A 239,507-nucleotide genomic window follows, 5' to 3' on the forward strand; every position below is an offset into this window, starting at 1 on the left:
AAAAGCGAGCAGAGACAATCATTACCCCAAATTTCTTTTTTCAAAAAAATGTGATGTAGTTATGACACTGTATATTTACTTATTATTTTTATACCATAATTATTATTATTATCTACAAGTTTGCAGTGGCATACCTACATCTCTGACGTTTATAACGAACCAACCCGTTTAAGAATCGGTTGAAAATTGAGCAAGTTATGGTTATTCAAAAAGTGCATGTTTCACTACCAACCAGTGCTGTAGTGGTAAAATTAGAGGTGGGTAAACTCTGAATTTTGTGATCATACAGACATTGACGCGATGCGAAGCAACGCAACACAAAGCGTCACGACTCTTGTAAGGCTGTCCTGGCTATATTGCATTATGTTATGAGTAAAAGTCATATACAATCAATGACAATGAATACATGTGTATGAACAACATAAGTTAAAGGAACACTCATGTACTACCTATGTCATCATAAAAAGCCCATACAGCAGGTTTTTTTCACGTTGAGAACTGACTTGTTTTCTAATCTACGCGTCACCAGGCGTTTTTCTTGTCCTTTTACCGTGCACGACCAGCGAACACAGAGCGCGCGACTACTACCCCCCCCCGTCGGTCGTTCTGCCCGCAACGACTACTACCCCCCCCCCCCGTCGGACCTTCACAACCGGTCCGCGAAATATTGTCTGACATGAAACCGGTCCGTGAGGTAAGAAAGGTTGGGGACCACTGGGCTGATCCACAACGTGTGTTTACACACCTCCTGGATCCTGATTGGTCGCTGCTGCAGCCGCAAGGCACTGATTGGATGCTCACAGACCGTAATACAGCGCAGATGAAAATGATTCAGACTACGGCGTTTATATGTTCAACAATAGGAAACGTAGTCTTAGCTGTTTTAAAATTACACCAAGTTTATTTCGGATTATTCCAAAGGAAGAATACAAGGCGCAGGGAACTTTGAGGTGCGTAAACGCTATTTATAGGTGCGTAAACGCTATTTCCAAAATTATAGAGGTGCGTAAACGGCGTTTACGTGCGTATACCCTCCACTACAGCCCTGGTTATATTATATAGTTTATCACTATATAATCATTTTTACTTGTATGGTGACTAACCATTTAACTTCATGCCCCCTCAACGGTAAAACATATTAATTAATACATGAATTTAGTATTTAGTAATAGAACATAACAAATAAAAAAGGACAACTAGATGTGTTAATGATTGTCTTGAACATCAACCCCGAGAACAAACCTTCTGATTCGTTGGCTGATTTTAGTCACTAAAGATGGTTGAGATCAAGTTACCATTAACATTGGAGTGAGTAAATTATCCTATTAGAATATTTAGAATTTGTCATTTTGGGAGCAGTTAACACACATTTGTCTGATCCGTGTTTTATCATATTTATTTATCTAAACTGTAGGAATGTCAACGTGGCGGTTCATTGAGTTTCTGATTGACAGCGTGGGAGAGAAGATGTCGTCTGTCGCCCAGCAGCAGAGAGAACGAACAGACATTCGTAACTCTGGAGTTGCACTTGACTGCGTCATTAGAGACGCTCACACGTCCCGATGAACTTGGGGTTTGAATTTGCTTTATTTGTAGAGAATTGAACTTGTTTGTGCTTTGAGTTGACTGACTTCATTTTTTCGAAGTATTCATGTTTTAATCAAAATGTTCCATATCGGAAACATGTTCATTGACTAAATATTCTCTTCTTCTTCCGCCTGATGTATGATTACAGGTGGAAGTAAGTCAACAATTGAAATCAGGCTTAAAATGTCGACTGAAACCTTTGTGTGTCATTAAATACACAAACGCTCATTAACTCAAGATCATTGTTGTTTCACTTCATTCAAGTCAACGAGTAATAATGAACATGTGATTCTCTTTGGTCTAAAGAAAACAAGACGGATTCATTTGGTTTTATTTTTATTAAAATGTATTTTCATTGTTAAAATAATAAACAGACGACATATTTAACAATAATAATAACACAATCATTGGGAAAACATCTGAAGCAGTTCCTGAGAAGAGAGAAAAGAAGAAAAGTTATTAACATGTTAATGTTAGTGTGTCTGTGTGTACATCTAATTGTTAGTGTGTCTGTGTGTACATCTAAATACTAATATGTCTTTGTGTATATCTAAATATTAGTGTGTGTCTTTGTTTAGTACCAAATGTTAGTGTGTCTGTGTGTACATCTAAATATTAATATGTCTTTGTGTATTAGTGTGTGTCTTTGTGTACATCTAAATGTTAGTGTTTGTCTTTGTTTAGTACCAAATGTTAGTGTGTCTGTGTGTACATGTAATTGTTAGTGTGTCTGTGTGTAGATCTAAATGTTAGTGTGTCTGTGTGTACATCTAAATATTAATATGTCTTTGTGTACATCTAAATATTAGTGTGTGTCTTTGTTTAGAACCAAATGATAGTGTGTCTGTGTGTACATCTAATTGTTAGTGTGTCTGTGTGTTCATCTAAATATTAATATGTCTTTGTGTACATCTAAATATTAGTGTGTGTCTTTGTTTAGAACCAAATGTTAGTGTGTCTGTGTGTACATCTAATTGTTAGTGTGTCTGTGTGTACATTTAAATATTAATGTGTCTTTGTGCAAAACCAGATGTTTGTGTATTTTTGTGTACTTCTGAATACTAATGTGTCTATGTGTATATCTAAATATTAATATGTCTTTGTGCACATCTAAATATTAGTGTGTCTTTGTTAAGAACCAAATGTTAGTGTGTCTGTGTGTACATCTAAATATTAATATGTCTTTGTGTACATCTAAATATTAGTGTGTCTTTGTGTACATCTAAATGTTAGTGTGTGTCATTGTTTAGAACCAAATGATAGTGTGTCTGTGTGTACATCTAATTGTTAGTGTGTCTGTGTGTACATCTAAATGTTAGTGTGTCTGTGTGTACGTCTAAATATTAATATGTCTTTGTGTACATCTAACTATTAGTGTGTGTCTTTGTTTAGAACCAAATGATGGTGTGTCTGTGTGTATATCTAATTGTTATTGTGTCTTTGTGTACATCTAAATATTAGTGTGTGTCATTGTTTAGAACCAAATAATAGTGTGTCTGTGTGTACATCTAATTGTTAGTGTGTCTGTGTGTACATCTAAATATGAATGTGTCTTTGTGTACATCTAAATGTTAGTGTGTCTTTGTTTAGAACCAAATGTTAGTGTGTCTGTGTGTACATCTAATTGTACATCTAAATTTGCCAGCATGTCTAAATGTTACTGTGTCTCTGAGTACATCTGTCTGTGTGTGTGTGTGTCATGAGTAGATCTGGATTTGCTCCTGAGGGGTTGACACGGCGTCCGGATGGCGTCCTGATGGCGTCCCGTTGACGTAGCGTCCCGATGACGTGGTGTCCTGATGGCGTCCTGATGGTCTGCAGACAAGGAGAAGAGACGTGAGGAGGATCATCACGATGTGTCTGTGTGTACATCTAATTGTTAGTGTGTCTGTGTGTAGATCTAATTGTTAGTGTGTCCGTGTGTACATCTAATTCTTAGTGTGTCTGTGTGTGGATCTAATTGTTAGTGTGTCTGTGTGTACATCTAATTGTTATTGTCTTTGTGTACATCTAAATATTAGTGTGTGTCTTTGTTTAGAACCAAATGTTAGTGTGTCTGTGTGTACATCTAATTCTTAGTGTGTCTGTGTGTAGATCTAACTGTAAGTGTGTCTGTGTGTACATCTGATTGTTATTGTGTCTTTGTGTACATCTAAATATTAGTGTGTGTCTTTGTTTAGAACCAAATGATAGTGTGTCTGTGTGTACATCTAATTGTTAGTGGGTCTGTGTGTAGATCTAACTGTTAGTGGGTCTGTGTGTACATCTAAATGTTAGTGTGTGTCTTTGTTTAGAACCAAATGTTAGTGTGTCTGTGTGTACATCTGTGTGTGTGTGTGTGTGTGTGTGTCTGTGTGTGTGTGTGGGGAGGGGGGGGGGGGTGTGTTTCATGCGTAGATCTGGATTTGCTCCTGAGGGGTTGACGTGGTGTCCTGATGGCGTCTCGTTGACGTGGCGTCCTGATGGCGTCCCGTTGGTCTGCAGACAAGGAGAAGAGACGTGAGGAGGATCATCAGGATGTGAGACAAGATTCATAGATCCAATTATTTTAATTAGATGCACATTTTAATTATTTCATGTTTGTTTGGATGTGTAAATCTACATTATATACTTGTGGTTGTTAAACTGTATTTCTGTATTTGCTTTTCATGTTTAGCTAGTCTCTGTGCATACCAATATGTTAGTGCGTCTCTGTGTAAGTACTTTTTACATTACATTACATTTCATTTAGCTGACGCTTTTATCCAAAGCGACTTACAATAAGTGCATTCAACCATAGGGTACAAACTCAGAAGTGCAATTTCCTCAAATAATTTTTATATGTTAGTGCGTCTCTGTGTAAGTACTTTTATATGTTAATGCATCTCTGTGTACATCTACATGACAACAGCAGGAATCAGAGGTTTATCTCAAGGTATTAGCTCTAAATCACAGCCTTCTCCACCCGATAGACCAATACATCATTCACAGCAGTAAGGCTGCAGTCTGTCTGGATTCCTCACTTACCTTGAGCTCTGTTAAGTGCAGCAGAACGCGTCTTCGTCCCCTCTACAGACTCCTGAGGCCATGGTTGCTTTCTGCTGACTGAAACTGACTGAAACTGTTTGAAACTGACTGACTGGATGTGCAACAGACTGTGTTCTTATGCTGTGGTGAACGGAGCATAGAACATGGAACATGGAACATGGAGAAATGTTCCATCATGATGTAACGTCTCTATGGTTACAGTGAAGGTATCTACAATATGCAAATGAGCCTTTAGAGTAAATGTGTGTGTGTGGACGGTGTATTTGTATTGATGGAGCTCATCCACTTGACATGGTGCATAAAACACTTAGCTCTACTTGTTTTTTTCTATGACCCCATCTTGATCTTGAAAGCAAACACTTTAAGAATAAATAAAGAACGATTTTTGTCCATTGTTTCATCAAGTCGGAAATTTGTAAACTGTTGAATCCGGATTTTTAAACATCCCTTTCGAGCCCTCTTGTCTCCAGTCTTCATGCTAAGCTAACCAGCGGCTGGCTTTAGCTTCACGTTGAGCGCGCAGACATGAGAGTAGGGATGAGTATCGTTTGGGTTTTTCCGATACCGATCCTAAACAGAGCCTGAACCCAAACACAATTGAAGAAAAGTTTTTTTTCACTTCAAACTATGCACAATATATGAACTTTTGAAAGTTTACAGTATGATTACAGTTTTTCCCCTCTGTAACAGCGGAAGAGTAGTTAATTGGAATTTGGGGAATATTAATCATTTAATTTGAGATTCATGTTCATTGTGCAGGAACTAAAGACATTTATTGAAAAGCATTTACGTTAGATTGACGCTCCTTGTTTGTATCAAAGTATTGACGTGCAACACAGAAGAGCTGCATGAGGCACGAGAGCACATCGCTTTTCTATTGTGTAGAAAAATAAATACGAATAGAAGGTAGATGGCTAGCTAGCTGCTGTAGCTACACAAGCGGTGAGCCATCGTTAGCTGCTGCGAGGACAGAGTTATCAGGCTGTTTAATTGGGGTGACCAAACGTCCTCTTTTCCCCGGACATGTCCTCTTTTTGAGACCTAAAAAATGCGTCCGGCAGAGATTCCAAAAACTATCTATGGGAGCGCACTCTGCGCGTGTCTATGGGAGCGCAGTCTGTGTGTGTCTATGGGAGCGCACTCTGCGCGTGTCTATGGGAGCGTACTCTGTGTGTGTCTATGGGATCTATGGGAGCGCACTCTGCGCGTGTCTATGGGAGCGCACTCTGCGCGTGTCTATGGGAGCGCACTCTGCGCTGACGGAGGCTGGAAGGAGCGGATGTGACGCGCGAGGAGCGGCCGCCTGTGAGTGCTGTGGGACGGGGAGGGGCTCACGGCAGCACCTGCTGCTCGTTGTGACGAGTAGGCGATACCTGCTTTCACGTCAGTCTCCAAAAGTCTCCAATAACACCACAAAATGTCGCTAGCTTTTGTCGCTAGTCACTTTTTCGAAAATAAGTCGCTAGAGGGGTCTGAAAAGTCTCTAAGTATAGCGAGAAAGTCACTAAGTTAGCAACACTGCCCAAGTCCACAGGGACGTTGCATTTAGTGACCATAGTGAAATGTCATATATGGTAATGGAAACTGGGGTCATGTTACACTTTATATTAACATCATATTATATTGTAACTCCATTTCGTATGCAGTAAAAACCCAGAATGAATTACCTTCAAGGTGATTTAGCCATTCCTGCCGTCATCACCGTCTTCATGTGTTTTCGCGGGGAAAGGAGCGCATGCGTCCTGGAGGCACGTTACAAGGCGCATGTGCGGATTCAAAACGCTTACTTGGTATTTCTAAGTTCATGCGCAATGACATGAAACCTTTGAATATTATGTGAAAATATATAGTAAAATTTACTCATCCCATACTATTTATTTATTACATGAATGCCATATATACATTTACTTGAATAATTCCAGTTCTCACTGGTACTTACAATTACAAAATAAAATTTGTGACAATTAACCTAATAAATATTACTATACCACAAAATCATTTTTTTCAGTGTACTTCTACTTGAGTAATGAATGTGAACACTTTTGACACCTCTGCTAATTGAGCAATTGAGAAAGCAATTTGAAGACATCAGGCTGTGATGGTACTTAGCTAAACTTGTTGTAAATGTTTACAAAAGGAGAAATCTTAGACAATGTGTTTTAATATCTTGTATTGTCAAACCCAACTGTGAAATACAAAAAATACTCAGGGGACTGTCAAGTATGGCGAAAATAGCAGCAAATCATCACATATTCAGGAATCAGGAATCAGGAAACATTTATTAGCCAAAATATGTCAAACATACAAGGAATTTGTCTTGGCGGTTAGTGCGCGACAGTAGACAGACAAGACAACAGTGCACAAGTGATAAAATAAAGTGGAATGAAATGCTAATGCAATGGGTTAGTAGAATAAGGCTAAGGCTATGGGTTAGTATAAAACAAGGGAATAAAGTTAAAAAAAGTTAAATATTAAAAAGTTAAAAAGAAAAATATTAAGCATAAAGTGCACTAACGAACAAGTAACAGACAAGAGACAAAGTGACAAGTGACGACAAAGATCGCAGCAGCAAACGTAATTAACAACAAAAACAACAAAAAACGAAGCGCACCGAAGCACCGTGGCGGCCATCAACGGCGTCATCGTGGAAGTCGATGATTGATTGAAACAATTATTAAATACGATTACCAAATGCATTGCCATGTATTCTCTCAACTCATTCAATACGTGTATTGATAAATGTTAAATCTTTTTTGAATTAACTTAAAAACAATTTTAATCCATAAAGATAACTATAACACGTCATGGCTAAATACAATATTTTTCTTATTTATTTTTCAACACTTGTTGATGTCATTTTGATTCTTAGTGAACTCTTATTACCCTTTCCCTTTCATTAAATGATAAAGCATAAACAAACCCCATCCTCGCCGTTTCCGCATAGACAATCTAGACACAATAATAGACAATCTGATATGCTGCACAGGGATAGAAAGCAGGGGCGATGCCTTTAGCTGGACACAGAGCGGCGCAAGAGTCTCAGAAATGCTGGTTTATTTTGGAGGTGAGGCGCTCAGTGACGCGCAGCTTGGATCGCCCCTGATATTATCATGTCGTACCCCATTAAACGTGCAATGCTTGGTAATACAGACATTGGTGCATAACATATAGAAGACACTCGCTAAATCAGTCCAATAAAGTGTCCATTACCCTCATGTGTCTTATAGTCTGTGTCTCCCTTTCCCTGGTGCAGGACTGTACCGACCATTCTGCAACCTGAGCCTGTCGCCTTTAACTCGGTGTCCCTCAGCCTGCCTGGTTCGGTCTTGCTTTTCCCCGTTCCCGTTCTATAAGAATTTCAGTTTCTGTTTATGGACTCAGTTCCTCCAACCAATTTATCGTATCCCTAACTTTGCAGGCACCACCAAACCGTTCAGAGACTTGCTATCAAAGAGTAAGGTCTTGGGGCCACATGCAACAGACGTCATTTGAAAACCTCAAAAAGGAGCTTGCACAGAGCCACCACTCTCACCACAGAGAGTGGTGGCTCAGTACAGACCACAAGCCAAAACAAAGGTGTCCGCAGACGCATCGTCCTTTGGCCTGGGTGCTGTCCTTATGCAGAGACAGGATAACATGGAGTGGCGTCTAATCACATACATCTCTCGAAGCCTTTCTTAAACAGAGCAACGTTATGCCCAGATTGAAAAGGAGGCGTTAGCCGTCACCTGGGCATGTGAAAGGTTGAGTACATACCTCCATAGGCCTATCATTCACAATAGAGACAGACCATAAACAACTACTGGCTCTGTTGATGACAAAAGTATTGGATGATTGACCTCCCAGAGTGCAGCGATTCTGCCACAGACTGCTGAGGTTGACATACAAGATAACTTACGTGCCAGGGAAGGGGCTCTGATGCACTCTCCTGGGCTCCTGTGAGACGCCCACTGACCAAAGAAGAGGCACAGCTAGAAGGGGAAGTGCAGATATTTATCAATATGATACGTGAAAACTTACCGGCATCCCGATGTAAACTTCGACAGCAGAGCACCAACTGCAGGATTCCATCTGTAGCCAGCTGATGTCATAGTGCAAGAGAGGGTGGCCACGGCAAGAAGAGCTGCCCCAGCAACTGAAGCCCTATCGGGTCCACCACAGTGAGTTACACATGAATGGTGACCTTCTGATGAAAGGGCAGCGGATTGTCATACCAGAGACATTACAGAAGGAAATGCTGGCCAGACTACATGAGGGACATATGGGGACAACCAAATGCAGACTCAGGGCTCAACAGTCAGTGTGGTAACTGGGACTGGGTGCGCAAATCACAAGAGTGGTGGCCCAGTGTGAGGTATGTGCTAAAAATCAACCACTTCACCCAGAACCAATGATTCCCTCAGAGCTGCCACAGCGGCCCTGGCAGAAAGTAGGAGCTGATATGTTTTACTGGGAAAATGACTCTTACTTATTGTTAGTAGACTTCTACTCTCGATACATTGAAGCATGAAAATGGGCCACAGTTTTCTTCAGGCTCTTTCTCTTAATTTTCCAAGGACTACGACTTCAGACATGTGACCAGCAGCCCATACTTTGCACAGAGCAATGGAGAGGCAGAGCGAGCTGTGGAAACCGTCAAGGGCCTATTGAGAAAAAATGCTGACCCATACAGGGCTCGGTTGGCTTATAGAGTCAGACCGCTGCATCAGAGACCATCGCCAGCAGAACTCCTGATGGGCAGGAAACTGCGCTCACCATTGCCAGTCTCACCTGTTCAACTCAAACCTCAATGGCCAAACAGGAAAGCCATTGCAGACAAGGACAAACAGCTGTAGCACACACAGGCAGCAGGACTGCGGCACAAGCCAGTCTTCTTCCCTGGAAAACCGAGGGTGGTGAAGGTCTACTGTTCCCAGAGTCCAATTCATATGAACACATTTGTTCATATGAACAAAAAAGCACGACAATATTCATATGTCACTTTTTCAAACATTTAGAGAGAAATTCATGTAAATTCATGCAATAACTTTTCCAAGGACAATGTTTGGCAGTAACACAAGTTGTTAAATAATCTAAATGTTAAATGCAAATATAAATGTAAATGTAAAATATAAATGTAAATGTTAAATGTAAATGTTATATCTAAATGTGAAATCTAAATGTAAATGTTAAATCTACAGGGGGGGGGGGGGGCACGGGCGGGTGGTCAAATCCTCGGTGATGGTCCGGTCAAGGGGGGGTTCTGCGCCCGTGAACCCCCCCTCAAAGAACAGCATTGTGGGAGAAAATGAATGTTAAAAACATACTGAATGTAAAGCCTTAATAAGTAAAATTTTGTAATTGTGTGATAATGGCTCTATAGGCAGATATCATTTTACATGACATGTATTTTTAAACATCAAACTTACACGTTACTTTGACATTAAACAGAAACACGCCACAGGCCTCTGTTCTCTTAAGTAAATAAATCAATAATTATAAAAAAAACCTTTTGGAACAGCACCGTGATCCTCCCGACAGCCACCAGAAGATGGCAATGTCTAGCTGCTGTTGGCATTAAAGTACTGTGAGCTCTTTGACTGTGTGTGCGACAAGAGAGCAGCAATTAACTCACCTTTGCAAAAAATATTGTATGCAGAAATTTGGCTTGATCAGGCTTAAAAATGGATTTGGATCAGGAAATATAGAAGACACAATTGCTGGATGAAATGGCAAAGTGTTTGGTAATACCAAACCCGTTTAGCCACCTGCATTCAGGTTTGACATGTAAAAAGATATCAAGCCTGTCAATCTGACAGAGGAAAGTTTTTGGGGAATACCACGACACACCTGCTCATACAAAACACCATCCAAGATCCGGACGAGAGGCATGTGATGTCTCATCTTTCGCGGATCAGTTGAGTTTGAGGAAGAAGAGAAGAAAGAAAACCCCGACGTGAAGCATGTAACTTCACTGCCACTGGTTTCCGTGGCCATGCATGACCGGGTCATGTAATGAATGTTGATAAAGTAGAAAAGCCTGTTTAATCAGGACGGATCACTGTGCAGAGGTGGAGAATGTCAGGGAGAGCAGGCACAGCTGCTTAGCGAGAAATCCAATATTGACTGTCGGGATAAATGTCCTGCATATTCTCTCATCTGTCCCAGGGGCCGTGGTATTATGCCTCTCACGTTAGCACTCCTAATTGGATTAAAAATGGCTTGTTATTGGGAGAAAAATTACTGAGAAAAACTATCATGATTATTGCCTCTCAACAATCTTGGCTCCCAGAACTGAAGTAATTGTCACGGCTTCAGGAAAATGTCAAGAAATCAGGGGAGGCCGTCTGTTTTGGAAAAACAAACAGTTGCTTTGATTGATTGCACGATAAGATCAAGCCAAAAGGGAGACGACACCCGTCACTGCCTCATTCATTGTCTTATTCTGGTACAGTAAAGCAAGAAATGTCAAATCAAACTGTAACATTCATTTGCAACATTTTGCACTTTTCAGATTGTAAGTGAGTGCGCGGGTTTGTAGGCAGACATGTACTGTGTACATGCACACATGGCTTTGAATGCATGCTTGAACAGCAATGAAACAGACAAATCCATCAGCTGTCCACCGGGTTTTGGTGTGCGTACCACCAGGAGCACCCATTAACAGGAAATAAATGCCTGACGCCATAAAACTGACAGTGCCTCATTCATACTGACACTCTGGCTAAATTACAAATAAAAGCACTGATAACATCATCATTAAATATTGATTTTAAGGGTGGTTGAAGAAAAAACACATGCACACATATTCTCCAGATGAGGGGATTTTGATGAGCGTCTAAGCAGATGGAGCAGAAGAAGAAGAAGAAGAAGGAGGCGGCTATAGTGGCTTCTCGTGGGAGAAAGACGGACAGAAAAGAAGCAGGAAGAATAAAAAGGAGAGAGTGAAAATGAGGCGGTGAGGGAGGTAAGGGCTTGGGAGGGGTGGAAAGAGATTTAAGGCTGAGGCTCAGAGCAGATGTTAACGTTGATGATGATGGATGCAGGTTGTTGAGATGCAGAGTTGTTATCATGAGAGGCACTCGCAGCCTCCTCGCAGCACACTTTCCTCCCCAGATGTCACTGCGAGTGTGCGTATGTGTGTGTCGGTGTGTGACACGGCGGTGGAGAGGGAAATGCTGAAATGAGCAAGTCACAAGCCTAAATGTGGCTCTAACACTAAATCTATTGGTTTTCCATGATGAGCTTGGATTGAAAAACTCTTCTTCATGCAAAAAAAAAACTATACAAGTGATCACATCAATGAACAGACGCAACAAGACACAACGAAGGCACTGATTGGTCACACAGAGGAGGCCGATGAGCCGCTATCTTTCTACACTGGTAGCCGCAGACACAGTGAAAAGCAGCTTCCCTCTGAAGGTCTAAATTGGATTCATTTGAAGATGTTTCACCATTTAAATACATTTTATTGCATTAAACCACATCACTAAGCTACCACATGCATCACTGCAATGATCCAAATTGTTTGAAAAAAACACACACAGAAAGCAGCTGGTGTGTGTGTGTGTGTGAATGGGACATGCTGAGTGGTAACCTGCTCTCCACTCTAACCAGATAAAAGGTGCAGGGCAGAAACACGTCGGTAATTGATTGCTAATTAGTTCTTTTGTTGTCGTCCATTGTGTCCTCACAGAGCTTTGCCCTGCTGTCTATTCAGCGGTAGACTCCGTGGCCTCGCGGCGAAGATGTAAGCATAGCCGTGTCCATAATGAGACAGAGTGATGTAACAACAAGCAATAAGAGCTGCTTTACAGCTCTGAATCCCCACTACACAACCACTGGATGCAACTACAGAGGACATCACGGTGTAAGCAGAGGATTTATGGTTCTGTTTTTTCCATTTTCTTCACGGGCATCCTCAGGAAGAGAAACGGCGTGCCTGAGAGAGTCATCCCATGATTAATCATGATGTGGTTTAACTCGTCCAGCTGCATTCTGCTTTACAGTATGTGGCACAGAACACTCTGTGCCGTTTCCATACCCGCTATATGCTGTATCCACATCATCTCTATCTCCCCCTCTCTCATCAGTGCATGAGAAATTACCTAATGAGGAATGGGTCGCACATTTCCACAAACTCATTAACCCGCGAGCGAGTGAGACTAATTGCAGCGTTTGGGTAATGTGATTTCACATCTGTTACTGCGGCCCAGGACACAGTGGTAGTCCGCTCGGGGCTGCTGGATGCGGTGGGCTGAGGCACACGTAGGAGCTGGATCTACTGGAATAACACACACGCCTCGCAAGCGCCACTCCAGCCTGGATGGGTGGAGCAGAAGTCACTTCAGCTGAGGTTAAAAAGGTTGATCGACTGCTGTCTCACAATGTTGCCTCTGCAAGGAAGGTGGGCCACCTGCATTTATTCTGATCATATATAGGTGTAAATATATATATTAATACATATATATATATATATATATATACATACAGTACATACACACATATATATATATATATATATGTATACGAACCAAACAGAAAAAGCAATATCCGTGAGCATAAACATTAGATGAATTGGTGTTTTTTATTCTATACATTCACTGTGATGTCTTTTAATTCAACTTCGAAAAAGGTTATTCCTTCTCAATAAAGGCTTTATGCCTTTCTTTAGGCTTTCTTCCAGTCAGTAGGTTAACAAAATCGTAATTGTTTATTATTAGTCTGTAAATGTAATCACAGTGTGATCGTTGTAGCTGCAGCACACTGGCAAATATTATGAATTGGGATTTGAAATTAAATTCAAACTGTATAAAGTGTTTTTTTTATTTTTTTATGTTTTATGTATTCAAGCTAATTGCATGTAACAGCAATATAGGGTGTGACACACACACACACAAAAGCACCGAGAGTAATAACTCGTTTTTTCAGGGTCTTGACTTGAGTTGGTGTTTTTAATAATTCAGTGAATTACTGCAAACAAATTTATGTAAATAGAAAAGGTGGGAACCAACTGTTTAATATGGGGAAAGTAATATACGTTTGTTAATTATGATTAATCTTTTGTTTAACCCCCCTGCATTGTTACAGAAACTCCAATTATAAGTTTAGCGGCAGTGGGACTGCTTATGGTAATGCCATATCTCATCAATTACCATCCTGTGACCGCAAATTGGCCTCAGCGCTGACAACGAGACGAGGTTAACACGCTGATTAATTTGGGCGGCTGTGATTTCAGGCTCAAGTTGACACTTATAATCTTTGACACAAACAGTGAGGTTTGCTCCCTTTCATAATGGTAAAATTGTATTTACCTTTCTTGGAGTTCAGTTTACAGACATTGCATCTCACATCAGGATCATTTTAAAATGAAGGTCAAGCCAACAAGATAGAGTTTCTCTTATTACACAACTGATGGGCAAGTAATGAGGAACTTTGAATAAATGTGAAATAATGTATGGAAGCTAACCTCTTGGTTACTAATGTCCCCCTTCTGGACACTGAATCGCGTCAACCCGATAATTACACTACACACCTTGAAAACCCCCCAGATATAATGACAATAATCCCAATGGTGCAGATCCCTGGAAAGGTACAAGGATATCCAAGCACAACGCAAGCAAGATATCTTATGTAAACTCCTTCAGATAATTTACACACTGTCGTGCAAAAGTTGAACAGCATCGGTCGAAGCTAAAAGCTAAAATGGAAGACGAGGCAGAAAATCGATAAACCAAACACTAAGCACCTGAATCATCTCACAAAAAACCCTTCTTACCTTGGGGGCTTCAATGAAAATAGGTATTTAATTCTGTGTTTTTTAGCACACATATTGTACGTCTCTCAAAACATTCCTCCGGTTTCCAGACCTGGTTTTTGGTTTCCAGGAGGGAACTTTGGGCTTCTGAGTGGCGAAGGGAGCTGGCTCTCTTAACGGCGTCATGCTACTCGGATCCAATAGGACCAGACGATTCGTAAGAGGGGTTGAACTCGGACCACCACAGCCTGAGATCTCTGAGGTTATTTTGGGTGTTCTGTTGTATTATTTAACATAGAAACTGATGTTCCCCTTTATCTTGGTAGATAAAAACATTGTCCAGATAGAAGTTACAGGTGTTACACTTTTTATCATGGGAATGCCCTTTTAGGAGCAGAGGCCAAAAAAACAACTTGTCACCAACAGGTACCACTTAATGCCGATTATCCGTATATTTAACAGATCACAACACACTTTACAAGCTAGGTGGAAAAATACATCTGAAAAAATGGAAATGTGTGTTGACAACACAGTACGACAGGGTGTCAGTTTACACTCACATATTTCTGAGGAATGTTCAGACTGTCACACTTTTCCTATTATGGGTGCTTCAGTTTAGTTCCCAACACAATCACTGTGAGGCCTACTGAGCCGGCAAATGCAGTTGTGTGGAACTGCCAAAGGTTTTCTGCATTTTGTTTCGCTTGTTTCCTATAACATAGTCCTAGAAACACCCTAATAAACGTGTTTCATTGTTTAATCATCTAATTGATGTTTTCCTTCATGGATTTGTGCTCATCATTTAGGGGTCTGGTTGACAGATACGAGACGGCGCCTCACATTCACAGTTTGAAGGCGTTAATAATCCAGTGAACTAGGTATTGACACACAGTGGGGTTTGTAGTTTGTGCTTTGTAGGTGTAGCTTTATTTACAGATTTACCTGACGTGTACTGTTCAAGTTTCTAAAAATGATCTGTGATTTGAAGTTAGTCTTGTGTGGGTGGGTTTAGTAACGACAGTGTTTCTGTAGGCCCAATTAAACATTAAATCAGATCAAAAGTGTGGCACACAGTCTAAATAGCCATATATATATATATATATATATATATATATATATATATATATATATATATACATATATACATATACATTATACACACACAGAGGTGTGATTCCTCCTGTTCAGTGGGATGACCGTCAAGGTTAAAAGCAGTGACCGTCACATCCCAGCGCTGACATCTTTACCGCTCCTGTCTGCCACACTGGGACCAGTCACCCTTCATAAACCCTTTGATCCAGTGAGCTCAGACACTGAGACAATGAGCAGAAACCACCGATAGAACTTTGCGCAACAACATTCTAACCCCCCCAAAAATGTAAAAAAATCCCATCATAAATTAACTACAACAACCATCGAGAATTGACTGCAAGGGTGAGGGTCACGCATAGACTTCAAGTAGAACATAATGGACATCATCTCTTTAAATGTAATGGAGACATGAATCATTCTTGTTTGACATTCTTGAAAATTACTTTTATTTGTTTGTTCAGTTTTAAATTGGTACAAACCCGTCAATGTGGAGCATTTGATCAAACATTTAGGAAATGTGTCAAGTAATAGCACATACAATAAGTTAAAACATGTCACAAAAAGACCAGCGGGTACATAGCAAGAATGTTTTATGTACACAAAACATCCTAAAACAGCGTAGGCCTATCGAAAGATCACTGTTTGTTTTTTTTTCCTCTTAAGATTTATGCTCCCTTCTCATGCAGACGAGACTGCAGGAACAAAAGTACCTCTTCAATCCGAGTGGCCGTCGTTTTCTCCTTAAATGATCCAAGCGTTTGAATCCACATGCACAGTGCATGCCTGAGACCCAGTTCAATAGGCCCACCTACGGTGTGGTGCGTGTGTGGTAGGCTGTTACCAAAATGTATACCCAATCTTATAAATAACCGTTTGACATAACACAACTTCACCTGAACACAATAACGCGTGTGCGTAAAGACACACTCAATGAAAACGCAAATACAACAATTGTTTTGGCGCTCAGTAATTAGGGCCTTTAGTCTAAAGAGCATTACAATAGTATGTATCATCAATAGTTGATAAAATCCTTTTGAATTAAGATAAATAACCCCAAACCAAGATATTTTTTTTCTTCCATTTGTCCATCAGTGTTGTCCTTTTTCCTGTCATTACGCCTAGATGAAATACAGTCTCCATTTTCTCACATTTCAGGCCTGATTAGCTCTCTCTCTCGTTTTGATCTAATAGCAGGAATAAAAACAGAAAAGGGAGCCGCAGGGTGGGGCTGGGGAGGGGGGGGGGGGGGGGGGGGAGAAGAGGACTGCGGCGGGGGTATTTTCTTTTGAAAAGTCACTAAGTGAAACTCATGGACACTGTGTGCTCCAGCGCTTTGCGCCGCAACGATGCGATGCTTGTCCCTCTCCACATGTCACTGTCCGGGGAACTACACAGCTGCGGCGAGCCCGATACGTTCGTGGGGCCGGAGAGAGAGGCCGACATACCGGGGAAATGCGATTGGTAGAGGTGGGACTGCAGACCGGAGCCGTTGGAGGAAAGGCCGTTGGAGAGCCCCATGGAGTTAGGTGGCGGCCCCGGGCCCAGGCTGCACTGTGACAGGGACTGCATGCCCGGCTGGCGACTCAGGGCCGGCGGGAGCTGCAGCTGGGAGACCCCCGGCATCCCCGTGGCCCAGCGAGAGTCGTTGGCGTGGAAGGAGCAGAGGCTGTTCTCCATGGCGGCCGCGGCGGAGAACTGCTGCAGGCCCGCCGTCGGGAGGAGCGTCCCCGGGGAGCGGAAGACGTTGGTGGTCTTCTTCCTTTTCTTCCATTTTGCGCGTCTGTTCTGGAACCAAACCTGCGAGCAGAGAGAGACGACAGTGAGCCGCCAGGCGGACAGACCGGGACTATGTGCAGTCAAGGCGGATGCTGCAATCAGGAATCAGGAACATTTATTACAATTAATGAATCAGGAATCAGGAACACGTATTACCAAAATATGTCAGACACACAAGGAATTTGACTTAGTGGTTGGTGCGTAACGCATGGTCCTTTACAAAATACCGTTTCCTTTATTCTCACTTGTAACAAATATATTTATAGGACTTCTAGGTTTACACGTGGTTTGATATCGCATCCTTCATACCACCCCGCTATATATGTCACGCAAATTATCTCTGGTCTGAATCTGATCCTGTATATCGGCTGTGTTGAAATAAACAAGACCTAAATGTAATCTGAAATTTCCTAAAGACCTATTATAGGAATACATGCTCTGCAACTAGCCTAAGAGGAAGGACTTTCATAGTAGTTTCACAGGGAGATTCATGTCAGATGTGTTTCGTAAATCGCATTAACACAAAAATGACTGGCAGCAATGGCTGCCAAACAAAAACCGTAAACATTAAACTAAAGTAACTCAAAGTGCGAAAAAACGTAAATTTAAGAAAATGTTCATTCAAGGTTTTGCAGGGTTATTTTAGGTATTCTTCGTATTGTTACCAAAAATCAATGCAAAAAGTTGCACTGCACTGTTGTAACTTTCAAGCATTTACATTACCATTTGCTGATGCTTTTAATCAATGAGACTAGTTTGAGGTTAACCCTGCGGTAGCAGAGGACGCGCTCACTGAAGCACGGTCATGTGCCTGGACTATTGCAATGCATTTTTTCCTAACTTTGCCTTTACTCAAAACTCCTTTTTCAGTGTGACATCACTGGTTAAGCGTGGCCAGAGTCTCACCATGCTTGAAAGCATATAGTGAGCTATTGGATTACAGATAATGATTGTTATTTTACATGAAATTGTATGCAATTTAAGAAAGCAGTAAAATACTGCATAAAAATACAGTATTTGTGATGTACAAAATTGAGAAGAAGATGTAATTTTGTCATTAGCATAATACGTGAATGATCAGTTCGGTTGTTAATTTATAGATAATGTCTGTACTCTTTTACAGTTTTAGTTTTGTATATAATTAAAAAAATGAGAAAACCTACTATAAAAATGTTATTTTCTGAAAAATTAGGATTGTTTTAAAGCTTGTGTGTGTGTGTGTGTGTGTGTGTGTGTGTGTGTGTGTGTGTGTGTGTGTGTGTGTGTGTGTGTGCGCGCGCGCATTTTGGGGGTTTATTATATATATACAATTATTTTAAAGGATTATAGTATATAATGTTGTCGGGATATGCATAATCCTTTTAAAGGAGGGTCTTGTAGATGTCACATAATTTGGCTGCTGTAAACGGACACACACCAGGGATGTGAGTATCATTGTAGCCTCCGGAAGGCGCTTACACGGTTATTTTATTATTGTTGTTCAGCAGCAGAGATCTGAGGTATCTTTCTCTAACATCGTATTTACAGGTACAATCTGTAAATCGCGCTTAATATTGTGTTGACTTTAGAAAAACGTCCCGCGTTATTAAAGCAATCCACGTGAAAATAAAAACCACTCAACCACACTGACGCGCGGGGGCCAGAAATCACAACGATCCACTTACACAGCTTTTTTTTTTTTCAATAAAAAAATAAAAAGAGAAACTCACGCGTGTCCCCGTTCGACTTTATAAAGATTTCACAATCTTCGGTCGTGATTAATGCGCGCGCGGGGCCGTGAGTCGATGCCTCCATATTAAAAGTGAAATCTCGCTCTCATTCCATTCAGCCATCCGTGAAACGTCGCCCAAACCCATTACACTCGGAGGGTGGAAAGAAAATGCAATTTCTCATTCCATTAAAAAAGTACAATATATTCTTGAGTCCTATTAAGACGTCGCTGATGGAGCGTTTTGGAGGCGGGGAGGCTGTGGAGGCGCGCGCGCTGACCAAAAACGCCCACTGACGGCTGCACCTGAGCGGCCTGCACGAATGTTTAGCAACAGCGAGGTATACAATAAAGAGTTGATTATTAAGGTGACTAATGGTTAAATTGGTTGTATGGCAGTCAGTGGGATCATTTGCATGAATCTCACATCACTGCTTAATAACCCGTTCACTGTAATAAATAAGACTGGAATTGGTTGATAATGTGTTTGGTTTATTAGAGCCGTGTACGTTCCCGCCTGCTTTTTAGAGGCACTATATTTGTTTTGCGGGTTTATATATATATATATATATATATTCTAAGTGGTTCGTTATATTTCCAAAATAAATACAAACCAAATGACCAACGTTTCAATGTTAAAAGAAAATATACCAATTTCATCCCCATAAGTCAGGTAAAAGAATAAATGAACGTGCCACACATTCTAACCATAATTATTTTCAAACAAAAGGGGAAGCCATTTTTTGTGAAGAAAATTATTGGAGATGTATACTATATTAGAAAGTATTTTGGCCATGGTAAATCCCGTCTTAATAAACAACAATAATAATTTCCTAAGTCCACATATCACATACTTGTATGCGATATAACAAACCAAAGGAAACGGAATTTAGATGATTTCAATATCTTTGGTGACAGTGAATAAAAGCGTCGTCATTCAACAATCTTCTCACAAGTTTAAGAGCCATCTGGATCTTTTTGACTTCATGGGCACTGAATTTCCGCTCGTTATCCGCAAGTGATAGATGTTTCTTGGACACGGTCACGCTTGGGGCACAAATCATCTCTTATTACCAAATTATCAAATAGAAATGAGCTTGAACTTTCCTCAGAAAATAACGAATAGTATGAGGATGTGCTGACCCTTCAAAGAATACTTTCATTTCATGTATATCCTAAGGAAGGATATGCTAAACCTAAATTAGAAATACTTTCTAAATGGTTATGTAACTGTGATGGTGCATAATAACACATTATATTTGCGTGTTGTAACTTTGAATTATTTGATATTCCAAGGATTTCCACAATAACGTTACACTTGACCAAAACGGCAGGAGACAAATAACTGAATTACACATTTTGGCACATGTGTGTCATCGATCTGCAAACGCACGGAGTCCTTAATCCTCCTCTCAAATCTTTTTTTGCACACTTCTTTCCAGAATGGATTGAAACGGACGCCTTTGTACATTTCTATAGCGCTGGAAGAACAAGATCGAAATCCCGACCCACTGCCACACCCTGCAAGTGTAAAATCCACGTTGGGCAAGTGATTTACCTGAACTCTGGACTCGGTGAGGCCGATCCTCAGCGCCAGCTCCTCCCTCATGAAGATGTCAGGGTAGTGGGTTTTGGCGAAGCTGCGCTCCAGCTCGTTGAGCTGCGCCGGCGTGAAGCGCGTCCTGTGCCGCTTCTGTTTCTGCTGGCTGGCCGACTGACTGGAGCTCTGCTGCGGCTGCTGCTGCTGCTGCTGCTGCTGCTTCTCCTGCTCCTTCCCGTTCACCGTCATGCCGCCGGAGTTGGATCCAACGGTGGTGATGTCATCTCCCGGCAGCAGGGTGGTTCCTTCCACGGAGTCGGAACCGGGGACCATGTCTCCCGGGTGGCCCTGGTCTGGCACCCCACCACCCAGCCTGCACTTGAGAGCCTCCCGGTGTCCCAGTAACTCCGCAGCATCTTTCATCCCTGGAGGATGAGGAGGACAGAGGCTTAGATGGCAGATGTGACACCGCTGTATATCTTTAAATGAGAGTCGCATGATACAAAGGCAACAGACATAAATCCAAAGAAGATAACAAATAAACTCAATGTAGCTTGGGTCGTAATTTTGAAACGTAATTTTTGTATATACATTTTTCACTGTAAAGAATGGCATAGAGCAACGACGCACAATTTATCGGTTAACACAATTATATACACAGTCTATCTATCACATCACAAGGTTGAAGAAGAAGTTGGAATCTTACACTGGAGTTTAGGGCCGGAGTTTAGCGAGGATAACTCACCGAGCCGAGCATCCAGGAGGTCGGCGTGAGAGAGCATCGCGTACCGCTCCAGGGTGAAATGCGCTCCAAAAAAATCCCACAACTTTGGGGCAATTTAAAAAGTATATATCGTCTAAATGAACGAAAATTCGGTTTGTGGTTAAAAAAAGGTGGTCCCTTGCATTATAATGTCCTTTAGAGCAACGGGGAGGCGCTTATTAGTTGAAAGAACCCGTGAGCTTCTTCAAATAAGAGCCAATCAGAGAGGGAGCTTGCAAATGTCAGCGACGTGACTCCCCCTCCTCTTCACTGCTTTCCTTTTTTTATACACACATACGCAAGAAGGAACGCGCATGCACAGCCCCGAACGCGCACGAAAAAAAAAATACAATTCAATTCAATCCTCTGCCATTCCCTTGCTCTGATTTATTAGCTTTTCATGCTGAAATTATTCCAGGTTTGACATCTTAATGTGTTTATTTAATCTCATATAGTTTGTGTAACGACGGGGCTCTTGTTTGTGGACATACATGGAAATACTGGAAGGTGAAATCGTGATTTTGCTCCATCAGACCAGAGTTTTCGGTTGTTGAACCCAACAAATAAAATAAAAAGCATCGTCATTGGTTGAATTTGTCAAATAGCTGCTGTGTTAATTAGCCGGTTCACTCAGAAAGGGAAGATCCATTTCCTGTATACTTTATCATATATCTATAAATCACAACACATCTCGAACAAGTAACTCTTGATACAATCCTACGAAATACAGTTTTATAATTTCAGGCACGTCAGATTGAGGGGATTCTGTTAGTGATCGGTATGGAAGAAGCATGTCGCCATGCAGACGCCTGGTAACGCAAGGCCCGTCTCCAGAACCCCGCTTCCCTCCCGTCCTTGGATCACAAACAAAACGAACATCCCTCCCATTCCCCCATGGCAGGTGATTTGTGGAGACAAATCGAGGAAATAAATAAATAAACGAGCACAGATGGATTTAAGCTCCGATAGTGATCGGCCGCTTTAACTCCCATCGACTTTTCATCAACGCGGGCGCAATTAGAGGTATTTAGGCCTGTTTGGTTCTAACAAAAAAAAGAATCAGACGTGTTGGACCCTAAACGATTGTGCCCCTCTAACAGTGGTCCATGAGTAGGCCTATTATACAATTAACAGGACAGCCATTGATCTGCGCTCGTCTCCTCCAGACAGTGCTGGTGCACGGGGGGCTCTTGGCAGATGTCAGGGGGAGCCTTGTGAATAGACCACCGCATGGGACTAAATAGGTTTCTTTGCAGCCGCACAAAGGAGGCGTCCAGGCGAGTAGTCCTCCATCTCTCCCTGCGCACCAGCTCATCTCTTATGCTCCTCGTGCCGCAACGTGCAGCGGGGACGCAAGGAAGTATATGGCCTATGTGGCACAGCGTGAAAACTTAAGGAAATGGGACTTGTGCATGGTCCACTGAGTGGGGAGAGCTGGGACCATCTCCCGAAGGTTCAGCAGAAGCAATCAGCAGCAGCAGAGGTTCGATTCGTTTGCTTCAGGCGTGTAGACCAGAGAGAGGAGAGGGACTGCGCGTGTGGGGAGTTGTAAGGTCAACCCTGCGTTGGGGAAGGGCTTGGGAGACACGGTCTGTATGCTTTGGAAGTTGTTTGATTTGCAATTTAATGGAAGACAACTGGTATATTCAAATACATGAATACAAAAATAAGACTTTTAAAGGTCCGATTATCTTTAATTAAATTTCTAAAATTCTAGCAGGTGTGAAAATAATGTGATGTTATATTGTACATAATAAATGTGAATGTAATATTACATTTTATTCATTTTATTCCAATTTAGGATTATTTGACGCCATTATTCAATTTATTATCTGGGTCTGATTTTTAACATCATTATCGTCCTCATTAATTAGTTTGTATGTAAAAATTGTTTCCATTTTATGTTGTATTTCTATAAAAAAGAATGAGGTAATAACCATGCTAGTTCATCAACAATAAGACATATTGGATTTGTATTCTTTCTCTAAGCAATTATTTAAAATAATTTATATTGACGTCCTGTTTATGAGGCCAATACAAAACATATTTAGTTTGCAGTAATTGTTGACTGCTCATCTGATTCCTATGATAATAAATATGGATATTGTGGTTTGTTGCAGTGAAAACAGCCCGGATAGCAGACATCCCCTCAGCTGTCCGACCCTCAGACTGTAACTTATTGCTGTAATAAGAGGAACCCACTTGAAATGGGTCTATGTCTCACTCAGGCTCCCTAACTGGACCGCATCAATCTTCCCCCAGTAAAAACACACTCACACACAATCCTCCCGGGTTAATGCGGCGCATCTGAGTGCGGAACGGCTGTTTACACGCGAGGAGACACTTTTAATGGAAGCGCACAAAAAACAAATGCAATTTTGTAAAGCAATTTCAAAGATCAAGAATTCCGTGTCCAGCCTCTGCGCGGCTTTTTTTTTTCAGGCAATCAAACTGCGTTAAATCCATTGCCCATGTGGCAGTTTGCAGAACAGGTTAACAATAATGTCGCTATAGCAGGAGGCAGGCGCGGGGATACGATCCCCTACACCAAAACCAATGGTGTGAATCTGCGCGCTGTTTCTCGTGGCCAGGCCTGTATCGCATCGTGGCCATCTGCATCCACACACTTATAGAAATCTTAAAAGGTAAATCGATTTCCCCCCCTCTGCTGAGACGGGTATAGAGACGGTCGTGCACGCGGTTTGATGTCGGGATGTGCCAATGAATGTGTTGCATCCAAGCACAGAGATGCATTGAGGGGGGGGGGGGGGGGGGGGGGGGGGTCCATTACAGGCTCCCCTCGTCGGCCACCCGGCTCGTCTGTACCACCTCGCGCATCTCATGCCCCAATTAGGCCCTCTGCCCTCCGCCTGCTCCCCGTTACTGCGTGATCTGGCGCACAGGCCGGTAATCACGGCTTCAAATAAAATAATCAGCGAAGAAGAGCGATTTTCTTAATGGGGAGGAAGAGGCGCGTGTCACGGAGGGTGCAGCGCGGGCGTGCGTCCCTGTGCCTTGGTGGTGGTGGGGGAGATTATTAAAATAGCAATGAAAAATCACAATATAGGTGTCATTAATACGGCAGCGTTCAGAAAATCAGCAAATTGAGAAAAACGTGGCATCGCCTTTGCTAGTTTACCTCACATGTTCTATATTTGGGATTATTGGTGTTAAGAGAACACGCCGGGTTACGGGTGAAGACATGCGCTTCATCAACATTGAGATCAGCACTCAATGCCAGTCAAATATAATAATATCAACATGTTGTTTCGGGGGAAAAACCTGTGCTGAGCATTTTAGAGCCAACATCAAGAAATGTTCTTTTTTTAGGTGTAGCAAGAAGTTCCTTTCAAAAGACTCAACTTTTAAACTCACCACCACTTTTCAGACTAAGGGGAAGCTCAAAGTAACCAGGAGAATCTTAGTTGCATCTACAAGTCAATGCAGAGGAGTCACGTAGCTGATTTGCCATTGATACGACTATTCAAGCAAAACTCTTTAGACTTTAACGCTTGGTGAGTCACCTAAATGGTGGCGTCCCTCTTCAGCAAACGCTGCCATGGAAAGTTGCAGCAAGAGAGAAACAGTGAGATTGGTGCTGATGGATGATGTGCACACAATCAAATACTAGTTATGTCAGTCCAACTAAAGGAAATGGAGATGCCAAAGACCACATTTTTATATTGGGATAATTTCCCAATTATGGCGTTGACACCCCTTAAAATGAACAAAATGCTTTCAGTGTGATCCATTTAGAATCAAACGTGTTTTCCTAAAAAAAAAAAACAGGACATCTTGGAAACACAGCAAAGCAAAATCTGTATTCTTCTGGTCTGCAATTCTGATAAAAGCTGAATTCCTCACGATCACGAGCGATGTGTGTGTTTCTTTTTATTATTTCTGCAGCAGTGTTCAGCAGCAGTGTAAAGCAGATTTGACTGTGCTCTTAGTGTTTCATTTATAATTAATTGATTGATCATTTTGTAATTGATTGTAGTCATTGTCTGACCCTGGCCGTTTAGGCCTCTTGCAGCTGCACACAGATCTAATTCCTCCTCCTCCCCGACACCTTGACTTTCCCTCCAGTTCTGCTCCAGCTATTAGAATATGTTCTTTCTTAAGTCTGGTCATTAGTTAGGTCCATTACTGTGGCTCCGTCATTAGGAAGCTGTAATGCATCATTGAAGGTAATGAGTGCCTTAGATTACAGGTGCCAGCAAGCCTCAGACACACTAAGAGAGAGAGAGCCTTTTCCCAACAAAACACACTCGTTCTCATGTTCTAACCACAAAACTGTGAGATCTTGGGCATATGGAGGCCTCGGCAAAGATCTGATGTAATATTTAATGCATTAACAAGGGAGAGATGCTTTGTGAAAGCGTAAGTAAACAAGTAAACTGCCACACCACTGCTGATTTAGTTCTCCACGGGGAGAATAATGTGCGGTTCTTCTTGTGGCAAACTGACACGCGTACGTCCCTGCACACATACCTCCTGTGCACACTCATGCTCCTAAAACACCAGATAAAAGGGGAGGACTTGGGTCAGTAAAGTCTCTGAGTGGCTTGAAATTAGAAACATGTGCTGGTAATTATCAAACTGCAGCAAAGCCACCTCGTGCAATTTAATGCCTCAGCACATTAAAGAATAAATGGGATCGGTCTCTTTGACCTTGCTCATTCCGACTTGACGAACTTGGTCTACCTGATACTTCCACTGGGTGACTCGCTCACTCTGAGACATACAGGCACACACGCACACACACACACACACACACACACACACACACACACACACACACACACACACACACACACACACACACACACACACACACACACAAACGCACAAAGGCCGACACGATGTTGAGGGCGAGAACGGTGCACATCCTAAAAATGCCTGGATTGTGTGACGGTAGGGTCAAGGTAGAAGCGGCGTAATGGCTACTCATTTGGTAAATGAACAGAGAAAGCACACACACACACTTGTTGTACTCCCGGTGTCGCTTTGCATCTCCCTGGTGTTCTCAGCGCGTTACTCACCCAGCCAGTTCAGCTCGTCTCTCACTTCACAAATCCCACACTTTCCCATCCATCCATTCTCTTTATCCTCCTCTCCCCTGTCTCCTCCCTCTCCCTCTCTCTCATCCCTCCCCTCCGCCATTGTGCCGCTCCTCGGCTAACCGCGGCGCACTATACCCCTCCCAAGATTAATTGATCATCAATTTGGCTCTAATTTGGACCAAGTCAGCTGGTAAATGGGGCAGTTTTTCCTGATTGTTAGTGAAATGTGTGCAAGTACATTGATACATTTTGATTATTTATCAATTACAACCAAATGAACTAAATCTATTGAATAAATTCTAGCCTGATTGCCATAATAGAGTTTGAAAATATGGCTATTGATAATGATTCCGGCTAATAGTCTTTTCCGGCCGTGGTTGCCGGCTTGTCGGAATGACAACACAAAACTCATTTTTCACAGAATCAGCTGAGTGAGTGCGAGGCCGATCTTTCATTAATCAGTCACATTACGGAGCTGATACGCTGTAATACGCGACGCTTCCCTCACAAAGACTCAAACACTTTGTCATATTTTACGTCAATTATTTCGTTGTGTTCCATCAAGACATTGTGTAATAGTTAACATATGCAAAGGTAAAGCTCCCTTGTTCCGCCCACCCGGTGCTCCATTGGAGGGTGCCTCCGCTGTGTTTGGGGGAAGACAGGGGCCCGATGATAAAATGGGCCCTCTTCTTAATTTCTTATTTTCCTGAGCTGAGGCACTTATGGGGAGGGAGGACCATTTTCTTTTCTTTTTTTTTTAAATGGACCTGCCACCATTTTTTCCCAAAGTTAATGAAAAGCAGCTTGCTGGAAAATGGGGTAGGGAAAATTGGAATTACATTCCGAGGCATTCACAAACAATAACAGGAATAACTACGCCCCATGTCAGCACAGACATTCACATTTTCACAGCCTCACACTATTAACTCAAAGTGATCTTTGATATATTTTAAATAATTTGCAAGAAAGGTGTGTGACATGATTGCTTGGCCTGAAATCGTTTTAAAACTAAAATGACAAAATGGCACAAGATGTAAACCATGTGGATATGCATGAAATATCATCCCGTACAGTTATTTGCTCTAAAACACGTCTTTTCTCTCCAGCCTCAACACTGGAAATAAAAAAAAATCAAAGAGCTAAGACTTTTTAATCAATGATATGAGCCCCTCTGCACCAATCATGGCTGCTGGAAGCAGCTTAATAATCAGCATTTAGACTGGGCAGGTAAACCGCAGCGCTATAGAGCCAACACAGGGGCCAACTGCAGGTGAATTAACCCGGTCCAGACCTAATATGCTGGTGTCAGCTCTGGTTAGTTTGTGGCTAACTGTGGCCTGTATTGGCAGTGGCACAGCATCCAACGCCGTCCCCCTCATATGCCAGCAGGCAGCTATCTATAATCGATGGCCACTTTTAATTGGACAGGCTGTCTGTTAGTGGACATCAAAGGTTGTGCGAAGGGGCGGGGGAGCAACACTGTATTTACCACGTGTTTATCAGGGGAAACGTTGGAGGTGTTTTCTGTAAAAAGCCAATCAAGGTTTCTGCTGTTGCATGACAGTTAATTATATTGGAAAATGTCACACAATGACCCTAAACAATAAATGCTATGATAGAAATGTAACGCTATGAGTAAAAATATTTATACGTTTATTTATCAATATGTTTTCCTAATCATCCAAACTAGGCACATTATTTGCTTTGTGTAGAGCCAATATGCTCAAATTGCATCCCTGATTATTGCAAAGGAAATTCAATCATATTCACTCCGCAAACAACAAAGATGGTTTATTTATTCTACACACAAATTCTTTCCAGTGCTACAAAAACAAAGAGAACACACCATTAACACAAATGTAATTTATTCCTAATTGAAAAGATGGCCATCCAAAATCCACTCGTTTAATCTTCTCTAAAAATATAGTTGTGTAAGATATGGAATCAATGCAGCTGGACAGAAAAATTGTTACCGATAATCAATAAATGAAACCCAACGCGATTAGCCTCATTTCTATGACATGGTGAGGTCAAAGAAGAGGAGAAGTGTGAATTAATTCCCTCTAAACCGGAACGACCTGCTCATGCTGGGTTGAAAGGCTTTTTATTCCGTATCCACATGATTCATTGTTCCCGAGATGAACTGAGGTATAAGGCCACACTGACCTGACTAATAGGCCTAAGTGACTTTTCCTTTATTTCCCTTCTTGATTTGGACGTCCGAGGTGCAGCCACGGGCGCGCTAAAAGACACGCACACCGATCTGCGGCTGCGTACGTTCAAAATTGTCCCGCATTATCTGAGGCACCATCCGATGAACATTGGCTGTCCTTTCTCATCTCTCCCTCCCGGTTGATGATCGCTCCCTGCCCCCCACCCAATCCCAAGCCTCCGCTCTGCTCTACCTTCCTTTGTATTTTATTACCAAGCTACTATTTCTTCTTTTTTAGCCCTGTGAGGAAGCAAGAAGCAGGAGAGGAGGGCCACTGGTGGACATGCTGCTTTTGGCGCAGCCTCTAATTGATATTGAGCGAGCTGTTGGTGAGGAGCGCACAGGGCCACTGCTGGCTAATCTATGCTTTAATCAGCGCGTGTAATGAGAGTAGCGGCACGCTCGGAGAGAAAGAGAGACTTACAAGTAACGTCTGTCAAGGTCCGGGGGAGAAAAAAGCTCTAATTGTCGTGATTAAAAGAAAAAAAGCCGACTTTGGGCTATTTTAGAAGAAGGTGTGGAGCTGAGAGCTCGGACGCTGTCCGTGGTGCTGAACTCGCAGACGCAGATGGCTGAAGCCCTGAAGGCCTGACGGAGAAAATAATGCGTGCTGTACATCCTAGCAAGACCTGATAACAATCCTGGCGAGGTACGCTAATTAGTGAGCGGGCCGCTATTCCAACAACACAATCCGCACCGAAGGGAGAGGAGAGGATGAGGAGGAGAGGAGAGGATGAGGAGGAGAGGAAGAGGAGGAGAGGAGGAGAGGCGGGCCGCAGACTGAATAGCAAGCGGAACATTAGCAGAGGTGTGTGCGGGAACACTGTCTGGCAATTAACAGGGCATTAGTGACACGTGCACTCACATGCACAAACACATAGGTGCACAGCCTTGTATGTACCTATGTGTGTTTGTGTGTATATACACACATATATATATATATGTGTGTGTGTGTGTGTGTGACTGTATCTACACACACTTAACTGTAAAGCATTGCTTGCATGTGTGATCCGAAAAATAGAATAACTTAACATTCATACAGGTGTTTCTGTTATTCTGGTCACTCCCTGCATGGCTTAAAGATGAGAGGGGTGAAAGAAGGGGAAGAAGAAGAAGAAGAAGAAGAAGAAAAACAGTGCAGGGGCAGCCGAGCGCTATTTTACACTCAGAGCCTCAGCAAAGCTGTCTGACAGTCTGCCTGTGGCTGAGATTAGCCTCATCTATCCGGTGTCAGTGACGGTCGTGTCCAGAAAATTACAGAATAAACGGGTCTGACTGAGATGTGAGTGAGAGGGACGGAGAGAGGGAGAGAGGGAGGGAGAAAGAAAGAGAGATTACTCATACAAACAGACTGAAATAGACCGCGGTGCTGTGGGAATGTGCATGGGGGGGATTTGGGTTTCCATGTGACAGAAACAGAGCACACCTCAGTCTTTCCCAGGCGAGGACCCACTTCCTGTCCCTGGTGCCAACACTTTGTCCTCTCATCAATCACGCCTGCATTTGTTTGTACGGAGTACGAGAATGCGCACACTCAAAACACATTCTTATTTTCCCTTTTTGTTGATGTAGCAAGTGATGTGTAAGCACATGGCCTGCATTTCCAAAGAGATGATTTCATTTTTATTATCACATAACTGATGAGGGATTCCCTAACAAAATGAGATATCCACCAGGCCAACACAAGTGACATCTTCTCTACCAAAATGATTGATAGCACAAACTGGTGAGACATCATGGCACTTTTTAAAGGTTAGGAGGCACCTGCAATCATTGGCTGACAAAATGATTACATGATTGCACAAAGTGGGTCCGGTGAATTTGAGAAAAATGACTGATGCACCTCGGCTGCTGTTGTTATAAATGACAGTGTCACGTAATTTGCATGCCATCCTTTGCAAAATGAAGCGACCGCTGGGAAATTGGACCTAAGTCTTTGTAAAATGTTAAAATAGATCAGGAAAACAAACAACAAATCTGGGGTCATAAGTTAAATATCAGTGTAAAAATAGTAAATAGAGATTTCACAAACGGGCATTTTCTTGATAAAAGCAGTACCCTTTAGCAGTACCTATTCAGGTATTATCCTAATGAATAAACCACACTGTTGGCTAGAAATAAGTGACACATATTTAAAAAATAATGTTTTTACATTTATTTATTCATATAATATTCTGCAGGAATGAATGAAGAATAGAAACAAAGACTGCCGCTTTGCCTCGTGTGCTCCCCAATTGTAAACGCCCGACGGGATGGAGAAATGGAGATATCAGGAGCGATCGCATTTATGAGGCTTTCTGACAAATAGGAGCAGTTACGCTCCGCCGGCGCACTGCCTGTTTACTTAGACCGGCTCCATTTCAGCGCCAGCCGTTTATGGAGCGTGGATGTGCGCGTGTATTAACGTGTGAACGCGTGCGGGCGTGTACGCGTGTGTGTGCGTGTGCGTGTGCGTGTGCGTGTGCGTGTGTGTGTGTGTGTGTGTGTGTGTGTGTGTGTGTGTGTGCACTTCGTTCACAGATGGACTGGAGCCTTGGAGAAGGGTCACCTACGCATCCCGGGGACACGCGGAAGACAGCAAGACAAACCCGATCTCCGTGGACGCGGACAACCCGCCGCTGCGTCCCGCGGCCCTCGAAGCTGCAGAACTTTTGAAGGTGACCGCACCCCCGGTGTGCATCTGCACATGCCAGCGTCCTGCGTGCGTGCGCTCCGGCTCTCTCGGGCTCCTCTAACTGCCTCTTATAGCTCATATCGGAGCGAACCCGGAGTCATTTCCTTTACAAATAAAGTGCCTTTGAATGAGATTACAGAAATATGTAGGAATTTCAGCTTAATTTGTTTGATCATTCCACATTACGGAGCAGTGTAGTGCTCAAATGCGATAACAAGTTTCCAGTTCCTTTCATTATGTAAGAGAAATTAGACCCCGATAGGATTTCACTGGGGCGCGGTGGTCCCTCGGATGAAATGTAATTTGTGGGGAAAATTTGTTGTATCTGTCACAAATATTCCCAATTAGCCGCGTAATTATTTGAGGGTTTCTGCAATTACGGCTTAAACCGGTAAATTTGAAGCCGTAGCTGTCCCTAATTGGTCTAGATTTGATATTTTGCATATTTGCATAATGAGGAAATTGCTAGGAAATTGTGTTCACCCATTTGTGAAAAATTCTATGAATTTTATGAATCTGAAAGCCATCCTCTTGCGGTGGGTGACTTTGCTTCAGCTCCCAGAGGAAGCGGGGGAAGGGGCGCGGTCACGATTCCACGTGCACTCGAGACGTGCTCACTCGGGGAGAACGGAGCAGCTTCACAGTATCTCAGCGGGAAATGTTGCCGGAATTCATCCATTGTAAATAATATAATAGAAAAAACCCACTTAGAGACACATTTAAAATATGTGTGTATGTATTTGTTTTTACATTGTTTCCCTATAGCACATCACTCATGGGACAAATAACAACAATGTTGTAAAAATGTACTTAAGGCATCTGATCACCGATTTATCAAGTGCTATCAAAAAGACAATGGTTATCTTTTTCATCTTCCACCAGTTAACAAACAATATGGCTGTTTGATTTTATTAAGAACTCTTTGATTTTGTCATTAGGTTTCTATTAGATAATTCATCCAGATTGGTCTGTGAGACTTAATTATGCATTATCACAGTGTGCTGATTGATATTGAGAAAGCTAAGTGTTCTATGTAATTGGTAATAAAGGAGGTAATTTTAGAAATTTGTCCAATCAGTAATGATTATGAGGCAGTGAGTAGGTAATGATGTTAACCCTATTGCCTCTTACACAGTCCACCCTTAGCATATCAAATATTAAATATAATAACTTCTACAAAAAGAGGAAATGCCCTGCTCAAGCACATATTTCTAACACTATTAGAAATATGTGAAGTTTCTCCTTTTAATGAGAGTTTGAGAAATGAGAGGCCAAACCTCAGGTAGTAGGACACTTCACCTCAGAGGTGTTCCCCGGATCCACTATGAAGGCTCCACCCGGTAACAGTGGAGGTGCAGCGTGTGTCCTCCCCATGCGAGGGCTTCGGCCCGCTGAGAGCCGTATATCAGAAAGCAGTAAAAGAGAGACGCTAAGAGCACCGATGAATGTCTGAGAGATGCGTTACGCGACCTTGGAACATTACACTCTCCTTCAAAGCCGCAGCAATGAAGAGTATAGTATAGTAAGTGTGCCTGTGTGTGTGTGTGTGTGTGTGTGTGTGTGCGCGTGTGTGTGTGTGCCTGTGTGTGTGTGTGTGTGAGAGAGAGAGAGAGAGAGAGAGAGAGAGAGAGAGAGAGAGTGTCAGTCAATAGGTTGCATCTGTGCAACTTTTTAAATCGTCTTAGTATTTTACAGAAATTGTAACATGTACGTTAAACCCTTTGTGTAATTAGACTTAATGTTTCATCCCCTCTTTATGTACTGTACTGCTTAAAAAATGTCCATCCCACAAGTCAACATTTTGCTTTTTAATGCTCGACAACAATTTTCAGTATAAATTAATGTGCTATTTTTTTTAATTGACAAATACATTTCCTGGTCTAAAAATCGTTCAAAAACCACAATTTCTGCCTGACCAACACAAACCCATATAGCTCCTGCATTAATTTAACAAAGCATATAAAGTAAGTGAAAAGCAGCAAAACTCACATTTAAGGAGCTAAAAAACAGAATTTTTAAATGAATTCCTAAATGACTGAAACGCTTAACGGATGGTTAAACCGACATGCGTGATTCGTTTTCAGACCAATTGACTAATTGATGCAGTTCCATTTAAATTTAATATAAATCACAGTATGACATGGCTTTAGTTTTAGGTTTTAGTCTCTAAATAGGTTTAAGTCATAAAAGTCATATAAAATCCTCACCGAACAGTTGCCATCTCAACATAAGGACATTTGGCTCGCGGAGAGAAAAATTTGGATCGAGTCCGTCAGTGGAGACCCAGAATTACTGCGACCGTGGTCTTATTAAGAGAGAAAAAAGAGCCAAAAAAACAATCAAGTTTATTTATGAGGGACGCCACACAAAATATATTTTCTTCAATATTTGCAGGCAGCTCATGAATTGGGTGAATAATAATTTCACCATTTCATGGGATATTAGACCATAATGACCACTACCCCTCTACACCCCACAGCCCTACAGGCTACCCACACATACAGATACACACACCCGGGCACACTGGGGCTAATTTATAGGTGGAAATGAAAGGCGAGCTTAATGTAATGGCTCCTTACAGCCATGAGATATTATTCGCACCATCACTCCATTGGGTTCAGAAAGAGGAATATTTGGAAACAAGCGGGAATGTGGATTACAGGTGAGAGCAGGTCAAAAGAGGGAGAGGGAGTTGGAGGCTAAACCCAACACGGGGATTGGAAGGCTCGCAGCACACAATCCGTTTTTTTTTTTTTCAGGGAAAAAAACAACAGCAGCCATGAATGTGTTCCCAATGAATCTACAACTACAAGCCTGAACAAATAGAATCACACACACACAAACACAGCGGCAACAACAACAGCAGCAGCTGAAACTGGCGTATTCCATTCTTTGAGTTAATGGGAATAAAATACCTCAGTGGTTGAGTGCAGATGTGTTTGATACAAATAGTCATTTTCCTATTTGCTGCCTCATTGGGCATGATGAATGATGGAAGTCATGGAGGCGGTGTGATAAATGGCAGCACCTTGGCTCTACTGCATGGCCTATTGATTCTCCTTCTTTATTACCCCTCCAACCCAGCTGGCTGCTCTGACCCCCCCTCCCCCCCCCCCTCTCCTCCACACTTACACACACACGCACGCACACACACAGTGCTCGCAGTACAAATACGCACATGCCATGTGCACGGTGAATGCACAAACACACGCACACAAAGCATGCAACACATGCACATTTGGAGATGCACAGAGCGAGGCACGATGACGAGGGAAAGCAAGAAGAAGAGGCAAAGGAAAAGTCATGAGAGGTTGGAGGAAGGGTGCAGACAGCATAGCAGAACTGTGTTTTTCATATCTGGGGTTTAACAAAGCCATGAGCTCTGCTCAGACAGAAATCTACATCCAAATTCTGAACCCAACTACCGTCCCCCCTATCACAAAATATCTGAGAAGAAACCCACAGATGACTCAATTAAAGTGTTGGGTTCAATCTTCCTGAAAATGTTTGGTTCATTTATAAAGCGCGATCTGTCCAGGACTGGATAGTTTGATGAGGGATTGTCCCGTGTGTACGCCATCAGTCACGCAGACAAAGCGGGCAGGATAAATCAGTGATATGACCATCTACTGAGCTCTTCATCACAAGGTAATGAGGGTAATATCCTCCTTCCAGCAGTAACAGCCAAGCAGGTTTGAAATAGGCAAACAGACGAGCCCCGACCAGTTTAAGTGACTCTGCTGTGCGTGTTCACTGCGTCAACAAGGTGCGCCGATATTTGAGAGGCGGTGACGGGCGTCAAAGGGGGACTACTTCCTGTGGGACAGCTGGAAGTGACACGGGTCAGAGGAAACGTGGGACGACAGAGAGCCGAGGAGAGACGAACCCTGTCGAAGACGAATCAAGGTAATGTCTCTATCATCCCCGTCATGCAAAATAAAAAACAGTAGCAACAAAGGGATCAAACTGCGCTGACCTCTCACACTTCACTTTACCTGCTGCATCTCCTTGACCTTGAACCCCAGAGATAATAATTCAGGGTCTTGGGCAGGTGATAAATGGTTTGTGTGTGCATGTGTGCACGTGCATGCTCTGAGTGCATCTATATCCAATTCACAAAAGCGAAAGCAAATGGAGAGGCAGAGAGCTACACAAACAGAAGGAAAACACACACACACATACAAATGATTAAAAGGCACACCTGCTACTTGAATCGGTGTGTTGTGTAACATGGAAGATTGTAACACAAATTGCTGTTTTGCTATTAAACTCTGTTCCATGTGGCTGCAGAATGATTGAATCTTTGTTTTGCTCTGTAGCATTATGTTGCCTCCTACTGATCCATTATTGGGATCTTACCTGAAAGGGTGTTTAAAAATGGGGACTTAACCACATTGAATGTTTTTGTACGATTATCTTGCAAGGCACCGTTTATGAAAGGGTGTATAATAACTCATGATATTACTAATGCTTAAGTAATAATTCAATGTAAGCTTCCTAGATCAGCTTTGATGCTGTTTGTGTTTTGTGTTTGAAAAAAAAAAACCTTTGGCCAATGTTTCTTTTCTGTTTTTAACAACAAACTTCAAATTAATTTAGTTACTGTAATAAATCCCAAAAATATTTCTTTATGAAACACGGTGAATCCACACCTTTTACTGAATAAGAAAAAGTGTAACAAAGCTGTACCAATAATTAATTGAAAGACAATAAATTATCAAAAGTAAAAAGTATTCATTGTATACAATTGTGAGCAGTATGAATATTATATATTAAAATAAATGATTATGATTGTTAATTTGCTAATCTGTTAGCAGCATTGTATTATTTGTACTTAACAAATGCTGTCGGGTAGTTTGATCTACAGGATTGTGTAATATTCCCAAACTCATGTTTGTCTGTATATTGTATCTAAATCTGCAAAGTAACTTTAAAGCAAATATTGTTGTTGAGTAAAAACTATAAATGGTTCTGATTGATAGGGGGGAAAGTTAACATGAAAAAGAAATACTCAAAGAACGAAAAAACAACACTAAATTGGTAATGCATATGAGACATCTATGACGTATTAGTGGGTATTCATTAACTATAAGTAAAGCCATCAGCTACTTATAAACCCAATGTAATTAGTGTCTTGTTATATATGAACTTCCTTTGGAATCAGATACACACCAACAGCAACACTGTAACAGTGTAAAGGCATCCAAAAAAAACACTACAAATTGTAAGGAGATGAGTGCAACAAATTCTCCTGGACACCAGTGAGAAGAGGCTGATGGACAGATCATGAATGACTAATATAAAACATGCATTAATATAAAGTGTGTCTTCATATTAGAAGTTAGAAATGTTTACAGATATTGTATATTAATAGACCCTTGTATCCATTTAAATACATGCAAAATAAGTCACATTTGGAGGCATGTATTATACACATGACATCATGGGTCAACACAACTTGATGTCAACCAAAATCTTTTTTATTTACATGCCAACTCAATCTTAGCTAACGTATGTGTTTGTGTGTGTGCGTGTGTGTGTGTGTGTATGTGTGTGCGTGTGCAGGCTTGATGGCTTCCACCTCACGCTCCCTGCTTTAAAAGTCCATTTGGACTCCTGCCTACAATCACCTTCCCGCTGTCGCTGTGGTAACAGAGCCCGGCCTAATTAGTATGCATTATCAATTAACAAACTTAATAGCCGGCAGATTGATTGGATCCTCAGTTATAGGGGCCGAACTCAGGCGAAACCTGGGATGAAAAATAATCATACGCACAGGCTCGCATGCCCACTCTCCGCCACGCTCACACACAGCTACACACACCGCTCCACATGGAGCAGCAGCTCAACCCGCTCCTCCTCCTCACTTGTGTAATTACTGTATGCATATGGCGGTGAGTGGATTGGGACTGAGGAAGTGTGAGGTTTTAAATAAACCTTCAGATTATAATGAGTCAGGCCGCCATGGCTAGTTTAGCTCCGATTGTGCTCCACTCTTAATGAATGACAAACCTTCTTCACTACACACACACACACACACACACACATACACTTATGCACAAGCGCACACACATACAATAAAGACGCTCCCGGTGTGTGGAGAAACGTACGCTGTGCATATTTCATTCCCATGCACACAGTGTGTAAACAAACACACAGACATGGACCCACAAACTCATACCCACACACACACACACACACAATGAGGATGTAATCAGGCGTTGGGTTTACCCTCCTATCAGTCTAATGGAGGTTAATGAATGATTAGGTCTGATCATTTTAGAGTGGAGCTCCAGTTTAGCTGCACAATGCATCAGACGCTCAACTGAGTGGGCTCACCAACAGTGCTGTGAAGGGGACACAAAAGCAAAGTACAACGTTATCTTTACAAATAAAATATTATAATAGTTTTTAAAAAGTTCACTTCAGACGATCAGTGGTTGCTTTCCGTGGTGCTGAAACGTCTCAGCTGAAATGCTGTAAATTAGCTTTAAAATGGTAGAATAAATTGTATGAGAATATTTGACATTTTCAAACTGTTTTCTTTTTATGCGTACATTGCCTAAAGAAATATAATATGAAACACCAGGCACAAACAAGGAATTAGAGAACGAGAGACGTCCTGAAGCTCATCTGTAAAATTTTTAGCCCAGGAGTTTTTCTGGGTTAAAGTATAATTATATAAATATATAATATATATTTTGGGTTTGATTTAAATTCCGAGAAATAAATGGGACTGAAATTACAGTCTGACAAATCTACCACATAGAACAAACAAAATGGATTAAGCTAAAATGAACTGTTTGTCCTAAATGATCTGGATCGATCATTGATCGACTGGCGGCTTCACATTGTCATTGGGAATATAAATAATCTTGGACAGGTCAATGATCCCATATGTGTAAATCTCTACAATATCAGCTACGGTAAAAAGTTTATTAAATGTCAACTTGTTTTGGAGTATTGATGTTTTGCTAAAGTGACACTCAATCAATCAGCTCTACAATGTGGTCTCCTTCCTCAGTCCTAAAAGCAGGACCTTAGCACATAGACCCCGTACAGAAGCAGTGACCTACCACATCAGAGAAAGGCCAAATCACGGGCATTAAAATGCAAACGTGCACGTATTTCATAGTGTTAAATTTTATGAAGCATTTAAAGCACTATCCCTCTGGTAGTAAATCCAAACGGCCTTATTTCCTATTCATAATATTCATACTCGCCACCTCCAAGCAGTGACATTAAAAATGTTTGCTTCTCTACCAACTTAGAGGTTGAAATTAAACAGAGTTTGGCAGCGGAGCTGCATACACATTTACACACACACACACACACACACACACACACACACACATGCACACTGGGACTTTAGTACAGATGCGCGCCTGGTCTCCTCTGCTGCATCGTGGCCCAGTTTGCAGCCATCTCCCTCTGATGTATAACTCGTTGTCCAGGCCTTAATGTTGATTTATTATCCATCCATAAATTAGAAAAATATGTTTGAGAATTCCGTGGCGCAGCCGGGCTCTGCGGATCGCCTGGGGATTGGCTGACGTGTCAGAGGCGCATATTGGCTCGCCAGGCAGCCTTTTGTTTCCCTGCACCAGCAGGCATTTAATGAGTGCTGATGGCTTAAGGTAAATGTGTTAGGACAGACAGCAACAACAGCCGCAAAAAACAGCCTGCTACATGCGGAGACGCAGCTCCACTGAAGGCAGCAGAAACCCACTCCTCTGTTAAACAACACGGTTTTCATTATGAACCATTAGGCTCCTTCCTTGTGAAGAGTCAAATAAAGTTTCACAAGCGAGTGATGACTGTAAACTTGACGAGCAGCGTCTTTACGCAACCTTGAAGACTAGCTGTGCTAAATTTCATACAAACCTTTCGCCTTTCAGCCGTTCAATAAAATGCCTCTCCGGAGCCGGCTCATCATATTAGCTCCAGTTTCGGCAGCATGCAAGCCTATTTCTCTCTTATCCTGCTATTATCGAATAAGGTTGATTATTACTGGGGAAGATTCTCCTGCCGGTGCTGGCTGACTCGTGTAGCGACACACATACTAATTTCTTAATAAAGCCTCAGACAAACATGTTGCAGCACGAACCAGACTGTGCCGCGGTCCCGGCAGAAATGTGTTTTTTGTGTGCGGCTCATATTAATCACAGAAGTAGTCACAGGTCAAAGGATTAATCCAGTGACATAAAAAGCCAGAGCAGTGCTCGTCATGCAACCCAGGAAGCCTCCAGCACTGACGGACACACTGCACGGTGCATAATCAACCACGCTGAGACAGAAACATCATTGTCATCTTGTCTTGAGCTGACACTGTCACTTCATTGTCATGGCTGTTAGGTCTGCTGTGCTGATGTCCTGCTCCGCTGTTTATGTTACAGATGTTGCGGTAATCAGGGCAGCAGCGTGTGAAGGACTCAGCCTGCAACCCCCGACCGCCATCGCGCCTGCAAAGGTCATTGTGGAAACGATGGGTGATGCTGACGGCCGGGATGGAATGAGACACGGTTCCTCTGAGATGAGGCGTTTCTCTCACATCGCCGGCGCTCAAGTTGCTCCAGTTACATTGGACACACAAAATATACGAACAACTAGAAAAAACGCCTAAAAGCTTGACGCATTGCACTAAACCACCAAGACGAGACGCCGAACATTGTTGCAGCTCTGAAAAGAATTAGTGAAATGACTATTAGAGCTGCCTCAATGATGCTTATCTTGTCTTGGTGGCTTAGTGCAACATCAGCAATTAAACTAATCCATTTGGACAATAATAAGGACAATACGGCACTCATGAATGCTCAATGTTTGTTCAGAAACCATATTTGAATCATCTCGTTTGAATTTTGAACCAATTATAGTGCATGTCACAACATTAGCTGCGCAGTTTGCCCTCTAAACGGCTTTATCCATTAGCTGGGATTTTGAGTGCCCTTTTTCATCCGGAAAACAATGAATGTTTTTTGTAGAAATCCATATCAGTCGAGACACAATTGCTGTTTTTGATGCCAGCCAGCCTGAGCTGAGGGAACAACTGGTGTAGGTTCGGGGGGGGGGGGCCTGCGAGGCACACTGCGAGCATTCATCCTGGGCCATAATGGGGTGCTGAGTTGCTAGTGGCGGCCATTGTTTAATGATCTCCTTGGGCGCTGGGAGTAAACTACTGCGGTAATCAGAAGGGTAAACTCAGCTATATTTCAATTTGGAGAGCCGCTCTTCCGTTCAGAGAGGCCGCTCTGAGACGATAAATAATAGGACTATTTAGCCTCTCCCACAGGCTGCCTCTCTGACACCTACCCAAACACACACACACACACACACACACACACATCAGCCTATAACAATTCATGTCTCTTCCATAAATCAGACCCACTAAAAACTGGTGATTAGTGACATCATTTAGCCCCTAAAACCCAACAGCGACAATTGTTTCCTTCCCGGTTTTAGGGAGAAGATGCACAGACGCACAGATGGTAAATTGGTTGGATGGGAATGAACTGTAGCTGGATGACTGGACTTGGGGATATTGAGTAATTCAGGTTTCAGTGCTGAGGTTGAGATTATCTGGTGCGATTTATTGTGGCCTGTGACTGTTCTGACCTTGTAGCTTATGGAGAGGTGATGGTGTCGTTCAACAAAAGGTGTAAAACGAGTGTGGCTGTTGATAAAGACTGAAGAACATCAGCTGAATCAAACACTTCCCAATCTTATTATGTTTGTAATTTATTTCCACTTAAATAAATTGATGTACTGTTTACACCTAACAACAGTTTTGAATTAGAAAGCGGAGACAATTTTACTTCCTCACTTCCACAGCAAAATAACAAAAATAATTATGCAAATGTTGTGAGGACAAATTCAGTGGCTAATTTGATTTTTTAAACTTTTTCACATGTTTAATTATTTTTGTCTTCCTTTTATTGAGGCACAAATTGACAATATTTAGTTGCATAGCGGACTTGCTCACCCTTTGCAACGTCTACCACAACCACAGGCAATGCGTTGAATGATTTTAGTTCCTCGTCTCAGTGGTAATAATTCCCGGCGCCTGTTTGAGTTTGAGTTCACCTTTAAATCATTACCCTGAGTATCGACAATTTCACTGCGATATTCCACCACTTATTGTCCCATCGAGAGCTCAGGGAGCCCATATGATGATATTTTTTTATTACCGTCTGTACATCAGCAGTGAAAGCAATTTTCAAATTATAGTCGGCCATCGGCGAAACACAGAGAATCTCTCCTGGTGTTTGTTTGTGGTGGAGGACGTCATGTTGAGAAGTGGAAGACTAAAGCTCAGGGCGGAAGCACAAGCAGAAAACAAAATAAAAACAGATTATGGCGCCACACTGTGCTTCATGATCGCAATAAATATTATGTTTGGAATGAAGGAATGAAACAAGAGGTTTTTTTTATTTTATGTAGACAGTGCTGTAGACAGGCTTGCTATGCCAAATAAATTATTAAAAGATTTTGTCATTTCTTTACTTTACACTTTGTCTCTTTAGTCTTTTGTAAAGTGCATTAAATATATCAGCGCAACACATGACCTCGCAACAAACTGTTATTGCATCTTCTTTGGTTAAAGAAAAAAAAAAGCTCCAAAGACAGATGAAAACTATCGTGTATAATTACAGAAAATCCTCTTTGATTTGTGACAATCACTTCATGTAATCTCCATTAAGCAATCTTTAAAGATAAAAATATTCAAAACAGAAAATACTAATTTACCCAAAACACTCAAAAGAGGCTTCAGAAGCCAAGTGGACTATAGAGAAATAAAATTATTTTCAAGCCAATAATATCCTCATCCGTGGTTTTCCTTTAGAAACCAATAAAATGAAGCTGATACGCAAACCAACCCAGCAATTTTCCCATCCACAACCCTGCGATCCTGTTCTCCTGCTCCCAATGGAGGAGGATCAGACGTGTGTCTGATGACGGCTTCCTAAAGAGCTTCAATTAATGGCCTGTCACTTATCATTAGACCTGCTGAAAGGCGGGACACCAGGGAGCACGATGCAAACTAAGGCACGTTTTAGGACGTCAATTCTAAAAGCACCCGTCGACTTTCTATTGTAGCCGGCGGCCTGTTGGGGCCCCTCGTCCCTGCTGGCCCCCGAGCCCCGCTGTCCCTCCTGGGGGATTAGAAGGGATCTGGAGAAATTAGCCGTTTGGATGACAAGCGGAGGCCAAAGGACGAGCGGGTGTTAATGTCCCCTTTTACGGGAACAAAAGCAGAGGGGATTTTTAAATAACACGTCTCCATTGCCGCCTGCGTCCACTCCAGTCACAGTGTGAGTGCGCCGGGTTACTCAGCAGCGGTAATTGATTGAAGTCGTGTGCTGCCAGAAGGAATTGGTGTGTCTGATGGCCTACATTGTTGTGCATCTGTGGCTCAGAAACCCAGCTCATTTTCACAATTTTAATTCCCAAGACTGGTGCTAAATTTAAGAAAAAACACCCTTTAATATTGTGACACTGTGTGCCATTTCACTGTGAATTTGATTTTAAAAATAAAACACCCTTCCGTTAGGGGCTAAACGTGCAAGATGTCAACATTGAACATTCCTAATGGAGACCAACCATCTTTGGTTGGGCAATAGCGAGGATGTTTACTTTTCATTACAGTTTGAGACAGAGGCAGAGAGACCCTCAAAGAGAACATCCACAACAGCATCCTCTTGACTGGGACTCTGCAGCGCTGCTCTTTGTCCATTACGCTTGGCCTCCTCATTGACAGCCAATAAATCATTCATTTAGGAGCAAAGCAGGGAGAGAATCAAACAGCCATTTCGGAGCCTGAGGCCTTTCACTGTAGTGGCTGTTGCAGGCCACAGATCTAATGTAGAGTGGCTCGGGCTGCAGGCGGGTGGAAGGGCTCTTAAGAGACAGCAGCGCATTGTTTGGAGGGACGGGAAATGCTGCTCTCATTAGACCTGCAGCTGAAAACCAACCTGAAAGGCCTGCTTCAATTTACCTGGCCTGTGCTTGGAATAAATCAGTGTGCGTGTGTGTGTGTGTGTGTGTGTTTGTGTGTGGCCTGCACACATACAAACACATGTTTAACCGCTAACACACACATGCACACACACACACTCATAAGCAGGCGCTTGCAAAGAGCTTTATACAAGCCTTTCAGAGCGCACCTCTTCAGTTCAGAGTTGTTTTAGCTCTTGTTTAAGGTAAAACCTTTTACCCCTCTGCCTCGGATGGCTCGGCCCTTTGTTGGGGTGCTTTCTCATTTAAATCAGAGTCACAATTAAGCCTGTCCTGATTCGTTGCTTTTTTTCGTTCTCTGTTCTCTAGATTCGGGTATTTCTGAGTCGCTGCTGTGACAAACAGCTTTTGCATGAACTACTAGACAACAACAAGAGCTGCCTCAGATGAGCAGAAGCTTACAAAAGATATAGTGGAGAGATGCTTGGTTATTTTGAACATGGCCTTTGGCTTGAGGCCGCGATGAATTTCACTTGACCCCCAAAAAACTCCCTGAGGGCAGCCAAAGTGAGCATAGTCTAACAGTTTACACCGGATAGTCACAGCACAGCTGGCAACATCTGTGACAAATTCCAACACGCACCGAGACAAAAATACAAGAACGGGAGTGCATTTCACGGCCACCGGAAAAAAATAAACGGGCTGGTGGAAGATGAAGAAGAAAACTGTAGAAGGACCGGAGGACAGGTGGACGGAGAGGAGACACCTGGAAACAGTGGGGATTGACAACACGGAGCCTCTGCAGAAATGTCAGAATATTTAAATTCTGACGAGGCCTTCTGTCTCTCCTCTGCTAATGACGCGCTCGTCAAAGCCAGACAAAAGAACCTCGAGCCTGTCACAACACACAGAGTCAACACACCGGGGCACATCTGTCTGTGTGTGTGTCTGTGTGTGTGTGTGTGTGTGTGTGTGTCAGGGGGATTTTCACATTGCCGCTCTGTCAGGGTGTAAGGTACCACCGAGAGGTGATAAATCTCCTCTTCCTTGTCAGAGTGCTGGCATTGCAGTCTTAGACGTGCACTCACACACACACACACACACACACACACACACACACACACACACCCAACAGAAGCTCTACTTGGGTCACTTTAGCATTTCTTTCTTCACTCTCTCCTCATTTCTCCTTTTCCTTGTTCCCTCACTATAGCCTCATCCCATTCGTTCTCTTAGCCTGCTGCATCCCCACCAGCATTCAAAATGACGGTGTCACACTGGAGCAGACGGATTACGCAGTCGCACACACACAACTCATAAAAGGAGGTGACATGTAATCAGACTGGCATTGAAAGCCGACTTGAAAAACTGTTGTTTTTTTTTGTCCATGAGCACCACTCTCGCGTTCCAACAGTATCGATCCCCGGTTGTTATTTGTTCTGGAGTGAACGGCACGTACACGTTCGGAGTCTTTGTCAGGAAACAGCAGATGATGAAGCCACATCAGGGAAGGAACGTCCTGCTATAAAATTTTTTTTTAAAAAACAGGCAATGAGCGTCCCTCACAAAAGACATAAGTATGAGCGAAGCCACCAGAGGACCATAAAGTGTCCGTGCACCAGACACTCCGACGCACAGGGGGAGATATATATTTGTTTGGATTGCACTGTGTGACAACATCTCCGATTGTTATTGCAGCCGGAAGCTAAACTTTTGCGCTAAATTGGCTTTAAAAAGACACCGTAAAAATGTCCGTCCATCTTTCATCGGCCCTCGCCGTCGTCTCCTCGTTGTGACGTTAGCTCTAAAGCAGAGGAGAGTGTCAGCGAGCGTTGGCTTTGATTCAGTGCTATCTAACCTTGCTTTATGAAAGCATTAAATTGATGGTTCCAGACCAGCCCAGAGAAAATGCACATAAAACCGAGACTAACTGAGAGATAATAGTCCTCGTAAACTGGTCTAAGAGCTCTATAACTCACAACGTCCTCAACTTGTTCCGTCTTACACAGCACACGCATCCAAAATACTGACGCGCTAATGCAAACAAAACGGAAACCACAAAGAGAGGAATCCAAGACCGCAAGCTCCCGAATCTGTTCATTAGTATTTTAATCTCTTTGGGGTCAAGAATGACCCCTGAGTATGTTTAACAGGAGTTAACATTCTTTTTTTAATAAGATAAATATTAGAAAAGGTGCAGCCTTTGTTTACATTTCCCAGTAATAGAATCATTAGCACACGTAGAAAAAACACAAATAAAATGAAAACGCAGCTACTCACACATTCACACACACGTGCATATGAACCACAAAGTGAATTGTATTTGTAAAACGCTAAGATTTCCCCTGGATTTTCACAACCAAATGTGTGCATATATGTGATATGATCATCACGTTGTGGATCTGATTTGTTCAGATGTGAAGCTGTTTAAAACTCTCAGAGTACCATACTTTCCTACCCGTGCCTATTAGAGTTGATTTATCTTTTCATGAAGGCCCATGTACGCATTAGAAACATGGTGTGTGTGCTTAAAGCACTGTACAATTCATTATACGGTCACATAAAATAACACTTTCTTTATTATAATGGGCTGATGTTCTTTATACGCTTGGATATAGGAACGTATAATTGCTGAAAAGATTTTGAACGTTAAGGTAAAGGTACCACCTTTGAGTCTCACTAATTAACACATTATTTTTAGTGTAATCTCTCAGGGTAAAATGACTGTTGAACATGTTGTTGTGGGTTTACATGCCGATTATTTCTAGATTGGCAGCAGGAACTTTCTCTGGTGTTTGCTGACGGCACTGCAAGCGTTCCCACCAACGATATATTCCACCATACACTTTCCTTTAACTGTCCTCTACTTGTTTTGTGGCAGATTTAGTTTCTAACTATTTAACAAAGTATTCATGCTGAGCTAACTGCTGGCAGCTAAGCGCGGCCTAATCTTTGAGTGTTTGTGTATGTATGCGTATTTGAGTTTAGGAAGTAGAGAAGATGAAAACGCTTTCCCTCCACTTCCGAAGTCCGCTACATGCTCCCATGAAGCGACTCTACTTCCGGTAGCTTGGTCCCACCCCTTCCCTCCTCTGCCTGCAGGATGACAAAAAACCACAAAGACCAAAATGTTGTAGGTCAGCTTTTGCATATGCATATGCAGACGGCGAGTGGCTGGGATCCGTGCGCCTCTTCTTTGCAGGTCGCACCCGGCTGGTAATGGATGGCCGGCGGGTGCCGGCTGACGTGTTATTCTTTTATAAAACATTGCCTGTGCGTACCGGAGCGCGGGGACGAGCGTGTCACGCTCGTGATGAATGACCGCAGGGTAACATCTTCACTCCTGACCCCTAACGCCGGCGTGCATGCTCACACATAGACGCGGACGCGCGTAGAAATCACGCACGTTCCAGTCGGCAAACAGATTTTATTTTTTCATCTGATGCGTTGAATCAACAGAGCAGAGGGCGATACGGAGGCGGCTTGTTGACCTCTCTGTGCGCTTTGCTGTTGAGTGTGCGGCACACAGATGCTTTACCTTTGTGTTTCTTTTAGAGCTTCAGCCTCAAATTTGTTTGATGGCTTTATTATTTTTTTCTTATTTGATCACAGATCAGAAAAAAAAAGGACTTTTCCATACTTCCCCTCATTCATCACACGGCCTGACTAACAGGCAGGCAGTCATCAAAGGTATCCTCAGCTATGTCTCCGAACAAAGCATGAAAGGCCAACTTCAAAAGCAGCTAGCAGAGCTGGAGCTGCCGGACAAAGCCGAGGAGCTGGAGAGGTGAGTAACAAGCAGCGACCTCCCGCTTTCACGTGCACACGGGCGACACTTGAACGCCGCCCGCGAAGGAAAAAACACCCCTAACAAGCGGCGAAGAATGCTTACGCATCAGGAGACTGGACCAAACGGAAAGGAGGTAAAGGGGGGGAAAAAAAAGAGAGACGGAGAAAGAGATGGGAAGAGAAGGAGACATGATGGGGAGGAAAGCGAGACGGAGGGCATGCGGAGGGAGACAATGAGACGAGGAGACAGAGACAGAGTGGGCGGAGGTTTGGCGGAGCGGGTGGGGAAGGGGAACAGGCAGCCAGTCTATTATCAGGGGTCTATAGAGAAGCATTTAGGGACAAATAGGACACCACCCCCCTGTCACCCAGAAGCATTCAGCCGCTGTCAGCCCGGCCCATTCAGCCAAACCCCAGGGGGAAGTGGCCGTGGGGGGACGGAGGGGGGGGGGGCAGAGGGGAGGAAGCAGGATCGGGGTGGTGGTGGTCGGAGCGGGGGTGGGGTGTGGGTGGGGGGGGAGATGGAGTACCCCGGTACCACCCCTTCAAGATGCTTCAAAAGCTGTATCCTAGCAACGGCACTCTGGGTGTGACCTGTAGTCATATGGCTCCATTCAGTTTCCCTCCACGAACACACACACACACACCTCATCAGGAGCCAAAACATGCTCTCGTGTACAACAATTAGCACAGCTCATGCCCCCCCAACCTGGCCATACCAGCGAACCCGTAGGGAGCAAACTTAATTACCATCCACAGACAGAGGGGAGTTCATCTTTACACACTTAAGATGATCCACTTTGCACACACAGGCCTAGTCATCCTATACAAAACCCTCCATTTCAGCACGCTGTCAATCACACGCTAATTAAAACAGTGTATTGATGGCGTTGATTCTCTTCTCAATTTTCATATGGAATTAGCATTTAATGAATTGTGTGCAGATTAATTACAAGGTAACGATATTTAATTGTTAACGTCTAATTGCTGTTGCACTCGTTGTTTTGCAGTCGCTGGAAACTTTGTTTGGTTTTAGTTCAGAAAGAAACTGTTGGCTGGAGACGCGTCATCGAGCTCGAAACGTTTCAGGAAAAGAAAGATGGAAAATAAAGAGGCTTTTAATCGCGAATTCTTTTGTTTATGCTGGGAAATGAATGAGTAATGTTGCATGTGAGATAAGTGATATTCCAGATAAAAGGTTAGTAAGCATGTTTCATTAAAAATGGATTCATTATGTCTGTGTTTTTTGCTTTAACTGTGACAGCAGAGATAAAGCACTCACACACACACGCGCGCGCGCACACACACACACACACGCATACACACAGGTCTTAGTTTGGTAATCCCCCTCTCAGAGGGATGAATGTCTTTATCAGGCTTGTTTGGGCTAATAGATTTATATCTATTATTTATCCAGGGATTATCACTGTTGCCTGAAGGTAGTGATGTAGTATGTTTACCATGACCTTGGGCCACACACACACACACACACACACACACACACACACACACACACACACACACACACACACACTTCCAGCACCCTCAATTCGGCATGGAATTGGTGCGTGATGATAAACAAGCGTGCAATAATTGCACCAAAGTCACTTTGTTCCTTTTTCAACTGCGAGGACCCTTGCACGCCGATTCAGTGCTACTGAATAAGATTGTCCACCAAGTCTTTATGACTCCTCATTAAAACACACTTTTGTCATTTGTTTTAATATAGCACACTCCTCTCCAAATGACATCATTAAACATAATTCCATCTTTACCTCTTCTTCATGTGTGCTGTTTTTTCTGATTTATCCCCACTTTTATTTCATTTTCTCTCCAAGTCCGTAGCGTCTGCAAACTGCTGCGCTGCCCCTGTGTGGACGCTCATGGAGTTGCACGGTTGCCAACACCAGAACTGCAAAACAAATAAATAAAAAAACAGTAAAAAAAAAAAAGTGTAAAGATCACTGAAAACCAAACAGTCCACTCGAACCAAATTGATCTACAAAAGCACCGAAATACAAACGGACAGCATCAAGTTGGCACACAAATGTTGCAAAGCACAAACATTAGGCACATGCACTCAAGAAAACCCATTGCTGTCTGTGTGTGTACACGCATAGGGCAATTTAGTAAATGTCATCAGGTCTGCAGAAAGAGAGGGAAATAGGCCTGCCTCCCATCTTTGTATTGGGAACACGGGTGAGATTGATGAGCAGCGTCTGTTTATGATATCGGTTATTCAAGATGAAAGATGAGGGTTTGTAGAGGGGTTCCTCCCATTCACTGTCATTGATTTGCACACACTAACACACACACACACACACGCAGGCCAGAACATAGCCACAGTGAGTGTCCTTGCTTTGTCAATAGTCAAGGTTATTTCATATGCAAGACAACATTTGACTAATACGGGGAAGTCAAACACAGCAAATAAAAATTATATTTGTCATGATGGCAGAACAAGACCGACTTCTTATGGGCCACGTTCTCACCAGAGACACGAGCAACGAGCTAAGATCCACCGGTGAAGACAGAAAATAAAACCGTGGTTAAAAAAACGATAAAACATTTATTTATTTTTTGAAACGGCAAGGAAATTCGTGCAGAGCAGTCAGGGTAGAAAACGGAGCACTCGGCCAATTCTGTTTCGGTGAATTAAAACCTCAACCTCTTTGGCATCAACATCCACGGAGAGACAAGTGCTGCGGTAAGTGAATGTGTTGCCTGTGTTTGTGTCAAAAGCCTGTTTTTTTTTTTTTTCTTTCTCGGCCAATTAGGGGAACTACGGCACAAAGGCAGCTAATCTTGTCAAGCTCCTGTAAATGGAATGATGGACGTGGACTCCGGAGTGAATGCCCGCCTCGTGGTTACCCAGCGAGGCCTCCTTCATTAAAGCTTCTTCTAGAGAAACGCATACAAACAGACAGTCGCGGCGAGAGAAGGATGCACAAACACTCCCCGTTCAGGTTGAATTAAAAAGCCACAATACTTTTCAACAAAAAAAAAAAAGAAGAGAGCATTCATTACGCCGCACTAATGCAACGGCATAAAGCACGAGAGCCACAGCCTATCAAGTGCAGCAATTTGGCTTTTTTTCACTTGTGCTGTTCTGTTGCTATAGGGTAATTTGTAGCACTCAGCGGCGCAGGGTAAAGTGAATCAAGATTAATTTACATGCAGACGAACACTTAGTGCAGAGGCAGAGCGGTAAGCAAACGGGTCGTCTCTGCGGCTGAGCGGAGAGGACGCCGGCGAGGCACTGGGCGGTGGCGAGGGGGGTATTTGGACAATTAAGGAGCATCAAATGTGATTGCTGGAGGTAGTTAAGAAGGCCACAACATGCCGACTGTGGTTGATCTGAGAATGCGGCCTCGGCTTTTTAGTGGCGCTGCATTGACGGAGGCATCGGGATTGAACTCCAGGTTCAGTCCTCATTAATTGCGCTTTAGTGTCTACGCCTCTAAGCAAATTATTCTAATACATGAGTGTGTTTTCATCAGCACTGCGCCCGAGCAAGATGCCGCACTCGCCGTGGCCTCCGGAAAGGGTCAGAGAAGCTAGCTATGAACCCAAAAAGGCATCCAATTGAAACGCTTGATTTGAGTAACACATCGTCGCGCATCACGGTGACAAAGACTCCCCGAAGACGCACGCGGTCAAAAGTGACAAGGCTAACTTGGACAAACTGCGGCGAACATTCAGATACAAAACGCGGCTACAAGTGAGTCGAGCGGAGGGGAATGAAAATGCTAAATGAGCTGTTTGAGGTGGACGCGCGCCTCGGAGGACGCGATAGAAGCCGAATCCTTGCGCCGCTGAACAGGCTTAACATATCAGAGAAAGAGATCACTGGGATGGGATAAAAGCAGGAGGGCTGGTGCAGTCTCTCCCCTCCACCGCTCAGTGGTAATGGACCCTGGACCAACACTGTGGCAGGGGAATCTGATCAAGCACACTATCCTGGAGACACACACACACACAGTCATTCTGTCAAATCTGAATAAACACAAACACACATGGGTTGGACCGCGGGCTGCAGCTTGGGGATTCGGGGCGAGCGTCTGGCATATTTGGCCATCTCAGATCTCCTGTCAGGGCCTGAATGCAGGATGACAGCGAGAGAGAGGCCGCAGCGTCTGGAGACCTGTCTCCATCTATGCATCTCTCACATAAACAAATTCTCCCATCGCTGTATTCAGACTAGCCTCTCTGCTCTATTACACACAACACACAGCTGCCACAAGCACTCAGACACCCAATCAACAACCACAGAGGGAGAGAGAGAGGGAAGGGGAAAGGAAAAGAGAAGGGGATGAAAGCATGGGGGGGGGGGAGAAGGGGCAGCAGGAGGAGATGGAGGAGAGGGGGAAAGCGAGACAGGAGCAGCGTCGGGGGAGACGCTGAGATGAGAATGTCGACGCGGAAGGCCGGCGCTCCGAAACTGTGCTCAGCGTTCTGTCCGGCCGGGCAGGAACCTCCTAAAAGCAGGACGCCGCCGACCGGAGTGGATGAAAGAGAAATGGGCTCCGGGGATGAGGGATGCAACTGGGCAGGAGTGGGAGGAGGGGGCAGAGAAGGGCTGCAAAGACATTGAACGTATGAAATACTAGGACCACCGGCTCCGTCCGTGAAGCAGGCCGAGCCGGAGAGAGAGCGCAGCGGCTGAGGCCCAGAATGCCAGGAGATTGATCCGGGGGTTTGGGTGTAATCGGACACAGCGGCTCACGGTCACCTCAGAGCAGAAAAGGAGTCCGGTTGGATCACAGATTAAACAAAGGTCTTGCTTGTTTTTTTTTTACTATTCCGTCACAATCCACATTATTACCACATTATTATTATTACCGACTAATTTTGTAGAATGTCATGAAGCTCACGCTGGGAGGAATTTGGGAATTTGGGAAACGCTTTCTGCTAGCACACCAGGTAAACTGTGACCTTGAGACAAATCCTGCACCTGCTTCATTTCTTCAGCAGGGTTTTCATAGTTGGAAGTCTTTGTATTGATTGCAACTAATGGTTTTCATTCTTAATTGATCAATTTCTCTGGAAAAGGCCCTTTGCTATGTTACCTTCTAAAAAGTATTGTTTTATTCAAAATGTAAATATACTAAACCAATGATTTATTAAATAGGAAAACAGTTTTAAACTGTAGAGCTGGTAGATGTTTGGCTCTGAACTCAAAGTTCACCAATGCCTCCAAACCAACTGTCCACAGTCTTAATCTCTAGTAATGGGAACATAAACTTACTCAAAGTACAGAGATATTGGGCAGCTAAAATACATGGTTATCTGAAAATATTCCTTAGTGTGATATTGCGAAAAAGAATTTACAACCATCAACAATGTATTTACTCACCGTTCCCGTCTGTTTCTGTAAATCTGCATTTTTATGTGACTACTTATATCGACTGCATATGTTTGTCCGTCTCGCTTCCTGCTCTAGCTTGCTACTCCGCGGAGGACTGCAGCTCACCGCAGGTCAGCTATGATGATACCCTGTTACTTTTTAGAAAGATTTTAGGCAAAGGCGTGAATAGGCTGTTAATAGTCATGGAGACGCTCTTTTTCATAAGTTCTTCAGAAATAACTGTTAAAATGTCTGTTAATCGACCAGTCAGCGCTTGGCTTTAACAGTGGAGTTACTCCAAAACGAATCATTGTTGTTCCAAGCTTTCAGTTTTACTTTAGAACCATTATCAGGAGCAGGATCAGTGGTGACAATAATTAATATTGAACATCAGGGGCACCTGTTGTTTCCCATCACCTTTACCTGCACTTGACATTTACAAATAAAGCATCTCCTGTATTCTAGTTGCTCCGGGATGGATTTCCTTTTTTTCCATCGGGATTGCCCAAAGCAATAAAGTTTCTGTGTTTATCTGGTTTGCGTTCAGCCTTCAGTTCATTGGCAACTTGGTTAAAGGCGTTAAGTCGTTTGCCTCCTGCGAGACCAAAAAGAACAAGAAGCCGCGGCTGAGAATCCGCGCCGTGGAAACGGGCGGCCCGGTGAACGCGATAGAACGCACCTTGAAACTGTGCCGCTCGAGCAGATTGATCTGCCTGCCACATCACACAACACCCCTCCTCCTTCCTCTGCATCCCTATATTTTCTGCCCCCACCTTTTCTGATCACAGTATCGATCCCCGGACCAGTCGATCGGTTGCTACTCTGTGATCTGGGCCGGGCCAATTACTTCAGTGAGTAATAGTGATTAGTTTGTGTCTAGATCAATCCACGCTGATACAGGCGGAGAGGCTGAGGACGGGGCCAGGGGGAACCACTGACTACTCACATCAGCAGCACATTTGTGAAACAACAACAGCGTCCTAGCAGGATACTGTGCTTAGTATCGTGGAGGTAATTGTTTCATCATGCCGGCCCTCCACAGGGTTTGCGTCTGAGGACCGGCGAGCAAGTTCAAGACGTGGAGAGTTTTGCAAAAACTTTTCTTTTCGACACAAAGACACAAGGCCATAGCAAACGCACAACACACACACACACACACACACACACACACACAGTTGGTGCTTAAATCTCAGCCAGTGGCATTGGTCTGACATTGTACAGGTCATTAAAAGGAAAACTGGTGCTAATGTCAAAGGCAAATCTATTTATGTTGATAGTATTCATTGGCAATCTTTCCATAACATTGATCAACACAGTTTGTCTAATAGGAAAATAATAAACAATTACTGCCGCAGACGAGAAGGGTAATTGATTTTCTTCTGTAAATTACTACCACCATCAGCCCCCGCGTACACAGAAAGGTGATCATCTGCATAAAATCAATGGCATATGATCCTATCTGTATGATAATCATGGACTGTAACCAAGGAGCCTTCATTAGGTCCGGGGAGCGGAGGGAACGAGAGCGAGCGGTAAGACTTCAAACAGATGTGAAGACAGATGTCCTCTTAATGAACCTTGTCCATGGGAGATCTTCAACATGTTCGTATTTCAAAAGTTAGAGCTGATCTCTAAAAAGGTTGCAACCGCAGAGCGCTGTGAATCGGCTCTGATCACCATCGTTTGTTTCATTTGTTGTGTTTCTCCTGAAAGCCGCGGTGACGATGCGGCGCTCTCTGAATGATGTGAGAACTGAACGGACCTCTGAAGTAGTAAATATACGAGGGGCTCGTTGAATCTCCCTGATTAATTTCCGATGGGTGCTCACACCACCCCTGGTGTTCCATGCCAGACGCTGACTTATGAGGATGGGGGAGCCCACCGCCGGACAGCCGTGTGTACGACTGTGTGCAAGCCTCCGGATCAATATGGCCACCTATATTAATACCACCACATACGTCAACGGGTGAATCTCTGCCTGCAGCGGGGACAAAGACGGAGGAATGGAATAGATAGGACTTACTTACACCATCAGTTTACTCGTTCACAACAGGACGATTAAATGCAGCCCATCTCTCTCTCTCTCCTTCTCTTCTATGTGGTCTCACAGTCATTGGTTAAACAATTCAAATAACCGTTGTCTGATTTCCTAACAAGCAACCTGTTTGTGACAACGCTGTCCCACGTAAAAAGAAGTTGGTGTATATTGCTTGTAAAGAATTGGGCAAATAACAAAATATTTTTCTCCATGAGGGTTTCACCATTTCCACCCAAAAATTGGAACAACGGCAGTGGAGAAGGCTTTGAAACATCATTTAGATCGAGAATTACAGAGCTTTTGGAATTAGGGTTTAAATTGGCTACTTGGATGCTTCCATGAGTTTTGTGTGTCTAAAATCTTGGGTGCGTTGACTTTAACACCGGAGAACGTCACTCATAAGCTTTATATATGAGCTTCCTGAAGCTTATATTGATCTGAAAGAGATAAAAATACCTGATGAATATAAACAATTGACAAAAACAACATTTACTTACGAAGATACAGCCTGATTTTGAAACAATTACAGCTGATGAAGGGCCGGGTTTATGTACACTTCTTGGCCCAATGTAGCAAGGAGAGATAATTGAGTATTATTACATTTCGGCGTGCGCTCCCATTTTAACCTGCACATCTTTTCTAGGCTGCGCGGTAATCGTTTTCTAGCCGCGTGGAATTCTGTGGCCCTCGAAAGCAATACGAGCAAATGTATGCATTGTAAATCAGCTTGCATGATGCTACTTGGTAAATCCACTATGTTTATTCCGATAAGAAAGAGAAATATTAAACCACAAACAGACAGTCTCTATTTTTGTTCTCACTACTGGCATTTCAAAACCATTAAGTCTTTTCAAACTGGATCTCGTTGGAATTTCATTGAATACCCTTGTGCTTGCCCCGTAGGCCCTGCAAGACACTCGTTAAGTGTGACAAATTACAAAACAAAAGACTATATTTCCTCTAGAAACACAGAAAAACAACCTATACGCCTGTAACGCCGTTAACCTTTGATAATTAAATATTTAACAACATACACCACATACAACACCAGACAACAAAAGTCGATTGCTTTAAAATTTGACCCAGGACCAAGACTCATTGTGACTTATCGAGCATTTGGTGTAGAAGTGCACATAGATTTACTAAATCAGTAGGTGGTGAATTAGAGCGTTTGGAGCAGATGCAGATTCGCCTGCTCTTGAACTACTGAAACAGTTAAGAGAGAGTCATCGAGGTTTGTGCACCAAAGTGAAAAGTTTGTACGGACTGTAAGACGCCCGAGACGGGAAGTGATGGGGTCGGCGCTGATGCAAAACCCGCAGCAAGACGGAGAGCTTTTAGTGTGATTACTCCCCTGTAGCTCCGGATCTCTGTGAATCAGCGTCCACCTCTTCCTGTCTATTTAGACGCCAAACACAGACAGTGTATAATGAATCTATTTTAAAGACAGACGGCACTCAGAGCCTTTTCATTCTGTGTTCACTGTGGAAACGGTGGTATTCAACATTGTAAGACCCTAAAAACCAAATAGAGGCCTTTGCAACAATAAAGGTTTCGGGCTTTTAAAGCCAAGAGAATGAGCAGCCTGACACAAACTGCGAGAGGAGGCTTTCAGTATATTAGCTTCTCAAATCAAATCACCGTGAAGGTAAGACCGGCATTTAACATGGGAAGGAGGCCAGGACACAGAGGAATAAAGGGAATGCTCTCTCTGAATCTGTCCTCCCTTCAGAGATTTTAATGGCTGTGGTAAAGTGAAGTGCGTTAACACTTGGTAACTGCATTAGCGTGGCACTATTTTTTTTAAAGCGCAGAGAGGGCTCAGCCCATTTACCATTTCCATTACTGCTGTAAATTACAAGGAATGAAATCAAAACCTCTGCCCCCCCCCCTCAGTCTCCAGCCTGTTAATAAATTATATTGATTTATTAATAGTTAATTTGACAGAGTAAGTGCAATTAAAGGAAGGCACAGACCGATATGAATTGGCCCCTGTGCATAGACAACACATCCTCTCACACCGAGGCCACGTTGGCTGGTTTGAATTTAGTGAATGTACAGAATTACAGTTGCTGAAGAAGTAGCTTCGTCCAGATCGACGTTCTTCTTCCGTCAGGAGCGGCTGGAACGCTGGGATCACTCAATACTAATCAACAGGCTGGACACGAGCTGGTCTTTATCACTTTGTCCCCTTTATATGACTCCCAACCTTGGCTGCACGACCAGTTGCCTGATTTCTCATTTTGTTGCACTGCGACTGACAGTGAGCGGCTCTGATTGAGGGGATCCATTAGGGATCAGCCCGAGGAAAGCCGCTTTGATGGATGAGACCAGCAGTCACCTTCAGAGCTTGCTAACAACACCTGTATCCTCTCTGTCACACGCGCACACACACACACACACACACTTTGCTGACATGTAACAATCCACACAGTGTGCTGTGTAGAGAGACAGAGATATAAAAAGAGGAAAATCTATATTGAGTTATCAGCAGTGACGGCTTGGTTCAAGCTGTAGCCAGAAGTAACAATATGAAGAAGTAAGAAGTAAAACTTGTTAGTTAAAGCGTGATTTCGTTTGAAGAGACACCTGGTGAATAAAATCGTTTTGCAGCAAAAGTACGAGGTAGTTTTAGGGAGGCAAAGCGTATTTCATATTTCATCATTGCAAAACATTAGACGATCTGTTGACGATAAACCAGAGATATATTAACTGAAAAAGTGTGCAGAAAGTATATTTTTTCCTGATGTGCGAACCTTGAAGCTGGGCACACAAAACTTTTCAGAGACACTGAGAAGACCAGAAGACACTTTGCCGAAGTCAGCTGACGAGGAGCAGGCTGTCATCTGGTTAAACAATATAATGTTTAGAGTTGTTGGAACATTGTCAGCAGGACTAAACTAACCCAACACACTGTAACATGTGTGTCTTTATTTCCCTTTAATGTTCAGTAGTTTTTCATTATGAGGTAATGTAAAATCTCCAGTCCAGTCTTCACTGTGTCGAGCAGGCTAATTGCTCTCAGCCGTATTATCTCATTATGGGCCATCAGCATCTGACATTTAAATACAGAGCTGCTAAAAGCCTCTCTGCTTTTTTAATATTAACATTATCATCCATCACATCCTCCAGAGAGGCAGGGGTCTGGCACTCCTCTCCTGAATGCAAGCTCCCGTGGCCCAGGGGTCATTCTTCTGTAAAAACCACCAATCGGTGCATTTAATAACAATAATGTTGTTAATGGCCACGGTTCCGAGTGTTGGCGAGAGCGCGGCGAGCGGTGCTATCGCAACGCGCCCCTCAATGGACACAGTGTGAAACACGCAGGGGATGCGGAGCTGAGTGAAGGTAAGCGAGCAGGGGAAACAAGAGGATAAGCGACGGAAGGGTTAGGAGAAAGGGGAGAGGGTGAAAGAGAGGGAGCGACGGGAGGTCAGCAGAGCGGTGTTAAGAGAGGGAAGGTAGAGACTGATGGGCACCAAATGAACAAATTATGACGGGCTCCATTTTGCAGGATGGGGGTCACACCAGCCCCCCCTTACCCGTCCTATGCCCTCCTCTCCCCTCCACTCCTCCTCCCTTCTCTTCTCTCCCTGACAGTTCAATTTCCCCCTCTCGCCTCCCTGCTCCTGCCTGCTAATTGTGAGTGAAGCCTTATCATTGGGCCCCCCATCCACCCCGGGTCCGAGGCATGGCGGCGTCTGAGAGAGGAGACTGGAATGTCAAAATGTTATCCGAGACAGCAAACAGCCAGAGAGACGGAGGTCACACACAATAAGGCCGGACGTTCATCTGGATGCAGGAGAGCAGGCGGAGGAGATGCTGCGAATGCTGCAATGGGGCCTCAGTGTAGAACATATAATTTATAAAGTCTCCTAATCTCTTTTATTTTTTTTACACCTGTATTCTGTATGTACGCATGTGTTTTGTTAAGTTGCATATAGTCGGGATTCTGAAAGACGTCAGGATGAGGCTTTAAAGCACCTCTGATAAAAGTGGTTCTGCTCTAAAACATATTGGATTTCGAGACATTCAGAAACTCACACTTTGACTGCAGGCGCAGATTGTTGGGAGCTGGATTGATTTGTGCGGGTTTATAGAAAACAAAAGAAAGGCCTACACACCCTCTCACACATGCGTACACCTCTACCCAAATACCATCAGAGAGCACTCTGTGCGTGTGCAAAGTGCAGCGGAGGCATGCTATTTCCAGACTACAGGAGGCCAGCTTTAAATGACACCTGAAGATAAAGCTCATCTCACACCAGTGCTCAGCCCTCTGCCTCTACTTTGTCATTTGAAATTGAAGCGATGCCGAAGGGCAGTTTCCTTTTTTGCGTCTCGCCGCCCCCCCTCTCCCCCCCCTCAGCGCTCGTACGACGCAGACGGAAAGACAAACAAGCTGGGAGATGTAAGGCAATCTTCGGTCTGTGGGGGAGCAGCTGGTTGTCGGATAGGTTGTGGTCTAAAGTGCTTTAGTGGTCAGCTGATAGGGCTGATCTAAGGTCAGAATAATCTGAATGCAGTAGGAACTATGAGGGGAGCGACACAAGACAGAACCACTGACCCCAGACGTCCCCCATCAAAGGAAGCTCGATGGAGGGTACGAGCGGGATGGAAGGGGGAGAGATTCAGAGCAAGAGAGAGAAAGTGCTCATCTGTATTCCAACGCTGGTAATGAGGGTTAATTCATTGGTTAAGGATTAACAAGGTGCAAGAGTATGATAGGCAAGCAGTTGCCTTCTGGAATATAGGTTTAAACCAACCCCATTATGGGTGATGTGATTTCAGCTCCAGAGCCCCGCCTAGAGGTAAAGTAATTACGCCACGACTTTAGGGGCTCTTCTGAAGATAAAGGTAAGAACCTGCGGGGGCACGGACACAAACGGGGCGGCGCTGCATGCGTCTTTGTTGTCGCGTCCTTCCTTCAGTCAGTGCCTTCATACATGTAAGTCCCACAACATGTTCAGTTAAGTCTAAACCAGTTTCAAAAGGAAATCGATGCACCTGCCATAGCATACTAAATGCATCAAAAAGGGGGCAGTAGAAAAGACAGCCGCTGTGTCCACTAAACAACCGCGTGACAGGGTAAGAACACCGAGGGAGGCATGACGGTGAGAAGAAGGCATTACCATCACGGCCTGCCATTTATAACCCGGGAGTCACTGCCGTGATGTGTTTTTATCAGCTCTTTGTCTTATCGTACAAAGAGAATGAAAACGTTGATTAATGCAATTGGTGTGGATGATTAGTGTTGATATCAGTGTATCTGACATTGATTGTATGATCATTGGTTTCAGTATGAAAATGTAAAAGTACTTGTTTTATTCAGGATTTGAAACATTTACAATTTAGCGTACAATAATGGACAAACTAAAAATAATGTGTTTTCAGTGTTTCAGATCTGTGAGATCTTTAGTTACATGTAATAATAGATTCCAATGGCAGAAGTCATTTTCATATTAAAAACATGTTTTTCTCTTTACCAATGACAGCAGCAAGCAGCAAGCAGCACTACTACAGAATGTACTAAATGTCTTAGCAACACTAACCTCCCTTTCAGGCTGTGCAGCCATTGACATGTTCAAAATTCTACATTTTAGTAACTGAAAAAAAAACTAGTAAAGGTAAACACAACTGCATAGAAGTATAGCTACATTAAAGTAGGTTGTATAAACCCACATCAGAATGCAATGTTCCATGTGTGGAGCTTTTCCGCGGGTCATGCTCGCCTTGCCCTAACCATGCTCCTATTGACCCTCTGCAACTGGGAAATAAAGGCCCCAAAAGTACAATGCAGCCAGCCAAGCAGATAAAACAATTAATTTAAAATCATATTAAAAACCAGCGGATTTTAGTAGTCTCTAGAAAAACAAACAAAAAACGGCACACTCTCACCAACTTCACACACTGAGAAATAGTGGATCGGCACATTCCGTTAATAAGTCGGTCTGATCTTTGCGTGTGAGAAATAAAATGGACCTGACCTCCAAGGCAAGCCCCAGACTAACTAATGACGGCCTGAGCTAAACTAATATTTCATCATCAGCTGGCCGATGTTGGAATGATCTTGATGCTATTAGCGGACTAATGGCTAAATACTCTGGCGCTGCTAAAGAGGAGCCAGCCACTGACACACTTAGCGTCCGCTGGCGCGTTTAGCGTGGACGTAAATGAGCATGTGAGAAAGAGACATGAGAGGGATGGGCACAGTAGTGACCCCTACATATGTATATGCACACATGTACCGACACATCATCATCATCGTCACCGCACACACACACACACACACACACACACGGACATGGTGACCCCTACACGGTTGATGAGACGGGAGCCGATATTCGAGTCAGACGGAGCCACATTTGTAAAAAGCGATAGCCAATTACGGCAGCCCGGGTTGGGGGATAATAGCCTGCCTGTCAGGCTCCGTGTGCAGCATGTGTGTGTGTGTGTGTGTGTGTGTGTGTGTGTGTGTGTGTGTGTGTGTGTGTGCGTGTGTGTGTGTGCATGCTTCAGCACGTAGTACCCGAGAGTGAAAATCAGGTTCCTATTCTCATCTATTTGCCCCACATCTCCATTGCTTAGATATTAATTTCAGAGCAGTGCTGCAGCACAGGGCCCAGGTCGTTAGTGTGATTCATCTGAGCGCCACACAAAACGGCATCACAAAAGACAGAAAGAATAAGCCACGGCTACCAAAATGGGAGCCATTTTTCAGCAGCATGGAATAATGGGGAGCTTTTTTACCCATAATATTCTGTTCTATCCCTGCTTTTTATTACAGATGAAGCGAGACACTGGGTGGAGCGGGACATAAAAGACGGAAAATAAAGAAGATTTGAAACAGAAACTACATAAACTACATAGTGAACATAGACAGCATTCCATACGAAGATACTTGCAAAGATGTCATAAAGCGGCGACAGCGGGGACACTGGTTTGAAAGCTCAAACATCAGTATTTGTCCTGTATTTCCACAGACACATGATCTCCTCAAGGACTCGCCCCCGTCCGCCACAGTGGCCAACCACCTGAAACAGAGGAATGATAGACTATCAGAGGAAGGGAAACTGTTCAAGGGAATTGTGTGGATTTAGTGGTCCAGTGCTGACACATGGCTTTGAGCGTGGTAGAAAAGCACTTTAACTCTTCAGTGCTTTTATCGCACGTATACAGTCCATAAAACAGGGGGCCTGCGTCGTAGCAGTGCTCACATGCTACAGTAACACACGCACGCACGCAAACACACATTACGCATGCAAAACGTACGCTTCCTCGCGGTAAGGTTGTCGGTTGTCAATCAATGAGAGTTTTGTTTGTTCACACCCCGGGTGACACAGAACTTCAATAGATTTACGTTTTCCACAATATACCTGAATATCGGAAAGGTTTGAGCGGTTATTTGTTGGTGAGATAAAACTGGATTGAACGTCATGGATTTTACTCGACCTATTCGTCAGGTGTAGAGGACGCTAAGAGCAGCAACCCAGATTTGCTTTGGTGTCTGCATTTGTAGTAACACGTTGGCCCAACCAGCTTCCTGTATTTATGAATTGTCCCTACTGCTGGCATCTCATCATCTCCATCCAATCAAACCACAGGGACGGTGAAAATGAAAACCCTAGAGAATTTAAACGCACCACAGCAGCATTTTTATAGCATTATCTGACTGAATTTCAAGTAGTTCTCTGTAAGAAAAAAAAAAGATTAACTGTGAATTAATTATTTTTCAAGGGCTGGCAGGATACAAGTGCATGCATTTCAAATCTGTTGTCGATAGTTTGCCTTGTGCTATTCTTATCTATTTGTATTGTGCAGCTGGAGAAGAATGGCGACGCCATGGTGGATTAATTGAGCTTTGACGGCATTGTTTTTCATCTGCAGGCCTCTCGTTGGATATTTATATACATAATTCATATGTATTTAAAGAAATCCCAGATTGGGGCCTTAATGCTGAAAAACAAACATTGAAGTTAGAGCGTATCCTATGTGATATTCCCCTCTCCCCATTCATCTCAGTAATAGAGATGCAAGCTCTGTAATGCTCGCTGGGAGCCAAGCATGAGATTGAGGATTTCTCACACACCATGCATTATTCATAGTTCAGAGCAACAGAGTGTGTAAGATGAGAATTACACAGCATGAAGAGAACAGGGGAGAGACGGGAGGAAAGAGAGGGAGGCAAAGGTGAGAGACCGTGTGCAGGAGAAAGAGACAAAAAAACAAAAAGGAGGAGAGAAGAGGGCGAGATGGTGGACACTGTCAGACCTCCATTTCCTACGCTCTCGGGTTAACCACAGGGTGGTTTTTCTGCCGTCGGTGCGAACAGTGGGGTGGAGGAAATGAATATGGAACCGGCAGCCCCAGATAGCTCCACCAGATTGGCACACAATTTGCATTTGTTAAATGTGCGTCTCGCAAGTTGGTTTGTATTCCGAGCACAAACCGAGTAGTGAACAGGAAATTTCAGGGTTCTGTTATGATTCGTGTCCAGCCTTCGTTCTTCATAATGAAAAACAATGGGAAGGGAGTCAGGGTTGGAATTGATTTGTTTAACAATGGAAATGAACAAAGTAGGAGGCACGGACCAAAAATAGGAAGGCATGCTTTCTTAAATGAAAGCTTGCGACCAAGAAATTGCAAGATTGTGGCTGATACAATTTGACAAATGACTTCTACAGAATGATATGAAGCATTTTTCATCAAAATAATCGGTAGATGGCTTAAAATATATATAAATATTATATATATATATATTTCATGTCCACAGAGTGCATAGACTGCCCAATAAACTCCCGCTATACCGAAGTTACAGCTCAAAAAGAGAAAGAAAGTAATTTACCAGCCACCATTTTTCCAATATAATTATTAAATCAAAGAAGGATAATAGGAAACAGTGGTAATACAATTTTAGCTATTCCTCTGATGACCCCATTTTCTTGGTCTGAAAGGCTTTTTTAGAAAAGAGTAATGTTGAGTTAGCGAAATAAGACATATATATATATATATATATTTCAACCTAAATTCATACGTGAGCCTACGCGTCTCCTCAGCCGCAGCCTCAATGACAAGAATGTGATGGTTACTGGCTTTTTAACTTCCCAGTGATGAAAAGCCAGTATTAATTTAGGCTACAGATTTCATTTGTTCCGAACAGGAAAAACAATATAAATCACTTTTAGAGTGATTAGAGAGAGGGTTGGATTAATCCAGGCCTGATTAGGGCATTATGCTGCCTTGTTATGGACACACAGGGTGACTGACGGTAATTACTGTCTGTAATAGGAGAGCACACACTCAGTCAAGGCATGAGCCAGCGTGTGTGTGTGTGCGTGTGTGTGGTTATGCACTGCACGTGTGAGTGTACGTTAACTACAACTAGGGCTTGATAATGTTTGCTTCTTCACCGATTACACGTTGACACATTGCGTGGCCCGTGTGCGGCGGGAGCACGAGTGGAGACCGGAAGGAGATCACCAGAGGGGTTGTGCAGAGAGGGAGAGGTATGAGAGTCATGGCTTTGTTTATGATTATTGATGTCCTGAGACAAACATATTCGCCAGCATAATAAAAACAGATGGCAGAGTGGGAAAGGAAAATATTAGCCTGCAGAAAATTAGAGCGGTGCTAAATCAGCAAATCGAAACCTCAGTGTGCGCGAACAAACATAAACACACTCGAGACTAATCCATACGGTAATATAGACTAAATCTGAGTGGAATTCCTCCATCTACAAAGAAAAAACTGCATCCTGATCAAAGTAAAATGCACTCAGATATAGAGTAATTACTAGGGGTGTAACGATTCATTTTAACAACAATTCGATTCGAATCACGATTCATGGTTGCCGATTCGATTCATGGACGATCTGGGTTAATTTAGAACGATTTGATTCGATTCGATTCAGTGACTTGAAATCGATTCAGTAACTTTACTGGACAGTGCAGGCAAAGTTTTTGAGATCCCTGTTGTTTCTTGTAAGGAAATCAGGTTTTAAATTAATTATGGATATTATAAACAAGCAAACAACAATTGATGGCAAATGTATTAACCTTTCATTTGAATCAAGTGCCATTTTCAATGTAAACATTACACAATAATTACACAATGTTTGGATCAATTCACAGAACCCCGGATTTTCTACCACATTGTAGGGTCGCACGTCTTTACAGATAAACTTGGCAATTGTTACTGTGATGTTGAGTTTGGTGCTGGCGAGGCCTGAGGCGTCTGCAGAGCTGGAGTTACCTTCTGCTGCTGCAGCGGTGACGCTGCTAGAGGCGCCTGACTGTCGTCATTGTTTAATCCCACGGCGCCTCAGTAGATGGCCGGGAAGATTCGTCGTGTTTCTGTGTTTTTTTTATTTGGCTTCTACATATTCTACAAACAGCGACCGACTTATTTAGAACTCCGTGTTTGCAAAAGCCAAAATGTTTCCATGCGCTGGATCGATAAGTTGGTTTGTAAATGTCTCGCTCGCAGTCGTCTCCTCCACGCTGTGTTTTGCTGTTGTTCAGAGTTTCGCGCGGCTGCTGCTGCGTACTGATGACGTCACAGTCAGGCAGACTGAACCGAGTAACGTTTAACGTGTCTAAAGTGCTAAAAAACAAACAACCAAACAAACACACATCCATACAGTTGTTGTGCTTAAATTCAATGTGCAGTTTCAAAGCATCGATACAAATCTATTATGTACCATTTCAATCGATTTGTAATCGATATATGTCGTCCGGAATGCCGATTTGCGGAGCACAGAACGATTCAGTTGGATCGCACGAATATAAATCGATTAATCGATTCAGTGAATGAATGGTTGCACCCCTAGTTATTACTGTTATACTTTCCAGGCTGCATTTATACCCAGGGTGTTTTGACAGCACTGGAAAGCGTGTAGAGCAGATTCAGCAGAGCCCCCATATGCCAATATTGTCTTTATTACAGAGAATGTCCTGCAGGTGTAAAGCTAAATATCTTTTATGGTTTGGAAGCAGACATAAGGCGCCCAATGAGATGTGTCCTGGTAAAAGGCTCGGGAAATAAGTATGCGTATTTAGCAGAAGCCTGCACATTTCTCCTCCAACCGCACTCCGTCTCCGTGCTTCCTCTCTCCTCTCTTTCTTTATGGCGGCAATTGTTCCCTTTCATCACACCATTGGTTGAAAGGGAACTTTAACACGCCGTTGGCTCGGCAAGAGCTCCACACGATTGGGTGGGTAGAGAGGCCCCTCTTCCCTCCACCCCACCCACCATCGGTCCCTTTGGGCTGTAAAACAACAGTCTAGAAGCTTATTTTATGAGTGCACGCCTCTGCTCTTTGCATGTTTATGTCAAACATTTGGAACAAATGGCGTCCATTGGCTGGAACAACACCGATAAATCTAGTCAATTCACAGGCGGGGAGCGCGGCGCGGGGCCACCGAGAAAGTGGCCCACTTGATGGCCGACAAAGAGGAGCGCTTGCATTATTCAATTAATACCTGAAAGGTGTATGTTTTATGCAACATTTGCGAAAGCAGCCGCTGGTTTGCCGCGCAAATGGCACCAACAAACAGGCACCCGCACAAACGCGGGGGCTTCTGTTTGCATCCTGGGAAAAGACTGGACTCCCCATTTTGCCAAATCAAATATACAGTGAGAGCGAGCTAAAAGGCACTTTCAATCAGCCGCTCCGGGTCTGTCTGTCAATCCGAGAACAACAACAATCTAGCCTACTTGGAGTGGTCTAGTCAACATCCATTTCCCAATAAATTCAATCAGTGATGCTTTGCGAGGGCATGCGTGTGTGTGTCTGCTCGTCGCATGTTGTGTGTGTCTACGTGCAAAGTGTTTGCAGGAGAAGCAGAGCCAAAGGTAGGACGGAATTGTCTTTAAACAAGTAAAAAATCATTTTAAAAAAGGGACAACTGAGTGTCCAGAGGGTGAATATGCCGGGGGAAAAAAGAGAGACACTTTCAGGTTGAAGGAGAAAGAAAAGTGAACAGACTTTTATTTTAGGCTTCATCCTTTGCAAAAGCGACAACGGGATTCTGTAGTTTGCGGAATAATCTTCGAAAGCCAAGCAGTAGAGTTAACAGGCCTGTGCTAATGACATTGAGGTGGAGGGCTGCACGCTGGAGTGATTGTCAAACTGTTTGAGACCCGAAAGCAGCCCCGGCGAGCTCCTCATGCACCCGCACTCTCATTATTTGGCCACAAATGGAAATGCAAATCGCTCGCTTTGCTGCGGACGCCTGAAATTTATTAAACTAAAAGGTTTAATTTCCATTTTTCTCTGCATCAGCTTTATTTATAAATGTCGTGCCCTATGAAGACCCTGTTATTTCCTCCCTCTCCTGCAGGCTCTTAACAAATCTTCTCATTAATATGGAAATGGAGAATCAATCGCTTTTCCGGCGACAGAGCGCCATTTCCCTCTGCGGTGTGTAATGTGCTCTGACTGGTCAGCAACGCAAACAAATTCACACGCATACACACCCGCCATGTATATAGAGAGCTATACATTACCACAAATCTAGATGTATCATCTCTGTCTATAAAGTTCTGAAAGAAAAAGTATTCCCCTGTGTGGTCGTAGTGGATTTCCCGTCCTCTTCAGAATACATTCAGACTACTGCCAGAATGGCACCAGATGTTGCAGCATTAATAACCCATAATATCAAGTCCTGCTTATCCAACCTTTTCAAAGCCCTGAAATAACACTCATAGACCGTAATGAAATCATTACGCACACGGTTCTTATTCAGGGCAATATGATGATAATTGCATCTGCTGCTTTTAACACTTGGTTGTCTTGTTGGCGGGTAAATTGCTCCTCTCCCCGTCTGTCTGTCTGCCGCTCTCCTTTCCCGTCCCCACAGTCTACAGCGGGGAGTGAACTATCGCACCTATCCACTCTGGTCTGCGACCTAATGAACATTTCTAAATGGCCATGACCAGCTGGTTAAGAGACTAATGTAGCAGCTATTAGACAAAGCAGTTGTTTCCTCCACGAGTCATCTATGGAAAACAGCGAGGGGAAAGGCAGGAGAGAGGGAGGCCGAGGACAGACAGGTCCCTGCTTTCACACACACACACACACCAATATATGGTACATACGTACACACACACACACACACACACACAGCATGTTTATCTTTCACATTCTGCAGCAAACAAACCGTGTGACGTATTCTCAACCCACAGCGCATTAAGGCTTATTAGGGCCCCAAGGTGTGTGTTTGTGTGCGTCTTATTAGGAAAATTCGGTTTCACTCAAGGTCTCAGCACTGCGGTTGCAGACCACTGGCCATTGATTATTCATAGAGTCTGTGATTGGGTCCATTAATGCAAGATTAGGGAAGGAACCGATGCTCATTTTGTGTGTGTGTGTGTGTCTGTGTGTGTCTGTTTGTGGACAGGAGTTGAATTGTAATGAATCCACAGATTGTGTTTATCTAGTCTATCAGCACAAACCATTATATAGGTGCAATGCAAAAGGCCAACATTAGCGGGGTATGAAGGTGTTAAGCTACTTAGTAACAAAAGCACATTAGCATAGATTAAAGGTATTAAGTTAGAATGCTGTAAAAACAAAGTAACACGGTGCCTCTGTTTAAAAATGTGCATTATGATTCCAACAATAAGTAGGAATATTCTAACCTCCATCATTTAACATATACTGTTAGATTTCCACCTAATAGCATTTGTTCTTCAATTTAAACTTAATCTGGGTAAATGGTGCTTAAATGTTTAAATCACATTTACAGGCTGTCAACTGATGTGATGTTCTTCACATGGTCACCCTTTGTTTGAATGAAAATAAATTGACGGCAAATGAGGAAGGATTCTGCAGAGCGGGTTGAGGAGACACATTGGATTGTTGCTCCCCCAAGTGGCCATTTTGGGCATCTAACAAGGCCTCAAAGCCAATGTGGATAAACACGCACGGGCGGAGCTCACACACCAAAGTGCACCCGCCCGCACATACACACACAAAGTGGGACATCTCTGGGTCTCTGATACTTCTTAAAGGGACAATTTGAAATCAAATGAATTCAAATGGTCCGGGATGGCCGTGGAGAAAGAGGTCAGTGTTACAAATCATGAAATAAGCAGCATGTGCCTCTCCTGCTTGTTTTTACGGGTTAGAGACAAACCGACCAGCTGAGATTCCTCTTCCTCCTCCTCATGGTTGTGGGGTTTGAGCTACAGGAGCTGAAATACTTTAGACTGCATATTAACATCTGATATGTACAAATGTAAACTTCTAATGATCTAATAACATTATTTTCTTATTTCAGTCAACCTCACTGACCCTCCCTCACTGGATGAGGTGCACTTTTCAGTCCCAATTCTGTTTTGGGGGTGCTAACATACTCATATGTAGAAGTATTCATTTAAGTCTGCAGTGAAAAAAGATTGTTCCATTTTTTGTGGAAAAAGAAGATTTTAAAATAAAAGCAGCGGTTGGACAAATAAAAGTATAAAACAGTTTCATTCACAGCACTATATCGGGTGAAGGCATCCATGGTTTCAGACGTGTCCAAAGCTTAATTGCTACTACTCAATATAAAAATATCCTGAAAGAAATAATGAAATAATAAGTCCCTCTCCAATAGTGTCTTGGGATTATTATTATTATTAGTATTGGAAATAGTATTTTTTTAAATGCATCATAATGATCAAATAATTATTTTGAAATCTGAACCCTCAATCTTCTGAACTCCTTAAACAATTCAATATTCCCTTTGGAATGAAGGAAAGTGGAAGTATACCGTTGCATTGGAATGAAAATACTAATAAGCTATAAATACTACTAATAGTATAGCCAAAGTATATCACTGATATGCTTCCACTACATAAGCCTTCAAGATCACTAAGATCTTCTGACACCAATCTGTTAGTGATTCCCAGAGTAAATACAAATCATGGGAAAGCATCATTAGTTACTACGCAACAAACAGCTGGAATAAACTTCCTGAAGATTTAAGACTTGCCCCAACTCTGACCACGTGTAAAACAAGACTGAAAACTTTTATGTTCAGCTTCGCCTTCTGCTAAATTTGACCTACATTGCACTTTTAACCTCTGCTTTTAATTAAACAATTTAAATAAGATTTTAATTTAGAATTGTTTTTGCTGTTTTTAATTGTCTTTTAATTCCTGCATTTTATTTCACTTTATTGTATGAAATGTTATAATGTGAAGCACTTTGAGTCTGCCTTGTGTATGAAAAGCGCTATACAAATAAAATTGCCTTGCCTTGCCTAATAATAGGGCTGTATTCAATGATGGAACCACCAGGCAAAGTGAGCGACCTCCATGGTGTCCCGGACCCCCACGGACCCCAGAGGCCCCAGAGGCCCTTCAGGCTCAGTTTCAGTTGTTTGTCAGCAACAACTGCATTTGTTAAAAACAGATGCACCACCGAAGCACTATGGAGTAAACCGGTTCCCGTGATAATAAGGAAATAATATTTTTTAATGACATAGCTTAGTTAAATCGTGGGGTTACGCGGGGTGACCTATTAACCGAGAAGCTACCTGTCCAGAAGGTGTGCTGTCCGCAATGCCGAAGCAGTGACGTAGGGCGGCGACGCGCACCACGCATCCTCTCCGGCCATTTGTTGTGCTACTGGCTAGCTTGCTAATCAAGGGGTCTCCATCAGCAGGAGGCGGAGAAGACGGCGGGCAGGCGGAGAGAGGCAGCCCCTTCCCTGGATACTCTGGAAGCTCTTCCACACAGGAAAACGTTACTAAAAAGGCAGGACAATGTCCGACTTTGACAGCAACCCGTTTGCAGACCCGGACTTCAGCAACCCCTTTCAGGTAGCTAACGTGCGCTTAAGAGCCCAATGAGGCCGGTCTTACTTTAGCTTCCCTGCTAGTCGTCTTAGCTAACGTTAGCAGCTAACACGACAGCTAGGTTAGTGTTAGCTAGAGCGGTTTCTTGGTGTACCGCTAGCTAATGCTATGTAGCCGGACTAGTTATTTATCGTTCACGGCATCGACCGCATTCTGACTACATTAAATGGTTCTTCACGTTGCAAAATACCAACTATAAGAACAGAGACAAATGTTAGCTGGCTAGCTCTGGCCACAGTCACTAAAAATGTACTGGCACCTGCTAGCTTGGTAAATAAGTTAGCTACGTGCTACTGGTTATGTTGTAACAAAGGTGGTCCAACACAAACTTAACGTTACGTTTTTGTTGTATGATTATATTCCAAATAAAAACGTTGCAAACAACACTGCCATAAAACGAACTTGCTTATGTCTCTTCGTAGTGGTGACAAAGCACTGAAGTCTAGCTAAGATAATGATCTTTTTTGTTCATGGTTGTGTGGGTTCAGGCTATAGGCCGTGACTATGGCAACAGTCGGCTGGTTTCTCTTCTTGACAGTGCACCTGAGTTGGTGATTTAAATGTTAAGCCCCTCCCCTGTACTGCCAGGTGTTAGTCAGAGGGTGGAGTTAGCCGGTGGAGTCTTGGATGAAATGAAAACCTCCATCTGTTGGCTCCTAATTGTGACACATTGTGGGCCACCATAGACTGTCCTGTAGTGTGGAATTAGTGGCATCTTCCAGTTGCCCCTCTCCTCATCCCATTCATTGTGTTTCAAATGGGCCACATGTAGTAATATTAGCACTACTACTGTGTTGCGTGTGCATCCCGCGCTCAGTTTCCGCCTTACCAATTAAAAATATTAACTGGTCAGAACAAATACAACAAGAAGACCCATTGAATGTTCAACTGTGGCCTTTCAATACAAGCCACAGGTTACCTAACAACAACTGATGGGTCTTTGTTGTAGTAGCTTTTACCCATTCAAAACACTTTATGGTGATCTCTGTCCTGTAGGATCCCTCGGTGACGCAGGTGACGCGATCCGCCCCTCCTGGTGGTTTGGAGGAGTACAACCCCTTCACAGATGCCAGAACGGTCAGCTTAATTAAGCATCGCTATAACTGACCTCATTTTATCCACTTCCTTCTTTCTCTCTTCTTCCATCTGTAGGTCACAGGATTTTACTGGAAAAAAATACATTTTGGGCCAAATACAGTTTTGATGAGGGGTCTGACTTTGTTTACAGGCGGACCCTGGGAATGCCCCCAAAGCTACTCCTGCCCCGCCACAGCAGAACACACAACCTGCCATCATGAAGCCCACAGAAGAGCCGCCGGCTTACTCGCAGCTACAGGCTCAGGTGCAACACACTGATCATGTTTCTTTTATGAATGGACTTGTATGTAGTTTTATAGCACCTGTACAGATACTCTCTGTCTTGGTTGCTGGTTCACATTTCCTCTTGTCTTCCAAACCCTCATCTGATTTTCTGATGGCCTTATAGCAGCGTAAAGAGGTACTGTCTTCCATCTGGTGTTTCCTGTACCCCCTTTGTGTCACTGACTTCAGTAGTTATAAATCCTTCACTTTCCCCACTTGTTGCTTTCCTCTTGCAGTGCAATATTCCAGCTAGTTCAATGATATCTGAAGAAGACGTGTGTATTAACAACAGTAGCTGATTGCTTTTCCACTCGTAACCCCTTTCTTTTCCCTCCTCAAACTAGCTTGGAAAATACCTTCATTACTCCCCTGGTTGGAAATCATAACTCCAGTGTGATGTTGGATCGTCAAATCTAACAGCATTTCTGTGTCTGTATTAGGACCAAGCGCGCGCTCAGGCTGAGTTGTTGAGGCGGCAGGAGGAGCTGGAGAAGAAAGCGGCAGAGCTCGACCGTCGGGAGAGAGAGTTACAGTCCCACGGGGCCGGTCAGTGGGTCAACCAGCTCCTTCACCCCTTTGCCCCACCTCAGGGTGTTGAGTGGTGATTCCTAATCAATGCTATATTCACAGCGCTCTTAATGCCCAGAAAGTTCATGTGTTAACTTGGCAACATTTGGTTCCCTGAGTCACATGTGATATAATATAGTGTATATCTATGTGCCAAATTATATTTTTGTTGGGAAAAACTTAAATAGTGTTTTGTCTTAGTCCATATTGATTTAGACAACAGGGAGTCTGTGCTCTCTAAAACGAGATACACGGTGCGCCGGGTCAACTGATGAGTTGTGCGTCAGTGTTCAGATAATCTTACAGGGACATGGTGTGAAGTTTTAAATTCTAATTGCAAAACAAAGTGACCTCCACTCATCGCAAGATTAACACAAATCTTCCCTGGTGTTTTGAATACCAAGATCTCGTCTTGTGTCAACAGTGTGAATTCACCCAACTTGACCTTGATGGGAATGCATTGTGACTGCTTCTTTTCAGCTGCATCCAAAATTACAGAATTCTCTGCAAAAATGCCTCATACGTGTCATCGCAAAGCTGAGGGGAAAAAAGTGCAATAATTATTATGTGACAAAACGTTGGAAATGCAACATGAAGATTATAGTACTGTTATATTTTTTTCATTAGCAATGTACTGTAAGTCATTCTGCTGTTGTGTTTGTAAGCATTGCAAGCAACTGCATAGTAGTAGAGTCTATTCATCATCTAAACGCCATTACCTTTGTCCACACAGGGCGTAAGAACAATTGGCCTCCGCTGCCAGAGAGGTTCCCCGCTGGCCCATGTTTCTACCACGACATAGCAGTGGATATTCCTGTAGAGTTCCAAAAGACCGTGAAGATCATGTACAACCTGTGGATGTGTAAGTGGATCGTCGGACTCACCTTAAAATCGAGCTGTGTGGCTTCCTGCACCTGTGAATATTCTAACACATTCCCTTCACACATGGATACATGAGACAAACCCACATATCGCACTCCAAGAGAAGCCGCCCGAATCATCAAATATTATGCAGAGTCACTTTGTAATCAGACACTCTTGTCTGCTTGTTTATCACATTACTTCATGACTACAGGCCAGTAGCACTCACTCCAATCATCATGAAGTGCTTTGAGATAGTGATACTGTCCCACATTCAGAGCGGCATACCGGATCCCCAGCAGTACGCCTACAGGCGCAACAGGTCCACCTCAGACGCCACCACTGCTGCCCTCAACTACTCCCTCTCTCACCTAGAAAACAAGGACTCCTACATTAGGATGCTCTTTGTCGACTACAGCTCCGCTTTCAACACGGTCGTCCCCCACAAACTCATCCATAAACTCTCCACACACGGTCTGCACCCCACCCTCTGTGACTGGCTGTTTGACTTTCTGACGGGCAGGCCTCAGTCTGTCAGGATCGGAAACAGGACTTCACCAACATCGGCACCCCACAGGGTTGTGTCCTCAGCCCCGTCCTCTACACCCTGTTCACCCACGACTGCGTCGCCTCCCACAAGGATGACATCGTCCTGAAGTTTGCTGATGACACCGCAGTGAAAGGACGCATCACTGGGGGGAACGAAGCGGCATACAGGAGGGAGGTGGCCAGTTTGGTGTCATGGTGCGAGGATAACAACCTCACCCTCAACACTGACAAGACCAAGGAGCTGAAAGTGGACATGAGGAAGGAGAGGAGACCTCATCAACCACTTTTCATCCAGGAGCTTGAAGTTAAGAGGGTGAGCAGCTTCTAATACCTCGGGGTCCACTTCAGCGAGGACCTCACTTGGACACTCAACACAACACAGCTGGTCAAGAAGGCTCAACAGCGGCTGTACTTCCTGAGGAGGCTGAGCAAGTTTGGGATGTCTCCCAAGATCCTCAGCAACTTCTACAGCTGCATCATGGAGAGCATATTGACCAGCTGCATCACCGTGTATTACGGCAGCACATCCACCGTGGACCGCAAACGCCTGCAGAGAGTGCTGAGGACAGCAGAAAAGATCATCAAGACCCCACTGCCCTCTCTGCAGAGCATCTTACACCGCAGGGTTCACAGGAGAGCTGCCTCCATTCTCAAAGACCCCACCCACCCCCAACATGGACTGTTCACGCTTCTACCCTCAGGCAGGAGGTTCAGAAGTGCCAAATGCAGGACCACCATGCTTTTCCCCACTGCCATTGGAGTCCTCAACAGCTGAGAGGACTCTATAGCCTAACTCACAACTGGTCTGCACTTTAGCTTGTTAGGATTTCACTTGTACTGTACTGTTAATTTATATTGCACACATTTAATTTTATTTATTTATTTATTTTTACAACCTGCTCAGTTTTGCACATTTCCCCTTACCCCTTTTCTGCCTTATTTTTATTTCATGTACATTTATGTAAATATTGTATTTTTATTTTAAAATTGGTTGGCTTTCCAGAAAAGGCAAGCATAAAAATTTCAACACACGGGGGGGGTGTATTTGACAATCTGAATTTGACAATTTGAAAATCTTTGAAGTTTGAAGTTTAGAAAACCAAGAGAGTTTTATTTGATTGGGTCCTCATACATTATAGATGACTGTGTTATTGTACAAAAATGACACCTGAAGTTGTTTATTTTGTTGTTGTTTCTTCTGTCTACCAGTTCATGCGGGCACGCTCTTTGTGAACATGTTCGGCTGCCTGGCCTGGTTCTGTGTGGAATCATCTCACGGTGTAGATTTTGGCCTGGCACTGCTATGGTTTCTGCTTTTCACACCCTGTTCTTTCGTCTGCTGGTACAGACCGCTTTACGGGGCTTTCAGGTAAGCAGGCGGGTTCTGCAGCAGATAGTCGCAGTAACGTGTCTTTGTGCATGAGCATTGTGTTTGGATGGGGTTTAAGGGGGAAAAAAAGCTGGGCAGTGGTCTTTTGAAATGATTTTTATTCATATCTCCTTTTCTAACCCTACACTGAAAAACGAGAAGAGTAAACAGTATACCTTCTTCTCTGTCTCCACAACAGGAGTGACAGTTCATTCCGCTTCTTTGTCTTCTTCTTCGTCTATATCTGTCAGTTTGGGGTTCACGTTCTACAAACTGTTGGCATCCCCGGCTGGGGAACGTGGTGAGTATTTTTGAGACTGCTTTTGTGCGAGTGCACGCCGACGTTCAGCCCTCATCGGCGTTGTTGTTTTGCCAGCGGTTGGATCGCAGCCTTAACCGGCCTCAACACCAACATCCCCGTGGGCATCATCATGTTACTGATTTCGGCTCTCTTCACTGCGCTCTCCGTGGGCTCGCTCGTTATGTTCAAGAAGGTACGGTAGGACGCTGGAGGGTGAATTTGAAATCCCTCGACTTGATTCCGGCTCACTCTTCTCCTCTCTCCGGCTCTCTCCAGGTGCACGCGCTGTATCGCACCACCGGCGCGAGCTTCGAGAAGGCTCAGCAGGAGTTCGCAACCGGCGTCATGTCCAACAAAACCGTTCAGACTGCGGCTGCCAACGCTGCAGCCAACGCTGCCACCAACGCTGCCCGCGGCGCCTTCAAACCTCAGCCATAGACTGACGCGTACCCCCCCCACACACACACACACACACACACACACACGCGCACACACACGGAACACACTCAAAAGTTGGGGATGCACAACTCTGGCCCCCCCGCAGGCTCTCAGATCAAATTGATTCTATTTGTGGACGCTGTGCCGCGCTGCACACTTTGCTCCGGTTGTGCAAAGAGTCAGGAATAAAACATGTTAGTCAGATAAAGTAACCAGAGTTGTCCACCTTCACTTAAAAAGAAAAAAAAATCCAGGTTCACCCCTTGAAACTCCAGGCGTGCCCTGTAGTGTGTGGGATGTCATCTCGTTGTCCCTGCCCTGCGGTCGCCTCGAGGTGATCCTCGCAGGTAGCACCTACCTTGTTTCTGTCATGGCAGCTTCCTGCCTGCTTCATACGGTATAGAGTTACAAAAAGGGATGATTGGATCATAAGTTTGTGCATAGTTTTGTGTTCTTGGTCACATGCCGAAAGTACAGCGTACGCAAATGCATTCTTCACTTCAAACAGAACAGCGGCTCAGACAGTTTGGAGCTTGATCATTTTAATCTGAGACGTAAATTGCTCCTAGTCCTACATCTGTTCTTCTATTCTGAGACAAACACCGCCCTAGCAGTTCATATAAGAAATATGTTGGTATTTTAGGACCTGCCTGCAGCCCCCACCCCTCCAGTACTCCAGTGGCACCTGTTGGTTGAGCAACTGTGGGCTGAGTCAGCATCTCTGGGGTTTACTACCAATTGACAGTATCATGACAAAAAGCATGCGTAGCCTTTCCTCCGGCTGCAGGTGCCAGCTGGTTTTGAACCCGGGGGGATAATTATTTTCCCTCGTTTGGTTTCAATGAGTGAAGTTATGGCATGACCCCAGTCACAGGATGTTTGACAGAATTGTGGATCTATTTTGTGAGGACGCACCGCCGGTCAGCGCAAACCTAAAAGAGCTCAGCTCAGTCAGCTGATTTCATAGGCTTGGTGCACTAAGAGGAGGGGGGTAAATATTCACATCTTCCTTTATGTATGAATGAGATTAACAGACAATTGTGTGGCTCCATCTGTTTTTTTTTGTAGCCCGTCACTGGTTGAAATCTTAACGCTGCTGTGAAGGTGAGAGGCGTCCTGAGGACGCATACCATTCATTGATGGGGAGACAAGTGAACCAGAGGTCACACTACGCTTTTACTAAAGATTAACCTGTACACATAAAGTGAAAAGACAACATAAACATGGATACTGTGTACATGACGGACAAAGTCCATTGTTACAAACATAGAAAGCGCATTTTGCTCTAGTCAGTATTGGAGAATTGTCAGCAGACGTCTCAATGGTTAAGACGAGCTTTGAGATGACTGACGATCAGCGCTGTTGTTACAAACGTACAGGCTGAATTCTGCCAGAGGTGTTAATACTCCTGCGAGGGTGACGGTCAGTACTTGGTCATGAAGTAAGACTACGTGTTTGCCAGTATTGTTTTTAATATCCATTGCACCTTTGTTTTCTTTGTCAACCTTTTAGCGCTTAAGATGAACATGTTTTATTTATGGTGTAATTTAAAGTTGTATACATTTCAAATTTGTTTGGTATGCTTTGTCATTATGTTTTGTGTGTGGTTTTATAATGACATCATCATGGCATCAGCTAATCAGAAGTGTGACTGCGACTTGGTATGAAAGGCCCAAAAATAGGCAAAAATCTCCCTCAAGTGTTACTGTCCTGAAAAGCTGTGAGAAATCTACCAATGTCCATATAGATTTGGTTTTTTATATCTTGGTTTGTGATGTGCTCCCTTGCCATGTTTTACTTACGATCACCTACATGATTCCCATGTATCTTTAGTTTTTAACAGGTGTTTAATGCCACTGTGGGTAATTACTTAATGTATTAAGGGAGCCGGTCCGCAGTGCAGAGCGAGGGATTAGAAGCTCGCTGGCTCAAAACCGTTTGAGCTGTGATCACAGTACTTCACTGACTCAGAAGAGGAACTCCTTCAAAAAGATACACGTGTATATTTTGTAAAGTTGAACATTTGATCCCCATTATCAATCACCTGTAAAAAAGAAAACGTGTCGCACTCTTGTCTGGCCTTCGTTGCATGTGAAATAGTTTGAGTTTTGTATATTTATGGTATTAACATGAAATAAAATTTGAAAGAAATGTTTCAGAAAGGTTTTTTTTTACCAGTAATTTGTATCAAATTAGTGTCAAAGTACTTCAACCTTTTATTAAGAATATAAATGTATGTTACAACCTTTGGCTGGGAGGCACAAGTTACATGTCATCTCCTCTCCATCAATAGGTGTCAGTCTTTCCTTGGGATGTGTAGTTTCATCAGCAAAGACGCAGAAAAGAAGCACCTCTTCAGAGTAACACACAAATCTCAGACAGATTCACTAATGAAGGCCTGGTTTATTGGGGTACAAAGTACAGACTGTATCACGGATGCTGTAGAATCTTTCGTTAATGTAACAAAATCGGCTGACAGTCAACTTATTAATCCGAGCACAGGTCGGACCAGAAACCTTTCATCCTCTGGCTGCGCCCACTCTCACTCGCAGGAGACACAATATAGTTGAATTATTGCACATTTCATCTAGAATGAATCAAAGCGGCTTTGGTAAAACAGGAAGCCAAGTGGAATTAATTAATAGCAGGAAGCAAAAACACAATAATCTCCAAAAGTACCAAGGAAAAAAACAATGATGAGCTGTTTTGCATTCATCCAGCTAACACTCAACGGAGGCTTCTTGGATTTTTCACCTAATCCCGTCTCACCAGGAAGGTGAGCTCATAAAACACAGTGCAGCCTGCTTTAATCTCCCAGTGGGCACCACGAAGGTTGAGCTTTCCACACACTCGGCCGGCTAACAAGCTGCACGACACCTGCTGATGATCCGCCTGACAGGTGAAAACTCTTAAAGCGAACAATCCGTTACGTTGAGAGTGTAAAGTCAGCCGTGTCGTACAATCAGACCGTGAGGACATTTACAAACCTCAACAGTTAATGAAGCGGCTGCTGGGAGTTTGGCCGCGCGCATCTGGCAGCATTCAGTGGTTTTGTTGTGGTTTTGCAGGTGAAGCGTGCGAGTAAACGGCATAATGGCGTTAGACACCGCCCGTCTGGCAGCGTTCACAACCTGTCCACAGCAACGCCAACGACGCGTCCACTACCTCCCTCGACTCTTATTCTCCTCTTATTTCCTGCACAGTGGTTTGTTTACGGCGAGAATTACAACAAATATAAAAACAGTATCACGGTCAGAAACATTGGTCTACAGGCAAAGTCCATGTGGCCCGATGCTGTGATGGTTCAAAAAGGCATCCATCTTTTTTTAACACGCTGTCATGAAGAAAATCCCTCAGAAGTGTCCATACAAGAAGAAATCACACACAGGAGAAGGTTTCTAAAAAGGCTCAGAGCAGGCAGATCAGACTCTTCCCCTCTTCGATCTCCTCCTGGACCTTATCGCTGGAGGTGGCGATCTCTGCCTGCGCGGACAAAACGGCGCACAGGAAGGATCCCAGCGTTCCTCCGATGGCCGCGTAGAACGCCCAGCCGAGGGAGCACTGGGACGGCCTGAAGGGCAAAGCCTCGGGCCCGCAGTAGCCGAGCACCTTCTCTGAACCCCAACCGGCAGGGTACAGCATGAGGCCCACCATCAGCAGCAGGCCTGGAGGCAGAGAGAGAGAGAAGACGCCCAGATGAGGGGTTGAGTCACGGAGACGTGGGAGCAGAGAGAGCACAAAGCGGATCACAGCGCAGCCGGTGGAACGCGGTGACTCAGCTGCGAGAGGTGACGGGCGTTTGATTTGTGACCGCATTTGACTGCCTCTGCGGTGATGTCACACAACGAGAGCGCAAACGCACCTGTGGCGTCGATGTAGAGGCATGCAGAAGGAGCTGGCGCGGTTCGCTTGGCCTCGCCAGCCTCCAGCTAGGAAAAGGCACAATGGCGAGCAGCCGAGGCATTCCCCCAGAGGCCACGGCATGGTTATGAGACGTACAGTAATGGGCTTGTACGGGCGTGTTAACACTAAACTCCATCATTAGCGCTTGGTAGCTGTTCAGCCTCAGTCGTTTGTCATTGGTTCCCTGAGGTTGCTCGTTTTGTGGGAACATACATACATATGTCCTTCCCTTTTATCAGGGTACTTTGAATGTGTGAACATGGAAAAAGCATCAAATTAATAAAGGAGGAAATAGGGTTTTCATAGGGTTTAAGTTAACGCATGAATAACTAACAAAAAAATGTAGTTTAGCAAACTCAACTATTTTATTTTTTACTCTCAGTTTTTACTTGACATCATACTGCTATTTTGGAGAAATCATTTGCATTGTGGTGAGAGTGTGAAAAACACAATATACCAGTTATTCAGGGAAAACAATCTCCACTTGTGTTTTCACAGCCTACAAGTCTTTATTTGGACGGAGAAAGGCAATCGATGGCTAAACAAGAGGCACATCACCCGCCCATCAGCTGTCCATCCCGGGAGAGGGATCCCTCCTCTGCCGTTCTCACTGAGGTTTATTCCCTTTTTTGGGACAGAGGATGTTGCAGCTTTACAGACTTTGCAATTTAATTGAATATTAAAAGGCGTTTACATGCTGAAAAAAAAGCATTTTTCACAAACCTGTTTTCAAATCAAAATGTTTTCTGAGCCAGGAATAAAATAAATAATCTAATTGTTGTTGGTAATTACTTCAGATACCCCAAAGTATGCAAACCCTCTTAATGATATTGTGTAGATATATGTCTCACCTCCGATGGCCTGGAGCAGTCCGCAGATGTTGAATATGCTCTTCTTCATGATGCTCTGGAAGCACATGCTGAACACGGAGATACAGGCCACTCCTCCAAGCACTAATATCCCGGCCGCCAGAAACAACATGGCGGCCTGCCAGAAGCCGGTGGCCACTTCTCCAAACGTCCCGGCGTAGGGCCCGCAGCTCACCCCCACCCCCCGGGGGTCGATGCGCAGGCAGCGGCTGTACAGGCCGAGAGACGGCCGGTACTCGCCGGAGTCCGCCCGGGGGAATCCCAGCAGCCAATCAGGGCTCATGAAGGCGATGAGCTCGGCGAAGGCCACCACGATGCTGAGCAGCGTCCACAGCATGGAGCGGCACGTCACGATAACGTGGCACATGTTGCGTCAATTCACAATTCTCGAAGCTCTCGTGGAGAAACGGGGTTTGAGTTGCTTCTCTTTACAAACAGGACGGTGCAGCGGATTCCCGGTTCGGAGCTACAGTGCACCGAAGCAGCTTCCCTCGGCCATGGCACCGTCTGCAAAGACACAGACACACACACACACGAGAGGGTCAGCGACACACAGCATCTGTATACATGAGGGGTAAGAAGGAGGCAAACAGCTGGTTTCCCATCCACTGTGAATCACAGACTCCCGCTCCCATCAAACAGAGGCCAGAGGCCAGATCTTCCCACAGAGCGTTACTTCACATTCACCACCAGCCGGCTGCGTGAGCAACACTTCCAGATGTCCGATGGAGCCACAAAGATGATTCACACACACACACACACACACACACACACACAGTGTCGTCACTCCGCTCACAGATCACTGGGCCTTTGTGCGATTGATTTTATCTGCTCAATGTCAGGAGCCTCGTGTGCAGCTGTCAACACAAATCAACTCAGAGCAGCTCCCCATTAAAACCACTGCCTGACCCTGATTGCAAATAAGTTGTAACCCGTAACAGACGTGTGTGTGTGTGTGTGTGTGTGTGTGTGCGTGTGTTTGAGCGAGCGAGCTCGTGCAGGTTTCAATCAAAGCGACTGCGATCGCTGTTGCCGTGTTGTGATTGCGTTGTCGTGGCCACGCTGGCGTCGACAAAGCCAGGTCTCGTGTAAGCCCTCTGATGTCATGAGAGTCGTGATTCAGCGTTTATGATGACACACACACAGGAAAATATGCGAGAGCCGGTCTAAAAACCCAGCAGGATGGACTCGGGTCCCCTGGGGGATCTCTCTGGCCTCTCTGGTGGTCCCCCGCGCTTCCACAGTGGCGGTGAACGGGGTATAATTTGCGGTGCACGTGGCATTAAAACATTGTTAACGAAACATTGGTAATGAAGAGTCAAGTGCTTTGTTTCATTCAAACCGGATCGTATATTTTTTGTCCTGATTTTGTGTCGCTATTTCTGCATGGATCTAGCTAAAACTAGACATGGAGAAGCAGCTTCAGCTTTTCTGCTCCACATATGTGGAACAAAGTCCCAGTAAGCTGCAGCAGCTCCTTTAAATCCTTTAAGATCTTTCTGTTTGCTGCTGCCTTTAATTGACCATTTCTGCATTTTGGTGGTCTTAAAACACACTGTAAATGTTATTCTGTTTAATGTTATGTTCCTTGTTGCAATCAATGTTCTTAACAGTTTTTAAATCTTCTTGCTTTATGTTTGGATGTTTGTTAAAATGTGCTATACAAATAGAATGTCTTCTGGCGACAGGCTATTGAAATAAAATAATGGATTGAGGTTTGTAAGTTGCTGTTCAGATTTCTCCATGCTATTCTTCTCTCAAATGAGCATCAAACAAAATATGATTCCATCACTGTAATAGAACAGTTGTTTTACAATTTGGGCACTTGAGAAAGCTGAAAAGATGAACTCAGAGTGCACCGTTTCTATTGCGGTCATCGGGGATGATGAGGGGAGCACAAAAGCGTTGTTCTGCGATTCTGTAGTTGCACTTCCTCGCCAGCCTGCATTCAGAATATTAAATCACACCCCCGCACGGGCTGTATTCTCTGATACGATCGGATTCGGTTCAACAAAAACAGAAAGTATTCACAATAACAAAGTCACAGGCATGACAGCACGAGGTGAGGCATCCCACGGGCTGCAGATGCAGGCGGCGCCGCTGGGCTTTTGGGAACGCCGCGAATCGCCGACATCAACGTGGTGTATCTGCTTAAAAATGTTTTCTCCAGAAGAGGAAACGGCAAGAATGAACAGGAAGCCCACAGGAAGCATCATTGTTGTACCGAAAGCCTCCGTGGCAACAATCTGCCCGTCTGTGTTCTTTGAATCTAAACCTTCACAAAAGGGCTTCTCCGTGTGACGCCATTGTACTTTTACAGCGGCAAAGCGCCATGCATTCCCAAGCGTGTTTATGTGTTTTTGAGGATGGTTTGGGGTGTGCCCCGTTTTATTACAGTCCTCGAGGTTATTCCGGGCCTCCTCGCAGAACCACGGCTCACAGTTTCCATTCTGCAGGAGTTACAATGAGTTTCAACAGCCCGGGCTACGGTTTTGGGTTTCCCTGTTTACAGCTGATTATACAGCCCATGCAGGCCGGGCACGGCGCTGTCTGCTGAGACTGCGATGTCCCTCAAATTAGCCGCTGTGCCTCTTTAAACTACAGAGGCGGAGCATGAACCCGCCTCGCCGAGGCAGTCGGTAAGCACCTTTCACATAGACGACATCATATCTCAGTAAGGACAGCACTCGTTTTAGATGATGGTCTGCACAGCTGGTGAGCTGCAGGTATCGCCTGGTGCATGCACGCCCATGCTTGCAGCTGCCGAAAGGACACTGCATCCTGAAACACTTTCAGCTTGCTTTTCTGGCAGTTCCGCAGACTTCCCGAGAAGTCTGTGCATCTGTGCGATCAGACACTCAGTTATGTCTTGTTCGTGGCGGAGGCGCCACTGGGTGAGAGAGATCTCGGCCTCCCAGTTGCTTTTGAGAGATATGCATCTTCAAACTTTCAGATCGTTGCGCTCTCCGTAACCAGCCGCCGTAGATATGCATCAACCGTAGCAGAGACGGATCACGGGGGGGTATCCCGGCGCTTTCATGATTCCACACACTTGGCAGAGATCGACCGATGATGCAGCAGATATTCGCCACAAGATGAAGGCAGCAATGCCGTCCAACCCTTCATCCAGCAAGCAAACACAAGACGGGTCTCCTTGTGAGACACGCTTTCTCTCCTGGTATTACAACGGCTTGTTTCTAAAATACCTTTGGCCAAACAGCCCATAGGCTCCATAAAATGTCCGCTAATGAAGCACGGTTCTAGCCGAGCCCATTCAAAGCCCAGACGAAGCAGTGGATACGAGGTGTACGGGGGTCCGTCCGTTGGACGTTAGCTGAGGGAGCGTGCCGAGTAGTAAATCTGGAGTAATTGGTCTGACATATCAGCGGAGGCTCTGGTAGCATGCCATGGTGCTGAGGTAATGAGTGCTGGCCACTGAGAGGGAAAGTAAAGGAGGCCCAAAGGTGGCTGGCTGCAGCATCTAAAAGGACAGTTGACCCAGATTGTTCTATGAAAGAGGTTGGAGACATTGTGACTGAGTGTGAGAGATGATGGAAAATGCTTCATCCACCTTTAGGATAGCAAACGTTCTCAGTCGTGATCGCGACACCTGGCCCATTAAATCGCTATCATGCCGCTGTGTCACAAGTGATCAGTGATGCTCATGAATTCAGAAAATCTGCATCATGTGGTAGTTATTTGAGCTTCCCTTTCATCCGTTTAAATTCCCTGATCGCCTCCGGCAGATGTCGTGAACTCGGACCAGACGGCGTTTAGTTTGACCACATATGATTTTGCAACCTGTGTTGTGTGGACACATCAATCAAAATATGGCATAATTGTTGTCTTTTTCTGTTTTTAAAGGGTATGTTACAGTAAAGTGAAGCCACTTTCTGAAATGACAATAGAGGGGTAGCCTCTAGTTTGCCTTAAAACACTTAGTCATCATATCCACAATACTGATGATTATTCCTCTATAAACGCTTTGTATAAATGTTTGCGAAAGTCCCGATTGTCAAGCCTTCGGTAAGAAATACTTTTATTTGATCTTCTCCATATTGTCTGGCCTGAAACCAAGTAGGTGTCAGATACGGGTTTTAAATATACACTCTTTCCCTCACTGCGTGGAAGTGGCTGGGATGAATGTTTTATGTGTAAGGCAACATCATCATTTCAATAAGTACACATGAATGCATTGGATGTTATGTATTAAAACAACAGTATCCAATACCAGGTCAACTCAGCATAACACATGCACAATCCAGCTGTTTGAGTCAGTATGGGGATGGGGAAATGGGGAAAGGGGGGATTGGTGTATCTGCAGTTTAGGAAAGCATACCTAAGCTGTTAGATCGCCCACTCTGATCCGATGACCCCCCTCCTCCCAAGTGGATCTGGGCGGGGAGGACTCCACATCTCCTGAATTAGAAACCTCAAACCAAGGCAATCTGTTCCCTAAGCTGCTGCTTCTGGTCTGGTCTGGTTTGGTCATGCACCTGGACCAGCTAGGAGGAAGGACTTTAAACCAAAAACCCACTTCAGAGGCTACTTCATCAGGTTCAGGGCTACACACAGCTACTCAAGGCCAGGAGATTTTTTTTTTTAAATAGCAAGCGATAGGAAACTAGTGCGATGCCAGTGGGGCAGGACTAAACGTATCCCTCCGTCATGCAAGAATGCAGTCGAGCTCCAGGCAAAGTGACGGCGAATTAAGCAATAGCAGTAGCTTGAAAACTGAACATGCACTTTCAACGTTTTGATTTCACAATCGATCACCATTTCATCTTCAAGGACAGGCATCCTTCTCAGCCTTCATCAAGTCTCCATTCTGTTGGAGATGATGCAAGAGCAGCGGACAAGTCAGGACACCTTCCGGGATAGAGACACCAATGGCCTCCAGCCAGGAGCAGACCTGTTATCTCGTGAAACCTGAACCAAGACGACAGAACAAAGTACTTTTGTACAAAAAAGAAAACTAATCACTTTTACATGGTGGCTCCCTTTGATTTTCACACCTCAACCTGGACCCACAGGGAGGCCAACATCCACCCGCTTTACCAGGGGGTTCCAAACAGGAGAGGTGCCCACACAGAGGCTCTAAGAGGAGTTCAGCTCATTCGGTTCCCTCGATTCCTCCCAGATGTTGTGAAACAACCCGGGCCCGGTCTCCTCCAGAGCCGCTTTCTCGCTAACCATAACCACGTGAGCTTCGGCTTTGGTAGCCTCTGCGTAAAAGGGGCTAGAGGAGAAAATGCCATTGATGGCTGCTGTCGAGCAGGTTTAGTGCACCGGAGTTAGTTTAGATTTATTTCACTAACCCAGAGGTTTCAGAGAGAATAAGAAGCCCAAGAAATGTAAACAACAAGTCAATAGTGACGCACAAACACCAAAAACAAACACACCTCCGTTAACTGTGAGAAGGTGGCAGCGTGACCCAGAGGAGGGCATCAGCCGATGGCCCGTGTGCATGTGCCCGAGTAAAAAAAGGAAAGAAAGAAGGCCCACTTCATCTGGTGCCACTCAACTCAAACAAAGGCCGCAAAAAAGAAGTGTCGACATACCACGACCGCCCCCCCCCTTTCCTCCCCACTCGCTCCTCAGCTCCCAACAGACATGCCACCATTGGTCCAGAATGCACCTCCCTGGGTTCTCAAAGCACGGCCGCCGTGGCCCCCTTAACCTATTCAATCTGTGCAACGCTCCCGCCCCCCTCGCTCCCCACCACACACTCCGTAGGAGCCCAGCAAGTTTCTGACGCACAAATCCCCTGAGTGACCCTCACATTTCCCTCAGACAAAGACAAGAATGGCTCGGCCTCCGCGCTGCTCCCTCCTGACTCCTTCTGCTTCTACAAAGATGATGGATGCACACAAACCTTCTGCCCCGGTGTCTGAATGTTGAGTGCACACATTATATATTATATATAACAGTAGTGAGATTCTACCAATACCTAGACTTGCTTGTGGTATAGGTTGTTCAATACAAACGGACATTTCGTGAACACCACAAATTGCAAACGTAGTTACTTTACAAATAACTGTAGGATCCCCGGAGGTCGTTTGGAGATAACAAGATGATTTGTGCACTATGGGGAACTAAATGAGGAGCTGTGGTCCTCCAAGAAGGTAGAAAATCAATCCATTGCACTGAGAAACTATGATAAACAACAACGTAGCAACCTGGTAATGGCTATTTGTATGGTTAGTTAGTCTTATCCGCCGCTAAATATACTCATAAATCACTGACCACCTTCCTCGTCTTCAGACTGAAATCAATCTCGGAAGAGTTACTTACACATTTCTCTCCCATCTGGCGTGAACCAGATTCCATTCAATACACGGCCACAATACTTATACTGTTTTTGCGTTTCCTAGAAATCATGACTTTAAAAAAATCTCCCTCAGCGATCACCGTCCCATCGCTGCATCCAGATCCACTGACACGAAGCAGGTTGGCACTCGTCGCCAAGGCGGTTGTCAAAACTCAATCTAGGAAAAGTAGGCAGGTCAGGACAATCCAGGAAAAAGCCAACTGCAGCATGAAAGCAGCACTCAATAACTCCTACAGTGACGTGTTAAGACATTGAAACTAATTCGGACTCGTAGGAGTGGGAAGGCTTCTGAGCGGAGAAATCCCTCCACTCATCATGTCACTACAGTTTGTCCTTGAACTCAGCAAGAATAAACACGCAGCGCTTTCCCTGCTTTTGTTTAGTTTGTGATGTGGAGCCACTTCCCCTCTCAGCACCACGCCTGTCGGGGGCCAGAGAGCTCCATGGGGGGGCTCTCACACGGGCGGACCACCTGCTGGGCACCTCAAGGACACGGGGCTGCTGCCTGCATGGACACGCGTGTGAAAGACACGACGGGAAATAAAAATACTGCTGCGAATAAGCAGTGGGGCTTCTCGTGGAGATCTCTCCAACAAGGCGCTGTGCTCGGGTTCCAGCTGCTGCCAGATGTTGGGGTGACCACGGGGCTGCAACTTTAGATCCCTCACTTTGTCCCAGTCCACATCCCTCCCAAAGCAACACACGCACACACACACACACACACACACACACACACACACACACACACACACCCTTAACCACTCGGGCTGTCTTCAACCAAACGTCCTTAGTAACAGCTGTCATCAAACACCAAAACAAAGTCTCCTACATTGATGACGCGTTTCGGCGCCATGGAGTCCGCCGGCCGAGGAGGAGACGCGTGAAGTCAATCGGCTGACGATACGTTTCCCGGTTCGCAGTGCGTCCTACTTACAGGAAGTCCTCGTGCGCAGGATCCTGCAGGAGAACAGGGGGATGAAGAAGAGGAAGAAGACGTCCTTTGTCTGGAGAAGAGAAGTCCCCCCCCCGCCGCCGCCTGGTCCTCATTCACTCCCGGCTCCTTTCTTCAGGACGCTCTTACTGTGTTTCCTTCAGCCCTCGCGCAGAGCCGTCCCCCGTCGGCTCCTCTCCTCCTCCCTTCTCTCCTCCCTTTCCCTTCTCCCTTCCCCCCTCCGCGCTCCTCTCAGGAAGGAGGAGGAGAAGAAAAGTGGCCGATATGACGACACGTCGGATTTATTCACCTTTAGCAGCTTTTTCTGTGTAGTTGTAACTTCTCCAAAGTTTCTACCAACAGTTTTTTGTACCAAATACTCTGGTCTTTAAAAGTAATTATGTGTAACGTGGAATTATAAAAACGTGATTTTAAACAGTTCACATTTAGTATTTATACAAATAAAAGTATTTTTACCGTGCATCATATTGTACCTTTTACATTTTTCTACTATACATTGAGTAAGTATTTCCTTGCTTTAGATACGGTGGAATATTAGAGCCTCCATTGCTTGTTTTTATCAGTAAAGGAATAGTTCATTTGGGAAAATACATAGTTCTTCTTTCTTGCCGAACGTTAAAAAACTCAAAACAAGTGTCTTTTTACACGGTTTGTGCGACAAACCATAACAGGTTGATGAGCTTCAGAGGTGCTTGTGGTTTCTAGTCTTCATGTCTATATAAGCTAACCAGCTGATCTTCACATTTTCTACACACAGTGGCCTGCTGATCATCTTATCTCAATTTTTTTTTATTACAAAGATGCATATTTATCACTACACGAAACAAAATGATATATCTAAGTAATTTTGACTCTTGTTTTCCCAAGCAGCACTAATAAGAGAGGCTCCCTCCCCCCGGCTGTCTGTCCTTCCCCTGCACGCTGTGTCTCCTCCTGTCGAGGGGAAGCTGTGTCCTTTGCTCTCTTCTCACTCAGGGAGCTGAGCCGGAGACATGAAGCACTCTTATCACATTATGGCGTGTGGACCGGAGACAGCTCAGGAACCGACTGTCACACTGGGACCATATGACGGTGCCCCAACTGCATTTGAAAGATTGTGTGCAGTTTGTGCACAATGTCAAATGGTGGCTGGGATGAATTGCTGGTCCACGCAGACTCGAGCAGTTCTGTTAAGAGTCACTTGAGTAACCAAGGAATAATTTACAGACAGGTCTGGAAGAGCATGCTTGTTACACTATATTTTGAGTGGCCTAAAAAAAAAAAAAAGTTAAATCCCACGGCGACTCTTCCCAGCCGGCTATCACCAGCTCCCGTTCCCTCTGTGGGATGCTGCAATGGGAGATTGTTAAGAGGAGCTATTCACCCCCCCCCCCCCCCCCCCCCCTCCGACATTCCTCACGGCCTCGAGCTTCATACCCTGCAGTTTCGCCTCCTCGCTCACACGCTGCCTTGCTGCTTCACGGCGGCAGAGCCCCCGGCGTGCTGCCGGTCCTGATCTGTCTCTGTGTGTCACCCTGGTGAGAACACTGTGGGAGGAGAGTCTGTAAATAGTATTACGAGCGAGGAAGATGTGAAGAGCAACAGTACGGGGAAATGCAGAGAAGAGATGGGTTCGGGTTGGATGGTTAGTAGCTGTGCCAAGGAAGTAACGCTCCATTTGCAGAAATGATCCCATTCTGTACATGTCGGAATTGTATGTGTGTGAAAATAACAGATGGTATAATTGTTCTGACCGCAGAGGGTCTTTAAATATCTATCAGTGTGGATTCTAAAACGATACTAACAGATACTTCCGTCTTTGCGTGAAGGGCGTTGTATTTGGATTGTATAAGTGAACGATTTAGTTGATATGTTGCAATTTTGGAATATAATAATAGTAATAGCAGTACATTGAAGTTGTCATGTAATTTTATATCAATATGAATTGAAAGAATAGGCTTGAAGTTTTCACAAGATGAGTCAGAAGCATTTTGTCCTCGTATGTCCCACATACAAAGGATTGTATAAATCCGTAGTTTACTTTCATTTTCAAATAGTTTGAGCTCTTGTTGTCTCACCCATGTGTTGCCAGTTGATGAACAAAGAATCTGCTAATTATGGGTTAAAATGTCTCAGTCCAGTGAGGTAAACGTAAACATACAGTGGGCAGCAATGTGGTCACAAACCTGGCAATTAGAACAGAAAGAAAAAATAAGAGAATCCATCATTTCTGTTTGGGGTTTTGGGGGGCGATTCCCCGGCAGAATGCGGTTTGATGGTGTAAATTGACACGCAGGAGACAAAAAATAAAGTTTGACGTAAATGCGACGTAGAGACATGAAAAATAAGCAAAGCAGAGCATCACAACGGAGTTGGGCCTCTCATCATCAAACAGACTCCTGTAGCAAGGCAAGCATGTCCGTGTTTAGAAATATAGAGTTTATAAGACACACAATGCTGCTGTGATGTCTCTGCTGTGACACATTTTTCCCATCATGGACAAACAAAGTTGAGCAAAACTTTATCTGGTAAACAAAAACAGCAAGCGACTCAATCTGTGTCTGAGTCATAAATACCTCGACTACATATCATCTTATATGGTGATGTTATAAAGTGCTGTGGCGTACTTTGGCTCGCCACATGTTGTACAAATATTTTGAATCTTTGCTTATCCAAATTGAATTTATCTGACAAACCCTTCTAATCTCAACAGATGAATCAAGCCGCAGACACGTGAGCAGGATGTGAGCAGCATCTCCCGAGCCGTTCCGAGTAAAATCCTTCCAAACATTCGAACCTAACTGGCTTCAGCAGCGATACGACGCTGTTTCTTTCTCGCCAAAATAAACACAACCGGTTAGATGCAGGTGACTTTGTGAAATGTGTTTGGACAACACGACCGTGGTTGCTAACAAACAAAGGAGCAGCAGCGCACATCTAACTGATGTTTGAGCAGGCTGATTGCTCAAGAATGCTTTCCGTAAGCCGAAAGGCCGTGATTTAATGAAATAGAGCAAATCAATGATCCGCAAACATGAAAACCCTGGATTTTGTTTCCACTCATCCAGTTGATGATATATGATCCCTTTTGTATATATTCAGGAGCATTAGATTCAAAGGAGCAGTTAAAAGAATCGTCACTGTAAACCATCCACAGAGTCCTCTCACCAAGCGGCAACGGACAGAAGAAGGTTATGAAAATCCACCCTGCCGCTTTTGATAGTGACTTACAGGCCGGTTGGACCAAAGCATCCCTTTCCTTACTGTGTGTGTCCCAAACTGTATGTGAAGCAATTGGTGTAGCTGTGGAAACAAGTCAATTTAAGTGATCTGATGTGCTGAAAATCTGTTAAAAATACAAAAGGTGTAGGTGTGATAAATTAAACGACAAGGAGACAATACGCGGACACATTGTTGCAATGTTGTATCAACTGTTTCAAGTGTGCTAAGTCAACTAAGACCAAACCCTGACTAAAGAAAGTGCACTAGTGGGCCCTCTTGTGTCTCAAAGTAGTATCATTTCTAATGCGGCAGTACATTAAAAACCCTTTGAAACCTAATATGACGTTATGATTGATGCAGTGCAGACCAGGTTTCCAAAGACTCGCACTACTTTATCCAGCCACAGATTGCTCTCTGTCTCTCTCTCTGCCTCCTCCTCAGCGTCTCGCTCTTTCTGTGGCCCACAAATCTGCAAAGAATGGAGGGTTTCAGCAGAATGTCCTCCTCAGCTCAGGCTGGGATTGGACCAGGCTAAGGGCTGGAGGTAACCCGGAGGCTGCAGAGACGAGGTAGGGCAGCGATGGCTTCGCATGTTACGATGTGTACGAGGTGCGTTTTAGTGCACATTTAGTTGCAGACTGATGACATCGGGCACACAACACATAAACACACGTTGGGGTGGTCCAACAACTTCTCTCTGTCCTACTTGTGTTTGCGCCTGACCAAAAGAGCAAGACTTTATCAGTTGGTTAGGAGTTAATAGTTAACCTGGACTTATCCGCCCGAGATCATTCACACAACAAATGTGTGTCCCCGCAGAAGGAGCCGGGCTTGCGCACTTCTGCAGAGCAGTCGCCCCCCTCCGACCCCCTCCGAGCCACCCTGCAGGTTGGTCGTCGGCCCCTTCTCCCTTCACCCTCTGCTTCGGCCTTTAGTCACACAACCTTACGTAGGGCCCCAGGGTCAGTCGCAGCCTGCGAGAACTAGTTGTGCCTGCAAAAGGATAGAAGTACAGCTGCTGATACTAGAATTGGAATAGCTGGAATAACTCTGAAGTAATGGGATATGGTAGATAAAGTATATAGATTTCACACAACTGGATTTATAGTTCAACCTCACAAGCAGGGAGAGGGAAACAAATAAAAAAGATCTAAATCCAAAAGAAGATTAATTACTGGCAGAAAGAAGTCCCTAAATATAAGTTGTATACATATACTTACTTTGTTTGTTTCTGATCATGGAGATCATAACTATAAATATCTTTATTTTCCTTCCAGGCACACTGATGCAGGAAACCGTTTTTAGGGTGTGATACTTTTTAAGGACAGTTCCCCTGAATCAGCAGAAGGTAACGTGATGTCTGCGACTCCAAAACATGCTGACGAAACCCTGTAGTGAACTATAGATTGGAGGCGTTTTCTGAACTTTGTCCCGTGTTGATAAACACCTGAGGGAGGCCTATCTCTGACCAGTCCTCCTGAAACTGGCTAGACCCAGAGCAGACAGGCCTACAAAACAAATAAGGCCATCGATGTGGGCAGAGTAGGAGATGTTACTGGTTAAACTGGAAATCTCGACACGCAGCAGTGTTTTTCTGGACTGGTTTCTGGTTCAGAGACGTTGGACTAAATTATTTAAACCAATCAAGAGAAACAACCAGATTCAGACTTGTTTCATTGCCCGGTCTAAAAGAGGCAATTGAAGAAATATGAAAATGTCGATCCTGATGTCCTTTGGCAAGAAAGTGTTTTTTCAACCAAAAGTACAAAGCCCAAAAACCTTGAATTTACTACAGTGCATGACAGTGCAAGAGATTACTTCAGTAACAGTTCTGCTGCAGCTCCCTTGTAAAATATTAGGATTCAGAAACCTTCCTTAACAGACTTGCAGGTCCTGGGCAGAGGAGCCTGATGCGAGGTCATCTCTTCAGGCTGTACAGACGGTTCAAACTGTGAGGACACCGTAAGTTTTATTGCACCAGACCTTTTCGGGGTCAAACAGAGGAGGCGAACATCTGGAGGATTTGGTTTGATGAAACCAGGCTGGTTAACCAATAAAAATGAATTCAAATTGTACCAAAGGAAAAGGATAAGCACAAATGGTTGATTAGTTGTTTAACAGGAGACCTTATTTTAATCATTGTGTCCCTGTCTTACCTGTATTGACTGCTGGCGGTATGTTCTTCATTGATCTATGAGCCAGACTTTTGGACATTTCACAATGTCCAAACAGAGATTTAGCAATTACACATGAATTTTTGGCAACAAAATCAAATCCTCCCATATCCATGCAGCTGGTATAAAGCTAGCGAGGGCCAACTCTCTGCACTCTTCGGGTCAAAAAAGGGGTTCGCTGTTACCAAGTGCTTAGTGCTTCAACTGAAACCGGGAAGAAAAGATGGCACCAGTCAAGAAGGTACATAAAATTATATGCGGACGGCATTTAAACTACTTCCATCTTATTCTGAAGAGACTTTGTTGAAGCCAAACTGTGCCATGTATTTGCTGTGGGTTGTAGTTGCCCTGTTGGTTGACGGGTCGTGCTGTTCTGATGAAAATGTTCTCAGTGCAGGTTCTAGGCAGGAGGATTTCAGGTTGTTTGTAGAACGGTCCCGTATGGTAGCCTGCAAAATATCGAGGGTTTATAAGCCATTCAGCATGGAGCTCAACTACAGGGTTGCCTTGCATCCCTCTGCTCCCACAGGGTATCATTGAGCGCCTGAATTCTGGGGAGGTGGTGATCGGTGATGGGGGTTTCGTCTTCGCTCTGGAGAAGAGAGGCTACGTGAAGGCCGGGCCGTGGACCCCAGAGGCTACCGTCACACACCCCGAGGCCGGTAAGGCAGAAGCCAACACCCACATGCTGTGTCCAAACCCACACGGGGGGAAGGTACACAGAGCTGAAAGCTTTAAACATGTGCGTTTCCATTAGTGCGGCAGCTGCACAGGGAGTTCCTGAGGTCAGGATCCAATGTCATGCAGACCTTCACCTTCTACGCCAGCGACGACAAACTGGAGAACAGGGGGCAGAACTTGAGAATCACTGTGAGTACCCAACTACAGCAGCCTACGTTTACTGCAAACAATACTCTACCCCGTGCTGATGCCCTTGTCCATCAACCGTGATGTTCTCTCAGGGGGCACAGATCAACGAGGCAGCCTGTGACCTGGCGAGGGAAGTAGCCAGTGAAGGAGACGCGATGGTGGCGGGTGGCGTGTGTCAGACTCCGTCCTACCTGAGCTGCAAGAGTGAGACAGATGTGAAGGCCATCTTCAAGAAACAGCTGGACGTGTTCATGAAGAAGAACGTGGACTTCCTGATAGCCGAGGTGGATCAGCACGCGGTTCCCGGGTCTTGTGACTTTAACTGTGAAATAGGATCGGTGGAGCGACCGAACGCTCGGTGGTGACTGTGTGGTTTCTCTCGCCGCAGTACTTCGAGCATGTGGAGGAGGCCGTGTGGGCCGTAGAGGTGCTGAAGACCAGCGGGAAGCCCGTGGCCGCCTCCATGTGCATCGGACCGGAGGGGGACATGCACGGCGTCTCGCCCGGCGACTGTGCTGTCAGGCTGGTGAAGGCCGGTACGACAATACCCGCATGTTTTCTTTACTGCAGAGTCAGCTGTGTAATGTGATAACGGCAATAACCGTTTCCATTTCTCCAGGTGCCCAGATTGTGGGAGTCAACTGCCACTTTGACCCCATGACCTGTGTGAAAGCCGTGAAGATGATGAAGGAGGGGGTGGAGAAGGCCAGGCTGAAGGCCCACTACATGGTGCAGCCCCTGGCATACCACACCCCCGACTGCAACTGTCAGGGATTCATCGACCTGCCAGAATTCCCTTTCGGTATTATGTTTTGCTTGATATAAATAAAAAAAAAAAGAAATCAAGTAGTCTGTAGTTTCTCACAGTTGTCTCCTTTTTACCTTCCTCAGCCCTTGAGCCCAGAATCTTGACCCGCTGGGACATGCACGAGTACGCCAGAGAGTCCTACAAGGCTGGCATCCGCTTCATCGGCGGCTGCTGCGGATTCGAGCCGTACCACATCAGGGCCATAGCAGAGGAGCTGGCCCCCGAGAGAGGGATCGTGGCCCCTGCCTCAGAGAAACATGGAATGTGGGGTGCCGGTCTGGAGATGCACACCAAACCCTGGGTCCGAGCCAGGTAAACCAGATCAAGTATTAAAACACAATCCTGAAAACACACGCGGGCTTCTTTAACCTGTGTCTCTGCCCCCGTTTAGGGCCCGCCGGGACTACTGGGAGAATATAGCTCCTGCATCCGGGCGGCCCAAGTGCCCATCCATGTCCACGCCGGAGGGCTGGGGCGTGACCAAGGGCCACGCTGACCTGCTGCAGCACAAAGAGGCCACCAGCAGTCAGGAAATGAAGCACGTGCTGGAGATGCAGAAGAAGTCCAAGTCCTCCACATGAGGACGGGAGGCAGAAGTCTTTTCCCGAGTTCAGTCCAAACACGAAAAAGCACTTGTAACAGCGATACTGTTTTACTCTGTAAACCCCACACAATAAACCTGAATTTGTCACTTTATTGTTGTCGGTGTGGAATGAGTGCTGTTGGGCTGCCACGACAGAATACAACTATGATTATCACACATTTCACTCACAGTACTCTCGTTCTGTCAAAGTGAGGAGGGGAACGTGTAAACATTGCGGTTGTGTAATTTTGTCTGCTGCCAATCAGAGCGGCTCTTGTTTGGAGCCCTCCCCTGTTTCAGATGGATAAATAGGGGGCTCCTGCTCCACTCTAATGTCGCTTCAGCCTCTCACAGTCTGAGTAGTCAGGAGTCCACACGACTGCAGGATCATGGCACCATCAAAGAAGGTATGTGTGAACCTTCTAGTCTAGTTTATGTGTTCACGATGTCTGTAAGAAGTTAAACTTAGAAAACTTCCACATGAAAGGTTTAACTCTGCAGATTATGACATAATGAACATAGTCATCTCATTAAGAGTTCATTTGAAGAATTTATTCTTACAGTGAGCTGAGGGTTTTCTCTCAATGGAAATTGTAGAAATTCGAGTGGGTTCGAAGAATCTGTCATGTTCTATGACAGGATCTGGGGAAAGAGAAATCTGACTCTCTGGTGTGATTTGAACCTACGTGGTTGTGGTGAGTTTAGTTTAGTTTTCATGTGGATTCAAGTACATTTTACTGACCTGGTCTGAAGTGTAATAATTCAAAGTGAAGTGAGGTGAAACTTTTAATGTATAATAAAGCCCAACGTGCGGGAATCCAAAGGTTCAGGTCTATCAGTGAACGGGAGCCGTGCAGCTGCTCTCTGGCAGCGCATGTGCTGCTTTCCTCATGCCTCTGCGTCACAGAAGGGAGACGGGGGCAATTTGGAGTTTCTCTCACTTAACTAAACCGAGTCCGGTTAGATAGAGACGTTTTGTCAGCATCTGTCAGGTAAACCTCCTTGATCAACCTCCATCCCTCTGACTCGCGCTGATCCGTCACCGTAGGGGATCTTGGAGCGCCTCGACGCTGGAGAGGTGGTAATCGGCGATGGAGGCTTCGTGTTCGCCCTGGAGAAGAGGGGCTACGTGAAGGCCGGTCCTTGGACGCCGGAAGCCGCCGCAGAGCACCCAGAAGCAGGTGAGAACGAGCTGCGTTACCGACTTAGACACGCTCATTCTGTTCAGATGTGATGTGCTTTTGCCTCATCGTGCTTATCGAGCACTTTTTAATGATTTCAGTGCGACAGCTGCACAGGGAGTTCCTGAGGGCCGGGGCCAACGTCATGCAGACCTTCACCTTCTACGCCAGCGACGACAAACTGGAGAACAGGGGCAACAAGCTCACCTTCACCGTAAGTCCAATTGGACGTCGCACCGCTAAGTTGTAGTAAGCAGAACGTCCTGCAGGTGTCAGGTCTTCTGTGCTCTGTTTTCCCCCACAATTTGTCTGCCGCCCCCACAGGGAGCTCAGATCAACGAGGCCGCCTGCGATTTGGCCCGGGAGGTCGCCAACGAGGGCGACGCTCTCGTTGCCGGAGGAGTGTGTCAGACTCCGTCCTACCTGAGCTGCAAGAGTGAGACGGAGGTGAAGGCCATCTTGAAGAAACAGCTGGACGTGTTCACGAAGAAGAACGTGGACTTCCTGATTGCAGAGGTACGGATGACTTTCCTCCGTAAATAAATTCGACCCTCATTTGAAGCCCTTTCTGAGTAGGACGTGTCTCTGTCCCTCAGTACTTTGAGCATGTCGAGGAGGCCGTGTGGGCCGTGGAGGTGCTGAAGGAGACCGGGAAGCCGGTGGCTGCTTCCATGTGCATCGGACCGGAGGGGGACATGCACGGCGTCTCGCCTGCAGAGTGTGCCGTCAGGCTGGTCAAAGCCGGTGGGTACCGTGTCCTTTGACGCACCCCGTGAGCACAGCCTGTTGTTAGATTCCAAGAGTAAATGCAACTTTAGAGTGGTTCACATGAACTCATCTTGACCTCTCTGTGGTGTAGGTGGCAGGGGCAAGATTTCTACGCGGTAGAAGCGGCATGAAACATCTGTTCTTGGTCTACCGGTTATAGGAATAAATAACTGGGACCAGCCCGCGTTCCAGAACTGTTAATTTGATTTTATCGTCCAACCACTTCCACCGAAATGTCAGCCAACGTCTCTTAGGTTCCATAGAACCGTGTTGGTTCTGTCTCACAGCGTACCACGTTTTTTGTCTTCCTCTGCTCATTAGTCACGGCTAACGCCGATGCATGTTCCACTTGTAGGTGCCCAGATTGTCGGCGTCAACTGCCACTTTGACCCCATGACCTGTGTGAAAGCTGTCAAGATGATGAAGGAGGGGGTGGAGAAGGCCGGGCTGAAGGCCCACTACATGGTGCAGCCCCTTGCATACCACACCCCCGACTGCAACTGTCAGGGTTTCATCGACCTGCCAGAATTCCCCTTTGGTAATGAAACACCGCTCGACACTTTCATTTAAACATATAACGTTACACCTTAAAAATAAGCCGTTTCTCCATGTGCCCGTGCAAACAACCCCTTCTGGCTGCAAAGTCGCCAAAAACAAACCGAGGTTATGGGGTGTAATGTGTATGAATCTCCCGTCAGGTCTGGAGCCCAGGATCCTGTCGCGCTGGGACATGCACAAGTACGCCAGAGAGGCCTTTAACGCTGGCATCCACTTCATCGGCGGCTGCTGCGGGTTCGAGCCGTACCACATCAGGGCGGTTGCAGAGGAGCTGGCCGTGGAGAGGGGCGTCCTCCCTGCTGCGTCAGAGAAACACGGCAACTGGGGTGCTGGTCTGGAGATGCACACCAAGCCCTGGGTCAGAGCCAGGTCAGAAGAGAGACTTTGATTACAGAGTACCATAACTGTGCACCCTGAAATGTAAAATAGACCAGTAGGTACTAACTGCTGGGGCCCTTTGTCTCTTCCAGAGCCCGCCGTGACTACTGGGAGAACCTGAAGCCAGCCTCTGGTCGCCCCCTGTGTCCCTCTATGTCCGCCCCCGACAGCTGGGGTGTCACCAAGGGCCACAAAGATCTCGTGCAGCAGAAGGAGGCCACATCTCAGGACCAACTCAAGCAGCTGTTCGACAGGTCAAAGAGCCACTGAGTCTCCGCCGCGCAGCTGGCAAGAAGGCCTGAGTCAAACAGCAGCTGCCGACGCTACTCATGTAGCAGAATGCACTATAGGTGTCAGATGGGCTGTACCCGATAAACGCAACGTCAGGGGGCGACTCTTCACTTGAGACTGCGGCTCTACCGTGCAAGTTTTTTGTTAAAAAAGTACGCGCAGTATCAAGTAAAGAATCGGCCCATGTTTAGATTGGAACCTTTTTTGTTTTCCATGACTCTGGACCAGTTTCTTTAATAAATGGAGGTTTAATAAAATTTGAATTGTCCACCCGACTGTTGAGATGTAGCTTCTTGCTGTGAATGGGAGATTGTTAATTAAGTGCATCATCTTTAAATATGGGATGATCATGACACCGTGCAAATACATATTTGTATTATTATGCAGGGATAAATAGACTTCACGGTGTCAAAATGGAGCAAAGATTCAATGCAGTGCAGTTGAATGTGATAATTGGGCCAATAATAGTCAGGCAACATTATCATAAATAATAAAAATGGCACCAGAGATCCCCAAATCTCACACTGTGGTCGAAGGGTTGGGATGAGCTTTATTGTTTACGAATGGGACATTTCACCAAACATTAAACTGCTTTGGGAATCCTGCAATGAATGAGCAATCCAGTAGATGGCGGTGTTGTGATATCATGGCCCACATTGACCACAAATACAAAGAGCCGGATGGGAGAGATGCTCCACCAGCCAGCTGCAGTGGCAACGAGTTGTGTCCCTTTCTTGTTAAAGATCTTCTCTTATTTTTATATTTTATTACGTCAAAGGTTTTGTGAGTTGTGGGTGCAAAAGGCAAACGTATGAGACGTCAACAACGGGATTACCTACTCAAAGGTTTCAACCTTTGTATCACATTATTAAAGATAGATGTATTAACCAAAAAACGTAATTTCGTCCTCCTCGTTCAGAAATCCTTCAGGAATAAACAAGACAGGGAAAACTCAAATGAAAACTTTAGATGCAGCATTCTGATTCATAATTTGATTTGGTCTGTTTTAACTCTGCTTGACATTATAGAAGGGTAAGAAACGCTGTATTTGATTATATTTTCTATCATTTGCATCGTGATTAGAGTTCGGGACGATTTTAAGCTTATAAACTGTATATATTCTATTAAAAATACTTTCTACGTATTTGAATTGCGGCGCGAGAGAGTCGTGCTTATATTTGTATTTTCTGCTGGTGACACATCTCCCCTTTTAAACGATCTCTGCTGCTTTACTCGTCGTTGATTGGACGAGATGTACTTGACCTTATTCTCATCCAGAGACGGAGTGGACACACAGACAGGCCAGGTATTTGTCTTTGCTGTAGCACAGTAGTCTTGTATTGGCATTTTTTGTAATAACACAGACACTATCATTGCCTTTTAGTAGCTTAATAAAGAATAAAAGGCTTTGAGACCGTATTCGGCCTCGGCTGCTTGTGCTTTACAGTGGATTAAAGCATTTTATTGGTCTATTTTTGTATGCCCTCTTTTCACAGGAGGCTAACTCGCAAGCCGGACTGATAAGACTGCAGAATGACCTGAGGATTTGACCTCGCAGGACAAACGCTGGGTCAACCGGTCTGACGGCCGTTTCCACGGAGAGGTAAAGAGGAGGCTTTGTGTAAGGTGCCTATAGAAGTAAAGACTCAAAACGGCCATGTTATTGAAATTATAGCCTTAGGAGATGCATTTCACTGCTGTGTCGCTCAAAGGCCATTGATGCTAATCATGTAGCTGTAAGAGAGGCATCATATCTCGATCCCCCCGCACCATTCCCCGTTAACCGCAGCCCTGCCGGTTACGCTATACACTAGTAACCGTTAACGTCAACCCGTTTACGTTAACAGCACAGCGCCATCTTGTGGCGAGGAGCCTCTTCAACCCGGAAGTGAACCCGCGGGGTCGTCATGGGGGGCAAAGTCAGCTCCAAGATGGCAGCACCCGCAGCCCGAATCGTCCAGGTAACAGAGACCCCAGCTAGCGCGGACCGCGGTGCGCGGAGGTCCGACTCGCGCCATTAGCGGGGGGGGACGATCCTCCGTCGTCCCTCTCGGCGTGAAACAATGTTTTAGAAACGCCTGGAACGGATGCCGCTGTACCCTTGTTGGTGTCCTTGTTTTCAGCCGGGTTCAGACAGCAGCTGGAAAAGTCGTTTACGGCCTGAATCCTGACGTTTGGACGCCAACTTTTGGGCCGAGTCGCTGTTCGCTCGTTCTGTCGTCGCTGTTAGCGCGCAGCGTGATTGGCGTTAGCTTAGCATAAGGTAGCGTGTGTACAGGGATGAAGGGAGATGAGTATGAGGGCACTTGTTGTCGGTTCACTTTGAACGTCGCTCGGTGTGAAAATGGACACAAACAGACTGTGTCCTAACCGGGTAATAAAACATCTGTATCCCAGTAAATTTAGAAACAATGTCCAGCGTTATGAGGACTGCATCTAATCGCCTGTTTTGGTTTGTTGGTGTTGTTAAATCTGAAATAGTGGGTTCAAAGGGCGCCTCACATTGGCATAGAACATAAACCCCAAATGCATCAATAGCAATGCAAACTGGATACTGTCATTCTGCAATAATTAAAAAAGGAGTTCTTGCACTTAGAAGCTGGTAGCACCTTTTTGAGTTGTTCACCTCAGTCTGGTGGTCGCTGATTGTTAATAGTGAGACACAAGTAACCGTCACAGTCATCACACAATTCCAAACATGTGATCTGTGCGCTTTATCTGCCAGTGGAAAACTCCCATGCACCAATCTTTACAAACATGTTAAAGGGTTAAATGTATAGGTTTTTAGATGAACAATGCTCCCCATTACCAAGGTAATCCTTCTCTCTGTACTTTATGTTGAAGGTTAAAACAAAGTTGTTGTTTTTTTCACAGGCTGTTCGGCCTCGCGCTCCTCTGATCAAGTTCCCCAAACGACAAGACATCCAACGGCCCAACGGTGAGCACGGCGGCTTTGAATGAGGGCCCGACAGCTCCTGGTGATCTAGCTGATACTGTAACCTTCAGTAGCTCAGTAGTTTTAATAAACATTACGCGAGGATTAAATCGGTTTGAATCTTTGCCTTTGAGTGAAATGTGCTGACTGACTTTTCTTCTACCCATTTCCAGCCGGAGAGGCTTTGAAAGCATTTGCAGTTAACGTCGCACCGCACAGCACGCCGCCGCCTCCGTCATCGCGACCTCCTGTACCTTTGACCCCAGTTTCTGGCACCCCAGATTCGCTGGCCTCTATTCAGCTACTACCTGCGAGGTACCGCAGGAGACCAATGGCAGCCGAGGAGATGGAGTACATCCAGGTGAGGGGGGAGAGGGGGGGGGGGTTGTGTCTTTGATCCACAGGTATGTTTCAAACACAACCCTAGTGCCCTAGATTAAGATTAACCTCCGTAACCGTTGGACTTAAACACCTATAGATTTTGCCCGTGGTCTGCATTGACGCTGGGGATTGTGCTTAAAAACCTAAATGAAATGCAACCATTTTAAGACATCTTATCATCATTTCACAAGTTTCAGAAAGATGAGAATTTCCACCTCAAAGTTGTATCTACAGTGTCAATATTGAGGAGCTCTTATGTCATGTTTGTTAGTTTTTTCAGATCTGTGTTTTGTTTCTTCACAGCGCGGCGGACCAGAATGACCCACGCGACTCCATCACTGCAACCAAAGTCCTTTTACTGCGTGTCTTCAACTCTATGCGGCTGCTCAACCTGTTGCCACATGATGTAGAATAAAGTATTGCTTAAAGCCGCTTAAGATGTACATATTTGTTTCTAAATCCTAGTTGTGTATTTGTCTCCTGGTAGAAAGTTTTACACATAGTAAAGTCTTTTGGCTTTTGGTAAAGCTTTTGGACAGTTGCTCGACACAATAGTTTGATTTTTAATCTCATCATGATGTTGCTGGGGTTTTTTTTTTTGTGCCTCACTTGCAATCCCTCAATCACTACTTGGAACACAATGATTGGTTGATGAATTTCACGGATTCACACTAAACCGATGAGTCCGTTCGAACCCAAAGCGGCCCAAGAGACTCCGGCTATCGAGTTGCAGTGGTTCTGCTGAATGGAAATCATTAAAAGGAAATATTGTATTTGGATTGTGGCGTTCTTATTGTGCCGGATGTGGAAACCACGGCACGCGATCAGCAGAGAACGTCTCCAATACACAAGGATTTCTTTTCAGGTGCTTTATTGTTGTTACCGTCGCTGGCATGCTCTATATGGCAAACATTAACAACATCGACATTTCACAACACAGCGCTATGACCTGTGTTTTTCTAACTATGAGATCCGGTAAGCTCGCCAGTGAATAGTGTGTTTATTTATTGTCTCCTCTCGCCATGAATTTAACACATGAGAAAACCATTCTGCCTCAGGAAGTGCATGTGTGCCTCTGGGGGGGGGAGGGGGGGGGTCATTTAAATACATGAATGCCGTTATCGAACAATTCACGGCTTTACAAAAATACCTCTGGATTCCCAAAACTAATCAAACACTACCTGTGGACTCTATGGAGGGGAAAGTGCAGTATATTCATAGATTAATATCGACACCTACAGCAACTGCCAAGTCACAAATGGGCACAACACTAAACACTGAGGTAAGCACTGGATTACTGCCGAATGCGCGTCTTGGTAATGAACAGCGCTCTTTACAGCTGAGGAGCATTTCTGGTTTTTGGATGATTGTGGACGAGTACGTCAGACTAAACGTTGCACTTGCAGCAGAAGCAAAACGTTGCTGGGCGACGGGGGGGAGGAGACTCCCGTCAATCGCTCTGTTCGTCCACTTCCTCAAAAGCCGGCAGGAAGTCGGCGATGGAGTCCACCACGTAGTCGGGCACCAGGCCGCGGTTGGCGGACAGCTCGCTGTCCCTGTACTCGTGGGCGTCCTCGAGCTGAGACACGCCGGTGAGGGTGAGCATGGTGTCCAGGCCGCAGTTGGACCCGAACAGCATGTCCGTCTCCAGGCGGTCCCCGATCATCAGGCACTTGGCGGGCTCCGCCCCGCTGAACTGGCTGGAGATGCACTCGAACATGAAGCGGCTCGGCTTGCCGATCACGGTGGCCTTGCGGCCCGAGGACACCTCCAGGGCCGCGGTGAGGGACCCGGAACCTTCCCGGGAGAGAGAGGGGGGGTGAAGATGACACAAAAGAAGTTAGATCAGTTGAAACACGTTCTGTTCTCCAACAACCTTCCAGTAGGCGTGGAAGAATGGCTCAATTGAGCAACGGGTATTCCAGCACAGTGACCACCATCTGTTTGTGTTTGAGACTAAATGAAATGTTTCGCACAGCAGAATGTCTGTGGTCTGAAACCTCCACACACCTCCATGTCACATGTTTAGATATACATTACCAGGCAACAGTTGGACACACTTTGAATGAGAAAATGTGTCCAAATATTTGACTGGTACACACACATTTTGGTTGGCAGTGGTATTTTAAGAAGAAAAAACAAAAACCAAATGAAAATGTGTGGTGTGGTGCCGCCAAGTGATACACCAACTTTTAAACTCTAATTCTCATGTAAATACTAATAATACTTAAAAATGTTAAAATGACCAATAGTGGGGAGTCACTAGAGGGAACTATTTCCCTGACACGTATGTCAGTAATCTCCATTCATACACGCGGAGGGGGGCGGGGCGAGCGCCCGCAGACGCAGCCGCATCACCGCCATTACCTGGCAGTATCCTTCCACCGGACAGAGGGTGCCAGGGGTCGTTGTCGGTGGCCAGGAACAGGCAGTCCGGGTCCCTCAGGTAGCACGACGCCTTGGCCAGTTTGAGAAAAGTCAGTTTGTCGTCGTGTCCCACCAGCACCGCCTTGACGTCCGCGGCCAGGGCGCAGTCGTAGATGGTGGCGCCCGCTTCGTCCGCCTCCTCCACGCAGGGGACGCCGGCGCCCTCCAGCTCCGTGCGCAGCCCGTCGCAGCCCATCACGTACACCTGCCCGCGGACCTTGACGACGTCCCGCAGGTAGAGAGCCGAGCAGTACGACGAGCTGAAGATCTGCTCCAGCATCACGTCGGTGAAGCCCAGGCGGCAGAACTTGTGCACGTAGCTCTCGCGCGGCCTGGTGCAGTTGTTGGTGACGAACACGACGTGCTTGCCGTGCCGTATCAGCGAGCTCACCGCCTTGGCGGCGCCCGTCACCGCCGTCTCCCCGTGCCAGATGACGCCGTCGCAGTCGAGGAGGATGAAGTCCTTCGCCTCCAGCAGATTTCTTAGCTGCGGACCTCGAATTTTCTGGCAGCCTTTGAGCCCAAAAGCGCCCGCCATCCCGGCTTTGTCCTCGGTCCCCTCCGTGTTTCAGCCGCTAGTGACTCCCCATGTCGGCGGGGGGTGCATAACGTGCCAACGACCGCCGGGTGAAATGCGCACGAAAACAAATCAATGGTCAGTCGAATCCCATCGCAGCGTCCCCGGTGCGCTCACGTACGCGGACAGCGGGCTGCGTAAACATTGACGCTAGGCCACGCCCACTGTGTTCACTCTGGCCAGTCACACGGCGGCCCTTCAACCAATCAGGTGCGTGTGTGTCACAAGCCTTTTATAAGCGACGGCCACTCACAAATACACTGCGCCCTCTTGGACGCTAATATAACAATGTAAACGTCTATAGTCACTACGCCGAAAACAAACATATAGTTGTAGAAGATGCACTCAAATCCTTTGCTTGAATGCAAGTAGCAATGTGCTTCCTATAAAGGTTCTGAAACCTGACTAATCGACCCGCCCGGCTCTCAGGTCCATCATGTTGGATTTCCTGTCCATCCCACACACACAAGACCCGAGGGGCCAAATTATGAAATGCTCTGCCTGCACCCTGACGGTTTGCTGAGGGTGATTTTCTTTTAAAAAACAGCTCAAAACGTACCTGTTCAGACTGGCATGTGGGTAAGATCAACGCTGCAGGCCTATTTTAACTGGCCCTTGTGAGGTCTCTTTGTGTGTATTTGGTCTTCTCTTTTGTTAATCACTCTGTGACTTTTGTCCGTGACTGGTGTTGTATTAATACAGTTACAAGTCTTACTCTCAATGAAGTATTCTTCTCAGGTCACTAGATGGGGCTCTACCTCACAAACCACACAGATTGTGAACTCCAACACACACAGAATGCCCTCATGCATCCATATCCTCTACTGTGTTTTTCTGTCTCCCCATTTGGCTCACTGGAGGTTTATAAAAAAAGTCAAATTCATTTCCAATTTCTTTGAACTTAGTGGGGACAATGTTCTGACCTTCAATCATTACAGCCACATAACTTTACTCCCAGCTCTGAAACAACTACTTCCTCCCTTTTATTTATCATTACAGATCATATAGACATGACAAGTGTGCATATTTAACATCCTTTTCCCCACAGTTGTACAAAATTCACATCAGAATGCGTCGGTCTATGGCTTGAAAAGCGCTTATTCATAACATTATCATTCTGGGAGAAATGAAACATTAAAAAGTAGAAAATAGAAATGTTTTATTTCCTCTTCTAGACAAATTAATTCATTTCCATTATATTTACCTTGTTTTTAGTTCCTTTTTCATGCTCTGCTCTGATTGGACTAATTTGCGAGCAGATGGATAGTCGTCCGTGTCGATGCATCACGAGGGATCATGTGTTTGTGGCTCAAGTCACTGCTGCTTTATTCAAGGACCAAAATCTGTACATGCTTACACGTCCTTGTGATGCAATTACATTATTGTGATTTGAATTATTCATCTTTCTGGTCACTGCACCTGAAGTAAACATTTTTTTAAATATACAATTGTAAAAAATATAAAAATGACATGACAATTTAAGCCATTTATTTAGTACAATTTAAACCATAATAGGAAATACAAATGTCTGATTTGTTCAATGCTATTTGGACCATTATTTCTTCTGACCTCCGTTTCTCTCCGCTTTGTTTCTGCTCTGTGACTTTCCCATGTTCCATTTAGCATCATTGTGTCCCTCTTCTGCTTCATTAAAGTTTCCTTTCATTTGCCTCTTGTCCTTTTTTTTTTCTCAGAGTGGTGCCGCCCCGCCATGCTTTGCCCCGTCTGTTTTGGATTGCGTGCGAGACCGGGGAAGACTCACTGGCACCTGCAACTGCCAGCTGAACAGACAAATGAAGTGCAGGGGGAAAGAGATGGAAGAATGCACAGCTGAATGGACAGAGAACAAGCCGTCCTAATTGGTCATTATTTCCTTGCTGATCTATATGTCCCTCCCTGCTAACCCCAACACAGATGTGAGGAGTGGGAAGAGATGGGGGGGGGGGTCCTACGAGGCCTGGTCTGCTCTCCGCTGGGGCTTGAGCGCTGACCGTGAAACATCGCTGTTCGCTGTTTAGAAATTGGGAAGCAGACTCAGTGGAAAGCACCAGCGGAGGGTGTGGGGGTCAGAGTTGAGACTTGCAGGTGGTTGATAATTGAAGAGCCAGCAGACACACATATAACTGTACGTTCTATGACTACGAAGTACCTTTCCTACACCCAAACCAGACCAGCAGAGGAGCACACGATAACACCCGTCTACACTAATGTGGCTCGTGACGGCACTAAAGCGATGCCTGGCTGGGGCGCTGCTATGTGCTACGGAGAGGTCACAGCAGCACCGAGGTGTTCGGACAATGTGACGCCGCAGAACAGACGAGACGTCTGGGAGACGCGATGGCGCTGGGAGGGGAAAGGTCACAGCACTTGGCGTTACGGCTCTTTTACACCGAATTAAACTGGGATATACTGTTAAAAATCTAACAAGAAATGCTGAGAATGAGAAGAGAAATAATGTCAAACAAGAAGCATTTGAATGGCTTCTTTTTCACGCTTTTGGTTATTGTCTGCTGACGTTTGACTCAGTTGCTTGTGCCAACGCAAGGTCTCCAACATCCAAATGAGAGGCTCCTGTCAGTTATTGATTTTATTCTATTTATGAGTGGAAATATAAGTAACAGTTACAAGAAGCATGGCTTATTTATTGAATAACTGCTCTTTTGGAGGGTCGCCATAAAAAGTTCTCATATTGGTATATTGTTCAAGTCCAAGACAAACGAGTAACACAGAACTGAGGCATACATCTAAAGTTCTCTGGAGGAAACGCTTAGTACAGACCACCTATTGTATCTTTTTGTGTTGGTCCCTGCTGTTCTTGTTCTTCCAGCAAGTCAAGCAGATAACTACGGGCCCGAGAAGACCCAGGGAGAGAAGGAGCACCAAGTCCAACAGGTACCTCTGGTACCACGGCTGTGTGAGCGAAGCCGGCCTTAAATGAGCCCCACCTCCACTCTGCAGGATGTGCTCCACCCACTGGGTGAGTCGAAGGGCGGGGGGGACAGGATGGGACTTGTGGATCCGGCTAAGGGACAAAGCTGAAGACTTGAACCTGGAAACGGAGAAGCGGAGAAGGGCGGTCACGACATCTTTGTTGCTCGACTGGCATCACAAATGTCCTTTCACGTACCTGATGTCCTGCGAGAGTGTTTGGATGGTGGAGCTGAGCAGCTCCCTGGTGATGTGCGTGGGCTTGATGGTGAGGCCAAGTCCCTTTGTTTTAGCCCTCACCATATTATCAAATTGGTCCCCAAAAAGAGGGATTCCCAGCACAGGAACAGCGTGATACACTGCCTGGAACAGGCTGTTTTGTCCACCGTGGGTGACAAAGACACGCACCTTTTTGTGGCCTGCGGTAAACGGGAAATAGAGAAAACGAAATTACGAAGAGAGAACACGAAGAGTGTTTGGAGGTAGCGCAGACTGATGAATACACTGCAGTCTTTTTGGTATTTCTGTATATATGAAGAGGATAGGAGGAAAGAACGGAGCGGCCATCTTGCTTCAGTGTCTTGGTCTATCTCGAGATTCCTTATTTTAGCCATACTTCACAGTCCTGTAGAGGCCGTTTGAAAGTCTACCATATACTGAAACCCAGAAGGGCAAGAGAGGAAGACTGTTCCTACCCAGCAGATCATTGAGAGGCAACCAGTCCATCAGCCTCAGGTTGGGAGGTCTGTCCAGGTGAGACGGCCATCGCTCTGGGTCATACCTGCAGGCAAAATACTGCGGGATTAGGAACATACTGACAATAATGGTAATTGTTTTGGGGCTTTTCATGGAAATAAAATTACATTTTATGTACATTTTTCCCTTGTAATTTAAAAAAATCCAGATCTGTGCCAAAGCATGTTAATAGTGCCTGTATGAATTGGGTAAAGCATTTACCTCCAGATTACCCCCTGAGGGATCCTAGAGAAGCCCGCCACCAGCTCTACAAGCAGGGAGTCCACAGAGACCGAAGAGACCATCGATCCCAGAGTCACGACAACGAAACCGGCCTCTCCAAAATTGGAGATCCACAACTCAATGTCCTGGGCCAAAGAGGAAAAAAGCAAAAGGGACATTTGCGTGGTTGAGTACAGCAGGATGAGTGAGACATGTTCCTTTAAAAACCTCCCTGGTGTGTTGGGATATGCACATCAAGAGAAGAGACCTGCTCTGGAGGCTGCGCCGGCTTATTCAGCAGACCTCCCACCAGGACAGTGTAGGGCATGAGAGGCTGGGGGAACTCCAGGGAGAAGTCGGTGTTGAAGGCCCACAGTTCAGCTCCTTGATGCAGCTCCTCCAGACCTCCAGGGGGCGAGTCAGAATCAAAGTGGCGTTCGGCTACTTCCCTAAAAGTCGACCATACAAGTTCCTGGCCTTCGATGCGGGACACATTAAAGAAAATTACCAAATGAATGCCAATCAGATTGAATTATCATAACTCATTTTTATATTACAACTCATTTAGCTAAAACCTGCGCTGGCTAAGTGCAGACTAACTATTTCTAGAAGAAATGGAAAGTAAAGTGCAATTCAAGGAAAGCAAAGAGATAGATTAAGCATATTAAAAATGACATGAGAATAACACATGGAAAGTAATAGAGTGTCCATTTAGGATAATTGGTGTCGGGGGCTTTTACAATGTACACTTGACACCCCTTGACAATATGTGATCACCTGCGTGCTGATGCTATATTACCTATGGGAGCTAAGAGAGAATAAAAGAGGTTCTTTGCTCGACCCCAAGTGTTCATTTGATCGGAGAGCTGGGAGCCAAAGACCGGGATGTAGGAGACCGGGCTGGGGAGCGCCATCGACAGAGGACTGTTCAGAGTGCCGGGGTGGAAAGCTATGTAGTCGATACCTGGAGAAAACCAAGAGTGGAGAGCAATGGAACTGCTGTAGATAATCAAACACTGTAAATCTGGTTTATGGATTATTGTTCAAATTACCATATGAAAGGTGGAAATATACTGGTGGATAATAAACACATTTAGAAATGTAAAGGCTGATGATAATAATGACAAAAAACAATGTGACAAGTTGCAGCAGCTGTACCGAGTTTGCGTGCCAGGATGAAGGAGCAGGGGTTGAACGCATCAAGGATTGTGATGTCGTAGCGCTCCTTCTGGAGGAAAGTCATCATCTCTTGGTCCCCTAGCAGCCGGTCACACTGATAGGACAGGTGCCCCATGAAGTTTAGGAAGGTGGTAAAGTTGTCCCTGAGGGAAAGAGAGACGGAGGGAAAAGGACAGAGTGTAGAGAAAGACAAAAGGGGAGGCAAAGGGGTGGCCGATACAAGCATGTTCAACTATTCGCTGTCCTTTTGACGTCCAAAACAGAGACAAATAGGCTGTTGTTTTAGGATAAATTCCATCCAGACCCCTTTTCGAAAACCAAAGCAAGAGCAAACAAAAGCCCGTTTCTGCAAACACATCGAGGTAACGGTGCCTGCCCAATACCTTCCCAGCAAAAACTGTGTTTGTTGCTCCATGAACCAGCCGTTGTACTCTGTGACGTAATCCTCTCCCATGGACCAGGTGGTCGTCTGGTAACTGTCTGCGCGGCCTGCATAGGAAAACCCTGGAAGGGAATTCAACCGGAATTTAAAGTAATTTCCAGAAAGATTAGAGTAACTACATAATGGGAAAGAAAGTTGAGTAAATGTACCTTTTCTAAATATGTGTATTTGTGTGTTTGTATTGCGTGCACATTTTACCTGTAATAACAGGGTTTCCCAGTTGCAGAAGCATGCGGACCTCATGGCCGCGCTGGTGTAGATTGTTAGAAATCTCATCCAACAACAAGTAGTGGCTTCCTCCTGAACGATGGAATATCTGGTCAGTCACTATGCTGTCTGAACACGTGCCTCACTGTTTTCCAAATAACTAAATAAAACTTTTTTTTAAAAACATACTATTCAAATTTCCTTCACAAACGCTCAACCTTTACCTTTTTTTACTGTAGTTTTATGCTCACCAGGAATCGTGCTTATTCTTCTCATATGTCTGAACAAAGACTTCCAATGATTGTATATACTAACTGTGGTAAAGGGCACTTCCACAACCAATTATCTGCTACTCACCAATCAGACTGACAGTCAGGATCTTGGCAGACTCAAGAACTGGAAAAGCCAGAAGAGAAAACATCCAGAATACGGTCCCCATGTTGTTGTTCGTACCGCACACTGACCTGCAAGTCCTGCCAAAATCGTTCCAAACTGGATTCCGTGTAAGAGAGTTTGTATCACTCATACAAGGAGTAACTCGGGCAGTTGTAACCACACAAATTAAGAATCTTACACAAAATAAACCTGCTGGATTACCAAAGTGAAAAAGTGAAATATTCTTGATAAAATCCTCTTTTCAGTGCACGTATTGAATCCTGAAAGTCTTCTTCTGGATCTTGTGTGCGTCTGTGCAAAAGAGCATATTTAATACTCGTAGTGTCGAGTCGACAACGGTGAAAAAACACAAAATGTGCTGCCGGCATGCTTCGTCACGCAACAAGTGTAAAAACTCTGCCATCAAGGCGTTGGTTTGTTCCTTATCACTCAGCGGGCTCAGGATGCAAGTCTGCCGGTAGCAACTTGTCTATGCGACACATGTGACTCTGTTCCCTCTACAAGTCCGACACCGAGAGGTCCGACAGCCTCGGACCTGCAGCGGTCATGGATGGGAGGGACGGGGAGAAGGGGAGGTGGGTCAGAGGGGGTGGCTCCCCAAGCCCTCGTATCAAATTAGACAAATGGAAATGTGAGCGGGAGTTGTCTCAAGGCTGCGTGCACATTAACGTGACTGGTGGACAGAGAGCCGTGACGACACAGAGGGCCTTCCAGGACATACCGCTGCTGAATGGACTGACATGGGGTTGCCGGCGCCCTGGCAGGCCGTTGCTGGCAAGTCAGGCTTGACATGTAGGTTATCCTAGACAATGTTATCATTGTGGCAGCGACCAATGCGTCTCTGTGTCAGAGAGGTCGTTAGAAGAACAAGGCAGTCAGAAAAACTGCTGGAGTGTGTCGGGGAGGGGAAAAAAAAAAAGACAAGTACAAGGGGTCAATCCTTTCATCGTTGATTTTATTGTTGTCATTTGAATGACGGTCATTGACGTGTCTACAGGCTGACACAAGTTGTGTCCCACGTGGATTCATTCAACACTGAAGTGAGCCGTACATTTCGGCAAACGCGTTCAGCAGTGAGGACACTTGTATACTTTTATCATCCTTCAGGAATCTGTCCTTCATCCTGATGGGCCAGTAGCACTGTATGAATGTTCTGAGAGGCAGAGAGAGAGAGAGACAAAAGATAACGGTGACGAGTGGGAGCAAACAGACGAGCCAACACGGAGACTCACCACAAGCTGGTGGTGTGTTGAGGTCTCCATGAGGTGCTGGATGAAAGGATGCTGAGAGAGAACGGAGAAGGGGGCGCAGTCCTCGGGCGTGTAGCCCAGCTCTCTGAAGACACGCACCAGTTGCTGGAGGGCAGCAGAGATTAAGAGTATTACCATGAGTTTCATTTTAATAATGTGGTTAATGATTCTGACAACAAAGTATTGCCTCAAACTTTGAACATTCACTGGGCTTCACCTCAGTGTGCTCCTCCGGACTGAGGCCGCCTGGAGGCAGAGCGCTGCCGCCTCTCGCCTTGGGGGCTTTGTGGCAGATGACGGCGAGGAGAGCCGGGATGGACACCTCCTTCTCCCCCAACGAAGCGCTCGATGCACACAGAAAGTCCTCTACCTTGTAGTCTGCATCGGGGTCTGAGGAGCTGAGCTGGGCAGCCTCTTGCATGCTGGGCATAGACTGTACACGTAACGCATTGTTATGCTGCTCATTTCTGCAAACCCACTGATGTGCAATAGCTTTTGTTACAACGGACGTTTCACTGCAAAACAAATGACCAGCTATTGGGAAAAACCTGACAAACAAAATCTTTGTTGGCATTGTAAATTCTATTACCTGTTAAGTCAGAACACTCTGAAGACATTGGGGAATATGAAAGGGTTTTCAACAGAAGAGGAAGAAATTATCGTTTCCTTCTAGATTACTTTACTCACCTTGACAAGAGGGCTGGCAGAGGAGTGCATGAGATGTTGTCCAAGCACCACACTAAGTGCTCTGATGAATCCCTGACGGGGGTCGGGGTCGGCCGCAAAGTACTGCAGCATGCACACATAATCCAGTCGAGGAGGAGAGAAAGAGCGGTCCGCAAACAACTGGAAAAAGAACTGTGAAAGGCAAATGTTGTTGGAAATTCATTTTAATTATTATTTGCAGTGCAGTTCAATTGGATGAAAGGGAGGCATACAATGTTAATGTTTGACCTCTTTGAGATTTAGAACCAAGAGCACACTGTAAATCTGTTTTTTCAAATTAATTTTTGGTTTACAAAAAGATATAATTGAAATATCCTCTTACTGTATAGTAATTTATTTTTGTTCAGGTCAATTTTGTCTTTGTTCGATTGTGTCTAATGCATTTCAAATGGTTTAGTGAACCATAACCACGTGAGCAATGAAAGTTCACATTGGAATTGCGTCACCTTGCGTAGGTTAGCCAGGCGGTCGTTAGGCAGAGGCTCGGAGGGGTCCTCTGGGACGGGCTGGCCACTCTCATCGGAAAACCACAACTTTGTCTGGGGAGGAAGGAGTGAAGTGGAGCAACTTAACCTGCAGGAGACGCAACCTATCTAGATAGATGACTTAAAGATACACGTTTATCCAAAGGTGGACCTTTTTAATGACTCAGAGTGTCTGAGCAGAAAATCAGAACTACTAGTGTCAGTAGAGACCTGTAGGTACTGTTCCTCGTTCACGTAGCCTGTGTTGCCAGTATCTGCTGCCTTGAAACGTCGCAGCACGTCCAGCAGCTGTGATGAGGAGGGAAAAGGCCATGGGAGGGCAGCACTGAGCAGAAACCGACGCCAGTCTATCAGCTCACAGGAGTCCTTCAAGAGGGACACAATCTCCAACAACTGGGGATGGAAAAGAGAAGAGAGATGCTCCTGTAAGCCATGCTATATTTGTTGCATGGTAACCGGATAGTGTGGCGCAAGAATGTTTGTGTGTCGATTTTCTTTCTCTGCACTGTTTGTAGTCAGCAGAGAGTTGACTACAAACAGTGCAGTTTTAATTTTTGTTGGTCAAATGACAGAAATTCTTCATGAAAACTGTCTTCCGAGCAGAATCTAGTGCTCATTTGGTGCTATGAGGCAAAGACAAAAATAAAACATTACTCTACCCTGTGTTTTGAAGAGTACCTGAGTTTCATCCGTGTTAAGCCAGGGCTCAGGCAAGGTGTTTCTGCCCAGGCTCACAGAGATGATATCCATGAGCAAACTAAACAAATCATAGTTTGAAATGAGGCCTGAAAGTCAGAAAAGAAGGTACAATGTTATTGGATAGATGGATAGCTGGATAGCAAGATTAATAGAACGTGAAACGTTGCAACTTGTAGCCCCTGTGTTGACCTGATGGAGCAACATCGTGAAGCATTCTGCGCAGCGACTCTAGCTGAGTGACGGTCGGCGTGGACGCCATGGGTTTCTCATGAGGAGGCGGACGAGGAGGCGGCGCCGGGCTGGCCACCATGTGGCAGTCTCCATTTAAATGGAAGTCTGTACATTCCTGATTCAGAACATTTAGAGAATCTTAAATTGGGAGGAGTGAGGTGAAGGAGATTGAGGTCACAATGCCCAGAAGAACAGAGAACCTACAGCGACTACCTGGGGTGGATACTAAAAAAATCAATACAATTATAAAGTTGTTACGTACCAACACCAGCTCCTTCTGCAACTTAGCACCAGCCTGTATGTGGTGGCCAACCACTTCTGACAGTTGTTCAACACTAGAGAAAAGGAGATGGGCACAAATATAACATCATACATGTCTATGAATTACACTTGTGTGCTAAAACTTTAGGGGCTGTCATTCAAATTCTGTAAATGTATTTTCTCCAAATAAACAAAATTCAAAAAAGTTTTACAGTTAAAATGCACGTCCAAAAGTTTAAATCTGGGGGCTCTCATTTATGCACGCATTGTGACATTACATGGTGGATGAAATATAGAAAGCATTCACCACTAATCAAAAACAGAAACACAAAACAGGGACAGCAGTGCAGTGTTACACTGTGTACCATCCTTGAGGCCGTACCTCTTCAGTCCTGCAAGGTAGTGTGCTTCTAAAGACTCCTGCATGCTGCTTGATGTCTGTTCAGCTCTGCTCTGCAGGGACTGCACCATCACCAGACCATGACCTCTCACCAGCGCAATGCGTGACTTTGCTGCATTCCCTGGAACACACACACAAACACAAGCACAGGAACACAATTATACAAGCGTATTATTATTGTACATACATGCATACATGTGATATATATCTCATGTGACGGTTCTTAGAAAAAAAGAACGGTTGACAACGTATGTATGCGATGATTGAATGTATTGTGATATAAACAAACTATTGACTCTCTGTGGGTGCATACCCTCATGATGCAGTGCAGCTGCATATTCTTTATGTATTTTGTTTATGACTTCTTGACTATTAGTCCTCGCCCCCTCCTTCTGTTCTTTCATCTCCCCCTGGTGGGCTTCTGCTGATACCTACACACATTCAACCCACACACATCATGGATAGAACATACAAAAATGATTCATATTTACAAATACCTCCATGATAAGCTCATGCAAACTCTCTGACAAAGCATTACCAAGTGGCTGATTGCTTTGCATGCCTCCCCGTAGTCGGAGATCAGCTTCTCATGGGGTGACTAGAGATTACAATGGAAAGAGTCAATGTCTCTTCCTATCAGCATGTCAACACGTTCTGTTATTTTGAGGTACAATCACACATTTAACTCCAGAATTCAGAATGGCTAAATGACCTTGACAGATTCTGGAGGAGCCTGGCGTTTCGTCTTGGAGTCAGGGCGTCTGCGGCGGGGGAGGCGGGGTTATAATAGCGGGAAATATTTTTATTATTTATTGATTGATTGATCGATTTGATATTCTGTTTCATTAAAATGTAGCATCAGGGTGAGGTTGCTATCAATAGCAAGTTTCTTGCCTCTCGTCCTCCAGTAGGGGGATACAATCCAACTTGGAGGGAAGCTCAGGTAACACCTGTCTGCACATGCTCAGATAGTAGACCTTGAGGATGCGCAGTGTGTCCTGGAAACGGTCCAACTCTACCTGGAAAACCAAAACTATCCACCATTAGTGCCTCTGCAAGTCAAACTAAAGAAGAACGTAGAAGATACGCCTACCATTTTGCCATAAACACAGCGACAAAACCAAAAGTGGCTATAAAAAAAGGTACAAAGCACACACAATTGAAGGATTAGTCTACAGCGTGAGTTTATGCACTACAAAATTGGAGAGGCCCAAAAAAAACTACACAGGAGCAAAACAGTTACCTGCAAGAGAAGCGAGTGGTGGTTGACGAGGAGGGCGGTGTGTTCCTCCAACCATCCGTCGGCCATGAGACCATCCTTCTCTTTCTCGTCCTTCTCCTTACGCTTGTCACAAATGTCCCACAGACGTTCGCACAGTTCCTGGACAAATGTCAAAACATTTCCTGATATTTAGCATTTGCATTTTTCAGAGCATGATCAGTTTAAGAATATGTCATTCTCTAATATGTGATATTTCCTCACATCCAGCCTGTGATGTAACTCTGCTTTGGTATCCTCATCTTGTCTCATGTCATCAGGTATGCTGTTGAAGTCCTTCTGCCAATGAGATACTAACTCCTGCTTTAAGTCTGGACGCCCCATGTATTGCTTGTACTCCTCTCTACAGATATAGGGAATGTAGTAATACATGTAACATATACTTAGTATAAATAGTATAAATCCCCTCTAAAAATAAAGGTATCAACATGTTGGATCATATTACAATGTATCCCAAGTGAAGTGTATGCAGAGGATACAAATAAATACATAGCAAAATGTAGTTTGAGAAGCATAAAAGTGATCAATTGATTGTAACAGAATATTAGTGGCTCTGCAAAAAGTTACAAATGCAATTATGTAGCTTCAGCAATTGATATTAAATAAATAAATGGGAAAAAGACAGGCACAGAAAGGTGGCCATTATGCAAATGCTTCGTAATGTGCTTACGAGTACTACCACGACATTAAAGTTACTGTGAAGAACTTTTGAACGGTTATGACATGTGTTGCTGGGCCCTCTCAAGAAAAAGGCCAGGACCAGTGCTGAACCGGGCCGACTGTCCACAATCAGGGGCATGAAATTGAGAGGTTGTGAAGATGTGATTCTTATCCTCAGAAACACTACCGCTCAAAGGCCTCGCGAAATACCTGATGTTGAATAGGTGGAGGTCAATAACAGATCGCTGTGAGCGCAGCTGATGCATCACCGCCTTGACGTTGTTCACGTAAGAATCGCACACTGTGTCCCAATGGGGGCACAGGTACTCTGGCAGCTCCTGGAGTTAGAGAGAGTAAAAGACAAACAAAGCACTGGATACAGGTCGAGAACACCAAACAAGACGTAGTGTAATAATCCAACAGATCACATGACATCTATTTCCATAGGAAATTAAGTGCTGAATCATGTGAGTGGGCCACCCTGTGGGTGCATCTGAATGTCATCTGTCATCAACAGGATCGACTGAGGTTAGTAGTGCTCTTCCAACTCCGATGAGCAAGACAAAGATGAAAAAGGGGTGGTATCCTACTGGAGGCAGCGGCTCATCCACATAGACCCAGCCGGATGAACCTGGGCAGGGAGAGGCCGACTTCGCTGGGTTCTCGGGGACTCCCTGAGAGTCCTCATTGGTCACTGAGGAGGTTGACGCCTTCCTAGATGGCGCTATCGATCAGAGGAGAAGAAAAGTTTGTGTGCTCACTATATTAACGTAAAATAATTCAGATGCATTGAAGATCAAACATTCATGATTAATAATAACAACAGCATCAAAATATATATAATATTTAAGAAATCACCTTAAACAAGTCTGTCAAGAAGTGTTAGTCGTATGTTTTTAAAGCTAGGAATCATAAATGTAGTAGGCTACTGTGCCTTTGGGTTCTGTTTTTTCAAACAGACTCTACAGTTCTCTACAGTACAGTACAGACTCTAACGTTTGCATCTAAATACTTAAAATATCAGTTTGGCCCATAAGAAAACAATGAGTCTGTATTTGTAATTTATGTCAGTCTGAGTTGGAAAATATATCTACAACAAATGGTATTGATGATCAGTAGGTATCATTTTAAATGAGTATTCCACATTCTACTAAACCACCTCTTCGGAGTTTGTTGGATTTGGGCAGTGGCTTCACACTTGGGTCTTCTTTTTTGTCGGGGCTGGTGTAGGACTCTGCGTGTGCTTCATGTGTGAGGCCCTGAGGTTGCTCTTCAGTTTGAGGAGAAGCTGAAGAGGAGGAGCCCAGAGCCTTCCCACTGTCCAACACCACATCGTCACCAGACGGATCGGCCAGAGCTGAAGACGCAATATATTGGAGCAATGTGAAAAAATATTGTGGTTTTTTTTGTCAAATTAGTGCGAAAAACATTTTTTGAGCTGAACTTAAGCCCATATGCAGAGAATGAGTGAGATGGTGAATACACACAAGACTGACAACCAGTTACCTTCCTGTGTTTGCATCATAACTCGCTGCAGGGCGGGCTCCACCCTTTTGTGAAGCTCCACCTCGTCCACATTCGCGTCAACGCGGACCAAGATGTTTTGCCTTCCTACAAACCATTTCTCTAGTTTTGGCCAGGTGTCCTGGAACGCTGTGATCCTTGAGGGAAACACAATGTTAGATACTCCACATGCAGTAGCAGGAATGGATTTGATTATTTTATTCTTCTTCTGTATTTTACCTTTGTGGAATCTGTGCCAGATACAAGTTCTTGTCTGTTGGCTGCGAGGTGGAAGCAGCAGCATTATCTGTTTCGGCATCAGGTGCGGGGACAGGAGCGACCGCACAAACGTTTCATCATTTACAGTCGACTGGTTACTCGTCTGTGTGTGCGTGCGTACACTTGGCAGCTCGACAAATACTGAACACACACACACATATCCCGTTAACCTCACGCTAGAATAACGTACCCATCTGGCTGAACGGACGTCCGATCACACACTCATCGGGGACATCCAGCAGCAGAGCCAGGTCCAGGGCCGGAGGTGCGGGTGGTGCGGGTTCGGGTGGGTTAGGATCAGCAGCGAGTTCTGTCACGCTGCTTAGAACGCCATTCCCTTCCTCTACAGACCCACCCAGGGCTTTTTCTAGCAGGTGAGCTTGGTTGATGTCCACTGGAAAGCCATCCAGGATCCAACCTGACTGGGCCGGAACCTGCCTAGCAAGGACACACACTATATTTCATTGTCTAGAGAGTGATTGTAGTGGGCTTTGTATGTTTTGTTTGGATTTCTGTGAAATACCAACTTTAGGATATGAATTGCTTGTGGTCAAATTGAGATTAAGGATTTTATAGCAGTATGTGTTATGTGTTTACCTGATAGCCTCTACTACAATGTCCACTAACAGCTCATTAGGAATAGTGTTGCCTTCCTTCAGCTCTTTTTCAGCGGCTGCTCCCTGCATGGCCCGGGTAGAAGGCTGCATGAACACATACAAGCAGGTAAAAAGAGTGTTTGATTCTGGAAAAAAACAACTTTATAAGTCATTATTCAATTGTGTCAATTGTACCAACTGTATTAGCAAGGAAGTGCTCAATATCACCAGGTTGCTTTGTGATATAAATTGAGTACAGCTTATGTTGTCTATAAATAAATAGAAAAAACTACGGTACTCTTACAATTCTGCCTCTGCTTTCCTCTTGAGTGTCCAGATCTAAAGAAACAATGACATAATGAACATTGAAGAAGAAACTGTGTGAAATTCTGCAATGCATTGATTTTAACAGCAACAAAAAAAGTAAAATAGCATAAAATACCACCATGATAACTCCAGTAACCCACCAAGCTTCTCTGATGTGGAGGATGTGCGCTGTAGTTTGTGGTCTCTCTCTTCCTGCTGTTCTGTTACCTGTGGATTTTATTCAAAAAGAGATGTTTTCCTCTCCCAGCCAGGCGTTCTCAGGTTTATACACTTCTGGCACTGGCAGGAGAGACTAGTGTGATTTCTAGCTGCTGAAAAGTCATCTTAAAGTAACGTAATCCAAGAAGATGAAATAAAAAGCGACACTAGTGACGTAACAATACTGTTCTGCTGTATCTGCCTAACCTTCTCTCCGTCGTGGTAAGCATTCAGTGCCTCCTCGATCAGCGAGTCAACTGACAAGACGTAGATCCCATGGGCTGGAGCAGGAACCGACACACACACACACACTCAGCAACAAATACGCCATCCAATCTAAATCCACATTTGGAATGATGTGCTTGAATCTGCGTTTGGATGGCACGCTGTGTACCTTCGGCAAGCCCGGCCAGGCAGGTGGTCTTCCCAGAGCACAACTTGCCCAGGACGCAGGCCTTGATGGTGAAGTGAGGAAAGGGAGGCGGGGAGGGTTTCACGACGGGTGGATGAACAATGTTCCTCACTCGCAGGACAACGTGTCCTAGAATGTTATTGTTGGTCGGGGGCAATTTGGTCTGTCCTGCTTCCTCTGGCCACGCCCACTCACCTACCATGTTCTGAGAGAAAGATGACTGTTCAGGGTGTGTGGGCACAGACACACACACACACACACACACACACACACACACACACACAAAAGCATGATTTAACAACACTGCCCTTGTGTCAGAAACTCACAGTGTACTCGTCATAGTCCTGTTTTTTGAGTATCTCCTGCTTCTCAAGCTCAACGGGGTCCAGCGGGGCGGAGAAGCCCGGCTCCTGGCACTTTATCGGCTCATAGAGAGGAAGGCCACTGAACAGCAATTCCTTCCACTCTCTCATCGGCTTCGCTGGAGTCAGACTGACAAATCACACAAGGGAAAGCGAGATTTAATGAGCGCAAATGTATGCAAAGTAATTCAAATGGTTTTCTTAATTGAGCTCAAAGGTTTTTCAAATATATTTAATACAAACACGAGAAGGGCTGATATGTAAATGTAGCAGGATACATCCACAGCATTGAGCAGGGTTGTGCGTGTCTGTCGGCATAGTGTATCAGAGCACGCGTAAAAGCAGACAGGACGTTGACATCTACTGATCAGTTGCACGAGAATGCTTTTCCAATAGTGCTATTTGGTGTTTTCGGCTCATCTAAATTAGCATTGCTGAGGGAGATTGGTTGGTTTGATTTCTCCCCCCCGGTTTTGAAGTAAAGCCAAAATGTCCTGTTTCATTGATTGCTTCTAGTTCTACTGCAATTTCTTGGGAATTTCCACTTGTTCGCTAATCGAGTGTCCCCATGAGCCACTTTTACATTTCCCGATAGTGTGTGCATGTTTCTCGCCTGTATCATTAAAAGCATTGTGTCACGTACTTCCCTGTGTGCAGCCGATATTCTCCAACCTTGGTGGCCAAGTCCACTATCTGCTCCAAAATGTCCTTGCAGATCTTAAAGTGCTTCTTGTGTCTGCCCTGCGCTCGCTCAGCAGCAATCCTGTTACAGAATTCAAGCTCCTTTCTGATCTCCTCGGCACGGTCCAATTTAGCCTGCTGAGCCAGAGCCTAGACCAGGCCCCGGTCAGAAAGATGCATGAGTGGAGAAGGCATGGCACACATGTTCCTGCTAATCATCAGTTTGCAAGTAATAAAGGAAGATGAAAGATGTTACATTGGTCATTTATTGTGCAAAACACGGGACTAGGTTGTTTTTTTATACGGGAAATAATGGAGACACACTAACAGAAATCTTTTCTAGGAATCAACACATTGCTTTTTTTTGGCCAGCTATATAACTGAATTAACTGACAAACAGCAGGTGACATTTAATACAGATTCCTAGTGTGCTAAACGATACGGTATCAATAGCACCCCATTAAAGCTTTAATATGCAAGTACATTTAATCGTGTGATTTTCTGCATAAATCATTTCTGAGGAAAGATCATTTCACTCTTAAAGAGTCAGTTAAAAAAAACACACACACAAACTGAGAGTCAACAGTGCGACCATCTCTCTGATAAGTTAGGACAATACTTAAGAACAACACACTGAATATTAAACACTTTATGATCAGTCTCTGAAATCCCCATATCTCTCTTTCCCTTCATAAAACCAGGTGCCAGGTTACAAACTACCAAAATCCACCCTCTCCTCTTTCTCCCCCTATGACACGACTCGTACTATTACTGATGCAGCCTAATACAAGGGGGACAATAGAGAGAAGCATTCGTCTTCCTTATTCATCCTTTCTCACCGCCTCCCTCTCCAGAGCTTCCTGGAAGTCCCTCTCTCTCCGCTGCTGGTACTGTTGCTCTCTGAACAGGCGGTTCTTCCGGATCACGTCCTTCTGCACGTGAATCTGGAGGAGCTGGGTGGTCAGACGCTGCTCCTGCTGCGTCTGACGCGTCAGGCGCTTCACCAGCTGCTCCTCTCGCAGTACCTCCTGCAGGGAGAGGGAACTGATCACTTGGCTGGTTTTGGGGTTAGAGTTTATGGATGCAAAATAACTGACTGTGTGGTCAAAGAACGTAGGACACGTGAGATTTTTGATAACACGTGTTTTAAAAACTTAGTTGCACCTCTTGAGCCTCATGGGCCTGGAGCTGCTCCACCAGGAATCTGTCTCGTCTTTTCTCTCTCTGCTCGCGAGCTACTGCGTTCTCCTCCAGCCTCTGTCGGATGTCCTGTATATACTTGCTATTAGATTGTAATGTCAGCGTCGCCCCTCTTCCTGTGTCCTGGCTGATGCGACCTAAGGGAAAATCTAGTGGTTGACCACTAGAATTGAAAAGGTTTCAAATCACATTTGCTTTATTCATTGTCCTTATGTTTGATGATTACTTAGAATGCAATGTCCCCCCAATAATAGAAACATGATACTAAATGCCGATGGATTACGTGTTGTATTTTCTCTCACCTTGAAGAGGAAGCAAAACCATAAGTAACCAGTTTCTTCCTCGTCTCAAACTCGGTTATTTCCGTCTGCACTGTCTGTACACAAAATGAACAGAATTTGCAACAATGCCAAAAATACAACAATTTGTTTTATAGGGGATATTGTACAGGGAGGGTCATCCACTGAAATCCCTAGTTGATCTAGTAAACAAATAAATACCCCTCCCCCTTAGCATTGACAATAAAACGCTGTTGGAACATCCTAACGACAAAGTACTAACTCAAAGTTCCTGCCCATGGATCTCTAAATGATCACATCATAATTTATTCTGGATCACACCTGCGCTTGTTGTTCTCTGCGTTGCTGCTGCTGCTGCCTCCTCTTTAGGTTGAACTTTGAAGTGTAGGGAGGTGGCTTGGGCACCTGGACATTGGCGCCCTGGTTACAGGTCATGGCGTCACTGTACTTTTGACGACACACCCGCAGCTGCAACATAAAAAGTCCCCTACCTGTCAGCATGAGCCTTCTTTTACTGCACCATCACACAGCTGGGGTTTAAGTGGAGGTTTTTTCCAATAATGCTGTAGTGTTATGTAGTGTGCAACACCCAAAATACTGCTGTGGAGATATATTTGTCAAAAATGTATAGAGATCGGAAGATCACCTTACATACAGGGAAATGTATTTCAATATTGCATTATTTTTTCCAATATCTCCAGTACCTCAATATTCTTCAATCTCTTGTCACCCTTCCCTCTGAGTTGTCTCTTTTGTTGGGTGGGCTGGGTCACCACAGGCCTCTCATCCAGTTGCTGGCATTTCTCCTCATAATGTTGAGAAATCTTCTGTAGCTTCAGCTCTGCATCACGTCTGACCACTCGATGCAGTCGCTACGTCACACAGGAAAGAAAGCAAGATGAATGAAAACACATGCTTTTGTAGATATCGATGCGGTGTTGAATTAATAATGTGAACTTTAAACATAACAATGTTTAAATCCGTTACATCGGAGTAGTACTCATGCTCTTTTTTGTGCAGGCTAGCAATGGCAGCGGGCTGCATTATTTCCATCAACGTGCTGCTTATTTCGGCTTTCTTCTTCTTTTCAAGCGAGGCGTAAAGTTGGTAAAGGAGGCGCGTGGCAACACCCTGCTTCTCCTGCATCAGTTCCTGGGCTGTGTTTGTGTCAAAGGAGATGCCCAGCAACCGGAGCGTAGGCTCAACGCGGGTAAAGTTATTCAGTTTGCAGATGGAGGAGCTACGAGAAAAAGGTGTGATTCATTTTACTCTTTATGAAAACACAAAATCAGCAGCAGCAGTAGAAAAAAAGCAAGAATGATGGATATATCTCTAGAAAATAAGAAGGTGTGAACTCACTCTTTCTTCACGAACATACTGAAGTCATTCTGCAACTGATATTTATGCAAAACCTCCCCAATTAGGTAACCGCTGGAGAAATCCCTGGCGAAGGTCTTGGGATCTGTGAGGAGGAACATACAGGTATTTATTTATTGGCTTATTTGTTAAGGGACAGTGCACATGAATAAAAACAGCTTAAATCTGCCAGAATTAGCCCAAAAGGCTATATTTCCATCTATAATTAAAAATAAATTAGATTTTTATTTGAACCACTTTAAATTGCTCTCTTGTAAATAAACTCACTTCACCTCATGCCAACAGTGAACACATTCAACGGAAACTAGCTAAAAAGTTAGCATAACGAAGCTAGCATGTTTCTGCCATTAGCTAAGCTAACGTTGCACAGGCAGTGACTTTAGTCTCACTTACCAACAGCTTGTGACAGCTCGAGCTCCTCGTTCAGCCACCGGCTCAATATATCCGACATCTTCGTTATTCAAAGCTTTGCCCGGAATAGGACACAGTACTATCCTTACATGATAGTATTACCTTCTATCATTGTAATACTATGACTCTTTAGCACGCTAATAAAAGCTGTAAAACAAGAGCCGGACGAAATCCCAGCGGTGCACTGTTGCCACGGTGACGAGTCAACAGAGTCGCGTGCCTCGGGAGAGGGAGGAGCCCGTGGGAGTGGGCGGGCCCTGCTGTCCGTGGAGCAGATCTCTTTTCTGCACCCAAATTAAAACCGCGGGGTTGAAATGACTGCAGACTGATCCAGGGTCAGTACAATTTCCCACTTCAGAAAGTCAGCAGGGACGAATGTATTTTTAGCAACGCTTGATTGCAGCCACCCCGCACACAATCAGAGATAGAGAGAAAATCCCCAAAGCGTTGGATTGAAAAATGTACCTTCTTAAAAAATAGTGAAAGGTTGTAGGCTGACGTCTCCCCACACAGAGAACAAAGTTGTGGCTGATTCGATCGGTGCAATCATTAAGCGTTGTTTCATCGTTTAAAAAAAATCTGTTTAAATTGGGTTTATTACGTTTCCAAAACACTTCCTGACCTGGAAAAGGCTCTCTCAAATTCCATTACTTTCACAGGCTGTCCAACCGCTGCTAGTGGAAAGAAAAGCACTCACAAACCGACAAATGGTCAGACAGATAACTTTATTAACACAAAAACAAGTTGCATTACATTTGTGTTATTAGTGTTAACATTCACATATGGACTCAGAAGCATGTCACTATAATTCAATCAATAGTAAAATATTCTGCAAAATGTGACGGAATTTAAAGCAATTTTGAGAAAAATAAATCCTCAGGTGCACAATAATTCAGTTAATAATTCATGTTGCCATAAACATTGTGAGTCTTTTAATGCTATAGAGTAACTTAAACAAGGAGTTTGAAAGATTCACGAGGCGCTGTTCTCTAAGTAGTACTTTATAACGACATGCATCGACGAAAAACATCTAAGGCCAGAGATGAAGATGTGTGCGCTGTGTATAAAGCACAGAATTGTTATGATCTACACAGTAAATAGTCATTCCAATTTTCTAAAAAACAAAACGTACGGGTAATTGTATGTCAGCGGTCTCCACGTTGGAGCCTGCGTGGTGATTACTTTACCCCCACTTATAATGTGTCTGGCTGAGCAACGCTGCAGTAATGAGATAAAGATGCGAAGCAGACTGAACTCTTTTAAGGACAGGACCACAATTCAATTTCCCAATTTTTCAGACACACTTCAAAAAGTTTAAATGTGTTTCAGCACATAGCAACAATACAGTCAAAAGCTGACACCTCTACAATTTGCAGGACTCAATGCATCTGGTGCTGCAAACACAAGCGTTCGCCTCCGTTCTATAAAAGGGAAGCCGGGCGGGCAACATTGCAGCACGGGGAATATAATTTGATCCAAATCAACATAAAATGCATGTAACACATAGCGTTCGTAGGTTACTCCCCAAAGCCGTGCTGGTTTGAGGAAGCAAACTCCAAAGAAAAACCATCCGTGGCCATATTTGAACTCTCAGAAATGGATGCAGCCTTCACTGATCTTCCACTGCAGCTGGTTGGTTCACTCAGGAAAGTGCCTCATTCTTTCAAATCCTTTCCCCCCCCATTAATCTCTCCAGATCAGTAACACAAAACCAAGAGGACCACCCGCCTGTCATCAGTTCATCAGTGGAACCATCCATTAAAGAAAGTCTTAATAAACATTCCCGTCACAGTAGTTTTTACTTGAAGCCTCCTGTCTGAAGGCACTGACAAACAATAAAACCAAAGGCTGCCACGTAGGTCGGCAGGCGCCTGCCTCTGAAATGCAGAAAATAAACATCCTGGTTACCGCCGGCACATAAGGGTTGATCTCTGCATAATAATGCTTTAGGGAAGCAGAGCCAATGGGGCATCTTTAACAGCCGCAACGTGCCCACGAGTGGAGGGCAAAGGAAGTGTGGTTAGTCTACTTTGGCCATTAGTGGCCTGTGTTCTGCACCGTCACGGAGGTGCCAAAGTGCTGTCAAGCGACCAATATTCACAAGATAATTCCTACACGTTTATGTCCAATTCAAACAAAAGAAACTTTACTGGTCATAAAAAGTTCCAAGTTGTCCCTTTCTTCCAGTCACAGGAAAAGACAAGGAGGCTTTAGGAGAAAATGTGCAATTAAATGACATTCCCTCCCTCCAAAAGAAAATGAAACGTGATCTCGCTAAAAAAGCACTCAAGCATAGCAAATCAACATCAAGTGTATTATCTGCCACCTCAGAGTTTAGAGAAAGAGCGACCAAAGAAAAACATGTTTTCACAAACACAAAAAGTTAATGTAACCAACGTTTAGACATTTCTGCGCCTGCTAAAATGGATTAAAACTGACACCCTTTGTACATAAAGCTTAGTGCCATTCCAATAAAATACACTTCTGAACTATATTATTGTAAGATATTCTTTTTTTTTTCCCATTCCATATAAACATTTAGGAGCAAGGCCGCGTGTGAACGGTGACATGGTGCGAATGTCTGGAAGCATTTATCGAGGCAATCTGACACTTTAATTACTCATCTAGGAGAATTACTGTTTAATACCAAATCCCAACTGGAGGACGACGCGCGACACAGAGCTACAACAATAGAAATAAATCACTGGCCTGGTTGTGTATTTCTCAACAGGAAAGAAAAAAAAAAAACATTTAAAAAAAACAAGTTTATATTCATGGTCTAGCTTATATCAGTGTAATTATCCACTCGGGCTCACCCCCCCCGCCCCCACACACAATTCCAGACAGCACCACTCCAGTGTCTGTAAAATACTCACTGCTCTTATTCACAAATACACCTTTCAATTGATATCCCACTGTTCATCAGTGGTGTGTGAAAAATAGATCATGTCCGTAGCGATAGGAGCGACTTTGGTTTTGATTCACGAGAGCGCCACTTATACTCTTTAAACCCATCTTTGTCCTTTCAGTAGCTCATCAGCTGTCATGAAACAGGCGAGGTAATCCTGACAGAGGACCATCAGAAGACATTGGTACTGTAGACTGCTCGTAAGTGTCGATCCAAAAATTAAAAACCGTCCCTTACTTTTATAGTTCCGTCATTAGGGTTGAAAACATGCGTAGTGCCTATCATGGGGAGTCAGGGGACGCGACAGCCCCCGGGGGTCCGAGAAATGTGGTTGGATAAGAGGTACGGAGAACGAGATTTGTTGTGAGCAACAGAAATGCTTTGATATAGAAATACACAGGGTGTGATTTGTGAAATTTGCACAATGGATAAAATCAACTACATTCCATATGTTTGGAATAAGCACCTTCATTAGCTGCTATTAAGCTGCTTCTAAAGTACAACTGTACGAATAGTAGTGCTAGCTAAGTGTGGGGGGGTTTAACAAGACTGTGGCTGAGGCTTGTTTGATGCACGGCACTGGTAACAGCAAGGAATCAGAAGGTTTCTAGCTACCCTCCCCCGCTGTCCTCCTCCCGCCCTCCCCTCCCTCCCCTCCTGGCCTGACTGGTAGTGGTGGACAACAGATGACCTCATGGTTTGGTGGATGACAGCAGGTTGGTGAACCAAGCCGCGGCCGCAGCCGCCGGCTGTCGCCTCTCGTCTGCCTGTTCGTCCCCGTCAGGGAGGAGGAACTGAGTGGACGCGATCGAGGTGGGGGACCCGAGAGAGGGGGCCAGGCCATTTTGACTCTCCCCGGCCTCCTCGAGGGAGTCAAAATGCCAGGAGCTCTGGGGTTTGTAGCCTCCGGCACTGGCAGCCTGGGGTTCGAACGAAGGCTCCGGGGAAGCTAGTCCCATGTCGTCATTCTGGGCTCTGGATTGCATCTGGGGCCGATAACCACCTCCACCTCCACCTCCACCTCCTCCCTCGCCTGTGCAGAAGGACGGATGAGCCGGTGGTTGGTGGACCTCGGAAGAGCCCTCCGGATCCGGCTGGAAGACCAAGGAAGACCCCGACGTCTGGATCCCCGTGTATGTCACGTCGGTGCGCGCTGAGTCCATAGAGGACGCGGAGGAAGCCGAGGAGTCTGGGAAACGGGGTCTTATGGGCCGCTCGTCCACCACGTGGTTGTAGTAGCGCAGCGAAGCCGGCTCGTCGGTGTCGTCTCCCAGCCGCTCTTCGTCCTCGTCCTCTTCGGGAATGACGACGAGCGTCTCTTTGCTCGAATCCCACTCGGGCTTTTCCACCATGTGGACCAAACTGTGGGGGGAGGGCTTCACATCCAGCGGCCCCTGTAAGGCACACGGCGCGTTAGCACACTGAGTACGCGTCAACGGGAAACGACCGCCGCGTAGTCTTCTCATATTGAATGAGACTTCTAGCGTACCTGTGGCCGGGACCAGTCCCCGGGCAGCTTGGGCTCGGGTATGTCTGGATAGAAAGCCTTTTTCACCCTGGTGACGAGAGAAAATGACAAGATATCATCAACCAGAACGGCCGCCTCAGTCGAAGGCCTCTGCTAACCAGTCAGACAGGCAGCACATAAACAAATGAAGATGCAACCCAACTGGTCTTGGACACAGTGGGGCCTGTACTGGGTTTTCACCCCCGTGGTGGATATCAGGGGTGATGTACTGCTCTTAGAACACAGCAAACACGAGCGAAACACACTCACCATTTCCTTTTCTTATAGCAGAAGATGGTGCCGATAAGCAGGAACGCGGATGTGATTCCCAGGGAAGCAAAGATTTCAAGTATCAGCCAATCAGCTGGTCGGACAAGACAATGAGAAAACGTTTCATTAAACCAGAAGCAACATATTCATGTATTAATCCAGGCATGTGTTGTGGCATACAATAAAAGCAATGGTTGCAGAATAATCAAAACCACGTTGATCACCAGTCGGAGCTAGACACACATAACTACACAGTCACCTACCGTATGGCTCCAGCATTATGGAGGCGGTGGCGCCCGTGTCCTCTCCTGCTGAGGTGTAGGCCTTGATGGTAAACTTATAGGAGCCTTCGGAGAGGCCTTTTACTGTGTAATTCCTGCTTCCCGGGTCAGACAGATTGGCTGTTCACAGGGTCAAACGCCACAGAGAGGCAACGGAAGGAAAGAAAAGTGAGACTAAATGAGGAACAGGATACAAAACGCTTTGTGCCGCAGTGACATCCTGCAAATATTTGTGTATACGTTTACCGAGAAGCGTGAGCTGGGTGCCATTATTGATGTAGACGTTGTAGCCCAGCAGGAAGCCTCTTCTGTTGGCCAGTGGGATCTCTCCCCAGGCCAGGAGAATGTCAGCGTCCTGCTGGGTTGTCGACAGGGAGACAGAACTGGACGGCACTGTGGGAGAACAGAACCGGCCCGGCGAGAAGCATTACAGAGAGTCCGCGATTAAAAGTCGGCTACAAGGTGGTACTATCCTCACCCAGCTCCTGGATGTATCCCTGCCAGCGCTGCAGCAGCTCCGGGGCCTCGGAGGTGCTGCTGTACAGGGAGATGTTGTACATCACACCCGGCCGGAAGTCGGCTGAAGGCAATGAGAGGGTTTTTTGTTTTTTTTAAAACAACGTCCATGGCCAAGAATAACATGCAGTTTGTTTCCTATTCTCACGTTTAAAAGATGCTTAAAATGGAGGCCTTGTTGCCGGCATACCTGACTCAACGGAGACTGAAGTGTTTCCGGCGGCCAACTTGATCCAGCCCACAGGGCAGTTTTTCAACGAGCTGCACACGGCATTGTACCAGTCTACCACATAGGCACCGGTGGCGTTGTCGTCGCGCTCCCAGGACAGCGGGAAGCCCCCGTCTGTATAGAAGACCCTGGACACGGAACGGGGTTCCACGTCTGGAGAGGAGAAAAAAACACACATGCAGCAATGGAGAAAGTGCATGTCTCCATGTTGTTTTATAACGTGTAGCACCTGCGGCTGTGCAAATAAAGAGACAGAATAACAATAACGTATATATATATTATCAGTAAGCCCCCCCGGCCGGGTGCAGGAGAAGATCCTGTTCCTTGCTCGTCTTCTGTCTCCTTGGATGGAGTTCCCGTTTATTACTTTTGACACTTTATAAGACTTGATCTCGATCTCACTCTGTCCGTCTTAACTAGCGGTAAAAAGCCGTGCGGTCACCCATCATTACCTGCGCCCCATATGTAAACTCCCATGTCACACTGATACACACCGATACTGAACAACACCCCCTTACACCCCCGTCTGTGTGCGTGTATTCAGAGCCAGTGAGCAACGGACTTTCATTCTCCAATTCCACGTACCTGTCAGACGTAGTGGTATATGAACACTTGCAGGTTGAGACTCCCCACCGGTGTTCCTCGCAACGACGGTGGCCGTGATCTTGTTGTCGCTGCCGGGGGTCGTGATCTGCGTGAGGTTGACTAGTTCAGCAGAAGTATCCGGGGGAATGTGTGCTGTGCGCTGTAGATTTTCCTCGGAGCTCCACAGAGTAACTTCATAATCTGTGATCGGACCATGGCTTTGTCTTTGTGTCAGAGGCTGGAAGAAACCAAGTGAAAGGGAGGCGGAGGTGGTCACTGTATGTACATTCACAACAGGTTGAGAGTAAAGGAAGCATAGCAATCCAAGTAGAAGAACCCTGAGAGGAGTCTGCGTCATCTAATGGTGTGAACGTGCCATTAAAAGTAATAAAACAAATAGTACATATACACTATCAAAACTAAAGCAATTCAAAGACATACAGAATTAAAACATACCTTCCAAAGGACCTGTGCGGGGTAGTTTTTGTTCATCCACATCCACACATCAAGAGCATCTGGAGCTGAGAGAAGACAGGGAACAATCACACATGTGTCGCTTTCTAACTGCAAATTTCAAAAAAGAATTGGAGCAATAAAAAAGATAAACACTAAAGAATAAAATTAAAATCTTTTGAGCTTGAAAGCTTATTATTAAATCAAATTCTCAGCACAGGTTCAACCTGAACAGCAATAACATCTTTCTTTTTTTTAACTATAAATACTACATTCTATGTATACTTCACAGCAATTAATACTTATTATTTAGGATTATAACAGCATCCTGACACCATTTCACTGAAGACTGATTTACAGCATAATTATTATCATTCATATCATATCAATTAGTTCTAGCTTCCAAAATGTGAAAATTAGCGGCTTTTCCTTCAATCAATTTGGGTTTTTGCACAGACAACATGTTTACAGGCTAAACCATGATTCAAAGACTGAAATGTGACCCACAGTTAGAGAGTCACTCAGAATAAACCCTTTACCATAAGTGTTGGTTCTGAAGGAAATCGTCTCGCTCCAGTTTCCCCACTTCCAGAAATTGTGCTGTGCACCGCAGCGAACCCGAACGCCGTACTCCTCATCGGGGTACAGGTCCAACAGCGCCACCGACCGCAGGCCCAAACCGGAGAAGGTGTGCTGGGAAGGCTGGGAGGAGACGTTTGTTACTGATAGATCGGAGGGACGCGAACGCCGACAGAACATGCACATGCACGCTTTGGTCCACAGAGAGTGACGCGGCTGGTCGTTGGCTTGCTGCAAAGTGACGGAACAAAGGGAGTGGTGTGTCTGACACAACGCACCTTGGCTGGGTCGCCTTTGGGCGTGAGCTCCGCCTGGCAGACGAGGGCCAGAGAGGAATAGACGTCGTACTTCCAACCCCAGCGCACAGTGGCGTTCCAGGAAGTGACAACGGACGTCGGGTTCTCTGGTGCTGTTGGACGCACTGGGGAGGAAAGGTGTACAGTGTGTTGGATGTTATTTTCCACTTATTTCTATCTCCATGCAGACTTCCTCCCGCTGGTGGTGGAAAGGTCAAGGGTGAAACACCCACCTCTGTGACTGAGCTCAGCAGCGTCGGTGAGGACGTGCTGGCCGAGAGGATTCTTAGCTACCAGGGTCCAGTTCCCCTCCCACCAGGTTTCACTGCACCCTTCAAGCTTGTCCTCCGTGCTGCTCGCGATACATTGCCTGCAAAAAAGAAATAAAAGAGACATCAAACGAAAATAAAGAGTAGATTCGCTAAGCAGGGTGAAGATCCAAACAACCACTAAAGTAACCACGCGACTGAATCTGACGGGTACGAACACATTCATAATGGGACTCGTCTTGACGTCGGCCATCAGAACGGTTCCTGCAAGCGGTCTGGCAGACAGACGGACTGGCTTTAATGGGGAAAGTGGTCACTCAGACTAAGTGCATTATCTCTCTTGCCATCCCTGCTCAACCTTGTTGATTTTGTCTTTTTTTCCTGGGATGAAAATAATATTTTAGAGAAAGACAATAATGGGTCATTTTCCAAGAAGCAAAGCGACATCAAACCCCATCCTGGCTCGTCAAGGTGTTGCTGTGAATCTGCTCAAAATAATATAATTTCATTTTTGCCCCCCCCCCACCCCCCTCCTTCCAATATTCTGTGTTTTTACCTTCATCCATTTCCATCAGGTGTTTCATATCCAAGTCAGTAAGACAATAACATCTCTTTCTTTCCAATGTGCGTGTTGTCTGCGTCGTTTAGCTGATCTCACTACTACACTGAGAGGGGGGGGTCTGTCTGTCCTTAATAGTCGTGCTTTTTTTGCAGGTTGTGAGCGGTTATAAAACAGATCAAGGGTGCGTGGAGCTTGAGTCCACGTGTCAGGGCGAGTTACGGCCATTCGCTTGAGTTTTAATTGAGGACTCCACTGTGTTTGACTGCGGTACCTGTTGTTCAGCATGTACTTCGTTCCTCGCTTGCCGTACAGGTTCGTGTCTCGTCCTCCCTTCCACCGGCACACGGCTGAGGTTAAGTCATGCGTCTCGCACACCAAATCACTGGGCCGGGGCGGATCTGGTGACACGGGGCGACGCGCACTCAATGTATCATGCAAGTCATGTACGTACATAAATCGAGTTCACATGGACAGATGTAACTACTAAGATGTAATGAAAATGTCCCACCCTCAATGTCCCACCCTCCCTCCCTCCGTCTGTCCCTCCACAGCCCATTCACCCATCTCACAACTATTCACATTTGAGTAAACCCTCTTACATCCGACAAACACCACGGCTCCGTTCATTTTAGCCTCCGGCGTGTCGCGACACACGACGTTGGATCCCGCTCTGTTGGACAGCGTCTGGTTCACAGCCGTAACGGAGTAACTCCGACTGCTCAGTGGGGTCGGGTGCATGACCGTGCTGTCGTACTTGATGGTACGCAACTGCTTCCCCTTCTCCACAATGCAGCAGAAGGTGGTGTTGCTCCCCACGGGGACAACTCGGTCCTGGGGGAACATGTAGATCGCATTGCTCGGGATATCACTTTCTGAAAAGACGATGGAAGAGAGACGGAGCCGTAAATAGAGGTCCAGCTATATTTATGTACAGTGGACGGTCGTTTGTTTGGCCGTAAGCACGAGCTTTCAGAGGCCAAGCAACATTTCAGTTAATAATCCCAAATTGACAGGGGCAGGCAAAGCACTGGATTATTGCCGCCCTGACCTAGTGTCTCAGTGCTGCTCCAGTCACTCGTCGTCTGTCCGTCTCTCGAGCGAATCCTGATGGACAGCGACGTGCACTCAAGGGGTTCGACTGAGGTCCAGGTCCACTGGTGCCGTCCGCTCGCCTGGTTCACCGACACCGACACCGTCTCCTGAGGACGACACACCGGGAGAAGGAACATGAAGCGGGTGGATGATCGTGGCCGATCACAGTCATAGCTCAAGCAGGAAAAGATAAACTAGGCCAATAAACTAGATAAACAGAGTGCCAAACAAGTGCTTGGACCCCATTAAAAATATATTGTTTTATGTTGTTCTGAGTAGCATAAAATATATATTTTGGGCTGTGTACCATAATCATAATCAGGGAAAACCCTTCTCTCACATGACAACAAAGCCGCCGTGTAGCACAGCTTTGCATGAGGAAAGTATCAGAACAAATTGAGTAACAGAGACGAGCTCTTACGTAGAAGACCGTTTCATTCAATTCAGTTCTCAGAATCAAGAGGTCAAAGGTTGCCGCCGCTCCTCCCAGCCAGGATATGGACAGTTGCTGTGTGGACTTGTCAGGGGACACGTCCACCTGCTGGGGTACGGCAGGGACTAGAAGAAAACAAAAACGATCGGGACAATAATAAGCAATTGTAACGTCAGCACTCAACGGACTACACGTGCGTTCCACCTCCTTGTAGTTTGGCCGTTACCTTCTTTGGCGAGAGTGTGTACAGCCGCAAGGCCCACGAGGACACAGGTGAGCCAGACGGGGCTCCAGGTGGGCTGTGAGCGAGACATGGTGGTCCGCTGGCCGAGTTACTGTCTGCAGATCCCGAAGGCGGAGTTCCTCTGCGCTACAGCAACACCATGCAAGTCATTTAGGAGGCAAGAGACGGACGCCCTGCGGGAAAAGAGAGGCGAGGGTTGAAAATAAAACTCACTGGCGTGAACAGCGAAAGTTCATCAAATGGCTTCCAGTTTACTCTTCTCACTGAGCCGGTTCTCAGGAAGAGCTGCGTTCTGAATTCCTGCCAACTCTGATTCATGTGCAAATGTGAAACAACAAAAGAGGCGCAGATGCTTTCTGGGCAGAAGTCAGAGAATGACGTTCATTCAAAGCGTAACTCCTAAAGCATTGACACCATAAACTCATAATAATAAATAAATAATAAACATTGTTTGCAATGCTATTATCTACCGGTGGTGGTTGGATGTTGATGTTTTACAGACTTGACCAGTGGTAAAAGACGCCTGACTACTGCCCAAAACGAGGCGTGGCAATAGCTGTGGCTCGGCCTCGATGAGCCTGCGTGCGTGAACTACCTGCTAAGAACGCGAGCGAGAAGCTGCAGAGCCCAGAGACAGGTTGGGACAGGCCGAGGCTGCTAGCTGCATAAAACAATGCACCCGAGTGCCGCCAAGCCCATTAGATTGCCCTCCATGCAGAATACACACCCGCCAACGCACCAGCAAAGCCGGTTCTTTGGATAACAGAAGAGTCCCACCTTCCCAGCAGAAACTGTGGGCAAAACGAGGGAGTTCTGTGCAAAACTAAACACTGGTTCCGGAGATAAGAGCAAGCTTACACAGAGGGAAATGATGACACACACACACACACTGCTTATCTCACGCCACTGTTTCACTCCAAACCATCAGTATTTTTTGTTCCATTGCCATCGAGACTCCGCGGGCCGACAGAAGGCCGCTGCAGGGTTCAAATAATAAGGATGAAAACAAGAGGATACTGGAAATACTCAGATAAAGTATTCCAAGGAGCTTTGGAAAACATTTTTTGTTATCAACAAGCAAAAAAAAAAGAAATAAACTAAGCAACAAAACACGAGCAATCGGGTTACAAAAGCACAAAGTGCATCCTGATAATCTTTTATTACTCTACAGACTTCTTATTTCTTTTCTGGACATTTTGCAGCTGCGGGAATAAGGGAGGAGTCCCAAACCTGGAATGTGACTCCCAAAGTGGTTTCACATATGGTCTGTAAAGAGCAAATAAAACATAAAAGGCATGAATTGGATTTTAAAACTTGACTTTGTTTAAAATGCACCATAAGTAGACAAACCTCAACTCCAGATGAAATTCAGAGGCACAACTACACACATACAGCTGCAATGTTTCACACACTTGTGTGTCTGAACAAAAAAAAAAAAGGGTTTGTGAGCCCGCTGCAGGTCTAGCGGGCCCCCGCGGGAAAAGTCACGGCTCCTAAGGATTTTCCAGACTGAGCCATTTACCCTCCAATACATGCACTGATGGGAAAGGGGGGAGGGCTGGCCACAGATTCTGGGAAACCTCCCTAAGAAACTGATAGCTACAAATGCACACCAACACACGAATCAATATTTCTCCGCTGGGCTCTGATCGTTGTCCTTGCAGCAGTAACAACTGCGACCACACGCTGCAAAAAGAAACAACAACATGGAGGACGGCTGTTGCTTGCAAACCAGGGCCAAACTTCATCCGTACGCCTGCAGTCCTTCCATTTTGGGCCAGAAAAGCGTCACAAACGCGGCCGTCCTGTCAGATTCGGAGCGAGCCGTGGAAAATGTCCAAGAGGACACACAAAATATACCGCGCACGACCGACCGACCGCCCACCCCGCTGCCGCAGTTCTTTCTTTGACCTTGAATTTGCTCAGTGCGAAAGGCCTCATTTGTCCCCCGTATTTGCTCTGTAGCCAAAGTTCAGTACAAAACTGAACAGATTCACTCGGGACGCCCAACACACGGTCAAGTGTGTGGTCAGTGATTGTGCAAGTGAGAAAACACTGGCGCGCACAAACAAGATGCGTGTTTGATTAACCATTCATTTCGGAGCGAAGCAAACGCCAGACGTCTAAAGTTAAGCATGAAGGGGAATGTTAATCATCGCTGTGGACGACGCCAGGACAAAAATTTAACTACCTCAGCTTTATAGAAGCACCGAGGGGCCATTTTATCATCACACAGTCGACGCAGCCAGCGAGCTTTCAGCACCTTACTATCACAACCACATTTCCTAAAACTGAAAACAAAGCCTCAGTTGGGGAGGCAGCTGGAGCCAAACCCGGGTTGTTTGTCCTCGGGCCTACACACCCAGCGCGTAGTCGCAGTACTCGGTCACACGACGGCCGCCGCCACCAAGGAACTAAGCGCACAGAGCCTCTGGTTTGCTATAGAAGTGCGGTGACATTTTGTAACATGAGCTAAAGAGGCTGCTAATTATGTTTGACCCTCAAATGGGACGAGAGAGAGAGAAGACCGGACGCGAGTGAGATTAAGTAATTAAGTTAGAAGCTGGGTGAGGTAACGGAGGAGTGTGTGCTCTGACCTCAGTGAGGACAGGGCATTTGTTTCTGTGTGGGCGGATGTATGTGTGTGTGTGTGGCGCTTGGACCTCAACCAGAAATGGTTTCTTTCCTTCCTTCCTTCCTTCCTCCCTTCCTTGCCTTTCCCTGCAATTCTTTGCAAATTGAAGGGGTGAGGAGGTGTAATTCAATTTAGAAATACCCTATTCACTTTTAGATTTTTTGCTTCCAATTTACTTGACATAATTATCCCCCCCCCCCCCCCCCCCCCACACACACACTTTTTTTTTTTTTTTTTACAAATGCCCCTTGTTTTGGTGTACGGCAGATGTGTTACACTAAAAACCAGTGAAGAGGCTGCAACACATACAACTTTTGTTCCATTTCCTGAAAAAGGTAGTTAGTGAGTTAGCAATAGTTTTTAACTCACTACCTAAGACACATATTTGAGCAAACGTCACCATTAAAGAAAACATTAAAATAATGAATATGGATTTCTACCTGTAAAGGTATTGAGTGTGGTATGTTAAATTATGTAAAGTATGTACGCCATACACGTTTACATTTCCCTCCTGTGCACAACAAAGTGTAACATTGTCCTTGTCTGTGAGAGAGAAGCGATCAGCATGCATTCAAAATATATGTAAAAAACATTTAAATTTGTTGATCAGAACAAACATTGTCGTATCACACAAATAGCGTTAAAGATTATAATAATATACACGTGCCCGTTTGTCCATCTGTTTGTGTAATATCGGGTTCTGCGCCTCCAGAGAGAATAATGCGGGCGTCCCGACACGGACCATCCCAAACGGACCCGTCCCAAAAGGTCCCGTCCCGACACGGACCATCCTAAATGGACCCGTCCCAAACGGACCGCATCGTTAGCATTGGCCATCGGGCAGCATGACGCCCGTCGCCGTTACGCAGCTACCGCTGAACGTTACACGTCCCGTCGTAAACAACCGACACACGGGGATCACACGGGGATCACGCCGCGTCAGCGGGACCTCTAACAACACGTTATCGGTCGCGATTTGGAGGCTCCGTGTTAAATGTCAAAGATGTAAAACGATCTCGAGGCTATACTAGAGGCCACGGATGTTCTGAAAAACACGGCTAACGTTAGCTGGGGTGATGTTAGCTGCCCGACACGGACTACCGTTAAAAGTTCACAAATAACAACGAAATCACCTCGGTTGTGGCAAGAAGTCCTTTTCGGTGATGTTAAATACGTCGGCTAAATATGTCCAGTATTTAAGTTCTTAAAAAGCCTTCCCCTTGTGCTGGTCTCTTGTGCTCGGTTGATAAAAAAGCATTCCCAATAAATTCAGAGGAGGTTGGGATTACTGGAAAAGAGCAACACGGCGTTTGACTGACACGCGTGCTGACCAATGAGCTTACGTTTCCACTGGGGAGTGGGCGTTGTGGAGATGCGCTTCAATTTGGACATTATAGACCTACACGAATGCAAAGTCATTTTTTAGTGTTTGTTGTTGTATAGTGATGGTTTGTTCTCATTCAATTCAATTCGTTTTATTTCGTATAGCCGAAAATCGCAAATTATAAATTTGTCTCGGAGGGCTTTACAGTCTGTACACATGCGACATCCTCTGTCCCGAAACCACGAAATCCCGAAAACTCCCCTAAAAATGAAAACCCTTCAATGGGGGAAATGAAACATGTATTGACCTATTCTAGATAACACTAAGACGGACATTTATGGATCCCCTTTGTGGAAATACACAGCAGCACGACAAAAGAAACGAAAAACTATATACATACCATTTCATGATAATTATTTACATTTTTTTAAGAACATATACGGATATATACAGCAAATCACAGCGTTGTATGTGCAAACATATGCAAGTATGCATGTGCAGAAATGATGTTGAATAATAATAATAATACCATTTCATCCAATGACCTTGGAAATGTATATTAGTCATCATTTTACAAGACTAGATGTCTATGACCTTTTCGCAATATGCGTTCTTGTCTCTGCATGTCTTCTCGTGGACTCGTGGAGTATCGCTCCAGTTCTGAGAGTGACCTGTGCCTCCGCCCCAGCAGGGGGCAGCAGCGCTCTGCGGGAATTCACATAGCGTTAAGCGAGGAATGCGTGTGGGCGTGGCTTAACTGACGCCACAGCGCCACTTTTGAGCGCTCCTTCACGTCGTCAACAATAACAGAGGTTGTCAAACACAACCGAGACAACGCAGCAACTAACCACGCCGCCTGCAGTCATATGTGGAAGGTAAAAACAATTAGTTTGAGTTGTAGTAAATTTAATTCAATAATAAACCGGAGAGAATGACTGAAACGGCTTGATAGCAGCTCTAGTTTCTGCAACTCTCCGTCACTACAAACGGTTGCTAGGAGCTTAGCCTGCTAACGCTACTAGCGTTCTCTATGTTAACGTTACTATTACGCAGTGCCTTTCTAGCTAATACGAGCCCACCCGATTCATTTCTGCTTGTATATCACAATAATGTTTAACGTCATCGCGGAGATACGCTGGTATATGTGTCCCGTTAGCTTTAACGGGAAGTCCTCCTTAAAGAAAAGGCCGATACTTTGATGAAATAGTGACATTAGAGGTGTAAGTTAGCGTTGGGCTCTACAGACAGAGATACTCACTCATACTCACTACTATGTGTTTCTAAAAACACACGTGCCCCTATTTTTCTCCAGCATTTTAGATAACACCTGTCAAATTGTGTTACCCTACCTGTATGGGAACATGATTGTTTTGTAACAGAAATACCAATATTTGCTAACATTCTCTAAAATATTTGAAAATATCACTAATTTCTGATCAAGTTTTTAAACTCTTTTCCCATCAGTACCAAAGGAGTCAATGAGATCTCATGGCATTATTATAACCTTGAATTGTTCTGACTTCTGATATGTTTGCTTCATTGTTTTGGGATTATATTTCAGCCCCTAGGTCTAACATGGTTCAGGATAGTGTTCACATTCGGCGGCGGGGCGCCCAGGACTTCATGGCATTCTATGACCAGGCCTGTGCGAGACAGGAGTCGGTCCCTCTCCCGGCTGTTAAGATGAACCTCGACAAAGGGATGCTCGACTTTAATGGAGACAGGGTCAAACTCACAGACTGGCCTCCCATCCTCAGCTCCATCTGCATCAACAAGCACATCCACCACATTGCAATAAGTAGCACACACCAAGCTAGTCTGTCATTTGGAGACACAGGTAAGGCTGAAAATAAACCTGATACCAAACATAACAGAAGATTTCTATATTTGTGGAACATGTAGCAAATAAGCTAAATTATAAAGTTCAACCTTGAAACTGGAAAGAGTATTTTGCATTAAAAACATGAATCATATCGCCACCAGTTTCAGATAGAAGGTACTATAAGTCTAGCTTCCGGAAGAGGATCCCAGCCATTCGCTCTAAGGACATGACATTTAAGTTGTGCAAGGCCCTGAGAGAGTGTCTGACTGTCTCTTCCAACCTCAAGACTCTGCAGCTCAATGGACTTCCACTAAGGGAACGGGACCTCATCACCTTAACAAAGGTTACATTTTATTAAAATAAATATGATGAATATTATGATTTTCAGTGTGATCAGTGAGTTTTAAAACTTGTAATGTTATTTGTTTAGTTACTCAGAAAAAACGCTTACATCATAAGGTTTTTTTTTTAACACTTTTCTCTTTTTTTATTTCAGGGTTTTTCAAAAAGTGTTTCCTTGGAAAACCTATCTCTTGCTAACTGTCCAATCTCTGATGAGGGCTTAGAGGGTAAGTATATGTTGTATGTAGTGTTCTTTCCAAAAGCCTTTGAAGGATTGCACTGTATGTGAGCATGTGACTCCCATTTTCCATATATCTCAGTCATCTGCCAAAGTGTGAAGTATTCCAAGAGCATCAGGACGGTCGATTTTACAGGATGCAATCTCACGTGGAGAGGGGCAGAGCATATGGCCAACATCATCAAGGTGGGATATGTCCCTTTCAAGACTTTTCTTTTCTCCCTTTTAAGACCAACCACACCATTTCAAAGTGTTTTGAACTGTCCACTGTCATGAATTATCTTTTTTTAAAATTTGTATAACTCTATAAAACAAATCCGACTTAAAATGTACGCGTATTAACAAAATACATAAATATACATATACACATGACAGGCATGATTTTTTTTATTCGCAGCACCAGGGAATGCAGAGGCATGGTACTGCATGGGCAGAGTCTCTGAGGTATCGAAAGCCACAGTTTGAGGGAATGGGAGGTCTCCGCCGTGTCACCCTGAACTGTAACACATTAATCGGGGACCGGGGCGCCGCTGCTCTTGCACATGAAATGGCGGAGGACCTGTGGGTTAAAGGTCAGTTGTTGCGTGTGGGTTGGGAGATGTTGGTTTGATTTTGTCGTCATTCTCCTCGCAGTAATTTGTTCTCAGGGTTTCTGTGTCTGTTTTGTGATTGGTTGAACAGCGTTGGACCTGCAGAGGTGCGGTCTGTCCAACGAAGGAGCTCGTCGTCTGCTGGAGGCCATGAAAACTAATACTGCTCTTTGTGTACTGGATGTTCGGAGTAACCCTTTAATTGGTAAGGCGCTGCCTCCAACCCAAAACCTATTTTCCATGTTTTCATATTGCATAGAGCATCGTCAAATAGGATGGTAGGCTGTTTTTACCATGCAGCCGTTTTAAAATTGTGAGTGTAATAAACATTGTAGCCTCTAAGAGCAGCTGTCGCACCGTTTATGTTAAGCTGTGCGTCCCAATTACAATTTAAATTCAAACCAAGTTTCAAAAGTACTATTTTCATTCTAGAAAATTGCTATAATTGCTCTATAACTCTGTGATTCATTTAATACTGTAATTGTACAGGCACATATCTGAAAAGCCCTCTCTAAATATATTATTTTCCACTGGTGAACCTTTTTTTTTCATTTCAGACAAGGTCCTAATCAAAACAATTCTAGAGAAGGTTCTGATGAATGCTAACGGACAGTCATCAGAGGTGGGTGTCTTTAGCAATAACCACCATTGAGAGTCTAAATGAATGAGTTGGGTACTTCATATTTGTCTTCCTTATGTTGTACTGCAGTACCACTGGATCAAGCCTGCTGCCTCAGAATCACAAAGAACTTCTGCACCAAAGAGGCGAGCTCTCCCTGGCACAGTCAAGCGAAAAACTGCTTTTAGGATAGGTATAAGCATCCTTTTCTCTTCGAATCCGACATTATATTCACACGCCAGTGATTTTATAAAGCATAATATTGTGTTATGGTGGCAAAACAGTCCTCCCTTGGAAATTAATTAGCATTAATGAGCTAATGGGAAAAATAATTTATTTATGTAGTGATTAAAAAAAAAAGTCCTCCAGCCTGTGCAGAAGTGAACGTACCTATGAGCGTTAGATCTCCTCGAGATAGTGTCTATTACCTCGTAATCAAATTGTCTCTTTCTGACTTCTCCCCTTTTGGCTTTAAGTCATCTGGAGACATGGTAAGAGCTTCATCTTGTTCCGTATGTTCACAATCTGCCGGCCAGTTCAAAAAAGTGTGTGATATGGTTGAGATGACCCTGTAGTATCAAAAGCAAAAGAGGAAGAGAGCCATGCTGTCACATGACGGTTCGATCCCAGGCTCGGCTAACTCGCATGTCGATGTGTCCTTGGGCAAGACACTCACCCCCAACATTGCTCCTGTAGCTGTGACTACAGTGTGTGGATGTTCGTTAGTGATGGGCAGGTTTCAGTGTATGAATGGGTGAACGATGTCATGTAGTGTTAAACCGCTTTGAGTGGTCGGAAGACTAGACTATACAAGTACAGTCCATTTACCAATGGCCAATGTATGTACTCATATATAACTCTCTCTGTCTCTCTCTCAGCCACTCGTAAAGGAACAGCCTCAGCAGGACGGAGCTCAGGTGATGCTCAGACCCAGAAGCCCCAGTCCTGCTCCGGGTATGTGCCCTGGCGTGCTGCTGCGCGAGCTGGACGCCAGAGGTGAGGAGCTGCTGGAGACGCTGTAGTGCGTTCATAATCGGTCTCCTCAAGCTTCCACAATAAAACACAATGTCAATGTCATGCCGCACAATACACCTCCTTTTATTCACAATGCGTTTGCCAGAGACTAATATTAGGTTGATGGATGACTGTTGCAGAGGTATGTCTCCGGGGGTCCGTGTGATGGATCAGAGCTTTCAGGTAAGTTTTCCTGTGTTTACGTAGAGTGTGTTACTCTAGAAATTTAGTCATTTGACAAATAGATCAGAGCCCCGTCAAGCATAGTCAAACTGTCCTTCCCCCAACCGCTGAAACGCATGCTTGTCATCAGGGTGCAGCCACCGTGAAGGTTACCGTGGAGTCGGATTCAGAGGGTCAGGAGGAAGAGGAAGACGACGAAGTCTCGGTGGAGGTGGAGCAGGGACCTCCCCCCTCCCTCGGCCCCCAGGACGGGATCACCGGGCGGAAGTTTGAACATGTGCAGGTAAGTCCCGTCCTTGTCGTTTCAAGGTTTGTGTACAGGAGAAAAACTGTGTCCTGTGTACTTTGAAGAACAGTGTAATAGTGTGTGTGTGTGTGTGTGTGTGTGTGTGTGTGTGTGTGTGTGTGTGTGTGTGTGTGTGTGTGTGTGTGTGTGTGTGTGTGTGTGTGTGTGTGTGTGTGTGTGTGTGTGTGTGTGTGTTGCCCTGCAGATGGAGCTAAAAGAGTGTCGTCTGAGGCTGGCGGAGGAGCGCAGAGCCAGGCTGAAGGCTGAGTCACGACTCATGGAGGTGACGATACTTTCAAATATACCAGCATATGGTAGTTTATTGCTGTAGCCTTAGTTTCACAAATTTCGTCAGGGCAAAACTATTTGTTATGCCCCGCTGCAGTGTGTTCTGCATGATTATGTCGGTCTTAACTCTCAGTGCTGAAACCCGTTCATGTTCTGTTCAGTACGAGTTGGAGAACGCCCGTCTTCGTGACAACAACCTCTCCCTGTCGGAGGCGCTCGCGGCCACCGCCTCTGCATCCGCGCCGCCCGCTGTCAGCGCGCTCGAAGACGAAGCACTACTCGAGAGCATTGAGAGCTCATTTACTAAGTTCCATGCTTTCCTGGATCTCCTGAAGGATGCTGGGTAGGTTTTCTTAAAACTGCCCAGGACAACATTTCTCTTTGGTTCTGGCCCCGGTTTGGTTCTGGATTGAGGTGGATCAAAGAGTGTCTTTGTTTGACTGAACTAATTTCAGTTTCATTATGACCTCTCAATCAATCCCTTCTTTGGCTGTGTTCGAATAGTCCTTTTTGTTTACGAAGGTTCCTAATTGAGTCAAATGACCCGGAAGTATGAGAGCTGTTCAAATCCTCTCCATCCTGAGAGGAGCTTTAATGCTTCCTTACTTACCTCCTTTAGCATAGGAACCAGTGGACCATCCTTCACAAAAGGCAAGAAGATCATTCTGTCCCACAATTCCTTGCTGCGGCAATATTTAATACATCCGTCTGTGCTCGCATCATATCTATGTCATTTATTGGGTTGGATTAGATTCAACTTATCATTGCACAGAGTACAGTTACTGAGACAACAAAATGCAGTTTAGCATCTAACCAGAAGTGCAAGAAAACCAAGTGCCGTACCACACCGCGATGCAGTTGGTGAGGATGCTCTCGATGGTGCAGCAGTAGAAGTTCACCAGGATCTGAGGGGACAGATGAGTCTTCTTCAGTCTCCTCAGCAAGAAGAGGCGCCGGTGTCAAAACGTCTGCGGTTACTTCACTTGCGATCATATCATTCTAATTTTTACATTTGAGAAGTAGAAAATGTTTATGTTTTTCACAAAGACTGTATGGTTTATGAGAAGGACAGACTCTTGTGTGACAGAGAATGTCAACAGCTGGGCTACTTTTTGTAAATGTTCTCTTAAGCGGAACTGGAGGGTTTTGGTTTGATGTGAGATCCCCTTTAAATACACTGGTCTGTTTGTTCTGGCCCTGTTGGCTTCCTCCATTTAGAAACCTGGCACTGTCCATTTCAAAAGAGTTTCATTGGGACAGAACAAGTGCTATTCTTTCATTTATCTGAGCCTTTTATTTATTTCTTAATTTGTATTTGAATACACTTTGGTGGTTTACCTTGATATTGGGTCAAAGGCCTTTTAAAGCCCACACCATAAGAGGCGGTAAATACTTAGGAATCATTTGCTTGTTCTAATAAAATAAATAAGGGGAGAAGATACAAGGAGCCAATTTGTTTCTTGAATTGGTCAAATTCTGCTTCACAATACTGGAATATTACAGTATCAGCGCAAAGAGACTTGTCGATATGCGATATGGATGCCTCTTACCATTGCATCTACAACCACTTATATCTACAATTAGTGTTGCACCAATTCAACATCAACTTCAGTAGTGCTTCAATGTCATTCATGTGCCCTTAAATAGATGTCACCTTCTTCTGTTTTTTTTGCAGCCTCGGTCAGCTGGCTTCAATGGCTGGAATCGACAAGTCCGATTTCCACCCTCCAGGCAGACCTCAGCTCTCTTCCACAGTGGGACCACATTTGGACGGTGCGGCGTCGCTGACTGGCAGCGAGCATCACAGTGTTCAGGGGAAGACTGCTGCGTCACCTTCAGTAAGTGTGTGCGAGGCGATGATCGGGAATGTTTGCCTTTGCGTTGCGTTTTTGCGTTTAGTTCGTGAGTACCCCCAAGAGTTCACGTGTTGCTACTGTTGGTTGAAGGATGAATTGCCTAACAGCACCTTGCAAACTTGCCCCCTTAGCTGCAAAACATCAAGCTGAAAGGGGGCTTTTGTTTGACTAAAGCACTTTGTTTCATTATGCACCTCTGGTCATTCCATCCTTGCTCTGTGTCCCACCATCAGGAGGTGGGACGGTGAGTCGAAATAGAGTTTCGTTCTCACAGACTTCCCATAAAACACTGTTTTCAGAGTCGAAATAGAGTTTCGTTCTCACAGACTTCCCATAAAACACTGTTTTCAGTGAATTTCAGTTCCAACTTGTAAGCCATGGGCAGGTGGTACTGTGAATCGAGGCTTTGCTGCAAGTGACAATCAACTAATTATTTCATTAATTTACTTTATAGTGCAACAACAGACATTGTAATAAACATTCATTACAAAGAAAAAAAGTGATATTGATATCATGTAAGAGGTTTCTCTCAAATTTAAAGATGCATTTTTTCATCATTCATAGGGCTCCATACGTTTTGAGTGTTGCCATTATTGTGCGTTCTGGTAACTTATCATAGCACCCGTTGGTTCATGTTATCATTTGTTACTCCATTTTTCTCATCAAACCCCCAATCTCTGTTTTTAGGTTGTCGGCGTCCCACCTGCTCTCCCAGGTGACACCGTCACTGCCGGACCCGCATCCTCTGCCTGGGAGTTTTTGCGTGAAGACCGGCTTCCATATTCAGCCATCACGCAGGCCTCTGCAGGCCGCGGTATCGGTGGAGAAGAGGAACCCGATAAATATTCCCAGCTCGACAGCCAGCCCGACTCTGGTTCTGAGCGCAGCTTCCGTAGCCAGAAATCCTTTAATGTGATTCCCTTCAGCAAAGCTTTTCCGACTGAGTGCAGCCGTCCCAAGAGCAGCCGCAGCAGCTCACACAGAAGCAACGGCTCCCACGGACGCAGCTACAACGGCAGCTACGCCCACGGTCATTCCTCCCACAGCAGCGGGTCTCATGGGGGGTTTTCCGTGAGATCAAGTGCTAGTGACCTTACGAATGACAAGGCGGGGTCGGCGGGGTCGGGGAACAGGGGAAAGGGAAGGCTGGTGACGCTCGGTCAGGGAGAGACGCGAGGAAACGCCAACTCTGGGAGAGAGATCAGGTCTCTGGGGGGGCAGTCGGATGATGAGTCTTTCTGACCCATCGACCAGAGAAATTGTTTTTGAAGTACAAATTTATTTTGAAAATCTTTCGGACAAGAAGTCGTAGCATTAAACATCATTTTAAATAACGTTTTGAATGTCCTACGGATTGAGACAAATGTGTCAAAAAAATGTGATGCTATGTGTATTTTTGTAGTAGATTCCTGGAGATTCCTTCAGTCGGATCCTCCTTATTTCATGGTAGCTTTTTATAGAAAAAAACTCTTTGGGGACTCCTTTTATGTCTAACACAATATTTCTTTTTTTGATAAATGTGTAATATGTCTGTCCCCTTCTACCTTTGCTCAATGCCTTAAAAATAACTTTATTTTAAAAGTTAAAATAAACGTGTCATGTAATGCACCCGTGTCTGCTTTCTGGATGCAGCAATTATTCCCTTTTTTTATTATGTAGAGAATGAACATGAACATCCTCAGTCCCGTCACACAAAGAGGCCTCACGGAAACTGAAACATCCAAATATGTCAGCAGGACTAACAGCGGCTACTTCAGCGCTAAACTCCTAACTGGGCCAACGGGGGATTTCATTATTCAAGGTCAACGACGTCAACACCGTGAAATAGGCAAAGTAATACAGAAAAACAGAGCGTTCTTGAACTTGTGCCTGCGGGTTACGTACGTGTGTGCGACTGCGTCAGAGTTCTGGTGGCGCCGGACAATCAGTGCATTGAGGTGAATGGGCACCGGTCAAACAGCAGCCAATAATTGAATGGAATAGGTCACTCGCATGTGAAAACATTGTGTTTGTCGCACATAAAATCGAGTGAAAACGAGGACAGCCTGCAGTGACTTTAATCGAATGCTGCAACAAATGCTTTTTGATGAAAGGGTGTAATCACATCTGCGATAAGCACCATTATCTCTGCGTAGACATCAGTACTCGTTGGCACATGAAGGTAAAGGTCTCCTGGCTGAGCCCGTTCATCCTGGCACACGGCAATCGAGTCCTCCAATAAAACAGGTGCATCTCTGCAGCAATCGGAGCGCTTATGTAACCGCGGCCAGCACTCCGTGCCATGGTTGACCTGCCAGGGGGGAAAACCTGAGGACATTTATTTAACAAACCCCTCCGCCATCAACACATTGTTTGCGCTGAGTGAAGGCAAATAGTGACGAAATGTGGCTCATGACGTTTGCTGTGTGACTGAACTGTCCATTTGGCTAACTGAAAGGAGGCACAAAGATAACGGGGCAGGCAAATCGAGGCCTGTGCAGACTTTACATTTGCAGTGTGGATTGTCTACTTTCAGCTGGGGAGACTTGTGGCCACTGCTTTTCTTGTTCTTCTAGCTTCTCAGACAACAAACAGTTGCTTGTTTGAAAAAATGATAGACCACACTGTCCATTTCCCCTTTATTACACGCACCTCTCACCTCATGCAGTGATAGCTTCCTTCTTGTGTTGTAATAAAGTGTTTAGGAGGCTATAAAAAACTGGTTCAGAGGGAGAGGTGAAGTATTGGCCAATTGACAGCAAAGCCCCCGAAGACGATAGTGTAGAAACTTTGTTTTTTTTTAAGTCTTTGCGCTTTAGCTTTCAAATTCATCCCCCAATACAACACAGACACACACAGTCCCCGTCGGTGTACTTTGCTGCTTGCCAGGAAGTTGCCAGTTGCGCAAAGACAGCGTACAAAATATCTGGTACTCTAATCAGGAAGCAGTTTTGTGGTCAAACCAATCAATATTACCCTTGAATCAAAGTACAGAGGGCAACGAACTGGCATTCGCTTGCTTGCCAGGCAGAAGTCAGACGACACTTATCTGCAGACAAATTGCTGCAATCTACTTTTATGTGACTATGAATTAACGAATATACACACGTACACGCATGTCATGTGCCCGTTACACACAGTAGGAGACACATAGAATAAGCAGAAATGAAGAGGACACATCATGAGGTTCTGTGAAAGAGTATGGTGTTTAATGGTCGACAGTTATGGCCAGATTTATCCTTTACTGCGTCATTTTGACCAGTGCCATGAGAGGCACCGCGCTGTGGGAGCTACGCACTAATTATATATATACATATATATATATATATATAGCTACAATTAGAATATGCCAATATCCTGAGAAAAGGTTTGAGTTTCAGTGAAACACGTGGTGTTAGTAAGACAATAAGGCTCTTATTGGTCAAAGTATGAATACATTTAGGAGTAACACGGACGCCTGCCAATTTAAGACACTCTCTCTCCAGCAAATAAATTACAACCATCGCACTTTTTAAAAAAACAACACAACTCTAAAAGCTTTACATTTTCTTTCTTCCAAATGGAAAAAAAAACATTATCTTGTAATCGGGTTGTACAAACAATGTTACGATTTTCAACAGGTGTTATGACAATTTTGAGTGGAAAGAATTGACAGTAAAATACAGCTATGAAAGTGCTCCATCAATAACAAAACTGTTGATTACAAAACCTTTTTTTTTTCTTGAGATATAAAATCTAAAAACACATTAAAAGCAATATCGCGCCCCAACCCCCCCCCCTCCTTTTTTTTCTCTTTAATGCTAGAGCGCTATTCTGTGACTATGAGCCATAACTTTACAAAGGTGTGGTTGCACAGGTTTGTGGATGAACAGGAATGTTGTTATTGGGGAAGAGTCTCCAGCCAACAAAAGCCAGATTCAATCCACGTCCAAGCCTATTCATACATTCGTCCTGTGCTCATCAGTATTTGCCAGGCTCCCACTGGGCAAGCGATAAAGCCATTCTAATTACTGGGTTTGTCCTTTCCAACCGGCCCCCGCTCCTGATTTTCTAAATGGGTCGCTTAGTCATAGCAGGTCCACGTTTTGCTTACCCCAGCAGTTTTCCCCTTGAATCAATCGCACAACATTGTCATTTTAAACGTAACCGCCTTCGTCGCCCCCGTGGCCTCCGTTGGTGACCGTTAGTTGTTCTCTTGTGAGACCGTTGATTCCTGAGAAAGAAAAAAAAAAAAAAAAAAGAGGAGGAGGGGAAAACAAGAGGTCGGGTCATTAGTCACTGAATTACACGTGTCCGGCTGCTTATCGCTCATCCATCCAAAAAAAAAGAAAACAACAACCTCAGACCCCTGAGGAGAGCGAGGGACGTATAGTGAGGTATGTTCGCTCTGTGGTCACACTTACATGCCTCTGCTATCTTATCTCCTCTGTTTTCTGTTGCAATATAATGCACTGACTTGGCAGTGTTATGCTTAAGGTGTGCTTGTACAACCTGTATATCTTTGATAAGACCACTGCGGGTGGGGGAGACCCTATAGCGGAGGCACCCTGGGTTTCTCATTACGGTGCTTTTCTCATTAGCCTTAGAAACCATTTCATAACGTGCAGAGCTTGCAAATTTTGAATTTCAGGGGAAACGTTACGTCTAATAAGTGCATTCTTTCGTCCCTGAATGTCCAAAGTTTGGACACACCTTCACATTCGATGAGAATCTTTATTTTTTTTACACTTCTCTTGCCTTCCAAGATCAGCAGCAACTGGAGGAACATGTAATGGATACCAAATGGAAACTTTCTGTTGAATTCTTGAATCCCCAGAGGGTGCTTGTTGGTTGGTTCTTTGCTGAGCTTAATGAGAGTATCAAGACCCTATAAAAACCTCCCGCTTCCTGCTCATGAGGCAGAGGGCGGCGAGGAGGTCTGGAAGTGCTCCTGCATCGGGTGGTGACACGTAGCACATTTATATATTTAGGCTTTCAGGGTTGTTTTGTGCATAATGTCGGAATATCACATATCTTTGAGTTCAACTTCTCACAATTATAACCTCCACCCACAGAATTTGACTTTGCAAAGTTTGGGTGTGCAAACTGCAAGAGGCACTCCGCCCTGGGGACGGGACATTTCCATGTAATATGTATCAAAAAAGGCAAAAGAAAGCGAGTCCCTTACAAATGGAATCTTCTCCCCGTATTTGCTGGTGAAGGTCATCTTCACAGTGTTCCTGTGCCCCGTGCGCTGGTCAAAAGTCTGGCAGGTCTGGAAAGGCGGACTGTACAGGTGCAAACTGGCCGCGCACTCCGTGTGGCTGACGTTTTCCACGCGGTGCAGGCCGAGGGAGTCTGAAATATGCAAATACACACACACACAAAAAGAAGGGAGAACTACTTTCAGAGTTTGCCACTGGAACGCTGGGAAATGGGGCTGGAGACCAAACATCACACCGGTGCTCTGAGGAAATACTCAGGTCAGCAGGGGTTTGACGGAGACGGTTATAAAATGTTGTTATTGTTCTATGATGTTGAAATGGACACACGGTTGTAGAGATAAATCATATCTCATGTGGGACAACTCAGGAAGAGTACGTTTGTTTTGTTGTCAATGGTTTTTTCAATGAGTTTTTCCCTATGATTTATAAATATGTAAGTAAGTAACTCTGACGACTTTTCAGGCTTTAACGGGTCTTAAAGGAGCCATTTAAAAGAGCCCAAATGGCTAAATGTTAGCTTTTTACTTCGGAGAGCCTGGTCTCACAGTAACATTTGTTTGCCACAGAGATTCTTTTCTGAAATGAAACAAAAGCAAATGGAAACTTCTGGTTGGAGCCAGCGTGATGCAAACCCCAGGTGTCGGCCTATAAAAATACTCCATCCCTGCAACACTTCATTAAGAACCACCGTCCCTGCCCAAAACGGGCATTGACGTGGCGCCGTCAACATGCACACACTTCGGAAGACGAGGGAAGCAGAGAAAACAATCGGCACACGGCCCGGATTCTCACCGTTTATGTAAGCAACCTTGTTCTCCTGGAGGATTCTCTGGGACTTCTGGACCATGTCTCCTTTGGATTTACCCTCCGGCCAGTTGAACAGCGTCTCCTTCAGCTGACCCTGCAGCAGCTTCATGAAACAATGGGAGTCTGTGTGGTCGTGGATGCTGCTGCAAATCGTACAGAAGCACACGGGAACACCATGTCAGGACGGGGTCCTCTTCATAAACAAAACGCACCGTTCTAAATGTGTCCTGTAGAGGAATTTGGGGGATTCGGTCAAGTGAAACTGCCTCAGCTGTATTTTTTTTTTTTCATTCAAAAGGCAGCAGATACGGTCTATGCGTGACATAATTGCAGTTGTTTAATCATTGTTAGTGCTATCTGATGGTCCTATACGATGTAATCAATTATGGGTTTGTTGTCATGATTTTATCAGATTTATTTCATCAGGACGCTCAGTTCAGACGGCATTTCCTGTCAAAGATATGCAATAGATATTGTCGAACAACATTTACATAACCTTAGAACACAGTACCCTCTTATCACCACTGACTTGAATTTCCACGCGAGATAAGAGTTAAACAACAGCCAGAATAGGTTTTATTTGGCGGTGATTCAAGATCTTGTTGATCCCAAACCACGATGAGAAAAACACGACGTGACCCTATTTATTACTGGAATGAGCATCCTACCTGCCGTGGCCTTCTCCCCAGCACAGGATCATGAGATTGAACTTCCCATTGCCCTCGTCAACCAAGTTCCTTGTGTATCTGCAAGAGACGGGATCCATGTGGTTCATTAGGCCGAAGCAGCCCAGAGACGTTGCCCCAAAATGTCAATTAAATGTTCTGAAAGGGTTCATGTCAAATGCGTGTGTGTGTTGAAAAGAAACCCAGTTGAAACACACGTTGCTTTTCACTATGTAGAGGGGGGGGGGGGTCCTTCACTGTCCCTTCCACTTCCCCATACTGCCTAACATGGGGGGGACGCCTGAGACTTTGAAGATTGTTATTTTGGTGCCTGCTGATCTTTTCTACCAGTGACCCCAATGGATTCAAGGCAGCTGCGGATCCGTTTGCGGACAGGAGGCCGTCCCAGTCCGTCGGGTGTGCGTCCGTTCTCGGCGTTGATTGGATCACTGCTCCCTCTCCTCCCCCCACGGACCCCCTCGCTAATCAAAACACTGGAGCCTTTGAGCGCGTCTGAATGGGGGACCCATATTGTGAGATAAACTGATGGGTTTAAGGCCATCGGCTCGATGCGTTGTTCCACAACGTGGTTTTTATTTAAATTCACGAACGGATTGTGTGTTCTTCTTCCATCATTAACTTTTGAAAAACCAACATTCCAACCGTTACAAATGCATTCGATAGTTTGAGAACTTAATAAATAACCATTATCACATTTCCCTTTTTTTCCGGGACGGTTTGTTTTTCTAGAGCAGCCAGAACAGGGTTTTTTTGTAGATAGCAGACATAAAATAAGAACACCATAAAATACGAACACAATAAGAACTAAAGTGAAACACATGATAGAAAAAAAAAACACAGTGACGAGTCCAAAGTGCAGTTGGATCATAAATTAGTAATATCCGATTATTAAGTTACTGTCAAATATCCAAATAATTGTTTTCTTGCGTGTGCGTGTTTTACCTGTACTGGTCAAACTTTGCATACTTCATCCACTCCTGAGGGTTGCTCTCGTACGCTTCCATAATGTCTTGGACCTCCTCAACATTGATGCTGTCGCTCTCGAAGATTTTGTGCAAAGTTTGTATCAGGTCGTCCAGCGTTTCTGGCTTCACCACCTCGGTGTGCTCCATCTCTCTGCGGAGGAGGGGGTGGTGGTGGTGGTGGTGGTGATGGGGGTCCTGTTTCAGATAGTTTTCCTCACCGAACGAAACAACAGATCTCTCCTCTTGCGCCAACTCTCTGCGAGTCCTCCACTTTTTATAGTCGGCCGCTGCAATTTGGGGGCGAGCTGGCGTCGGACTGTACCATCACGGGAGGAGGTGGAAGGCTGCCGCACGCAGTCGGGCCCACGTGCGTTTCTGCCGCCAGCGCAGAACGGAACGCTGGCAACGCGGCGAAGGCGGCGGCATCGCGCCCCCTCCATGGGGAGGACACTTTTACATGTTTTATTCGGCGTGCATTGACTCAAGCAACACGTGCAGTCGTTTCACACACACACTAACGACTTGGACTAATCCTGTCTGAGTCCAATTCCACCACGTTGCCACAAACACGACCCCCCCCCCCCCCCCCCCGCACACACACACACACACACACTCCACAGCCCCCCCCTCCCCCGTCTTTTTCTCCCAACAATGGAGTCCCAACTCTCCTCCAGAAGGGGGGGCAGGTTTAATGTTGTCATATCAAAAAAGGATCAGGACAACGGGAGAGTGATTCATTAACCCTGCAGAAGCTGTTCCACAAGACCTGCGTGTCCTTATCGCCTCAATAAGCAATCTTGTGAAATAACAGGATTCCATAAATACAGGGTTTGAGTGAAGCGTTTCTGTGAAATGGCTCAACGTTCCACCAATTCAATAGAAAGCAAAGTGTTAGCAAATGAAACAACAACAAGGGGTGGGCCACTATTATTATAAAGTTGTGCATGATGCGGTTAGATGGATCCGGTCCGATACAACAAGAGATCATCATGTCCATGTTTTTGACATCACAGTTACCAGCATGTGTCCAGCCAGTCCAGTGAATCATAAATCCTTCTTGTTCATTGGATTTCTCCACCTAAATACACAGCCCATTGGGATTAAAAGGCATGCAACACGTCAGTGGAAACTATTAGTAGTTGTTCTACGTTTTTGTGGGTGCATATTTAAAAAGTGTTTTGTTCCTGCTCTAAGAGGAGCAGCAGTTGCTCGGAAATATTTAAATATCACTGCAGGCGAGTACTACAGGAGTACAATGACTTGGTCATGAACACTCTTCCAGGAATTTTATGGAAATGAAAGGGACACTTTTGCTTTAAAGCTGCACACTTTTCACCTTTTTCAGCAATGGGTGAGTTTTAATCCTCAGCATCTTACTAGTAACCAGGGGTTAGGGTCCAATCCACTGTTGAAACTCAACTTGAGTCAGAGGAAAATCCTGTCTGGCTGAGAAAGATATGCAGGCTTTCATAACAGATTGCATAAAAAGTTGAGAATGTTCTTTGTATCAGAGGTTTTGGCAAGTTCTAAAGTGCCACATCATCAACAGCACATGTGCTGAGGCGCCACCTTGTGGCTAAAGCTGTTTGGGGATATTCAACTGATGCTCATGGTTTGATAGAAAATGACATTAAAACTATATTAATGGTTTAGCAAATGTTTTCAAAAAGGCAAATGTAACTTCAATGTGGAAAATGCACAAGGCCGATGTTAAAATATTGGTTGAATCTACATATTTTGTTTGTATGCTGTTGTCTACAACAGCTGTTATCAGGGAGATTTAATTTCCATAAATCAAAAACAAAAGGTTTTCCCAACTGCTGTCTTTTCTCAATTTGCGTTGCAATAATTGTTTTTTTTTTAAACAATCTCTGTAAGAATTAAAGCACAAAAACATACATCACGCTCCCCTTGTAGTTATATTACCAGAGCATGCTTCACACAAACAACGTTCACTGTGTTTAAAACAGACTATGCAGCAGATATCGGAGGTGTTTTTAAATTATGTGTTAAGAAATACTGCAATAAATGACTTAGGGAGTGTTTGGCTGACTAAACAAAATAAATAAAAGCACAGGCATTTGATTATCAACGTAATCAAAACTAGTTTCCACTTGAAATGAAATAAATGGTGTTGCATGAATCGCATTTGTCAAACCAAAAAAGAAAACAGAGGACGCACAAATAAATACATCTTTGACAAAACACACCACATTGACCCGAGCCAAGTGTCCCTGTTATGAGCAAGAGACAATCACAACAATCACGTCCAAACCAGCAGCAGCAGGCGGAAGTTTGGATTGACCCGCCGCGGACACCGTAGCAGCAGCAGCAGCAGCAGGGGGAGGCGGAGGAGAGCATGACTGGTCCTTCGACGTGGAATCTTTCCGTAAAGAGACGATGGAGGCGTAGCAGCGCGCAGCTCGAAGCCATCCCGCATTAACCTTAAATCAATTAGCCTGAACCCTCACTCGGCTCTGGGTTCGCGGGAGTCGACGGACGACGGTCTTCCGCAGGCTGAGCCCTCTCCGTTCCCCCGCCCGCTCGCATTCAGCCACAGTCATGATTAAAGCCATTTTAATATTCAACAACCATGGGAAACCGAGGCTTTCTAAATTCTACGAGCATTACGTGAGTAACGCGTTAAATCGTTTTGCACTTTGCGTCGTCCACGGGAGGTTGTGACAGGCGGAAGCGAGTGAGAAACGGCGAGCCGTGGCTGTTGTCGCGTTTTCTTAAAGCGAAGCGGATGTGGCTTCGCTTCTAAAAAATAAAATGCGTTAGAGGGACTTCACGCGCGCCCAGTGACGTCGTGTTGTATTACCCCCCCCCCCCCCCCCCCCCCCCCGGTGTGTGTGAAACATCAGGCTGAGCTCTGCTGTCCTTCCGAAACATGTGAATAATTCAACGCTCGCGAGCCGAAGCGAAGCTATCGCATGTCTGCTGGAGCTCGTGCTAACAGGGCTGAGTGAGGTCACTGCGCGTCACGTGACTCGAGCAAGGCCCTCGTGAGGGTCCCGTGCTCGCTCTCTCTCTCTCTCTCTCTCCCTCCCTCCCCGCAGGCCTTTCAGCGCCGCCGTCTCATGGTCAATAAGTTGGGGGGAAGTTTGCTCACCTGCTCGGCCGCGGTCACTCCGGGCAGGTAGCGACTAGCCCGTTGTGTAACGTCCTTCTGTTGGGCAGGCTGCGTTTGCTTCTTCTCGTAATTGGATTTTCATCTCTCGGTCAACTGCAGCGACATTTCTTGATTGATTGATCGATAGATCGGCAGCTGTGTCAACGAGTACCAGCCTCATACTTTATACTTCTAGTAATTGAAAAGTCTGTGTACTTTGTGCAAAATCCCGATGACAAAATCAAAGCTGTTACCTACATTCTTTTTTTAAGCTAATATTTTGGTTTGTATTGGTTAATTTCTCTGTTTAGCAGTACGGCCACACTAAGATATTGCATTTCTTTCCTCAAATACAAGACGTGAGCGCTTGTGAGTAAGATGAATTATTGTGATGTGATACAACATTATTTTTCTAACAATTATTGATCAATTCACCTTTTAAATTTTGAGTATTTTTCACAACCACTAAGTCCATAACGTGTTTCCAAAATCCATAATGAAATCTTCAAAAATCCAAAAATCTCCAGATATTTTGTCAACTACAAAGACAAAGAAAAGCTTAACATCGCTGCATATGAGAAGATGAAGCCAAACCAGTTTGGTCTATTTGCTTGTAAAATCAGTTTTAATTAATTAAAATTGCCTTGGCTCTGACCTAGAATTAGGAGAGATGTGAAAAAAAGGGATTGTAATTCGTCACAATTGTTTAATGAACTGAATATGAGGGCGCATTAAGTGAACAGGCATTCCCTGCACTTAACAGTGTTGTTTCAGCTTGCGCGATCTACTTATTGGGATTGAAAATTGAGGGTACGTTGAAGATTACTGAATTAAAAGTACCTCTGTAGACACCATCTGTTGCATTAAAAGCCAAGGTATCGCTTACCGGCTGACCGGGTGTAATATTTCACACATTCTAGTAGCTGTGAAAACTCGCTGCTAAAAACAGTTTAGTGATCATGGAATGAATAAGTACTGCACGGTGACCAGGTTAGAGGTGCAAGTATGTGTGATACGTTGCGTTATGAATATAGTTTTGTTGTAATTGTTTGGAATCTCTGGAACACTTAAATCTCTCGCAGATGCACACGGTACAGATTCTAACCGCCGTTGAGGATTTCAAAGTCGTATTGAGAAAGTCACATGTTTTTGTGTCTTATGTCTTCTGTGCATTTTCTTTTAAGGCAACAAAAACGTTGTTGCACATGCGCCGATCAATATTAAGATTTGGGCTATTTTCCTTCCATGAAATGTTTCCTCCTAGACTAATGGGAGAAAAACATTCAAAATGCACATCAAGGTATTTATTTTATTATTTGGTTCTATTTTTTATTCATAGTGATCTGAAGTTATTACTGGAGAATCCCTCATTTGCATATCTAAAAGTAAAACTGATTAAAATGTTAAATCATAACCATGTAAATAATGAACAGGAGACAGTCAATTATAATAATAATCTAAAATAAATTAACCTTGCAAAATGTTCTTTATTTTCTAATGCTCAACTGCACATTTTCAGCCCAGTTTTATCAGATGGCTCTGTTCTTTTTATTTTATCTGTTTCAAATATTATTTTTGTTCAACACGAGAGCTGTACAAATAAAAGCTGTTGGTATTATTTTTCTCACATAAGAAAAACACGCAAAAAAGCAAAAATACCAGCTTAATACGTGAAACATTTTATTCCTATAACGTGATACAAAATAGATTTTTTTTTTTTTTAGAATGTGACTTAAGAAGCCAAGAGGAATCCCCCAAGTCCCTCGACCATAACCTTTCACTAACAAGTCAACTAAAGGACACAGATACTCTTTATCCAACGTTCAAATATCTCTTCTGGAGATGTAGACGCCTTAGCACATTTGCAATTTTGTAACACAGTTTTAATGTCTAGCCATGAATCTAAATGTTTAATCACCTGAGCAGGCTGGAATATATTTCATGCAGAAATGTGACATTTTAGGACCAAAGGAGACCTCAGTCTCTCTTTTTAATGCCATGGGGCCTCTTTTTTTAGCTCATGGAAAAGTGTGGTGGTTGCAAACAAGCCCGAGGATATTTCAGATTCTGAACCCAATCTCATCCATTAGCAAACAATAAACTAAGCCTGCCTGGCTTCAGCTTGCACGGCGGCATCACTGCCTGTGTCGCCCCAGGGCACGAGTGTATCTTTAGATACAATAAAGTAAGCAAGCGTCGGCTAAATGGCATGTAATGTATACACTCCCTGTTCTCTTTATTACATCATGTTTTTTCACTCAACACTAATGAAGAAAAAGAGGGGCATTTATTTCCAACCCAGTCTTCTGGATATGAGAAATGAAATGGCTCACTGGCACATTATTCAGCATCTCCTCCTTGTTGTGACTGTTTATCTTCGTTTTTCCCGCAGAATGAAGACACGGAGCAGCAGATCATCAGGGAAACCTTCCACCTGGTCTCCAAAAGAGATGAGAACGTCTGTAATTTTCTAGAAGGTGGAATGTAAGCATGGGAACGGCGACGGGTCTTCTAAATGCTAAAAGTCGACTCGAGTTGAACATTTCGCACTATGAAGGAAAGCTTTATGAATAAGAGGCGATAGTGACGGTGTTTGGTTAAAGTTCATCCGTCATTCATCAAGGAGGGACGAAGTAGGTGTCGTCTTTCCTCCCGAAGCGACGGCGCTCGCTCTTTCTCGTCTCTTGCATTTATTTTCCTTCCTTATCGACACAAAATCTGGGACGAAGCAACACAGTTTATAGTTTTACAGATCAGGGAACTACGTGTCCTTGTCGCTCTGTGTTTCAGGTTGATCGGCGGGTCGGACTACAGGCTCATCTACAGACACTACGCCACGCTGTACTTTGTGTTCTGTGTGGACTCCTCAGAGAGCGAGCTCGGAATTTTAGACTTGATCCAGGTAAAAGCCCGACAAAGACAAAGGTTATCCGTTCCTTTTCTCGATGTCTCAATTGACTTGTTTTTGTGTTTGAGCCGTCCGTATGTTACTCACAAACGTTCATAATTCATAATAACGATGCCAATTTCACACAGCTGTTTTAAAAGTGATGGAATGATGAACATTTGGATACAACTGAAACGCGCGAGCCGGAAGTCCCAGTTTAAAATTCTTTCTGTTTTTTTAGGTATTTGTGGAAACGCTGGACAAATGCTTTGAGAATGTCTGTGAGCTCGACTTAATCTTCCATGTAGACAAGGTAGGAAATGCTTTTTCTAATAAATCCATATGTATATTTGATTTTAGAAAGTAGTAACCAGTCGTAGTATTCAGTGTCGCACTTGTTCGATGACTTCGTCACAGATTACTGTTTGAGTAGTGAGTGCAGTCATCATTTGTACTTTTTGTGTTTTGGCATCTTGTTATCTTGTGTGAACTGAATATCATTGGGTTTATTAAACATGTCACCGACGGTTCACTCAAATTTCCATTCCATATAATAATTGGCTCATTTATCACTTACACGCAGGATATGCAATTTGTTAATTAGTTCCTAACACACTATAATGTAGTTGTATCATATAACACACGTGCATCTTTCTCTCAGGTCCACAACATTCTGGCAGAGATGGTGATGGGCGGAATGGTGCTGGAGACCAACATGAATGAAATCATCACGCAGGTGGACTCCCAGAACAAGATGGAGAAGTCTGAGGTGAGCCTGAGCCGGGCGCGTCCGTTGCGTGACCGGCGCCACTCGACCCCCTCCTCTGGTACTCGCTGCCGTTATATGGCGCTCCGTATGCAGGCATGTGCGTGTGCTGCACCCTGCATGCTCCTCTGCGGTGGCTTCTGTGGATGATCCCTCCTCCATTCTTTTTAAGTGTTTTTGTGTTTCTTTTATTACTCTTTACTTTTCCGGCCTCTCCCCTTGCTGCTGCACTGCTCTCAACACAGGTCAAGAGTCTTTCCCCTCCCGTATCCCCCAGCTGGAAATACAGCGTCATGTGTCCTTGTGACGGAGATGGAACTACCATTGTCCAGCGCGTATCCAGAATTTGTGACCATTGAATGCCCATCTTCCAGTTGTCATGTGAATTTGACATGCCGTCTTAAACAGGCTAGTTGTAGGTTTCTTATTATATTTGAGCGGAATGTTAATTCAATTTAGTGTTGGCGTTTTAAAGCCTTTTCTCAGTGTCTTTTCTTCCTGTTGCATCTATAAGCCAGTGTCCTTGCTTAGATATCTGCTCTATGCAAGGACACTGCTTTGCTTTCCATACAGCTTCATTTGTTTACTTATCGGAACATTTTAATCAGACAGCCAGAGACAATTTCATGAAATCATTGGTTTTGCTGAATGTGGATTTTAGCCTCTCAACAGTCTTCAACTTAAGTAGCTTTTGTTTTTTTTAAATTTCTCACAAAGCTCTGCAATGACGTCTAAATATTGAGTCAATGTTCTTCGGGAGTCTTACTTTTGCAATCAGAAAACCATTCAAAGTTCTACTCATTTGTTGTATTAACAAGGAAGGAGGTTTTTAATTGGCTGACCTCAATTATGCGATCCAACAAATTGATTTGAAAGAGTAAAAGTCAACTTTTTCTAACAATCTGACCTGTATTGTGTGCTTCTACTTACACAGAATCTTCTTTTCGTTTGACGTTCTGTAAGCAGACTCCTTTACTGTTCTCCGTCCTTCCCTCTGGGACCTACCCTAGACCGCAGTGTGTGTTTTTCGCGCTGGTGCTAATTCAAAACGACATAGTCCTTTCAGAGGGCCGTGTCTGGGCGAACAAGGAATGAGCTGTTCCACTTCCAGACTGCTGAAGACAGGCATTTGAGTTTTTCCCCATCAGCCTTTCTTAAATATGATCTGCATTTCTGGCTCGAAAGTGGGCAAAGCTTGAGAACTGTTTTTTTGGCTTCAAAGATGTGGTCTACGATAGGTCCCATCACCTCCCCCCCCCCCTGTGGAGATCAACTGTAATTACTTAAATCTGCTTTAACATTCCTCATTCCTCTTTTTCCTGACCCTGTCTAGTTCTTTCCATTCTTCTCTCTCTTTACAGACGTTTATCTTTCAGTCTACCAGGCAGGACAGGTAGACACAGGTACTGCTAAACTTACAACCGAGTTCCGTAACCTTAACTGAAGTTTACCCCCCCCACCCCCTCTCACTGAAAGGCCCTCCCAGTAGAATCAAACTCACTCCACTAACATACAGCAGAAATCTTTCATGGCAGTCCCAAAAATGTTTTGCCACTGGTGATGGGAAGGGCATGACGATGCAGTAGATGTCTGTTACAATAGACGGATGAATATGGTCTTTGTGTAGATTGTGTTGTTGAGCTGCTGTTACTTGAGACGGTTCATCAACCCGATCATGGTTTCTGAAGCTGTAGTTGCTGGCGCTTTATTGTATAGAATGTCAGGTGTACCTGTTATCCAAAATGATAAGTTATTGCTTTAAGGCCTCCCCCTTTAAACCCCAGATTGTTGGCCTGAGAACCACAATAAAAAGCAGCACAATTTTTCCTCCTTTTTTTTCCCGCTTTCCCTGGTTGCTGTCAAAGCCAAAAGATGGGGTGATATTTGAGAATATCATTTTAACTTCCAGAGAATCGAGCCATTGTCTTGTGTTACACAGCTGGTGTGCTATTTCTGTACATATTCGTCACCCAGCACACTTGCACAGAGGGTCTCCAGGCCGCCAGGACAGAATCTTTCTTTTCTTGAGTCCGACTCCTGAATACTGCGCCCGTGAGCCGGATCAGCATTCCTCCCGGTACACGCCGCAGTTGTCCTTCCCCTCTAACACAAGTCTGTCTGATTCCTGGCAGATGGAGGAATGCCCAATAAGACAAGCGGCCCATTGAAATAACCTTGTGATAAGTGGATGAATCCACATTCCCGCATCACTAGATGGTTACGTTTGAATGCGCTCTTAACAGAGCAACGACGGCACACAGTTCCCTCTGATGGCTTAAACCCGTGGGGTCATTTTTGGGTTTGTCTGCTGAAGATTCCGTTGAGGGCGATCTCTAACCGCAGTGACTCTCAACATCTGCACACACTTAGGACAAAAACCTCTAATTGATGTTCCACAAAAAACATCCTGATACTTTCCTTTAAAAAAACAAACAAACAACAAAGCCGTTGCTCCTCACGGTTACGTAATGAGATTCATTGTGTTAGAGTGAAGTGCCCTCCTTTTGTCCCCAAGAATAGATTTCCCATTGTAGTTTAGTAGCACCTGGCTGACGGCCGCCTCATGTCATCAGTAGTTAACACACCAGATGTGTCAATGGCACAATATTCTCCTTCCTCTACTCTCCAATGTGCACACAGAGATGGCTGCAGGCTGTGTTGTCTTTTCCAGAAGTAACTCCATCCACTAGAAGAACAGTAACACTAGTAGTGTTTAGTTAATAGTATGTGGACGACACACACATTCTATACACGCCTATCTATCCAAAAATCATTTCCGTCTTCACATCCAACCAAATCCATTTTTTCTGCTTTACCCAATTCTTGCATTTCTGCCCTAAAATCGGTCCTCCAAAATCCGGTGGGTCCACTTTCCAGAGCAATGCTGCCTTTTGTCCATCGGACCGATGTCCAGTACATTAGTGAATGGTCTAGTACACTGTGTCCTCACAGTTGATTCATAATTGGCTCTGGTTGTGATGTAAGTCATTATAGAACCCACTAATGCATGTGCATATGAAGCTATGAAGGCATCTGAATGTACATTTGCACTTGTCTGTCTTAGTAGCTGTCAGTGCTTTTGCATTCTGTCAGCACTTGTGTTCTTTGGTTCTAGTGCTTTCTTTAGCACAGTATGTGTGTCTGTGTCCATTGTTCATGTGTTTCTATGTAACATGTTTTTTTGTTTTTTTTTTATTCACTAATTTTATCTTATTCTTATCAACCCTGTGTGTGTGTTTGTAGGCCGGTATTGCAGGAGCGCCTGCTCGTGCCGTGTCAGCGGTAAAGAACATGAACCTGCCGGAAATGCCCAGAAACATCAACATTGGCGACATCAGCATCAAAGTGCCAAATTTACCTTCCTTCAAGTAGCGGCAGCGAGGTCGTGAAGCTGCAGTCAGCCGATGTTTACCGCGATGCAATCTGCTTACCAAAACCTCAAACTACTAACTTGTATCAACTACACAGCTTCTGGTCCTGTTTGACACTCCCTGTTTTGGTGTTACTCCTCTTTTCTTTTCTTTTCTTTTTTTCCTGTTGAACAAACAAAAAAGGTTTCATGTTTTTTGTTTGTTCCTTCTCTTGGAAGGAAAAATGAAGTATTTATTTATTTGTGGTACATTCCTTATGCCTCGGTGGAGGTTGACGTTAAGCTGCTACAGAACAGATCTGTGACAGTTTGTAACTAAAATGATTTCACCGACTCAAGTGTTTACTTAAGGAGACCGCGTGGCAGGTGGTTACGTTATGGGAAATTCTTTTTGGTTTGGTAATTCCGGACAAGAGAAATGAATCAATGAAGGTAAGCGCATGAAACTACTTCAAATATCAAATCAAAAAAGGTCTGCCACAGTATTGACATCTTCATGAATTACCGCTTGTTTGTAACCTCAGTGAAAAGAATATTCTATTACAGATATGCTGTGTGTGGAAATATGGATATATATATATATATACTGAAATGATTTTCTCTTTTCTTATTTGTATGCAAAATATTTTAAAATGATTTATCATGTCTTATCAATAATGATCTTAATTTTAATTTGCATGACCTTTTTTTTTCCAACATAATAAACTGTCAACTCAACTTTTTGTGATTGCCTTATTGTGCATTTTTCATTCTCACTTTATTTACTGTACTGCTGCTATTGCGCACAAATTTCCCCTTGGGGATTAATAAAGTTTATATCTATCTATTTTGTTACTCTTGTATTGTAATCTCAACAATATTGCCATAGATGCAGCATATCTACGTGGTCCCCGGTAATGATGCTCCACTGATGACTTTATTAATGGTCAATAGAAAATGCACTCATCCATTATTTATTTATATATATATATATATATTTTATGAGCAGTTAGTCGAATACATTTTGGGTTGTGAAAACTCTTTGCCTGGTCATTCCCGCCCTTGAATTACTGCACATATGTGGATATATACATTAATAAAAAGCCAATGGGTCTTTTGTAATGACCTGACCTATGATTTGTCTTATTAATGACTCCACAGACTCTCAAAGCATTAATAAATCATTTATGAACAACAAAGCATGTTGACATAGGGACTTTATAAAGGGTATCCTTTCCATATTAACCTTTTGTAGTACTTCTAAAATGTAATCTATTAACCTTACCTCTACATTTAAGATGAAAATGTAATTTATACTTTGACACATTTATTTGGCACACTTTTTACACATCTGCTTTCTTGATAGGATGCATTATTACACTAGTAATCTTCCACATTGTCGAACAAGAATTAAATGGTTGTCAGTGACTGATATATAAAAATATAACGCATAAGTTGACTTTAAAAACTCTTCCTATTAGCAATCCTGTGCTGCTGCATTAGAACTATTGTATTTAATTTGTAATGGAGTATTTTTGTTATTTTTAAATACGCCATGTGTTATATAGTACGTATAGTACTAATTGAAGCATGGCAGGGAAACAATGACGCTTCCGTTCGCGCATCTGTCGCCGGCTCTGTTTGTCCATCGCGTATTCCGTAGTTACTGCTGCAGCAGATACTTCATCGTGCGCAGCTTTTACGCAAACTAAAAAAATGTATCGTGTCTCTCCTGCGCTTTGCTGCGCATAATCACGCAGCTTTGAGCGTCACGGGATTCGTCTCGTGACAACAGGAAGAAGGAACAACAGTGAGGACGCCGCCGCCCCCGCCGCTGCTGCAACACATTTAGACTGTTCACGTTTCATTTGCAGAAAGCAACAATCAACAATGACTTCGTTTATAAAAGAAACGGAGAGGTGAGCTTTTAGATTGTATTTAGAGAAAGTAAATCCTTTCTGTAACGTCTGCTTACGTGACGATACCTGTTGCCAAATCCCGTAAAAGGTTCCCGGTATTGATTTGTTGTTTTAATGGACCTTAGCAAAAAGCTTACACTAGTTTTGGAATGGTTTCTGTAGCTGCTGTCCTCATTAGGTCAAATGTTGTAACTTAGTAAGTCAAATCTTTAAGGACTTGCAAACTAAAGTTTTTAGACGTACAACTTGCCTTTTTAAAGGTCCAAACCAGGACTTCAATCATTTCAATTGAAAAATTAAAACAAAACCGTTTGCCACAGACCAAAATGGGATGTTTTTCAGTGTAAGAACTATTCAAACAATAGAATAAGTCCAAAATAATAATTTTCCCACGGAACCCATTGCAATATATAGAAGACACTGCTGCATATGATGCTATAGGTGTTCATTGCTGTGTTGTTTGTAGTTTGTGTGTTTGTTATCGGTGTAAAGTAGTTGCTTTTAAAAGCGGGACGCACCTGTCATGTATGACATCATACTCCAGCAGAGAGCCGTGAAATTTGTTTCTTCACTAAACGACCTGACTCCTTTCTACGCAGCCGCCATTAACACTCACGACACTTCTCTCTCCGAAACAGCATTAAAGAAGCGGTGACTTTCATCAACGCGATTGACGTCAACAAGTTCTCCAGGCTGATCTCCCGCATCATACAAAAGCTTCACCTGAAGGTGCGGAGACCGTGTGCACACGCAGAGACGAGCGAGCGCAGTGCATAATGAGCCGCTGGAGCATCAGTCACACTCGGCTCTAACGAATGCACGCACGTCTCAATCACACTGGTTCTTCACAAGATTTCACTGGCTGTCAAGTTTCCAGTCAGTAATGCTAAAAACAATGTATATGTTGACTTGTGTTTTTTTGAAGTGCAGACACATGACACACTGTTTGTTCAAATGAGAATATTTAAAAGACATCAAAACCTGTTAAAGCCTGAAAAGCACAGGTGCACCTGACTAGTTTAAAATGTTTAATGTGATTGCTCACTGACATGGCTTCCTGTTACATATCATATGTAGAGCCACTGTTAATGTTAATTTTACTGCGGAAAGGGTGCGTAGACGTGCATAACTCCCTGGCGGTTGTCCAAATGTCTGAATAAAATGCATTTGAACTGTTGGACATTACCTGTGTGTCAGAGGCCACAATACAATCTATTCTAAAGATAGTTTAAATATTTGTGCATTTGACTTTCAATCCAATATTTGCTTTGAAAACGATCAGTCTCAAACAATCAATGAGTGAATCACGTCTCGTACACAGGGTGAGCGGACATTCAGTGAGGAGGAGGAAGAGAAACTTCAATCTGCGCTCTCGTTGGATAAACAGGCTCTGAGTCTCGTCCTGGAAACGGCTGCCTTCATATTGGAGCAGGTGAGGAGGGACGGTCGTCTGACATTTGTTACAGACATCTGACATTTTATTTTTCTTCATAGCGTAATTTTACTAGATTTTAGGTATTTTTGAAAAATAAGTTGTATTTGTTAATACTGCATATTTAGTTAGCTCAGTTAAATATAATGAATTTAAGGGTTCGACATTAGGTATCAGCTGTGATATCGGAGGCCAAGTGAGAAAAACAATGTTCTGTATGACCACGTTGCTTGGGTATTGGGAAAGAAAGAACATCATTTTAGCCCACTTATATTATTTTGTTTCAGTGCATTCAACTGACAAACAAAAAGACACTGACGTAAAAGAACATGCAAATTACTATTTTTCTGTTTTGCTAAAATATATATTTTCAGGGCTTTTGTCTCCGTTAGTGTGCGTCGCATTGTGAGTCTCCAGCTGGGGTCGCTGTTGTATCATGAGTAGTTTTAACACGGAGCCATGTTAAGTGTCTGGAGTGGCATTAGTCACATCTGTAAGAGCTAACTGTTGATAAGCCTCGGTGGACGGCGTGTAAAGCTAGTGCCCTGACCCGTGCCCCCTCTCCTCCTCAGGCGGTGTATTATAATGTGAAGCCGACCTCTCTGCAGCAACAGCTGGAGGCGGTTCATCTAAACCCTGAAAAGGCCGAGGTGTTCTCTCTAACCTGGGCCGCGGCCGGACCCGAGCTGGTGGAGAAACTCAAGCACAACACCTTTGCCCCGAAGAAGGTGAGTTTGATAAACAACTGTATTTGTTCAGCCGTCGTTACCATCAGACAGCTCTCACAAGCGCAGACCTCGACCTGAGCAGGTCACCGCCGTGTCAGATCAATCCTCTCCCAGACACTTTTTCATCCCTTTGAACCGAGCACCGTTTGGTGGCAACGTTATAGTCGCTTGATACTAAATTGAGAATTGACACGATCCAGACTGACCTGCTTTTGTGTGAATTCATTTCCAGCTTTTTGCCGTACAAAGAGGTTCCTTCTCAGCTAACGAGTTGTCACATTCATCTTTAAAATGTCCTCCCGATAGCTGGATAAAGCACTGACACATCAAAAAGAATTTCTTACAACGTCAAGGGAATCAAGATCTAACGGCATGTAAATAAGCAGCATGTAACCATCAGTCACCCCCCCCATGGATTTGTTCCTGCCAGCAGAAGGCCGTGGCAGCCATTGATCCCGGAAACGACCTCTGCCTTAACGTAACTTTTCTAAACTGTTCTGCTAGTGTTGCTACCAATTAGACATAGATCGAACTAGATGTTAAAGGGACAGGTCATCCCAACATAAATAAATACACATTTGTACGCTAACCCGGAGTGCAACAAAACAACATTGACAAATGTGTTTTGAGGGTAATTTTTCGCTTTTCACAAATGCGTAACACACAAATACCAACTGAGTTGAGACAATACAATAAATAAATCTAACCCAACTGAAGCGTTCCACCTATATATATCCTGTGTTTGTATTTATTCATTGCACAAATCACGTGTCATGGGGCGTTCCGTTGCATTTGTGTGTGCCGTTTTGAGCCTGCGATCCACAAATGGATGTCGCGTTTAGAATTGCTGGTGCAAGACTCTGACGTCCAAACTTTAAATGCCTCGGAGATCAATTTCTCTCCATAACGATCTTTGTTGAGGTGCGCTGCTCTTTGGAATTGGCTTTCCCGGCTGGACTCGACAGGAGGTTATTCTTACCGCTGCTCTCTGCCGGTGGTCTGATTGATTTGCCCCGCTGCTGTTTTAATCAACGATGCTGCTTTCAGGAGAATTAAGAAATTTGTCTTTGTCTGCGGTGAACAGTGAGGACACCTTTTGGTTACCTGCTTGCTTTTCTTCTTTCTTTTTTTTAAATGACTGCTGCTGGCATTGTGCCAAACAACACACCCACCAAAATAGGAAGACAGCGGAGCACAACACGCAGACATAAATCACGCTGGCGGAACATTTATGTATTCCCCGATGATAATAAGCGAGATATCATCTGTCTGCAATGTTTATTCCTGCTAATGCGGACGCTGTTCCGGTGGTATGACGGTGGCCCGGCCTTCCCCCACCTCACACCTGTCTTCTGATGCTCTGGGAGCATCCAGGCCCAATAAGTCACACATGGTTTATTATCACGGCCTCTGCCTGCATCATAAAACACTTCAGCGGCGCGCCTTGACTCTGTCTATCTATCACACCGCAGCTACAGCTGGCTGAGAGTTATGGTCTGACAGCTTGGACACGAGGTATCTTAAAACTTTGGGGAGATAAGGAAAAGTTCCACAGAGTTCAATTTAAGGCCTATAATTACCATATTCAATGTTGTAGTACAGCGGCTGCTTCTGAGTTCAGGTCGAGGTCATCAGTCCACGGGCAGCCAACAAGCCGTTAATGACCTGTGAACACTCCAACTACAGGAATGTTTCTTCATAAAAAAGGGACAAACAAGTTAGAAAATCACTTGTTATCATGAATAAACCGAGAAGTCAAAATCTAGAACAAAAATCTGCAAGATTTTGTTAATTGATTATGTATAAATAAAATGTCTGCAGCTATAACAATAATGGAGGGTAGTCTGCTTGTCTTACGTTATAGTAAATTGAATATTTTTGGGATTTGGATGACATTGGGTGACATCACAGTGTTCTCTACTATCTTATTAGGTTTTAAAGTTCAGTGATATCGTGCTTCTCAAGAGCTCTGTGGGAATTAAACGATAGGAACGAGAGTCAAATGGTGAGATTATGGGTAAAAAGGCTTAATACAACATCAATATACACATATCCGAAGAAAATCGGGACGTTATTTCTTGGGAAAACTGCTTTTCAAATGTGTCGATTGGCATCTGTTAAATGGCCTCGAGTGGCTGCGTTTGTGCGTTGCAGCTGCAGTACGTCGGCTGGCAGTTGAACCTGCAGATGGCCCAGTCCAGCCAAGCCCGACTGAAGTCCCCCAGCGCCGTCCTCCAACTGGGGCTTCGCAATGACAACTCTGAGGTATGAACTGACAGACACACACATATATTTATATTTATATATATATTTAAAAGAAGAAACCTCTAAAAAAAACATTATCCACAACGTGTGATTACAGAGAACTGTTCTGCGCTCGTGCCGAAGGAGCAGCATCTCCACTCTGCCTGTCTGTCTTTGCTAATTGATGGTAATCCCTCTGGTGTCTGTTTTGACCCAGAGGTAGACGCACATCTGGCTGCAGAGGAACCGTAGTGTAAAGACCAGAGATCCGGGAGCTTGTTAGTGGAAACCTCCAGGGTTTTTTTTTTTTGTTCTCTTGGGAGACTTTCTCTGTAGCTACAATTGGACGGCATGTGCGTTTATAGGAGGCGACCAGCTTTAAGTGTGTATGTGCTCAGTGTCCCGGCTGGTTGACAATACATTTAGTTTGGGTCTGGATGCTCGTCTTATGGTGGTCGTTAGTGATGCTTATATAGGCACACATTCTATGCATGGAGTCAATTTAAAGCAGCACATTACAAAGGGGATCTTGGTGCAGCGCTCTAATTAAGTCGTGCCCTAAATATTTGTATGAAGAAAAGAAGAACGGCACCGAGGGAACATGAAACAAATATGGTTTTGACTGTAGATCTTCCACTGCAGCGTTTCCCCGTTCCCATTCATTGGTATTCAGTGGAGTTTGTTTGGATCCCAATTAGCTAATGCTTTGTAGTTCCTCCAATAGCCAAGACCTCATGGGCCGTGTCTTACTCCGACTTATTGTTTCATTTCTTCTAAGAACCTCCGATGTGGCCAAATACTTAGTGAGATGAGACGGTGAGATGAGAAGTGCCCTTGATGCTACAAATATTTGTGATTTTTCTGAAGATTGTAAATGCCGCACAGGGCTGCTGTTTATTGGTGCGGAAGCTGGATGTTTATTTAAATTTTTTTTTAGTTATGGCCGCTTGCTTTTCAAAGCAGGTTTGGTCTCAAAATGGAGGAACTGATTATCCCCGGAGCCTGGATAGCATTGTTCCAGCTCACTAGTCAAGTGTCTTCCTTGCTCGCTGCTTTGTATTCAGTCCCCAGAGAATGCCGGCTCAGCCTAAACGTGGAATTTGGGACGACGTATTCAAATCGCTGTCGTCCTAAATGCAGGCCTAAAGGCTTGAGCTAGAGGTTCTTCTTCATCCCTCACAACGTGACAGTGTTTGTGATTTATTTTATTCTGTTTTTGTTTTGGGCTATTTTCTGCTGTGTTTTCCCAAGGCTGGCAGAAGAGGCATTAATTTATTTAAATCCACTTACACAATTCCCCTTGTGGGAGGAGATTGCTGTGGGGGGGGGGGCTGGTTAAAAGAGTAGAGGGACCAACTTCACTGAACATCTGAACATCTCTGCGGTTCACCTCCTGTGTCCTCCTGCAGGGGGCACTGTTGCCTCGCAGGTCGGGCAGCGTCCCTGGGAGTAAAGGATCTGAGAGATGGGGAGGATACCTCGCTTCACTTTGTGTTAATACAGTTTTTACTTTTGACATTTCCTCCTGTGTTTTCGCGTTACGTTTTCCTGACAGCGAGTTTGTTTCCCTCCAAACTCTCTGAGAATCGCTCGGTGCAGTTTTCCCCCGAATGTCAAAACACTGCTGCTCCCATGACTGAGGAGTAAATTAGTTGCGAATACAATGAAATTCAGCTGCACGAGAGAGATGCTAATTACGAGGTAGATTCACAACACCATCGGTGCTCACTGTCAATACAAAGCAGGGAAGACAAATCTGATAAAAAAAGAGGCAAAATAACAGAATAACAGGCGATGGAGGTCAAGGGAGGGGCGGGGGACATGAGCTGAAGACACATAGGGAGTAAAAGAAGGATGACGAAGAGGATAAAGGAAAGAAAATGAAGGGGAAGGAGGAACAGGCGAGGGTTGATTGCCTGGAACCCAAGCAGAGAGTCGGAGACTCCCCCATCTGACCGGCCGCCTGCTTCATTAACACCCTCCCCGAGGAGGACCGCCATGGAGCTTCACATCTCCTTCACTAAACCATATGTGACACATCATATCTACAGTGCATTGGAGGACATGTTAGACAACACATCCGAACAATTAAGGGGGACGCTTTCATGTTTAGGTGTTTCTTCATTTATTGTCTGGGGGATTTGTTCTTTATGAACCCCCCCCCGCCCCCCCATGTTTCTGCTTCCATGCAGTAGTCTGTGTATAACAGCTCGCCCAGAGGAGCTGCTGTGTGCCGAAACTGAATTTGTATCGGCTTGAGTGCAAAGTTACATCTGCGTCTTTATATACACACACACACACACGAGCGCGCCGCTTATTGTTTCAAGGGGGAGATCTCCGGTTTATCCTCCTAAGGATCGGAAGGAATGGCCTCAATTATTATACGTATGACACGAGACCTGTTGCGTCGCTCGAGATGAGTGGAACTGGAGGATGACAACCGAGTTGAGGGTGGAAAGCGCTGCAGAGAAGGATGTACTTCAACATTGGAACCTGTGGGGGATTTGTGAACATTTCCTTTATAGTTAATTGTGTTAACAGAGAGATGTTCCAGGGTTACGTTGCAAATTGACTTAATAAATATAACAATTTAAATATGAAGCATTTTTATTCGACGTTGTAGGTTCCTGCTGTTGAATAGACGCTGGGTAAGTTGAAGTTAATTTGCATAATGCTCCTTTTTCGCTCTTCACAAGTAAAATGGTAATGTAGTGTTAAAAAAAGGTTTGAGTGAGTCAACTTCTTCTATCCCAGCCAATTCAATTCAGTTAGAGAAAGGGTGAGAGTGAGACCGTGAACGCATCGGCCCTCAAATCCTTCAAAACGCACCTGAAAATACAAACAAATTCACTGATTTGACCAAATTATTTCTCTAAATAGCAGATTTATTTAGCTAGTAGTAACTTCATTAGCTGTATAAGTGATTATCGGGTCTTGCAGGAGGAAGATACAGTCTCACTGAGGGAAAAGGTCCTCATGGTTACACTGGTTGGATCTGCTTCCTGTAGGCTGCGCGCTCGTCAGCGCCGAGGCCCCGCCTCCATCCCCACCTCCATGCTGGGGATATTCTCGTGCACTGACTCGACAGAAGCACTCCCCCGGGTCCCCGGCTAATGTGAAGTAGATCGGATCAATGGTTCCCTAGATATGAGACATCTGGACAGACAGAGAGCGTTTTAATTAGATGTGAACTGTGTATTAATGGCATCATAGTAGAAGGATTTGCTGTTTGGAAAGTCTCTCCAGTTGTGTCCATGGTGTGCAGAGCTTCCCTTTCATTAACAACATGAAAGCACCAGGAGTGTGTGCTTTTATCTGTGTGCACAATATCCCGACCAGTTCTTTCCCAACTGCTCAGACCTTGTAACAGAAGTAGGCCCACACGATTTAATTTCCCTTTTTAATTCTGAGGTGTGTTGTCTGAAGAGATGTGGTCTTTGTGCCTGGAAGATGGGCCCCGAAGAGAAAACGTGGCTTCCTGCAGCAGTGAGTGGCTCACACACGACTCACTGGCACACACATTTACAGTTATTGTGCAGTTAATCGGTCACGTTAAGTCTGTCCCAATTACTGTCTTTTGCTGAGGAAAAGGAGACCTCACACACAACACGACACACAAAGATTACGCAAGAGATACACACTGAGACCAAATGATTGGTTTTGTACGATAACACATCTGCTTCTGTGCCAAAAACGCAACAATTATCTGAGATGGGGTTGAAGAAGCCTGATTGAGAGCACAGCAATTTAAAGTCCTGAGAACTGACAGAGCTGCTAACTAATAAATAAGTCAAACGAGAACAAGCAAATGGTTGCTAAAAATAAGATAATAAGAGGCATATTATGAATAAAACATGACATATATGATCAAGGTAATCATGACTGCCATTAGTCTTAAAGTATTGGGCGTAGACTCTGCAGCATCAAGAACACATGCTATCGCAGTAAAAACGTCCAGGTATCAGAGGGAACAGATCCGGGGTCTGATGCTGAGATAATGAGGATGCTTTTAATGAGAGGGTATCACCTTCTCCACAGTACCTAACACATGTGGCACAGTCGGTCTTTGTCGCTTTGAATGGCTGCGTAGCATCACTCACAGGGACATGCGACACGGACCGCTGTAAGAGCATCCTCAGTATTGTATGACACCCAAAACCACTCAATCAGGCATCCGGTTGCTTTTTGGTAGCAACAACCTCGAGCGTCACTTCTGGTTGGAAAAAAAAAAAAAACCCGAGATGGCGGCAGCCGAAATGCTAAAACCAGAGGTATCGAAAACGCGGTGACGCTGTGGGCGACATTGCGACGAGCGCGCCCACTTGGACCGGGGGCCCCGAGCGCTGGCTCACTCTCTCGGTTGCCTTCGCCCTCTTCTGTCCCTCGGTATCCATCTTGTTTTTTTATTCATAAGTAGACACTCTGATGTCGCTTCCAGCCTGAGAGTTGAAATCCTCCCTCCCTCCCTCTCCCTCTCTCCCCCTCACCCCCTTTCTGTCTCTGCGCGTCCTGTGGCATTAAAACGAGCCACTGGTCCGCCAAACAAGAGGCGGTTGACATTTATAATACAGAACATCCGCTCGCGACATCCACCACTGACTTCAGCATCTCGCGTGGCCGCGCAGCGACGAGCCAGCGAGTGATGTCGCCGCCGCTCGCTGGCTCCGACTTCAAAGGAAATGTTTAACTGATGGCTGTGGACCGACTTGATGAGAATTGATACCGCGAAGCCCTTTGGGGTTTCAAAGCCGCAGACGGGGATGGTGGACTGAATGTAGCTTCAAGTCGGAATCCATATGTGATTTTTCTGGTGTTTCGCCAGCGGCCCTCGGACATTTCAATCAAAACGTGTGAACAGAGACGGGGAGCCGCTGTCGTCAGGAGGGAAAAAATTCAAAGTTGATAATGAACTTGAGAACTACTTTGTAGACTTTTCTCTAAAATGGGATTTTTAGTTTTTGCAGTTTTATGAAATGTTTGTTATATAATGCATCACTGGGTGGGTCCAATTAATTATTCTCGCCATCATAAAAATGATCAACAAAGTCGGTCGCAGCCTTTCCCTGATGTATCCTGTCTGCCAGGGAGGTCAAAGGCTAAAGGTAAGCAGCACCCCCCCCCCCCGCCCCAGCACACATTGAATTAACAAGTAAACTCTTGTGCATCTCAAACTGCACTCAGTTCTTGTTTTTTCAAATGTCACATTGGACGACCAAATCGATAGATTTCATTTCTTGCAGAGAATAAGCGTTTCCTCCCTGGCTGTACCCTTTGGACGCGACGCCAAAGTAGCTCAGTGTGCTTCCAGTGACGCGTCTGACTTAAATGACGGCTCGCTCTCGTTTCACAGTATATTCCCTCATAGGCGGAGCACAAGTCCTGCTGCCAACTTTTCTCATTCACACAAGTGCCTCTGAATTGTCAGACGGATCACAGTCCTATCACTCTGTTTCCCTCTTTCGCACGAGCTTCATTCTACTTCAACACTTCCCCTGCCTCTTTTTCCGACATCCTCCTCTTTCTTTTTTTTTTTTTTATTGATCCCAAAAATAAACGTCACGGCGCAGTTCCTTCTTCCTCTTCTTTTATTTGTGACTTATTCATGAGCGAATCTTCCATCTTGTGTCAAGTTGTCCCCAGCTGGCTCCCCAAATCACGAGCCAACTTATTCTAGTGTGTGGGAGCCTGCTTGTTTTCGTGTTTGTTTGTTGTCAAAGCCTCAGACATGAAAGACTTCCCCCTCTTGTCATTCTAATTTATTTCCTCTGTTCTGGCATCCAGCGGCGGAGTTGTAATCGCGGAGGAGCGGAAGCTCTTTTTGCCTCAGCGCGGGAACGCAGGGATCGAGTGCTTTTATTCATCGAGGGATGCAATCACGCGCCCCGCTTGACTCCCGCCAGGAGGTGCTGTGTTCGGAGGGTCCCTGAACGTCCCTCCCGGGCCGGCTCAACCCCCCCCTGGTCAGACGGGCCCAAAAACTGGGAGCGCGACTTTCGTAAGCTCCCTCGACTAGTGACGCCAAGCCCCGCCCCCGTCCTTCAGCGTGCCCGCTAGGCCCCCCGGGGGGGGCGGGGGGGGAAGGAGTCGATCCAACCTTTTTCTTTTTTTTTTTTTTCCATTGATCGCGGGAGGGATTACAGGATCCCGATCAATACATCGGGGAGCGCTGATGTAAAAGCCGCCGCGTTGAAATCCTTCGCGCCGAACCACCCACCAGCCCGCCGGGACAAAGGCGGCTTTGTCCTCCACCTCCACTTGCCTTGCTCTACATGTCCCACGATGCTTTGTTGCTTTGTGTGCACATCTTTTTAAGGGTCTCCCTTTCTCTCTGGCTCTCTCTCTTCATCTCCCTCCCTGTGTCTATTTTCTCCGTCTCTCCCCTCGACCTCCGCCGTTCCCACTGGTGATTTGTTTCCTCCTGTGGGATCTGGGGGTGCCATTAATTGGGGGGGGTGCATTGTCGGGCTCTTATCCTTTGGGCCCCGAGAGGCGGAATGGGCGACTGTGGGTGCTCTCGTCCCTCTCTCTCTCTCTCTCTCTCCGGCTCCTTGCCATGCGATGATGTCATGCCTTTTCTGCGTGGGGAGGGGTGGGGGGGGCACCCATTGAGTCGACCCCCTCTATTAAACACTCTCTATATCTCCCCTAACCTGCTCTCCTGTTTTCCCCCAGCCAGTCCTTTTCCCACATTCTTTTGCTTCTCAAAAGGCGCCCGGGGGATTCGGGGATGTTTGGATGTCGATGCCTTGACGCCCAGATAGGGGAGCGATCAGCACCCCCCCCCCCCCCCCCCCCCCCCGAATCCAACCGCGACTCCCATTTAATTCTCGTTGATTTAACGTCCCTCCCTCCTCACGTCTCAGAGTCCTGTGATCAGCTTTTCTTTCTCTGGGGGAGGATTCAGCCTCGGTTTGTCTCACACGCAGTTTGTGAAGTAATCATTAATCCCCTGATAACGTGGCGCTGCTTTGCCGTAGCCGGTAGCGGTGGTGAGCGAGCGCTTAAGACTCTAATTTCAGATGTGTGTGTGTGTGTGTGTGTGTGTGTGTGTGTGTGTGTGTGTTGTTGGAGTTTATTTGGGAGAGGCTGCTCTGCCTCTTGGATGAACCGTGCCAGAGTGGGGAATCTATATTAGTTTGAACAAGACGCACTGATTGCAGAAGCACGGAGCCCAATCACGTCCATTCATTCCAGAGGAAGTTGACTTGTATTCACACACACAGGGAAGAAATGCTGTTCATTTAAAGGCAGAATATCTGTACTGATGCAGATATTTCTGATCCGAGCATTGTTCTTCATGGTGGTGTTCTTTCTTGTGCTGACAGCGGCCGTCTTTGTCCGCCTGCAACACGCAGAGACGGGATATAACGGCGATGGACGGATACGAGCTTTAGGCTTCTTCCCGTCCTTTGAGTAATGATTATAATGAGTGGGTTGTCATCCCGAATGCAATGATAGGGCGCAAAGTTCTTCCTTCGCCTGTGTCAACAAATTGTCACGAGAGTCTCAGTGAACACCCACCTCTTGGATTCAGTCGTCTAGTTGGAAGTTAAAAGAGCTGCTTCAGAAGACGCTCTCTGGGTACCTGCTCGTCCCTGCTTTGGTACGGAGACCTTTCGGTACGGTCCGCCGCGTCCCTCAATACGTATTGTGTTGATCCTCAGTGTCCCGGTCATTAGGGGAATTAAAGAATACAATGTGGGTTGGCTGTGAATCGTTGAATATTGTGCCTCTGTTGTGTTTATAGAATGCAGTGTAAATGCATCATTCATCATGAGGTTTATAAACAGGATTTTTTTAATCCTCAAATTCTTGTTTTCATATTACTAAAGGAATCAGTTCAAAACGAGCCTAATGGTTACATTCCAAAATGTTCCAAATTCCAATTCTTTTTTTTTTAGTAAGTTATGTTTATTATCAAAAGCAGAGTGTAGTTATACATTCGACTTTTACAGATTTTACATTTTGTCTCCCCCGACTCACACTTTAGTTCTTAACCCTAAATCCCCCCCAACCCAATTCTAAATAACTAAACAAATATCTGAGTACAAAAGGGAAGGGAGGGAAACGGCTCTGCAGAAAGATATAATGATGCATCATAACTGCAGCGTGTTTGTTGATGACACCATGTTTATGGTTAATTCTTACTTTATCGAAGGGGCATGCGACATCATCTCCTGCGAGCTGTACTGTAAACTCACCCGACTGTCTTTCTCTCACACAGACACACATTTTCTCCCCCGGCCTCCTCCTCTGTCCTTGTGCATGAGAGCGACAGCGTCTACATACCACGGGGCCACCGGCCGGCTGCCCTGGCGATCCCCGAGCTCCGCCACGTAGTGGGAACAACCGGCCCTGCAGTCCTGAATAGCGGCCGTTACTCGTCTTGTGCGAGACACCCGCCCCCCCCCCCCCCCCCCCCCCCCCCACCACCACCACCACCCTCCACCCCCGCATTCCAACCGCTTGCCAAGCTAATACATTAAGACGCACACTATTTCGAAACCGGAGCCCTTTGCTGGAGGGGTTGAGTGCCACTTATCGTGGAAGCTGGCACAGCGGTGGTTGGGCGAGGCTCCGCACTACCAGACGTTGGCGTCGGCCTCGGCTGTCATTTAAGCAACGCCGCACGCATTTAGAAGATTGAGGGTCGACACAGCTTTTTTTCCCCCGAAGCTCTCCGAGAGTCACGTGGTATAGCGGGTCAAATTCTGAGGTGAAATTTGGAGGAAGAGACTTCGATCACTTGTTGATCATCACCATCAGATTGCACGTTTTCACGCCACGTTCAGTCACAGCGCTCCCGTGGCGTCTGCTCGTCGGCTGGAACGCCGTTTGCCGGCTCCGGTGATGGAAGACAGGGTTTACGGGCTTGGCGGCCGAGGCCTCTCTTTCCGTACCAGGCGACGGTATAAGCAGCCGCAACAATTCGTTGCTTGCGTTGGCTCGGCGAGGGTCTCTCTGGCTCTGCAGCATCAAGCGTGAACACGATGATCCATCTTTGGTTTAAGAAGATACTCGAGTAGCAATTTTTAGGAAGTGCGTGGGTGAAAATATGGTTTTAACCGTAACAACATTAACTTCTGGACATGAATATTCCATTTTTTGTTTCAAGAAAACCACATTGCCAACTCAACTTTCTGTCACCAGTGCTTCTTTCTGTGATCTTTTATGTCATCAGTTAATAAGCACACTTGTTCAATACATTTCAAGGTATTGTCCCAAATTGTGTGCTTTTAAATTTGCACGGCAAGCTTTTTTTTTTTGCGATTTGTCCTCCTCGATGGTGCAGGCTTGGCCTGGATACGGGAGTTGAGAGGCTGGGGTTGAGCTGGGAGTCTTGTAAACAGTAAGCCTCGAGTAAATCGTGTGCAGAGGCAGAGCTCTCGCTGCCCACGGACAAACTGCCTGCTCCAGTCATCCCAATTCAGGGTTCGACCGCTTTTTTAAGGTGCTTAATGTGATTTGTCTCCTTTTCAGTGTTCGCACCCTCCCTCTAGGAAGTGTGGGAGGTGTGAACAAACAAAGTGAACGCACCAAGCTATTTCCAGACATTTATTGTCTTATATTTTCTCTTAGTCAGGTGCCATTTAAATATAATATATTGCACGCGTTTAAAAAACACGCTATTATTTCTTTGCTGATCATTTCCTCTGTTGGACTGTGGCTCTCGTGGGACTCCGTGTCCCATTTTGCTTTTCCTTGATTATTGAAGGTGTGTGTGTGCACATGTCTGTGTGTGTATACATATAGCCACACACACATAAACAAATCTTTGTGTGTACATTCTGTTTACAGAAGCCTTCCTTCCTTCCTTAGGCAGACATAAACAATGAAGTAGTTGAAGATAGCTTCTGTTTGAAGAACATACTTCAGCGTTCTGGTACATGTAAGCTCTCAGGCCTCCATCAGGAAACATGTTGCCACGGAGATGTTCTGATGCTCATCCATGTATTACAGCTTTTCTCTTCCCCCTGCAAACATATTTATCCGTCTTTACCTGTGAACACTCCCGACTCCTCCCTCACTCCTCTACCCCACAATGCTCTAAATGCGGCTCAGGCTTTGAGTTGAGGAGAATGAATAAGGGGAGAAGTATTGTGTCTCTGTGGGTGCAGCCAGTGAGGAAGCTATTTTTAGCTTCTCTAAAGGATGAGTCACTGACATATGAATAGATAGGAAATGATCCCTCCATCAGTTACGAAAGGCCACTTTTCCCACTCCGTCATTGTCTCGGCCGTACCATTTGCTTCTGTCAATATCTCGCCATCTCTGCAATCTGTCGTCTGTATGTTTTCCATAATTCCAACATCTCTTTTCGCCGTCTCTCCCCTCTATTTAAAATATTTCCTTCTTACACCTTAATGAACACCCTCCCTCCCTCCCGCCGGATCTGCTGGGCTCATTTGTCTTTGCGATAATTGGAGCAAACATCACGTTGAAAGCTGAGGCCCATGACAATTTGTGTGTTTACAGCACCACATGTGTCGCCTGCTATTAGCGAAATGTAACATTTCAATTACACGCGTCCCACCGATAATGGGGTAGTGAATCCGCGGCGCCCAGGAGCAGATGTAAGGAAGGGCCCGGTGGAGCCGCCGGAGCGTCTTAGCGGCATGACGGCACAGTATGTAAACCTACATCCATATTTCTGTACATTTCCTGCTCTGCTCTCTCTGTCGGTACCAAGTACCAACACGTGGTAGTGTGTCAGCATTCAGAGAGGCCGAGGGAGAGACGCTGACGTGACCCAGGTGAAGCAAAGGTTATTCTATTACTCAGTCAATCGTCTTCCCTCATTCACCTCCACTGCGTTTGCGAAAGCACAGCATGCATCGTCCGTCTGCGGTTTCACTTTTTAACCGAGTTGGTTTTAAAAAAATATGTACAATTAGTACAGATATGTGTAGCCTCTCGTATTGATAAGATCCTAAAGAGACCTTTGGAAGGTACCCAAAGGCAACCCTAACCCTCTTGTGGCCTGCACACCCTGGTAAAGGCAATGAACCGAATGTTGTGTTGTTGCCGTGCAACCTCACCACTAGATGCCACTAGATCTCACGCGCTGCTCCTTTAAAAGGGAAGGTGCACTGTTTATGGATGCAAGATTCCTTTTTTTTTTTTACTAACTAGCTAAACTTTTTTTATTTTCTTTTATAATTACATTTACAATGATGTGAAACAAAGAAAAGTAGCAACGTTTCACGTTGGCGGAGCCAGAGCCAGTAGATGTTTTTTGCCAAATTCCTTCAGATCTGAAATCTGAAGTGCAAATGAAAAGCTGAGTAAGTGATATGTTCAGTAATAAACTGGTCCTTGCTCATGTTGGTACGGTACACTGTGAGGTTCTGCTGCTGCAGCCTGGTCTGCTCTGTGTAACGACATGTCTGAGGCGGTTTGCTGACTTTATACGTCTCCCTGGCTCCTCTAGTTAGGATGCTATCATCACAATACCACTTTGCATGTAACACACATTCATTATTTACAAAAGTAACTCAGACGGTTGGCGATGATCTCCAGTCAGATGGTCTGCCATCTGATTATGCCGCTAACACAACTGACTCAAGATAATGTTTTGGGTATTTCAGGGGCTCTTTGTTTAGCAGTCGGGCCCACAGTCTTACAGTTTTGGTTCAATCTGTTGTCTTTAGGCCGCCACACGCTGCTGTTGTTATTGAAAAACACACAACCTGCACACCGCTACCGGGGGAACGTAGTGGAGCTTGCAGCAGCTTAAGAAGCAGATATTTTCCCTGTGAGTTGGTGAGGAACAGAGCTGAGAGAGAGTATTACTCCGGTGATACACGACAGAAGATGAATTCTGGTACACATCTCAGAAATAAACTAATGAGTAGCCTTTCTCTAATATGAAAACATCTTTGACCACCACCCCACCTTTTAAGTGTTCAAAAGAAAGTGATGTGGAAGCTGTTTCTTTAAGAGCGGTGCATGCGGCCCGTGCAGAAGGTGACACAAACCTCAACAGACAGCCCGTGTAAACCTCGCATCTTTCCTCTGACCACGGTTGGGGCTTTGGTTTCCGAATATTACAGCAATGTCCTCCCGGTGGGTGCGCGGGGGGGATTACAGGTGTCTTGCACCAACAAGGAGATGCCGTTGAAAGAGCCTTTGTTTTCAGAGCAGACGGCCCTGTGAGTCACATTGGAGCCCTGCTTACATGCCGCCCTGTCTGATAATGTGGGTCAGAGAATGTGTCGCGGCGGAGAAGAAAAGAGACGGATAGAAAACAGCCTTTATTTGTCTCCTGTTTTCCACCGTCGCAGCCTGAAATGGCGCTTATTAGCCGCGGGTCCCAGCTACCCGGATCGGTTCTGTCTGCAGCATCAGCAGCCGTGTCGGTTCCCCTGTAGCCTGTCGGATGAGAGCCCGACACTCGGTTCTTTGTTTCAGGCCCGCACTATGAATTATTGATACAGGAAGCCGCTCCGATATGTCACTTTCTTTAAGGTTTCGCAGGACACACAGCGTGCGTGCACACACACACGCACACATCTACACACGCAACCACGTATACAGAGAGGGATACATTCTGATCTGAATGTTTAAGTTGATTCAAATGATGCATGCAGATGGGAATACACAAATAGGTAAGTGCTTCATGTAGCATCCTTACTTAACTTTTGGGAAGATTTATCCGGTGTGTGGACTGTGTGAACATGGGAACATGGCCACTTCGCTAAACAAACGTCAAATGGGACACAAAGAAAAAGGGATCACATAATCTGACAAAAAAAACTGAGCCCAACACTTTTACATTCATATAAAAAGGCAAACTGGAAGATTTGTTCTGCAACTAGAGATTGTTTAGTCAAACTATTCATCAATAAATTGAAAATCAATGTTTTCCCTCCAAATAACAGTCGGTGAATGAAAAACATCTGCAACCCAAAAATAGACATTTTTACTGAAACAAATAATAGATTATCACACAGCCGCAGATTAATTCAATTTTAGTTTTTTTTTACAAATGATTGCCCTGCTTCTACCTGCCATTGTTTCCATAGCTGAGCGCACACACTTTCTCTGTGTAATAACGGATAATTTCACATTTTTCACAAAACATAAGACCCACATCATGATGAAGTAAAATCTTCCTTTTAGGGAGGATCTTCACTCAATATGCCGCTGCTTGTTAAAACCTTACGGTCATGAGGGATTCTGGTCCATATTCTGGAGCAGGAGGAACAAACTCCCCAGAGGCCTGAACTCCGTCTCCACTCCATGAAGTCACCAGGTGTCTGATCTGGAGCTTTTCCAAAGGCCGTCATTTGTTTGGAGGTGGAAATGATGGATGCGTCTGGAGAGGCGCCCCGGGCCTTTTCTTTCTAGGAGTACAGATGCGTGTTTTGGTTGAAGCTGCCAAAAACCACTAGACATGAAATCCGAAAACAAAGCAGCTGTGAGTCCACAAGAGGAAGCTCATTCCCGAGAGCGACTCCGGGCCTCCACAGCTCTGACCAGTCCCACTCCTTCTTACTTCCTTCTCTTAAATCGGCGCCCGGGCGTTGTGCCCGATCACAGATATTTATGGGGGCGCGGTGGAGCAGCGAAATAACCGCTGCGTCCTCAAATGTAAAGATGTTCCCCTTAACGTCGGTGCATGTTGAGTAACGGTGTTACTCACTGTGGCAGCGGTGGTATTCTACGGCCATTAGCTGCCGCGATCCGCTGCTGCACTGCCACTCTTTTCCAAATGACAGAGGAGGAGCCGGGCGAGAACGGAGGAGTAAGCGCTTTACTTATCATCTCCTTGTCAGATGCTCGCAGCCACAGCCCTCTTATTGCGGCTCGGAGCGCTATCGCAGTAGTGAAGTGACGGAGAATGAAAGGGAGGTTGCCGTGCGGTTATTGACAAAACTCACGTTGATGCGATTCTTTCTCATTTTGTTTTCCGGCAGCATGTTGTGAAGAAGAAAAAGGATCAGACAGACAGGCAGGCTGAGGAAGACGTCGCTGTCAAAAGTCCAAAAGCAAGTTCTTGCAAATGTTTGATCGGCGCCATGAGGAACAGTAGCCCGGGATGAAAGTGTGCGTCTTCCGTGTCTTTTGTAACAGAGCTCGGGGGACGACGACTGTCCGCAGGTGCAGGCGAGAAAGGAAGGAAGAGCTGCTCGTTTGTTGTGGTTGGAGCTCGTTCCCCACACGTCGGCTGACATCTTGATGTGAAAGAGGCTGTTTGTTCAGCTACGTCAGGGGGTCTTGAAGTTTGGCCTATTTACCGAGCTGGAAAAAGTCTTTTTTTGTTTTACAGGAAACGGGAGCTCGAGCAACACTTTTTTTATTTTTCATTTATCCTGTTTTGTTTTACGCTCCGTGTCAAACGCTGTGCGTGATTTAAATTTAACATTTACGCCGCCGAGTCCATTATACGTTTGACATTTACTTTTTCCCACGCGCCACGAACTTGCACAAGGATGCATGAGCCCTATTTTTAATGGCTTTGGATTTCACAGTGATGTTTCCTCGGGTTATTCTGCGACTTTGATCACGAGCGCAAGCCCTTTTCTGTGTTGTTTGCCGAAAAAACTCCCACTGAACTCATGTCAGCGTTTGTACTTCTGGACTGTCAGAATAGTCTGTGCAAGATATGAAGAATTTGAACGTCACACACGCATGCACGCACGCAGAAACACATGTCCATCTCCTTTTCTCAAACACGCATCCGATAACTCTCACACAGAGGCGCACTGCTGAAACCCCCCTTTTGGTCACATATTCTCTTTGCTGTGTGTGATGGTCGTCTCATCTTTCCCTGCACTCTGAAGTGAGAGTGCGTGTGCTTGTGCAGAGGAAGTTTGCGTGCATGACCACCTGACAGCGACCCTCCACAGAATACGTCCGTGTGCGCACATCTGGTTTCTCTATATATCGGAGAGCGTATTTCAGAAACATCAGCTCGTCGGCCGTGAATGATGGAGGGAGCCGAATGTGGAATCAGCTCCGACCGGCGGTCGGGCGTCTTCGCCGGTCTGCCCCCCTTTTTTTTTTTTTTTTTTTAAAACACTGAAAACCAATTAGGTGGGTCAGGGGCCGGGGGAGAACAACCCGGCGCCACCGTTCTGTCATCGGTGGCTTCCATCAACACTCGGGGACAGCCAGCACACTCTTGGTTTCACATGAAAGGGGCCCACGCACGCTTTCAGGAGCCGGCGCAGCATTGAGCAGTGGAGTCATCTGGGTGGGTGCGTAGCCGTGTTGTTCCATTCAGCTGTCAAGTGACTTGGAAAGAAGCTTTTGAAATGCAACAAAAGGTAAAATGGAAATGAGATCTGCCGGGTTGAAGTCATTTAGATAAATGTCCTGATGGCTTCAACTATCTATGAAAGAAAGAATCCAGAAACACAATCATGGGCTGAGTTTGCGGTTTGGTTTTTCCTGTGGCTGCTGTCGAGAACAAAGGAACACGCGTGTTCGATACCCTAATGCACAATTGATCGTCCGGGCTCTCACAACGCCCCTGCTGACGTGTCTTTGAGGCAGTTAGATATTGTTTTCTTTTTTCTTTTCTGGGCCACCCTTTGCTGCCATATTTCAGAATATCAAGAGCCAACTTCAACTTGTGAACAACATGTAGCGATTTGTACGAAAAAAACAACAACATGTTCCTCTCGCATCTCTTATTGTTGTCTGTGGTTTGACGAGACGTTACTGTGGAGAAGCATGACTCATGTGGCAATGACTCCTCGGTTGGGGTTTGCTCGAAGTTGTTTGTCACCGTCACTTTCAGATGACACCAGTGACCTTTCCCCTTCCTCAGACAGCTGTTTGAAGTCTCTTGGTTTTCTGCAGTATTCAAAGAGAGCGAACGTGTAACCCTCTCAAACACAAGCAGTTTTGCTCCGGTCACGTTTATTTTCACCGTGGCTTCATTTTATTGCTGCTTGATACGAGTCAGGCACCAGTATGCAACCAGGACAACTGTGTTCTGCAGTAGAACAGTCCCTTAAAAAAAAAAAAAAAGAAGCAAATTTTGATATTTGACAATAATGGCTTCCCAGTTGCACACAGGAGCCCATCGTTTAATGCTTTTTACTGAATCTGTAAAGTGTAGACAGATTATTTTGGGTGTCATTTGCAAAGGAAAATGTAGACAAACGTGTTTTTGAGCAAATATCTAAACTTAAACTTCGAAGCCAGCGGAGCAGCTCGCACCGTTCAGCCGGCCAAATTTGCCAACCTCGTGAAGGTGCTCAGCGTTGCCCTTTTCAATAATTCATCGGCAAATTTGCAGGGAGGAGCTGAGCTTTGTGTAACCGCTCGCCGTGCGGGGGAGTGTTCCCTCTAATTGGAGTGACGTGACTTCCCCCATCGGTCAGCGCTAAATGTCAGTAGAGTAGCGGCCAAATATCATGTGCTGTTTGAGGATGAGTCTCCGGTCGGAAGTGGCGGCGTGAACCCGGGACCGACCAGGCAGGCATGAATGCGATTAACACTCACTGCCAAACACACTTTATGAACGCGAACGCTTCACCCGTGTTCATTCAGCCTGTGTGCATGCAAATGTTGTCTCCCTCTTTCTGATTTTCTCCCTATCTCCCACATATTCCTTTGGCGAGTTTGTTTCTTCAGGCGTAAACCTGCTCCGAACCACAAAAACTACTACTGAGCCGCGGCCTTTTGAGCCCCGCGCTGCCTTCTTCATCCCCGGCTCCAGCAAACACTCTATAGCCACCGGTCCGCTCTCGGAGCTAATTAGAGATTATACGAATGCACACACACACAAACACACACAAACACACACAAACACACGCACCCACTGCACCCATAGTGCCGTGGAGAGGTATAATTACAAAGTCTAATTCTTGTATGGCTTTACATTATTTATGAAGCAGTGTTGCTCGTGTCACACTGACCTTCCACTAACGCCGCTACACACGCACACACTCACACACACGCAAGCAGAACACACGCAAACACACGAATACTCACACACGCAGCTGTAGTCCCTTCGTTCCCCTCAGTGATCTGAATTTATTCCCACATTTTAAACCAACTTTAAAAACCTTCCAAGCGGATGCCAGCTGTGACTTGGCAGCGCTTCAGCAGCTCGAAGGTTGCGTTCATTTTCAGACTGAATAATGTTGACAGACAAATAAAACTGACACTTTGCCATTAAAAGACAAGCACCTTATTGTTTTTAAGAAGGGCGGTAGCCGACAGCACTGCTTGGGAACTGCTTGGTTAGCATCGGCTTTCTGCAGTGATGTGAATGAAGGATTACCATCATGGCATCTAGCAGCATGATGAGGATTCAGCGATTTATTTCATACAGTATTTCTACAGTAGAAGCCCTCAAATTTGGGTTGTTTTGAAGTTGTGTTAATGGGAAGTTGTTAATCTTGCGTAGTTTCTTATAAGCCGAACCGTGATTTAGTTTGAATTCCCAGCGGTGAATCCCATGTTCACCAGCCAACTCCTAAAATAGGAGTCTAAGTGAATGTGACTTTTCACTAGATTGAAACAGTGTGAATTGATTGATTTAGTTCATGGTCTCCATCTCTAGTTTAAGTCTTCTTCATTTCAGCATGATGTTTAGTTTCATTTGGAGTACAGCTGACCATAAATCAGGGTGTGCTTTGGGGCGTGGCTGACTGTCCTCACAATTGTAAGTTAATTACAACAGTGAGTCATTAAAAAAAGGAATCCGAGCATGAAGTCCTGCTTTGCCCCACCTGCTCGCGCAATTATGCCACGCGTAGATACCAAAGGCAAGAGTGCAAAAAAAACTACCAAAAACGTATATGGTGACGACCAAAGCGCCAACCTAGAGGAACATGGGCTGCGTCTCATGCGATCTATGAGTAATACCAGTGTAGGAAGACTCCATACAAATGTTTACACGGCTTTTCAAATGATTGCCAATGGCGGAGCTTACGACATTTTTTTTTTTTTTTTCTCGTTCCCTGCACAAACAGTTTTGTCGACTCCATTTGTTAAGATGCAGCAGAACAGAGGGAACAATGCTGTTCAAAGATGACAGCTTGTCAGATAGGCCAGAACACGCCAGCAGCTGTGGGTGTAGAGAAATCATCCTCATTGTTCTAAGTCTAGAACGAGTGTCAGAACCCACTTGTTTACGTGGGCGTCCTCTGCCTCCGTGTTCCACAGGCTTTGGCCCCATCACACACACACACACACACACACACACACACACACGCACTGTATGTAAGCGTGTGCGCACCACAAAGCAGCGACACACAAACCGGAGCGCACGCCCTACATAGATGATATCGACGCCTTCGCACAGCTCCGCACACAAACCTCCAGCGGGACCCTGGTAAGTGAACGCACCCTGCAGGTGCCGTCCCGCCCCGCTGCGTACGTCAGGACAGCTGGACTCTGCGTTATGTAAAACAGCTGCGATTTCACTTTGCCTGCAGCTGTGCAGGGAAAATTCCACGAAAACAAAGGTTAACGGAGGTAAATGCCACACGCTCCGATACACCGAGGCAATATTTTCCTCAGTACATTGATGTTTTCATCTGAGAAGTAAACCCCAAAGATGTGAATTCTGCCATCTCCTATTAGCAGTCTGAACTTGATTTGTGAGGTTTAAAATAAGGGCCCGCCGCTCAGGCTCGGTGGATAAAAAGGCAAAAGCAAGACAAACAGAGGAAGAAAAGTGTGAAATCCCCGCAGAACTTCACCCTCTGCCGTCGTTCTGTGGAACCGATCCTGTTCCTCCTGCATTTGCATGGTTTCTCTCCTTCGAATCCTAAAAACCTTTGGATGTTGGGAAAATCCCCCTGCTGTTGCCCTTGACTGAGGAAGCACGATTGGTCACTTGGTGCCGCTCTGCCAGCGCCTGCTGCTTCTCATTAGCTGGGACGGGTCGGATGAAGAGGACGGATTTCCCCAAAGGAGAAGCGAACCTCGTCCGGAGTCTTCAATGATTTCACACGTGGCACAAATGTTAGCTTCATATTAAGCGGCGTCAGTGACGGGGAGCTTTCACGCCGGTGCGATATAGATAGACGACCCTGGCGGATCTTTTTGGCTTGCTCGCTCCGCACCACTCAGAAGCCTTCTGCCAGGCCCGAGCTCATTTGGGTGCAGTCGTTTTAATATGCGGAATTGGGTTTCTCCGTCATGCCTCAGCGCCCCCACCTTTTTCCTCCTTCCAAACTCCCACAGACACATGCAAACAGACACACCTGCTCAGTAAGTGGTTTTGCAGATAGATTTTTTCACCTCAGATCACAACTTCGAACAAACCCCAAGTTACTCCGGTGTTTGTGTGTGTTTGACTCCTGGCGGGACAGCAGTTAAAACAACGGGGCTGATTCAGGTCGCCTGTCTGCTTAACACACCTGCACAGCCTTAGAGAACAATGGACAAAGAACCAAACAGCCGGCGTCTTGTGTCACACTACCCCCCGCCGCCCTTCCAGAGATGCACACTTAGGTTTAAGTTTTCTTAAGTATATTTTATTTTGGTGTCACGATGTGACTCATGTGGCTCTATAAGAATGAACACGCGTCTCTGTTTTTCAATGAGCGCTCCTCGCCTGGCAGTGATAAACAGGACAGTCGGCCATGACGTGACAGGAGCGGAACCAGGGAAACGCAATTGGAAAAAGGTGGTGATATGGAGGGAAATATTATGATTGTTTGCGTGAGCGTGATGAACAAATGCACATTCTGCGTCTGACAGAACAGAAGGGAGCCGACCTCAACGTTATCGTCATTCACGGCTTCAGATCACTTTGGCAATAAATGCACTTCATTTGCATTGCCTTTCACCGCCTGCAAAGGATTTAGATTCTGTTGAGCGTCTTATTAGAATAAGCTGTCAGCTCGCCGTGAGCTTCATGCCGTCTCTATTTACTGGTCTGCTTCCTCCTGACAGTTTTCATAAAGCGTTTCTACAATTATGTCCATTAAGCACAATTTCTCTTTTTTGCCACAGCCCTGAAGGAAAGTGACTCCGGTTTAAAGCAAGACTTTTGTTTGGGCTTGATAAACCTGTGAGCGTGTGTGTACTTCCATCGCTGTGGATGTGCTTGCTGGAGGATGCATGTCAGCCTCATTGTGACTGCCACGGGGCTGATAGCAGAGAGAGAGAGGGGGGTTGACAGGAGCTCCTCCGCAGCCTTGCCTGTAGACCTGCGAAGCCTCGATAAGACTCTGGGAAAAGACACATTGGTGTGCAGAGCGGGGGGGGGGGAAGAGATAGGTTTGTGAGTAGGAGGAGGAAGAAGAAGAAGGGAGGAAGGTGGGGTATGGGTGTATAAATAAAATGAAAATTTAAAAAAACTCCCCTGCCTTTTGGCAGTGGCTCCCCGACAAAGTTTCCTCTCTCTCTGCCGTTACGTCAGAAAATCCCCACGATCCTGTTAGTCACAGCAGGGATGGGAGAAGCCCTCAAAGGGACACGGTTAACCCCCCACCGCCCCACCTCCCCCACCTCCCACGCACACACACATCACCTTTCTGAGGGTTCATCGCTCTCACCAATTTGTTTGAAAAGTAGTTAATTCTTTCCACAGGCACATTTCAGTCTCGTCTGTGGCTATTAGGCCGAGGGTTTCGTCTGCGTTCCTGTATCGAATGGGATAGAGTGGTATTATTAACGTGGGCGCCACTTTGTTTTCAAGTTCAAACCCACCCCCCCCTGCAGCTAAATGTGCTGAGCTCAGCTTGGAAATGCATTTTTAGCGAGGCAATCAGGTTGAGAAGACACCCGTTTTTGAGAGAGAGACGTCAAACCTCGCCCCTCTCTCGCTGGTCGACGATCTCCCCGCCGCAGAAAGCGCTTCTTTGACCTGCGACTGGGAAAGCGCGACTAAAAAATAACGGTCGACCCGGTCGAGGAAACGGTGACGGGGTCGAAGGTGGCGACGGAGGCGGCGCCAGTGTCACTGTGTGCATGGGACGTGAGAGAGCGGGCGAGCGAGCGGTGGGTTTAGAAAACCCCGGCGTGATGGACGGGTGGAGCGGCAGGGGGAGGGGCCGCCGAGGGTCGACAAAGAGACACCGGGTATGTTTTGATTTGGTCATGGAAGACTAAAGGAGAGCTGTGGAATCTGGATGACGCCTGAAGCTTCTTCTCCACCCCCCCCCCCCCCCCCCCCCTCTCCCCATTCTTCTGTTTCTTTGCTTTGTTTACACTTTCAAAGTACAATCAAAGCTGTCACATCCCCTTTCCCCTCCCTCTGTGAGATGTTGAAAGACCGAAAAGGAATCTGCATTGCGATGAGTTCTTTCTGCAATGTTATTTCACAGGGTTGGACTCTGTTTCAGGAATGAAGGACCGTAGACAACGATTGCTTACGGCCTTTCGTTTGTACAAGCGACTTTTAATTGTAGTCCTGCTGTTGGACAGAATATTGATAAAATGAGGATGACATGCTCCCCGAGTTAGAAGAAGAAATGGCTGCCGCTCCCGGCGCCACGTGTTAACGCTGGGAGGGCGATTAGTGGAAAGTGGATTTCCAGAAATGTCTCAACTGTAACCTGTAACTCTGTAATAATAGACAAAATTACAAGTCGGCCTTTGTTTCAATTTACAGCTCGGTGGTTGACTCCCGAGACCTCCTGCAGGCCAACGAGAGGTGATCGTTTCACATGTGACTGAAGCTCACAGCGCAGGGTGGGCTCATTATGCTGGAATTCAGTGTTCCCGCTGTCTGTATGGTTCACTTGCTATCTAATCCTACCTACAGCCGTACCACTATTCTGTACAGGTACACGAGAGAAAAGACGAGTAGAGAATGTCCAACCCAGTCTCACAGCAAAACGTGTAATAACTACGTCGTGGAACGTGGTATTCTCACGCTTTCCCCCCAAAATCGTGACAATACTACGTTTTATTTCGGCCCGTTCATGTACATCGCCTTGCAATGACGTCACTAGAAACTAATAAACGGAAGGTCTTCTACATTCTCTGATAGAAGATTATGAAAATATAACGCATACTTCTCGCTAGAAATGCATACAAATGCTGATGCTTTCTTAAAATATTGTGTTTTTCACAGATAATAAATAGTAATGTCAGACGACATTTTCTTTTTTTATCTGAGAGTTGATCGTCACTTGACCTAGTTGCAACTAAAACGTTGTATTGTCACGCTTTCCCCCCCAAAAGCGTTGGTTGGAATGTCACACATTAAAGTAAGAGGCATATTTTAAGTTAAAATATGCCTCTTACTCTAAATTACTTTTCTACTTGGTCACATTATATCACAACACAAAGTCTTTTTGTTAAAAAAAAAATCCACAACACTGTAAACTCATTGACAAATAAAGGCTGATTAAAGAAAAGAAAATAATGCTAAATTCTAAAGGGAGATGAGAGCTGTTTTTTTTTCATCTGAAAGGTTTTGGTAATTTCACAGTTTAGTGCGTTCTTAATGCCTCAAAGGGACGTATGAGTTTCTCTGCAGCAGAATAACGTGACTCCCAAAATCATGCTCTTTCCTGATCTGCTGGTTATTCCTTTTCACTTTAAAATAATGAGTTAAAATGTTACACTGGCAGCTTTGTTTTTATAGTCATTGTAAATGGTTCTTTACGCCTCACAGAGTGAAAAGTGTTGTAGATGTCCAACAAGTAGATGGGCCACTAAAGCTATAAACTTTCCTCCAAGCATTTATCTTGTGTTTGACCTTTCGTCTTGTGTAAAAACCTGTTTTTTACAAACCGGGATACATTACTGGGATACCGGGTTTTACATACCAGGATAACCACGGATACATTTCCGGGGAAGCCTGAAAACAAAATGGTGATTTCCCAGTGTCACGCGTCTTATCCGCGAGGTTTATGTGGCCTCGGTGAGCTCAAGTTCACAGAGTTTGATTGCAGATTTGTTTCTTTGAATGAAGCACGACTCATTAACCCGGAGCGCATTGTTCAGTCTGGGCCTCCTGACCAAAGTGGCCTCAGACTGTGTAGGATTAATAACCCCGCCAACCTTTAGGTAATCTGCTTTTCCACAGAGCCCAGAAAATAGAATGACAAGGTGTCAGCGGCATACGAGGCAGAGGGGGACAACGTGTTGTTTGACTTTAGGAGGATAACTGTATCCTCAGATAGCAGCAGGGGGCACAGACGAGGTTCAGGGTTCTTGGGAGTGTACTCAGATTCCTATGGCTGGTTGGCTAATTAGAACAGAACAGTTTGTTTTTTTTGATCATGCAAAATCCAGGTATATAAGTAGAAGGAGTTGAAGTCACCCCAATGTTAAATGCTAATAAGGCACAAGGTGATGTCATGTCCCTCCCCAATTAAACAGCTCATAAAGGTCAAACTATTGAGTTAAGTAGAGGCTAGAAACATTTGGACATAAGTTAGAGGTGAGTAAGGTTCATTTCTCCCTCATCGAATTGCCTTATTACAGGTAGCTTTTCTAATAAAACACTTCTACGTGTTGAGTTTGAGGTTTTGTAGTCAGAGTCAGGATATTTCTGCCTTCTTATGACAGGTAGTTTCACTAATCAGGCCCAATAAATCTAAATGTTAGTCAGATTCTGAGTCAATGGTTGGGACACGGCGAGGTGCAGGGCAGGCCTGCAGGAGGTCTGCTAGGATTAGTTGCACACAATGTCCACTCGCATTTGCAGAATTAAGCTGAAGAATCACTAATCACAGTTTTTCTCACAGGCTTTGTTGGTCTTTTTTTTAAATCTCTCTTGATCTTTGACTTTTTGAGTGTGAACGGACAGAGTGGAGTTAAATGAAAATCAAGCCATTGTCTGGAAGGACATTCTTGATGTATTTTGAGGAGGTTATTGTTTAAAAAAAAAAAAGCCAGTCCATTGTGTATCACGCTGTCCTCCGAGGTCTTTTTACCCTTTAGCATCCGGCTAATTAGCGGCGGGGGCGTCTTGTTGATGTTGGTGGGAATGGGACTTCTTCCCAACGGCCAGCTGATTCCCAACTTCTTTATTTTCAGCATGAGTCTCCGCACTGGACAAAATACCCCCTCCACCCGCCTCCCCTAAAAAACCTTTATCTTAAATAATCTCAATAGCAGGTCTGTCCCCATCTGCTTCATACAGAGCAGGTCTTACGAAATACTTTTTACGGATACGTCGTACCGTACAAGACCCGCTGCGTGCTGACAGCATGCTGGACTCGGTCCTCAGAGCCCGGCGCTCGGCCCCCGTTGCTGCACTTGTTCTTTGGAGTTTATTAATATCGAAGAGTCCAATTCGCACCGACCTGGGAAGCTGCTCGTCACGTGGACCCCTGCAAGCTAGCTGTCAAGTAGATTTGTTGAACGGTGCACAGAGTGTAGAGAGGAGACACACTTACGCATGCAGAGGTTCCTTCTTTTATGGCGAGACATAGTGAAAATGACATGTTCGTATAACCCAATGAGAATGTAGGAGAGTGAAAGAAAGCGTGACGCAAAGGGGAAGAAAGCCCGGTGCAGAACCTCCGGAGACGTTCAGGATGCACTAATAACACATTTTATACCGTACATCGATTTTTATCTTTCCCTCAAATTAAGTCAATCTTTTCCCCACCACTTATCTCTGCCGCCGGTCTCGCATGCCTTTTAGACTGTGGAACAGAGAGCCGTAATTCCCCCCCCCACACCCGCTTCTCTCTGTATGTTAATGAAGCGCTAATCTGTTCCTGAGCGAATGCCTTAATGAGGCCGCCGTGCACCTCGATCGTCCGGCTAGCTCCTGTTAAGCTACCATTATGGAAATAGCTCGGTAGTGCGCCCGCGTGGCGGCGTCTTGGGAACCCGCACCGAAATCTACGCCGCATTTCCCACTTTTAAAAGCTTTCTTTCCCCTTCCTTAACAAGGCTGGGTGTTCCTCTGAGGGAGCGAGTGGATAAACAAACGTGGTAATGACGAGCGCGGGGAGAGGCTTCGCACACTTTGAGGTCTGGTCGTCCTCAGATGCTGGATGTTGGTTGAACTAAATAGGCCACATAGGACAGATTGTTGGAGAGAGAGAGAGAATAATCACTTCTACAGAGCTGCTTTATTATTCATCAAAATCATTAGCTTTGTTTTTCAGGTGCTGCTCGCCGCACCTCAACGGCGCAGGCTATGCAAACTGAGAAATTGAATTAACGGGGGATTATTGACATTATTCTCCACCGAATTAGTACGTCCCGTCGATCATGTCACGTCCCCGGATCCCGAAACGCCTGCTGATGACGATAATGCTCGGCTGGAATTAGAGGAACACCCCAGCCAGATTAAAAGTGGGAGCAGATGCTGCTTGGAGCTCAACACTTTTTCAAAGACTCCCTATCAAAGGATATTATGGCTTTATTCATTTTGCATGTATCTAGGGCAGCCCAGCCCCTGCCACTCCCACAGACCACATACATGACTATGGAGCGGATTAACGCGCTTCCTTCACTCCCAAAATGGCTCGTCTTTAGGCTTCTGTCTTTGTCCCCTCTCCTCCCATCTCTTGTTTCTTCTCGCATCCTCCTCCCCCGTCCTCGCTCTGTCTTTGTCTCTTTGTCCGGTATTCTCTGCTGCGCAGCGCGTTCGTATACTCTTTACTCGTGGGCCGCTTCTCCTTTTCAGCGAAATCTCCTCCGCCGTCCGCGGAATACGACCTGGTGATGGGAGACGAGTTCACGCTGACGTTAAGGCGGCATCGGGCCCGCTTTCTTATCCAGGTGAACTCTCCATCGATGCAGATCTCCTTGTGGATCTCGCAGTAACACAGTGATAAAACTGCATGATTGAGTGGAAAATGCCGGTAGGAGCTTAAGAGATGCAGGGTTTTTTTTTTTTTTTGGAAGTGTGTTAGATACAAGTGGGAGGCTTGCAGGGAGGGAATCAAACAAATATACCCATCCTGCACTCTGCTGCTCCCATTGCACACAAATCCACCACACAGGCTGAAACCTTGGGATCCCTGTTTAGATGGTGAGTTTTGTCTCACACAGGTCTTTAATATCTTGCTCGACATCAAAGACTCAAGGTTTTGTTACAAGTTCTCAGGTTCATACTTCAATGAAACAGTAATGGGCCCGGCCAGTTCTTCTTTGTTGTCCAGTTTATGTGGCTGCAGGATGGCTTGGATGGAGGCGATGCTTTAATGGCCTACACGGCTTACCTCCACCGCCCCGTACGGAGAGGTTTAATCAGCCAAAAATGACCTCTGCATGACTTCCTTTCTTTGTTTGTTCAAAAAGGTGAGTTCCGCTTTGGTATATTGTATTTGTCCAGAACATGATTAAAATGTGCTGAATGAAGATGTGTTGTACGCACAGTTGTTTCTGACTCCATTGGTGCCAAACATCAAGTATCTTGAGGCCTTTAGATGATGAGGAAAGTGTCCGTGATTCATCCCGGAGTTATTAGTGGAAAACGTGACCACGACATTGAGTCCACCTGAACTGATGAAATGGTGCTTATTAAAACTACAAACTAAAATACTCATGAAAGAAGAGCTGCAATGATTGATTTCTGTCGTAATCCACCAGCACCATAAGCACTTACTGAAACGAGGTAATGGCAATGCATCAAATCGATGGGTGAGGCCGTTATTCCTCTCATATTGGTTTAGGCTGATGGGATGTAAGGCAATGGAGAAACGGGCAACCGCAGCACATGGCGGATGACGCATTGCAGACATGCCGGATAGGAGGCCGATCAGATCCAGACTCTGTTTGTCACTGACCACAGTCGGGGGAGACGGCTTGAGGAGCTGTCATATTTCCCTCGGGAGCAGAGCGAGAGACTCCCGTGCGGTTGAATAATAATGTCGTTCTACCTCGCTAGAGAGAAGTTCGAACCAGAGGGAGGAGAAGAATGGGTCAGAGCATTTGTCATAGAGGTCCGCATGTGTCACTGGCACCACAAAAAAGCTCCCCAACGCCCTGCAACCCTCATGAAATATGGTTGTGTGCGTGCGTGTTCTTTTTCCGGCTCAATACTTGCACGAGTGTGTTTTTGGTTAAGGTTTGCGCTGCTTAGCAGCGAGAGGCTAGCGTGAAGGATGTGGCGGTGGTCCCAGTCGTAGTCGTTTAACTCACGGAGCCCGCTGACTGGCGCAGATGTTATCGTGCTGCCACTGAAGCCGTGCACGCACCCCTTCAAGATGTGAACCAGATTCGGCCCAAATTGGAGAGCCAAGTTTGCACTGAATAACAGTATATATTCAAAAGTGCGGAAGCAATGCCAAAAACTGTTCTTCAGACTGTGGTGGCTTTTTTAGGAAGCTTTTTATATCCAGCGGAGGGCCGTAGCATCCTCGCTAGCTAGCAAATACTGCTTTTAGCTTTTAGCTCGGTGTCAAATACAAGCCACAGCGTTGACTTATTTAAGAGTCAATTCAGGGACAACTTTGCTTTGCAACGAGGTCATTGCACGAAACAGTTAAAAGACCCGGTCGTAATCTGCCATTGTGAGACTTGATTTAGTACCCAGCCTGCCTGAAAATGAAGAAAACCTGAAACTATTGCTCCACCGTCTATGCAGCACAGCCGGAGTTTTTATCAGTGTTGCTTCTATTAATTAAATTTGAGGATATAACTCTTGTTCTCCGTAATGGCAAACGTTGAACGTGTGCTCCATTGCTGGTTTCAGTCTCTTCTTTGCTCCCCGTAAATGCTTTTAAGGCCAACTGCTTTCATCACCCTTCACTGTAAGTGTGTGTAGTTTGGTGCGTCGCTGTGCAACAAAACCACTCAGTGAGGGCAGAAGAAAACGTACTCGACAAAAGCTTTGTGTTTTGAGACTGAACCGCCGCTGTTGGCTGACATAGAACTTGAAAGAGAGGAGGAAGACAGGGAGTGAATTAGAAAGAGAGACACCCTGGATGTTCTCGGGTCAACAAAAAGGAGAAGCCTGCGAGAACTCTCGAAAGTGCAGCGTGTTTGCCCATTTAAAGGATATAAAGCACGGAAAGCTCCTACAAATGAAATCGGACTGTTTCTGAATTGGCCGCGTTTCTTTCCGCACGGTGAAATCACCCCCGAAACAATGCACGCTGACGGGAGAAAGGGGGGAGGCCACTGTATGACTGGCATGCTTGATAAAATAAGCAAGACAGAATATTGAGAGAATATTCTGCGACTTTGAAATGTATATTTCTGTAAAGTCGCTGAATAGCGGCTTTGGGTATTATTTATGAATTAACTGCTAAAAAGCAGGAGGGGAATTGAAGTGGAGCAGCTGAACCTGCATCAAAGTGCATTTGTGAGAGCAAAAGCTTAACTGCATCGTCGATAAAAGTAATGCTTATACGGTAACGCTTTGGATCAAAGCCGAGCCCGCTAAGCTCTGTAAAGGTTCTACTGATTGAGTGAGTCCAAACTCTGATTACCCGCAGTGAGATTGGGAGACTCCTGTTTTTATGATGAGTCAGTCAGCTAGTTAGTCAAGAAGTTAATCAGATGGTGACTCTGTCATCCGTGTGTTCTTCTCAACAGGAGTGGACTTCTGAGAGGCCCTTTCTCCTGAGAAATACCCACTGGATGCTGAGTGTGTGTGTGTGTTCATGCAGTGAGCCTGTGTTTCTATCTACATCCGTGCTCCAGTGTGCTCCAGTCAATCTAGTTCAGTGAGTGGCCCACTGGGTGCAGACAATCCCAGCTTTGTGAGCGTGTCCTGCTGCCATGCTGCGTACTGTACTGAATGGGCTCTGGGGAGCGAGGCGTGTGAAAATCCCACCCTCGCCCACCTAGAGACGGTCAGCTGTGTGTGTGTGTGTGTGCAAGAGAAGGACGGACACAGAGACAAAAAGTGCACGCGTGTGTGTGTGTGTGGGGGCGGGATGAGGGTGGGGTGGGGGTGAAAGTGGAGACTCCACACAGAAAACAACCACCCTCTGTGTTGGACGGTACAGAGAGATTCTTTATTATTCTATTATTTCATTAACTTGGAAACCTAATGACCTGACGAATGACCCCTCTGGTAAAGGCCACCCTGTTCCCTCAGACTCACCGCTGCCGTCTGTCTGACTCTCTTCCTTTGTGTCCGTGTTGCCTTTCATCACACTCTGTAATCTGCAAATACCGTTGGACAGTTTTCACAGCAAACCGTTTTAGTTAACCTTCACATAACCTGTGTTGTACAGGTGTAACCATCCGGGTCCCTGTGTTTAACTTCAATGGACTGGAACTTGTACTGTTATGCTAGTGTGTCTTTCCTGATATCATTAGTCAAAAGGTCTGATGTGAAGAGGTATTTTTTAATATATAACTTACAACAATTACGGTGCACGTCATGAGCGATGTGAATGAATGAGATGCTGCGAGATCTTGCAAGGAGACCCGATGCTGTTTATGTGCACGTATGGGACTATTTCTCTCTAGACTACTGAAATGCGATACAAAGGTTTGGAGGCTAATACTATTTTGTGCTGAACGGCAGCTATTTACTTACTATTTATCATTTCGCTGGTAACCGTATTATAAAAGCAATAAGGTACTTAATCTTCAATAATGTAACGAGGGCTGCCTAACAACGCCCCCAAACTATTACATTATTGGACGACAAAGTACAGCCTCTCATACTTTATTGCTTAAATAAATATATATAAATTATATATTTCAAATATCATCTGTTCCTAATTTTCAGGGAAACTTGTTTTGCACACATGTTCACCATCACTAAATAAATAAACTCTTTTTGTTTTTATGCCTCTAGTACCACTTTTACTGAACCCGTTTAAGTGTTGTGTTGTGTTTTCTGGTCACGCTAGTTCCCCCCTCTGCAGAGATCTTTAATTACTGGGTGATCTGACTGGTCTGTCAACTTCTGCCAATGATCACTGTGAAAAATCTGCCGCCCTGACGTGGAATCTGAAGACCAGCTTTCGCAAATGTTTTCCAAGTGACTTTATCTACAAATGACTGGTGCCAATAATGACAGCGTTTCTTCCTTGTCCGGGGGGGCGGCTGAGTGGCATGTTTTGGTGAGCAGTTTCTCACCGTTCACATGCAGCAGACCTCCTGTGCTCCATACGGTAGTCTTTCCTACCAGATGCGACATACTAAACGAACCTTGTAGCTCCATTAAGTTCTGCGGTGAGTCAACATGGAGCCCTTCCAGAACAGAGGCTCACGAATGAAAAGCAAAGATTCATTCTCACTGTCCTCCCGTCTCCTGCAAACGATTAATCTATGAATGGATTCCTCACATCTTGATCATCATCGCGTTTGTGTCGTACTGTGTCTTGCTGCACACCATGAGGAGATTCGAGAGGCGGATGTGGGAGCGGTGCTCTCCGGTGGAAGCCTAGTTATGTCCCCATTGTCCCCAACCACAACACAGGATGTGGTGGATTCTAATTGCGGAGGTGGATGGACAATACATGCACACAAACAAATTATGGACAGACACGCACACACTCAAACTGCACCGAGAGGACACAGGTGACCAATAGGCAAAATAACCACCTATTCAGCCCGGCTGGAGGATGTTATTTGTTTAGCCTCACCACCACCACCACCACCACCACCACCACCTCCTCCTCCTCCTCCTGCTGCTGCGAGATGTCGAGCCTCATCATCGCTGTGTGAGAGTTTGCGGCACAATTTGACTGTGTGGGGTGTCAAAGTGTGATGAATGCCTTGGATTAGGGCGCCGCGTGCTGAGCACAACCAGGTTAAGATGATCTACTGAGTAGTTTGCCGCTCTAATCAATTGCAGCGTGACATTCTTTGCTGGCGCAGCAATTTCTTCACATACCAACTGCGAAAAAAGGTGCTTGCGATGTCTCGTCGCCTCTTCAGTAACGCCGTCGCCTTCTCTTACCCACGTAAGGCTACGGTTATATGTTGACCAGCTCAAAGCGCTGCAACGACTTCAATCCAACATGGCGGCTCCCTGGCTACAGGAATCCGCTCAGTTGAAATGACGTAAATAAGCCAGATCTTTGTCTTCAACAGCATTTTCCATCAGATTTCATGCAGTGTGGCCAGTGTCAAAACGTGCGTGTTTCCTTAGGAGGAGCTACGCTATTACAGGGATACAGCTCTCTCCTCTCCTGCAGCCGCCCCCCATCTGCTGTATTTGTTTAGGTGTCTGTGGCCTCTCCTCTCTGAGCATGTAGACATGAGCCCTGCTCCTCACCTAATTGGTTTCTCTGTATTCGTGCTGCGGATGCGGAGAGAGGCAGGGAGAGCGCAGGCACGGCTGACTCTTAATAAATGTCACTCCACTGGACAGCTCACTGAGGGGGTGTTCATAACGAGGCGTCACTTAATGCGAGGGGAGACGTGCCGGAGCTCAGGCAGAGTCACAGAGATACAGGAAAAGGAATAAAACATCGAGAGAGGACGATGCGTCTTGCCCACAAGAGACGGGGACTAGATAGGGGAGGGACGGGGACAACCACCACAGCAGGAAGAGACACGCAGTGGTTTTGTCACCCATCATAGCATTTTGTGTGCGTGGGGGACAGGAGCCGTTAATGCTTGTGTCTTTTATGAAGCTCAACTAATTAATTATAGGTCTACATGTGCAATAACCAGTTGGCTCGCCATCATCTAAGTGAGACTTATTAACATCACATGTTGCAATTGAGAGTACATGAAAACGAATTAGCAAGTGAGCAGAGAAATTCAAATAGGCAGCTTTAATGAATGGATGAACCTTTAACGTGGTTTAATCGCTACTAGCAACACATGTAGAGTTGAAAGAGTTGTAATTATCTTGCTGAAATGTATTTACATATTGATCAGTAGGCAAAAAGTAATGAATGTACTGAACATTGTTAGCTAAAAGTAAAATATAAAACTAAATAATTTGAACACAAAAGTAATAAAATGGTTACACATAGTACCAATATTAATGTATATATATATTGTTAAAATAGTTGGCTAAATGAATGAATATGCTGTTCAAATATATGACTAAAAGTAATGGATGTACTATTTCATTATCAAGCTAAAAGTAATAAATATAACAAAAGAAGAGGCTGACATCCCGACTGTGAAACAAATGTGAACTGAACCAAACAACCTCATCATTTGAAATGAACTGCTTTTATACTCAATCTAAATTACATTTATAATTACGTGGAAAAAAAATCCATCTAGTATAAAGACTCTCTCTTGCGTGCATAGCCTGCCAATTACCTTTTGTTTTTTTGTTTGTGTAGTGGGATGTGTGGGCCTATGAAACTGCATGCTTGTGTATATACGTGCCGAGTGGACAGAACATGTGCAGCCTTAGGAGTGTGAGTGTGAGTGTGTGTGTGTGTGTGTGTGTGTGTGTGTGTGTGTGTGTGTGTGTGTGTGTGTGTGTGTGTGTGTGTGTGTGTGTGTGTGTGTGTGTGTGTGTGTGTGTGTGTGTGTGTGTGTTTTCAGGAATTCAACCTGTCAGGCCTGAAACCCGCTGCCTCCTTTCAGCCCGGCTCCACACACAAAAAAAAGCAAAAGCCTGGTTTGTTTGTTTTTGCCTGCCTTGTTTTTCTTTTGGTTGTTGTCAAAGTTCCCACCCGTTCTCCCTACAGTCCAATCCTGCTATTATTTACTCCTGCGGCTTTCAGAGTTGAGATAGAATAAGAGCAATATCAAAAGGCCGGTTGAAAAAAGAGAGCTGAAGTTACGAGGTGTAAATATTCAAACGGATTGAATGTAACAGGCCCGCTCAAAGTGTTTTCCTCAAATCGTTGAAATTAGAAGGACTGAGTGACACGTGGGCCTCTTGCTGGACAAGAAGGGTTTTCCATCATGTCACTTCTTGCATGTCGCAGCAAGTCAGAGAGCGGTTTGGAAAACATCTTTTCATCCCTTCCCTTAATATATTTGGGAGAAAAGGACTCTGCGTGTGTGTGTGTGTGTGTGTGTGTGTGTGTGTGTGTGTGTGTGTGTGTGTGTGTGTGTGTGTGTGTGTTTTGTGTCGGCCTGTGTGTGCACATATTTGTCTGTGCTGATTTCTGGTATAAATACCCGAGGTGATTGACAGCTTCCAGTGTTTGGGTTTGACAGCTCTTATGTGTTGCAGTCGACAGGCTTTTTGGGGAATGGCTGACGTCTCGAGGTTCCGTGTCTGTCACTGTGCGGCGGCTGCAGGGCGCTGCCGGGGATGTGGAGGCCGGTCCACGGTGCCCCCCTTTCAGCACTGGTGCACAATGCGTGTGGGGCTCCTACGGCCTGTGTGTGAACGGGGGCTTTCAAGGGTCTTGGGAAGATTAAACTTTCTTGTCTTTTTGAACTATTGATTTCTTTTGCTGCAGTTTTGTGTAAAGCTACTGAAGTGCTGTGCAGACGCATGGGAGGAGCTGCGTTCTGTGGGCTGGTATAGTTGATAAAAGAAAAAGCATATGCTATTAAGGGTGTTAATCCAGCGTTAAGGGGCAGTGGTGTTGTTCAGAGATACATGTTACCCCTCCAGAGGGAAACCCCGATCAAACATGCTGCACTTTGGGTGATGGAATTGATGAGCTGCTGTACACTGCATCGCTGTGCAGGAAGCAGAGGAAATACAATCTTTACTCCTCCACGACGGCTAAAGGTGACTTTTGGAGCAAGTCACCCTCTCTTGATTGTAAATCTCTGGCCGTCGCATCTTCTCTTTCTACAGATACAGTTAAACGTAGAGGGCTGATCTCTGGGGTGAAAAACATTCTGAGAATTGACAAGACAAATCTCATCTCCGGCTCCTCCAGCTCACGAAGGGCTTCTTCTATCTTGCGATCTCAGTAGATTAAAAGTGCTTCAACCCCAAACCGGCTGGTTGTCACCTCTAATTTTTGAAGAAAACTTTGCCTGCCTCCGCTGGAAACAATCAAAGAATAAGGATGAATTAAAGAAAAGTGGTAACCACAGCAACAATGATATGTTATTTAATGTACGTTGGTTTATACCACCCGAGAATGCGAGGGTTTGTAAGCGGATGTTTTGATGCGCTTTTTCTTCTAATTAATTCTATGTTCATTGTGGAGGATTGGGAAGAAAACACTGTTTTCTTCAAAGATTCAAGGTAAAAAAGTCATTGAAATGCAAAATGGTAATTTTGTGGATATCTTAAAATTTGCTTATGGAAAAATATGTAAATGTAGATTTCCATATTTCCATTTCTCTGCTATGTAAGTTTTCTGCTTGTGTGAAAGGGTTAGAAATCACAAGAAAAATCAATTCAATCCCACAGTTCTAACCGGGGGGGGGGCGAAATAGCCCAAAACCTCCGCGTTGCTCCTGAGAAGACATGCAGTGCCCAGCGGAAGTTCAGGAGGAGTCTCATTACACCCACGACCGACCACTCGGATGCCAGTTCTTCACAGTTTACACTAAGCCAGTCCGACGGCTAATAGTCTGCACTGTGTGTGCACACTCGTAATAGCCTGTCAGATAACTTGCAACGGGAATCGCCAGCGCAGTCTGACAGATGCTGCCTCTAATAGATTGTGTTGCTGAGGGTCAGTAGTCACCGTACTGTAATTGCCTCATTACGTCATCCACGAGTTGTATGTATTAGTTGTGTAACGCCCCAATAACTGAACTTAGCGCACCGCTTGGCCAGTTCAGCATCCGTTCCTCTCCTGAGGGGAACCTCCTGGACCGCTCTCCACGTCATCCCGGTTCCTCCAGGCGGCTTAGAACCTCGACAGTGCTGATGAGTCTCAGACAGATGGAGAGAAGAGACGTTCGACAGGCGGAGGCAGCACACCTGTAGCCCCGCAACGAACAAGAAAACATCTTTATTGAGACATTAGAAGAGTGTTTTGACAGCACAGCTGCGGTTCTCAGAATCTGATTTTAGCGACAGACCGCTGAACAAACATACCAACGCGATCATGTGCAACGTCAAGCACACCAGACGCTCCTCTGCGATACACGTATTTACAGATGTGTGGGCTCTCGTGGTTGTTAACTCAACTTCGGACCAAAACGGCAACACGATTGAGTGATGAAAAACAAGTTAATCTCTCCTCAGCTCAGGAGGGATGTGTTTTTCTTTAATGGCGCCGCCTTATTCCACATGATCACCCGTTCGTGTCTGCGCTGCGTCTTTGTGCCCCGGTGACAGACAACCCTCCTCATGTCTTCATGCAGCAACCACCACTTATCGTCCCTCTGCAACATGTCAGAATGCAGCTGGGGCAGGAATGAGCGCTGGCTCAGGGACAGAGAGGAGGATATGCTGGCAACGCACGCACGCACTGTGAGCTAACTGACACATATTTTAGGGTTGCCGTGGTCCAACAGACTGACAGACGGGAGCCGTCAACCTGTTGATAGACCAGATAGAAAGATAGACCCAGCAGTCACTCAGTCATCTGGCTCTCGTAAACCACGTGTACCCATGGGAAGCGCTCGTTTTGTTTTACGAATTATTGCAGGGAAATGTGGTAAAGGCCGAATTGCAGTTAAGCAGCCAGGAAGAGTGAGAAGAAGAAGTCGTGGTGAGGGATGGGGATGTTTGCTCGGCCTGCGGTGCCGGCCGACTGTCTTTCACTGTCCAGGTTTTCTTTTTGCTCCGTCGGGCAAAGGTCAACGGCCGGGCCTATCGGACAAACCGCCAAAGAACTCTCGGTCGGGGGAAGCCAAGTATTGAAGCAGAGGCACAGCGGGCCTGCGGTGCAGCGTAGGCTGTGCACAGCGCGGCAGTACGGCTGCTCTTTCTTCGATGCCGAGTTAATGCTGTGCTGCTGGTGTGCCGAGATGAGCAGAGAAGCAAGACGATGCGTTTTTATTCTGAACATTTAAAGGGCCTCGTATTTATTAGTTTTAGTCACACGGGGATGAATCGCAACTCATTTTCGGCATTCCTTGGCGCTAACTGCTTGTTGTGGTGGCATATATCTCATCCTCATTTTATTTACTGCTGAAATCGATGCATATTTTGGCAGCGTTTCTGCTGATAGTGAAGCCAAGCTGTATACATGGCGAGGCGTAAAAGCTAAATGAACACTTTGTTTAATTACTAACAGCACATGGTGCCGTGCTGTTCTTTTTTTTTTCCTTCTTTCGCAGCGTTTACCGTTTCTTTCCGCTAATTAAGACCTGTGAATGTGACATCATTTCTGTATGCGGTGACGGGCTCCAGGTCGTCCACATGGGCACAAAGATGTATACAGTTGCAATCAAAATTATTCAACCCCCCATTGCACATTAGGCTTATTGGCAAAATATACAATTTCTCAGCTGTTTGCAAAAAACAAATGACACAATAATTGTTTAAGTAGTTTAATGAAACTAATATTACAAAGGGTTTGTCCAAATTCAACACAAAATTCTACTTTTAATGACTTTAATGAATTTACTGCAGTCTCAAAATGATTCAACCCCTTCATGACAAGCATCTTCAGTACTTAGTAGATCACCCTTTGCTGTCATGACCTGCTGCAAACGTGATGCATAGCCAGACACCAGCTTCTGACAGCGTTCCTGAGGAATCTTAGCACATTCCTCACGGGCAATGGCCTCCAGTTCAGTAATTTTCTTTGCGTTTTGCAACCGCCTTCTTCAAATCCCACCAGAGATTTTTGATGGGGTTCAAGTCAGGCGACTGTGACGGCCACTCTAGAATCTTCCATTTCTTCTTCTGAAACCAAGCCTTGGTGGACTTTGAGGTATGCTTGGGATCATTGTCCTGTTGGAAGGTCCAATGACGCCCAAGTTTCAGCTTCATCACAGACGGCATGCCGTTTTTTCAGTGCCGGAGGCAGCAAAGCAGCCCCAGAGCATCACTGAGCCACCGCCAGGCTTCACTGTAGACAGGGTGTTCTTTTCAGCATATGCTTCATTCTTCTTCCTCCAGACATAGCGCTGATCCATAGGCCCGAATAGTTCTAGTTTTGTCTCATCGCTCCACAGAACAGAATTCCAAAACTTCGGTGGCTTATTTATATGGTTTTCAGCATATTGGAGCCGACTTTTCTTGTGCTGATGGGTCAGTAGTGGTGTGCGTCTTGGAGTCCGGGCATGGAACCCTTCAGTTTTTAGTATGTCACTCTAGCCAGACCAGGTATTTATGTGTTCTACCAATAAACCTAATGTGCAATGGGGGGTTGAATAATTTTGATTGCAACTGTAGCACTGAGGAATAGCACTTGTCTCTGAAAGGCCACAAGTGCAAGGTGGGAAGCTGATGCCATCCATGCCAATGCACCAGTTAGCCGTTCACCAGCAGAGGCCCTGGCACCAGGAGGCAAAAAGTTGGAATAAATAAATGTTGATTTGTAAATATACACAGGATTTTTCGGTATTTGGTCTTCAGTGCTTTTCTATCTCTGAATTGCTACCTAAAAGTAACACACCCACTTAAGACGGCACGTGGCATTTACTTAAAAGAGAACTATCGGTAGTCTAAAAGAGGGCGTCAACAGGAAACGTATGAACACTGACACTCTTGGGACGAAGAAACATGTCAGTAAAAAGTCATGAATTGAACACACACTTTGAAATTGTAATGTAATTGTCATGTTTTTTACAGGAAAAAGAAAAACACGGTTTATAAAAGCCAGTGAGGACATTATATAAAGAGGGGAAAAAAAGGTGTAGAATTAAGAGTAAGAGAATAGAAAAATGACATCAGATGTAACCAGATGAAAGACGATCACTCAGCAGTTCTCAGACGCTGATCCTCGCGCCTTCCCGTCTTTCCAAATGACTCTAGTTCATCCGCGTTCAGCGGAGTGAACTCCTCCACCCGAGCACTCAGCTGGCACTGTTCCCTCCACCTGAGGTCTGTCTGCATCGTGCATGTTCCTTTCCCCATCTCCTCCTCCTCCTCTCTCTGCGAATTTACAGACGGCTTTGTTGTCATTGTGATATTATATATTGTGTATATGAGACGCACTCTTTTCCTCTGAGTGAATTCTTTACAGCTTGTTGTTTGAGATGCGTTGGCTTGTTTGTTCCAATGAAAGCTCCTTTGGGTTAAGACAGTTTTCCTCATTCCTTTGCTTAAGCTCCCCGTTCTCCTCCCTCTCCTCCTCACCCTTCACTTTGCTGCTCTTCTCTCTTCCACCTTTCTCTCCCGTCCCCTCGCTGCTTTTGTCAATCCCTTTCCCTCATTTTTATTCCCCTTCCTGCGCTTTTTGTTGAGTTTCTTACTTGCCTTTAAAGCACTCAGGGACAAAAAAAACCCCTCCTCTGACAAGTATATCAAATCCGAGATTTTCGTTATTGCACCGAGGCAAATAATTGATGGAGAGTGGATTTGTGCATCCAGCGCGCCGCGTTCATTTCATGTGGTATGAAAATACCGGCGCTCCATGCCCTGCACATGCGGTCTTATATAAACGGACACCACTGACACCAGGAACCACTTGATGGGTTAAAAGCACAGCTTGTTGAATGTGTGATTTTAAAAAAAATGCACTTGAGATTTGGTTTTATACACCATTTTTGTTTCTCGTATCAATATGCCGCTGAATCTGAAATCTGTGAATAAAAAAACCATATTGTCCACCCAGTAGTCCTTCATAGTGCAGAAAACAAAGAGATTTTGTGTCTTCAATAGGCTCTGGATGGGAAGAAAAAACGGCCTATTGGGAGTGTGAAGGATTTCATAGAAGTAAGATAAATCCTTTCTACCTCTGATATTTCATTATTTGCCCCTTTTTGTGAGCCAGAAATGACACCTAAAAGGGCACAATGCATCTAGTGTGGGACCAATTTGTACCTTGACTGAACTATTATTACACAACTCCAGGGAGGGTAATTAGCCACAGTGGAAGCAGGACATTTTTCTGACTTTTGTTAAACTTGGTTTAAAATTCCCTGTGTGACTTTGTTGGCTCCTTTTCGTGTGGAAATGTACAAGTAACCTTGTGGGAAGCGTCTTACAGGGGGGCCCACATTTTGTCATATTGAACATATGGAAGGAAACGTTGGTAGAAATGGGTTTAGCTTTAGTCAGTGTATTCTCCCCCACGCGTCGGCGCTCCCGTAGTGCGCAGCCTATATCGCAATAACGCGCTCCAACATGTAGCCGCATATGGAACACCAGATGCAAGTCAATTCATCATTATCGTCATGAGGTCATCCTGTTTTCTGCATCTTGACACACAGCATTTTGGCACCGAGTCAGAGGAGACGTGTGTGTGTGTGTGTGTGTGTGTGTGTGTGTGTGTGTGTGTGTGCGTTCTGTAGGTCTAGAGCTGTGATGATGAGGATGATGCATTCTATCCCCATTAGTCTTAGCCTAGATCTGTCAGAGCCTTGTTGGGTAACTGCCTGGTAAAATCTCATCCCTGAGGAACAATGGGATGGGCCAAACGCACACACACACACACACACACACACACACACACACACACACACACACACACACACATACACATACATACACACACTTACGCCCTTGTGCATATGTTCCCAAGACAAAACCGCGTTTCACCGTTCCTCACACGCACACAAACACGCATACACACCCGTACCTGGAAACCCTTGTCAGAACAGAACAGTGTGTTGTCTTCATCATAGCTTAGTTTTGATTGACATCATACTTCCCAGCCGGCATTGGCGGTTGCCCGCCTCCCTTTTCGTCTCATCTCCTCATCAGACAGCTCGGCAGGCTGACGTACGTTTGTTTTCTTCTTTCAACTCGGCTATTTGACCCGAGCGCACCGAAGACAGACGAAACCCAAACAGCTGATTATGCAGCGCCGGATTGACCTCGTTTAGGATGCGGCCGCCAAGTTGTGTGTGTCTATGAGCTGAGACCGAGGCCGGTGCCGTTGTGTGGCGTCACACACCCGTTTTTTTCCGTTTGCTCTGAGAGGTGAACCATCGTCTCGTAGACGGACACTCTGATGGACGCCCTCTTCGTGTCGCACAATACTTTCATAGGTGGTTTGATTACCTGCCGGCCGTCCTGCGTTCTCCTCGTTCTGTGCGCAGACATCTTCCCATTCGCGCTCTCCTTCACGCACACACAACGCTGCTTCTAATTGACATCTCTGCCATTAATTTGCTGTGACACACGGCCTCCCCCCACACACTCAGCCAGCCAGTCGCATGTCGTCTCAAGCCCTAAAGCCCCGTTTGGTCTCTAAGCAGCACGGGGGGGCCGGGGGGGGGGGGGGGGGCGGGGGGCTGTACAGTCAGACAGCTCGTGCTTTTAGTGTCTTTCAGCGCAGATTTCTGTCATTTGTTGTCGTGAGTCTTGTCGTGCTTTCTTTCCAGCTGTTCAGTTCTTTTATCAACATTCGCCCCCACGGCCCAGAGTGCACTTCAGCCGGGTACAAGAATCCCCCCCCCCCCTCCCTACTCTGGGTTACCCAGAAAGCCTTTCACATATTGCAGCTCTTTTCTCAATGATGGGTGCGATAAAGTGTATCTCCATTACGCCCACTCATGGTGGGGGGGGTTATTGTCAGGTCCGATGGTAATGATGATAGCGGGCCGGGCTGCTCTCGGTTTCTTGCCGCTTGGCACTTTTCCCTCGACAGTTAGTGAGGCCTGCTGTCTTTTCAGAGAGGGGGGGGGACCAACCGCCGGCTCCCAGGTGAACCGAGGAGTCGGCACACAACGACGAAGGACAACCGGCGCTTTCTCTGCATACCTTTTTTTTTAAATGGTCTCTTCACTTTTCTCCAGGTGCATCAGAAACCCATTAGCTTGTGTATTTCCGTATACGCCGAACCAATCGCACCGCTCCATCCGACGACCTTCACTGCGGCTGTTTTTAATTGGTCGTGAAGTAGCGAGCAGTACAACAGCTTCCGCCCTGTTGCGTGCGGGACGTTGATTTCTATATGGCATTGCGTGGTCTGCAGGTTACTGCATGTGTTCTTGTGTGTTGGTCATCGCGCTGCGTCCTGTACGATGCAGCCGGACTCCAGAGTGCAGAGATGGAGACGGGTCTGCGGACAGGGACTTTGCCTCGGGCGTATTTTTAAACACTGATGGATCCGACTTACGAGGGCGGTACGCACCGGCGAGAGAACAGCAATAATTAATGACACAAGCACAAGGAGGCCCACAGAACAAGTCTTGGTCATTTACTTTCATACGCAACGTTCATTTTTACCCTCGCTCACATGTCTCTCTCTCTCTCTCCCTCTCTCCCCCCTCTCTCTCTCTCTCTCTCTCTCTCTCTCTCTCTCTCTCTCCCTCTCTCCCTCTCTCTCTCTCTCTCTCTCTCTCCCCCTCTGCAGGTGCAGGAAAATGTCTTCCTTGATTTTAACCACCAGGAGCTTCTCGACTTCTACAACCAGGTCCGTTATTTGTTTGTGCCATTGCATGATATTGTGTGTGTGTTAGTGCGGTTTTCTTTTGTGTACTTTTTGTGTTTTTTTCTCCAAAAACTCAACTCTTCTCTCTTCTTTCTTCCAGCTTGAAACCGTTCAAAGCCAATTGGATACCCTGACATGATGCCTGGTGCTCTTTATCCAACCCAACGCACACACACACGCACACACACACACACACACACACACACACACACACACACACACACACACACACACAGACAGTTAGATTTTTTGCTGACAGCTATGCCAGCTGTCGGAGGTTTAGAAATTCCATTCTTTCTGTGATTCATTTGAAAAAACGATCAAACTTTGAAGGAAGTTTTGTTCCCCTTTGAGCTCCCGCTAATGCCGCTCTGTGCTCAAAAGGGCCGAATAGATTCTACTTAGAATGTTTTTTCTTTCTTCTTATATCTCCATGGAGGGGATGGTGGGTAAATCACCTCCTCATTAGCCATCGTACTGAACCACATTTCTTTGTAACATTTTCTACAACCAGAAGCGAGGACCATAATATTTGATGTGAGTTAGATACATTAAGACGCTTATGTGCCAACAGTCAGTGATCTTCCAAAGTGTTGGAAGGAAAATATTTTGTTATTTTGAGTTGAAACAAATGGATTTAGTAACTTGGAGAAGGAACTCGTGTCCGTGCCGCTGTGATCAAATCTGAAGTGGAGGTGAAATCCATCCAAGCTGTTGTTCTTTAGGGAAGGCTCATTATTTCTCATTAAGACCAAGCTGGACTGCTGGTTCCACAGATGGGAGTTCTGCGAGGCACAGCGGACGTCCAGAGAGTGTGTGTCTGTGTGTGTGCGCTCGTGTGAAAAAATGCATCTGTGTAGATGGATGTATGAATATGTCCTTGTTTATGCATCTGTGTTTAGGTGTGTGTGTGTGTGTGTGTGTTGCGTTGCGTGCATAATTCCTCTCTTGTGATTTCTGAATCCAAACCCAGGTGTTGTTCTCACATGCAGGTTCATAAAGGGTCACAGCATCAGATATCTACCAGTACTGCTTAGCTTTTTTTCCTTTTTATTTAAATAGTTTTATCAAAAAAATAATGTGCTTTACTTACTTTTAAAAGCAAAACACAATGTGACATATTTAAATGTTTTCCATCTATGACAACCAGTTATTCCTCTGTCTGCTTACCCTGTGTAGATTTACTTACATGATTTTAGTACAATGCGTCTTACAACTATGTGAATAGTTTTCCTTTTCATTTCGTTGGAAATGCATCAGGGCTAATTCAAGGCAAGCTGGTTTGCAAGCATGAATACACAAACCTACTTAGTTTACATCTCTAAAAAGACAAGAATATAATAGTGTAAAGAGTAAAAGAGGAAAGTCTGAAAAGACTGTGGCCCCTTCATTGCTGACCGGTGTGCTCAGCCAAACTGTCACATTGCCTACATGTATCTGTATATCATGAATCAGTTAAGGCCATGCTGATTTCTTTGCATGCAATAAACACTGCAAGACTGTACCTTGATTGATTGATTGAATTGATGATTCTCGTCACCTCATCAGAGCGCACGGACGCCAGCGCCTCAAAGTCTAAAGACCCGGCTGTTCTACCGGCTTGACGAGTGGAAGATGAAGCCGATCCCTCAATTTACCGTATCACCATCTTACCTGTGCTCCACACCCACAGTTGGTGATTGAAAGGGAAAGCTGGCGCACACAAAGCGGGCTGAGATGAGTCTCCTCCGCTGGCCGGCTCAGGTTTCAGAGCGGGAGGAGGCGCTGAAGTTGTTTGCGGGTCGGATCAGGATGCTTCCCGGCTATTTGGTTTTGAAGTTACACATCCAGCACCAGATCCCACTGAGGAGATTCTAGTTCCCCCACCGGGACGAGTTTAATGTCCCGGAGAAGGACATTTAGGCAGAGGAGGAGCGCTGGATGGAGAGATCAGAGGGAATATTTCATTATACAGATTTAGTCTAAATGAGGCACTTCTTAAAAATGTTTTTCTAACTTTTTATTTAAAAAGTGTGTCCTTCACTCAACTGAGTCATTACAGGCCACTTTCCCAGGCAGTTTGACTGCTTTTAGTGTCCAACCTGAGCAGGTAGCAAGCTGTGTTAATTGGATAATTGGCACTTAGAGAGGATATAAAAACTTAATACAGACCAAACCAAACAACATAATCACTCCCACTTCCACTTCCTTTATAAAAGTGAACTTCCAAACCCTAATTACAACTTCCACCCTCCGAGACAAAGAAAAGATCAAAAGGTAGCGTATCACACAAAGAAGAGACTTTTGTCACTTTCTTTTTTTCCTCTTGCATAAAACCTTGGATAGTTCCAATGGAAACATGATCACACATATGTAGGTAAGTACAAATGTGCACAACAAACTGCTCATACAGACATGCATGTACTAAGATCTTTGTGAGGAGACTTATTGACACAATGGCCTGACTTAAACCATGTCCTATATAATATAATATAACATAATATATTCTGTAAAGTCGGGGGAAGGAAAGACTCAGTAGGTGACTTAACCATCCCAAAAATAAAAGTCTGAGCTTCGTTCTGAACAACTTTTTGGTTTTTCTTTTTTTCTCCAATTGGCAATTTTTGCCAGCGCTGAAAAACACCTGCAGCCAGAGGGAGCGCCGCGTTCCACAGCGCCGGGAACAGATGGCAGGGCCGAGCAGAGATGGCCGCCTGCAAGAAAAACAGAGACTCTCACACGGACACTCACACTGAGATCCGGCAGAACACAGCACAGAGTCCCGACGAGAGAGATAGGGGGCGTGTGTGCCCGAGTGTGTGCGCGCGGTTGTGTCCCTGTGTGTTCTCGTCAAAACGCCGATGAGGCGAGCTGTACTGACCACACACACTCACTTGCTGGTCTTTGCACAGCGACTATTGGATAGTGGTGGCAGGGGGGGGTGTTTGCATGTGCTTTTCTATCTTTAATAAGTGTCTAATGGACTTACCTCAGTGTGAGGGGGCGACCACAGATGCCAAAAGCAGGCAAACGGGTATTTACTAGTCATAGCGGGGACGGAATTATAAAACGTTCAGCAAAGCTTTTCCACCATTCAAAAGAGAAAATGTAATCCAGCGAGAGCCCTTATTGCGTAGCAAGGACACACTACAAAATGAGAGTTCTCAGCTCATACGGTGACGTGGGGACGGTTGGATGTAGGCAGTTTACTTTCTGAGACAAATGAGAAATGGACGGGGCTTTCTGTTCAGCAGAACAGGGTTACGTGAGATGCTACGTCAGTTTTAGACTGTCTGCTCAGTCCTCGGATGGAGGAAGTCCCACGTCAATTGATTCTAGAAACTGATGAGGAATTGTGAGTGTTTGGCAACCAAACGGCTTCTTTCATAACTGAAATACAACGCTCTTTTTTTAAAAGAAAAATAAGACGTAACCAAATGTGGAAAATCACTTTTCCAGTTTTTCACCTTTTCAGGGAACGATTCAATGCATCTGAACGTCGGATCACCATTCAAAATAACTTCACTACATTGAGAGCATTTGGATTGTAAGTGCTTGTGAGGACTTAGTGTGTGTGTGTGTCTGTGTGTGGATGAATGTGTGGACCATGCACAACATGCCTGTGTGTGCGTTTGTGTATTCAGTATTCTCCATCTGCCCAACTCGCTGCTTTAAAAAGACAAAAGCGACGCCACCGTGAGTGTCTTTTGTAAAAGATAAACAACAGCCATAAGAGTCAAAACAATAGTATTACGCTGCACGGACACCAGCGGCTTCTTTTATAAGGAACAAGCCGTCGCAATAGACAAGCGAGCTGAGAGCAGCTAATAAAACGTGAACAATGGCAGAGTGGTAGTCACTATAAATCTGTGTTGTGTCAAGAACAATCTGCTTAGCATGCCGTTGCCTCTTTTGTGTGCGCTGTAATTAGAATATTTATCATTGTGCTCCTCGCTGAAAGTGCTGCTCTATTAGGACACTGTCTGAATTGAAAGTAGGGCCGACTCGTCAAACCGTGGTCAGGATTTCCCCCCATTTTTAAACTGTCCACTCTTTATGAATGACGAGATGAAAGTTCACAGTTCAACGTTTCCATTTTGCGAGTTTTCCTGGAATGCGCTTTCCCCAGTGTTCCCAGTTAGCATGAATGTTTGACGGTTGAGTTGATGTCCGTATGGATGTAGCCTGCAGGAAATTGTATAGAGAGGGAACGTCGCATCTTTCGGCACACGGGGCCACTCAACAAAAAAAAAGAAAGAAAACAGGATTCAAAACATTGACACGTCAGCCCCGCTTGTTAAACAGCCTTTACGGACTCTGATTTGAATAGAAATTTGACTTAAAATAACCTGGTAATTTCTGTTACGAGTCCTGTGTGCAACTGCTTTTAAAATTGGATGACTAAATTATTAAAGCGCCCGTTGGCAGCCGACCAGCTCGGCCCAAAGAGGCTTGGAAATTGGTTGGCACTGACTTGAGATCCAAATGGGAGCACCACTAACCTTGATGTGCGTCATTTATAAAGTGGAGGAGGGCACCGCCTTCGATCAGAAACCTCTGTGGCCCATTTGTGACATATTTGAGATATTTTGTGGACGTAATCCGAGAGCCTGTTGTCAGCTTCTGAAACTGATCCGAGCCCAGCTGGCATGGATCAAAATGTGCTGAATCTTGATCAAATCATAAACTAACAGATTAACAGAAAAGTCACTGACGAACGTGACGTTTTCTCACAAACGCTGCTAAAAAAAAAGCGACAGATCCCGTCCCGCCACCCCCGGCTCGCCGCCCTGCTGCGTCGAGACGTGACCTTGTTTCCTGTTGAGGTGCAGGCTGGTTACTTTGCACTTGAGTCACTTTGTGCTGCTCTGTTTACTCTGCGGTTGTTAACTCTGTGACGCTTCCTCTCCCTTTGATTCCCTGTGAAACACACTTCTTGTCGACGTACGATTCGCACACAGCTCTGCTTTGATGCTGGCTGAATACGGTCACACATCATTCGTCTGGCTTTCATCTTTCTGCCCTCTCATTCATTTCCCGCGTAATATTCGGTCCGGGTTTTGCTGCCAAAATGCCGGCCTCTATTACCGACCTGTGGCCGGCGCCCACACAATCAACTGTCGCGCAATTGATCAGCTTTCTTTTTCCTTTTTAACTCTTGTGTGTCTGCCTGTCCTCGCACTGTTATTATCCTCGCCAGGTTGCGTCTCGCTGCAGGGCACAAAAGAAGACGTTATAACCTCCGGGTTTTCACTGCTTGTTTATATAAAGGCTGCTGACTTGAATGGAATTTTGTTTTTTCTTATTGTTTTTTAATGAGACGAACAGGGATACATCGCCTCCCTCTGAAACTATTCTTCCTTTTCTCACAGCCTCGTGATCTCTACCAACACTCTCCCACAATCTTTCAACTTTCCTATCTTCTCCACCCAGCCTGGAGCCCCGCACGACCCTGTGCAGATAAAGACCCTCTACCCCAGCACCTTAAGGCTCCTTTCCTCCTCCGTAGCAGAGGGTTTTTAGCTGGGGGCATGAGGGTCCTCTTCAGCCACACTGTCCACTACACATTACTGACCTTCAACCTTCTAAACTGGCCCAAATAATGTGTGACTCTAAACTCCAGGTTTTTTCTTTGTCTGTTTGGTTAGTTTGGTGTCACTGAATTTCAAAGCATCTCACTAGCATCAGTCGTCAAGCCTGCCTGCGATTTACTGTGGCGACACACTGCGCGTGTCTAAAAATCCCGTCTTTGTTCTCTCTGACCCAGGAGCTGCTTGTCCATCGACGGGTCTGCTGCCGTCCGGGTTTCTGAGCATTGGTCGTAATGCGCAAACGTGATGAATGAATGTCAATAAAACTAAAGCTAATGCCGTGATGTGACTAACTTTAATCGGAGCAACATGTTGCAAGAGTTTAGTGGCTAAAGAATTTTTTTCCCAGTCACATTATTTCATTGACGTGAGATCTGCCTTGAATGTAGCTATTTATTTTATTCATGATTGCATGAAAATGAATTCATAGAAGAAGCTTGAAAGGGTCTCGAGGTCCATCACACAGCAGCCAGTGAGTGCTTCAAGAGGAATACTCAAAGTCATGAATATGTGTATTTAGGGGATGTCTTGTATTCAAAACACTGAGAGCTTCCATGAAACAAACAAAAGTTGCCACAATCAGGTGATTTCAGGCGTATAAACAGATTTTTCCGGATCCGTAACCAAGCAAATGTTGTTGTCTTCTTTTGTCTACTTCATAAATACCCCGGTTTTATTTGCCTTTATTTTACCTTTTATTAATTGTTGTAATTGTTTTCTGTTGTTGTTATTTTTTTTAATTTGTTGATCTAGAATCCCTGCAACGAATACTGAGGCAAGAATAACAGACTAAATACTACAGTAGATTACCCTTTTCTGTACTAACACAGCATTGTAAAGTACACAGGATGTATTGTTAATGAAAGTTGTGTAACTATACGTAGCCCGGGCACAAAATTCATTTAGAATATGGAATATAGATTTCTAAAATCCACTCAAAAGGTACGGTAAAAATAGATACAGGTGGATAAGTATTTCAATAAGACACTTATATTACACATTAAAGGTTGGAGTTATGCAAATTAGTATAGTTAGTAGTAATAGTTGATATGTGCGAACTGCTGGCAGTGAAATTTGTCAATCTTTGTTCTGTCTTGGTTTAATTGGTTGGCTCTGATACTAACAGCCAATCCGACTCCATTCTCAGGTAGAGGGGCGGGGCTTAGGCGTATGCGTCAGGTTTCGCGTATTGCGGCAGAAGCACGTTATCACCATAAAGTGAGTAGGTAATCGTGTAGGAGAGCAATAATGTTCATGACTGACGACCAATTAGCTTTTGGTGGGGACTGTTGTGATCCACAATAGGTAAATACGAGTTATTTGTGTATTGCTTTCTGTACTGTCACTAAATGTAGTTTAAAACGAGGTGTGACACGAATAGCGAGTAGCCATTAGCTTGAGCATACCACCCCGTTAGCTTTGGCTTCATGCTGTTACGTGTGCCTTTTGAATTCAGTTGCTGTGACAAGTTGCTGTAGTAGTCGCCCTGAAGTTGCGCATGGCCTAGTTGTTTAGCTGAGTTATGTGATACAGGAGACGGACGTTTGTAACGGAAAGAGAGGATCGGCGCCTTTGGACCTCAAAGGAGAACGGTTTCCCGCCCCGGCGCGTGCTGCTGCTGACCGTTACTTCCATAGAGGCCTTAATATATAATATATATATATATATATATATATATATATATATATATATATAGGGTTGTGTAATTGTTGCGCTGCTGCATCCTCCCTGTTTTCCGTTTGCTAATGACACTTTTTCTCCATCATATCACACGATCAACAGTGGAGGACTCGTATAAAGCACAGGAAAATAAAGACAATGCTTTCTTCTTCTTGTTTTGCAAGATCGTCGCATTAAATAGGACATCAGTAGGAAGCAGACATCTCAGTAACACTCTTTCGATGTATATCATAGAAATACAAATAAATTCACTTCGACAGGAAACAAAACATTCATGATCCATTTTTAGAATTTTCAAGCAGTATGTTATCTTTTACTAGAGAAAATGATTTTCTGAGTCAAGTTTGCAGTTAGATGGAAATATGTGGTTACTTCTTAGCATAAGCGTGTTAGCCCCACAATCCATCGTTAACAGATCGGATTACGTGTACACGTGTATACCTAATATACCTTTCTAGCATGTTAACGGATCCAAATGTTAGCTGACATGTTTGGTTATAGCTGCACAGTACGTTTGTTGGCAGGGCTTTGTAGAAAGGTTACTTGCACATTTCATATTTCTAAAAAAGCTCTTGTACAAAAAACGCTTGCTTTTATGTTGGACCACCGCCTCTTACTCAACGTCTTGTCCTCTCTGGTCCCACACAAAGAGGGTCAAGACCTGAGCAGCCAGTGTCTGCCGAAGACGTCTCTGGGGTTTGGCTGGCACCGCCGAGACACGACAGCACTGTCTGCCCGCGCTGGCCTCCCCGTCTCCAATGGTCATTCTCCCACGGCCTCCTCTTACCCCCGCTCGCTCCGCCTGCTGCCCTCGCTCTCTCGCCCTCACAAGCCCCATCATGTCTGGCCCCCTCTGTCAATACGTGTGACATCACTCCTGTTGTTTGTTCTTTTCTGTCCTGTCCTGTGTTGCCTCTCTTTGTTCCCGGCGTAGCTGTGGCAGACTGTGCCGTGGCTCATTGTTTGTCATTAGGATTTGTTATGATTGGTGTTCTGGTGTGACTCCGCGCCGTGTTGCAGGGTAACAAGCGACTGCAGCAATACGCCGCCGTGTTTCTTCTCATTTTTCTTCCTCAACTCTGTCCCACTTGATTTCTGTTGGCTGTGTTTTTGTCCGCTGATGTGTGTGCCGTCCCTGTACGTTATTCTTAAACGGTAAACTGAATCACAGTTTGGTTTGTTGTTGGTTGTGTGGCCCGGCTCTTTCCCGGACTTTGTCTTGTTTTGTCGTCCTGTTTGTTTTTCTGCTGAAGATTTTTATTTTTGTTGCTGTTTACGGCGCTGCACCAAGCGGAGCATGCCGACTCCACCTGCCCTGTGATGTCCTACGCAAGGGGGTGCGGCGTGTGCGTCTGCAGCAGCGTTGTGTTGCGTAAACAGTCTCAACACAGATGGTGCAGCACGCCTCTACACATGGCAGGTTCACGGCCCGGGAAGCTCACCATCTTCCTCCGCCGTCAATGTCTGTCACGCTCGTTCTGTGTTGCGCACCTGCTGCAGCCGTCTCTATTGGTCTGACTCTGCCCTCCGTCTCTGACTGCTTGTGTCTCCGTCTCTGTGTGTCTCCGTCTGTGGCCGTGGTTACATTTGTCTTGATCTGATGTATTCGGTGGTCAAAGGAGCGGCCTGAAATGTTTGAAACAGCTGCCGCATTGATATGCAAAATATTCAGGCCAAGGAACAAGATAGAGACGACGAGAAACGCCGATGACTGACAATTATTTGTCTTTTAATTGTTTTTTAAAAGGTTGAAGATGGCTACTGGTGAAACAATACGGTTGCACACGAGGAGCGCATGTAAAACTGGTAATAGCAGACTTTTTTTATTGAAGAATAGCAGCTAACAAAGCTAATTCTGTGATGAACCCTTGTTCCTAAAAGTGTGTCACCCACTAAGGTTGAGATCAGGACACACGGTCAACACGGCAAACTTTTTTGTTACAGGCAAAAGCAAATTTGCACCCAAAGTGTATCGTACCGTAATACCGTTTTTTAACCTTTTGATGGAGAATGCTATTCCAGCCTGAATCATATTCTCTGCCATTGTTTATTTGTTGAATGAAGCGTAACATTTTTGTGCTCTACCAGCTCCAATATTGCTGAGTCGAGTGGAGAAACTGATTGAAATATGTGAGGCTCACCAGGTTTACACCTTGAACGTCTGTGCAAAACACTCACTTCCCTTTTTGGCTGTCCTGCACTTCTTTTTGCGTCGCTCTGCTTGTCCTCAGTGAGGGAAATACAGGGAGAAAATGGGGGTGTTTCTTAATAATGTTTGGTAATTCTTTGCCGGTGTGTTTATATTGCATTTCATTTTGCGTATTCAAATACTGCACATACGAAGAGCAAACTGAAGAATCTTACAGGCGCTTAAATAAATGTCTCTCCTATCTTGGGTGAACTGCAATTTCTGATATCCGATGTTGAAAGAGCGCCAGAACAGCCCTCAATCTTCTGCCGGGTTTACCAAGATACGTCTAGAAAGTGGTGTTTTCATCTCTGTCCATGGCCCTCTAAAGCAATCAGACCAGTGGAGCTCTTTCCTCCCAGCGCTGGAGGAGTGGAACGTAGGGATGGAGTTATAAGGTGGGAACATGAGAGGAGCAGGATGAAAAGAGGAAAGTAGGACAGAGAGGGCCGACTGGTACATCCCTCTGGGTGGGTTGTGGCCGGAATTGGTCTTGTGTCGGACCTGATGGGGAAGTTCTGCTCCCCAGTTCACTGAACACGGTGCGTTACAACCCAATTGAGCCGATTCAGCGCAGATGTCCTGCAGTTATGGGTAGGGAATCAAGTTTTCTTGTCATGTGATGAGTCCTCCGCCAGCAGGACGTGCCAAGTCTGTTTGGACGCTGTCAAGAGGGAGGCTTTTATTTATTAGTTATTGGCTCTTGAATTAAGACAATTTGAAAGATGCAAGCACATAAATCACAGTAGACATCACACACACACACACATTTGACCTTGTTCTCAGTGCAACCAAAGGGAATAAGATAACTGTGGTTATCTGTAAGCAGGAAATAGATCCGCTTCAACAAGCAAACCACTGACTCATTTGACAAAGTCTTTTTTGGATTAAAAGCTTTGTTTGAACAATGTTTATCTCCTCCAGACATGAATAGTTGATTTGTCACTTCATTAATGGATGGAACTGGTGATACTTTGGGTAGTTGATTGCCAATTTATGAGGCATACCATTACTTTTTCTTTAATCAAGCCTCTAAAACGTGAGGGATTTCTCTGTACTATATTATTAGGATTGACTCTATTTGGGCTTCAGTCAGGTCGAATGGAAAAGGGGTCATTTAAAGAGCACCTGCTTATTGATAATTAGAATTAATTAAACTAAATCAACCGATTACTTTTTAAGTTAAAACAACATATTGTTGTAATTACAATCTGATTTATTTTTGTATTAAAGTAAATGTGGCTTTTCTCTCCTGGCTACTCAGAGGAGGGTGTGATGTCGATCCGGCTTGTCAGGGCTGTGTTCTGTAGATATGAGATGGCGGATCAGCGGTCGGGACTGCAAGTTAAAACAGGGATCTATTTACCTCCTAACTGTGTTCAGCACGGATGTGGTGCAACGCTGCAATATACTTCTGCAGTCCAAAAGAAATGTACTGCTTCTCCAGCAGTGACATAACATGCAGCACAGATGAGATGAGCTGGAGTGGATCCAGGGAAAGCGTGTTGTTACTGTGAGAACTACGGTAGTAAAAACTGATGGGTATTTATTTGTTCCTTCCCATTCGTCCATTTTTATTTTCCTTGTGCTTGAGCTAATTATCTCACACCCTCTTGAAATGTCTCCACAAATCTTGAATTAGTTCTGACGATTCTTCTGTCCAACCTCAGTTGTAGATTGTAAAATCTGGTTCCCAAATGTGTGTTAAACTTGCATTGCATCCAATGACCATCGGGGGGCGTCTCCCGGTGGCAAAAAGAGGTCAGATTGTAAACCGATGAAAAAATGAAGCTACTTTGCAGTGGATTTATTACCTGATGTGAGTTTAGAGTCCACCAGTCTTCTTCAATGCAGTATGATGTTCATTTAATAAAGTATGCTCACATTGAGACTAAGATCATCGAGCAGGGGACGCTTTGGGGCTGGGCTAACTTGTGATTGACAGGTCGCCACCACGTTCTTGTCCTGTTAGGGAATTGTCTCTGTATTCCACCTTGTTTACTTGTACTTAGCTCCTCTTTTGTCCCTTCTCCTTAAACAAATGACACCCCATAAACCGAGGGGTGACGTCATGGTGACTACATCCACTTCAAATGAAGAGTCCTCGGTTTTTACTAAAACTGTCACAATGTCAAATTGAGTCAAAGCTGTGGCGGAGGAAACAATTTTCACGATAAAATAATGCGCTGTGTGTGAGTTAATGTTTTCGAAATTTTCAGGGTTATTCGAGTGTCCTGTTGTGAAAGTGCTACTCATCAGTGAAGGATCTAATCTTCCTCAATGTCTCTAATAGGCTTTAAGTGCACTCAAAATCAAGAGAGAACCGGTTGTCAGATGTCTGTGTATTGTTATCATAATTAAACATTTGTCCCGTTGAATCAGGAGCAAATACACAACATCTGCCTCTGAGTACAAATAACAAAAACTGCATTCGGCAGAAACCGCAATATTGTCTCTTTTTATTTAAAAAAAATCATTCCTCATTAACGAAACATACTGCTTACATTATCCAGGATGCCGCGCGGCCACTAACAGTGTGTGAGGCAGTGCTGTCTGCTTGCCTCGCGTCTTTTCGACTCCACACACAGATTTTATTCTCATGTTTAAACTTGTATATTTCATTTTCCGTACGTAGCTCTCCCTGGATGCCCAAAAAGTTTTTATTTCACGTATGGCTAGCATGGCAAGGTATTATTAGTTAGTTATTATAAGTTATTTCCCATTTTTTATTTGACAACGGGGTCTGTACAAGTCAAAGGGGACGATGTTCGACACCTGAGGAGCGAACCAGAAACCGCCATGTTTCATTGCAAGCCTCAGCCCCAAAACAAAAAGAAGGAACCTTATCTTTAAACTCTGAGAGATCGGTGAAGAAGAACATCTCGTTCTGGGGGACCTTCCTAATCCTTTTGACTGCTTTTTTCAACCCCCTACTGCACGCGCACACACACACACACACACACACACACCATCACATTATTACACAGCGGCTAATCCGGTTTCCCAAATCCCAGCACCTTGGACTCCTCTGAGAAAATCCTATTGGTGCTGCACATTTCTCCAAAACGCTCCATCATACAGGACTCCTCCAGACTCCCTTTGTCTCCTCCAAAGCCTGCCTTCGCCATGTTTTCTCCTGTAAATCACCCTCCAAATCCCTGCACCCCATCCCTAATCAGCAGCGCCTCAAGATTATTACAGCGTGCAATTGGGTCTGTCTGAAAATCTCAGGCAGACACAGAAACACACCCACACACAAAGGGGGACACTCGCTGTGTTTCTCGGCCCGCCCGCCAGTCTGTTGTTTTGCTCCAACGCACTCTGTGGTTTATTTATTGCTCTTTTTGTTTATTGATAGAGTTCTGCTTAACAATTCATGAGGCCGCCTTCTTCGCAGTGAAACTTTCTTGCTCATAGAGAGGAGAGGACCGGCCGTCGGATCACCCCCGCCCAGTGTGTGGCTCACTGTATTAACCGGATGACGTGTGTGTGTGTATGTGTGTGTGTGTGTGTGTGTGTGTGTGTGTAATGCGCAGGATTTGTACGTGCATTCAAGTTGCCAGCCAGATGATGCCCACCGTTGTGTGTAGCAGGGCAGCTGCTCCAGATCTCCTTTGCCAGCAGCATGGATTGACTTTTGTGTGTAACTGAGAGAGTGTGTGTGTGTGTGTTTGACGGATGTTCCGTGCTCCGTGCTTAACTGAATACCTGTTAAGTGTTTCGGTGACATCGTGGGATTTCACTGAGATTGCATGTTTAGTCGGGTCTCGCAATTAACCACCTGCCTCTGTGCTGGATGTCGACCTGTAGCAGTTTAGGGTAATTCATATGTGTGTGTTTGCTTATACGTGTGTGTGTGTGGATGTGCAGAGAGGCTCCTGGGCAGGGTTGAGTGTTCGCCGGGTGGTAGAAAACAAGTGTACACTGAGGAGATTCAAAGAAACACGAGATGCTGCTTCACGCTGAGCAGAAGCTAACGTGCCACAGATGTGACAGTATGGTAATACATATCATGCTTTTTATTTATAGACATGTATATTATCTAGTAAATTATACATTACTTCCAATCATAGTGTTAGAATGCATAAAGGCCACATAAACAGCCTCTTTATAATGTACCAGCCCAATAATAACACTAGTTGCTCAAGACAGGATCCTTTTTGATTCATGTAATAAGAAACGGATCATAAAAATGGTCAGGAATTCAATATGTAACACAATACTTGTTTGATTTGTATATTTGCTGCAAAGAGAACTACAAAGGGGAAAGTCTGGTGACTTTTTATCAGAATGATCTAATCTGCATAATGATTATCTTTTCCAAAAATGGAGTCATGGGACATTTCCCATGCTCCCATCCAGAGTTTTGCAGTTGGACGGTCAAAGGACTCACTTAAGTGCTTTTTCAGTGAATGAAAGTGGAAATTTCCCCCTTGCCTTCCCAAATACACACCCACGCACCCACACACATACCTACTCGCACTAAGACACATTTGTTCTTGCTTCTTCATTAACCTGTCCAATCGCCCCGAACCTGTTTTCAATCAGAGCTCTTAGAATGAAGAAAAGGTGGATCAGTTTTGATCTCGGTAAAACCCTGCAGGTTTCATCCCCAAAGAAGCGTCTCGCATCCTAAACTGTTGAGGCTAAAGCATTTCATCAACTCCTGCTAAATGAATTAGCCGGGGGGCTTGGCTGCAGCGATGGTGGTACAAAAGCCTCGCTGGTAAATCGTGGAAGATGTTTCCCTTAATCAAATACAAGGACAAAGTGTTCTCCGAGCTGCGGCTCGTCCATCAGTGCGGCGTTCCCCTCCACGCACTTGTCACAATATTTAGCTGATCATGAGCGATGCGAGAGGTGGTAAAAGCTGCTCTGCGCCCGCTGCAAATAAGCTCGTTTCAGGGGAGAAAAGAAAACACAAGTGGGTCTCGCTCTGGACGTGAGCGGGTCTGGTCCACCGTGTCAGACGGCGCCATTAGTCCTCGGCGCTCTGAGCGTGCGAGTTTGCGTGCATGCGTTACGGGTTTCATGAGGGTGAAAAAACACTCAGCAACATGCGTGATTGCATCGCGTTCAACCGGTGTGAGCCGCTGTAATCGAGCGATCCAATTGGCTAATGTGCAGCATGTGCGACGCCCAGAGGGGACGGACACAGGCGGCTGTCCACAAGTAGAATTGATTAGACGTGTGTTCTAATCTTCATTATTGGAAACTATTTTTAAGCTTGATATGTTGATGTTGACTTCTTAAAGGTGATGCTTTTCATCCTACGTCTTCATAGAATTTAAACTTTTTTTTTTGTTATACCGCATTCAAATCAATTCTACTTGGATTTCTCATTTTCTTTGCTAAAAGTACCAGAGATTCTGTTGATTGTTTCCCAGGATGAGATGCAGATTTTCTCAGAGAAGCTCCTGAGGGCAGTCAATCTGTTTTTCTGGCCTTCATTTAGATCAATCCAACTTGTTTGCATGCGTGTATAAAATTTGTTGCAGATAATTACTTTATAATTTGTCTTCACTTTGCTTGCAAGTTTCTACAGTTAAAAAACAAACTTAAACCCTTTTCTCTTTTTTAAATTGACTTAAATTGCATTTAATCCATCTAAACTCACAGCTCTTAACGACCAGATGCACACATGGCAGTTAGACTCTGTCTCTGCCGAAGGTGTCTTCTACATTTAGACACCGGTCTGATGTCTGTGAAGGGTTTACCACCGTGCTACCGGCTCTGTTGTGACCTGTTATGGCTCCCACGGACCTTCTTGGCGAGATCCCACCTGTGTTGCATTCCAGTCCTCGGATCGGCCAGATGTCCACGCACATCAAAGCACCGCTGACGTGATTAGTTTGGGTCCCAACCTCTGACCAGTGGGCTGTCCTGACCTTCACTGCTCAAGGTCGATACCCATCCTGAACCAATCGTCTCCGCCTCAACCAGCACCGCCAAGTAGCGCATGTGTGATTGATTGTAACGCTACTGAATACACAATGCCAACACCACACAAACCAAAGGTGCACATCCTGCGTGGACCCTGAACCTCTGTACAATATGTAATGACGCTCCATTCTGTGGTGGCTGAGACGTTCCAGTCTGGACCAGAGTGGTCCTTGCAAAACAAGTGGATGAAAAAAGAGACTTGTTTATGTGTTGCTTGTAGTTCTGACTCATTATAATTCCTAAATATGCACCCAAGGGCATTTTGTTTGTGTCAGTGATTGGTATGATGGTGGTAAAATGGTCACAGCTGAACAACATTTTCAGCTCCAAATTACCCATAGAGACAGCCAAAATAGCTCACAGAACAAAAAAACAAAAGAGGATGCAAGAATTGTTTTTCTTTTCTTAAATTGTTCTCGGCATAATGTGATTTCCAAAAGCATCACACTTCAAGCTGTAACTCACTCCTCCACATACTTAACTATCATGTCCCTTCAATCTGGTTGGCTTGAGATGTGTTCCATGTGTGTTGACAACTCACATAAAGCAAAGCTATAGAGTATTATCAGAAGTGCTTGTTTTCAGTGTTATGACAGAGCAGATCACATTAATTCACCCGGTTCTATAAAGTCCAGTTCAACACTGACTGAAGACGGCTGCTGACGTTCTGAAAGCAAAAGTAAACATTTCCTCTTCACCTCAGCAGGATTTTTTTCTTTTTTCCCCGTGATCACAGAACAGACCTCCTGTTCCTCAGTGTGCAATGTAAAGACTTGATTCCGGCCCACAGACTTTGATTCATCTCTCCCTCTGTCACTCTCCCACATCAAAATAGTCTTTGTCTCATGACACATAACATCGGTTTGGTATATCCATGTAAATCCCATCACTTCTTATTTTATGTGTCAAAGAGAGTTCTTTTTTTTTTTTTGTCAACACCGAGGAGTCAAATCGGAGTCACGGCCCAATGATTTATTCATCTCACTCCTCTACATGGGCGTATTTTCGTATATACCACTATTGTTCTCAGAGAAGGTTGTAGGGAGCGAGCCGATCGCCACTTAGTCCTTCTGGTTTGGTGAGCTGAGGACGGTCGTAGGGTCCCCCGGGGAACAGGGGCCCTCTCCGGGCTGCAGGCCAGCCTCCAAGGGCCCCTAACCAGACAGAGCCTCCAGACAGCCTCCTCAGGCTACAGCGTGACCCAGGGGAAACTGGGCCAATCAGGCACCATCGTCTGCAGCAGAAACCTTCTGCAATGGTGTGTGCAATTAAACTTTAAACCAATCACACTTTTCAAATTCAGCAACCTTTTAAATGTAGTTTTCTCCAATAAATGGATGGTAGCTTAATTTGAATCATTCTTGTCCCCTGCAGATTGAATGATTTTCATTTTCGTTCCTGTTAAATTTCACAGAACCTTTCTCAGGTGCCACACAGGTTTGCGTTGCGCGCATTCAAGACATTTTGGGTGGCGTCCGACTCTGGATTGTAAAATCAAGATATTTTTATATTATCAAAATCTGAAAATCAGAGCGTATTAGAAACCCAGTCGGAGGGATTTTATGAAGTGTGTATTCTTTTTTTTATTCACTTCAGTAATAAAACATGTTCTATTTCAGTAACCTTGATAATAAATCCAATGAAAATAATTTTAGCCCATCGTAAAATTGCACTGTGCCACAATTACCTAGAAAAGATGTGCAGGACTGTCGGGTTTGATGGGTTGAGAAACACGCTGTGTAAAATAATTAAAGTAGTCAGTAATTTATTATGCAAATGATATATTGCCTGGACTGTAGATCATTTTATAAGATTACCAAAGGGTGACCAGTGAGGTGTCTGAGCACCTCTGTGTGTTTCTTTTCCATTACTAGGGTCTGATGTTCTCACGATAATTGTGTGTTTGTGTGCGTGATGGTCTGGCTTCTCCTTCCTATCTTCACCAGCCAGGAAGACCGTTAACATCTGGAGAGGGACCCAGGCACGTTGTGATAAAAGTCTCTGGGGGGATTGAGAGAGAGGGACAGACCACACATTGTGAGTCTGTGTTTGAGAGCAAAAGGCAAAGTGGGGACTTGTGGAGGAGAGTGAGTTTGTACACGAGATACAGATATAGAGAAGGAGGAGGTGCAAAATAAAAGCATCCTGCAATCAGTGCTTTGCTGGAGCCGAACTGGTAACCCCCCCCGCCCCCCCCAGCGCCGTCAGCACATTAAATGGATGGATGAGGGCCAGCAGGCATGTAAATGGGTGGACCAGATGAAAGGCCGGGGATGGAGGGGTGAAATGAAAGACGAAGCATAGTAGAAGGAGAGGGGGAAGCGGAACAGAAAACAGCCAAGAACAGCTTGGGGAAATGGGATGAGGAGAAGAGATGACCCCTGGGGAGCCTCGTCTCCCACATCAATTATGGAAGAAGTGTGTATGTGTGTGTGTGTGTGTGAGAGACTACACTACAGCTGTAAAACAGCTCAACCAATGGTCATCTCCATCCTATCCGTTTCTGCAGGAACACAAACATAATCCAAACACAATCGCCTTCAGCACGGCATCAAGCTCATGCTTTGGAAATTAGTTCAAAGCCTCAGGTTAGTAACAATTTTGATAATCAAATAATAACAAATAAAACAATACCCAAGTCATAAAAATACTCAGTTATGAGTTAAAGTCATGCATACAATATGTCAGTATCATCACAAACATGGACTTGAAGTATCAAAAACGAAGGTATCCACAAAGCAGCATTAGTATGTCTTGTAGTTATTTATATACAGATGTATCTATACATGTATCTATATATATGCATACATATGCATACAATTTTATTAGATTATTGTTCACATTATTTTTATACTTTATCACTCTACAACCATAATAAAGCCAAATAATTGCACTTTCTACTTTTTTAATTAAAAAAAAATCTATGTCAGTATAGAGCAGCAGACTATAATACAAAAGTAAAACGGATAAAAAAATTGAAGCTGGTAAAGAATACAGTGGTAAAGAATACAATCCAAAGACTTATATTGCCAAATAATATTCATATCAAGAGTGTAAGAAGAACTACTAACAAATAAATCATTTTAAAATACAGGTCAAATTCAGTGGGTGGAAAGCCATTACATGGCGTGACGCCACATTATGGTTCTCCCTTTGTGGTGTCTTTTTGCATAAACTCCAGCCGCTGGTGTCATCACTCACGTGTCCCCACTTACGCAGCCCCGACCTGTCGGGGGGCTTAATGAACAAGCCTTAATGGTCGCCTCCATTTACAAGAAATGTTTAAAGCAAAGCAATCACGGTGTGTGTGTGTGTGTGTGTGCGGCTCCACATGCCTCCCTGCGTGTGTTTCTATCCGTTCCCATCGGTTGCACCTTTGCTAGTGAACTGTCAGCGGCCTCACAGCTTCCACTCTCCGCCGAGGTCATCACCAAATGTCAAGTGTGACTGATGCTCCCTTCAAAAGCCGCACGACCCCTGACCCCTCCGTGTATTAGGGCCGGGGCCCAAATAACGTTAAAAGTCCATCCTGCACGCGCCTAAATGCCTCCCATTATAGGACAATTGCTTTCCTGGTCCATTGATCGCAAATGGGGATGAGTACACGGATTCACGGATTCATCAAGTCCTCTCATGCATATTGAGGACCAATCAGACGGGGGCCACCGCTCCATTCATATTCATGTGGTAAGATTGAGTAATGCTGGGTGGAGACGGGTCATTTGAATTTCAATAACATTTCAGGCTTTTTTTTTCTTTTTCATTTTAGATCTAAATTCCAGATGTAACCTTTCCTCATAACCCCTTCTGACAGTTTGTCCAGATCCTACAGAATACATTTCTGGATGTTCAGTGAAACCATCAGCGAGCTGCCAGAAAGCCACCCTGAGCCCTCACCTTTTACCCGCTATCGCTGGAATCATCAGTCTTAGGATGATTAGTCGGTCTGTGTGTGTGTGCGTGTGTGATAGAGATAGAAAGACATTGGTGGTGGGGGAGGGGAGGGGGGGGGGGTAGGAGGTGCTGGTGTACAGTATGAATTTCCATCTGGAGTGACAGGAAATCAATGTGTAAGTGCAGCCGCTTGTGCTCCAAACCTGATGCAGCTGAAGTATAATCACCTCACCAATGACCTCCAGGGCTTTAGAGAACACACACATGCACACGCACGCATGCACATACACGTGCAACATATGCCAGATAGCTGGTACATGTACTGTACATGCACAGGTTGGGCTGACGCAAATATGCAGACACACAAACACACACATATTATTGAGCTTTTCTCACACGCAAACACAGACACATACTGTCGGGTTAAGCATCATTTAGGAGGCATTGAATTGACCTAAAATGAATTTCCGGTAGACCGTTTTCCTGCCTCATACACTTTAGTTAGTGGGCCAGGCATTCTGGTGTGGGATCAAACACAGTGTTTAAAGAATCATTTTCTTCGGCCCTGCCCTCTGACTCCCACGGGTCAACCGACACATCGAATGCAGCTGCGCCGAAAACCAAATTGAGGACGCCCGATATGCTCCCTAATTAGACAAGCTTTCCAAAATCAGATGGTTTGAATACCAAATTGTTCGAAAGATTCAGAAACCCACACGCGCAGTAGAAAGTCATCCCCAGGAGGACTCACTGATCCCTGCTTCCCTCACAGAAGAGATGGCCGGGCCAGCTGAGACCCCACTGATTGCAGTCCAGAGGGGCAGCAGGGGGCAATCACATGCGTGTGTGTGTGTGTGTGTGTGTGTGTGTGTGTGTGTGTGTGTGTGTGTGTGTGTGTGTGTGTGTGTGTAGAGAGGTTACAGATATCCGGCAGCTGTATCCCATAGCTAAGAGTGACAGGTTGGTGGCCGAGCTGATGGGCAGGAGGAGGAGGAGAGATGCAGGGATTTGATAGCAGAATGCAGACAGAAGATGTGAGATGATTCAACAGTGGTCGGGGAGGGTGAGGAGCGAAACAATAGACATATACATCTCGGTCTGTGGATTTTATTATGCCAATGAATATATTTCTAAATGCATTGAGATTCAACAGTTTGGGGCTTAGAGGAAAAGAATCATTTCAGCCATTCGACCTTGATAGAATTCACAAATTGGTTTTCTCGCTCTAATTGTATTCTTCCCACTTCACCTATTCTCCGACGAGGGCCACTTTTGGGCTTAATGTATGATACGCCAAAGAAAACACATTTTCTTTGTAGGTTTTACAGTGTAAATGGATGAAATCAGCAACTAATTATTCACTGGAATTGAGCTTTTATTGCACAATTCTGAACAAACGGCAGACAATATTTTACAATATTTAATAGTAATTTGGCAACATGTATTGGCATACTGAATGTGTTGTTTAAAGTATAGTTACAGCTTAATTGATGTGTAAATTAATGCTTAAATAGAGGTGAAATCAGGATAATGCTGTTTCTGATTTTCATCTGCTGTGTTTTTTTTTGCTGTGTTTGTTGCCGGCTGGCGTGCATACATACAATATTTGTGTGTATGTGTTGGCTCAGCCCCACCCAGGCAGACCAGATGGCCCACGCTTTACCTTCTCCTCGTCACACATCATGTGATTATGGCCGCAGGTAATCCGTGTAATTATTATCAACACAAGAATTGTGTGGTCTGAATTAAATATAGAGATGCAACAACAGCAGGTGTGTGTGTGTGTGTGTGTGCGCGTGTGGCAAGGGCCACACAACGTCAGCATGGGTGTGGCAAATGAACCTGCTTGCATGTGTGATGGAAACATTGCATTTTTAGTTTGTGCATTATCATGAAGTACAGAGGAATTTAGATATAGTAGAGAGAACTATTTTAGCGTGAGAATCAAACTTGCAAGGTTCAAACTCGATTAAATCAGTTGTGTCTTTACAGGAGACCATGTGCAGCTCATGAAGGGCTGTTTCATCCTTGGTACTTTTTTCAAAAAAGCAAAATCTGCTTTTGAAGCTGTGTCGTTGACAATTTAACATTTAAACCTTTAAAAAGGGCAAAATGTGTGCTGTAGAGTATGAAGCCTACGGCGGAGCTACCGAGCATGTGACTTCAGGTGTTTATTTCACTGCAGCGTTTGTGAATACACCACTGCCACGCTATTTGACCAGCCGGTCCAAAAGACTCTCTCCAGATGGCCGTTCCGCCTCTGGCTCGGCGTTTGGCTTCTCTCTCCACGCAGCGCTGTGACGGCTCCGACGGAGGCAGCGGCACCGCGATCAGCCCACCTCTCCACGAAGCCTCAGCTGCGAAAAAAGGTGAACGAATCGGACGGACAATACGACGAGCAATCAATTCGTTCAGACCGAGGGCCTCTTGGAGCGCGGTTCAGACGTCGCTCCGTTTATAAGCAATGGGGATATCTGCCCCCGATTGGATGTTGTTTGACTTCAATCCATATCGCTTGATCTTTCGCGGCCTCGACGACTCCAGAGAAAGGATGAGCGTGAACAGAAAAGTGTGCAGCTGTTTGCTTCAAAGTAGGACGTGTTCAGCGACTTCTCTTCACATCTGTTCTTATGCTTTGAATCACAGCGATGAATCATCATCCACGCTTGAGCCCGGGACCTTTAATGATACTGGAGCACATCAGGACTTCCCGTTGGTGTTTTACGTCAACTCAGATTTGCAGGATTTGGTTTCTCCGTCACTCACTAAAGGCGGTTGGATTTGAAAATTCAGTTTTATTTTGCTGTCAGGATTCAGGATTCAGTGATGTGAAGTTATCGCACAGACCTGCTGTACTTGTCATTAGGATGTATATTCAAGGACAGTCTGTGTGTATGTGTGTGTGTGTGTGTGTGTGTGTGTGTGTGTGTGAGTGTGACCTTGACCGACCACCAGGATGTAAGTCGCAGCTGTGAGCTGATGGATTGCACACAGCTTTTCATCCCAGTTGACATGAGAGCAGAGGACTCTGAGCCAGCTCAGACATAGCAACAACACACACACACACACACGCACGCACGCACGCACGCGCGCGCGCAGCAGAGATTGTAAAATGGCAAAGTTGAACAATAGTATGGGTGCTACTTCTTTGGTAATTGCAGAGACTACTTAACCACAATATGTGTATCTTCGGGGAAATGTTCCACTTATAAATGCAAGGAACTTCACATTATATTCACCAACATTTTTTTTTCAACATATGGAAAAACGGAAGATGTGCAGCTGTAATAAGTTGCCTTGGATAATGTGGAAATAAATGAGTTGTTGCTGTCTCGGTTCACAATGTTGGGACTACACAGCCTCTGAATAAATTTAGATTTTCTTCATACGTTTTGACTTCAGTGTCAGTAGAGTGTGCGTGACTACGGCTGCGCGCTGTGGCCAAAAATCCATATGGCGGTATTTAGACAGATTCTGACGGTATAAACACATTAATTCATTGACCCCGAGAAGGACTACGGCGACCCGATCAGCAACTCGCAACTCGCTCGCAACTGTCCGGCGTCTTAGCGCGTTAGCAGAAATCTTATACCGTGTACCGTCTGAAGCGGTTTACCGCCCAGCCCTGCGTGACACACCGTGGTACATGCAGGCACATCTATGACGGTAATGTGAGCAGGAGAACCCTGTTTTGTCACTCGATGTGATATGTCTATTGCTTAAAAGGAAGACATGTACAATCAATTGGAAATAATCTGCTGCATAGCAGGTGGATGAATCCTTTAGGTAGTTTGGTACACAATTCTGTAACCTAATTGACAGTGAAGAGGACTCAACGGTGCGGTGTAGTAACGACACGTATGAAAACGGAGAACCAGAACCAGGATTGAGCAGAAGTTTTCTAGAGGGACGCTGGTCCTCAGAAACGACCGCCCTTTCATCCACATGGGTTGCCAAAATCAGCACAAAATAAAAGCTCCATCTCATATTTCTTCAAGATGCAGATTTCCCTCTGGGGAGCAGTGAAAAACCTGCGTTCAGTGGCTCAGAAAGATATCATCTTTTTTTCCTCCCTTCCCATATCAAAACTGCACTTTACGACAACAGCCACCGCTACGCAAAGCTGCGCCCGCATACAGACGACCAGCGGCGCGCCGATAGAGAGAGCGCGTCTGTAACGTGAAGATACGGGAGGAGGCTCATTCCGCAGAAGGGGAAGTGCTTACACAGGCCTGTGGTTCAGGATAGTGCGCCCCATATGCGCATTCCACTTAAAAAGGATACGACAATGGGTGTGTCCGCCATTGAAGCAGCGACAGTATGGAATCTGGAGACGATCATCCCCTTTTCAGCTCGTGCACACAATCTGAGCAGGGAAATGCTGCTGTTATGGGCGTGCAGCACCAGCTGGTATTGGCAGCCGGGGTGATCTGCATTATTTTTAAGTCCCAGCATTGTTTTTCAGCTGCACTCGTGCTACATCTATCTACTTGAGTTCATCCTTCACTTTGCCGACGCTCACCTCGAGGTTCTTTGGGCACAATAGCATCCGCTGACCTCTCCACTCGTGCAGTCTTGTGGGCGAGCATCAGCCTGACCTCGGCCCGTCGGTGCGCGGCCAACTCTGCTCGACGGTGTCAGAGACAAAGGCGTTACACAAGCATCCCTTCTTCCCACGTCCTGTGAGTTACTTTCTTCTCGCTGCTGTTGCTGTTTTTAAACAGACAAGGCTGGCGAACACTCTTCCATTAGCTCTGAATCTATTCACATGTGTGGCGCCGAGGAGACATAATGCGCTAATTTGAACAAGAATGATAATTCAACCTTTGGGTCAATTCTTTCACAGCTACTTAATTATAATGGGATCCTTTTGCTGCAGCTAGTCGGACATACATTTGGCTTCTTTACAAGCAAACCAGATGCAGTTCAACGTCTTTAAAATGCACCTCCACCTACCTGTGCTGCAGAGACTTAGATGGACTTTCAGCAGTATCTGTCCATCTCGCCGTGTCAGGGCTGTCCTTTTCCAGTTGCGTCTCGTCTTGGAAAGCGAAAGGTTCTGTGAGATACAGAGACAGAGAGGAAAGGTAATCATGCCGAGCGTTTCTCTTTTTCCATCTGATACAGACTGACGTGGATGTCTGAATCAGGAAAACCAGACAACGCTTGTCAGGAGGTCGGACATTTCCTTTTCTTCGAGCTGGTTAGTCGTGTGTAATGATACGGCGAGGTGTAACAAACATTCGGAGCTAACTCCACTCCCCCAGCCGCCGTGCCAGCATGGTGCACAGTGAAACATGCTCTTGAGTCCCCCAGGGGAGCTCTGTCAGATGTTCTTGTTGTCGGGAATATGGCTGCTGGAAGAGAAGTGAGATCACAATCACTGGAGCAACACGTTTCTCCTCGCGCTTTGTATCCGACAAGCCCAAACAACAACGAGTTATTGGGCGCCGTGTCTCTTGTGGACGAGCACCATGGGAGATGGATGGATGAGGGCTGCTATCTCACCGGTTACATGTTTTCATCTTCAAACGTGGGTCCATTTTGTATAGATGCATCTTTGCCTGCATTCTGTCTGTCAACCATTCCAGAAATACCTTCACCTTCTCTGGTACAACACTCAGTGTCCCTGAGAAGACAATATAATGATTCTGATGGTCTCTCTTGTCCTTTATTGCGTCTGAAGGCACTCGTCCTCCTATACCACTTATCCTTGGAGGGTTGTGGGGGGGGCCGCAGTAAATCCCAGCTGACATCGGGCGAGAGACGGGGTGCACCTTGGACTGCTCGCCAGTCATTCGCAAGCCCTTTTTGTCTGTCATGAAATGAATCGGCAAGGATGAATTGCCGTGAAACTTACTTACTTACTTGTTACCTGCAGGATGATTTCTAGTATCTTTGGTAATCCTCTAACTTTTTCAGGTGGAATTATCAAGTTATAGTTTTAATTTTTCCAATATTTTGGACCTGATGAACTAACATTGCTTTCAGCCTCGGCATTTCTTTGTTTCGTTTGTTTTAACGCTGAGCTAAGAAGAAGATGGTGAATCTCTTTAGTAAGATGTTGGAGCACGTTCCCACAGGGTGGGAGAGCAAAAACAAGATGACAGAGTAGATCCCGCAGCCACAGTAGATGGATGAGACCCTGTCAGCAAATAACAACTATGTGGCAGCTTTCACACGTGCATGTCTTCACTCCTGTCCCCTGTCGCAGCGGCCCGAGAGGGATGGAGGGAGGTGAGACTTTCAACACAGTGCTCTCTTGGCCTCTTCCTCCTCCTCCTCTTCTTCTCTCACGTTTTTCAACACTGCGAGGACACTGAGGCAAGTCCAGGCTCAAGGATCCTTTAGGTTCTACTAAAGACGCGACTGGATCTTTACATTAAGTCAAATTTAAGCTGTCATGTGTGGTTTTTCTTATCTAAAAATGTGGGTTCTTTGGTTTGAACAACAACACTAGCTGTTGTGTTCTTGACAAAGACTTTATGTTGGCAATGGGAAATAGGTTTGAGAAAGCAAAGCAAAGAATTATTGTTGTGGAGTAAAAACCGACTTTAGAAAAAGAGCAAATGGAAATGAAAGCCTGTGAATTGAAATAACAAAACGTTATTGTAAAAGAAGCAAGATGGATTCATGGTCGAATGAGGGAATTGTTGAGAAACACAATGATTAGACTCTCCTGTGTAAAGTGATAAACTTATTTAATAATATATCTTCCTCCTGCGTACATTTTGCCGCACCCTTTAATACTCTTAGAAAAGGGTGTTTTTTTACTAACTGTATACATATACATGTGTATGTGCGATGCTCTGACCGAGCCGATCGTAGCTCTGAACTGTCACTTTCAAAACAGCGGCCGTGTTTAAAGAAAATGCCCTGAAACCATGAGTTGTATTTCCCCGTTCAGCAGAGAAACCAGGTCACAGATTGTTGTGGCGTACAGTTGATTTGCGTCTTCTCTCAGGTTTTTTGAACTATGTTTTGTCAAGGCCTCTTGGCAAACTTGGTTTCTCCACACAGGCACAGTTTCTCAGGATTATCCTTTCACCACTGGCTATATCAGCCAGTTAGAGCCGTATGCGCTGTGTGTGTGTGTGTGTGTGTGTGAGTGTGAGCTGGACTTTTCTCTCTTAGTGATAGGCCTCTGCATTATATTTTGAGGGTTATCTCCCCTTCTCTTATGGTCATTATGCTCTGAGACATTTTGAAGATACGTGTGTGCATGTGACCGGCAGAAGGGAAGCTATACTTCCATCCCAAGTCCCCCGAGCTTCCCTCCAACATCCCCCATGGGCTTTGTTTTGATCCCCTCGCCAGTCGTTCTCCTCAGCCACCTCTTAAGCCCCCGTGCACACTGTGATGTGTGTGTGTGTGTGTGTGTGTGTGTGTGTGGGCACAGGGATGCATGCACAGTTCCCCCTTAAGCCTTTTGTGCTCCAAATTTACACCGTGTTGCCCTTATTCCCATTGCCAATTTCTCCCGTGCTCGCCGGTCTATGTATGCGGCGCGGGGCTTATAATGGCAGACCGAGGCTTGGCTCTGCTTCCTGCTCGCTCTGCCATCAGAAGTCCCCGAGGTATTCTGCTCTTGCTGCCTCTTCACAGCCCAAGGCTTTTTTTCATTTTTTTTCTTCTTTAAGTATTCAAGATCGTAGCTCTCGCCCTCCTTCCTGTGAATCCTCGTTGAGAAGCTTCTGCTGGAGTTCTTCTGAGGAGTTTGAGCTGAGCGATGCCCTGGAAATTGTACAAGAATAGGTTGTTACTGTAGAGTCAGCGTGCTTATGCTTCCAGTCAGTCATATCATAACCACTAGGGAACATTTGAAGGGTTTCTTATTATGACATGATGAAACAAAGGCAGCTTTCTCTCTAATGTAATGTTAAAAGTGACACACATTTGGCATCTTGAATGAATACGGCCGTTCAAATTCCAAGAAAGATGCACAAAGGTACACTTACATAATCATGCAAACACAATGGTTTGCTTCACTGTGTTTAATCTGAACAATTTTGCTCAGCGATGAAAGTCCCTCTCCCCATTTTAATCTCTTTGGATTTTACATTTGTCTTTTCTCTGTGAGGCTGCCGGGCTTCATGACTCAACAGCGGCATTGAGGCGCAAGTCATTGTCTACACCCATACCGGCCTCTTCACTTCACAACAAGGCCACCTAAATGCCTTATGAGTGCATTTCGTGCAGTTTAGGTGCTCGGACGTGTCAATGTATTTCCATCAAGGATAACACGTCTCCAGCGGGCCTTTATGTATTTGTCAGGTGTGGTTACAATGACGCTGTGCAACTTAAATCCTGTACTTTCTTTGATAAAACGGTAAATAGTATGTTGGGCCGCATTAAGAGCAACAATGGGCTGTCCATCTTCCCCCCAGTCAGGATTTCTGAAAGTAGTGGATATGATTTAAAGCTCAGATGTACTTATCACATGACACGTTAACGACAAACGAACCAACATGGGGAACGGCCATTAGGAGGTCTATTGACCTCCATTAATGACTCCCAAAGAGCCATTTTCATTCCCACGGGACACACGACTGAGCAGCGTGTTGATGTGTGAGCCCTCCACATTTCCTGCTGTATTTAAGTCAATGCAGGTTTTTTTTTTTTTTCAACAAAGCATCTAACCGCCTTTTACTGCTGCAGTGTCTCTTTCTCTTGTGTGTTTTCCCGTAGCACAGCAGACATTTGTTTTCTTTTTTTTATAGCAGAAATGGAGTCTGTGCCACTAAGAGCAGTGTGGTATCAGTATCAGTGCGTGGATAATGATTGCTGGATGGGACTGCGGGGATTAGCGCATGGCTAAGCTTGTTTTGACCACAGATTGCAGGGCACTTGAAATGAGCACTGCAGGGCCACGGCCAGAGTGGATTAGAGTTTTGCTGGACTGGGGGGGGTGCATGAATGACGGTTGGCTTGAGAGCTTAATGCCTGACTGACTGGGTTAGCTGGTTAGCTGGTTAGCTGGCCCGCCTGGCGGGTGGCAGCCGGGGTTGTTTGGATGTCTGGCAGGCGGCCCTCTGGCAGGGACAAGAGCCATCCAGCTCCTGGATAGACGAAATGTCGGGTCACGAGAGGGACTGCTGCCCATTTACTG

The 239,507-nt window shown here is 45.0% G+C and overlaps 14 protein-coding genes and 3 long non-coding RNA genes across 26 annotated transcripts; 9 read left to right on the forward strand and 8 right to left on the reverse strand.

The window, feature by feature from the left end:
• Nucleotides 1-1,915: 1,915 nt before the first annotated feature.
• LOC144386280 (uncharacterized) lies at nt 1,916-4,741 on the reverse strand. Its single transcript, XR_013451969.1, has 2 exons — nt 4,594-4,741; nt 1,916-4,065 (listed from the first exon to the last, which is right to left on the reverse strand). It is a non-coding gene; the product is annotated as an uncharacterized LOC144386280 (long non-coding RNA).
• An 11,123-nt stretch (nt 4,742-15,864) lies between these two features.
• On the reverse strand, nt 15,865-21,496 carry LOC120831197 (homeobox protein orthopedia B). Of its 2 annotated transcripts, none has more exons than XM_040196441.2 (3): nt 21,173-21,496; nt 20,485-20,891; nt 15,865-17,239 (listed from the first exon to the last, which is right to left on the reverse strand). In XM_040196441.2, the coding sequence occupies exons 1-3, from the start codon at nt 21,246-21,248 to the stop codon at nt 16,739-16,741; spliced, it is 984 nt and encodes a 327-aa protein (XP_040052375.2). In that variant the 5' UTR covers nt 21,249-21,496; the 3' UTR covers nt 15,865-16,738. The 2 variants fall into 2 exon arrangements, with proteins under 2 accessions (XP_040052375.2, XP_040052376.2); XM_040196442.2 differs by having other exon boundaries at nt 21,212-21,490.
• A 48,099-nt stretch (nt 21,497-69,595) lies between these two features.
• On the forward strand, nt 69,596-77,750 carry LOC120830954 (secretory carrier-associated membrane protein 1). Its single transcript, XM_040196000.2, has 10 exons — nt 69,596-69,872; nt 69,960-70,116; nt 71,149-71,229; nt 71,381-71,494; nt 71,955-72,060; nt 72,815-72,943; nt 74,701-74,860; nt 75,060-75,161; nt 75,237-75,354; nt 75,438-77,750. The coding sequence occupies exons 2-10, from the start codon at nt 70,060-70,062 to the stop codon at nt 75,597-75,599; spliced, it is 1,029 nt and encodes a 342-aa protein (XP_040051934.1). The 5' UTR covers nt 69,596-69,872; nt 69,960-70,059; the 3' UTR covers nt 75,600-77,750.
• Nucleotides 77,751-77,982: 232 nt separating this feature from the next.
• Nucleotides 77,983-88,190, reverse strand: LOC120830955 (LHFPL tetraspan subfamily member 2a protein). 3 transcript variants are annotated; one of them, XM_040196002.2, is made up of 3 exons: nt 87,532-88,190; nt 80,354-80,878; nt 77,983-79,264 (listed from the first exon to the last, which is right to left on the reverse strand). In XM_040196002.2, the coding sequence occupies exons 2-3, from the start codon at nt 80,736-80,738 to the stop codon at nt 79,008-79,010; spliced, it is 642 nt and encodes a 213-aa protein (XP_040051936.1). In that variant the 5' UTR covers nt 80,739-80,878; nt 87,532-88,190; the 3' UTR covers nt 77,983-79,007. The 3 variants fall into 3 exon arrangements, with proteins under 3 accessions (XP_040051936.1, XP_040051935.1, XP_040051937.1); XM_040196001.2 differs by having other exon boundaries at nt 87,637-87,893; XM_040196003.2 differs by lacking the exon at nt 87,532-88,190 and adding an exon at nt 86,666-87,053.
• A 3,063-nt stretch (nt 88,191-91,253) lies between these two features.
• On the forward strand, nt 91,254-92,817 carry LOC120830958 (uncharacterized). The gene is made up of 3 exons (XR_005713976.2): nt 91,254-91,424; nt 91,675-91,743; nt 92,133-92,817. It is a non-coding gene; the product is annotated as an uncharacterized LOC120830958 (long non-coding RNA).
• A 316-nt stretch (nt 92,818-93,133) lies between these two features.
• On the forward strand, nt 93,134-95,401 carry LOC120830956 (betaine--homocysteine S-methyltransferase 1). Its single transcript, XM_040196004.2, has 8 exons — nt 93,134-93,270; nt 93,559-93,691; nt 93,787-93,899; nt 93,992-94,183; nt 94,288-94,435; nt 94,519-94,701; nt 94,791-95,019; nt 95,099-95,401. Exons 1-8 carry the CDS (start codon nt 93,253-93,255, stop codon nt 95,286-95,288), a joined length of 1,206 nt encoding a protein of 401 aa, XP_040051938.1. The 5' UTR covers nt 93,134-93,252; the 3' UTR covers nt 95,289-95,401.
• A 164-nt stretch (nt 95,402-95,565) lies between these two features.
• LOC120830957 (betaine--homocysteine S-methyltransferase 1) lies at nt 95,566-98,741 on the forward strand. Its single transcript, XM_040196006.2, has 8 exons — nt 95,566-95,697; nt 96,339-96,471; nt 96,573-96,685; nt 96,796-96,987; nt 97,068-97,215; nt 97,595-97,777; nt 97,938-98,166; nt 98,268-98,741. Exons 1-8 carry the CDS (start codon nt 95,680-95,682, stop codon nt 98,443-98,445), a joined length of 1,194 nt encoding a protein of 397 aa, XP_040051940.1. The 5' UTR covers nt 95,566-95,679; the 3' UTR covers nt 98,446-98,741.
• Nucleotides 98,742-99,437: 696 nt separating this feature from the next.
• kgd4 (alpha-ketoglutarate dehydrogenase subunit 4) lies at nt 99,438-102,215 on the forward strand. The gene is made up of 6 exons (XM_040196012.2): nt 99,438-99,772; nt 99,963-100,069; nt 100,314-100,427; nt 101,341-101,404; nt 101,575-101,762; nt 102,086-102,215. Exons 3-6 carry the CDS (start codon nt 100,374-100,376, stop codon nt 102,101-102,103), a joined length of 324 nt encoding a protein of 107 aa, XP_040051946.1. The 5' UTR covers nt 99,438-99,772; nt 99,963-100,069; nt 100,314-100,373; the 3' UTR covers nt 102,104-102,215.
• Nucleotides 102,216-102,636: 421 nt separating this feature from the next.
• pdxp (pyridoxal (pyridoxine, vitamin B6) phosphatase) lies at nt 102,637-104,949 on the reverse strand. The gene is made up of 2 exons (XM_040196011.2): nt 104,150-104,949; nt 102,637-103,579 (listed from the first exon to the last, which is right to left on the reverse strand). Exons 1-2 carry the CDS (start codon nt 104,745-104,747, stop codon nt 103,233-103,235), a joined length of 945 nt encoding a protein of 314 aa, XP_040051945.1. The 5' UTR covers nt 104,748-104,949; the 3' UTR covers nt 102,637-103,232.
• Nucleotides 104,855-108,630, forward strand: LOC120830965 (uncharacterized). Its single transcript, XR_005713977.2, has 2 exons — nt 104,855-104,996; nt 106,481-108,630. It is a non-coding gene; the product is annotated as an uncharacterized LOC120830965 (long non-coding RNA).
• Nucleotides 107,361-111,443, reverse strand: LOC120830961 (UDP-glucuronosyltransferase 3A1). Of its 3 annotated transcripts, XM_078087145.1 has the most exons (11): nt 111,097-111,443; nt 110,857-110,991; nt 110,491-110,592; nt 110,234-110,354; nt 109,830-109,993; nt 109,471-109,635; nt 108,940-109,148; nt 108,672-108,817; nt 108,410-108,495; nt 107,914-108,133; nt 107,361-107,835 (listed from the first exon to the last, which is right to left on the reverse strand). In XM_078087145.1, exons 2-11 carry the CDS (start codon nt 110,936-110,938, stop codon nt 107,568-107,570), a joined length of 1,563 nt encoding a protein of 520 aa, XP_077943271.1. In that variant the 5' UTR covers nt 110,939-110,991; nt 111,097-111,443; the 3' UTR covers nt 107,361-107,567. The 3 variants fall into 3 exon arrangements, with proteins under 3 accessions (XP_077943271.1, XP_040051944.2, XP_077943272.1); XM_040196010.2 differs by having other exon boundaries at nt 110,857-111,428; XM_078087146.1 differs by lacking the exon at nt 111,097-111,443 and having other exon boundaries at nt 110,751-110,859.
• A 386-nt stretch (nt 111,444-111,829) lies between these two features.
• Nucleotides 111,830-124,754, reverse strand: spef2 (sperm flagellar 2). Of its 3 annotated transcripts, none has more exons than XM_078087144.1 (37): nt 124,514-124,754; nt 124,103-124,205; nt 123,731-123,983; nt 123,448-123,615; nt 123,065-123,211; nt 122,747-122,820; nt 122,409-122,607; nt 122,084-122,272; nt 121,207-121,394; nt 120,528-120,693; nt 120,184-120,406; nt 119,997-120,070; nt 119,732-119,798; nt 119,569-119,603; nt 119,266-119,369; nt 118,859-119,106; nt 118,630-118,696; nt 118,393-118,547; nt 118,046-118,243; nt 117,477-117,610; nt 117,097-117,224; nt 116,431-116,569; nt 116,191-116,328; nt 115,842-115,966; nt 115,660-115,708; nt 115,486-115,545; nt 115,261-115,378; nt 114,930-115,068; nt 114,549-114,621; nt 114,245-114,401; nt 114,035-114,141; nt 113,567-113,749; nt 113,318-113,410; nt 112,833-113,003; nt 112,363-112,578; nt 112,128-112,250; nt 111,830-112,018 (listed from the first exon to the last, which is right to left on the reverse strand). In XM_078087144.1, the coding sequence occupies exons 1-37, from the start codon at nt 124,569-124,571 to the stop codon at nt 111,992-111,994; spliced, it is 4,896 nt and encodes a 1,631-aa protein (XP_077943270.1). In that variant the 5' UTR covers nt 124,572-124,754; the 3' UTR covers nt 111,830-111,991. The 3 variants fall into 3 exon arrangements, with proteins under 3 accessions (XP_077943270.1, XP_040051942.2, XP_040051941.2); XM_040196008.2 differs by having other exon boundaries at nt 111,830-112,048; XM_040196007.2 differs by having other exon boundaries at nt 111,830-112,250.
• Nucleotides 124,755-125,237: 483 nt separating this feature from the next.
• lifra (LIF receptor subunit alpha a) lies at nt 125,238-138,706 on the reverse strand. Its single transcript, XM_040196009.2, has 18 exons — nt 138,524-138,706; nt 134,738-134,928; nt 134,500-134,636; nt 134,035-134,185; nt 133,586-133,858; nt 133,258-133,384; nt 132,389-132,525; nt 132,138-132,280; nt 131,820-131,982; nt 131,284-131,348; nt 130,828-131,065; nt 130,204-130,395; nt 129,976-130,077; nt 129,744-129,890; nt 129,480-129,617; nt 129,217-129,310; nt 128,929-128,995; nt 125,238-128,833 (listed from the first exon to the last, which is right to left on the reverse strand). Exons 2-18 carry the CDS (start codon nt 134,823-134,825, stop codon nt 128,132-128,134), a joined length of 2,964 nt encoding a protein of 987 aa, XP_040051943.2. The 5' UTR covers nt 134,826-134,928; nt 138,524-138,706; the 3' UTR covers nt 125,238-128,131.
• Nucleotides 138,707-139,450: 744 nt separating this feature from the next.
• Nucleotides 139,451-147,560, forward strand: cep78 (centrosomal protein 78). 2 transcript variants are annotated; one of them, XM_040195155.2, is made up of 16 exons: nt 139,451-139,589; nt 140,276-140,551; nt 140,698-140,879; nt 141,033-141,105; nt 141,199-141,302; nt 141,514-141,688; nt 141,798-141,911; nt 142,264-142,328; nt 142,416-142,518; nt 143,204-143,321; nt 143,480-143,522; nt 143,653-143,805; nt 144,014-144,091; nt 144,258-144,439; nt 145,772-145,934; nt 146,640-147,560. In XM_040195155.2, the coding sequence occupies exons 2-16, from the start codon at nt 140,290-140,292 to the stop codon at nt 147,192-147,194; spliced, it is 2,370 nt and encodes a 789-aa protein (XP_040051089.2). In that variant the 5' UTR covers nt 139,451-139,589; nt 140,276-140,289; the 3' UTR covers nt 147,195-147,560. The 2 variants fall into 2 exon arrangements, with proteins under 2 accessions (XP_040051089.2, XP_077943273.1); XM_078087147.1 differs by having other exon boundaries at nt 139,453-139,589; nt 140,823-140,879.
• A 1,558-nt stretch (nt 147,561-149,118) lies between these two features.
• Nucleotides 149,119-154,141, reverse strand: cdo1 (cysteine dioxygenase, type I). Its single transcript, XM_040195157.2, has 5 exons — nt 153,571-154,141; nt 152,611-152,688; nt 151,928-152,085; nt 151,099-151,268; nt 149,119-150,144 (listed from the first exon to the last, which is right to left on the reverse strand). Exons 1-5 carry the CDS (start codon nt 153,738-153,740, stop codon nt 150,115-150,117), a joined length of 606 nt encoding a protein of 201 aa, XP_040051091.2. The 5' UTR covers nt 153,741-154,141; the 3' UTR covers nt 149,119-150,114.
• Nucleotides 154,142-154,241: 100 nt separating this feature from the next.
• ap3s1 (adaptor related protein complex 3 subunit sigma 1) lies at nt 154,242-164,448 on the forward strand. Of its 2 annotated transcripts, XM_040195159.2 has the most exons (7): nt 155,865-156,224; nt 159,101-159,192; nt 159,499-159,610; nt 159,837-159,908; nt 160,257-160,364; nt 161,723-161,764; nt 163,605-164,448. In XM_040195159.2, the coding sequence occupies exons 1-6, from the start codon at nt 156,156-156,158 to the stop codon at nt 161,756-161,758; spliced, it is 489 nt and encodes a 162-aa protein (XP_040051093.1). In that variant the 5' UTR covers nt 155,865-156,155; the 3' UTR covers nt 161,759-161,764; nt 163,605-164,448. The 2 variants fall into 2 exon arrangements, with proteins under 2 accessions (XP_040051092.1, XP_040051093.1); XM_040195158.2 differs by lacking the exon at nt 161,723-161,764 and having other exon boundaries at nt 154,242-156,224.
• An 864-nt stretch (nt 164,449-165,312) lies between these two features.
• On the forward strand, nt 165,313-212,627 carry commd10 (COMM domain containing 10). The gene is made up of 7 exons (XM_040196196.2): nt 165,313-165,629; nt 166,268-166,358; nt 166,951-167,061; nt 167,634-167,789; nt 169,944-170,054; nt 211,046-211,105; nt 211,224-212,627. The coding sequence occupies exons 1-7, from the start codon at nt 165,601-165,603 to the stop codon at nt 211,260-211,262; spliced, it is 597 nt and encodes a 198-aa protein (XP_040052130.2). The 5' UTR covers nt 165,313-165,600; the 3' UTR covers nt 211,263-212,627.
• Nucleotides 212,628-239,507: the final 26,880 nt, after the last annotated feature.

Source organism: Gasterosteus aculeatus, chromosome 13 (genome assembly GCF_964276395.1).
Source record: "Gasterosteus aculeatus chromosome 13, fGasAcu3.hap1.1, whole genome shotgun sequence".
Classification (NCBI taxonomy): Eukaryota; Metazoa; Chordata; class Actinopteri; order Perciformes; family Gasterosteidae; genus Gasterosteus; species Gasterosteus aculeatus.

Excerpts from the sequence above, each read along its gene's own strand:
- LOC120831197 (XM_040196441.2), bottom strand. The coding sequence starts at position 21,248 with ATGCTCTCTCACGCCGACCTCCTGGATGCTCGGCTCGGTGAGTTATCC. Across the intron at positions 20,892-21,172 it reads CTCCGGCCCTAAACTCCAGT|GGATGAAAGATGCTGCGGAG; the intron begins GTAAGATTCCAA and ends CTCATCCTCCAG. Across the intron at positions 17,240-20,484 it reads TCACCGAGTCCAGAGTTCAG|GTTTGGTTCCAGAACAGACG; the intron begins GTAAATCACTTG and ends CTCTGCTCGCAG.
- LOC120830954 (XM_040196000.2), top strand. The coding sequence starts at position 70,060 with ATGTCCGACTTTGACAGCAACCCGTTTGCAGACCCGGACTTCAGCAAC. Across the intron at positions 71,230-71,380 it reads CCTTCACAGATGCCAGAACG|GCGGACCCTGGGAATGCCCC; the intron begins GTCAGCTTAATT and ends CTTTGTTTACAG. Across the intron at positions 75,162-75,236 it reads ATCCCCGGCTGGGGAACGTG|CGGTTGGATCGCAGCCTTAA; the intron begins GTGAGTATTTTT and ends TTGTTTTGCCAG.
- LOC120830955 (XM_040196002.2), bottom strand. The coding sequence starts at position 80,738 with ATGTGCCACGTTATCGTGACGTGCCGCTCCATGCTGTGGACGCTGCTC. Across the intron at positions 79,265-80,353 it reads ACTGCTCCAGGCCATCGGAG|GCCTGCTGCTGATGGTGGGC; the intron begins GTGAGACATATA and ends CTCTGCCTCCAG.
- LOC120830956 (XM_040196004.2), top strand. Across the intron at positions 93,692-93,786 it reads CGTCACACACCCCGAGGCCG|TGCGGCAGCTGCACAGGGAG; the intron begins GTAAGGCAGAAG and ends CGTTTCCATTAG. Across the intron at positions 94,702-94,790 it reads CCTGCCAGAATTCCCTTTCG|CCCTTGAGCCCAGAATCTTG; the intron begins GTATTATGTTTT and ends TACCTTCCTCAG.
- LOC120830957 (XM_040196006.2), top strand. Across the intron at positions 96,686-96,795 it reads GCAACAAGCTCACCTTCACC|GGAGCTCAGATCAACGAGGC; the intron begins GTAAGTCCAATT and ends CCGCCCCCACAG. Across the intron at positions 97,778-97,937 it reads CCTGCCAGAATTCCCCTTTG|GTCTGGAGCCCAGGATCCTG; the intron begins GTAATGAAACAC and ends ATCTCCCGTCAG.
- kgd4 (XM_040196012.2), top strand. The coding sequence starts at position 100,374 with ATGGGGGGCAAAGTCAGCTCCAAGATGGCAGCACCCGCAGCCCGAATC. Across the intron at positions 100,428-101,340 it reads CCGCAGCCCGAATCGTCCAG|GCTGTTCGGCCTCGCGCTCC; the intron begins GTAACAGAGACC and ends TTTTTTTCACAG. Across the intron at positions 101,405-101,574 it reads AGACATCCAACGGCCCAACG|CCGGAGAGGCTTTGAAAGCA; the intron begins GTGAGCACGGCG and ends ACCCATTTCCAG.
- pdxp (XM_040196011.2), bottom strand. The coding sequence starts at position 104,747 with ATGGCGGGCGCTTTTGGGCTCAAAGGCTGCCAGAAAATTCGAGGTCCG. Across the intron at positions 103,580-104,149 it reads CGGTGGAAGGATACTGCCAG|GTTCCGGGTCCCTCACCGCG; the intron begins GTAATGGCGGTG and ends TCTCCCGGGAAG.
- LOC120830961 (XM_040196010.2), bottom strand. The coding sequence starts at position 111,025 with ATGAGTGATACAAACTCTCTTACACGGAATCCAGTTTGGAACGATTTT. Across the intron at positions 110,593-110,856 it reads CCTGACTGTCAGTCTGATTG|GAGGAAGCCACTACTTGTTG; the intron begins GTGAGTAGCAGA and ends TCCATCGTTCAG. Across the intron at positions 108,134-108,409 it reads GCCTCTCAATGATCTGCTGG|GCCACAAAAAGGTGCGTGTC; the intron begins GTAGGAACAGTC and ends CGTTTACCGCAG.
- spef2 (XM_040196007.2), bottom strand. The coding sequence starts at position 124,571 with ATGTCGGATATATTGAGCCGGTGGCTGAACGAGGAGCTCGAGCTGTCA. Across the intron at positions 122,608-122,746 it reads GGTTTTGCTTCCTCTTCAAG|TGGTCAACCACTAGATTTTC; the intron begins GTGAGAGAAAAT and ends TTTCAATTCTAG. Across the intron at positions 120,071-120,183 it reads CCTGGCCGGGCTTGCCGAAG|CCCATGGGATCTACGTCTTG; the intron begins GTACACAGCGTG and ends TTCCTGCTCCAG.
- lifra (XM_040196009.2), bottom strand. The coding sequence starts at position 134,825 with ATGTCTCGCTCACAGCCCACCTGGAGCCCCGTCTGGCTCACCTGTGTC. Across the intron at positions 133,385-133,585 it reads AGCCGTGGTGTTTGTCGGAT|ATCCGCCCCGGCCCAGTGAT; the intron begins GTAAGAGGGTTT and ends CCGTGTCACCAG. Across the intron at positions 129,891-129,975 it reads GGGATACATCCAGGAGCTGG|TGCCGTCCAGTTCTGTCTCC; the intron begins GTGAGGATAGTA and ends GTTCTCCCACAG.
- cep78 (XM_040195155.2), top strand. The coding sequence starts at position 140,290 with ATGGTTCAGGATAGTGTTCACATTCGGCGGCGGGGCGCCCAGGACTTC. Across the intron at positions 142,329-142,415 it reads CTAACGGACAGTCATCAGAG|TACCACTGGATCAAGCCTGC; the intron begins GTGGGTGTCTTT and ends GTTGTACTGCAG. Across the intron at positions 143,806-144,013 it reads GGAAGTTTGAACATGTGCAG|ATGGAGCTAAAAGAGTGTCG; the intron begins GTAAGTCCCGTC and ends GTTGCCCTGCAG.
- cdo1 (XM_040195157.2), bottom strand. The coding sequence starts at position 153,740 with ATGGAGCACACCGAGGTGGTGAAGCCAGAAACGCTGGACGACCTGATA. Across the intron at positions 151,269-151,927 it reads CAAGGTTGCTTACATAAACG|ACTCCCTCGGCCTGCACCGC; the intron begins GTGAGAATCCGG and ends TGCATATTTCAG. Across the intron at positions 150,145-151,098 it reads ACGGGGAGAAGATTCCATTT|GAATCAACGGTCTCACAAGA; the intron begins GTAAGGGACTCG and ends TTTCTTTCTCAG.
- ap3s1 (XM_040195158.2), top strand. The coding sequence starts at position 156,156 with ATGATTAAAGCCATTTTAATATTCAACAACCATGGGAAACCGAGGCTT. Across the intron at positions 159,193-159,498 it reads AATTTTCTAGAAGGTGGAAT|GTTGATCGGCGGGTCGGACT; the intron begins GTAAGCATGGGA and ends TCTGTGTTTCAG. Across the intron at positions 160,365-163,604 it reads ACAAGATGGAGAAGTCTGAG|GCCGGTATTGCAGGAGCGCC; the intron begins GTGAGCCTGAGC and ends GTGTGTTTGTAG.
- commd10 (XM_040196196.2), top strand. The coding sequence starts at position 165,601 with ATGACTTCGTTTATAAAAGAAACGGAGAG. Across the intron at positions 170,055-211,045 it reads TTCGCAATGACAACTCTGAG|GTGCAGGAAAATGTCTTCCT; the intron begins GTATGAACTGAC and ends CCCCCTCTGCAG. Across the intron at positions 211,106-211,223 it reads TTCTCGACTTCTACAACCAG|CTTGAAACCGTTCAAAGCCA; the intron begins GTCCGTTATTTG and ends TCTTTCTTCCAG.